The 251,880-nt window shown below is 41.0% G+C and overlaps 4 protein-coding genes, 1 long non-coding RNA gene, 1 other non-coding gene and 1 pseudogene across 12 annotated transcripts; 4 read left to right on the plus strand and 3 right to left on the minus strand.

The window, feature by feature from the left end:
- Positions 1-303: 303 nt before the first annotated feature.
- Positions 304-41,666, minus strand: ADAT2 (adenosine deaminase tRNA specific 2). 2 transcript variants are annotated; one of them, XM_032593258.1, is made up of 6 exons: positions 41,536-41,666; positions 22,534-22,638; positions 19,153-19,303; positions 17,577-17,683; positions 12,579-12,651; positions 304-772 (listed from the first exon to the last, which is right to left on the minus strand). In XM_032593258.1, exons 1-6 carry the CDS (start codon positions 41,632-41,634, stop codon positions 726-728), a joined length of 582 nt encoding a protein of 193 aa, XP_032449149.1. In that variant the 5' UTR covers positions 41,635-41,666; the 3' UTR covers positions 304-725. The 2 variants fall into 2 exon arrangements, with proteins under 2 accessions (XP_032449149.1, XP_030172357.1); XM_030316497.2 differs by lacking the exon at positions 304-772 and adding an exon at positions 11,679-12,448.
- Positions 39,976-40,280, plus strand: LOC115514644 (annotated as a pseudogene).
- A 137-nt stretch (positions 41,667-41,803) lies between the features above and the next one.
- On the plus strand, positions 41,804-75,534 carry PEX3 (peroxisomal biogenesis factor 3). Of its 3 annotated transcripts, none has more exons than XR_003968984.2 (13): positions 41,804-42,108; positions 47,745-47,876; positions 52,087-52,168; positions 58,019-58,062; positions 59,616-59,740; positions 60,132-60,198; positions 60,306-60,360; positions 61,190-61,358; positions 64,225-64,295; positions 66,358-66,480; positions 71,409-71,505; positions 74,097-74,258; positions 75,456-75,534. XR_003968984.2 is itself a non-coding variant. In XM_030316484.2 (12 exons), exons 1-12 carry the CDS (start codon positions 42,036-42,038, stop codon positions 74,178-74,180), a joined length of 1,122 nt encoding a protein of 373 aa, XP_030172344.1. In that variant the 5' UTR covers positions 41,804-42,035; the 3' UTR covers positions 74,181-74,310. The 3 variants fall into 3 exon arrangements, 1 of the variants encoding a protein (XP_030172344.1); XR_003968985.2 differs by having other exon boundaries at positions 75,459-75,534; XM_030316484.2 differs by lacking the exon at positions 75,456-75,534 and having other exon boundaries at positions 74,097-74,310.
- On the minus strand, positions 44,898-98,731 carry FUCA2 (alpha-L-fucosidase 2). 4 transcript variants are annotated; one of them, XM_030316480.1, is made up of 8 exons: positions 98,467-98,730; positions 94,946-95,133; positions 91,366-91,705; positions 89,054-89,264; positions 88,622-88,809; positions 82,207-82,315; positions 65,955-66,049; positions 44,898-45,024 (listed from the first exon to the last, which is right to left on the minus strand). In XM_030316480.1, exons 1-8 carry the CDS (start codon positions 98,691-98,693, stop codon positions 44,934-44,936), a joined length of 1,449 nt encoding a protein of 482 aa, XP_030172340.1. In that variant the 5' UTR covers positions 98,694-98,730; the 3' UTR covers positions 44,898-44,933. The 4 variants fall into 4 exon arrangements, with proteins under 4 accessions (XP_030172340.1, XP_030172339.1, XP_030172341.1 ...); XM_030316479.1 differs by lacking the exon at positions 44,898-45,024 and adding an exon at positions 62,025-62,375 and having other exon boundaries at positions 98,467-98,731; XM_030316481.1 differs by lacking the exons at positions 44,898-45,024; positions 65,955-66,049 and adding an exon at positions 79,614-80,460 and having other exon boundaries at positions 98,467-98,720.
- Positions 92,403-93,864, plus strand: LOC115514645 (ceramide glucosyltransferase-like). The gene is given in 3 exon segments (XM_032593292.1): positions 92,403-92,408; positions 92,467-93,054; positions 93,056-93,864. Coding segments are annotated over 3 exon segments (693 nt in total). The 3' UTR covers positions 93,155-93,864.
- On the minus strand, positions 95,596-95,721 carry LOC115515163. Its single transcript, XR_003969215.1, has one exon. It is a non-coding gene; the product is annotated as a U6atac minor spliceosomal RNA (small nuclear RNA).
- A 1,293-nt stretch (positions 98,732-100,024) lies between the features above and the next one.
- On the plus strand, positions 100,025-113,859 carry LOC115514476. Its single transcript, XR_003968990.1, has 4 exons — positions 100,025-100,955; positions 107,185-107,309; positions 112,905-112,974; positions 113,334-113,859. It is a non-coding gene; the product is annotated as an uncharacterized LOC115514476 (long non-coding RNA).
- The last annotated feature ends 138,021 nt before the right edge of the window (positions 113,860-251,880 follow it).

The raw sequence follows: 251,880 nt of genomic DNA on the forward strand, positions 1-251,880 counted from the left end.
AGTTGCTCTGAAATATGCAACGTGTCCTCTCTTTTATTTGTTACGCCTCCACAAGAAAGTTAGGTCCTAGCAAAGCACATACAAAATTTCTACCTCTGCCCCTCTACTGCTTCCTGATTTCTCAAACCTGAAAATGGGAAATCGCAAAGCCCACGTCCAAAACGTAAGTTTCCAAATGAGAAGAGATGAGCTGGAGGAAAACACAGGGGCTCAAAGTCATGCTTCCCTTGGCTGCCGGGCTATCTGGCAGTGACAGCCCTGGCCCTGGCAAAAGTGCCTGTAGACTGAGGTCTGTACGGTTCAGGAAGCCCAGACAGCGTTCTCTTGGTAGCGCTAATTCGCCCGTTTGTCCTGCTGACTGGAAACCATCCAGAACCACAAAGCCATCATGAAACCGCCTCTGGGCCTAGCATTGGGCTAAATCCTTGCTCTGGAGGAGCTTATGATCTAATTACTATAATTAGAGACCAATTGAGATTAAACTATGTGACACTAAGTAGGAGTTTGAAGAAAACGATCGTTGTGGGCTGGAGGAGTTGGAAAAGATTTCATGGAGAATGCAGGACTTTGAAGGGAAGAGTAAAATAATGCTTGAGGCTTATGAAGTAGATAAGATGTGCTTAGGATAAAAGAACACAGCGCAGTGTAGTGGGCTTACCTAAGGAGAAGATCCTTCAAAGCGGCGAGCTGCGTTCCCCTTGGCTTCCTGCCAGCATAGCTTCTCACTAAGAAGATGGGATTTCTCTCAGGTCAAGAAGAAATTTAATCTTTCCTGAAATTGTTTAGCATTTGAATCAGGATGGTGACATTGACCATATAAAAACCCAGCTGACATCCTTAACTTATTTAGCCCTCCAATATAGAAATGTCATTGAGAGAAATGACTTTCTATCAATGCCAGTACAGGCTAGATTAAAAGCTAAAAAAAATAAAACAAAAAAATAAAAGCTGAAAGCACTTTCATGTGGAGTCAGGCTTACTGGTGGAGTGATAAGGCTTTTTCCAAAGGGTATGCAAAGCCGAGAAAGATCATCGGCAATACTTTCTGGGATTAGGATTACAACAAGCAGTAGAATTCCAATTGTTCCATTAATCTAAAAAAAACATACTGTGGGTTCCGGTCCAAGTAGTTAATAAAAATAGCAATACTCTGTTTTATTATTTTCCCTTAATTATTAACTTGGCATTCACCTGCGTATTTTAATTGAACTATGTCCATTACATGACAAAAGTGTCTCTGGAGGAACAAATGGGTTTATCCAGCTCTCCCCAAGATGAACAACAGAACAGGTGGACAGGGGTGCAAGCATTTTTCAACATGGCAAGCCTGATTTTACCAAAAGAAAAACTGTCAAGGTCCATTTTCTCCCTCATGTTTAACTAAATTGCTGATTGAAGCAACTAGCATAGTGGGTTAATTCTGAAATCTTAACTGTAATTATTATGTAAAACTGAAATGTACCTTTATTTCAGTTTCTCTTTTGGGGGAAGTTTTTTTTTTTTTTTTTTAATGGAAGAACAACAATCTTATATCATTCCAAGTATCATCTGCAGATTGGGTTTTCCATAAAGTGGAGAGAGGTCTTGCTTAAACCAATCTTATTTATTTGTTTGTTTAGAGTGCACGTGCGCATGAGCAGGAAAGGGGCAGAGAGACAGGGAGAATCTCATGCAGGCTTTATGCTGTCAGCACAGAGCCTGACACGGGGCTTGATCTCATGAACCGTGAGATCATGACCTGAGATGAAACCAAGAGTCCAACGCTTAACCAACTGAGACACCCAGGCACCCCTAAACCGATGTTTCTGAATTGTTTGTCTATACTTCAGCCTAGGAACCGAAAGCAAAGGGGGCTGTGGTAGGAACAAGAGTGGGCGCTGGAAGGTCAGAGGAAGTGCATAACCCAGTCCACTGTGCTCCTTTTAGAGACGCTAGTGTAAGCCTGGAATCTACCACTCACTCCTCCAGTTCTCAATTGTTTATGATCCATCAGAAGTTCCCAGTTAGGCGGACAGGACGTAGTCGCAAAGAAGCTGCTTCTGAGCCACCACCATCTGGGAGTGTGTTTGTTATGCTGACCACAAACCTAGGACACTTCCAGGGCGGCCACTCCAGTGCTTTCCGGCAAACATACATGATGAATGGTGTGCATGTGCAGACACACACCCATGGGCGTTCCCAGGATCATGCACAATTCCCTGAATGCTGGCTTTAACCACACCCCTTGTCCAAAACAAGAAAGCATGGCAGAATATTCGATGAGAGAGTTAAGAGGGAAAGGCTTGATTCTGCACTAAGGTATGCTTTGAACAAAAAGAAATAATTCATAGACGTCAGCAAATTATTAAGAAAAAAAACGAATTAAAACATTTTCAGAGTTGCAACATCATGTTGACAACTGCTGCCTTTGACACTAAGCTGCCTGGGACACCCAGCATCGGTGTCACACGAGTCAACTGCAACTGATCAGTCTCAAGGGCTACTCTGACTGGTGGCCACCAAGTATGGCAGGTGCCATCATGCTGTCCTTTTTCGGTAGAGAGGGGACCAACATCTAGGACACACGGTATGATGACTAGGAGCACACACTCTGGGGACAGCCTGTCTGAAATCGAGTCCTGGCTTCACATTTTCTGCTCTTCGCTGAGATTATTCACAAATATTTCAATTCTCCTCCTCTTGAGGTAGCTGGTAGATTACATCTCCTGCCACCTTGACATTAGGCATAGCTATGTGCCTTATGTCAGCAGAAATGATGTGTCACTTCTGGGCAAAAGCCAGTCAGACTCCTTACTCAAGAGTGATCCCAGGTCCTGCAGTGTAGGAATCACCTGGGGGCTTGCTAGAAATGCCAGCCCAGACCTCCTGAATAATAATGTGCATTTAACAAGTTCCTTGGGTCATTCATATGCGCATCAAGTTGGCAAAGCCCTAACTGAAGACACAGAGCATTATTCACTATCTTCTCCTCTCCCACCACAGTGATTGAGGGCGTTCAACCACATTCCAGATGGTACAGTATAACCTAGACCCCTGGCCTGACTGGAGACAGACAAGTGAAGCATAAAAGAAGTAAAACTTTGTTCTAAGGCACTAAAACCCTGAGGGGTATTATCTTGGCATAACCTAGCCCATTCCAACTGACATCATCACTTAGTACTCTGTGACCCTGGGCAAGTTACATAATATCCCTGTGCCTCAGTTTCCTTGATGTAAAGCAGAGATGATAACAGTACTGACTCAGAGGGTTGTTACAAGGATTAATAAGGGAACAGATGAATAGAGCCTGGCAAGTTCTAAGTGAATATTAGCTTCTATTATTGACACACTCCGTCCCCCTAGCTCAAATCTGGCCTAGTGATGTAATTTGTCTCCTTACCTCAGTGACCATAGTGTCAAGACGTTTGTCGCCAGCAATGCCCCACCCCAAAACACACATACTCCGGGAACAGGTATGAAACCACACATCAAAAAGAAAGGAAAAATTACCCCCTTCTCAGAGGAAAGTAGATCTTACTCATGATAACTCGGCCCAAGCATCCCTTCCCTGTGTCTTCACATGATTGTCATCTTCTGTTCTAACACTGCATATCCTGCCCCTCACCCTCCCACCTACTTTCCAAACCACACCAGCCTCTCTGGGCCCAGCCTCTCCTCCTTCTCCACGTCTCCTCCAAATCCTGCTTTCCTGTGCAACGTAGAATTTACACATAGTATTTGTCTGTTACATGAAAGGCTTTGTCCTGAGCTCAATGGTGAGTAAAAAACCAAAATTCCTATGAAGTGTTTATTTTTTGTCTTTTCTTCAAACTCAGTGTATGTAATTCTAGTACCAAAGGGTTACCAAGCCTGTTACAGAGAAAACCGGGGAAGGCACAGTGATGGGAACGGTATGAAGATATTTTCTATTTGAGTCTTGGTTTTTTTAAAGGGTCCGGGGTTGCCTGGGTGGCTCAAGCATCTGATTCTTGGCTTCAGCTCAGGTCATGATCTCACAGTTTGTGAGATCAAGCCCTGCATCAGGCTCTGTGCTGACAGTGCAGAGTCTGCTTGAGAGTCTCTCTCTCTCTCTCTCTCTCTCTCTCTCTCTCTCTTTCTGCCTTCTCGTCCCACTTGAGCTCTCTTTCTCTCAAAAATAAATACTTAAAAGGGTCCAACAGATTTCTGCCATTAGAGTAACTTCTTACAGATAAGTATTTGGTAATATTTTTAATATGACAATCATAAATAAAATATATATTCTTACCCCACAAAATTGATAAATTGTCTTTTCTCCTTGCCATTCTCTTAAAGTATATGTAAGGAAACAAAATATTCTAAGTCAAGGGCGCCTGGGTGGCTCAGTCAGTTAAGTGTTAGACTTCTGCTTAGTTCATGATCTCACGGCTCATGAGTTCCAGTCCCACATGGGACTCCACACTGATAGTGTGGAACCTGCCTGGGATTCTCTCTCTCCCTCTCTGCCCCTGCTCCATTTGCACTTTCTCTAACTAAAAATAAATAAACACACACACACACACACACACAAAAAATATCATAAATCAGAGTAAGTATTTTAGGATCTTGGATTTCTCTTTCATATTTATAAACAGACTTTTTCAAAGAATCATGGTACTAACTTTCTTACACCATACACAAAAACACCTCAAAATGGATGAAAAACCTAAACGTAAGAAAAGAAGCCATCAAAATCCTCAAGGAGAAAGCAGGCAAAAACTTCTTTGACCTTGGCCACAGCAACTTCTTACTCAACACATCTCCAGAGGAAAGGGAAACAAAAGCAAAAATGAACTATTGGGACCTCATCAAAATAAAAAGCTTCTGCACAGCGAAGGAAACAATCAGCAAAACTAAAAGGCAACCAACAGAATGGGAGAAGATATTTCCAAATGACATATCAGATAAAGGGTTAGTATCCAAAATCTATAAAGAACTTATCAAACTCAACATCCAAAAAACAAATAGTCCAGTGAAGAACTGAGCAAAAGACAGGAACAGACACTTCTCCAAAGAAGACATCCAGATGGCCAACCGACACATGGAAAAATGCTCCACATCACTCATCACCAGGGAAATACAAATCAAAACCACAATGAGATACTACCTCACACCTGTCAGAATGGCTAACATTAACAACTCAGACAACAACAGATCTTGGCAAGGATGCAGAGAAAGAGGATCTCTTTCGCACTGCTGGTGGGAATGCAAACTGGTGCAGCCACTCTGGAAAACAGTATGGAGGTTCCTCAAAAAATTGAAAATAGAACTACCCTATGACCCACGGGACACAGGAATGCTGTTTCGAAGGGGCACACACACCCCAATATTTATAGCAGCACTATTAACAATAGCCAAAGTATGGAAAGAACCCAAATGTGCACTGATGGATAAATGGATAAAGAAGATGTGGTATATATATGCAATGGAGTATTACTTGGCAATCAAAAAGAATGAAATCTTGCCACTTGCAAGATTGATGGAACTAGAGGGTATTATGTTAAGCGAAATTAGTCAGAGAAAGACAAGTATCACATGACTTCACTCATATGAGGACTTTAAGACACAGAACAGATGAACATAAGGGAAGGGAAGCAAAAATAATATAAAAACAGGGAGGGAGACAAACTATAAGAGACTCTTAAATACAGAGAACAAACTGAGGGTTGCTGGAGGGACTGTGGGAGGGTGGGTGGGCTAAATGGGTAAGGGGCATTAAGGAATCTACTCCTGAAATCATTGTTGCACTACATGCTAACTTGGATGTAAATTAAAAAATAAATGAATAATTTTTTAAAAATGGTACTAAAGCAATTAACCACCACTACACAATGAGCCACATTATTCAGTTCCAATGTCAGAGAACTGTAACAAGCACCTTAGAGAATGAACCTCAACATTTTATATCCTCTAGACCAGGGGTAGAAAACATTTTCCTAAAGAGCCAAACATATTTGGGGCGCCTGGGTGGCTTGGTCGGTTAAGCGTCCGACTTCGGCTCAGGTCATGATCTCACGGTCCGTGAGTTCAAGCCCCGCATCGGGCTCTGTGCTGACAGATCAGAGCCTGGAGCCTGTTTCAGATTCTGTGTCTCCCTCTCTCTCTGCCCCTCCCCTGTTCATGCTCTGTCTCTCTCTGTCTCAAAAATAAATAAACATTAAAAAAAAAAATTTAAAAAAAAAAAAAAAAAAGAGCCAAACATATTTAAATGCTTTAGGCTTTGGGAGCCATAGGTGTCTGTCACCACCACTCAGCTCTGCAATGTAGCACAGAGGCAGCTTCAAACAACACGAAAACAAAAGGGCATGACTGTGTTCTAATAAAACTTAATTTGTGGACACTAAAATTTGAATTTCATACGATGTTCACAGGTCACTACATTCTTCTTTTGATTCCCCCCCCCCCAACCATTTCAAAACATAAAACCATTTTTAACTTGTTAGTGGTACCAAAAGAGGCAGCAGGTTGGGCTTGACCCACGAGCCATATTTTGCTGACTCCTGTTCTAGACTCATAAGTTCATGCTTCTTCAACCACACAACAAATCTCCCTAATAATCATCAACAAGCGGTATTTAGCTCAATATTCACTCAAAAATAAGGTGTGAAACAATCCCAGGAGCCTGTTTTTATTAGCTCAACCTGAAAAAACATAAGATCCAAAAGATGTCAAACTTTCACCAGAACTTAATGCCAGTCTTATCCATAAAAATAACATCACCCATCACCCCTTTCTTCACCACACACAATTAACAATTTACGGAATAAGAAAATAGTTGGCAGTTGTCTTTCTAGAAGTCAGTGTAGTCTCACCCCTTTGCCAAAAGGCAGAGAAACCAGTTCTTGATGCCTCTTTTCCCCAAGGCTATTCAAGGCCAGTTCATGCAGAATGACTGAGGACAAGCTTTGGCTTCCACATGGATTTTTAACCAGGAACTTTACTACTTTAAAATTTTTTTAATGATTTTTTTAAGAGCCTTGGTTTTTTGCTATTTTTACTGACACCCATTTTAAAAGCAGCAGTGCTTAAAACATTTTAAGTCTAGATGTCTCTATGGAAACCCAAGAGAATTCTGCTTTTATGGCCAATGACTACCTACCTAGATTATACATCCTATTGGATCACTACAGGTAATCCCTGAAACCAGAAACATCTCAGACCTGTTTTTCCAGAAATCTCTCTTATCAGATATAATTAAATGGATCCAAGTATTAGTTTTACTGAGATCAGGAGAGAAAGAAGTTATTTATTTGAGGCTTCCTTTTAATTTTTAGTAAGACGTCCTCATTTAAAATATTCTTGGGGTGCTTAGTTGGCTCAGTCAGAGCATGTGACTCTTGATCTTGGAGTCATGAGTTCAAGCCCCACGTTGGGTATAAATAAATAAATAAATAAATAAATAAAGCTTTAAAAAATAATAAAACATTCTTATTACAAAAAGAATTTTGTGAATTTCAGCAGACATAATAAAAAAGAAAGATTGCAATCAAATAACCTAACAGTTGCTTTGCAATTGAGATCACTGATTTCATCTCCTTCTTTCCACTAATGTCAAATGCATTTTCTTTTACAAATTTAAGTTTCTCAGGGCACCTGGGTGACTCAGTCGGTTAAGTGCCCAACTTCTCTCAGGTCATGATCTCACAGTTCAGGGGTTCGAGCTCCACGTCAGGCTCTGTGCTGGAAGCTCAGAGCTTGGAGCCTACTTTGGATTCTGTATCTCCCTTTCTCTGCCCCTCACCCACTCACGCTCTGTCTCTCTCTCTCTCTCTCTCTCTCTCTCTCAAAAATAAACATAAAAAAAAAATTTAAGTTTCTCTCCTTGGACTTATTATTCATTGCAAGGGAGGAAAAAAAATTATTATATAGTGTAGAAATCAGGTAATCAAAACTATCCAGGTGACCAAAATTAACATCACCAGTGAGGACTTCATGGCCTTTGGGTGTCTTCAGATGTGATATTCTGAGAACATAACATCACCTAAAACACATAACCTGAATCCAATCATGAGAAAACACCATTATTAAAAAAAGAGAAAGGGCTCCTGGGTGGGTCAGTTAAACGTCCGATTTCAGCTCAGGTCATGATCTCAGTCTGTGGGTTCGAGCCCCGCATCAGGTTCTGTGCTAGAGCTTGGAGCTTGGAGCCTGCTAAGGATTCTGTATATCCTTCTCTCTCTGTCCCTCCCCAGCTTGTGCTCCCTCTCTGTCTCTCAAAAGTAAATAAATAAACATTTAAAAAAAAATTTTTTTAAAGAGAAAAGTTGATAGGGGCAGGGCAGAATGATTTTTAAAATGTCAGTGTCATAAAAGGCCAAGAGAAGCCATGGAAGTGTTCTAGATTCAAATAAGCTGAAGATACATGGCAATTAAATAAGATATCTGACCCTAGAATCTTCCAATATGGCAGGAGAGATGGGGAAAATTCTCTAAAGGACACTATGGGGTCAACTGACAATATTAGAATACAAACAGTATATTAGATAAAAGTATTATATTAATGTTAAAAAATAGAACTATCCTATGATCCAGCAATTGCACTACTAGGTACTTATCCAAGGGATACAGGTATGCTGTTCTGAAGAGGCACATGCACCCCAATGTTTATAGCAGTGCTATCAACAATAGTCAAAGTATGGAAAGGGCCCAAATGTCTATCAACAGATGAATGGATAAATAAGATGTGGTATATACACATACACACATACATACAATGGAGTATTCCTCAGCAATCAGAAAGAATGAAATCTTGCCATTTGCAACAACATGGATGGAACTAGAAGGCATTATGCTAAGCGAAATTAGAGAAAGACAAGTATCGTATAACTTCACTCATATGTGGAATTTAAGATACAAAACAGATGAACATAAGGGAAGAGAAGCAAAAATAATATAAAAAGAGGGAGGGGGACAAAACATAAGAGACTTTTAAGTATAGAGAACAAACTGAGGGTTACTGGAAGGGTTGTGGGTGGGGGGTTGGGCTAAATGGTTAAGGGACATTAAGGAAGACACTGGTTGGGATGAGCACTGAGTGTTAGACATAAGGGATGAATCACTGGAATCTACTCCTGAAAGCATTATTGCACTATATGCTAACTAACTTGGCTGTAAATTTAAAAAAAAAAGTATTGTATTAATGTTAGATATGCTGAAGCCAATAACTATACTATGATTATATAAGAGAATATCCTATGCTTAGGAAATACAGAAACATTTCAGGGCAAAGGGTCATGATGTGTGATGTAACTTTCTACCAAATGGCTCAGAAGAACAATTATATACATTCATACATACATATAGATAGATAGATAAATAGATTGGGAAAGAGCGAGAATAAATACGGCCAATGATAAAGCTAAAGGTATAAATTGTTAAATTATTAGTTGGTAAGTTTGAGATTATTTGCAAATAGAAAACTTAAAGAAAAATTAACAGTTCTTGCCTACGCCTAAGTTGGCATTCTTGGCTATCTGTTTTCCCTCCATAATATTCCAAATGCAACACAGGAAGAGATGCTTGTGCCAAGTAACAAGAAAGTGGAAAGATATTTTAACATAATTTTTTATCAGTGATTGAAGCTTGCCAAAGCATTACACACCATCCGTTTTCCGCCGAGTCCATTGCAAAGACCAGCAAACACTGGCTACTCTAGCAACTTAAATGCAATCATTTCCTACTAATTCCTCCAAACAGGGCCTTGGTTCTAAAACCTTCTCATATCCTACAACTTCCAGAATCATCCCATGCACAGAACAAGTCTCTCAGCTAGTCTTTTAGACAGGCACTAATGTCAATCAATTGGATTCAATCTTTTGAACTGGACCATCCCAATATTTTAAGCCATGTCTAAGTAGCTGGAGATGTGGAACTCAGGAGGCAGCATTACATCATCATATATCCACAACTCTCCACCAATTTGAAACTGCCATCAGAATCCCATAGTCTCAATGCCCATGACCTCACAATGTTCCTATATCAGCACTGGAGGTGCTGACCTCCAACCCGCAATGTGCCATCTAAAATGATTGCTTCCCCAAAAGCAGTAGAGGGAACAATGCCTAAGACCAAAAATATAGGAAAGACTTTTCTATAAGGCCATCACTGGAGACAGAATCAAAAAGGTTATAACCAAAATTAAAATTTCCAGCCATGCTTAGGAATTAGGAAATAACCATTCTCCAAAACACAGTAGAGACAAAATATACATATATTGGTGAGTCTTTTCTATCCTTCCTGGTCCCATTTTATTACTTTCTTGGGACTTTTAGTATTGACTATCTGTAAGTTAAGATACCCATATACTAGTTTTAGATTTGACTTTTTATCCTAGATATTCCCCTTATTATTCATTTTTCTCCAAATTTCAATCAATAAAGTTATTTAACAAATATTTACCAAGAACCTACTTGATAGCCATACTTACTGGTACTTACTGGTACCAGAGGAAAGATTCCAGGTTTTTTGTCTACAAATAATCCCTGAGAAAACGATGATATGAAGACAGTAAGTGCAATCAAGTCTGCTTGCAGAAAAGCATAAGAAGCCAGAAATGAATCATGACCAACTGCAAAAAGGAATCAACTAGTCAAAGCACTAAAGTTTAATGAGAAGATAATTTTTAAAGTAGGTGAAATTGAAGAGAAGTTACATGTAACATTATTATAAATTTAAAAATCATGCATATTCTTCTCCATCAAATTTCTCAAATGCAGTTAAAAACACACACGTACAAAACCAAGCAATTATAAATCTTCTGAAGCATGTAACTGTGATTAGCTGCTACTCTCAGCAATATAAAAATACTTTCACCACAATTACATTCCAGCCTGTAATGTAATTCAAAACAAACAAGTCAGACATCACTCAAATGGCAGAACCAACAAATACAGATGCTTTGCATCAAGGAAATGAATCCACTGAAGAAATGCAACAGGAGCCTGGAGCTGGGCTTCTGGTGGAACAGTGAGGCCCCCTTCTGGGCAGACGCAGAGCACCCCAGTGTGGTTCTACAGAGCTGTTTTTCCATGGGCGCCAACCCTTAGTGCGGTCAGAAAGTATTGAGTGTCTGGGACTTCCGGCTGGGGAGACCCTTCCCAGGGTTGTGTGCCCATTTTTCAATTTTAGGTTTTAAATTCTAAGTCTGGACTTTTATAAAAAGAAATAACAATTTGATTTCAGAGTAAATAAAGCCATTCTATTTAATCATGCAACCAGCAGTCCCAACACCAAATGGCACACCCATCCCCTGTTCTCTTCTTGTTGCCATGACCCTTAAGACCCTCTAACGTACTGTATAATCTATCAGGCGTATTATCTGTCTCCCCCTGCTAGAATATCAGCTCCATGAGGGCAGGATTCATCGTTTTGCTCACTGATTTGATGAACAAATGGAGCTTGGCATAGTGTAGCTGCTTGCTAATAAAGAAGGAATTGTCTCATTTCTGCTTTTATCTTTTTTTTTTTTTTTTCAACGTTTATTTATTTTTGGGACAGAGAGAGACAGAGCATGAACGGGCGAGGGGCAGAGAGAGAGGGAGACACAGAATCGGAAACAGGCTCCAGGCTCCGAGCCATCGGCCCAGAGCCCGACGCGGGGCTCGAACTCACGGACCGCGAGATCGTGACCTGGCTGAAGTCGGACGCTTAACCGACTGCGCCACCCAGGCGCCCCACTGCTTTTATCTTTTAAGAAAATATTCATCTTCATCTTCAAAGAAGGCGTAAGTAAGGTTTTATTATAGCAATATGCTATAATTTAAAAATGACACGTACTTGTTTTTAAAAGTATGCATTTTCTCGAACTGCTTTATAAAAGCAAAAAGAAATCAGTTCTGAGGCACACACAATCATAATCTATATGTATACAACTCATAGACAAATTCCAAGAAAGTCACGGGCCCTCATCGCTTCTTGGCCTTTTGGCTAAGATCAAGTGTAGAAAGTCATGGGCCCTCAACACCCTGGGAGGACACAGTAGCTGCAAAGAATGAAGGACCCGATTCTGAAAAGCCAGGCCGAAAGCAGGTGTCCACAGTGTGGCAAACTCCAGTCCGGACACATGCCAGGTAACTGGGTCTGGATACACATTCACTGAAACTCAGGACTTTCCTGGCCCAGGCACAATGATTTTGGCAGGAAGAGCATGCACTGCTTACTAATTTCTAAAATTTCAATCTTTATTTTTATCCCCTTCTTACAATGTTCTTTAAGCTTATGGAAAAGCTAACCATTGTCTACAACTGTCAGACTTTTAAAAAGTGCTAATTTGTTCCCTGAACACAGCAAATAATGGGAGATAATTTTCCCAGGGGTTGAGGGCACATATGAACGTATGATTCAATGACGTCAACAACTTTCAGTCCAAGAATGTCATCAAGGGGCATCAGCCTTCCCTCAGAACAAGTTCAAGGTTTCGGACATTCCTTTTTCCGAACTTTTGATTTTGGTGCTGTGAAAAGAATAAAAAAAAAAAAAAAAAAAGAGAGAGAGAAAATGAAGAGGAGGGCCCATGTCAGACTCTGTTCACACAGCTTTGTCTTAAGTGAGGTTACATCATGTACAGCAAAGGGAAAACTGACCATTTGGATTTTCCTGTTTGTAGAAGGTCTTCAACATTTCCACTGCTTCCTCGGCCCGATATCCAGGAATGCACTGTTGAAATGAGAAGATTGAGGATGAATATCGCCCAATGAAACTGTGGCCTGTATCCCATACAAACAGCAATTGGGGGACAGCAGTGATGCAGGTAAGGAAGTACATTTCCAAGAGAATCGAGTACAGACTCAAACCGCGCTCCATTCAACTATTATTTCTCAATCAACTACTATTGAAGTTACCAGCTATGTGATCTTGGGTACTGTGCCTCAGCTGCCTCATGTGTACAGTGTAGGTAATTACAGCACTTACCTCAGAAGGGTTTCATGAAGAGTAAATAAGATTACATAAAATAACACCTGTTAAATACCTGACACATCATAAGAATTTGTTAAGCATCTGCTATGTTTTTCGACCCTTATTCACTGTTGGCCCATTAAGCGTTTGATGCTATAGAGCTACAGTTGGTAGTCTGCAGCTAAAAATGATCAACTAAGTATGATTTTTATATTTTTAAAGGGTTGTAAAAAATTTAAAAAAGAAGAAGAAGGAGGAGGAGGAGGAGGAGATGTGACACAGACGTGAGTGGCTCACAAAGGCTAACATATTTACTCTTAGGCTCTTTACAGAAAAAAAAGTGTCGATCTTTACTGTAGTGGATGTTTTCAAAAGGATTTAATTGGATCTATCTTTGGTATCTAACTAGAGAGAAAAGATCGATTAAGTGAAAGAATAAGAAATTACGATAATGGTAAGGAGTGAAATTATGTATAAAACACTACATGAGGATGAAACTTGAACTTGCCTTAAAGATAGCAATTATTTAAAGAGGCTGAACACAGCATTTCAGGGAAAGAGTAATAATGAGCTTGGGTTGTGTGAGGAATCCAACTAATGGGGGGTAGGGGGCCTACAGGTAAAGAAATTCAAGAGAGAAAATGAGGTCAAAATATACAGGGCTTTGAAGGTGTGTTATATGAGTTTGAACTCAATATGCTGCATCCTTCTAAGATGCACGAAATGAAAAAATGAACGGAGACTCCATGGAGGCATACCCAGAAGCAGCCACTGGAGGGGAAGCAGCTATTGAGTGCCAGCACAAGGGCCTGGCGAGCATGGTCTGCTGCTCAGAATGAACCTCCTTTCCCCTTCTGCCTTCAGTCAGCTCATAACCTGGACCTATGAAGCCTGAATAAACCTTCCCCATCAGAAGAAAACCTTTACGAGTTTAATGTTTTTAGATTGCACATATAAGGGGCGCCTGGGTGGCGCAGTCGGTTAAGCGTCCGACTTCAGCCAGGTCACGATCTCGCGGTCCGTGAGTTCGAGCCCCGCGTCAGGCTCTGGGCTGATGGCTCAGAGCCTGGAGCCTGTTTCCGATTCTGTGTCTCCCTCTCTCTCTGCCCCTCCCCCGTTCATGCTCTGTCTCTCTCTGTCCCAAAAATAAATAAACGTTGAAAAAAAAAATCATTTAGATTGCACATATAAGAAGGATCATCAGGGGCACCTGGGTTAAGCGTCCAACTCTTGACTTTGTCTCAGGTCATGATCTCATGGTTCGTGAATTCAAGCCCCTCATTGGGCTCTGTGCAGACAATATAGAGCCTGCGTGGGATTCCCTCTCTCCCTCTCTCTCTGCCCCTCCTACTTGTACACACACACCCTCTCTCTCTCAAAATAAATAAATAAACTTAAAAAAAAAAAGATCATATAGTATTTGTCTTTCTCTGTTTGATTTCTTTCACTTGGCATAATGCCCTCAAGGTCCATTCATGTTGTCCTAAATGGCAGGATTTCCTTCTTTTTTACGGCTGAATAATATTCTATTGCATATGTATTAAAATATACATATTATAAATTTATTATATATTATATATGTGCGTGTATACACACACACACACACACACACATATATATACAGACAGAGAGAGAGAGAACATTCTAATTATAGAAGCAAAGAGTAGAATGGTAGTTGCCAGGGGTGGAGGGGTGGGGGTTGTGGAGAATGAAGAGACAGTGCAAAGGGGACAAACTTTCAACTATAAGGTAAGTTCTATAAGGTGAGGATCTAAGGAACAGCACAGTGACTACAGTTAACAACACTGTATTGTGTACTTAAAAGCTGTGAAGAGAATAGAGCTTAAATGTTCTGACCATAACAACAAAATGGTAACTATGTGAGGTGAATGGTGTGTTAACTAACTTTATTGTGGTAAACATTTCACAATCTATACGTCTAACAAATCATCTCACTGTACACCTTAAACTTTGCACAATGTTATATGTCAATTACATCTCAGTAAAGCTGGGGGGAAAAATATCCCAATAACCTTCCTTTGACCCTGCCCCTCAAGCAAGCTACTACCCTGCTACTACCCTGCTGCTCCCTGAGACCGACTACCCTGCTGCTCCCACAGACTCCTGGCCGTCACTTGTGTGGCTCTCATTTCCTCTTCAATCTCATCCAGGCTGGCTTGTGCTCCCAGATCTCCCAAGGGCCCCTACTGACCAAAACACTGGTTTCCTTTCCATTGTCCTCAACTCTCTGCAATGGCGGAGACTACTGAGCATTGTCGCTTCTTTTTAGAGCTCTCTCCTCCTTTGGCTTCTCTGTTCTCACAACCTTCTCAGACCATTCTAACCATGGTGGGTCAGTCCCATTCTCCTCACGCTACACTGTTTGTGCTCCTCAGAGCTCCCACCTCTCCTCATGTTCTCATGAGCACCAAACAAGCACAGAGCACTCTCCCCTCCTGTGAGGTCAAAGCAGTGGTCCTCCACCTTGGCTGCTCAGTGGAATCGACTGGGAACTCTCTTAAGAAAATACTAATATTCCACCTCCTCCACTCTCTCACCTTATACAGTTGGTCTGGGGCAGGGACCTCCCACAGGCACACTTAAAAAGCTCTACAATATGCAGTCTGGGATGAGACTCACTGAGTTACAGATGGAGAAGGAAATTGCATCACTCTAAGATACCAAGACAATATTTTCAAATATTCATTATAGCAACAAATTGTGACTTTAATAAAAAGCACACATTCTTATTAAAATAAACTTTTAAAAATGGAGCAGGTACGTATTATAAACAATCACTATCTTCTCTGAAAAGAATAGTTCTGTAGGTCTCCTCTATGAGCTTAATTCAGCTTATAATATAGCATTAAAGGATCAATGATTCTGCAATACAAAAACAGTATCCCACCTCCCACACCAGCCCCCCTACCTGAACCAACCAAATAAAGGAAGAAAACACAGGATCCAGAAGCCTAGGGTGTCAATGTTTCTTTAGAATTTCAAACACTTAAAAACAAAAACAACATAATTTGGAATCAGACCTGGAGATACGGCTTCAAATACTGGTCACTCCTTTCACTGGGACCAATTAGTCCAAGTACACACACTATGATCTTATTCTTTGGTTCAGAGAGATCAACTCTGTGCAGAGACGTGTAAGAGAGGACTGTTTGGGCACTCAGCGTCACTGACGTGTTGGAGAGAAATTTTCTACCTATGTCTGATATCCAAGGGCTCATCCTTGTTCTGCCCAGGAGCTTTGAGAAACTCTTTAGATCTTTTTCATAAATGAAGTACAGGGTCAGCAATTTACTTGCAAAGAGTTATGTAAATAAAATCTGAGCTACTAACAGAAGCGATTGGGAAAAATCAAATCACTTTGCACATTATTTTTTATTTTATTTATTTATTTGAGAGAGAGAGAGAGAGAGAGAGAGAGAGAGGATGCAAGTGAGCGAGGGCAGAGAGAGAGAGAGAGAGAGAGAAGCTGTGCTCATGCTCACCCGAAGTGGGGCCTGTGCTCCCCCAAAGCAAGGCACGAGATCCCCCGAAGTGGGACTCGAGCTCACCCCATGCGGGGCTTGAACTCACGGGTCGTGAGGTCATGACCTGAGCCGAAACTGAGCCACCCAGGCACCCTGAAGATTTTTTTAACGGTCAAGCTGATCATATTATCTATTCTCTGTTGTTCGATTATAATTTCTTTTCCGATGTGATGTTAAAAGTTATCTATTCTCAAATATACAGAAGTCGCTAGGAAAGCTAATGTTCAGCTGGAAAAACTCAAAATAGAATGTTTTCCAAAACTTGTTCTCAGTGGGATTCAGCCAAATTTAGCCCTTCATAGGTACTTGGTATTCTCCTAAGAATATCTGAGGTCTTGTAAGAATATCTGAGGTCTTTGAAGTTAACTGCCCACCATGTCAAGCCTTTGTTAAATACTTTTCATTTTAAAACATATTTCAGGATTAACTTTGGAGAAAAAAAAAAAAACATCACACCGGTTTATGAAAAACGGTATGTATCTACAGGCCAAACTCGGAAATACAAATTCCCACTGCTCATAGCCTTAAACATAAAAACTTGGGGAGAGGTGGCAAGATTAAAGGGAAAGTAGAATTTTTAAGGGAAAACAAAAACAATGTGGATCCTAGGGCCTGGGGGAAATTTCAGTACTGAAAAGGCAGGGGGAACAAATAACGAAAACACAGGTTTAATTGCTACACACCAAAAATAGTACATAGTGATAAAGCAAAATGATTGGCTAAGTGCAAAAATATTGTGTGTGCACTGTAAATAGCAGTACTGTTACTGACAGAGTCCAAGCTTCTCCTAAACTCAGTACAGCACAGAGCTGGGGACACGCACTGAGTGAAAATGCCAACAGTGACCACGTCTCCAAACATCCCTGAAGGTGTTGGTAAAGACTGTCAGGAGAGACACCATGGAAGGTTGGGGACTTTCCTTCTGGAAAGGTTCTGTTAATTAAGAGAGCCAAGCACTTACCTGGAAATGATTACCTGTCATCTTATACTGAGGCATAAATGAACTTGACTAGTGGTCCCAGAGTCTGCCTGGTCCTAGCATGGCTCTTTGGTATACTGACCACACTTGAACAATTCCCAAGCCCTTACAGAAATCAAAGGAATGAGAAAGAAAGAGGAAACATTAGCAGGTCATATTACCTGAAATGGTCTCCCAGTATTTGGTAAATCAGCAGAGGCAATATTTAGAACGGAGCCACAACCACCAAATCGTTCGTTCTGACAGCCGTATACCACCAGCGGAATTTATGGGAAAGAATTAAGGTCCCGAAGCCAATGTGCAGTTCAAGTGTGTACAGTGACAAGACCAGGGTAGGTTTATACCAGCCAGCCGGGAGAGGGAAGTTCAGGCTACTTTTAAAAAGTCAAGTGTAGGCTTAGTCTTAAAAATCAGACAATCCAGTTACACAAAAGAAAGAGGTCTAAAGGATTTAGAAACTAACATCTCACAACTGCAAATAATAAAAACCGAATACATGGTTACTAAATATTCACAGTTTGTAACCTACTTTCTGTGAATCATTAGGGAACTGGAGCCAGAAAGGAAGTAGGAATTTAATCCAGGGATTTGCACCTTTTAAAAATAGGATTGTTGGTGGCACCTGGGTGGCTCAGTCAGTTGAGCATCCGACTTCGGCTCAGGTCATGATCTCACACTCCGTGTGTTCCGGCCCCACATCGGGCTCTGTGCTGACAGCTCGGAGCCTGGAGCCTGCTTCGGATTCTGTGTCTCCCTCTCTCTCTGCCCCTCCCCCACTCATGCTCTGCTCTCTCTGTCTCTCAAAAATTAATAAATGTTCAAAATTTTTTTAAATAATAAAAATAAATAAATACATAAAAATGGGATTGTTCCCTATTCTTTCCCCAAATAAAATGCAACATGTGCCCCAATATAAAACAGACTAAGGCTGAGCCGCGCCATAAGGCAGCTTGGGGAGAGGGGCTAAGTAAGGGGACTCTAGTAAGTGGGGGCTAAGTAAGTAAGGGGACTCTAACTCCCCTTTTACAAAGTAAAGACTGTACATACATGTTATCATACTCAAAACCCTCTGTTATTTTTAAAGTGATGAATTTTTTCACACATACATAGCAAAATAAGTACATAAAAATGTGCATGTATGAAATTAAGTTTTTGAACTAGCAAATAATATTTTAAAGATCTTAGAGACAAACTTGCTACACTCAGTATTTGTGTTGCTTACTATGAAAGACACAATTCAAAGAGTTTTTCATTCCCCATTTATTTATAATTATAGTATCATAAGTGATGTGTTTTTTAACCTGGTATTTACTCTGACTTAATACTTTTCATACATTGTAACAGGTACTCATGGCAAAAAGAAACAAAAACATATAAACAGAAAGAAAAAATTTAAATCACCTATAATCTATTATCCAAAGGTGCATATTCTTCAGATCTTTCTCTGCACAGTTTTATAATCTACTTTAATTTGTGATTTATCCTCCCACAGCAGTTTGTTAGCTCTTAGTTTCTCTCTCTAGTTCATTTGGTTAACAGTTTTATGTCTATTGACATAAAATGAAGTAATTTTGTTATTTAAAAATCTTTCCTAAATATTTTTTGGCCAAGGGGCACAATATTTTATAACTTGTTTCATAAGTCTGCTTTCACATATTAGAAAGCAGGTTATGTGTCCGGCCATTTTCAAGTTTATAGGAAGGGCCCAAGACATGAACTCACAAAGTCAAAGGATACTCATCAGGCGGAGAGCAGCTGCACACATAATACACGGCTCCACAGTGACATACAGCACGGTGTGTTCAAATACTTCAGAAGGACTCTTGCCACTTTGGTGGCACCAGTCCAGGGCCTGATCGATGGCCACCATTTCTGCATGTCGAGTAGCCTGGAAAAAGAGAGGTGCTTGCATCAACACGTAACTGTGTTTTACAAACACTCAAAAATAAGTACCCAAAATGGGCCTAACGTTTCTGCCAATGTTTTAATGAGTAAGGGTTTCAGGGACACTCTTAGCAGTTGACAATGTATTCCCCGGTTCAAGTACCATAGCTTCACCAACGCAAGACAGCGAATCTGAGATGCCATGTGATTTATGCTCTATTTTTATTTAAGTACTTAAGAACTTCAGGGGACGCTCTTTCAATTAAATGCCACGGAGAGGGGCGCCTGGGTGGCGCAGTCGGTTAAGCGTCCGACTTCAGCCAGGTCACGATCTCGCGGTCCGTGAGTTCGAGCCCCGCGTCAGGCTCTGGGCTGATGGCTCAGAGCCTGGAGCCTGTTTCCGATTCTGTGTCTCCCTCTCTCTCTGCCCCTCCCCCGTTCATGCTCTGTCTCTCTCTGTCCCAAAAATAAATAAACATTGAAAAAAAAAATTAAAAAAAAAAAAATAAATGCCACGGAGAATAGACGTCTCAAAACAAAACAAAACAAAACAAAAAAAGAGTCCAGGGTTTGTGAATACTCTAGGGGAAGCCTGAAGTCTTCACAAGCATGTGCTCCAATTTCAGATATTTTCAAGGCCATCCCTCACCTAACTCTAAGCGAATCCATATTTAGTTTACTGGAATGTCATCACTTCTATTTTCTTTGGGATGAGATTTAATATTCTGGCAGACTCTAGAGAAAACCAGAGATTTGGTATGAGTCTTGGATACCTCATGGGTGGTAGGAGTATGCAGGGGAAATCACACAGCATTTGGAAATACCCACACTTAACTCTGAATCCTGACTGTGGCCTCACTCATTATGTGGCCTTGGGCAAGTTACATAACTTCTCTAAGCCTTGGGTCCACCATGTGTAAAACAATGTATGCTGGCATGTAAACCTCATAAAACACTGAATTACATGAAGCAGATGTTGCAGGCTATATATGTACTCTGCTATGCAGTAGTTATTAATAACATTCAAGATGATCACACTTGTCAATAAACTTACGCTGATTGCTAAGAACAAGTCATTGTGCTAAATCCTATGTGAGGTTAAAGAGTCTGTCCTCAACAAGTATAAAATCTGGTGAGGCAAACAGTTGATAACCTGTGACACAGAGTAGGGTGTGGAAAATGGTGGCACAGTGGCCCAAGGTGCCGTGGAAGCTGGAGGCAGGTGGAAGCTATGCTGGTCCAGAATTATGAACTCAGAGCTGTAAGGTACTTTAGAGAACAGTTCCCAAACCTGTCTGCATACCAGACCTAACTGGGGAGCTTAAAAAGTTTCCCCAACTCCAGTGCTTTTTCAAAAATCAAATTCAGGGGTGCCTGGGTGGCTCAGTTGGTTGAGCGCCTGACTTCGGCTCAGGTCACGATCTCACGGTTTGTGAGTTCGAGCCCTGCGTCGGGCTCTGTGCTGACAGCTCAGAGCCTGGAGCCTGCTTCGGATTCTGTGTCTCCCTCTCTCTCTGCCCCTCCCCCACTCATGCTCTGTCTCTCTCTCTGTCAAAAATAAATAAACATTAAAAAAAATTTTTTTAATCAAATTCAGAATTACTGAATCAAGTCTCCCCAGAATTCTCTGTAAGTAACCATTAAACTGAATCACTGCAATCAACCTCTCTGTTAGTGTGCGGAGCCAGAAGCTAAGTCAGGACAAGTAGAAAACACACCGCTGGAAGAGGTGATGGCAGTGAAAGGCGTGGTGGTAGTATCAGAGCCAAAAGCAGGACTCGGGTCTCCTCATTGGGGGTCAAGAGTTTTTCTATGCTGCTTTATAGGGTAATCTTCTATAGGACATCGAATACCAAGATAAATGCAGGCTAATTTCAAGATACGGAAGAAACCCAGGTCATCGGAGGGATAGATGGATGATGTTAGGGCATTCAAAGTTCTCATGTAAAGATACCATACTGAACCACAAAATGTAATTAGGGAGATAGGACAATCATTTAAAATACAGAATTCTACTCCCAGACAAGTATCTGTATATTCACTAATTGCTATATTATGCTTATTACTTCTCTCACAAATGTTTTGATAGCCACATAATAATTGCTTTGATGAATCTGGGTTCCTAGTTTGCATGTGCTCTTTTTTGTTTTATTTTTTTTTTTATAGATATGATGGATAAACTTTAAATTTCCCACAGCACCATTACCAACATCAGCTTGTTCTCTAACTCCCAAGATCAAATAATAAGATCAAAGTCTGTGTGAGTGATGTTATGGTCATAACCTGTCCATGAGTCCAGCTAGTACTTCTTGTCGTCATAAAATTATGACAGGGGCGCCTGGGTGGCTCAGTCGGTTAAGTGTCCAACTTCAGCTCAGGTCATGATCTCACAGTCCGTGAGTTCGAGCCCCGCATCAGGCTCTGTGCTGACAGCTCAGAGCCTGGAGCCTGCTTCAGATTCTGTATCTCCCTCTCTCTCTCTGCCACTCATCTGCTCAGGCTCTGTCTCTCTCTGTCTCAAAAATAAATAAAAACATTTAAATTTTTTTTTTGTTTTAATCATAAAATTATGACCCACTGTTGTGATATCAAGAAGTATTGCCTCAATTCATGAACTCCTCAACCTAAGCACAATAATATAAAGGCACACAAGCTATTAAAGTGTACATGTAGGTTTAGAGACAGCAGGTGGTAGACTTTATCCCATGAATTCTCTAATACACAGTTTCCTTTATACAGTCCTTTTATACCTCCAAAGATAGAAACTGAAGGTGATTGTTTAATTTACCAGGAGGAATACATTATTTCAAGGTACTAAAAAATGTGATATGAGTTAAATTGATATGTTTTGTAAAGTGGAATTTCTATATATTAGATTTGCTTAAGATGGAGATTAGAGTCATTTCTTTAGTATTGAAGCTCCAATGTAATAAAACCCCCTCTTGAGTTTCACTCAAGTGTTAAAGTAAAACTCCATGACATAGAAAATTAACTGCAAAGATTCTACCGCTCCATTAAGTTTTTCTGAATTTTCCAAATTTTAAAAAACCAACATGTATTACTTTCATAATCAGAAAAAAAAGGCATTCAAAAAAAGAAATGTTAAGAGAAACTACCCTTCCATTGATACCTACAAGTCTCTACACAGACCCATCTTCTCAACAACTGTGATGAAGTTCAGGGCACTCCTACCTTTACCTGGATGTTTGCAATTATACTATTCAATTGACATACGTTTTTGGTTTGATTAACTTCATTTCGTCCCTTCCCCACAACTTCATTGTTGTAGACCATGAGACAGCCAACGGGAACTTCAGTATTTTCTAGGGCTTCTTTGGCCTAAAAGACAAAGTGGAAAATTTAAGATGTAATGCTCAATACTTGAAAAGACTATAGGAAAGAAATAGATGCAACGTGAACACACACGTATAAGCACTGAACAAAGAAATACCACAGAGTTCTCCCTCTCCTCAAATTCAGTTCAGTACTTACTGCCTTTGTTCTCCATTCTTTCCATATTAAAGGAGACTCAAGAACAAACTCCCTTTACAGGTTCTGAGCCCCCTGGTTTTTCCTTCTCATTGGAAGCAGAAGTGAGCAAAAGACTATCATTGACTCTTGTTCTTAAACTGGCAGGGTCTCTGCAACTTTTCAGAGATCATGTGTGTGTGTGTGTGTGTGTGTGTGTGTGTGTGTGTGTACATATATATATATATGTTTGCAAAGGGAAAGAATAACATGTAAATAATAACATCCATTTCTTGTTAAAATTCTACTTGCTTAATTTTGTTTCTCTAAATAGTACAGAAAATATCCTCTTGAGTTCTAATAGCATAAAAGTAACCAGACTGGATGCCTCTCTGTGCTCACAATTTCTGTTTCAACACAAGAAAAGCCTAAGAGTGCTTTGTGTTAAAATGGCACGACCACTTTGGAGAACACTATGGAAATTTCTTTAAAAAGTAAACATGCATACAGCCTATGAACAAATTCCACTCCTAAGTATTTATTTAAGAGAAAGGAATATATGTCCAAAAAAAAAAAAAAAAAAAAAACCCTTGTAAAAGAATGCTCAGGAGGAGCCAAGATGGCAGGACAACAGCATGGAAGCTTTCTGTGTGTCTTGCATCCATGAAATACAATCAGATCAACACTGAACCATCCTACACACCTAGAAACCTGATTGGAGGATTAACACAACAGTCTGCACAACCTGAACCACAGAATTCAGCAGGTACGCGGCGTGGAGAGCTGAACTTGGGGAGCAAGAAAACCTGAAAGGTAGGGAACTGCTTTTGTGGGCAGAGAGAGGACAGAGACAGGGGAGGGGGGGAGAATATGGGAAAATCACCCTTCCCCAAAAGCAGCTGGAGAGAAAGTGGAAAACTGGAAACAGCCGCAGGGACTAAACTAAAAAGGGAGAAAGGAGAAAGGAGAGGGTTTAAATTCCATTAAGACTGTAACAAGGGGAGCGCAAAGGCTGCAACTCCGCAGCTCCATACATGGCAGTGCTCTGGTGGGAAGGGCGAATCCCCAGGAACAAGTGGGATCCGGGAGGTTCTCAGGCCACACGGGGAAAAGCAGTTCCACTGCTGGAAGGACATTTGGTAGAGACTGTTGAAGCCACCTGGTCCCAGAAGACCCCAGAAGGTGGCCACATTCACTGGTGCTGGGGCAAGGTTGTTAAGGGTGAATCCTGGTGCCAGATGTGTGTTGTGATTTTCCATTAATCCCTGAGATGCTGCTGCTACACAGTCTCGCAAACATCTTCTGGGATGGGCTGGCACCTGGCTGCAGTCTCGGGGCACTGGCAACAACAGGGTCCACTGGGTGTACCTGTGTACAGCCGATATTCGGCCATTGCTCATTTGGCCATTGTTCGGTGAGACCCTCCTGCAGCAGGGCGGAACAGGTCAAAGCCTCAATCCCTCAGAAGTAGGGGGCCAGGGAAAATGGCCGCATCTGAGACAAGGCTTGGGAGAGAGATGCCACCTGGGGCCTGGTCACAGAGAGTGAAGAACTGGGGAGTGGACGAGAGCTGAAGACGGAGGACGGGTGCGCGATTGCTGATCCGGGAGAACAGACTGGGTAGCTGGTGGCGCCATTTTCACTGCTCCCGCGCATGCACATATGCACCTACCAGCCTCGCAACAATCCACCCCAGTAGGCTAGCAGCGCCATCTAGTGGAGAGCGGAGCTGTTACACTAAGCCCCACTCAACTGGGCCAACATCACTCTTCAAGAACACAAGTCTCACTGCCTACTTAATTTATGGACTATAAAGAGCTACATTGGCTTCTAGGGGCAAACGAAGCAATTTTAGTCCTACTTCAATCTGTGAGCAGGTTCATCTATTCAATTTTCTTTCTTTTTTTTTCGTTTTTCTCTTTTACAATTCTTTTCTTTTTCTTGAATACAGAAAGAGAAAAACTTCATTTTTACTTTCAATTTCTATTAAAAATATTTTTATTTAATTTTTATTACTATATTTTTTGCTGTTAGGTAAGTTTTTTCAAATTCTATTTTACTTCCATCACTTTATTTTGGCCTACTACAGTGTATTCACTTTTTCAAATTTTCAAACGACTTTTTTTCTTTTTTTTATCTTTTTTCTCTTTTTCATCTCTTTTCTTTTTTCTTAAATACAGAAAATGAAAAAATTCATAATTACTTTTAATTTTTATTAAAAATATTTTTCTTTAATTTTTTTCTACTACATTCTTTACTTTTGTGTATATTTTTTCAAATTCTACTTTACCCCCATCATCTCATTTTAGTCTACTTCAGTGTATTTATTTTTTTCAAATTCTCAAACAATTTCCTTCCCCCTCTTTTTTTCTCTATCTGTCAAACCACTTTCAAACCCCAACCAAAACACACCTAGGATCTAGCATCTCTATTCGATTTTTGCGTGTGTGTTTTTAATTTTTAATTTCAATATTTATTTAATTTTAATTTTTTTATTTCAATTTTTCTACCTCATTAATTTCTTTTCTCCCTTCAAAATGACAAAACAAAGGAATTCACCCCCCAAAAAAGAGCACGAAGAAACGACAGCCAGGGATTTAACCACCACAGATACAAGCAAGATGTCTGAATCAGAATCTAGAATCATGATAATAAGAATACTAGCAGGAGTCAAAAATACATTAGAATCCCTTTCTGCAGAGATAAAAGAAGTAAAAAATAGCCAGAATGAAATTAAAAATGCTATAACTGAGCTGCAATCACGGATGGATGCAGCAGCAGCAGCAAGGATGGACGAGGCAGAACAGAGAATCAGCGATATAGAGGACAAACTTATAGAGAATAATGAAGCAGAAAAACAGAGGGAGATTAAGGCAAAAGAGCACGATTTAAGAATTAGAGAAATCAGTGACTCATTAAAAAGGAACAACATCAGAATCATAGGGGTCCCAGAAAAGGAAGAGAGAGAAACAGGGATAGAGGGGTTATGTGAGCAAATGATAGCAGAAAACTTTCCTAACCTGGGGAAAGACACAGATATCAAAATTCAGGAAGCACAGAGGACCCACATTAGGTTCAACAAAAACCGACCATCAACAAGGCATATCATACTCAAATTCACAGAATACTCAGGCAAGGAGAGAATCATGAAAGCAGCAAGGGAAAAAAAGTCCCTAACCTACAAGGGAAGACAGATCAGGTTTGCAGCAGACTTATCCACAGAAACTTGGCAGGCCAGAAGGGAGTGGCGGGATATATTCAGTGTGTTCAATCAGAAAAACATGCAGCCAAGAATTCTTTATCCAGCAAGGCTGTCAAAATAGAAGGAAAGATGAAAGGTTTCCCAGACAAATAAAAATTAAAGGAGTTTGTGACCACTAAACCAGCCCTGCAAGAAATTTTAAGGGGGACTTTCTGAGGGGAGAAGAGATGAAAATATAAATGAATAAATAAACAAACAAACAAATACCAAAAGCAACAAAAGATTAGAAAGGACCGGAGAACATCACCAGAAATTCCAATTTCACAAGCATCATAATGGCAATAAATTCATATCTTTCAGTACTCACTCTAAACGTCAATGGACTCAATGCTCCAATCAAAAGACATAGGGTAACAGAATGGATAAGACAACAAGATCCATTTATACACTGTTTCCAAGAGACCCACTTTAGACATAAAGACACCTTCAGATTGAAAATAAGGGGATGGAGAACCATCTATCATGCGAATCGTCAACAAAAGAAAACCAGAGTAGCCATACTTTTATCAGACAATCTAGACTTTAAAAATAAAGACTGTATCAAGGGATGCAGAAGGGCATTATATCATAATCAAGGGATCCATAGACCAAGAAGACCTAACAATTGTAAACATTTATGCGCCAAATGTGGGAGAACCCAAATATACAAATCAATTAATGACAAACATAAAGAAACTCATCAACAGTAATACTATAATAGTAGGAGACTTCAACACCCCACTCACAGCAATGGACAGATCATCTAATCAAAAAATCAACAAGGAAACAATGGCTTTGAATGACACACTGGACCAGATGGACTTAACAGATATATTCACAACATTTCATGCTAAAGCAGCAGATTATACATTCTTCTCCAGTGCACATGGAATGTTCTCCAGAAAAGATCATATCCTGGGACACAAATCAGCCCTAAGTAAGTACAAAAAGATCGAGATCATACCGTGCATATTTTCAGACCACAACGCTATGAAACTCGAAATCAACCACAAGAAAAAATTTGGAAAGGTAACAAATTCTTGGAGACTGAAGAACATTCTACTAAAGAATGAATGGGCTAACCAAGCAGTTAAAGAGGAAATTAAAACGTATAAGGAAGTCAATGAAAATGATAACACCACAACCCAAAACCTCTGGGACATAGCAAAGGCGGTCATAAGAGGAAAGTATATAGCAATCCAGGCTTTCCTAAAGAAGAAGAAAGGTCTCAGATACACAACCTAACCTTACACCTTAAAGAGCTGGAAAAAGAACAGCAAATAAAACCCAAAAACAGAAGAAGACAGGAAATAATAAAGATTAGAGCAGAAATTAATGCTATTGAAACCAAAAAAAAAAAAAAAAGAAAAAAAAAGAAACCAGTAGAACAGATCAATGAAACCAGAAGCTGGTTCTTTGAAAGAATTAACAAAATTGATAAACCACTAGCCAGTTTGATCAAAAAGAAAAAGGAAAGGACCCAAATAAATAAAATCAAGAATGAAAGAGGAGAGATCACAACCAACACAACAGAAATAAAAACAATAATAAGAGAATATTAAGACCCATTATATACCAATAAAATGGTAATCTGGAAGAAATGGACAAATTCCTAGAAACATATACACTACCAAAACTGAAACAGGAAGATATAGAAAATTTGAACAGACCCATAACCAGTAAGGAAATCAAATGAGTAATCTGCCAAAAAACAAGAGTCCAGGGCCAGATGGCTTTCCAGGGGAATTCTACCAAACATGTAAGGAAGAGTTCGCACCTATTCTCTTGAAACTGTTCCAAAAAATAGAAGTGGAAGGAAAACTTCCAAACTCTTTCTATGAAGCCAGCATTACCTTGATTCCAAAACCAGACAGAGACCCCACTAAAAAGGAGAACTATAGACCAATTTCCCTGATGAACATGGATGCAAATATCCTCAACAAGATATTAGCCAACCGGATCCAACAATACATTAAAAAAATTATTCACCATGACCAAGTGGGATTTATACGTGGTATGCAGTGCTGGTTCAATATCTGCAAAACAATTAACACGATTCATCACATCAATAAAAGAAAGGACAAGAACCATATGATCCTCTCAATAGATGCAGAGAAAGCATTTGACAAAATACAGCATCCTTTTTTGATAAAAACCCCCAAGAAAGTAGGGATAGAAGGATCATACCTCGAGATCATAAAAGCCATATGTGAACAACCCAACGCTAATATCATCCTCAATGGGGAAAAACTGAGAGCTTTCCCCCTAAGGTCAGGAACAAGACAGGGATGTCCACTCTCGCCACTATTATTCAACATAGTATTGGAAGTCTTAGCCTCTGCAATCAGACAACTCAAAGAAATAAAAGGCATCCAAATCAGCCAGGAGGAGGTCAAACCTTCACTCTTCGCAGATGACACAATACTCTATATGGAAAACCCAAAAGATTCCACAAAAAAACTGCTAGAACCAATCCATGAATTCACCAAAGTTGCAGGATATAAAATCAACACACAGAAATCAGTTGCATTCCTATACACCAACAATGAAGCGACAGAAAGAGAAATCAAGGAATCGATCCCATTTACAGTTGCACAAAAAAAACCATAAAATACCTAGGAATAAACCTAACCAAAGAGGTGAAAAATCTATGCACTGAAAACTACAGAAAGTTTATGAAAGAAATTGAACAAGATACAAAAAAAAATGGAAAAACATTTCATGCTCATGGATTGGAAGAACAAATATTGTTAAAATGTTGATACTACCCAAAGCAATCTACATATTCAACGCAATCCCTATCAAAGTAACACCAGCATTCTTCACAGAGCTAGAACAAACAATCCTAAATTTGTATGGAACCAGAAAAGACCCTGAATAGCCAAAGCAATCCTGAAAAAGAAAACCAAAGCAGGAGACATCACAATCCCGGACTCCAAGCTGTATTACAAAGCTGTAATCATCAAGACAGTATGGTACTGGCACAAGAACAGACACTCAGATCAATGGAACAGAATAGAGAACCCGGAAATGGACCCACGAATATATGGCCAACTAGTCTTTGACAAAGCAGGAAAGAATATCCAATGGAATAAAGACAGTCTCTTCAGCAAGTGGTGCTGGGAAAACTGGACAGCCACATGCAGAAGAATGAACCTGGACCACTTTCTTAGACCAGACATAAAAATAAACTCAAAATGGATGAAAGACCTCAATGTAAGACAGAAAGCCATCAAAATCCTCGAGAAGAAAGCAGGTAAAAACCTCTTTGATCTTGGCCGCAGCAACTTCTTACTCAACACGTCTCCTGAGGCAAGGGAAACAAAAGCAAAAATGAACTACTGGGACCTCATCAAAATAAAAACCTTCTACACAGCGAAGGAAACAATCAGCAAAACTAAAAGGCAACCCACAGAATGGGAGAAGATATATATATATATATATATATATATATATATATATATATATCATATTTTCTTTATCCATTCATCCATCGATGGACATTTGGGCTCTTTCCATACTTTGGCTATTGTTGATAGTGCTGCTATAAACGGGGGTGCATGTGCCCCTTCAAAACAGCACACCTGTATCCCTTGGATAAATGCCTAGTAGTGCAATTGCTGGGTGGTAGGGTAGTTCTATTTTTCGTTTTTTGGGGAACCTCCATACTGTTTTATATACATTATATATATATATATAATGGAGTATTACTCCGCCATCAAAAATAACGAAATCTTGGCATTTGCAACTACGTGGATGGAACTGGAGGGTATTATGCTAAGTGAATTTAGTCAGTCAGAGAAAGACAAAAATCATATGACTTCACTCGTATGAGGACTTTAAGAGACAAAACAGATGAACATAAGGGAAGGGAAACAAAAATAATATAAAAACAGGAAGGGGGACAAAACAGAACAGACTCATAAATATGGAGAACAAACTGAGGGTTGCTGGAGGGGTTGTGGGAGGGGGGATGGGCTAAATGGGTAAGGGGCATCAAGGAATCTATTCCTGAAATCATTGTTTCACTATATGCTAACTAATTTGGATGTAAATTTTAAAAAATAAAAAATTTTAAAAAAGAATGTTCATAATAGCTTGATTCATACTACCCAAACCTTGAAACAGCACAGGTGTCCTTCAACAAAAGAATGGATAAACAAACTGTTCCATAATAACACTATGGAATACTATTGACCAATGAAAACAAAATGCTAGGGATACACACAACAACATGGGTGAATCTCAGATTCACTGAGTAAAAGAAGCATACATGCTGTCTGATTCCCTTCAGGTTTAGTACTAGAACAGACAAAACTAAACACCAGTGAGAGCAATTTCTGCACAGGAGGGCATGTGTAGACTGATTGGAAAGGGACACAAGGAACTTTCCCAGGGTGTTCAAAACTATCTTGAAAAGGGTGTGGGTTACACAGATGTTTGCATCAGTCAAAACAGAATAGACAATGCATTTAAGGCCTGTGCATTTTATCGTACATAAGGTACACCTCAATTGAAAAACATAAATTAGAAAAATAAGCTTAAGAATATTTCCACCACCATCATGCTGGAAACGGCAAACCAATGGTTATATTCACAAAGTCTGCCCCATCACAGGCTTTTTTTTTTTTTTTTTTTTTTTCCTGTCACTGATTGAACCGGTTGGGGCCCAAGGCAGTTAAAGAGTACTTTTTTGGACAGAGAGCAGAAGCAAGCAAGTCATATCTGAGTACTCCCTGATCCTGCCGCTGAGAGAGAACAGAGGAAGAACAGAACCCTTGAACCTAGAAACCCTTGAACCTAGAGTACAAGCATTTCCATGTACTGCAGTCAAGAAAATCCAAGTATGGCTGTTTCTAAAAAGGCATGGCATTTATTTTGGCAGGTCTGAAGACACCTTGGAAGACTAGATTACCAATTAAGTGAAGGTATTCACACACAGCATAAGGGATATGTGGTGCAAAGTTGAAGACATTGCTTTAAGACAGCAATGTTCTATCTCCTGCACTACCCCCCTATTCTGGGCTCTGCTTAATTTAGAGTAGCAATAACTTCCCATCATAATGCCAATATGGGTTCCTTAGACACTTCAACCATGCTCAACTGACCCTTACCTTTTCATTGGGTCAATAAAGGTGAAAGGAGAGGCCCACAGGGGTAGGAAACTGTACCTCTCCTTCCTCCTTCAGGGTGGTGGGATAGAGCCAGGGCCTGCATAGATGTAAGGGCACAGTGTTTGAAGCAGGAAGACTGCATTCTTCAGAACTGTGTCATGAACCACCCACGGGCTGGTTCTGTCTAGTTCTGTAACAATGGTTAAAGCATGCCCAGTTTATGCAAAGTTTTAAAGTCTGAAGAGTTCCAAGGTTTGGTGAATATATACAAATAAATATACAAATGCACCATTGGCTACCAGGGAAAGGAAAGCCAGGGGAGGACTGACAGCTAGGGAAGATGGAGATCCTGAGTACCCATGCAGTTAAGGCAATCAGCACGCAAAGAATGTTATTTAAAGTAAGATTGGGGGTAGGGGGCACCTCCGAGGCTCAGCTGGTTGAGCATCTGATTCTTGATTTCGGCTCAGGTCATGATCTCACGGTTCTCAGAGGTTCCCAGGATGGAGCCCCACATCTGGGCTCTGTGCTGACAACACAGAGTCTGTTTGGGATTCTCTCTCTTCCCCCTCTCTCCCCTCCCCCCACTCACGCTCCCTCTCTCTCTCAAACTAAATAATTAAACATTAAAAAAATAAATAAACATTTTTTAAAAAAGAAAAAATAAGATTACAAGGCTCCTCGCTGGCTCAGTCAGAAGAACATGAGACTCTTGATCTCAGGGTCGTGAGTTCAAGCCTGATGTCGAGTGCAGAGATTACTTAAAATAAAAACTTAAAAAAAAAAAAAAGGATTAGGAGTACACATAACCTCAGGTACACATGAGAGAGAAATCATTTAATCATCTAACAAACATCTGTTGAAGACCTTGATAGGGAAATTATTTTGGATTATTCAGGTGGCTCTAAATGCAATCACAAGTGTCCTTACAAGAATTAGGCAGAAAGATTTACACTGTTGGCTTTGAAGATGGACGGACGGACAAAGGGGCCATGAACCAAGCAAGGAATGTTGCTCCAAAAGCTGGAAAAGGTAAGAAACATATTCTTCTCTAGAGCCTCCAGAGGGCACAGAGCCCTGCTGACACATTGTGGTTTTAGCCCGATGAAATGAATTTAAAACCAACACCTGGAGTCCAGAACTCTAAGAGAATAAACTTGTGGTGTTCTAAGTTACCAAGTTTGCAGTACTTTGTTACAGAAGCCACAGGAAACTAATACACTCTGTTAAGAAGAAAAGACAGGCTAAAACTGGAAGAAAATATTTGCAAACCACATATCCAACAAAGGTCTATTATCAAGAATATATAAAGAACTCTCAAAGTTCAATGGTAAAAAAAAAAAGAAAGAAAGAAAAAGAAAAAAGAAATTCAAACAAAATCCCACTAGAGAATGAGCAAAAATCATCAACAGACACTTCACCAAAGAGGGCATACAGATTGCAAATAAGCACATGAAAAGATACTCCTATCATTAGCCATTAGGGAGATGTAAATCATAACCACAATGAGTTATCACTACCCACCTATCAGGCTGGCTAAAATAAAAAGTAAAAACACAAAATGCTGGCAAATCTGAGGAGGAACAGGATCACTTATAGACTGCTGGTAGGACTGTAAAATGGTACAGCCACTCTGGAAACTAGTTTGGCACTTTCTTAAAAAGCAGGGGCGCCTGGGTGGCGCAGTCAGTTGAGCGTCCGACTTCAGCCAGGTCACGATCTCACAGTCTGTGAGTTCGAGCCCCGTGTCGGGCTCTGGGCTGATGGCTCGGAGCCTGGAGCCTGTTTCCGATTCTGTGTCTCCCTCTCTCTCTGTCCCTCCCCCGTTCATGCTCTGTCTCTCTCTGTTCCAAAAATAAATAAACGTTGAAAAAAAAAATTAAAAAAAAAAAAAAAAAAAAAAAGCAAAACCTGCAGCTAACATATGACCCCGCAATGGCACTCTTAGGCATTCTCCCAAGTAACTGGAAACTTACGTTCATACAGCACATGTAGTCATATAGAGACACAAACGTTCACAGGAGTTTTATTCATAATAGGCAAAAACTGAAAATGACCCAAATGTCCTTCAAAGGATGGACAGTGAAGCAAACGTGTGATATATCCATCGCATGGAATACTACACAGCCATATAAGGAATAAACTACTGATTCACTCAACCCTTGGATGGACCTCAAGGAAATCATGCTGAATGAAAACAACCAAACCCCAGAAGGTTACATAGTCACATATATAAATTCCTGAATGCAAAATCATGGTACAAAGAACAGATTGTGCCTGCCAGGGTTTAAGGGCTTGAGAGGGAATGGTGGTTATAGAGGGTAGCATGAGGGAGCCTAGTGGTGACTGAGCAGTTCTGGTGGCGGGGCAACAAAACGAAACTTGGTATAATGTGCACAGAACTACACGTGTACACACAGAGCTGATGAAATCAGAATATGCTCTGCAGATTGCATCGATGTCGTTTTCCTTGTTTCGATATTGCACTCAAGGTATGTAGATGTTATCACTGAGGAAAGCTGGGTGAAGGGTACATGAGCCTCCCTCCTATACTTTTGCAACTGCCTGTGAATCTATACTTATTTCAAAAGGAGAAGCTAAAACAGTAATAATAAAGGTGGAGTAAACTAGAAATAGCTTGTGATGGAGATTAAGAAGAAATGCCTAGTAAGACAGGAGGAAAACCAGGAGTGTCTGGTGTTAAGGAAGATCCCAGAAAAAAACACACCAAGGACAAAGGTAGGTGACACAGAGGCAATTTTGGTGGAATGATGGAAATGGAAACCAGTGGCTTGAAGAGTGATCTATCTGTGGGTTAAATTTCTAGCTTCTAACTATTATAACAGACTGTTACATCTACATAACAAGTGTTCTGATTCTGAGCTTGCAAATGCTAAGAGCTTACAACTTGTTGAAACACTTACTTCGAACCAGGACTATTTTAAGCACTTTATAAGTATTAACACATTTAGTTGACAACTCAGAGACAGATTCAGTGAGCCTCTCCATCTTATAGACGAGTAAACAGAGACATGGGCTAATTAGGGAATTTGCTCATGTGAGAGCCTGGGACCAGGATCCAGGCAGTCTCTTCCATGCATTCATTTCTGCAACAAATATTTATGGAACACCTACCAGGTGTCAGGTTTCTGGCCATTAAGCTTCAAATTTCTACTCTAGTCACCACCAATCAGTTACTTTATCACTTTTGGGGTTCCAAATAGGTCTAGTTCAAGGGATAGAAGGAGAAGGAACCCTTAAGAGAGTGAGACATAGAAAGTTTAAGGATAAAAAAACTGCAAGAGAATAAATGATGGAGGGGGCCGTGTGACCAAGATTTTCTGTAAAACTATCTTCTGAAGAATTCTACGTGTGGCCATGTAGCTATTTCAAGCATGTAGAAGAGAGTTCGAGACCAAGTGGAGAAGAAGCAGTGGCAGAATACAGAGAGAACCTATGTTTCCCAACGGGGTTCCAAGTCCCGTTCACCTGGAAGGATGCCCGACCGCCGCAGGGGTAGCTGCACAGAGCTGTCCCTCCCTCCACTCAGGCCTCCAGGTGACTGGGCCTGTGCCTTTCATTCTTTCCTTCAGCGTTTCTTTTTCCTGTTCCAGCAAACTTACCTCCTTTACTCCATGTCCTACCTCTCAATGTTATCTTCCTATTTGCTTACAGTAATGTGTATTTTGTGAAAAGTCTCCAATTACTGTGCAAATGAGAGAGAAAAACATGAGTGGTGGGAGTATTTAAAAGGGGAAATCACGTTATTGATGAGGAATAGCCCAGCCCACCATAATGAGGGCGAGTAAGTGAGCAGTTGAGAAGGGTGGGTTAAGGAGAAGGTGGCGAGAATAACCCAAAAACCCCACAGAAGTGAGTTTAGGTGAAATGTTTTTCGATAAAATACATATTTGCTTTGCTGTCAAGTTCAAAATAGACTTAATTCACATAATCTTCAATCCATCCCATCTCCTACTTTCGAACTCTCCCATCAACTCTTCTGTCAAGCCCAATCATTTCTTTACGAATTTGCTTTGTTACTTTTTACCTTGTCCTTTTAACATGCAAAAGTTTTTAATATTTATGTAATTAAAACACATCAATTTTTCTCTTCTGTTTTCTCCCTTTGGTGGTATAAAGAACCATCTTCATTCCAAGTCTTCCAGATCTTCTCCTAACAAACACCAACATTTATTTACCAGTGGCTCCTTTCTGGTTTTAGTCTTCTTATGCTATCTCTTCAATTAGACTTTTACATTTTAACTTACAAAGCACAGTAATAAGCTAACCAATCTTTGACAAAGCAGGAAAGAATATCCAGTGGAATACAGACAGTCTCTTCAGCGAGTGGTGCTGGGAAAACTGGACAGCGACATGCAGAAGAATGAACCTGAACCACTTTCTTACACCAGACACAAAAAGAAACTCAAAATGGATGAAAGACCTCAACGTAAGACAGGAAGCTATCAAAATCTTCGAGAAGAAAGCAGGTAAAGACCTCTTTGATCTTGGCCGCAGCAACTTCTTACTCAACACGTCTCCGGAGGCAAGGGAAACAAAAGCAAAAATGAACTACTGGGACCTCATCAAAATAAATAGCTTCTGCACAGCGAAGGAAACAATCAGCAAAACTAAAAGGCAACCGACAGAATGGGAGAAGATATTTCCAAGTGACATATCAGATAAAGGGTTAGTATCCAAGATCTATAAAGAACTTATCAAACTCAACACCCAAAAAACAAATAATCCAGTGAAGAAATGGGCAAAAGACATGAATAGACACTTCTCCAAAGAAGACATCCAGATGGCCAACTGACACATGAAAAAATGCTCAACATCACTCATCATCAGGGAAATACAAACCAAAACCACCATGAGATACCACCCCACACCTGTCCGAATGGCTAACATTAACAACCCAGGCAACAGATGTTGGCGAGGATGTGGAGAAAGAGGATCTCTTTTGCACTGCTGGTGGGAAGGCAAACTGGAGCAGCCACTCTGGAAAACAGTACGGAGGTTCCTCAAAAAACTAAAAGTAGAACTACCCTATGACCCAGCAATTGCACAACTAGGCATTTATCCAAGGGATACAGGTGTGCTGTTTCAAAGGGACACATGCACCCCCATGTTTATAGCAGCACTATCAACAATAGCCAAAGTATGGAAAGAGCCCAAATGTCCATCGATGGATGAATAGATAAAGAAGATGTGGTATATTTATACAATGGAGTATTATTTGGCAACCAAAAAGAATGAAATCTTGCCATTTGCAACTACATGGATAGAACTGGAGGGTATTATGCTAAGCGAAATTAGTCAGAGAAAGACAAATATACAACTTCACTCATATGAGGTCTTCAAGACACAGAACAGATGAACATAAGGGAAGGGAAACAAAAATGATATAAAAACAGGGAAGGGGACAAAACATAAGAGACTTAAATATGGAGAACAAACAGAGGGTTACTGGAGGGGTTGTGGGAGGGGGGTTGGGCTAAATGGGCAAGGGGCATTAAGGAATCTACTCCTGAAATCATTGTTGCACTATATGCTAACTAATTTGGATGTAAATTAAAAAAATAAAATTTTGGGGCGCCTGGGTGGCGCAGTCGGTTAAGCGTCCGACTTCAGCCAGGTCACGATCTCGCGGTCCAGGAGTTCGAGCTCCGCGTCAGGCTCTGGGCTGATGGCTCAGAGCCTGGAGCCTGTTTCCGATTCTGTGTCTCCCTCTCTCTCTGCCCCTCCCCCGTTCATGCTCTGTCTCTCTCTGTCCCCAAAAAAATAAATAAAACGTTGAAAAAAAATAAAAAATAAAAAAAATAAAATAAAATTTTAAAAAAGTAAATAAAAAATAAATAAACAAAAGCATAGTATTGAATTTCTTTAAAATGACCCAAATCTTTGGGATGCCTGGGTGGCTCAGTTAGTCTGGAGCCTGCTTGGGATCTTCTCTCTCTCTCCCTCTGCCCCTGACCCCCACTTGTGCTCTCTGTCTAAAAAAAACACACACACACAACAAAAAAAAAAAGCAAAACAAAAAAACATATCTTTACCATGTTAACTAATTATTTGTGTGTGTTCTCCTTTAGGCTTTGTTTATTTGATGAAAAAAAACTTTTATTTATTGAGGATAATATGTCAGGGCTTTACAAACATGATCTCTTTTAATCTACACAACTCTGTGAGCTAGATACTATATACCCATTTTATAGAAGAGGCCTCTGTGGCTGAAAGGATAAGAACCTGTCAAAGTTAGTTGGCTGTCAGTAGCCGCTCTGGGGTTTGAACATATGCCTATCCAAACTTTAAACATACCCATACAATATAAAATAATTTGTATTTCTGTTTGCCTAATGTTGAATATCACATGTAGCTGTGATAGTTAATGTCATGTTTGTACCTAGTATTCGTAATCGTTTCAATAACAGCACATTATTCAACACAGTCATATACCACAATTTAACCATTTCCCTTCAATGGAAGTTTTAAATGCTTCCTAGTCTTCCCTATTACATAGAACCCTGAAATGACAAGGATTGCTTTTATGCTCCCAAACTATTTCCTTAAGATAAATGCCACACAACTGTATTACAAGGTCAAATGATATGAACATTTATTTTTTGAGGCTGCTAATTACATTATGCCAGGTTGCCTTCCAAAAATGTTGTAATGATTAGACTGGTAGGGTTGTATTGATTTTTGTACAAACTCACTAATTTTAGATGACATTTTTAAAAAAATACATTTTTAAGCTCTCTCAAAACCATTTTCCCTTCTTTTATAACCCAGGCTTATGTTGGTATATTAAAATCACAAACTAGGATAGAAATTTCCTAGTGCAAACACTTTACTTTAAACATGAAGAGAGTGGGCGCCTGGGTGGCGCAGTCGGTTAAGCGTCCGACTTCAGCCAGGTCACGATCTCGTGGTCTGTGAGTTCGAGCCCCGCGTCAGGCTCTGGGCTGATGGCTCGGAGCCTGGAGCCTGTTTCCGATTCTGTGTCTCCCTCTCTCTCTGCCCCTCCCTCATTCATGCTCTGTCTCTCTCTGTCCCAAAAATAAATAAAAAACGTTGAAAAAAAAAATTAAAAAAAAAAAAAAACAAAAACATGAAGAGAGTAAGACCAAGATCGTCAGAGCCAGACATTCTAGCTATCTGTATTGGCCATATAAATATGTCTACTATGTACAAAAGTTATGAAAATGCTAGTATCCTACCTATTACATGAATACAGCATATTGCACTTTCAAATTCCTCAGAGCTTAACAGATTTGGCCCTAGATACATTTCTGGTTTCATCTTAAACGCTTCTCGTAAGTACGTAGTGTACTTTGAATCACCTCAACTATCTTCGAAGTGAGTTAAGATTTGAAGTTTCCGTAGTGGGGAGGGGATGATTGAACAAAGAACAAGATTTATGACAAGCACTTCTTCCCCTTTGTTTAAGGCCTGCAAGAACAGGTACCGGCCCAAACCACAAGGGCCTCCTTGACCCTGTGTAGGAATAGGTAAACTAGGCAATCCCATCCCCAAGCACTTATAATCCAATTAAGAGACAAAAATGTCAAGGCCAGAGAGATCTTGGAAACTATTTGGATCCATCTCCTTCTATAGAGTAGGAAGGGAAACCCCAGGGGGAGGCAGCAAAAGGTAGTAAAAGGACTTAAGTGTTTAGGCCAGAAGTCTAGAGAATAGTGCAGAGGTATGTGAATGAAATGTCCCAATATATTATGAACAAACGACACTTAAAGGTTAAAGGAAAATAAAGACCCAAAAAATGAAAGGATGAAAAAAAAAAAAAAAACCAACACAGCTCGGATACAGGAGTGGGAATGCTCAATGACTTATTAAAGTCTGCTGTTTCTGAAAACCTCCATTCAGTCCTCTATGGTAGCATCTCGGAAAATCTCCAGACATAAATACTTTGAAGAGAGCTCATGAAGCAAATGAAAGTAGACAAAAGGGCCCGCAAATTCTGAGTTCCTAGCATTCAGGCATCGTCTGCCCTCCAGAGCTCTCACCTATGAAGGGTGAGAGCTTACTTTAAGATATTTTAGCTTCCTGTGTATATATTATCATCCTCCCTCGTAAGAAGCTGCCTAAGATATTATTGAAATGATTTGGGGAAGAGTGAAATTTTGATATTGTGAGAAGTAAAGGAGATGGTTCATTTTCAGAAATACTAAATAAAAGCTGGGCTGTCCAGTTAACCTAATAGGTCTACAACCTACTGGAAATATGTGCAACCCTCACCCCCACCCCCACCCCCCTACAATGGAGTCCCAAACCCTTAGACACTTCACTTCCTGGTTCTTCTTCCGGTCTCTGTCTGGTGGACTTATTTTCACAGGTTTTGCAATGAACATGTGCCATAGAATAAAGGGAGGAGGGAATGAAAGTCTCTGCCTCACTGCAGGGAATAGGTTTGTCCCAATCAGACTACCTTTTGCCTTACATGGGCATAGGCAACCTCCGGGAAAGGCTGTAACCTCTGTAGTACTCAGCCAATGAGAAATCAGGGGAGGGACCTGTGTGCTAGGAGATAAATTGCCTGCTGTGACTGTCACCAATGTGCCTGTTCATCAGACACCCACGCTTGGTTGATTAAAGCCTTGCTTCACTGTGCTCTGAGTCTTGGCCTCTTTCCTTTGATCAGGTCAGTGGGCTTATTTCTCATAGATGTCAAGTGAAAACTCCTTGTCTCCAACTTAGAGTAATTAGTAACATAAAAGAAGTTCAGGACAAACATCCATATTACAAGTTACAAATTAATTTTTAAATGTGTATGTCAACAATAATCAAAGTATCAGAATGCTATGTATCTTGTAAGTTTAATGGAGGAAATAAATTATGAAATGTGTTCAAAGAATAGGTCCTAAAATCAAGTCAGTGGATCAGGACCAGCAGTACCACGTCGGCCAATTTGTGGATGTGGATGTGACATGGAAATGCTCTACCAGCAAGGGCATCATCTGGCCCAAGAGGACCATGTGCCCATCCAGATGAACATGGCTGAGGTTGACCAGGTGACAAGTAGGTTCAACAGCCAGTTTAAAACCTACACTATCTGTGGACCAGTTAACAGGATGGGGGAGTCAGATGACTCCATCCTCCTACTAGCCAAGGCCAACAGCATCGTTTCAGAGAACTTCTGACTGGAGAGGCTCACAGATGGAACATTTGTCATAAATAGCAACCCCCGAAAAAAAAAAAAAAAAAAATTCAATGAAATTAAAGTACCAGGAAAACTGTACATAGGAAGGTTAAATACTGTTCTGTGAAACTTTTATTTCAGTTATAGTTCTGTGTGAGTTTATTGCGTTGTAATATAAAGTAGACTTTTTTTATTGTGAGTCACCTCCAAAAAAGTATGAGAAACAAGTTTAAAAGAACATTATGTAAGTAACAGAAACAAATGGAGAGATGCTGTAATACATCATGGCTTAGAGAAAAAAAATTGGTTGTAATAGAGAATGAATGCAGGGGTAATAGTATGAGTAGAGAACAAAGAATATACCAAAATCAGCTGCAGTACTAAATTTCCAATGCCAAGCATAGTGTACTCAATAAACATGTATGGAATGAATTAATTAATAATTATGGAACTAATTAACTATTGGAGACCAGAAGCCACTAAGGATAGGAATATGAAAAAAAAAGAATATAATCAAAAGCATGTATGAAAAAAAGATTTACAGCAGCCTTAGAGAAATGTAAAACTGAAGGGCATTTTACACATGTATATGTGTGCAGGTGCATATATTTATATACATATACGTATATAAGCCAACACACACTTTTATCCCTATTAAAGAGCTCACTGGTCCTCATAAGTATGGGTAAAGCTTAGATTATACACAAATCTGATTAGAGCTCTTCTTAATCAGCAGTCCTGAACGGAGCGAGAGAGGGAAGTGAAAAAAAAAAAACAGGGCAGTAGCATGGAAGGATGAATGAATGAATGGTAGATCTGACTGTACAGGGACTTGTTTTTACCCTGCTCTTTATCAGATACATCCTCAGCGTCCTTTCTCCTACTAGACAGGTTCAAGAGGTCATAAATACACAATAATGTAACTTTCCGGATTTGCGAGTGTGTCTTCGGGGAAAGAAGGGGACGCAGCACGTACATACCAGCAGCAGCTGAATGGGGGTGTTTGGTTCATACTTGATACCAGTGAAAAAAGAAATGATTTTTTTATTTCCTCTCCTCCTTCCCCCACAGCACTGTGCGAATGGACTAAAGAAAACTTCAGGGGAGTAAAGCCAGCAGTTCACCCAGAAATGTGACCGCCATCGAGATTATGGTGACGAGAAAGCACACGCAGGACGTTTGCTTAAATGCCCGGGTCGGGAAGAGGGACCAAAGAAAAGTTCCCACCCACGGCACGCACCTCCTGGGCTCCTCACCATTTGCATCGCTTCCTCCATCCACTTTTCGGTTTCCTCCGCCGTCACCGAGCACCCGGCGCCACCAGTAGCCGGCGTGGAGGCCGCCTTTGCCTCCATCGTGCACCCGGGCCGTGGCGCTCAGCGCCCGAGGCTGAAGCAACAGCAGCGGAGCGCCGGCAACGGAACGCGGCGGACGCGAGCCGCGGTTTCCAGGGAAGTCGAACGGCGATGCACTCGGGAGCGAATTCTAGACGGACCCGGGGGGCACGGACCAGTGAGCGGCGACGGCGGCGCGGCGGCAGCAGCAGAAAGCGCAGCTGCTCGCCTGTAGTCCACGCCCCCTCCCCGCCCCGGTGACAGTCTCTGCGGAAAGTCGCGTTTGTGATTTCTGGAGAGCACCGAGCGGGACTACGGAGGTGCTGCCTGGTCGTTGGGGCCAAGTGACGAGGAAACGCTTTCCTGGCGAACAGCCCCTCCCCACCCCCGCCGCCCTTAGCCCGCACCTTCAGGGTCTGAAGATGCTGAGCTCTATGTGGAATTTTCTAAAACGTCACAAAAAGAAATGCATCTTCCTGGGCACAGTGCTCGGAGGTGGGTGACAGCGTCCTCGGAAAGGGACATTGGGAGAAGGGGGCGGAAGAGAGGTGACTGTCTTGGAAAATAGAGGCCGGGCGACCATAGTCCCGGATATGTGGAGGGGCTTTCGCTCGCCGGTCGGACGGGGCTCTGGGTGACGAACCCCTAAGGGTCTTCCTGTCTCTGCGGTTGTCGGATTTGTATCTTTTGTGCTGTAGCTGCCCCTTATTCTGTTTCTCTCCTCCCCTTTCTTCTCGCGGACCTTGGGAGAACCCACCACAATTAAGTTTCTGTTTCAAGATAATCATTCTCTTACCGACACATTTCAAATTGTTTTCCTGGGAGATTCTTCGTTTCTCTTTGGCACTCTCCGTATTTTATTTGGCTTTCATCCTTCGCAGAAGTTTCATAATGTTCTAGGAGAGTTACCTAAAGCCTGCCCTTCCAGCGTTGTTTAAAGTTAGGGGCGCCTGGGCGGCTTAGTGAGTGAACCTGGAGCCTGCTTGGGATTCTCCCTCTCTCTCTCCGTCTATCCCCCCCCCTCCTCCCTTCCTCTGCCCCTCTCCCCAGCTCGCCTGCGCGGGCTCTCTCTCTGTCTCAATAAAAAAAAAAAAAAATTAATTTGAATTTTTGAAAACTGCACAGTTATTCTAAATGACTGGGAGGTATATACTAGACAAACACAAATCAGTGTTTTAGTTCTGTTTCTGCTTCTTTAGAATACAAATTATGCAGTAGGAAATGTTTGAGAGATGTTGTGCCGTCTTCCTGGGGATCTTCAAGGTTGGGATCAGTGCCCATCCAGCTGGTGTAACGGAGTTGCACAGGCTGAGAGGCGATTTGGAAACAGGGAAGATAATCCTGAGAGCCTTTTGCCCCATAGGACAGTCATGCCATAATATGCAGGGACTTGAAGGAGAGAATAAAAAGCCATGTGAGATACAGGAGAAGGAAGCATAGGAATGTTAAGAGGGAATTTTTAGAATTTGACTTTTTGAGCAATTACCACTAACTACATGCTTCGGTTACAGAAGTACTTAAAAACAAGAACAGCAGTTTTCCAAACAATTTGATTGCCTCTCTCTTACTATTAGATTATATTCTATTGCCCCCCAAACAATGTGAAATTAACAATACTATTGACATCAATAACTCAGATCCGTTGATTCTTGAAAGCTTGAAATCAGCTTGTTGATGGTGAGGAGAGTCTTTTCCTGATCTCTGAGGTGTATCACAAATCAGTAAGTTTTTAGGTAAAGTTTTACAGCATTCTTTGAGAAATCCTTTACCAATAAGGTATATTTTCCAGTATCTTCAGCCATTAACATCTAATGTACAGAGCTCCCTCAACTTACAATGGGGTTATGACCCAATAAACTCATCGTAAGTCAAAAGTACATTTAATACAACTAACCTACCAAACATCATAGCTTAGCCTATTCTATCTGAAGAACACTTAACTTTAGGTGACAGTTGGGCAAAAGCCTGTTTTATAATGAAGTGTCAATACCTCATGTAATTTATTGAATACTGTACTGAAAGTGAAAAACAGAATGGTTGAATGAGTACTGAATGATCGTAAGAATTGTTTACTCTCAGTGATGGAATGGCTGACTGGGAGTGGGGCTCACTGCCACCCAGCATCACCAGAGAATATTGTACCACATATTTGCTAGCCCAGGAAAAGATCAAAATTCAAAGTATGGATTCTACTGAATGCGTATTACTTTCGTATCATCACGAAGTTGAAATTTTCATAATTCAGGGACTGTATATTTCTCTTATACCAAGACTACTAAATCTATCTTATTTGTAGAAGTTAAAGACATATGTATGATGGAAGAACTATAAATAAAATATTTTTTGGCACTACTGAAGGAAGGAAAATAATCTCTCTTTAGCAATCTCAGAATAGCGTACCCCATCAGATTTATGGAATAACCTAATGGTAGATTAGATGTAATGGAACAAGGAGCAAAAGAGTATACTTAAGAGATAGTTATAAATTTTTTGAAAAATCTATTGAGAGCGTTATAATTACAGATTAAGAGGAATGAGAAGGGGTGGGGGAAGTCCACAGGGATAGAAAGAGAAAATAATCCTAGTGTTTTGTATCTTCAAGGGAAAGGTTCTACAACATGTTACATTTCAGTTAACATAAGACATAGTTATCAAGTGCCTGTAGTGTTGAAGGTGAAATGATTAGAAATACAAGAGTTACAGATTTTTAATAGTAATAGCTACCATTTGTTGGGTGCCCAGTGGGCACTGTGCTAAGCTCTTCTAGTCAGTGGGCATGATGAGTAGTTATTTTTTTTAAGCTTCTTTGTTTCGAGAGGGAGACAAAGAGAGAGTAAGCTTGAATGGGAGAAGGGCAGAGAGAGGGAGGGAGGGAGGGAGGGGGAGAGAGAGAGAGAGAGAGAGAGAGAGAGAGAGAGAGAGAGAGAGAGAGAATCCCAAGCAGGATCCACGTTGTCAGCATGGAGCCCAACTCCAGATGAGATCATGACCTGAGCAGAAATCAAGAGTCAGACACTTAACTGACTAAGTCACCCAGGCACCCCAAAACTGAATTTATGATGTGGGAAGACTAGAAGATACTTTGCTTTACCAGGAGTGTTCTGAAAGGAAACATCAAAACATTTATGTTTAGTTTTGAGGTATTTCATGAATGTTTTCATTATTCATAAATAAAACCATAGCACAGAAGAAATTTTTAAAGCACCTTATAAACCCAGTTTTTCATTTTATGGATGAAAAAATCTAGACACAGAGAGAGGAAGAGTCTTGCTCAAAATTACCTGCCTAGTTGGTGCCACAACCATCAATACCTACTGTCTTCAGGTCAGATTCAGGCAGCCAATCGAGTATATAGATGATCCTGAGCCCCATATTTTAGCTAATGAATTCTCTGTCTTCGTTTTTATTTTCCTAGGGAAAAAAAAATCAGAATATGTTAATTTTAGGAATGAGACCCTGGCTAAATTTCACCATTTATGGGAACTGACTTCAATGCTAACTCAAAATAATAATAATGAGCTGTGGCATTTTATCCTAATTCTATGTACTCGTTTGCTGGTGTTGCCATAACTAAGTACGACAAACTGAGTGGCTTAAGCAACAGAAATGTATTGTCTCGTAGTTCTGGAGCCCAGAAACCCAAGATCAATGTGTTGGCAGGATTTGTTTCTTCTGAGAGTCATAAGAGAAGGATCTTTTGCAGACCCTTCTCCTTGGTTTGTAGGTGGTCTTCTCCTCTGTGTCTTTACATCATCTTCCTTCAACACCTGTCTGTGTCCAAGTTTCCTCTTTTCAGAATACCAGTCAAGTTGGATTAGAGCCCACCCTAATGACCTTCTTTTAACTTGATTACCTCTATAAAGACCTTATCTCCAAATAAGGTCATATTCTGAAGTAAGGGGACTTCAACATATGAATTGGGAAGGATGGGTGTGATACAGTTCAATCCACAACAATTCATTTTCTTTTAGCTTTTGTTAGAATATACTACACTTATCAAACAAACATGGTAAGTAGTTCCTGAAAAATTTTTATCAGATACTGTTGAGAATCTAATGAAAGTTTTTCTCCCAGAAAAACACATATGCTAGCCATTTACTGTTATTCGAGAAAATTCTTAGCTACACAGAGGGCATCACTGCAGTGTTTCATTTTACATCATTACTATTATTTGAGAAATAATAGTAATTTTACACATAACTTTAAGCAATCAGTTGTGCAAATAAAATACAATTCATTGAGAATTAGTTGTTACATAAGAATTGCCTGTCAAAGAGTTAGTGAAGCATAAGCCAGTTTCTTCATTCTGTTGGTATTATGGCACTATCATCAGTTTATTGAGAAAGGATTACAAGAAAAGTAGTTATGAAGCCACTTATATGACATTTATTTGCTCTTTAAACATAATTACAATACATTTATTTGCATACAGACATAACAGTCATACTTTATTTCTAATTATTTGCAGGACATACTTTTTACTGAACTATTATTTTTTAGAATATATATGTTATCAGTTTATAATGCTTATATTAGTGAAAATATTTCAGGATATGTGCTTGCTTTGCAGTTCTTAAAGGGCTGCCTTATCCCCACTCGTGACAAATAGACCAAATCCAATGATTTAGGTCTTGCAAAGTTCTTAGGTTCTTTTTGGCAGATATTGGGGGCCACAGACAGTTGGAGATAGGTGAGGATTAGTTACTCCCTTACAAATTTGTTGCCAGGTTATAAGGAAACAAGTTCTAACACACATAAAAACAATCTATTAGCCAGGATAAATAAAACAGTATCCTAACTACGTTTTATGAGCTTATTGAAGTTTGTGTCCTCTTTCAGTACCGCAACAGAAACGCGCATGAAAGATTAGCCTGAAGCAAATGCAGCAGTATTCCAGTGGTAGGATTCTGTTGGCCATTTGGTTAGCAACTTTGACATTTGGTTAACTCCTTTCACTAAGAAGAATCCACTTAACTAGCAGTTGAGGTTTCAAGGCTAAACCATTCCTAGGGAAGAAGGACTTGGCTAGATCCTTATATTCTTGCTCAAGTGAGTATTACTAAAATAGTTTTAGCCAATCCAGTATCTTAAACACCACTGACTTAATCTATGAAAATCCATTTGATATTCATTATGTTAGATAAAAGTTAGGTGAAGTACTTAAACCTTGGAGTTTGGCTTTTGGTCAAATGCTAACTAACCACTCTGGAGTATTCACATTCACAGTTAGGACAATTGACTGCCCCTGAGGCATAGAATAAAATGTGCACATTTGTATCATACTGTCTGTGTTGAAATGTGCTCAGCAAAATTATAGGCCTCATGATCCCACCTATATTTTTATGCTGTAGTGTTGTAATTTAGGAATTTCTGTATCTTCTTCCATCTCTCTTTTCCACTGAAGTTACTATTTCTAGATGTCTGCCTGACAACCTACCTTTCTTGGATTCTTTAAAATTTTTATCTATAAATAAATAAATACATAAATATTTTATCTTAAGTTTAAAAAAAATATGTTGACTGAAGAAAATATGGAAAATACCAAGAAGCAAATAGAAGAAAGAGATCAGCTGCTATCCCACTATTCAATAATGATCATTGTTTATTATATGTTAAAACCCATCTGTTTTTCTATGTATCTACTTATGTTAAAAAGGGAAACATCCAGGATCTTATTTTATAAATCTAGCAATATAATATGAATATTTCCTTGGATTATTAACTATTTTAGCAATGTGGTTTTTAATGGCTACCTAAGATTTCATAAGATTATTGTATGTATAGACTATAATTTATTTAAACAACCCCCTGTTGCTGGACACTTAAAATATCTCCAGTTCACTATTAAAGGCACTGCTAGACTTTGTACATTTAATTTGTTTCTGTTTCTTCAGGCCTAGTCCTTATTGGCCGTCCGTCCATCATTGGCTGTTAAATGCCAGTCTCCTTTTCCTTCTATTTAGGTCACAATTCTTACACAAGTTCTTTAACTTAGGTTTTTAAACATTACGATTTTTAGCTTTTCATTGCTATAAGCCTTATAGCAATGAAGCAGGTTTAAAATACTATTTGGAATTTTTAACAGTCTAATTAGATTAATATACTTGCTTGTTTTAAAAAAATAATTTTAGGAGTATATATCCTGGGAAAATATGGACAGAAGAAAATCAGAGAAATACAAGAAAGAGAGGCTGCAGAATACATTGCTCAAGCACGACGACAGTATCATTTTGAAAGTAACCAGAGGACTTGCAATATGACCGGTAAGGCAAAGAGAAACATTTCTACATGTGTAATGTTCCTTGATGATTTATACTAATTTGCATACCTCTAGGACCAAAGTTAGAGGAAAAGGCAAAAGGAGAACGATAAGTCTAGCAAATATTTATATGATTTAACTGCAATACATCATTTAACGTGGATTTTAAAAATCAATATAAATGAATACAATATACAGTAAAGGTTCATTGATTTCACTTATTTTTTCATCAAATACTTGAGGTACCCAGTACTGGGAAAACAAAAGGTGAACACTAAAAAAAAAAAAAAAAAATCCCTGACCTTTAGAATTTATATGCTAGTGAGAGTAACAAACGATAATAAAACAAATAAATAACTTCAGGTAGTGGTAGCTCCTATAAGGAGAATAAAGCTGTGTGAGAGGTGGGGATTTAAGAAATGGCAATCAGGAGAGTCAGGCCTCCTTGAGAACTAAATGATACAGTGGAGGGAGCAAAATGCTATGGTGGCAAATGAGTTTGGCACATTCAAGAAATAGCAAAAGGGCTAAGTAGCTAGAGCGGAATGAGCAGTGGGAAGTAAGTCTACAAGGATAGGCCTGATTTCATGGGGCCTCCTATGCGTAGTAAAGAGTCCTAAGTGTGTTAAATGACAGTAGGCAACTACAGACCCGTGAGTGTAGCACAGTAGTATATACTACTCAACATGAATTAATGGTAATAATTTAACCCGGAAGCCTACTGGGAGAATGCTGTAACACAGTCAACTGCCCACATTTGAAGAGAACGAGTGTTCTAACTGGCATAACCCTTCAAGAATTAGTTCTCAAATCCATGTCAAACCTCTTTTTTTCTTTTTGGTTTTTTTTTTAATGTTTTGAGAGAGAGAGAGACAGAGCAAGAGCAGGGGATGGGCAGAGAGAGAGAGGGAAACATGGAATCTGAGGCAGGCTCCAGGCTCTGAGTTGTCAGCACAGAGCCCGATGTGGGGCTCAAACCCACAAACCGCGAGATCATGACCTGAACCGAAGTCAGACGCTCAACCAACTGAGCCACCCAGGTGCCCCCCTCTTTCTTTTTTATTGGTTAAAACTTTTTCTCTAACGCTTCTTTCAAGAACAGCTAATTTAGAAAGAATTTATAAAGGTAGATTCTCTTTGTTTAGTTTTGAAAGTAAATTTTTTTTCCTGCGTTTAAAGGACTTTATTTTTAGTATAATGCTAATACTTCATTCTATAAAGCAAACAGTAATCATAAACACTGTGTGTGATGACAACTCGGATAAAGCACAATGAGTCCGGTTGCCAGTTTCTCCTTGTAATGTCTGCGTCTTTGGGCAACTCTAAATCTCCGTTCTCTTTTCTGTAAAATAATCATCATAAAACCCGCTTCATAAATGTTTTGTAGAATGTGATGAAATAATGCATGTAAGTGCTTGGTGCTTAATAAATACTCTGTAAATAACTTTTTAAAAATTACATAATTCTTTAAATTGAATAAGGTAGTCTGGAGTCTCAAAATATATTTCAATTTGACATGGACCCTTGTGTCTGTTTGGGTCCTCTGGGAAACAGATGCTAAGATGGGATTAGATATCAAGAGATATATTAGGGGAAACAGCTGTGAAGGATAAAGGAGTGAGAGCAGAAGGAGGCAAGGAAAGCCTTTAGACCATAGTGCAGGTCTTTCATGGAAAGGGAATGGAAAGGGAGAAGAAAGATTGGGTAAAAAAGTCTCAAGTCTACAGCACAGTTTCAAGAAAGTTTTAGCAGGCCAGTGGGAAGTCCTTAAGCCCAAGTTCCCTGGTAGACAAGACCTACAGGAATGGATCTGTGTTTAGTATCTCCATGGAGCACTCTCATTGTCTGGGAGTGGTGCAGATCTGGTAATGGACCCAAGAGGGGTGGCAGCAGGGGCTGCCACCCCACCACGCTCCTCCTAGCAGATTTGGATTTGGTGGCACATTTCCATGATCATCACAACCCTCAGATGAATAAATAGCTGCTTAGGTAATTAAAAATAAAATAGGATAGGAGCCAAATATAGGTCCACTGAAAAACTTTCCAAATTAGCTTTCTGGGATACATTGATAATGGGGTTGCAAATCATATGATTAAGTTTTTATCCTTCTGAATAATATGTAGTGGGTATACTAGAAAAATTTAGTACTTTCAGGTAAATATAGCTGGGTTTTTTTTACCCAAAAAGTTGGCCCCAACTTGACAGATAGCATCTAATGAAATGCTTCTGTGTTCTGCCCAGTGGCTTTATCTTCTTCATGATTTTACTAAAGATTTAGGAGAGATGCTTATGAAATTTATACACGACACAGTGCTAGGCTGGGATAAATGAATTGTTCTGCATTAAAAGTCTGTTGTACAGATACAGAATTGTCTAAGTTTGCTTGCAAGCAAGATACATGAATAAAGGTTGGGAATTCTAGTTGAACATAAGCTTGTTATAAACAGTTTGATATGACTTCTAGAAATACTAAATTAATCTTAGACTACAGTAATAAAATTGTGGTTCAGATCAAAGGTAGTTACAGTACACATGCTCTGGAGTAGTTGGAGTACAGTCCATTTCTGACTCTCACATGTTAAGAATATACAAACTGGAATGTGCCAGAAGAGGCCAAATAAGGATAATAATAAGAGCTAACACTTACCAAGCATTCTCATGTGCAAAGAAGCACTGTTCTAAATCCTTTATATGTCTCAATCAGTCCTTACAACAATTCTATAAGGTAGATCCAATGTTATCCTGAGTTTACAGAGAAAACTGAAGCACTGAGAGGTTAAATAACTTCCTCAGGGTCACACAGATTCATAACTGGTGAAGGGTTGTTTTGTGATTTGTGGTTGGACTGAGGGGTGTTTATCATGGAGACCGGATGGCTAAAGAAAAACATGAATGCTGTATTCAACTAGATACAGAAATATATTTGTTCACTGTTAAAAAAAAAAAATGCCTGGAAGAGAAGAATTGAATAGGCTTAAAGGGAAAGTAAAAGGCTCTTATCAGGAGAATTGGTGAAGAGACTCTTCTTAAATCATGTTGTTTTACCACATAATCTTTAAACTAGTTCCCTGTTAACTCTGTTTTCTGAATGTAGGACTCTAGCCTTGATTTTTCTTGGTAAGGTAGCATCTCGCATTTGAGCTAGGTATATATCAACTACACTAAGAGATAAGCCACCTTTTATGTTGGCTCTGAGCTGCGACTTTAGTTAATGGTCTAAATGACTTAGGCGATTCAATCATACAACTTGAGGAAATATGCTAAAGCTACATAGAGTAGCACTGGAATAAATGTCTAGAGTAGACTAACAGCTAAATTTTCTATAGAAAAAAATAATAATGCATTTTATAATTAACATGTCTTACCTAGTCAAGAAATAAAAATTATACACTGAAGTTTTCTCTTTTAGAATGTGGTATTTGCGATCTCTTGATATTTTTTCATTTTGTTATCATTACTTATTTAGTGTTAGAAACTAATTTTTAATTTGTATATGTGCGTTTCTCCAGTATTTCTTACACCATACATAGAGCCATAAATAAACTCTTATAAATTACATGAAGTCTTTTTTCCATGGAGTACTGTCTCTTCACGCAACTCTTGGGAGTTACAGGCAATAACCATTGGCAAAACCAAAACTACAACTTAGCAGCTCTTAATTCCCGGCCTGACACACTTTTGTCTTGGCTACAATAAGTGCTTATTGCTTTGCAATATTTAATAAATAAACTTTTCTAGAATTACAAATAAAATATGAAACAAAAATATAGCTAAAGATAAAAATGTTTTTGATCATTTTATTATATCAGAAATCAATTCATTGTAAAAAACATTTGGAGAGTACAGAAAAGAAGAGGAAAAAGAGACGATTGTTAATAATCCATAGCCCAAAGATCACCACTGTTAACATCTCAGAATAATTCTTCCCATTCTTTCTTGTATGTGTACTTGTTTACATTGCTATGATCATGATATATATATATATATTATATATATATAATCCTGTTCACTTAACATAAGCAGATAAATGATTTATTAGTATATAATCAGTTTTTATTATTAAAAATAATAACAATTTGAAAACTCTAGCCTTGACATTCCCTCCCAACCCCTGCTAGTCACTAGTCCTATCGTATAGCCTAAAACAATGTGCATTTCTCATGAAGGCAGTCCTATCACCTGGAACCTGTTTTATCTCCTGTTTGCATTACAGTGCTGTCCATGCTTCCAACCCTGAGAGAGGCCTTAATGCAGCAACTCAATTCCGAGAGCCTCACGGCTCTGCTAAAAAACAGGTAAGTGCAAGTTAACATCATTTTTTGTTTATATGGGGGCACTTAAATCTGTAGAATACACTAAAATATTTTTAAAACATCTTTGTTTCCTTATTTTTCTAATTAAAGCTCATAATATATAGACTTGTTTAGAAAAATATTCAGTAACTGTCATTGAATTCATCCTATTTTGTCCTTTACTTTGATGCACAAAGTATTTAGGTCAACAATATTTGCGTGTATTTTGGTTTCCATTTAAATAGATCGTATATCACTTTGACCTTATTCAGAAATTTAATTATTGAGTGCTTATGGAACGTGTTCCTGAACTAGATGTTGTGAAGCTGCTTGAAGAGTTGGTGGTATAATAGGTAAAGCATGTGGACATACATTTTGAACAAGGCATATGAATTTACATTTTATATTATTAACAAAATAAAGTGCAAATATAACATAAGCATACAATAATGATAATTTACCTCACCATGACAGTTTACTGAACACAAAGCACTTATTTGGAGAGAGAGAGAGATAGAGAGCAAGTGGGGGAGGGGCAGAGAGAGAGGGAGAGAGAGAATCCCAAGCAGGCTCTGTGCTGTCAGTGCAGAGCCCTACAGGGGCTTGAACTCATGAGCCATGAGATCAGGACCTGAGACGAGATCAGGACCTGAGACGAGATCAGGAGTCGGATGCTTAACTGACTGAGCCACCCAGGTGCCCCAGAGAAATAGGTTTTAATTGCCTTAAGTTTTGGTTTTTTTGGGGAAGTAAGACAAATGAAATAAGCAAATAGCACTTTTTATAAAAGCAACATAGTAACAGACACAATAAATATAGTAGCATTCTTCCTTCTTGGTTACCGTTTGCTGCAAGACCCTGAATTCCCTATGTTTTAGAGGATTCTGGATAATTAAGATAAGATTTCTTTCCCTTTAAGACTTTGCCACCCAAAGAAGGAGTATATGACATAAATTCAAGACATATTGTATTTAGTCTATGGTAAAAAGTAAAAGCCAAATATGGGAAACCAGAGAATAAAGGGGTTTATTTTTCTGGATAGCCCTGGACAGCTTTCAAGATGAGGTGTCATTCCTCTCTTCTTACTCAGTACACAGAGAGAATTTCTTCAGTTCCTAAGGGTTTGTGATAGTTCTCCTTACTCGCTGTTTCCTCTTTTAAGTATCTCAGTGTATTTTTTCTTGGCCTTTCTTTTGATTTGAATTACTGTTTGCAATTTTGGGGGAAAAATGTCCATTTGAAAAATATTTGGATAAACAGGGGTTGAGCCCTTACAAAGTGTGTTTAAATAAGGCCTCCAATCTTATGACTGCTTTTGTATTGGTTTTCAGACAACTTTGGTCTTATATAAGCCTGTCAGGCAAGTTAAGTTTCTCTTTGAACTAATTATGATAATAATTAACCAGAAATAAATAAGTGATTTGATAATCTTATTCCGTCAGTTTTATAAATCGCAAGTAAACATCCATCAGTGTTTTCAACACTTGGCATTATTATTGAAGATTGATAATGGCCAAGACGTTTCATCAGGAAAGAATCTTGGGGGTTTTTTTGGTTTTTTTTAAGACAGAAAGAGCAGGGGAGGAGCAGAAAAAGAGGTCTCTCTCTCAAATCTTAACCAGCACAGGCTTGACCTCAGGACTGTAAGATCATGACCTGAGTTGAAACCAAGAGTCAGACCCTTAACGAGCCACCCAGGTGCCCCAGGATTGGTTTAATTCTCTTTTTTTTTTTTTAAGTTTATTTTTATTTATTTATTTTGAGAGAGAGAGAGAAGAGCAGAGAGAGAGAGACAGAACCCCAAGGAGGCTCCACACTATCAGCACAGAGCCTGGACGAGGGGCTCAAACTCATGAATCTTGAGATCATGACCTGAGCCGACATCAAGAGTTGGATGCTTAGCCCACTGAGCACCCCTGATTTAATTCTTAAACAGATGTTTTAGTGACATTAAAGAGTCTCATATTTAATTTAGGGATGATTTTTATCAAACAATTCATTTGAAAGGAATCATTGCATAAAAAGTACTTTATTCTACATAGATTTGGAATTGGAATCTTTAAAAAAGATAATGTGAAAAAAATTTTTGTTTCATTTTTTGAAAATGCATACATTGTGAAATGGTTACCACTGTAGAGGCACCTGGGTGACTCAGTCAGTTAAGCATCTGACTTCGGCTCAGGTCACAATCTCACAGTTTGTCGGTTCGAGCCTCATGACAGACTCTGTCCTGACCGCTCAGAGCCTGGAGCCTGCTTCAGATTCTGTGTCTCCCTCTCTCTCTGCCCCTCCCCCACTTGCACTCTGTCTCTCCCTCTCAGAAATAAATAAACATTAAAAAAAAATTTTTTTTTAAAGAAAGAAAAGAAAGGGCAGCCAAGGGAATCTAACCTGTAGTCTTATGCAGATGGTTAATAGAACATGGCATCTGGAGGGACGAAATAGATCGGGTAGCCAACAAGGGTAATGCTTTATACATGATCAAAAGAGAGCAAGAAAAGATAAGCAGGGGGCTGAGATCTCCCCTTCCCCACAACTGTAATCCCATGCCCAGTTTCCAGAGTTGAGCCTCTTTTCAGACCCAAGACTCACTGACTGAAAAGATGGTTGGGTTCCCAGGGAAAAGATCCCTGCAATATTTCAGCAAGTGTGCGAAGTAATGAGTCCCCCGATATTTTTCTAAAGGGACCTGTGTGCATTTATTCAGAGGGATGTACATTGGAGAAAGAGAAATACCCAGATATGTCTCCCACTTGTGCATGCGCACTCTCTCTCTCAAAAATAAATAAACATAAAAAAAAAATGGTTACCACAGTCAAGCTAATTAACATATCCATCACCTCACCTAGTTACCATTTTCTTTTTTGTAGTGAGAACTCTAAAGATATACTCTTAGCAATTTCAAGCATACAATGCAATATTATTAACTGTACTCCCCATGCTCTCCAGTAGCTCTCCAGAACTTACTCATCTTATAACTCTAAGTTTAAATCTACTTTTGACATCTAATGATGGTGATGTCAACATGAAGAAATGTCGTGGGTGACTATAACTGTTCCCCATCCCACCTCAGTCCCCCCAGATAAATATAGTTTGAAGACACATACCTAATTTGCCCCGCCACTAAGTACTTCCTATGTTGAAATTTTTGGAACTGCCGTTTTCTTATGTTGTTTTATTTAGATTTCTATAAAAAGCACTTTGAAATTTTTTTGAAGTGACATTCAAAAGAAAAAGTGGTTTATTTGCATTAAAATACCTGACCTTTGAATTTTGTTTAATTTCCAATTTATTCAGAATATATTCCACCACAAGGCTTGAACATTAGCTTAAGGTTGCAGCGGTACCTTGTAGGATTTACACCATATGTCTTGAACCTGTGTCATCTAGGGAGGAGATAACTAAAGCTCTAAGGTCAGTTCAGTGGCAAAGAAAGATAAGAAGCTAGTAATATCCCACAATTGTATTGGTAGCTCAACTTATTGAAATGTGAATTTATGTCTGAAATAGTAATAAAGAATATGGGTTTGTAGTTTGTATGTCTTTGTGGGTTTTTTTTTTTTATTTTATTTTCCTCGGAATTTATTTTTATTGCATTTTACAAAAGTATCAGTCTGTGATAGATTGGAAACAGGAAAGAAAAATAAAACTGGTCCTTCCATATAGGTGGTTTGAGAAGCACTGAACTCCATCTATGTGATAGCTCCACACAGTGGAGCACTATGCCAAGGTTAAAAACAGAGAAGAAGAAAATAAAAGAGATGGCTATTATTTGTGCACTTCAATGGAATGATTTCCAGGATTTGATGGGATTTGATGGTATATGTATCTATATATATAGATATATATTTTTTTAACAGTAAAGACAAAGGTGTATACTATGTTATTTATCTAAGGGGGCAGATAGGAATCTTCATGCATATTTGCTTATATTAAGCAAAACAACGGTGGGGCACCTGGGTGGCTCAGTCAGTTAAGCATCTAGCTCGTGGTTTCGGCTCAGGCCATGATCTCACGGTTCATGGGTTTGAGCCCCATGTTGGGCTCTGTGCTGACAGTATGGAGCCTGCTTGGGATTCTCTCTCTCTCCTTCTCTTTTCTTCCCCAGCCCCACTTGTGCACATGCTCACGTGCTCTCTCTCAAAATAAATAAAACAAAACAATGGTAAGTTAAATTATTTTAACAGTTGCCTGTGAAGGGGGAGAATAAAGAGGAATAGGAACAGACTTCTTTGAAGGTACATTGCTGTGTGAATTTGACTTTGGAACCATGCAGATATTTTACATATTTATAAAACTGTATTTAGTGTTTGCAAAGCAATGTCAAAAAAGAGATGGTAAAATAAATCAAATTCACCTAAATATGTAGTTGGTGTTCTAACCGCAAAGAGAAATTATGCCAGGTGAACAAACCCTTAAAACTCTTCAATGTTGCTATTGGTATTCTGAGACTCTTGTGCATAGAGTGAGGGATGAAGCAAATTGGTAATTACATTGGTGTCACTGATTGCTATTGTGGGGAAAAAAAATACAGATGTAAGATCAAGGAGATGAAGTTAAAAACCCTGTCGTCCTAATTTTGAATTGGACGTATCATTATGATGGCTCAGTCAGTTAAGCATCCAGCATCCACCTCTTGATTTCGGCTTAGGTCATGATCTTGCAGTTCGTGAGTTCAAGTACCACGTCAGGCTCTGTACGAGTGCAGAGCCTGCTTGGATTCTTTGTCTCTCTCCTCCTTTCTCTGTTGCCCTATAACACTTGTGCTCTCTCTCAAAATAAATAAATAAACATTTTAAAAAAAGTATCAGTACAAATTCATGACATAGGTTATCTCTTTGAATATATGTACATGCAAATAAATACATATTTACTAGCTTACTCTACCAGAAAGGCTTAGAAACAGTGATGTCTCCAGTAGCAATGAATATCCTTTTCTTTTTTTTTTTTTAATTTTTTAAATTTATTTTTGAGAGACAGGGGGCAGACAGAGAATCCCACGCAGGTTCTGCACTGTCAGCACGGAACCTGAAGCAGGGCTCGAGCTCACCCGAAGCGGGACTCAAGCTCATCTGAAGTGGGGCTCGAGCTCACCCGATGTCGGGCTTGAACTCATGAACCCTGAGATCATGACCTGAGCCGAAACTGGATGCTTAACCAACTGAGCCACCCAGGTGCCCCAGCAATGAATATCCTTAATCGAAGATTCCAGTCACAGACTACCATTTTCTGCTGTAAGGATCCAGGACTCTTGGAGAAATGGGTGATGTCAGGTCCATAGCAAGAATTGAACAAGATGAACCCAGAACAGCTTTTCTTGTCAGTAAGCAAGGAAGCTATCAAAGACTAATAGGGTGATGTTAGAAGGATTCAGGAACCAACCTGGATAGTATCCCCAATGGTCAAAGATGGGCAATTTGAACATTAATAAGAATAATAGCTACAGTGGGCTGAAACATCAAATATATATTTAATATATTTAGAGTAATGATACTTTAAAACAAAAAAATTCATTATTTACCTTTGAAGAATTACTGATGTGCTTTGTTATTTGTAAAATGGTAAATAAAGGAAAGAAATAAACGTTATTCTTGATTTTCCTGTATAACTTCACAATACATATATATGCTCAGAAGGAAGATAAAGACTGGAAGGATATATACCAACATACTAGTGAAATGGTTGTTATCTTTGGTTACTGGAATTACAATTGTTCTTTTATTATATTTCATGGGGTTTGTTTCCTGTAGTTATCCTGTAATAAAATATAATTAAATATAAAGCTATGAAGTTTTAAGTTTTCCTTTAGATTACCTGATTACTGTTTTCATATTTTCTGATTTACTTCTTTAGGCCTTCAAACAAGTTAGAAATATGGGAGGATCTAAAGATAATAAGTAAGTCTACCACTCTATGTGACAGCACATTATTAATATATTTACAAAGGGAAATATTTATACTCTATTACATGGATGACTCTTGTTTACCCCACAGAGTTGTTGCCCATATTAAATAATTCTCCCAAAGCAAGTTGATCAATATTTGGTCATAGAAAGTATTCAGTAAATGCTAGTGGTGGTGGTAATATTACTGTTGATATTGTTATGGTACGTAAACCTGTCCTAGACGCATATGCCTACATTAGGTACTGGTGGATGCACTATTACGGTTTGTTTGATATGAAATTTATTGTCAGACCGGTTTCCATACAACACCCAGTGCTCATCCTAACAGATGCCCTCCTCAATGCCCACCACCCACTTTCCCCTCTCCCCCAGCCCCCACCAATCCTCAGTTCTCAGTTTTTAAGAGTCTCTTATGGTTTGGCTCCCTCCCTCTCTAACTTTTTTTTCCCCCTTCCCTTCCCCCCATGGTCTTCTGTTAAGTTTCTTAGGATCCATATAAGAGTGAAAACATATGTTTTAAGGGAAGTTTTTACTCTCATCCAGATAGTAACTTTACTTTGACATTGTATGCAAAATTTCATTAGTGATGAAACTTTGAAATAAAGAGCTGCCCTGGGGCCCCTACTTACATATATATATATATATATATATATATATATATATATATATACACACACACACACACACACACACACACACACATACACACACACATCTCAGAACTTTATGCCACCAGTTATTCTTACATTTTCCCATCTATTCATCTAATCCTTCTCGACTGAATCATGCTTAAGCTTTACCTATTTAAAAATAAATTAGACCTTTATTCAGCCACCCCTTATATACTACCAAAGACTTCTACATTCCCTTTTCTTCACTCCCGCTCATTTTTTCTCCACTCATTGTTTGACACACTACAGCCCGGCGCCCACTTCTGTGTCTCCACCCAACAGATCTCACAAGCATCAGCGGTAACTTCTGTGTTACTAAATCCACTGGACACTTTCCTCCTTCTAGACCTCTTGGCAACAGTCTTATTCTTTCCTCTGTTTTGAACACTCTGTCCTAGGCTGCTGTGAAGCCTAGTCTCTGGGTATCCCCCATCTATACCTCTATACCTTTTTCCAGCCCTTAAATGGGCTCATCCTCCTTTACCTGCATTGCCGTCTGGAGTTCTTCCATACACAGCCCTCTTCTCTTACTCTCAGCTAGCTCCCGGGACCACTCAGAGCTTTGAGGCTGCAACTCGTAGTGTTTCCCAGTCCTTCCTTGTTCTCCTTTCTAAGCTAACAATATATATATAACCTTTAACTTAATATATTGGTTATTGTTTCAATTAAGAGATCATGTCTAATTTACATTAAGCAACCAAGTTGTAAGGAAATAGACTATGAATATTTTGAATTGATATATTTTTGTCCTTAAAACATTTACAAATCTATTTTTAAAGTCATGTTGTGAGAAAATAACCATAGAGTTAGTTTGTCGTTTTACACATGTTTGTTTTCATAATAGTACCAAATGGTTTTCTTTTCTCTGTGAAGGTTTCACAAGAAGTATCGTAGCAGTGTACAGTACTTGTATGCTGGTTGTTCTTTTGCGAGTCCAGTTAAACATAATTGGTGGATATATTTACCTGGATAATGCAGCAGTTGGCAAAAATGGCACTGTAAGTTTAATAGACCTTCATAGATACTGCCCTTTTTCCCAAGAGGTTCAAAATTTGACTGAATATTACTTATCTTGATAATTTCTATAAAATATATTTTTTCTTTTTTAAAGTTTATTTATTTATTTTGGAGGGAGAGGGGCAGAGAGAGAGGGAAAGATGGAATCCCAAGCAGGCCCCACACTCAGCCCAATGGACCCTAAAGCAGGGCTGTATCCCACGACAGCAAGAGTATGACCTGAGCCAACATCAAGAGTCAGACACTTGACTGACTGAACCACCCAGACTCCCCTCTAAAATACATATCTTATGTTTCATGTGATCGTAAACTTTTATATTATTTATTTACTAGTAATATTGGGTGATTTAACCTTATTTCTGTTTTGTACAGACAGTTCTTGCTCCCCCAGATGTCCAACAGCAGTATTTATCAAGTATTCAACACCTCCTTGGAGATGGTAAGATTCTTATTTGTGACCTGGAAAATAGTTTTAATTTGTTCATTTGTGTTTTTGAGGAATTCAAAAAGTGAACAAGCCTTTTATGTTTGTTTTTCTTGTAATAGGCCTGACAGAATTGATCACTGTCATTAAACAAGCTGTGCAGAAGATTTTAGGAAGGTAAGGCATTTTGCTGTGGCTTCTCTGACTTCCTGATTCTGGTGAATAAAAGAAAAATTAGAATTGTTCTAGTGAAGCTGGTGATTTTTTTTTTTTTTTTTTTAAATTTTTTTTTTCAACGTTTATTTATTTTTGGGACAGAGAGAGACAGAGCATGAACGGGGGAGGGGCAGAGAGAGAGGGAGACACAGAATCGGAAGCAGGCTCCAGGCTCTGAGCCATCAGCCCAGAGCCCGACGCGGGGCTCGAACTCACGGACCGCGAGATCGTGACCTGGCTGAAGTCGGACGCTTAACCGACTGCGCCACCCAGGCGCCCCTGAAGCTGGTGATTTGACAAATGGTGGTTTGTGAAATTCTTTGTAACCTAATACAGACACAGCCCTGGGATACTGCGTTGTGAATCCATTTTCTTTGTTAATGTCAATCTTTTGATACTAAGGGGAAAGTTTTAATGTTTCATTGTTTATTGATTGACTTCCAAACAAACCAGAAACATTTGGGTCAGAGATAAAAGACCTACTTTCAAATCTGCCTCTGAGCCTTTTGTCTTCCATTTATATTAGCAGTATCTATAATTACAGTGGGCTGAAACATCAAATACATATTAAAATACATTCAAAGTGATGATACTTTAAAGATTCTTGTGAAATCTGCAACAAGATTTGATGTGGCTCTGTGATAATGACACTTAACTGATGGCTGATTTTGTAATATACGGTAGTGATTTCAGTCAGCGCTTTCAGGTTTGACTAGATCTCAGAGAGCAACCTGTTAAGAAAAGAGTGTATAGTTTCACTTCATCCTATTTCCCTCTTCTCTGTTTCTAGTGTTTCTCTTAAACATTCTTTGTCCCTCTTGGACGTGGAGCAAAAACTAAAAGAGATCCGAGATCTCGTGGAGCAGCATAAATCTTCTTCTTGGGTTAATAAAGACGGATCCAAATCTTTGTTATGCCATTATATGATGCCAGATGAAGAAACTCCATTAGCAGTTCAGGTGATTAATTCATAACCATTTAACTAAACCAGTTACTCTGAATTTTTAAAAGTTTTCTACTATCCCTTGAAATTTAGAATTCTGAGGCTCTTAAAAGGTAATTGATTTAAAACCATGTATTTCAGGGGCACCTGGGTGGTTCAGTCAGTTAAGTGTTTACCTCTTAGTTTACGCTCCGGTCATGATCTCACAGTTGTGTGGGTTTGAGCCCCGCATGGGGCTCTGCGCTGACGGCACAGAGCCTACTTGGGATTCTCTCTCCTCTCTCTGCCCTTCCCCTACTAGCGCTATCTGTCTCTCTCAAAATAAACAAATAAACTTTAAAAGATAAATAAGTAAAGCCCTGTATTTCATTTACTTCAAACTTCATTAATTTAGAAAACAAACAGCAATTATGACTAATTTCTACTTAGAAACATAATTTTAGATTAGATATTCAGCAGATTTTTATTGAGTATTAGTTATGTGATAGACACCATGATGGATGATTCATATATAAAATGAACAAGACACATATGTTCATTATATTTGGGGAATACAGGAGACAAATTCAGTTCATGTGGCTAAACCGTATTTATAAGAGATGCAGTAACGGAGGATATAGCTGATAGCTGGGGCAAGATCATGAAGAGCTTTGTATGCCAAGATGAAGAGTCCAAACTTCAGTTTATAGACAAAGATCCATTTTAATCAGGCCACTACCACAATTACACAATCTGCTTTTTAAAATGAAGCAGTGATGGCAGTATCAACATAGACGGAAGGGAGTTCTAGTCATCCAACTGAGAAACAAAGAAGGCCTACTCTGACAGTTACCATTTATGGTGTTGCTACACACTGGTGTGTCCTGGGAAGTTGTGATTTAAATCACTCATAGACGAAGAATAAGAAAGAGGTGCCTGGGTGGCTCAGTCGCTTGAGCATCTGACTCTTGATTTTCCTCCCAGGTCATGATATGCGCTGGGCACGCAGCTTGCTTGGGCTTCTCTCTCTGCTTCTCCCTCTGCCCCTCCCCAGCTTGTGTGCAAAATAAACAAACAAGAAAAATGTCAAAGATTGCAGGTTATAATATCTCGTTTTTTAATAATTATTGGGTTTTTTTTTTCATATGTAATTGGGTTATACCCATTCTTTACAGTTAAGAGAAGGATATCTTATTTCACAAACCAGAGAGGCTCCTAAGCCATGCCTTAACCTAGAGACTCCATTAGAACAAATATTGCCATGGTTTTCCTTGCCTGCTGTTTTTTCCTCCCCTAGATACCCCAAAGGTAGACCTGTTCGGGTGCTCAGAGACCCTACCTTCATGAGTAGGCCAAATAAATGTTGCTGCCATTTGAGGGAACCCTGTGACCTACAGGATAGAGGCTAAACTGAACAAACAGAATGGATAGAACAGAATTAATGAAAGAAATAGGAGAAAACTTACTTACAAATTAGAATCTCAAGGACATGCAATGAGAGTATTAAAAAAACTTTCTGGAATGATAAAACAGTTTCCAAATTTTAAAATTCAACAGTGGAAAAAAAAAAAAAAAAAAAAAAAAAAAGACTCAAAAGAACAGTTGAAGAAAGGAATGACAGACCAGATCTTACCTGCACTGAATTAAACCCTGAAACTTTAGATCAAAAGGGCACACAGAGCTCCAGACCAGACTAGACTTGATGAAAAAAGACACACATTTTAATAAAATGTTTTACCAATAAAAGAAAAAAAAATGCCAGCCCTCTGCAACCTGAAAAGACAATCGTTTTCATTGTAAATATATTCTAGAAATGTATTCAAGAGGGGCCAGATAAACAAGGATCTTATAAAGTATAATTTTACTTTGACTCTTTTTTTTAGTACAGTTGACACACAATGTTACATTAGTTTCACATGTACAGCGTAGAGATTCCACAAATTTATACGTTATGCTGTGTTCACCAGAAGTGTAACTACCTTCTGTCCCCATATATCCCTATGGGAGCATCATTGACTATATTCTTTATGCTGTGCTTTTTATTCCCTGACCTACTTATTCCATAACTGGAAGCCTATATCTCACACTGACCTTCACCCATCTTGCCCAACCCCTCACCACCCTCCCCTCTGGCAACCATCAGTTTGTTCCCTATATGGTCTCAGTTTATGTCAGTTTTTTCTCTATAAATGATGATCCCTATGGGAGCATCATTGACTATATTCTTTATGCTGTGCTTTTTATTCCCTGACCTACTTATTCCATAACTGGAAGCCTATATCTCACACTGACCTTCACCCATCTTGCCCAACCCCTCACCACCCTCCCCTCTGGCAACCATCAGTTTGTTCCCTATATGGTCTCAGTTTATGTCAGTTTTTTCTCTATAAAGGTCTGATTGTGCTTTTTATTTATTCATTTTTTTATATTCCACATGTGAGGGAAATTATATGGTATTTGTCTTTCTTAGTCTGACTTATTTGACCTAACATAATACCCTCTAGGTCCATCTGTGTTGTCTCAGGTGTCACAGTCTCATCCTTTTATGGCTGTGTAATATTCCATTGTGTGTATGTATAGAAATATTGTATGAGCAAATAATTCTATTGGGTATTTACCCAAAGAAAATAAAAACACTAATTTGAAAAGATAATATGCACCCCTATGTTCATTGCAACATTATTTACAATAACTAAGATACTAACTCATGTTTTAAATAGTACTTACCTGTACACATGAACTTTTACAGTTTGGTTTTTTTTTTCTTAGTTTAACATTTCTCCATTGTTGATAGAACATAGACTTGTAGATTTTCTGAACTCTTGGGGTTTATTAATATGATTACGGTCATCATACCTTTACTAATATTTGAAACCCTAAAGTATGGCATTTTAATTTCACAGGCCTGTGGGCTTTCTCCTAGAGATGTCACCACTATTAAACTACTCAATGAAACCAGAGACATGTTGGAAAGGTATGTATACTACTTGTAACAGAAAACACGTGTTTCTATTTGAATGTACTTATGACCGTTTTTTAGTTTTTCCTGAACATATGCAACATGGTATCTTGTGAAAATTACATTTTGAATCTATTCCCCTGCATTTAGGTAGGATTTCCTAATTCTTTTATTAAGGTAATGAGAAAAATGGATTTTTTTCAAGATGCCCATGGCTTCCTCACCCACTTCCTTAGGCTAGAGAATCTGAAATACTAGTTGAGGGACTGGAAGATAGTTAGCATTTATATATTGAAAAAAAGCTTTCAGAGGTGATTCTGGTAGACCCAGCATGTAAGGAAATGTTTAACAACTAGCATTTAAAAATAAAACAGAACAGAAACTGAAATTGTAGCTGCAGCCGTTCTAACTACCAACTTGAAATCACTTGATACTGACTTGAGGAGTTGGGGAGTTGGAGAAAAATGCACTTGTGAGCTGGAGGTAGCCAGCTCCAGCTAATCCTCATGGTACCACATGTGTACATGTGCTGATCTATGTACACTGCTCCCCCCCCCCCCCCCCCCCCCACCACACACGCACACTCAATTTCGGGAGCTACTCCCCCTAGCCTTCTCAGGATAGACTATAATGTTCTTAAAACTGTGAGTGATAAAAATCTCACATCTTCCCTAAATTATTACTATTTTAAGTCACCCAGAACACAGCTAGGGTGTTAACAATGGAGAAAGCACCAGACTATGCATTAGGAGACTGGAAGACCTAGACTGAAGATGGACTTTCCTGTTTGTTAGCTATTCAGCCTCGGTGGGAGCCACTTAACTCTTCGAGGTGGTTTTATCACTGGAGAATCTGGAAATTTCTTTTATCCTAAGGATAATTTAAGACCACTTTCTCCAGTTCTGTTTTCTGAGGAAATTATATCCTCTGCTTCTAAGATATTTTCATAATGTGATGAAAATCAACAAATTTAAAGGTTAACTCAGACTTTCTACGATCGCCGTCTCCACATTTTTTCTTTTTTCTTTCTTCTTTTTTTCACATTTTTTTCTTACTCAGGTTTTCACCACCTCACTCCACGAAGTTTTAGAAAAGTTCATCAGTGATCTTTTGCCAAAACTGATCAACCTGTGATGTTCACCTTTTTTAACTTTTCTCTGATGATTAACACTGTTGATTAAGCCTTTCTTGAAATTCTTTTCTCGTGTGGCTTCCATAAGTGTCATTTCCTGATTTCTCTCCCTGTATTCAGATTATTTCTTCTAGTTTCCTCTATGTCCGTATTTCTTGTAAACATTCGTTTTCCAAGGTATTTGTTCTTATTTCATCCTCAGCTGCCCTAAGCAATTTCATACACGGCTTTAACTACTATCTGTATACTGATAATTCCCAGATGGATAGCCCCTAGCCCACCACTCCCATGAGCTGGTCTGGTTTAAGATTTCTGCATTTCAAAGATCAAACTAATCTGTTGAAGTAGGCATTTTCTAACTTTAATAGCATATGTATATTATTCTTTATATCAAAGAGGTTTTGTGAGATACTAACGTAGCATAACAAAAAGAGCTTGAACTTTAAAAACAGAAAGGCCTGGGTTCAAATTCTAGCTCCCCACTTACTAATTATATATACCTTTGGACAAATTTCTTCATCCCTAAGTATCCAGTTTCTCACCTGTACATGATGCCAAAATTTTCTGAGATGTCATGATAGAATATGTGAAGCAAACCAGTATCTGTGACTATAAGATGATTCTTCTTCAGAAGTTCCTTGAAGAGAAGTAATACTGTTACTGAAATTCTTGAAAACACATTGTACAAAGTGCTGAATAATAAAAGAAAATCTAGCAAAATGGATGCAAATTCTCGTTTTGTTGTGCTAAATAATAAACTTCCTTTTTATGCTTAATTTTTAAAGATTAACCCCTTGATATATTCTTAACAGTGTTTTAGGCTATAAAAAGTAGGTTGTGACTAGAAATGTTGGTGGCTGTCAAAGATAACAACATACTTATTGAATTTATTTCCTTTTCCACTGAGGATCTAAAACGCAATCTATCCTTCTTTTTTTTGTGTAGTCCAGATTTTAGTACAGTTTTGAATACATGTTTAAACCGAGGTTTTAGCAGACTGCTAGACAACATGGCTGAGTTCTTTCGACCTACTGAACAGGAACTGCAGCGTAGCAACTCCATGAGTAGGTAAGATGACATAAAATGTTGTGAGTAATGAAGGCTCTAACAAAGGAGTGCTTTGGATGTGTTTTTGTTCCAGGTAATAAAAAAATCATAGAGGATAAATTTGATTGATCATTTTCAACAAATTAAACTCCCTTAAACTAATGACTCCTTCATTAGTAGAAACTCCTTCTGAATTCAGTATTAAAAACCTCATTTCTTCCCAAAATTTTGCCACCATATAGAAATACTTAGGTTGTCAAGCTGTCTTTCTGCAGGCCAAATCCCAATTCTTAGATTGTTGGGTTTTTTTTTTAACTCTTTAGAATATAAAACTGAAAACATATTTAAGTACTGCAAGCCATAATTGGCCTACGTAATTCAGTAGTTTGGCCATTATGATAAGCAGGCATTCTTGTTATAGATTCCTATTTCATGAATTATCTCCTACTTTTACAACAACATAATGTATTCATTTTTAGCTCTTCTTGTAAGATTAGGAGTATTTAGTGTAATTGTTAGTAATTTTAATCATAATTATTTCTAAGTCATGCATTCATTCTGCTAAAATGTATCATATGGTTTTATGATATCCTTATCTCAGCATGAGTACCTTGGCTCTCCTATTAGAATTTATACTCTTTAATAACCTGCTTTGAAGTTTTTTATATTAAACGCAGAAAATAATAGCTACTAAATCAATGTTAACTGACTATAAATTGGTCCATTAAAATTAAAAGAAACAGTAAGTGATATGAAGTATGTATGTGCAATATCCAATTCAATTCTTAAATACATAGGGCAAGAAATTATTCATTTCTTTGGAACCCTTCTTTATTGTATAAAAAGAATAATTTCCAATTAGCATTGAGGATTTGGAATGCTTACAGCCATAAAATGTATTTTCTGAGACAACTTAAATATCACCCTAAAATCTTTTTTAGGAACTCTTTTAAGTGATACAAAAATAAATTTCAGCCCCTATATACTTCCCTAAATCAAGGTGCTCTGATTAATAAAACTTCACTATAATCTCTACCTAGCAAGGTATTAGTTATTTCCTGAGTAGTGATAAAGAATTATAACAGTTGTTTTACACAAGTACTTGATTTTATACACTGGAGAGTTATAAAAAATGTGTTAGAACCACATAGACATTGTAGTCTTCTTGTTTGAACTCCCTATAGTACTCACTACTGTACTTTCCTGTACAACCTACATTTTTCACCTAGAACGGGAATCGTATTCCTCAGTTATATTTTAAGCCTCCTCACAAAGTCAGAAACTATTTTATGCCCTTTCATATTTCATTACATACTCTAAGTATTCAGTAGATATTTCCTAGCTTAAGTTTTTTTCTTTTCTATATCGATAACCTACTTTATACTCCATGACTTAATACTAGAAATATTTTCATTATGCCTACTGTTGTTCCTATTGTTTAACATGTTGTGAAAGTTCTAGCCATTACAATAAGCCAAGAAAAAATATTTCCAATTATCGGTAAAGAGACAAAAATATCATTAATTATGCGTACTCCAGTTAATGATGCAGAACCCTCAGTTGATTCAAGAAAATCAACTGAAAAGTGATGCTAACTAATAAAAACAAATTATATATGGGTGTACGTATTATATATGTGTATACAGTAAAACCCTGGATTGCAAGTAACTTGTTCTGAGAATGTTCCGCAAGATGAGCAAACATTTCTAATAAATTTTAACTTGATAAACGAGAGATGGTACGTGACACTGAATGTCACATGATCACAGCTGAGCCAATGGTTCTTGAAATTCATTTTGATATATGAGTGCTTTGGATTACAAGCATGTTTCCGGAACAAATTATGCTTGCAAACTAAGGTTTTACTGTATTCTTGTATATACTACATATAGTATATGCACATAATATATTCAAGAAATGATTAGAAAAGTAAGCGATAAGTATACTTTCCCTATAAAATATATAAGGTGTAATTATTAGAATAATATGTTATTCATAATAGATAAACCATTGAGACAGGATGTAAAATCCAGAAACAGGCTCAAAAATATACAGGAGGATACAAGTACATGATGAAAGTGAGGAAGAGATGTGTTATTTAGCAAATGATAGTAAGACAGATTAGTCATTTTACAACGACTGATGTAAATTAATAATAATAATAATAAAGTTAGACTCTTTGGTACCACACAGATAGCCAAAAAAAATTCAAGAGGTTTAAACGATAAAAACATAAATGAATATGGAGCACCTGGGTGGTTCAGTTGGTTAAGTGTCTTACTTCAGCTCAGATCATGATCTCATGGTTCATGAATTCGAGCCCCACATTGGGCTCTGTGCTGACAGCTGGGGCCTGGAGTCTGCTTCAGATTCTTTGTCTCCCTCTCTATCTGTCCCTCCCCTGGTTTCTCTCTCTCAAAAATAAATAAACATAAAAAACATAAATGAACAGATGAATATTTGTCAGAGCTCAAGATGGAGAAAGCTCTTCTAAGAATGAAAGTAAAGAACTTTACAAAAGAAAATGATAGGTGTGGCTGTAAAACTTTAAACTTACAGATCAAACAGGTTTTATTAGCTTTATAACTGCTATTGAATGCAAGTGATATGTTGGTGGAAATGTTTGCAAACTGTGTATATTATACAAAGAGGTTAATAGCATTGTGGACATATCAGTTAAGGAAGGAAACACACAAAGAAGAAATGGCCATAGACATGAACTCAGAAGAGAGGAGACAGAGATGCCAGTTTGTCCATTCATCTGGCACCTATTTGTTGAGCAACTACTATGTATCAAGCACTGAACTAGGTCTCTGTCCTCATGGATCTTACAATCTAGTAGGAGAAATAGACAAACAGGTGTACAAACTATGATAAGTATTAGAAGGAAAAGAACATATGATAAAAGTATTTGAACAAACATGGAATGTCATGCAGTTCCCCTGAGGAAATAATTTGAACTGAGAATTAAAAGATGAGCATTAAATATGGCCTTGGACTAGAGCGAGGCAGTTGACATTTAGGGCAGAAGCCACAGGGCAAAGACTTTGAAAAGTGGAGGACCGAGGTACACTTGAGGACCTGGAAGAAGCTGGTGTGGTAGCTGAGCAGATGGAACTAGGAGAAGGGTGATGTGAGACCAAGTTGGAGAATTCAGCACATACAGATCATGGTTGTCAGCTTGAGAATGCTGGGAAGCCACTAGAGAAGTGGCAAGAGAGTGATATGATGGGACTTACATTATAGAATCACTTAGATTGCTTTATGGAGAAGGAAACTTTACTAAGTGCTGGGATAAAATACAGTTAGTAAAATAGCCACTGTACCTAACTTCACAGACCTTGTACGGTAGTGGTGTCTTCAGTTTCTAATGAAGAAAAAGTAATATACAAAGAGAGACATCAAACATGTAAACAAAAACATGACATTCTGAAAAATGCTACCAAGAAGGAGAATAATGCCTAATTTTCTCAGGAATGCATAAATCTCTGCACTCCTGTTTTCTTTTTATCCATTGCCTCAAATCTCAGCATAGAACACTGGTTAGATTAGCATATGGTTACACAGCATAGCTTCAGCATTTTCATGATATTTGAAAGGAAATTTCTGGGGTAGCCCGAGGTGTGAAGTATTATGTTTAACATAATAAACCTGAGTATAACTCACATAAAAATTATTTCATATTTGTTTCCAAAGTGTTTCATCATTTAACAGTCATTATATCACACATAATCACACCAACATTTATTCATTTATTCACCCAACTTATTGTAAGTGATGGTTGAGCACTTACAAGTTAGGTCACTGCTATAGTCCAGACAAAAGAAAATGCTTAGCCTTGACTAGGTTTGACAATGGGGAGAAGTAGACACACTTAAGAAATTTTAGGATGGGGTGCCTGAGTGGCTCAGTGGGCTAAGCATCCGACTTCAGCTCAGGTCATGATCTCACGGCTCGTGAGTTTGAGCCCTGCGTCGGGCTCTGTGCTGACAGCTCAGAGCCTGGAGCCTGCTTCAGATTCTATGTCTCCCTCTCTCTCTGCCCCTTTCCCACTCACACTCTGTCTCTTTCTCTCAAAAATAAATAAACACTGAAAAAAAATTTTTTTTAAGAAATTTTAGGATAGTCTGGTGTGCCTGGGTGGCTCAGTTGGTTAAGCATCTTACTTGGTTTTGGCTCAGGTCATGATCTCACAGTTGTGAGATTGAACCCCGTGTCGGGCTCTGCACTGACAGTGGGCAGCCTGCTTGGGATTCTCTGTATCCTTCTCTCTGCCCCACCCCCACTCATGTTTGTTTTCTCTCTCCCTCTCTCTCTCTCTCTTTCAAAAATAAACATTAAAAATTTTTTAATAAGTGAATAAATTGTCACAGCTAGAGGATGAATTACTTTTTATAATCATTAAAAAATAGATTAAAACTTTGGTGAAGAACTTTTAATAAGGTGGAAAATGTTCATAACTTTAATAGAAATACAAAACAATATTGCTGGGAAGTTAGAGTCTTGTGTTTAAAAAAACAAACAAAAGGGGACCCCGTGTGGCTCAGTCAGTTGAGTGGCGCTAGATTTCAGCTCAGGTCATGATCTCACAGTTCCCAGGATCGAGTCCCACGTCTGGGCTCTGCACTGACAGCACAGAGCCTGCTTGGGATTCTCTCTCTCCCTCTCTTTGTCCCTCCCATACTAAGGCACATGTTCAGTCTCGCTCTCTCTCAAAAATAAATAAGCTCTTTTTAAAAAGCACAGATATGTATAAAAATTACTGGAAGAAATTAACCATGATGTCAGTTGCAGTTGTTATTTCTAAGGGATGGAATTATGCATGGTTTTTATTTTCTTCTTAATACATTTTGTGAATACTCTTCAGTTACTATATTGCGTTATAATTAAAATGTTAAGATCCTGTGAGATAATTTCAGAAAATAATTATTACTATGATGATTTTTCAGTCTTTCCAGTGTCAGCCTGCCATTAGCTAAGATAATTCCAATAGTAAATGGACAGATCCATTCAGTTTGCAGTGAAACACCTAGTCATTTTGTTCAGGTAAGAAGAAAGTTTGGAGGTATTATTTAAAAACATTGTATTTTTGGTTGTGGTTATATTGGTCTGACATAAAATTACATTTCTCTCCTGTGGTATTTGTTCAAAGAAACCAAAACTTAAATCACATGTAGAGTGTGGTAGAATGCCCCATGAGAACAAAAATATAGCAAATTTATGAGGTTGGGAATACCTTTCCCCATATTCTAGTCCAATACCAGTTAGACCACATTTTACATACATTCTGGTTGGCATTAAACTATGTTAGTAATAAGATTGAGTTATGAGACCGTGATCTAGTTCCTCAAATTTTGAGGAAAACTAAAAAATTGTCTTGGAGAAGTAAAGCATTTTAGTATTAATAAATATGACTATTAAGAATGCACCATAGGGGCACCTGGGTGGCGCAGTCGGTTAAGCGTCCGACTTCAGCCAGGTCACGATCTCGCGGTCCGTGAGTTCGAGCCCCGCGTCGGGCTCTGGGCTGATGGCTCAGAGCCTGGAGCCTGTTTCCGATTCTGTGTCTCCCTCTCTCTCTGCCCCTCCCCCGTTCATGCTCTGTCTCTCTCTGTCCCAAAAATAAATAAACGTTGAAAAAAAAAAATTAAAAAAAAAAAAAAAAAAGAATGCACCAATAATCTGCTCATGAAAAATTCCGTAGACAGTACTACCTAAAACTCAGTCCTTCCTTAAAAAACCATTTTGGAATGCATTAAGTAAGGCAAATATTATTGAAATAAGAACTCTGGACCCACACAGTTTTTTCTGGGTCACCTGCAACCAAGTTGCAATACTTTTAGAAGACTAAAACTTGTATTAGAATTAGAAACGTGTTTGCAATACACCTCAATTCCAAACTACTGCAGAAATGTACAGGGAGGAGACTGCAGGCTAAGTGTAAAGATGGCATCTTCTTGGTACCATGTGTCTCAGACAAGTTAGATTATCTTCTGTGTACTTTCTGCTTGGCAACATGAAAAGAACTAAGACTACAGATTGTTTCTTTCTCTATTTGGTGTCGTTACTGTGTCCTTTACGTGCTTATTTTGCCTCACTGTTCTCTTCAGTTGTCTTTGTCATCTCTGTCACCCATGACAGGCATTCATATTGCAGAAGGAAGAGGGAGTAAGGCTAATCTCATTTCGCTTAATTTAAGCTCAGATTTTTTTTATTAAAAACTTAGTTTAAAATTTTTAATTTCATATTAAATTAATTTTCACATGTATATCAGTGTGAGAAAAAAGTTTGTAACTTTTGGCACTTAAACCTTAACTTCACCTTTCTCCAGTTTCGTAAGAGTCTGGCTTCATCTGTAGGCTATTCATCTTGGCAGGCCAGTGGGAAATACAACCAGGCAAAATACTCCACCTGCAGCTTGAAGGCTTAAGTAATTTATGTACCACAGTAATTAAAATCTGTATAATTGATAATGAAAACAAAAGAGTTCAATCTAATAAAAATACCATTGATATTAATGTTCAAGATTTTTAGTGTGACTGAATGTAGGTTATATACTACACTATTGATTGACAAGTTCTTTTAAGCATAATCTCTATGTTAACTCATTTAACTATAAAATGCCAAGTTGTCTTTAGAGACTTTAACCATGAATTTGTTGAGGTCAAGACTGGTCTAAAGTTCACTTGAGTTTTCTGATACTTAAGAAACAGAGAACACAAAGGATAGATTCATTTTTCATTTACTGTTTCTCTGATGCCCAGAGAGGCACTTAAATGTTTCTGTGTCATAGATCTTTTCACAATCTGGTGAAGCCTATGGACCCCTTCTCAGAATAATGTGTGTAAATGCATATCATAAAATACATAGGCTTTAAAGAAAGCCAATTAATTACATACAGTTTTCAAAATACTTTTTAAAATCAAATTTATGAAGTAGCAGTATTGCCTCTTTGTTCATGCACTAAATAACAAGATGTAATGGCAGTTCATGTATCTTCCACAATTATCATATGATGTGACAATGTCTTATTTCCACTGAAGACAAATGCATAGCATGTTACTGCTGTCACAGTTGTCAATTTCATAATTGAAAGAAATGCTAGATTTTAAAGGTTAATGAAAATAAAGATGTAATTCTTGTTTTTACATTCACAAATCCGTTAAGAACCCTTGTTCTGAAGTATATGTATGTAGTTTATGTTTGTGTATGCAGAACCCATGACATGCTACATACATTCTAGGTTAGATCTTCTAAAAAGTAACATACCTTACAACCATGTTATGTCAGCTTCCAGCCAAGGTACCTTTACACTTGTATCATTAGTATTGTAATCATTTATGGAACAAATACTTACCTAGTACATGGCATACACAAGTCCGTTTGAAGACTATTCTGGATCTTCTTCTCGAAGTCACACTGAATACTTACCACACCCACCATTCCTCATACAAGAACCTAAGCAATAAGTATCTCCTAGAATTTCTTATGCGAAAAAATATTCCTTGCATTAAGTGATTTTCTTTTTGGCCTTACTGCCACAAAACTTAAAGCTGAATTTATTGCTTGATTGCAGAAATGGATTTAAATTATCTATACTTCTTACAAACTGTAATGTTTTATTGTCATCTTGCTAGGATCTGTTGATGATGGAGCAAGTGAAAGACTTTGCTGCTAATGTGTATGAAGCTTTTAGTACTCCTCAGCAACTGGAGAAATGATTTCTTTTCCTTCAAGAAAAACTACAATGGAATTCATTTACTTTTAAAAATACACTGAATGAATCAACTATATATAGGGTAATGATTTGTTACCGAAATGCCTAATAAAAATATATTCTTAATCAAAGTCTTCATTTCGTAATAAAATAGATTTATTTGGCATCTTAATATATTTTTTTAAAGTCATCAACAGACTAGTTTTTGTGAGCATATCTGAGCATACACAGTGCAGACATCAGAATTGTTAGTACTTTGTTACACCATGGATATTAGTTCCAAACTGACAAAAAACTAATGTAGATACTTTTTTTATATATACATAATATGAAATGTAGTATACATTGACATTTATACAGAGGAAAAATCTGTTTGAGAAATAGCTGTGAAGTTTAGAAAATGTACTATTTAATCATAAAGTTCACTGGACTATAACATACATGAATGAATCAGACTTTTCTCCCGTTACTCTTCAAAGGAATAAGTTATTTACCTTAGATAAACCTGATGAAGGACATTTCTTTTTATGGAAACCAGTGAATTTAACAACCATGATCAGTAATTTTTCGTTACCATTGTTAACAATCCTTAGAAAATTACGTATTTGATTTAGAGGCTGAAATTGTGCTGTTGTTACTCAGCGGCTATTTTTAGCTATAGTTTCAGCATTTGTATGTAAATAATTTTAACTTACTTTGTATTGATTTTGAGCACAGTAAATATCTTATTGCAATAAAATATTTTAGTAAAATATGGTTTTGTTGAGTTAATACTTTACAGCCATTAATTTATTTGTCCTATAGCATTTTTGCTGTTACTTTGGGAGAATATGCTAGTTTTCAAGTTTTATTTTAACTAGTAATATAATTGATGCTTTAGATTTTCTGTTTAGAAAAAATGAATAGCATTCCCTTCTGAAGAGAAACAATTCATCGTCTCTAGTAAATCTATATTCTGTATTTATAATTAAGGGTAATTAGGCAGAAATAAATGAATTGTTGCATATCATTAGTGTATTAGATATATTTTCGGTAACATAAGAATATTGTCAGTGACATCGCTTTATGTTCCTCCGACAGAGGAACAATGTTTAAAAAAATGTAATGTCTACAATGTTTAAAAAAAGAAAGAAACAGATGTAAAAGTGTTGCAGATAGCAAATATTTCTCTTCCAAATTTGACAGAAAATAGTGATGTTATTTTCTAATAGGGTGGAGGAAAAACTGCATTTTGGAAAATTAGTGAATGTGTATGTAATAGGGCCTGCATCTCTTGCAGCAGTATTAACCCAGGATTTCATCCAAGGAATATTTGAGACTGAACAGGTGTGGCCTTGTAAAAAAAAAAAAAAAAAAAAGGATCGTATTCTGATCAGCTGACAATTTTCACCTGGAGTCACCTGCGTCTGTGGCGCCGTGGCAGTTGAAGAGATGATCAGGTAAAACCCACATGCATTTGAAGCTAACTGGCCTTAGATATTACAAATGTGTCTTCAGCTAGTACAATAGGACCCCTCTTGTCTGGGACCAATAGTTTGGTTAATCCAAAGGTCACTTAAATAAAGCAGGGTATCTATCACACACAAAAAAACTTATTCTTAGATACTTTAACTTAAAATATAAATATTCTTTAGTTGCCACTTATTTAATCTAGGAACCAGGGCTTTTCTACCTTTTTCGTATGGGTCTGCTTTGAGACTCCCTCTAACTCCTTCTTGTGCAGATCACATGCACTACATTCCATTATATAATTGTGAGCCACCGATACAGAATCCTTCTAGGTTTTTGCTATATTTTCCTCCAATCTTTTAGAACTGCTTTGCCCACAATTAGCCAATATCTTTAAATTTTAAAACAGCAACACACTTTTTTTTTTTTTTAAGATTTTATTTTTAAGTAGTCTCTACCCCCAACATGGGCTCACGCTCACAACCCTGAGATCAGAAGTCGCATGCTCCACCAACTGAGCCAGCCGGGCCCCCCTAAAAAAACAACACTTTTATCGAGTCTTTTCAAAGTTCAGCTTAGTTTTCACAGAAACTACAGCTCTTCGCACTCATGTCATCAGTTTATATACTCATGATAACAAGTTCAACTGGCATAATCAGTTTGGTAACTATTAATTTCTTAGAGCCGATGTAACAAATTATTGCTAATTGGGTGGCTTAAAACAACAGAAATTTCTCTTCTCACCATTCTTGATTTTGGACGTCCAAAATCAAGGTATCAGCAGGGCCATGCTCCCTCTGAAGGCTCTAGGGAAGACTGTTCAATCCTTTCTTGACTCTCCCAGCCTCTGGTGGCCCAGGTGTCCCTTAGCTTGTAGCAGCAAACTTCGTCTCTGCCTCTGTCTTCACATGGCCTTCTCTGTGTGTCTGTGCTCTTTCTCTCATAAGAATATTCTCACTTAGGACCCACCCACGTACAGTATGATCTTGTCTCAATACTTAACTTTCGTTACATCTGCAAAGACGCCATTTCCAAGTAAGATCACCTTCTGAGCTTCTAGGCAGACGTGAATTGTCGAAGAATACTCTTCAGCCCCTATAGTAACAAACTCTACGCGACTTGGTAAACGCAGATTGCAGCAAGTGGAAATCAAAGCGAAGGGTGCACCAGATAGATGCCTACTAACGGAAAGCCTGCAGCCTGCCCTAGGCACCTCCTTTTCTGAGGAGATGAAGACCATCAGTTTATCCCGTGAATTGGTTACATGGAGATTACTTAAAACTGCTTCTATTTTTTCTCCTTCAAACTTGTATAAATGTGTCTGTTACTGTGTATATATAAAAATTTTACATGAGCACTTATTTTATTTGCTTGGAAGATTTTATCTAACCAGATCTTTCACTTGCAAAATTGAACAGAAGATAAAACATCGGTCTTGTCTTCTATTGTCCTGATTCATATTTATTTGAGTAGCCTGAACTTTTACAGTAATTGTGTTGCTTGTATATGACACCTATGAGAAAATGAGATAGAATCTTACTAAAGTGATATCCATATTTAAAATATCAACATCTAGAGGCACCTGGGCAGCTCAGTTGGTGAAGCATCTGACTTCAGCTCAGGTCATGATCTCACCGTTCATGAGTTCGAGACCCACGTCAGGTTCGGTGCTGACAGTGTGGAACCTGGAGCCTGCTTTGAATTCCCTTCTCTCTGCCCCTCCCCTGCTCACAAACACTCTCTCTGTCTCTCCAAAATAAACATTAAAAATTTTTGTTTTAATATCAATATCTAGACTATTCAGTCTAGTAACCTAGTTTGGTTTGCCTTCAATATTTCTCCAGTCATTAAAGGAAAATCAGAGGTTACCGAAATTCAATTCAGGGCATTTTATACCTATTTAATAATGCTGGGAAAAGGATTATTTGATTGGAGGATAAAAACTATTGGCTTAAAATAGTTAATGAGAGATCTGATTTTTAATTATCCTTACTATAATTCTTGCCCTCATACTACAGATAATTCCAAGAATTTGCTGGAATATTTTTAAATCCTTGTTATGAAACCCCATTGTAGTACATTTGACACATAAGCAAGATATGTCTTAAATAAATTTAAATTTGGGGTCATATTTTTTCTTAGAGTTGGGTTAAAAGCATTTTATCAGCACCTCAGAATGCTGAACTGTATTTTGTCATGTAGCTTCTTCATAGCTACTAAGTCACCAAACCCTATAATTTGCTTAAATACTTGTTTTTCCCCTTTCGTATCAATTTGTAAAGGTAAAGATGGACAGGATAGGAATTTAAGTGGTTGACAGGCTTCAGTCTCAGAATTACTTTCTTCAAACAAACAAATGACCCTACTTTTATGATAAGATTCTTGTAACACTGTTTCCTTGGCTTTGGTTGGGTTTTACTCCTGTTTTGGTTTTTCTTAGTCTAGTGTTTGGGATCATATAAATCTTTCCAAGTTGGATCTCGAATAAAATATTAATTGGGATTCAGAACTATTAACATACTTATTTATGTAAATAGCATGGTTTTGAAAATTTGGTAGTTTTAGGAACTTCAACAATGAGTAATTTTTTAAAAGGTTTTCAACTTTAGCATGATTTTAGGGAATATGAATAGTATTCTTTTTCATTCTCTACCTGAAGCATTTTTTGGAAACAGATGTTGCATTTGATTAATGTGACCAAATGAAACCTACAGTACTACAAATAAAGATCTGGCCATATTAAACTTCTTTTGTTGAGGAGAGCGACTTCTCTAATCAGTGTTTCTTTAAATTTACATCAAAATCTGTATTGCTGCTTCATATTTTGCTTCATTCTTAGGGAAGATTTGAGTAGAATTCCTAATTATCAACTAGGTTTTAAACTTCAATTTGCTTGAAGACAAATGTAGGAAACATATTCATTAATTAAAAAAAAAATGGCGGGGGGGGCGCCTGGGTGGCTCAGTTGGTTAAGCATCTGGCTTCAGCTCAGGTCATGATCCCACAGTCCATGGGGTTGAGCCCCGCATCGGGCTCTGTGCTGACAGCTCAAGAGCCCTGAGCCTGCTTCAGATTCTGTGTCTCCTCTCCGCCCCTCCCCGACTCATGCTCTGTCTCTATCTCTCTCAAAAATAAATAAACATTTAAAAAAAAATTTTTTTTTTAATTTTTTTAATGTTTATTTACCTTTGAGAGAGACAGAAACAGAATGCAAGTGGGTTAGGGGCAGAGAGAGAGGGAAACAGATCTGAAGCAGGATCCAGGCTCCAAGCTGTCAGCACAGAGCCCAACGCGGGGCTCAAACTCGAGCTGTGAGATCATGACCTGAGCTGAAGTCGGCCGCTCAACCGACTGAGCCACTCAAGCGCCCAAAACATATATATTAATTTAAATTGGAGCTCATATGAGCTCACCTACAAAAATTGGCCCATAGGTCCAATCCCACACCCCCTCAAAAAACCTGAAAGAATATGTACTAAAATCGTAATAATGGTGATCTAAACAATGACTTTAATTTTTTTTAATGTTGATTTATTTTTGAGACAGAGACAAAGTGGGGAGGGGCAGAAAGAGAGAGGGAGACACAGAATCCAAAACAGGCTCCAGGCTCTGAACTGTCAGCACAGAGCCCAACACGGGCCTTGAACTGCAAGATTATGACCTGAGCTAAGGTTGGCAGCTTAACCGTCTGAGCCACCCAGGCACCCCTAGTATGTTTTAAAATACCTACAGTAAACCTATATCAGTTTTATTACCAAGAGGGAAAAAAAACTTTTTTTATTTTTTTTTATTTTTTTATTTTAACATTTTATTTATTTTTGAGACAGGGAGAGACAGAGCAAGAACAGGGGAGGGTCAGAGAGAGAGGGAGACACAGAATCTGAAGCAGGCTCCAGGCTCTGAGCTGTCAGCACAGAGCCCGACGTGGGGCTCGAACTCACGAAAAAAAACTTTTTTAGGAAAAGACAATTACTATGAGCACTGGAAGTATGTATTAGGCCAAATTTATTGTATCTCTGCCACCTGTATTAGTCTGCTAGGGCCACCATAACAAAATACCACAGACTGGGTGGCTTAAAGCACAGTAATTTATTTTCTTACGATCCTGAAAGCTGAGAGCCCAGTGTGTCTGCAGGTTGAGTTTGTCTCAAGGCCTCCCTCCTTGGCTGGCCGATGGTGCCTTCTCCCTGTGTCCTCACATGGCCTCTCCTCTGTGTGCTTGCATCAGTGGCATCTCTTTCTCTTCTTGTAAAGACGCCAGTCGTATAGATTAGGCTCTTACTCTTATGACTTTATTTAACCTTAGTTACCTCTTCAAAGGCTTCAAACACAGTCACATTGAGGGCTAGGGCTTCAACAGAGGAATTTGAGACACAATTCAGGAGACTTAATTCAGTCCTTACCACCACCAGTTCCTGGCTACCATAAAACAAAAATTTCCACCTCTTAATCACACATGGAAATAAATTCAGTGTGAAGAGACTTCAATGGCAAAGTACACTGGACAGGTAAAACAATTACATGGGTAATTTAGCAACAAACATAAGCAGTAAGAGGGGAAAGGGCCTGAATTGCCTAAATATTTGACTTTCCTTGACCAATTTTACATTTGCTTTCTCTATATGCTGCAATTATAGAAACCTGATATTTTCGAGTCTTCGATGCACCCGCAGCATGAACTACTCTGCTGCAAATTAGATCACATTAGTTAGTGCTAGAGCCCAGCCCCATTTACAGGGCATCTGATCAAAGGTTAGACGTGGCAGTTCTACCAGTATGCCACTTGGCTTCAAAGACGTCCAGTTAAGTGGCTGTCCGTGTCCCAGTAGTTTAATCTGAAATTAAAAACATACACAGAAATGTCTTCACATGCATCTCTTCGACTCACCCACTTTATTGGGAAAGAGTGGCTGGTATTTCTTTAAAACACTGTAGACAAGAAACTCAGCTTTTGCTTTTATTTAGTGGTTCACAAACTATTTTAACCTTTGGTCCAAATGAGTGCATACGTGCGTCTTACTCCTATATTCCTGTCAAGTAAAAGTGTCCAAGAGTTGGAAGAGAAGAACTGTAAAGGCTGAATAGTGTTAGAGTAGGGAAAACACTGAAGAGAGGACCAGGGAAAATGACTCTGGACCAATCTGCCCAATGTAAGACTTGCATAGTTCTTGCATAGAATGTCCCTTATCTAGGAAGCTACCCTTCCTCGCCAGGTTTTCCAGTAACTGATCAACAATACATAAGTCTGATCAATTACTACTGTAATTGTTTTATATCCTTACTCTTATACTAAATGGGTTTAAATATGTTTTCTACATATCTATGGTTATTTTGAACGAGAAAACTTTGCCTATCATGTGGAACAACACAAAAACAAAACCCATGAACTTTTAAGATTACAGTATTAATGGGGCCAGACAAAATATAAATAAAATAAAAAGATGATGTCATTCCCACGCCACTAAGCTGTAATTAAACATCAAATGTGAACTCCATCTTCCTTTCTGCCAGATCAACCACAGTGTTAGAAATGAAATGTGGAAAGATGATACAAGGAGAAGCATATGGACAATCTACATCCAAGGAAATTGTTTCTTAAAAACAAGCTATAAAATGCATCAAAATGAACTCAATACCAGATCTGTCGCCTACAACTGTTAGATTAACTTCCTCCAGATTTTTTTAATGACTTAAAATAGTACGACTACAACATCTTACTTTTATTCTGATGTATTCTGGGATGGGATGTCTGGGAAAGAACCTGAGTTTGCTTTACTCATTTATTTATAAATTCCAGAATCATTTTGGATGCTTCCAGAACTTGAACAACATAAAATAACCGTAAAAAAGAATATCTATTTTACATTGATACGCATGGAGATAGCTGTATTTTAAGTTTAGTTTTCTGGGAAATGAAAAGAAAATTTTCAAAGGTTTGGCCAAACATTGCCACTGACGAAGTTCATTTTAAAATTACAGGTATCCCCTACAGTCAGTGTTACGCCATTTCACTTTTATAAAAGGCCTAGAGTAGTATCTATTTTTGTAACTGAAAGAAATCTAAAGAGGACTTTCACTTTTACAAAAAAAAAAGTGAAAAGTAAAAATAGCATTTAGTGTTTGTTTTGCAGAGAGCCGTTTGAGAGGCAGTGCACACCCCAACAGCAGCAAGTGGTAACTCCAAGTTCCTTCCTATACTCAGCATTTCAGCATCAAGCCGCCATAGCTTTGAACTGAGTCTGTGAGCATCTGTGCTTTGTCTCCATTCAATTTGTGCATCCGTTAGCAAGATGTGTTCTAAGGGATCAGAAGAGCTCTTCTAAGAGAGGTTATTGTGGGGGTCTAGGACTGTTCAAACAAATTTCCACATAAATTAATGGTAATTGCTTCTTTGCTTTACACCATTTCAGCTTATGAAAGATTTCATAGGAATGCTCTGCTTTCGGATGTAGTGGGAGAAAACCCATACTCTCATGAGGTATAAATGGAACATACGTAAGGCTCTCCTTGAAGTTAAAAGTTTCATTCTGTTTTTCCCTAGGATATGCTAGTGAGACACAATAAAGATAAAATCTCCTTACCTCTGTTGCCCCTGGGGTAGCGATGGGTTGGCCAAGAAACAGATGTCTTGATGTGGGCCATTTAAGATATATGGCGTAGACCAACTTTTGTTTAGGTTTGGATGTGTACCTGGTTAAAAGGAGGCAAAGAGCATAGTGGTATTCCTCATGTGTTAGGTTTGGGATTATTTTACAGAGATACTTTCATGCAGTAAATATTTACCCATGTCTTCATTAATAGAAGGAAAAAATAGCTCCATGGTAGAGTAAAAAGCACCCAAAGAGGGTTCCCAATTCCAGTGTGTCTTTGGGGGGCTGGAGAGGGGGTTCCTCACCCCCAACAAGCAATTCTCCAACACCAGCTGGGTGTCCTACAATTCAACTTAATTCTGACACTATCTACGTGGAGATGCTGTCAGATTCCACAGGTCAAGGATTCAGTCCTACAAGACTGCTTGCCTGCACCACTCAACTTCAGACACCAATCACAAGTCCAAGGTATCACCTGGTCTTCTAACCCACCAGCTACAGATGGGAGGTTCCAACAACCTTTTCCCTGGGTTCAATTAATTTTCTACAGCAGCTCACAAAACTCACACAAACATTTTACTTACTGGCATACCAGTCTATTATAACAGGATAAAACTCAGAAACAGCCAAAGGGAAGAGACGCATAGGGCAAGGTATGGGGAAAGGGCATGGAGCTTCCATGAACTTTCCAGGCACACCCCTCTCCCAACAACGCTGAAGCTCTCCAAACCCCATGCTTTTGGGTTATATGGAGGCTTCATTACATGGTTATGATTGATTAAATCACTAGTCATTGGTGACTGATTCAACCTTCAGCCTCTCTCCTCCTGGAGGGAGGGACTGAAAGTCTCCAGGCAACCAGCCTCACCCTTGGTGAAGTGGAAAAGTCAACTCATTAACATAACAAAAGACATCTGTATAGTTCTCATCACTCAGGAGATTCCAAGAGTTTAAGGAGCTCTGTGCCAGAAATGGAGACAAGACCAAATACATACTTGTTATCATAAATCATAATATAGCACCTCCCTCCCCCACTTCCCCTATACCAAAAAGAACAGAGACTTCTCTTTTTTTTAACGTTTATTTATTTTTGAGACAGAGAGAGACAGAGCATGAATGGGGGAGGGGCAGAGAGAGAGGGAGACACACAATCGGAAGCAGACTCCAGGCTCTGAGCCATCAGCCCAGAGCCAGACGCGGGGCTCAAACTCACGGACCGCGAGATCGTGACCTGAGCTGAAGTCGGACGCTTAATCGACTGAGCCACCCAGGCGCCCCAGAGACTTTTCTAATATTACTCTTCATCAGACTGTTCCCATGGAGTTGGAAATAGGAGGGAATTATGAGCAAAGAAGGTAAGATGCAGGAGTAAATGGCTGTCCACCTGCTGGTTCAAATCTTCATACTCCCTCATCAAAAAGTCTGTATGTGTCAATGCTGGGCCAAGTACTGACGCTGGTGTTAGGGATACAACAGAAAACAAGACACTTAATTCTTATTCTTATGGAACTTAGACTAGAGTGACGAAGACTCTATTCAATAATCACACAAATAATGTCAAAGTGTGAGTTTTGATAAGCACAATGAAAGAACAGTAAATTGAAAGGTTATAAAAAAGGGACCTCTTAGATTAGACCATCAGCGGGGTGCCTGTGTGGCTCTGTCAGTAATGCCTCCAACTCTTGACTTCAGCTCTGTAAGAAATAAGCCCACTGACCCAATCAAAGGACGGGCACAGAGACTCTGAGCACAGTGAAGCGAGGCTTTAATCAACATTCTTGCAAGAGCGGGTGTCTGATGGACAGGCACACTCGGAGCAGTTACAGCAGGCAATTTATCTCCTAGCGTGAAGTCCCTCCCGATTCCTCATTTGGCTGAGTACTACAGAGGTTACAGCCTTACCCGGAAGTCAGCTATGCCCACGTAAGGCAAAAACTAGTCTTTTTGTACAAACATACATTCCTTGAGGTGACACAGAGACTTCAGTTCTTTGGCACATGCCCATTACAAAACCCGCGAAAACTAAGCCCACGAAACGGCGAGGGGAAGAAGAATCAGGAAGTGAAGTGAAGTTTGGGACTCCATTGGGGGGGTACATATTTCCAATAGGTTGTAAACCTATTGGTAACTCTATAGCACAGCTTTTATTTGGTATTTCTCAAAAAAAATCATTTCATTTACTTCTCATAGGCTCAGGCCATGATCTCACAGTGGTTTTGTGGGTTTGAGCCTTGCATTGGGCTCCGTGCTAACAGTGCAGAGCCTGCTTGGAATTCTCTCCCTCTCTCTCTCTGTGCCCTCCCTCACTCGCACTCTATCTTTCTCTCTCAAAATAAATATTTTAAAAAAATGTTTTAAATTAAAAAAAGATTAGACCATGAGCAGAAGCCTAAAAAAAAATGACATTTCATCTAAGACTTAGACGATGAATGAGAAAAAAGGTAAGAGTAAGCTCTACACAAAACAGAACCCACTCATTCTTAGTTTTTCAACGTTTACTGAAATCTTAAAATGCTAATCACTGTTTTAGAGCTGGAGACGCAGCATTGAACACAGTCCCTGTCCTTATGGAGCTTATGTGGTAGTGGAAAAAATTAGAATAAGCACGTGATGATGAAGTCCTATGGGGAAAACTGAAGCCAGGTGAGGACAGAGCATGCAAGGTTGGAAAGGAGGGATGTGGTTGTTATTTTAAATCTCATAGTCCACCTTTGAGGAGGTGGCATTGAGGAGACCTGAAGAATGTGAGGAAGAGCATGTGAGTATCAGAGGAAGAGAGAACAGCAAGCAGGAGTATGCTTGGCCTGCTGACATGGCAACAAGAAGGGCAGGAGAGAAAGTGAGGGAAAGCATGATGGCAGATAAGATCAGAGACAGCAAGGAGCCAGTTTTTATGGGACCTTATAAGCCTCTACAAGATCTGGCTCGTTCTCTGAGACCGGAAGCCATTGGAGGAATTTGAGCGTAGTAGTGACATAACCTGCCTTTATTATTTCAAAGGTTTTGTGGCAGAAAGATGAAAGGGGCAAGGATGGATGTAAACAGATCAGTCAAAGACGCTTATAATCCAGGGGAGACACAATAGAGACTAAAAGAATGAGACATGGTCAGATTCTAGATATACTTCAAAGAGAAAAATGATACTTGCTGACGGATTGGCCGTGAAATATAAAAGGAGAGTTGAAGACTCCCAAGATTTTTGGCCTCACAACCACCTAAAAGGATGAAGCTGTCATTAATTGAGTTTGTGAAGACTGCTTGGAGCTAGTTTAGAGCAAAATTTTAAAATTAGGACCTCAGTTTTAGACATAACAGTTTAAGGTATTTATACTTCCAAGTGGAGATGTTGACCAGGAAAGCGAATGTAAGTCTGGAGCTCAAGAAAAAGTCGGCACTGTAGAGGTCATCGGTATGGCATCTAAGGCTGTGAAAATGGATGTGACTGCCTGGGGAATAAAGATAAAGAGGAGGAACAGAAGCCCAAGGACTAAGCCCCAGGCACTTCAGGATATAATGGTTGGGAACCGGGGGTGGAATCAGCAAAAGACACTAGGAAGGAGCAGCCAACGCGCAGAGATGGCGTCAACAGAGTCACATGCTGCCACAAACTCAGAAAACGGACCACGAAGTCACTCTGGATTTGGTGAAGGACGGGTCATGGAGGGCTTGGATAACAGCGATTTTCTGAAGTGTGGGGGCGGAAGCCTGACCAGAGTGGGTGCAAGAGAAAACTGGAGCAAGATATTGAAGATAGCCAGTTTAAAAAAAAACTTTTAACATGTTTTACTATCAAAGAAATGAGAGAAACGGGGAGGTAGCTGGAAATCTAAGGGTCAAAAGAGTACTTTTTTACGATGAAAGAAATAACACGTTTGAATGCTGGCAGGAAGGCTCTAATAAAGAGGGAAAGTTGAAGATAAGGAGCAAAGGAGAGAACTGCTAGAAAAATATCCTCGAGTGGATAATTTGGGATGGGACCCAGGACACAAGGGTTGACCTTAAAGCCAAAAGAAAAATAATCTGGTATTGTGTGTGTATGTGTGTCTGTGTATTTCTAGTCACATTTTAGCTACCCATGGGCAGGCATGGAATGAGAAGAGCTAAATTTAACCAGAGTTGAGTTTTTAATCAAAGTCAAGTGAGTATGACAGAGAAAGAGTGTATGTCATGGAGTGACAAGCCACAGAATCTGACCTGGATAAGGAAAAGGGCTGAGGAACAGAAAAAAAGTGAGGGGGTCACAGATTGGTATCATCAGTGGATTACAGATCCTTTCAGAAGCCGAAGTGCTATGTGGAGTGAGCTGAAATTTAAAAGGTGGTTGGGAGTGGCTCAGTCGGTTGAGCGTTGGACTTCAGCTCAGGTCATGATCTCACAGTCTGTGAGTTCGAGCCCCGTGTCAGGCTCTGTGCTGACAGCTCAGAGCCTGGAGCCTGCTTTGGATTCTATGTCTCCCTCTCTCCCTGCCCCTCCCCCACTCCTGCTCTGTCTCAAAAATAAATAAAAACATTTAAAAAAATTTGTTTTAAAAAGGTGTTTGGGAGACAGCATAATGCTTCAAACTGAGATCATGGAATAAGTGCAATTATTGGTAATACAGGATCTAAGGCATGACCCAGAAAGGAGGTAGCAAAGGTAGAACACACAAGATGCTCAGAAGAGAGAGTACAAGAACTCAGGGGGCGGCAAATTTTTAAAAATGTGAATATAGGTGTTCAAATCACTAAGAGTGATGTTAAGAGTAGTTCTGGGGACAGTGACCGCGAGCTAGGGCTGAAATCCTGAAGGATTCTAAGGACCTGGGAGTCTACAGATGACTGGGGCAAGGACAGCAGAAGAACTCCTGCTGTGAGGGGGGAGCAGGGCCACATGGGGTTTGGGGTTGGTGCGGTCAGCAGAAGCCACACAAGGGGGCTTCACGGACCTTATTAAATATTTTGGCTGTTACTTTTATTTATTGAGATAAAATTTCATGGAATAATAGTTGATGATTGTGAAATCCATGACCAGACCCCCCTGTCAAATATATGCCCAGATGCAAATCCCAAAACCAGATTTAAACTAGTCTCTGTAAAATGAAGGACTGGTACTGGGTTCCAACTATGGCTTCTCCCACACATTCTAAAATTCTACAATGAGTTGCTTCTGTCTAGATTGCTTTACCTTATTTTCTTCGATGAGTTGACAATTAGTTTTAAGTCATAAGTAAAGTCAAAGAAGATTTAGTCTAATTTTTGGTTTATACTTGATCAGGTTGTATTCACCTGGTGACAACAACGGGTGAATTTTTAGAGCTTCCCTATACTACTCTTATTTATATGTGTTAAGACCCAACATCAAGAACCATCATATTTGCAGAATGTGATTCAGATACTCATTGGCATGTGGTACCTTCCAAAGTGCAGACATAAGCAAAGCTTTTAAAGAAGATTCTAGTTAAGAGAAAAATAAGCAAGTTAAAATAATTAAATTTTTTTTTTCAGTTTGTTTATTTGAGAGAGACAGAGGCAGCATGAGTGCGGGAGGGACAGAGAGAGGACAGAGAGAAAAATCCCAAGCAGGCTCCCCGTGGACAGCGCAGAGCCTGATGCGGGCTCGAACTCATGAAACCGCGAGATCATGACCTGTGCCAAAACCAAGAGTCAGACGCTGAACTGACTGAGCCGCCCAGGTGCCTCTAAAATAATTAATCATAAAGAAACTTCAGGTTTAGGGGCACCTGGGTGGCTCGGTCGGTTAGTCATCTGACTTCGGCCCAGGTCATGATCTCACACTTTGTGAGTTGGAGGCCCACATCGGGTAGTGGGCTATCAACACAGTGCCTGCTTCGGATCCTCTGTCTCCCTCTCTCTTTGCCCCTCCCCTGCTCGTGCTCTCTCTCCCTCAAAAATAAGTAAACATTTTTTTAAAAAACTTAAAAAAAAAAACTTCAGGTTTAGATTTATTAGAATAATATGAACAAATTATCAGTTTTTTATCAATTAAAATAATGCTGTTATTTGGGCTGATTTAAAAAAAAATTTTTTTGGCACCTCTTCCTCGCTAATTTCATACGATGGAACATCTGCAGAAATAAGAATTCAATGACTAAATCAAAGTCTTCCTTTCGGATTAACCACTCAGCATCTTTCATTTTTCTGAATGGCTTATGATTTTTATAAGAGCTGACTATTTTTCACTAAAATTTGCCCACTCTTAGGAAGTTTCTAGATAGGATTTAAGCTTGACTGGATAAACAATAAGTGTTCAAACACATGCTGATTTCTTCTAGAGTAAATAGCTTGGAAAGTGCTTTGTATAACAGGCATGCATCCAATTTCCTTTTTATCCTACTTTTCTCTTTGTATCTCAGAAATTTTAAATGCTTTCCTCCATCAAATAATACTTGCTAACAAGAATAACTTACCACACGTCTGGGGTGACGTCACTCTGGGACCTCCAAGGGTAGGTTTCATAAATAGCTTCTCCATTGACTTTTAGCCAGGTCCCCATTTGCCTCAGTCGCTCCTCAAAAATTACAGGAATTGTGCCATCATATGTGGGCCCAATATTCATCAAAAGATTTCCTCCACATGAAACTGTCTCTACAAGTTCCTAAAAAATTAAGAATAAAGTTCTTAGGGAGATGAAACGATTCCATTGCCACTGTGTTAATAATATGTTGTATTTGTGTGCTTACACACTCATATGTAACCACTGTCCAGAAGAACAAACACAGCAAATAGAATAATGTCCTGTGTTTACAGGCCCCTGAGCTCTACAAATTATACAAAGTAATTCTCACACATCCACACAATTGAGAATATTACTTTAATAGTCACCTAACATTTTACTGTACCTTCACTAGTTCTTCGATTGTAAGATAGTCACTGAGTCTGGCGTCTCTCCTGTAACCCCAGGAAAACTTGTCTATTGTCATGCAATTTTCCCATTTATGAGGCAGAAGATGTCCTGGGTGGTAACGATCACTGCAGGTATAATAGCCGCCATGCTTACAGATGGTACCGAGTCCCCAACGGTCATTGGTGACGACTGTGTCCCGAACGGGGCTGAAATATAATTTTTTTTAATAAAGAATAAAACATGTTACATAAAAGGAAATGTCCCTGAAAAGAAGTCTAACTGAAATCCGCTCCTGAAAAATCATCATAGCATACTAGCATAATGCAAAGCCCATAGTTTTGAAGTCAGACCTGGGTGGTTGCAATCCTGGCTGGGTCACTTTCTAAGCTCCCCCCCCCAGAGTCAGTGACCTAACTCCTCTGAATAATCTCCTCATCTGTTATTAGATCAGAAATAATCTGGGGCGCCTGGGTGGCTCAGTTGGTTAAGCGTCCTACTTCAGCTCAGGTCACGATCTCGTGGTCCGTGAGTTCGAGCCCCGCGTCGGGCTCTGGGCTGACGGCTCAGAGCCTGGAGCCTGCTTCCGATTCTGTGTCTCGCTCTCTCTCTGCCCCTCCCCCGTTCATGCTCTGTCTCTCTCTGTCTCAAAAATAAATAAACATTAAAAAAAAATTTTTTTAGAAATAATTTATGTAGGGGTGCTGGGGTGGCTCAGTTAAGTGTCTGACTTTGGCTCAGATCACGGTCTGGCAGTTTGTGGGTTTGAGGCCCACATCAGCTCAGAGTCTGGAGCCTGCTTCAGATCCTGTGTCTCCCTCTCTCTCTACCCCTCCCCCACTCACGCTCTCTGTCTCTCAAAAATGAATAAACGTTAAAAAAAAATTTTTTAAGAGAGAATTTATGTAAAACACCTAGTCCTAGCCCAGTACCCAGCACATACAGCACTTAAAAGAGTATCACACTGTTATTTGAAGCTCCTTCTCCCATGTATTATGAATGATAGCCAGAATTGAGTTTACACTCAAAAAAAAAATAAAAAAGCGGGGGGACTTCTGGGTGGCTCAGTTGGTTGAGCATCCGACTTTGGCTCAAGTCACCATCTCACGGCTCGTGGGAACGAGCCCTGCGTCGGGCTCTGTGCTGACAGCTCAGAGCCTGGAGCCTGCTTCAGATACTATCTCCCTCTCTCTGTTCCTCCCCAGCTCGCACTCTCTCTCTCTCAAAAATAAACATTAATTTTTTTTTTTTAAAAACATTCTTCTCACCTATAACTGAATATAGCCTTTCTATTACAATTGTGCCTGATGTTGAAAATCTCTGGGAAGTTAACTTGCCATCACTGTGGCATGAAATAATCCCCACAATGATATTATCATGATTTACAAATTGAAGTGGATGGTTCCCAGTCTTTCCCCTTGGACATACCTGGGCAGACTGCTGCCTTAAGGATCAAGAGCTCTCCAGAGTATCTGTATGCACACCCCTTGTGTGTCCAGGGAACACAAGTACAACACTCCCTGATTTCATACCACAACACTGAGTATTTTCTAGTTACAAATATAAATTTGGTCACAAGGTTCAAGCCTAACAGAAGAGCTCAGCCAGAACCCCCTGTTCTAATGGGGCAGTCTGGAACATGCTAGAAAGCAACAGGTGGTGCTGATACGGGAAAAGAGGAGGCAGACAAGGGTGACAGTGACTGAGCAGCAAAGATATCAAAGAAGATGAAAAGAAGCAATTAGAGGAATTGACAAGCGCATAATCACAAACAGTGATGAACTGTTGTCTCAGAAGGGGAAAGGGGGGACCCACAAATTAACATCTTCAAAGTTCTTGATTCTGTGATTTTATCTTTTTTTTTTCAGTGATTTCAAATTTTTAGTGGTTTTTAGTGATTTCAAAATCAGATTTGAGTTGTATTTGGCTCCTGATTTGTAAGTCTTGATTACTGACTGATTACTTGGAGTAAAAATTGATATATCTAGGGGCACCTGGATAGCTCAGTCAGTTAAGTATCTGACTTCAGCTCAGGTCATGATCTCATGGTTTGTGAGTTTGAGCCCCACGTTGGGCTCTTTGCTGTCAGCACAGAGCCCACTTCAGATCCTCTGTCCCCCTCTCTCTGCCTCTCTCTTTCTCTCAAAAATAAACATTAAAAAGACCTGATATATCTAATAAGCATTATTTACAATGATTTCCCCCTGCCTCACACCATAGATAAGCCCAAAAGGGAATATTTCACAAAGCAAGGGAACACATGTATGAGGGACATTTTGGGTCACAATGGCGATCTAATAGCACATACACCTTTGGTTATACAGCCAGGCTAAGAAGACCGTGCTGTTCCAGTATTCATCAGGGGCATCTCCATCACCATCCGACCACAGGACCTCCGGCTGATACTTGTTCACTAGCTCGTAGAGTTCTGGCAGCGTCTTGGAAACTGGAAATTGTTGCTGATGGAATGACCTGGACTTATCCTCAAGGAAGAGTGGATGAAACCATTCAAAGAGGGAATAGTACAGTCCAAAGCGAAGGTCAGTCCTGTTCCTAATAGCTGCCTCAAGCTCCTTGACAAGGTCCCTCTTGGGCCCCACATCCACCGCATTCCAGTTCCATGAATGCTTTGAGCCCCACAAGGTAAAGCCTGCACAATTATAGTAAGAGTCTTTGTAAGAATGTGAATCTGCTTTAGGACATTTCCACCTATACAAATACCAAAATAGTGCATGTGACATACAAAAACTTCTACAACAACTGCTTTGTGAAACTTTTTTTCATGGCACATATTCTGCTTTTATATGAGAAACAAATGAGAATCTAAACCAGGTGGAACCAAGGTTTTTTTAAGTAACATTCTGGGTACCCCTTAAGGTCTGCATAATCTCATCTAGCTCCTATATTTTTCCTCATAGAATATAAGCTTCTTGGGGTGGCTCAGTTGGGTAAGAGTCCATCTCTTGATTTCAGCTCGGGTCATGATCTCACAATTCATAAGATTGAGCCCCACATCAGGATTCACATCTGGATTCCCTCTCTCCCTCTCTCTCTCACTCTCTCTACCTCTCCCCAACTCATGCTTGCTCTCTCTCTCTGTCTCAAAATAAATTAATTAATTTTAAAAAAGCTTCTAAAACTGTTCACTCTTGTCAAAGGTGTTTGTCGTAAGCTTCAAAGCAGCAATATTTAAAGTCCTATTCAAAATGTTTCAAATCGACAGGCTCTAACACCAGACAGTACTGAAACCACATGGGTCTTCATCACCACCTAAACTCACATAAAGATCTTCCTGCCTAAGCAACCTCAGTGGGACTTTTTCCAAAAAGCAATGAAAACATCTGAAAATGGGAGTCCTAGAAAGTTTACAAATGTCGGCTTCAGTATCTGTCCTCACAGTATGATTAAAAGTATTTTGTTTTGCCCTGTGTAGTGGACAGACAGGGCTTTGCTGCCACATTAGAACAGGTATATTTTGGAACTTCCCATACAAGATGCTATGTCTCTGCCAATGTGACTGGTTTCAAATGTGCGACAGGAATGTCTTGTTCAATGAGAAAGGATGCGTTAGATCAAGCAGAAGGGCTTATAGCTTTTCCTCAATACATTGCTGAAGATTACTTGATGGCCAAAGCCATAGCTGACCGAGGTTGGAAGTTTGCAAAGTCCACTCAGGTTGCAATGCAAAACTCTGGCTCTTACTCAATGTCCCAGTTTCAATCCAGAATGATCAGATGGACCAAACTGCAAACTAACGTGCTTCCTGCTACAGTAATTCGTGAGCCAATTTCGGAGTGTTTTGTTGCCAGTTTAATTATTGGATGGGCAGCCCACCATGTATTCAGATGGGATATTATGGTGTTTTTCAAGTGTCATTGCCTGGCATGGTTTATATCTGACTACATTCAACTCAGGGGTTTTCAGGGTGGCACACAGTGTTTTTCAAAACTCGATTATGCAGTAGCCTGGTTCATCTGTGAATCCATGACAATATACATTTTTTTTTTTGTCGGCATTATGGGACCCTACTATAAGCTGGAGAACTGATTGCTACAGATTGCACCGTAGAGGCACAGCAGAGGAGTTTCTAGATGTATAACTATAGCTTTGTGACTGTACATAAAGGAAAAAAGAGAAGTATTATAAATTATGTTTATATAAATGCTTTGAAAGATCTAAAAAAGACGCTATTTTTGTTTTATTTTTAAAACAAAGTGTTTTAAAACAAAATGCACACTATGTAATTCTTTGTGCCATTCGGCTTAGAGGGTTCCTAGACATCAGGAAATCAACAACATGTTCACAAGCAAATACACTTTCTAAATACCCACCTCCATAGGAGAAACATCTATAGGAGAAAATCATTAAGCCACTTGAATGTGGCCAAAGGGAAAAGTATTCTAAGATAACTACAGATTTTTGGCTTTGGTTCTTCCCTCTTATTTCCCTCCCCACCCCTGTGGAAAATACTGAGGCATAATTTCTCATGCCGAGGCAAAAATGGTCATAGCAAAAGCAATCATCAAATGAATTAACATGTGGTTGAGACAGTAACAATTTGTTGACGCTTCCTTGATCTTTTGGATACTGGAATGGTAATGGGTGGAAACTATCCTATTAATGTAAGACCACTGTGATGGATAATTTTATGTGTCAACTTGACTGGACCACAGGGTCATGACCTGAGACAAAATCAAGAGTTGTACACTTAGCAGACTGAGCCACACAGGTACCCCGAGATTAACATCTAAATAGGTAGACTGATTTAAAAAATTAATTAAAAAAAAAATAGGGGCGCCAGCATGGCTCAGTCATTTGAGTGTCCAACTTCAGCTCAGGTCATGATCTCATGGTTCATGGGTTCAAGCCCTGCGTCCAGCTCTGTGCTGACAGCTCAGAGCCTGGAGCCTGCTTTGGATTCTGTGTCTCCCTCTCTCTGCCCCCTGCCCTGCTTGCATTCTCTCTCTCTCTCTCTCTCTCAAAATAAAATAAAATATTAATAAAAAATGTAAATAGACTGAGTAAAGCAGATTGCTCTCCCCAGTGTGGGTGGGCCTCAGCCAATCCCTTAAAGACCTAAACAGAATAAGAGGCTAGGTAAGAATTCCCTCTCAGCCTGTCTGAGCTCACACCTTCTCCTGCCTTTGGACTCAGACTACAACTATACCACCGGCTCTCCTGGGTCCAGACTTCTCAGCCTCCGTAACTGGAGGAGCGTTTCTTCTAACAAATCTCTTTTTATATATCAGACTTCCAATTGGTTCTGTTTCTCTGAAGAACCTTGACGCATACACCGTGTTTCCTTTCAGATGTTCTTCCACCATCTCTGTCATTTCTGGGCACCATTACAGTTCCATAATCCTTTTCCCTCCAGGTGACCTGTGTCGCTTTCGTCACCAACAAATTGCCCACCATTTGGCTATCTAAGAGTTGGCCAAAAGTGCAGCAAGGTGTTGGTAATGACACAAGACTACAGCAGTACAATCCCCATGGTGGTGGAGCCTTCCCAGAATGCATTACAGAGGTGCGGTGAAAGGGAAGAAGGCAAATTTAATCAAAAACTTTGTGCTGCGATGCACATCTCACTTCAAATAGCTTCAAAAGAAATCTTGGAAATACTTTTAAATATGCACATAACAAAATACGATCATTTTCCTTTCTTTGTGTTGTTTTTATGTGTGTGTGTGGGGGGGGTATGATCTTTCTATGAACCCAATGCCTCTCAATTGGATGAAATATATGGTCCCTTAAATTACAGGCAAATGTCAGTAGCCACTTGACTACTGCTCCTAAAACTGATTTGATGTGTTTTAGTTTCTTCTTCCAAAAGAACTACTTACTCTACATTTCATAACTATCACCAGCTTTTGTAAATGTTACACTTCTTTACCTTCATGATGTTTGGAAGTTAAGACAGTGTATTTGGCACCAGAAGCCTGAAAAACATCTGCCCAGTAGCTCGCATTAAAAAACCGTGCTGTAAATAGTGGTCCAAAATCCTCATATTTGAAATCAGGACGGTAGTTATCTTCCATAAACTTCACATACATCGGTATCTTTTTCTCTTGCCAATACCACCTAAAGGAAGGAGAGAACACATAAATAGCATACGCATAAACCCAGCTCCCTTTACTGATTCCCCCTTACTCGAGTGTTACCCAGATTCTTTCTCCCTTCCCCATCAGTTTGACTTTGCCTTAAAGAAAGCTTATGTAAACTTTCTGCATTTTTCACCTGCCCCTCTGTGAAATCCCCTCGGCTCATAAATTAGAACATTCTAGACAACCCGGCCACCTATTTGCTCTTAATTCTTCATTTTATTTATTTATTTATTTATTTATTTATTTATTTATTTATAGACAGGAAGCAGGATTTATTGGTGGGCATGAATGGGAAAGGGCAGTGCTGAGGTTCTCATGAGTGCAGAGCCTGCCATTTGTCCAAGGGGCCACGATTAGGGATGTATTTGACCCCACAGCCATCTGGGATGAGCCGCTTTTCAGCCACCATGTCTTCATATTTGTCCACATTAAACTTAGTAAAAAATGCTGATTAGATGCCACGAAGTAGGTGGCAATGCCTTAACCGTATGCATGTTGTCAGGCCCGAGGGCCTCTTCCATCCTTGTCAAGGGGAGTGCTAACCTTCTCTCCTTTCATACAACACTTAATTCTTCATTTTTAAATCACAAGGTGTAGTCTGTACCTTTAGATAGTTAGTCCTTTGCAACACAAGTGCCAGCCTTCAAGAGGAAGACCACATGCCTAAAACAACATGAATCTTTTATGTTCACCAGCAAAGAACAAGTGGGGGAGTTGGCAACAGTAAAATTAAGAAGATGCTGTTATTTTAATAGATTGACTCAGCCTTTAAGGATTCCTTGTATGCATTCATTCTGAGCAAGGCCTTCCTGCCTTTGGACAAGGTTGTGTGAAGCAATGGCTGGCTGCCATCAGGTGACATGAAGGGACAAGTCAACAGGCTGAGGACCACAGAAATAGGTTTGTTCTTTGATTGTATCAATGAGACAACTGCCTCTAAGTTTCTCATTCTTTGGTGTAATGAGCCCCTATTATTACATCATGTATTTGGGGTTTCTGTACCTTGAAGTGAAAGCTTCCTAACCAATCCATGATGAATTTTTGCCTTTTTTTTTTTTCATTTTTGCCTTTTAAATTGAACTATAAAAGACAAACTGGGACAGTCAGAAAGTTGAACATAGATAACAGATTTCTACTTTCTCCCAGCACTGTTTAATTTGAGCCTGCATTCTCTACTATAGTCTCGAGTTACTTTTCAAATTTCATACTAATAGAGGTGAAAAGAGGCACTTACTGTAAAGAGTCCATCATTTATATCTGGATTTGAATTGCCATTAAGGACAGTCAGATATATTCATCTCTACCATTGACTGTCCTGAGTCAAATTGGAGGGCAGAGCAGAGGTTTAGAGGGAACACAAAGGGAAACCATAGGTAATTAAAGAATCTTCTACAGGCTTAATGTACTTCCAGACCATCCGAAATATATTCTAGTTAGGTTTCTTTTTTTTGTTTTTAATGTTTATTCATTTTTGAGACAGAGCACAAGCGGGGGAGGGGCAGGGAGAGAGGGAGACACAGAACCTGAAATCTGAGCCGTCAGCACAGAGCCTGACACAGGGCTCGAACTCACGCACCATGAGATCATGGCCTGAGCTGAAGTTGGTCCTTCAACCGACTGAGCCATCCAGGTGCCCCACATTCTAGTTAGTTTTATATGAGCAGTATCTTTATTCTTCTAGGTCAAAACAAACAATTCTGTGTGTGTTTGTAGAAAATGAAAAGTTAACCACTGCAAAGAGCAATATGACTCAAAACTAGGTATTTTTGATACCTCTTCCAGCACCAGATATATATTTACCAAACACTCCTGGGTGAACAAAATGATAAAGTATAAATTATTACATCTTAATATGAGAGGAAGAAAATCGGTTAGTTTATACTAATCTGAAACATTTCAGAAATAAACTCAAAATGTCTTACAGCACAAAACTTACAAAGATATATAATATCCTGAAGTAAATGTATCTGGTAATATACAATATGGGGAAAAGGAGTCCCTTGTTTTACCAGCAGATTTCAAAAGAGTATATGAATAGCACTCTGTAGCTTACAATGTTCTTTTACATCAATCGGCCTAACTTAATAAGAAAGGTTACTGCTTGGGGTGCCTGGTGGCTCAGTCGGTTAAGCCTCTGGCTCTTGGTTTCAGCTCAGGTTATGATCTCAGGGTTCATGAGATCAAGCCCCAAGCTGGACTCCGCACTTGCAGGGGGGAGGCTGCTTGGGATTCTGTCTCTCTCTCTCTGTCTCTCTCTGCTCTCCGTCTCTCTCTAAGTACACGGAGCAGCACTTAATGCATACTTGTTGAAGTCCTTCAATGAACCGGGGTTCTAATTATTGAGCATTATGAAAAAGCAGCAGAGGAAATGACTAATAAATAAATAAATAATAAAAGAAAGAAACTTAAAAAGTCAAGCTCTTTGTTGAAAGTGGTACAATGTTAATATAATATATAGTTTATACTCTACTGTACTACATATTGTATATATTAAATTTGATGCATACTAGGTATACAGTATAAAATAGAGGTAAATACTCATTTATTTTCTTATGGAATACATTATGTATGTGTGCAGCACTTTACGTGTATGTATTTGACAACACTTCTATCTTGAAGAACTTAACACCGAAGTACTTACTCAGGAAAGGTATGTGAAACAGTTCAAAGTTGTAAGAGACGACATGCACATTTTTACATAGATCTCAAGGTAAAATCTAAAGAGCAATTTTTTTTGTGCAGCACTTTTTACAGTCTATTAATAATAAGGGAGTTTTTTTAGGGTAACATTCTAGAACCTTTTTTTTTAAATTCCTAGAGCCACACAGGGTAACATTTTAACATTAAAGGGCCAGTGCCTGTCCGAATGAACGTAAGTTTCACATACGCACAATGTGTGTTTTAACCGTGCTGTAGGCAGAACCGTGTTGGGACCTCGAGTGGGTCTCCACCGACACCACTTTAGGCCCAAGACCCACACAACTGCACGAGGATCTGCCGCTTGAGCGGCTCGGCGGTTAGAACGTGACCATTAGGGCTGGGGCCCTGCGACCGCCGAGAAGCCGAGCGGCCGGCGCTGCCCGACGACTCCCGCGGCCGCACGGAGGAAAAGTCCACGTCGGTCCAAGTAGACACAGCGAATTACACAGTCAACACCCGGAAGTGCCGCTGCAACGGCGGCGGGCGAAGGGGACCCGGGACCAGGCAAGCAGGCAGGGGCCGCGGGCTGGGCGGCGGCTGCGGGCTGGGCGGCGGCTGCAGGCCGGGGGCCGAAGGCGGAGTCGGGGCCGACGGAGGGGGGCGCGCTCACCAGAACCACTCGCTCCCGAAACTGGGCACGGAGAACACCCCCCAGTGGACGAAGATGCCGAACTTGGCCTGGTCGAACCAGGCGGGCAGCGGCCGTGCGTCCAGGGACTTCCAGGTGGGGTCGAAGCGCGGCGCGCGGTAGGCGGCGCGGGGTGCGGGCGGCAGCAGCAGCAGTAGCGGGAGCGCCAGCCCGAGCGCGGGGAGCGCGGGAGGCGCCGAGGGGCGCATGTCCGCGCGCCGCCCTCCGCCCCGTCGGCCGCTCTGCGCGCTCGTTCTTCCGCGGCTCCCGCTAAGTAAGCGCGGCCTCTGTCACCTGACCTCGCTGTCTGGAAGAAGGCGCCCTCCCCGCTAGGCGTGGGAGTGGCTGCGGTCCCGGGCGGCCCGCACACCCCAGGAGGGCTGCATCGCTCAAGTGGGAAACTCACGTGGCCAGAAGTAGCCCTCAGCCGGCCCCGAGGCTGCTTAGCTAAGGCTCCCTGGAGGGCAAAGGAGTCAAGCTCAGGGACCTGTGGGATCGCCTATTTGCTGGAAAAGCTCAACCCTCACGGACTTTCCGTGACCGTCCCTGTGGAACCCTGCACGCGGAGGCCGAGGCAGGAACCTCGACAGGGTCATCCAGTGCCTTCCAGGTCCAACCACCAGAAACAATCCGGATCATTCTCAGCCTCTGATCCACCCCCCAAACTTCTGGGTGTGTTACGGCTGTGGCTGTCAACCTGGAGCCTGTGTCGTGTGAAATCCCAACAGTTTCCAGTTCAGTTAGGGGCCCCAGAATTTGCATTTCTAGCCCAGTCCTAGATGTTACTGATGTTGCTGGTCCTGATCACCAAATTTGGGGAACCACTGCATCCGAGAACAAGGCGCCAGTGGCATGAATGTTTAAGAAATCTTCAGGCTTGGGAAAAGCAGCCTAAAACTTGGAATGATTAATCAAGGGACAACATCACGAGGGACAACATCTCCCTTCCGTAAATGATTTTAGAATAAAACCAGAATCCTTTCTCCTCCTACCCCTCTTAGCCATGAATGGGCCAGTTCAATGGTCATCTCCTCCCAGCTTTCTGACACCACCTCCCCTCCCAAATGTTTTACTACTTCCTGTGTGTTAACGTCTTACTCCAACCACTACTATAGGATTCCGTTGATCATTTTGTAATTAGGAGGACACAGATATTTCCCATTAGGCCGGGAGCTTCCAGAGGATGGGTGTGGCAACCATTTCTGTAGCCCTTGAATTTAAAGCAAAGCCTGGGGGCACCTGGGGGGATCAATGGATTAAACCTCCAACTTCAGCTCAGGTCACAATCTCATGTGAGTTAGAACCCCACGTCCGGCTCTGTGCTGACAGCTCAGAGCCTGGAGCCTGCTTCAGATTCTATGTCTCCCTCTCTCTGCCCCTCCCCCCAAAAATAAATAAAGATAGAAAGAAAGAGAGAGAGAGAGAGAGAGAGAGAGAGAGAAAAAGAAAGAAAGAAAGAAAAAAAAAAAGAAAGAAAGAAAGAAAGAAAGAAAGAAAGAAAGAAAGAAAGAAAGAGGAAGGAAGGAAGGAAGGAAGGAAGGAAGGAAGGAAGGAAGGAAGGAAGGAAGGAAGGAAGAAACGCCTGGCATGGTGCAGCCTTAACGCATACTTCTTGAGGTCCTTCAATGAACTGGGGTTCTAATTACTGAGCATTATGAAAAAACAGAGAAGGAAATGATACTAACCTATCTCTGCAAAGACACGGGAGCAGCACCCCAGGGAAAAGGGCAGTTAGCCTCTTGGTGCCGTGTTAATGGCTCCCCAGGATCACAGCTTCCCCATGAGGGCGCCCAGTCTTCCCAGGGTGAAGGGCTCCTGGAAGAGAGGGCTCAGGGAACCTGCTGCATATGCACTACCAGTTACAATAACCTCAGTTAGTGATAAAGTAGGGTGATAATTTCTATTATTCTAGCGGCAGAGGGCAGACTTCCTCAAGATGGGCCACTGTGGCCCGAAGATTATTCTGAGTTGAAGGCAATAGAGACCCTAGGGGACTCGAGAGAAACTTTTGCCCCTCCCTAAACTACATAATTGGGGATCTTTCTCAGAATAAGGGTTATTAGCTGAGATAAACGTTATCTGAGTGACCCATCTGTCTGGCAGGTCAGACTTCTAATTACCAAACAGATGCTTCTTACTGCCCTGTGAAGAAGTGCGCTTCTTTCCTCTAAAGTCCCAGACCACTGCCCCCTTCTCCTTGGTACAGAATGACACATATACTTGATTTCGCCTGACTCTGGAATTTCCATGTCTGTGTGGATTCTCCATACAAACACTATTAAACTCAGTTTTCTGCTATTAACCTGTCAATCTGCTCCTTAGTCCAGTTAGACGCACCTTGAGGGGACAGGAATTCTTGCTCCCTGACCTCTGGCATAGTCAGTAGGACACTTTAACTCGCTGGGCATAGCTCACTCTGATACTGCTGCAGCTGAGGGACCCTGGGGCATCTGACATAGAGCCAGCAGAAGGTAAGATTTCTTACCGTGTCAGCCTCCCAGAACCTCTATCTATGGAGGGCAATGGAGCAAAATGGTCAGAGTCCTTTTTCTAAGTCTAGATTAGCAGGAGAAAATATTTGTGGAACCAGTCTCTGGGGTCTGGCGACTCTTTGGTTAAATTTGCTAGAATACTGTTTGGTTACTGGTTCACTTCCTCCCAGAGATGGTCTTTGTTTTCCTTTGTTGTGTCTTTTATGTTGCTTGTCATCTGTTGCTAAGGGACATCTTGGAAGTTAAAGCTGCAAAATTAGTGGGCATAGATTGAACACTTAAAAGCTGTTAGAGCACTCGCCACCTCAAGAAGACTCCCGTGGTAGGATATGTTGGCCACAGAATGACACTAGATCTAGATTGACACTAGATCACCCACCAACTTCAAGAAAACTTCCATGCAATGAGGTCCATGGTAAAGCAACATATAATCCCAACCATGTGGCATATCCCTCCTCGGTATTAGTTTGGATCCAAGGTATTAGTTTGGATCCAAGGCTTAGCTAAAGCTGTTAGACTTTTCCATTAGTCTTGTTCTATGTCCTGAGAGCTTGGCTTTGTGACCAGCAAGAATATTCCCTTTGGTCTCTGCCACCTGGAGAGTGTACTTACCCACGGGTACTTACCAGGGTGTACCTTCGTGGCTAGTTGAATAGACTGGGGATCCAAGAATCTCTTTCTCTCTCTCTCTGGCTGTGCCAGCTCTTAGGGGTGTTTATCATAAGAGATTCTAGCTCATAGGAACTTTTGTCGCCTCAACCTTTGTTGCTTGGTAGTGCTAGAAAGTCTCATTCTACAAGCATCTGTATGGTTGTTGTAGACTCTGGGTCTAAAATTCTCTCTTGTCCAGCAAGAGAGTGGGCAAAGAATTAAAATGCAAGAGATGGCTAATGTCTGGGAAAAGACAAGAGCCCTGTATAAGGGTCCTTGCTCCATATTTATTAAGATCAGAAGGCTTACAAACGCGATGGGCATGTACAAAGAGACAATGAATCTGTGAACATTAACTCATGGGCATGAGGGAAAGGGGGTTTTGAAGATATATGGTGTTAGGGGTTTGGGTCAATATAAACCAAAATCCTGGCACCGGGCAGATGAATGTTAACAGCAGACCTGAGGCTCCACTTCTGTGCATCTTAGCCAGCCTGAGGGATAAGACTGATAAAGCCTGTAACAGCAGGGTCAACAAGGCACCTTTCTTTTGCTAATTAGCTCCACTCTGGGCAGCTTCACCCTGCAGTGGCCTATAGCCCTATTTACCTGTTTTACCTAATTTGGTCCTTCCTTTCTGTGAAAGCAGCTTTCTTCTATAGCACTAAATTGGAGGGCGTTTTCTACCTGAATACCTAATCTTGCTTACCTCATATACATTTGTATTGGGGCCTTTGCCCCCACTTCTATCCTGGGGGCCTTTGCCCCCCCATCCACTCTATCCTTATTTGCCTAATCTTGTTCACCCAAGTTTGGGTGTGAGCATCCTATGACTTTGTGATTCTTTATGCCTTGTTAACCCATCAGTGCAGGCTCAAGGAATTCCTAAGCTTATTCCCCACATATCAATGGGTCTGAGGCTGGATCGTGAGGCCCTCTTTGGACACCTCTTGCATATCTTGTTTAGCCATTAAGAGCCTTATTGGTTTGAGTTGCTATTAGTAGATGCTATTTGCCAATGGCTGGCTAATGGATCATATAAATTGGCTCTCTCTCTCTCTCTCTCTCTCTATATATATATATATATGATTTTTTATATATATCACCTGCCTATTTTAACTTCCTTTTCCTATAAAATTTACAAAGATTACTCTGGCCTAATCTCTAGATTCTTATAAGTTGCTCACATAAATGTTGAAAGCCAGAAAATAACTTTTAACAAAAGCATCCAAAACTGGCAATAAGGCTTGCTTTGCTCTTACCTTCCAGGATTCTATAATCAGGTTCTGCCTGCTTTAGACATTCCTACACGATGTCAGTTACCGGTGTATCCTAGACCCCCCCAACCCCACCACCATGAAAAAAATCTGTGTCTCCTGGACTGCAGCAGATCTTTTAAATTACAAAGCCATTTTACCTCTACTTTCAAAAGATCACACCAAATTAGAGACTGATTAGAGAGATTATTTTACTATATTCACAACCTTCCCTTCACTGAGGTAATAGACGACCAAAATTTCTCCAAGGTCCTCCTAAATATAGTCTGCAATATTCAGGGGCTAATAGAAGCCAAGGTTAAATTGTGTACCCAGAAAAAAAGGCTTTTGTTAAAAATGCTTTATACAGATTTTACAGAGGCATAAATATTTTGGTTCCCATTTTAGTTAAAATTCTCCCTGATATATAAAGAAGCAAATTCAGTTTAAAAAAGGTGGGCCAATCCCTTGATAGTCAGGCTGTAATCCAGGTCTTTGGGGAATTAGGAGCAGCTGTCTTTATTTTACAACTCTCTATAAAACCAGAAATACAACTCTAGAAACAAGTTAAAGCCCACCTATCTTTACCAATCTCAAATTTTTCCTATTCCTCTCAAAACGTTTGTGGATATTATAAAAGATGAGGATATTGGAACAAAATTGTTCTGTACTTTAAAAAACAAAAAAGTAAATTTTAAATAACAATTACCCAGAAACTCAAAAAAAAAAGTTTTTACATTCTTTCTCTGTCCCTTGAAATGATAATTCTTTATCATGTCTTTGAAATGTAAATACAGCCCACAATCTCTTGAGACTGAAGAAAAAAAAAACAGAGAAAAGTATTTTAAAATTGGGCCTGCAATGTCTTCTCCACAAATATTAGTAGAAACAAAATTAAGATTTTGTATACATCTTGTCTGTGTATTGTGTGTGTGTGTGTGTGTGTGTGTGTGTGTGTGTGTGTGTGTCCACATATGCTGTAAACGTGAGATATTTTTTCTACCTCTGGATGGTATTGCTAAAATTAATTTGTAAAACAGCTTTATTTAGTTGGTTTGAAGGCACACACTTGTAAGGATTGAGAATTCTAAAACTCAGAAAGATAGAAACTAACCCAAATGTCTTTCAAGTTCACATGGTCCGGGAAAATATTCAATATTAAAGCTAATTTAAGGTTGTTGGTTTAATTAAAATAGACATATCTTTAGAGTTATCAGCATTAAATATAAAAGTTTTATTCTGCTCTTGTTTATTAAAAGTCACATAAGTTCAGGGCACCTGGGTGACTCAGTGCGTTAAGGGTCCAACTCTTGGTTTCTGCCTAGGTCATGATCTCACGGTTTGTGAGATCCAGCCCCGAGTCAGGCACCTCACTGACAGCATGTAGCCTACTTAGCATTCCCTCTCTCCTTCTCTCTCTCTGTCCCTCCCTGACGTGCATGCATGCACACACACTCTCTCTCAACATAAACTTTTTTTTTTTAAAGTCACATAAGTTCATAGTATCTCTGTTGCAAAATTTGTCCAAAAAACAAAACAAAACAAAACAAAACAATATAATGGTTGACTTTGTCTAATGCCTCATGAAGTTTCATAGGTGGTCTAAAAATAGTTGTTAAGAACAAGTAAATTAAAAATGTAAAAAAGATAAAATAATGAATATATGTTTATCTATTTTTGTCTTATAAAGAAACTAAAGACAAATTTGAGTCTGTTAGTAAATGTGTTTTATGCTTTATTGAAAGATTGTACTGGGGCACGTGGGTGGCATCCAACTCTTGATTTCAGATCAGGTCATGGTCTCATGGTTGGGTTCATGGGATTGAGCCTTGTGTCGGGCCTGCACTGATAGTCTGGAGCCTGCTTGGCATTCCCTCTCTCCCTCTCTCTTTCCCCCTCCCCAGCTCACATGCACACGTGCTCTCTCTCTCTCTCTCTAAATAATCAACATTAAAAAAAAAGATGGTACTATAAAAACGTTTCTAAAAATTATGAAATGTATTAATAAATTTGTCAATCTAAAGAATTCTGCTCACAGTTCACAGTTGCTTATTACATAGTTTTCACTAGCTATTAAGGTTGCCAAGCATTAAGAATTCTAATAAATGTAATTATGACTACTAGAAATAATAAGGGAAACAACTCTATGCAAGAAAAGTAAGATACAGGGGCGCCTGGGTGGCGCAGTCGGTTAAGCGTCCGACTTCAGCCAGGTCACGATCTCGCGGTCCGTGAGTTCGAGCCCCGCGTCAGGCTCCGGGCTGATGGCTCGGAGCCTGGAGCCTGTTTCCGATTCTGTGTCTCCCTCTCTCTCTGCCCCTCCCCCGTTCATGCTCTGTCTCTCTCTGTCCCAAAAATAAATAAACATTGAAAAAAAAAATTTTTTTTAAAAAGTAAGATACATGTTTTTGGTAAGAAAAAGTATGAGGAATAAAAATATATATTTGTTGAGGGGGAAAAAATAGTTTTGTCCTAAAGTAAGGCTGGTTATTTTAAAGAGGGAAAATTTAGGACAAAATCTAAATGTATTTAAAAAAATTGTTGTAGGTTTATGGAGAAAGAATCTTTGGAAAGAAATGTTATGTGTGCTCAGTACTGGCTAAGATTAGGATAATTTAAGGGAACCTGGGTGGCTAGTCGGTTAAGCATCTCTTTTTTTTTTTTAATCTTTATTTATTTTTGAGAGACAGGGCATGAGCGGGCGAGGGGCAGATAGAGAGGGAGACACAGAATCTGAAGCAGGCTCCAGGCTCTGAGCTGTCACCACAGAGCCCAATGTGGGGCTAGAACCCATGAACGACAAATTCATGACCTGAGTTAAAGTCTGACACTTAAACGACTATACCACCCAGGCACCCCAAGCATCTGACTCTTGATTTTAGCTCAGGATTCTGTCTGCCCTCCCCCACAACTACCTCCCCGCTCCAAAATAAGTAAATAAACTTAAAAAAAAGATTAGGATAATTTAAGTGAGTAAATGAGTTTTAACATCAAAAGTACACTGGTACAAAGTTTTGTTTTCTCTTTGTTATATGTACAGAGTTTTCTTGAACCACTGGTCTGCTCTTCATAAAAAATTGTAAACAAAAGTTTTTCTTTACCATTGAAGTATTTTTATTTTTAGGCAAACAGTGATTCTACATTTGCCAAAATAATTCCTATATTTATTAGCTCTTTGATTACTTAGTTTTTTTCTTTAAATCCTTTCATATATATATTATTTTATTTATTTAATGTTTTATTTATTTTTGAGAGATAGAAACAGAGTGTGAGCAGGGGAAGGGCAGAAAGAGAGGGAGACACAGAATCTGAAGCAGGCTCCAGCCTCCAAGCTGTCAGCACAGAGCCCGACACAGGACTTGAACTCACGGAGCTGTGAGACCATGACCTGAGCCGAAGTTGGGTGCTCGACCGACTGAGCCACCCAGGTGCTCCTGCTCTTTGGTTACTTAAGAACATTAGCCTTAATATTAAAGGAACTAAATTTTGCTCACAACTATGTGACCTTTGCCTTTGAAATCTTTCCTTGTCACTTTGGTTAAATAGATAATTAAATATTGTTTCATAATGATCCGTAATCCCATTTAATCAAATGTTCAAACCTTTTGATATTTTTTTATATATACTTCCCAAAATCAAATTCTAACATGGAGTCTGTTAACCACAATCTAGCTGAAACTTTCCAGCGAGCCCCTGGAACATTCCAAAAAAAAATTTTTATGAGAAATTAAACTAATGAGACTTATTTGGTATGTTAAATTACATGGAAAATATTGTCAAATATGTGATATTAAACTCTTTTATAATATTCATATAGATATGTTATTAAAATAAGTTTCAAAAAATTGTATGAAACATGTAGAAATCTGATGTCCTGCTTGTGTTATTATCTTGAAGTGCTGTATGTCACAAAAATAACCAAATTTCCTTGTCAACTGCATCGTAATGAACTCTAATGAGATGTTTAACCATGGCCATTTTTAAGTCTTCTATCATTTACAGACAGTTATACTTTCACTAACATGCCTTTGTAAGTTTCCTGCAAATGTGCTTCATCTTCAGTGAGACTCATGAAAAAGCAAAACAAAACCTCTGAATACAGGTTTCTGATAATCTTAGATCATAAAACTGAACTAGGTAAAAATTTCCAGAACTAGTAGAAAAACCGGATTCAATCAGAACAAGAATTAATAACATGGGGCGGGGGAGGGGCAAATAAATTGAGGCAGATAATCTTACTTTTTATGACTTCTTATTTGAAACATTGCTGACATTTTTTAAAGTGTTTTTGTTTTTTCCAGATTTAAGAAAAATGTTCATCTTAAGCTAACTGATTTACACCAATTAGATAAAATATACCTTGTGGACAAATGGAAACATTTATCTTTTCTCTCTACCTGAACCCTCTAGAATTCAGAAACTCTCAGTGAGTATTCTTATATTTTTGTGGCGATCTATTTATTTACATAAGTCCAGTTAAGAATTTGTTCTCTTTATGACAGGACACAATTGGAAACACTGGTTATATTACCAGGGCTTTGACTGGAATGTTCTATTTGAGAGAGACATGCATAGACTCAGATCTGACCAGACAACTTTAGGTAGCTAATGTTGACTTTATGGAGCCAATAAAGCCTCTTGGAAATATCAGCCTGATACTTTGCTTACAGAGTTCCCAGCAGCCTTACCAAGTGAGTAGAGATCACTTCCAGGCAGGAGCAAGAATCTCATGTTTGGCGGACCTTAAGTAGAGAGGAATTCAGGGGCGCCTGGGTGGCTGGCTCAGTCAGTTAAGTGTCTGACTTCGGCTCAGGTCTTGATTTTGCAGTTCATGGATTTGAGCCCCGAATCAGGCTCTGTGCTGACAACTCAGAGCCTGGAGCCTGCTTCGGATTCTGTGTCTCCTTCTGTCTCTGCCCCTCCTCCACTTGCACGCGCGTGCTCTCTCTCTCTCTCTCAAAAATAAATAAGAACATTAAAAACCAATTTTTTTTTTAAAGAAGAGTGGAATTCATCCCCGAAGATCTTACGACAAGATCTGATAGCAAGTGTTTGGCTTGGCTTCTAGTTTCAAGAGACTATTAAAAGTTCAATCTAGAGATCTAATGAAAAGTTCCAGGAAAGCAGGCTTTTATTATTATTTTTTTTATTTGAGAGAGAGAGAGAATGCAAGCAGGGGAGACAGAGAGAGAGAGAAAATCTTAAGCAGGCATCACATTCAACATGGAGCCCAACCCCACAACCCCAGGATCATGACTTGAGCCAAGAGTCAGGCACTCAACCGACTGAGCCACCTAGGTGCTCCAGGCAAAGCAGGTTTTAAACAGTCTATATGGTCAACCATTATTCTTGCTGCATGTATGTAAGGAATCAGGCCAAGTTCTTTCTTAAAACTAAAATTATTGGGGCGCCTGGGTGGCGCAGTCGGTTAAGCGTCCGACTTCAGCCAGGTCACGATCTCGCGGTCCGTGAGTTCGAGCCCCGCGTCAGGCTCTGGGCTGATGGCTCGGAGCCTGGAGCCTGTTTCCGATTCTGTGTCTCCCTCTCTCTGTGGCCCTCCCCCGTTCATGCTCTGTCTCTCTCTGTCCCAAAAATAAATAAACGTTGAAAAAAAAAAAAAAAAAAAACTAAAATTATTTTGCAAACATTATTGATAATTTGACTATTTTGGTAAAAAATGATACAAATGATTATAGAGAAAAAAGTGTTTCAAAAACACATCCTTGTAGATATTCCATTTTAATACTACTCAGTATAAACTAGACTAGAAATCCTAGATTTCTTCTAGTGTCCTCCAATGGCTGGCTACAACTCCAAACTAGCATTCGGCTTTTTCTCCCACCTTTCTGACTTGGAATCATTTGAAAACTAAAACTGCCCTTTTCCCAAAAGCCCTACAAACTAAATATAAATGACGTGATGTAAACTTCCGAGAAATTGCCATAACAGCTCATGAATAGACAATCTTCATGCCTGTTGCTCAAAGGACATTAGAGACATTTGATCTACAAACCAGCTCCATCAGATTGCCAGCACCTGCCCTCACTCCATCTGAAGATCCTTGAATCTGACACTTACAAGCTTCCTCCACTGGTTCCCCTAACAACTCAGAAACTGGCTTGACAGTTGATCCAGCCATTAGCCGGTGTTTTTCTTTTGTTTCCATAGAAATGCCTCTTACTTAACATGTGATTATTGAACCATAGGCCTAACTTTGAGAATACACCTGAAATGAGTTTGACCAAACTAACCTACTGCCGGGACTAGCAGACTCGCCCAATGCGATGAAAACAACCTACCGGCTCAAATTTTAATGTGTGAAACTTTAGGGAAGTTACAGTTCACAAACCGTAGAAGCCGCAGCCAGGTGGCCCCAAGGTGAATCACTGTGGCATGAAGATTATTCTGAGCTGAAGGCAACTGAGATCCTGCAGGCTCAAGAGGCACTTTTGCCCCTCCCTTAACTACCTAGAAAAATCTAAATTGAGGGGCTGCTGTGCTCCCCTGAGCCTATGTCTCTGAGCTCTCTGCTGCAATGAGCTTCCTCAAAAGTTTACCGCATCCCTGGGGTGCCAGGGGGGCTCAGTCAGTCTGTTGAGCATCTGACTTCGGCTCAGGTCATGATCTCACCCTTGGTGAGTTGGAGCCCCACGCTGGGCTCTGTGCAGACAACTCAGAGCCTGAAACCTGCTTCAGATTCTGTCTCTTTCTCGCTCTCTCTGCCCCTCCCCTGCTCATGCTCTGTCCCTCTCCCCCTCAAAAATAAATAACATTAAAAACATTTTTTTTTTTTTTTCAATTTACTGAAGCCCCAGTCAGCGGAGGGGCTCCAGCAGCAATAGTCAGATTCCCCAGGCTGGGGAAGGGCCTCTGCATTAGCACCCCTGACAACACCAAAAGCTGCATGTCTTGGTTAGATAGCTCTGATTAGGATTCTCACTGGAATACTCTGCCGTTAGTGTGCATGTGGTATCCAGGGACCTAAAAGTCTATCCACCATGAGCATTTGTATGTTACAGTGAATGCCAAATTGGGAGAAGAATCAAAAGAATCTGTTGCTGATGAAGAAGACAGTGATGAGGACACTGAACCTATTGCTGAATTTAGATTTGTGCCTCATATTAAACCGGGTTGGAGACAGCGTTCACTGCAATGTGTGAATGCCAGGCTTCGTGTCCAGATCCTGAGGATGAAGATTCAGATGATTATGAGGAAGAATATAATGTAGAAGCACATGAGCAAGGGCAGGAGACATCCCTACATTTTATATCTATGAAGGAGGATTATCCCAGGAGCACCCGGTGGCTTAGTCAGTTGGGCGTCCGACTTCGGCTCAGGTCATGATCTCACAGTTTGTGAGTCTGAGCCCCAAGTCGGGCTCTGTGCTGACAGTTCAGAGCCTGGAGCCTGCTTCGGATTCTGTGTCTCTCCCTCTCTCTGCTCCTGCTCATGCTCTGTCTCTCTCTGTCTCTCAATAATAAATAAATATGTGTTTAAAAACAAAAAAGATTATCCCATATAACAGCAGAAGGCCAAGCTACATAGGAGAGATTAGAAGGAAGTCTTTCTCAGTCTGTGCAGCCCATATAACATGGCTGGAGCATGGACAGAAGATTCAATAAGAGATTATAAAGATGGGATGGAGGTAGATACTACACCGACAGTTGTTGGCCTGTTTGGAGATGCAAATACTCACCACTGAAAATGATTTATGCTGCTTTGGAACTGTCATAAATATAGAAGAAAACTTGGTGCCTCTTCCACTGTGGAGTGGATGTTGATGAAAGTCTTTTTCCTTCTCTAAAACTTACCTGAACCCGTCCTTTTTTTTTTTTTTTTTTTTGAAACAGACCATACTGAGACAACAAGTTGTCACCAGCAGAAGAAACTATGATCTTTATTTTAAAAGGTGCATTAATTTAACCAAGAGGGTATTTGTAGATTTCCATTTACCACCCCCCCCCCAAACTTTCTGTATATGGGGACCCTCTGTTCAGGCCTGCAGTTCCTGCCTTCACTATAAGCTTGCAGGTGGATGTGATGACAGCACGCAGGTGCTTGAAGGTACAGGAACACTGGAGGAAAAGGGGAGGGGCTGAGTCTAAATTCTACCCCTTGAGGGGCTAAATATACCTAAGACACCCTTTAAAAAGAAAGAGATCTCCGAGAAATCCTGGCATTTGCTCATTCTCCACAGGGGCAAGTGTCTTTTTACTAACTTGGGACCAAGATTAATTCACTCACATATCTTTAGGGAGCTTGTTGGGAAACATCCTAGCCACACATATAACTACTAACACAAGTACTTCTGACTAGTTTTACTCCTTCCACCATGTTTCACCAATCTGTTCCTTTATAACCTCTTGGGTTATATCCTTGAATTTCTAATGTCTTAGGTCAGTTTCTGTAACAGAACAAGTGAAATCGAGATGAAGTCCACAGTACTTCATCAAAGTACTGATGTACTGAAGTCAAAGTACTTCAGATGATAACTGTTTTTTATCTTTGTAATCATTTAACAAAAAAAAAAAAATTTAGGTTTTCTCCCCCAAAAAAAAAATCTAAATTGGGGATCTTGTTCAGAATAAGAGTTATTACCAGAGATACATGTTATCTGAGTGATCCATCTGTGTGGCAAGGCAAACATCTAATTTCCAAACCTTGTTCTTCTTATTGGCCTGTGAATTGCCCTCTGCACTTTTGAATCCCTAGGCCCCTCTCCCATTCCTTTGCTTAGGGTGGCATGTACCTCATTTTACCTTTCTGTCTTTGAATCTCTCATGTGTGTAGGGTTCCTGTACATACAAAATTAAGTTAGATTTTCTCCAGTTAATATGTCTCCTGTCAATTTCATTCTTAAACCAGCCAGAAGAACCTTCAAAGGGTGAAGGAAAAATTTTTCTTTTCAACCGTGTTGGCAAGGGAGCTCTCTTGCTCAACTACAGACCACAACAGTTAAAACCAGAAATAGACAAGACCACTTAACTCATGCTCTAACTGAAACCCATTGTGTTTATTTCTCACCACACTTTCTTGAGGCATTGAAGACGTTTTCCAACCACCACACCAGAAAAGCCCTGATAGCAATGGAATGCCTAGAAGACTATATCCATAATAATGGACTGAACACATACTGAGCCCCACCCATGATCACTGAACTCTCTGCCTGACCTCTTGCCTGTCCCCCCACCCCAACCTCTTCTTATAATACTCTAGGTGTCCCTCTTGCCCGTAGAGAGGTCAGTTGTTAAGGCTTGAGCCTGTCACAGCTGACAACACCAAAAATAAATTTCTTCCTTTCTCTTTTCCAAACCCTTGTCTCTTGAGTTAGTGGCTGCTCTTGTGATGAGTGTATCCAAGTTTTCTGGGCAGCAGTGTTGGCAAACCCAGCAGGGAGCTATGCTTTCGATTTGCCCAGCCTTCTGGGGAGTCCCCAGTGGAGCAGTTGGCCCCAGTAGCATGCTGGGCTTCCCGAGCTTTCCTGAGTTAGAAGCTGTGATAACAAAGGGACAGTAGACATAGCTATGGTGACAATGCAGCCATGGGGCTGTTTTCTCACTAAACATCGTTTGCCCATACTAACCCCACATTTTGAAAGTGTCCGTCTTCCAAACAAATTTCTTTTATCATGTCATAAACTATTTACATTTCCATGTATTTCAGTTAAAGAATGCTAATGAGATCTTCTGATCCGCAGAAATGTCACTTGGGTCATAGATTGTTTCATTTGAAGGCAAAGACCTTTCTTTTTTTTTTTTTTTTTAGTTAATGAGTACAACCTTATCATAAAAGTACAATTCCTGGAGGCACCTGGGTGGCTCAGTTGGTTAAGCATCTGACTCTTGATTTTGGCTCAGGTCATGATCTTCGGGTCTGTGGGTTCAAGCTCTGCATCGGGCTCTGGGCTGACATCTCAGAGCCTGCTTGGGTTTCTCTCTCTCTGTCTCTGTCTCTGTCTCTCTCTGTGTCTCTCTCAAAATAAATAAACTAAAAAAAATTTTTTTAAATACAAATTCTGTAGGAAATACTGAAAATGGATGAAAGGCCTTTCTTAGTGCCCTGGAGGACATGTAAGAATCCTAGGATAGCAGGTGGATAAACTTTGATCCAGGATTTGAAATAAATAGGAAGTAGATTTATTTGGAAATGAAAAGAGAGAAGAGATTCTACTCAAACTATACTTGTTAAATGACTGAAGAGTGAAATCTCTGAAATATTTGGGAACACGATCACTCAAGGAGAGAACTGCATGGAGTAGATTGCATTTTACATTTTATAAGATAATGCTTTACAAAGCTGCAGTCTTTTGCACTTAAAGCTACTGCTAATTGAGCAATAGAATACACCTGCATAAGGCTTGTTAAAAGGAAACAGATCCCAAATGGAGTGATTTATGTTAAACTCCACCGAGACTTAATATCTAACTTAACTTCAGTTTCTGCCTCTCCAGGGAGTGGAGTTAAACCAGTCAGTCTGGAATTTTTTGTTCAGCCAGTGAAGTCATCTTCGTGAAGAGATCTCCTGCTTCTCCCCCCTAGAGAAGGTGACCTCGCCTGAAACCCATCCTTTCTTTTCTTTTGCTAATAACTTCCTTGCCCCACCCTCTTTTCTGCAGAACTACTGTATACAACTCCTCAGACTTTTCTAGGTGGGACGTTGCTCAATTCAGGAATCATTGAATAAAGCCAATGCGATCTTCAAATGTACTCAGATGAATTTTTATTATTTAATAGGCTTAAACTATGTATTTAAAGGTTTCAATAGAGGATCCAGATAACTGAGAAACAACAGATTCTTTAGGGGCACATGGCTTGTTTGTAAGGACCTTGGGTCTCGATGGGGAACCGTGTCAAGGAGTCCTGATCACATCCTGTTTGCCTGAGGTCACCTTGATGTGCCAAAGTAGAAGGACAAAGTCTTTGTCCCTGTAGCAACAGATGTGTGTCACTGTGGAGTCACGACAGCCAGCCCCCATATGTTGGGCAGCGGCAGGGACACAGGGGCTTACGATGGTCACTGCTCCTGATTTCCCAGGTGGGAGAAGGCAGGAGGCCAGCCCCGGACAACTTCTTTGTTGCTGCCAACAACAAAGTAGTTGGAAGTAGTCATGCTCTCGGTATCCTCCGGGGTAGCATTAGTTGCTGAGGGCGAGGCTGATTCTGAGTCTCGCGGGACAGTCTGGATCTCCATGTGGGAGTTGGGTGACTGCCACCAGCCAGCCTCAGCAGTTCCCAGAAGTCTTTTTGCACTAAAACTGCGGTAGGTGACTGTCAGCCTCCAATGACTATCTCAAGTGACCTCAAGGAGAAACCAAAACCAAGAACCAGAAAACCAGTTAAGTGGAGGCATACAGGCAATATTTTTGAACAGATAGGATAGAAACAATTCATTAAGATGACCTAAGGGTTTTCAGGTGTCTAAGTGAAAATCAGTAACCTTAATATTTATAACCAAACAAATTATATTTTGTCATGTCATTTGGAGAACTGTTTGCAAGCTTGTATACCCCTTCCGCTTTCACATACAATTCCCTGTAAGCAAACGAACTTCAGTGCTGTTCTTCAGGACAATCTGAAAGATGGTCTCCGGGGCTACCCAGCTATCGTCCTCAGGAGGACAATGAATAAAGCATTTACTAACCTACTTTGAGGTTGGCTTTTTTTTTTTCTTTTCACTGACACTTCCAGAGTGGACAGCGGAAGAAGTGAAACTTTTGCCTCACAGCTAACATCAACACAGTCTTTCTTGGGAAATGCAGAAGAAAAGCTTTGAGAACAAACAACCCACTCCATTCTTTATATGGTAAATAAACCAGCTTCTTGCTAGAGAGAGCTTAAGACATCAGTGAAATAAAATCCTGCCTTTTTCTGGCCTGGGGGGCAGGGAGTGGAACGAGGAGGAGGAGGAACGAAGGGAGGAAGCCTAGGAGTTCAGAGGAAGAAGAAGGAGGCAGCAGAGGCCAGAGTCCTGCCCAGATTCTTCAGGCAGGCAGGACTGCAGACCTTCACCACAGGTCTGTGTGATCCTGGGTGAGGCATTCAATCTCTCTGTGCCTCACTCCTATTAGATGTGAATGACAGGGGATCCTGACTGGCTCAGTCTGAAGAGCACGTGATTCTTGATTTTGGGGACGTCAGTTTGAGCCCCACGTTGGGTGTAGAGATTGCTAATATATATTATATTAATTAATAATTATATCAATAATCATATTAATAATTAATATATTATACGAATAGTATATAATATTAGTATAATATATTCTAGTATATATATTATACATATTAGTATATATAATATATATACTAATATTATATATGTAATTAATATATATATATAGTAACAGCACATCTTCCTCACAGGGTTGTGGTGAGAATTAAATCATGCAAAGCATGTGTTCAGCCTCATGTACTTATAGACTAGTATCATTATATGTGTTAAATAAATAAGGTGAGGGACTTAGGACTCCAGAGGGAGTGTCTTAGGCTGATAGGCAAATTTAACTAGGTGGAGCCATGTGGTTAGGCAGACGGAGAGGCTGCTTTTTAGTTTTCCTGGGTGACCCTGATACTTGAGTGATACGGACAGGACCCAGAAGTAGCTGAGAACTTCACAGGAAGTCTGGCCTGAGTGGTTCCCTGTGGCTGGTTCTCTACGCCAAGGATGTGGGGGTTGTAGCCATAGCTCAGAGGACTCTAGCTTCCCAGTGAAAACAGATGTGGGTCCAACAGAGACCTGATCATGAATTCTAGCAGCTTCAGTCTTCATCTGGGAACACCCCCAGGATCAGAAGAAGCAGAGGTACCATGATCCTCACCAGCCAGCACCTGAAGGACAACGCCTAAGCCTCCCTGCCCCCAACCCCCTTCCACATTAAGAAGAAGCAGGGGAGAGGAAAGCCTCAGAGACTCTGGACACTTTAACCCAAAGTAAAGCCTAAATATTTGCTGAAGAGACTGTTTAATTTACAGGGTTTATCTACATTTTGTCCAAATTGAACAACTAATTTTGCCCCACAATGAACTCGTGTGTGTATGGGGGAGAGGAAAAATGTTTTGGGTTGCAAAGGCAAGCAGGTCAAATATAAACAAAACAAAGAAACTGATGCGGGAGCATAAGGCAAGCTGACACCCTGCAAACAAGCAGGTGGGATTTGTCCCCAGGTGGGATTTGTGGTATTCCTCAGGCACTTCTGGCTGCCCAAGAACAAAGGAAAGGACAGGAAACAAATGGTTAAACTGCTAGTGTCTCCATCAGTTTACAAATATCTCATCAAGAGCCTAATCTCCATGAACTCCCTACTATCTTAATCATAATGCTTTAGTAGAGGGAAAAAACGATAGCTGGGCCTCCAGCAATGTGTAAATCCTCTTCAGCAAATGGAAATCCCTTTGAGAACCTTCCTCTTGACTTGACCTCCCCCAATCCCACAGTATATAAGCAGTCATTCTGCAGGACCCCAGGGCAGGTCTTCCTGCCCACAGTCCTGTCCCCGTGCTTTAATAAAATCACCTTTTTGCATCAAAGACATCCTCAAGAATTCTTTCTTGGCTGTCGGCTCTGAACCCCCATCAACACCCCAACACCCCATCCAAACTACCTTTTCTCTGCACAACAGTGGGTAGCACCCAGTGATTTAGACCATGATACACAGTCAAACATCAGAATGTGCAACACATTTGCCTCCTATTTCTCTCCTTCCCAATGTCTTCATTAAAAAGTGAATGGTCTAATTAGTGCCTGTGCATGGAGGCCCAATTCTGGGAGAAGAGGTCTGTGCCACACATGAAGTCTCCTTTCCAGTGGTCCTCACGGCTGAGGCAGCTGATGTCCCCAGGGCCCTGCCAGTCATAACAGGGGTGGAGTTTCCACAGCCCTGGTTAGCAGTGGGAGGGAACGGCCAAGGCCTCAGAGGAAGAGGAAGCAAAAAACAGAAAAGGGACATTTTTTTTTTTTAGAGAGCTTGGAAAAGAAAAAGAACTAAGAGAAGTCTGAAAGGGGGCTGGGCAAAGGAAAGAGAGAAGGAAGAGAAGAGAAGAGAAGAGAAGAGAAGAGAAGAGAAGAGAAGAGAAGAGAAGAGAAGAGAGAAGGAAAGGAAAAGAAAAGGAGAAAAGAAAAGAAGGAGTAGCTATTATGGAGAATACTTGGAGACTCCTCAAAAAATTAAAAATACAAATGCCATATATGATTCCACTATTGGGTATTTACCCAAAGAAAACAAAAACACGAATTTAAAAAGATCTATGCACTCTTATGTTTACTGCAGTGTTATTTACAACAGCCAAGATAAGGAGGCAACCTAAGTGTCCATCAATAGAGGAGTGGATAAGGAAAATGTGGTATGTGTGTTTGTATTTGTATATGTAACAGAATATTACTCAGCCATAAAAAAGAATGAGACTGTGCCCTTTGAGACAACACGGGCAGACCTAATGGGTATTATGCTAAGTGAAATAAGTCAGACTGAGAAAGACAAACACCATGTGATTCCACTTAGATGGGAATCTAAAAAAGGAATAAACAAAAAGCAGAATCAGACCTATAAATACAGAGAACAAACTGCTGGTTGCCAAAGGGGAAAGGGGTGGGGGGTGGGCAAATTGGATGAAGAGGAGAGGGAGCTAGAGGCTTCCAGTTATGGAATGAGTAAGTCGCCGGAATAAAAAGCACAGCATAAGGAATATAGTCAGCAATATTGTAATAGAGATGTAACAGGACAGATGGTAGCTGCACTTGTGGTGAAGACAGCATGATGTATAAACTTGTCAAATCGCTACGTTGTACACCTGAAACTAATGTAACTGTGTGTCAACTATACTCAGATAAAGAAAAGAAAGGTGAGAAAATAATAATAAGAAGAAGAAGAAGAACACAACACCATGAAGCTAATAAAAAGAAAATAGAAAGGTAGCAAGAGAAACAGAGTGCCTGAAATTTGGAATCAAAAACAACCCACGATGTCGAGAAAAGCAGACAGTGTGCAGGAACCATGAGTGAAGAGGAGGAAGGGAGGAGGAGAGAGGTGAGCGATGAAGAGGAAACCTGAAGAACCACTGCAAGGTAGGGGACCAGCACGGGGCTGAGGGCAGGAAGCTGTGTCCCTCGGGGCACACCAGGGTGGGAAAAGATGAGTGTGGCAGGAAACCTGCCTGAGGAACCCTGGACCAGCCCGGCAGCAGGGGACCGGCTGGTGAGGAAGGGGAGCCCAGCGCTCGCCACGGCATGTTCTGAAGGGGGAGCGCATTCTTTCGGAGGAAAGGGCTGGGACGGAGAGATCACCTGCTGCTGGGTGGCCTTTCACATTGAGCAGCCTGCCCTTGCGCTAAACCACTCAATGGTGCGCAGAGGTTGTGATGCCACCGCACTGGTATTTCAGTTATTTCTTTTTACTGAACCCGGAAGACTCGGATACATAGAGCGGCAGGCTGGGAGTGCCAGGCCTGATGCCTTCATGGCATCCTTCCTCCTCCATAGATACACAGACAGATGATAGATACATACATAGATACACAGATACACACACATATATATAATACGTAATATATACATATTTGTATATATGTTATATATATAATAGATTTGTTGGTAAAAAGCAAATATATTTGATATATTTTATATAAAAGCCATGTATAAAGCATATATAAATGGCATGTATATGAAATATATATAAAATATAGGTCATATATATTTATATATGTAAACATTTTCTTTAAAGTTTAAAGTGTTTTTTTTCCCCCTCTCTCAAATTTTAGGAGAAATTAAAACACTTCTGTGGGCATCTACAAGTGTTGTGGGCCCTGGGCACTGTGCCTCCTGCACTGATAGAGAAGTCAGCCCTGGGAACTTAGGGAAACAGGATAGTAAGCTCTAAAAATATACAAAGAGATTAGATGAAATATTTATATTGATGTGAGCCGGGTAAGTGCATTAGAAAAGCAACAATTGAATGTGGTGATCATGAAAATGCTGTGATTGCAGAGAGATAGGTTTTTAAGGTGTTGGTACACACCATTTAGGGCTCACTCTATGCTGGCCTCTCTTCTAAGCCCCATTCTACAAGAGGCACAAAGAGCCTAAATAACTTGCCCAAAGAGACTATGGCCCATGTTTTCAACCGTCGTGCTAAACTCAGAGCTGCCCTGACGGTCATTACTCCTTTACTTCATTAGGTCAAAATACATTTATTCAGCCCCTGCTCTGTACCAGGCACTGAGCTGGGCCCAGCAGTGGCAATGGCAAGGAAACCCATATGGTTTCCTTTCTAGTGGAAAGTAAAGACATTGAACAAATGGCCACCCGAACAAAAGAAAACAAGCAAACAAACAAAAATGACCACCCAAATATAATATTATAGATATTGTAGACCCTCTGATCTAGTCTGGGGGCAGAGAAGGCTTCTTTGGGGAATTAAAATTCAAACTGAGGTCTTAAGGATGAGTAAGTTAATTTAGTTAGCCAGACAGTGGGAACAAAGGTGTTCTAGGCAGAGGCCATCAGCATAAGTCAGGTGCCCAGGATATAAAGCCAGACCTCAGAAAGCTTCCAAGAACTGTGTTTCCCTCAAAAGCCAGAGTCTCAGGTGAGGAGATAAAATAGCCACAGAGATAAGCAGTGATTAAGGACTGCTGTGAGAGAGATGTGTAGAGTATTTGAGTAAAGGGAGGGAAATCACCAGGGGGAGAGAGTCTTCTGAGGACAATCTATAGATAAGACCTGTAAGGAAGATTAGAAAAGCCTCAAGCAATTTTCATAAGAGGGAGGAAGAGGGTCTTATCCCTTTTAGAACACTGAGGGCTATTTACTAGAGTAGCTGAAGACATTTCAAGATATGAAGAGTTAGTCTTGCAGGCAAAATCTAAGAAGAAATTCCTATGATGTTCTCATAAGATAACCAGGGCCTTGGGGTGCCTGGTTGGCTCAGTTGGTAACGTGGGCAACTCTTGATCTCAGGTCTGTGAGTTTGAGCCCCACATTGGTGTAGAGATGTAGAAATAGAAAAAAAAAAAAAAAAAGAAAAAAGAAAAAAAATAGGAATAGAAAAAAAAAAATAGAAAAAAAAAAAAAAGACCAGAGCCCCATGTGAGGCTGCAATAGGTGAGACCTAGAGAACTATCAAGGATTGTATCATGACACCGTAGTCAAAATAAAGTGTGTGCGGTGGTAAGTGATGGCTGGCTCACCTGAAGAGATGCCATACCCTGCAAACAGGCACCATGCAGAGACCCCTTTCTCATATTATTGTCTGTACACCCTCTTATCAAGGAATTAAAGATGGCAACATGTAATGTACATGACTACAATCCCTTAAAGTCTCTGGATGGAGACTACAACCCACTTCCCTTTACAATACATTATCTTCATCCGTGGATATTGATACCTTGAGAACTTATCAGAAAGAACTTCATTCTGCAAAGATCAGTACAGTTCATATTGTTACCTGACCACAAAACTGCTTAAATGTTCATTCTAAACAGGAAGCATCTCTCAAACATCTATATAAGATTTATTCTCTATATTTTGCTTTCCCAATTTTCACAGAAAATTTAAATGGTGCAGTTTATTCATCAACAGGTAAAATGGGATTATAAAAATGAAACATTCATTTTAGTTTTTCAGAAACTACTCTGCAACCTTCTTGCTTAACTTTGAAGGCAAGATCCATATCTGAATCCTTCTGTATCACCTACTGGGCAACATAACAAATAAAGAACTCTCAGGACTGCCTTACTTTTGTGAAGTGATGAAACATGATCTGACATGTATGGATTCATCCTCAGAATAACGGGATTTTTTCATTTACTCTTTTTGTTTTCTTACGTACAGTGCTGGATCTTATCTTGATTTCAATTTTTGATACCTTGTTCATTGTGTTTTGTTTATTTTCAGTAATTCTGCCTCAAATAGCTACTTATCTTCTTGGCAGAATGCTTAATATCCTAATATATCTCCCTTTCCACATGAGCTGTTGTAGGTGCTCATGATATTTAAAAAAAAAAAAAAAGTAAGTCAGTCCCTGGACGGCTGGGTGGCTCAGTTGGTTGAGCATCCTACTCTTGATTTTGGCTCAGGTCGTGATCCCAGGGTCATGGGATTGAGCCCCAAGTCAGGCTCCAAGCCGAGCTCCTGCTTAAGATTCTCCTTCTCTCCTGCCCCTCTTCCCCTTCTCATGCTCTTGCTCTCTCTCTCTCTCTCTCTCTCTAAGAAAAAAAAAGTCTGTTTTAAAAAACAGGAAGTCCCAACTTCCACATCCCCAAGTGGGGAGAGCACTGGTGTGGGACCATCCGCAACTGCCCAGCTTCTGGCTGCTCCTCAACCTGCTTGTGAATTCTGTTGCAAACTGCCCTGCAGAATTGAGCAAGCAATCCTGGTTCTGTGCTGTGGTACATTTAGGGCTGGCCTCCTGGGTTCTTCACAGGTTTTCCTTCCCACCCATGGTCATTTCCCTGGTTGCCCAGGATGACTGTGTATGGGCTGTCACGATGGTGAGCTAGAAAATTGAACTCACCTGGATGGCCCTCTCTAGCCTAGCCAGGAGGCCGGTGTGTGTTTCTCAGAGTGGTAGCTCTTTGTAGCTCCTTCAGTTCACAAACTGTTGTAGACAAAATCATACCACCAGCACCACTCCCTGAGGATGTCCACTCCTAATTCTCAAAACCTCTAATGAATATGTAATACGTCATGTGGCAAAGGGGAATTTAGATTGCAGGTGGAGTTACGGTTCCTAAAATACCGACCTTAAAATAAGGAGATTAGTTTGGATTAGTTGGCTGAGCCAAGTGTAATCACAAAGGTCCTTAAAAGGGGAAGAGGATTGCAGAAGAGTCAGATGCAGAAGGACGGCATCATGAAGAAGAGTTGACTGACCATTGCTAGCTTTAAAGATGGAAGAGAATCAGGAGCCAAAGAATGCTTGCAGTCTCTAGAAGCTGAAAAGGTAAGGAATTGGATTCGTTCCCAGAGCTTCCAGAAGGATCACAGATCTGCCAATACTTAGATTTTACTTCAGTGAAACCCATTTTAGACTTCTGACCTCCAGAAATATAAGATAATACATTTGTTTTGTTTTCAATGTGTATTTGTTTTTGAGAGAGAGAGACAGAGCATGAGCAGGGGAGGAGCAGAGAGAGAGGGAGATACAGAATCGGAAGCAGGATCCAGGCTCTGAGCTGTCAGCACAGAGCCTGATGCGGGACTTGAACCCACAAACCATGAAATCATGACCTGAACGGAAGTTAGACACAACCAACTGAGCCACCCAGGTGCCCCCATTTGTTTTGTTTTCAGCTACTAAGTTTGTGGTATGAGAATGAGAAACTAATGTACACATATGACCTCCCTAAATCCCCAGGGTACTGGGTTTTCAAGGTGGTTGCTCTCCATGATCACTTCTTTTGGCTTGCACCCCAGATAGCGTAGGGGTCCATATCTGGTTTTCAAGATGAGACATCTCCATGGTTACCAATTTTGGCACACTTGAGTGGCCATCTCTCTGAGTGTCTCGGTGAGTCTTTTCAGTTTACACACATGGTCATCTTCAGAATTTCAGAGCACTGGGTCATGATTGGTTCTGGAGTCTAAGCCTTCATGGACTCAAAACATCTATTCCCCTTTCCCTTCCAAGGAGTAAGCATCAATGCCAGGAGTAAGTACACTTTTCCTTGTAAATCCTCAAAATGCAAAGGATCTAATTGACCCTCTCTGACCACTAATATTAGAGCTTCTCACTAATTTCCTAAAGTAAGATTATTCTTCGTGGTTCCAGGGGACCTTACAGTTCATTCCAGGAAATGGAATGTGTTAGTAGCACCACATTTCTTTACCTCTCAAGGGGCCATCTCTACCTTTCTAGAAGTAGGAATGGAGCTAACTAAAAACAAACAAACAAAAATCACACAGATACAAAAGAGTCCATGCAGTATGTCCATTTACATAAAATTCCAGAAAATGCCGAGTAATCTATAATGACAAAAAAAGCAGGTCAGTAGTTGCCTGGGGTTTTGGGCAGAGGGAGAGTTGGACTGCAAAGGAGCAGGAGAAATCTTTTGGGGGTGATAGAAATTGTCAGCATTGTGATTGTGGTAATTTCACTAGTGTGTCCATCTGTCAAAACTCATCAAATTGTACATTTAAATTGACATAATGTATATAAATTAAACTTCAGTTTAAGCAACCAGGGGTTGATTTCTACAAATGGAGGAGGAGTATTGCCCAAAGGAAAATCAAGGGACTGGTTTTTTGTTTGTTTGTTTGTTTTTAATTGTCCCATAAGAGAGAAAATAGTTGAGAAGGACTTTTTGTTCTGCCCTCAAAAATGTATGGTGTTGCCACTGTGTTTTCTGCATTAAGTTTAAAGTTTTGCTTTTATTCCTATTACCATCTTTGATAGGAATTATATCCTGCTACAATATTTAGACTGGAAAAATCATTCCTAAGATACTTATTCATTTCTATATCAAATCAGGAGCCAACTTCATACTTAAGAGTGAAATTCTAGGGACGTTCCCATTAGAATAAAGAAAAGCTATCAAATTGATTACGACCATATTCACTGGAAATTCGAGCTAAAGAAATAGCATATCAAGCCTAAATAAGAGTTTATTATTAGCAAGGAGGAGAAAGTATCCTCCCCATGATCTCCACCCCCACCCCTTTTCTCTTTTCCTCACTTTATCCCTCCCTTGTTTTTGTGGATGATATTATTATGGACCAAAAAAAACCAAAAAACAAAAAACCAAGACAGAATAAACTGAAAACTCCTAGAGCTAAAAAGAGTTCAATAAGATAACAGGTCACAAAGATGTAAAAATCAATAGCTTTTCTGTATACACAACTGGCTTGAAAAAAAAATCCATTAACAATAGCAAAAAAAATGTAAAATAGAAATGAAAAAGTAAACAACGAACTGGGAAAATATGTTTTCTACAAATATGAAAAGAAAAAAACCCTGTACTCTCCTAATCCATAAAGTGCTCCCACAAATCAATAAGGCTAAAATCCCCACAGATAAACAGAGAAAGGCATGAGCAACGATCTCACAAACAAAATACAAATGGCCAATAAAGAGATCACATAGGTATTCCAAATCACAAGACTTTTAAAATGTTAATTATAATAACAGAAACCTAGCATTTCCTTTCTTGTCAATTTAGAAAATGTTTTTAAAATTTTTATGGCCAATGCTGATAAAGTATGAGAGCTCTCAAATACTGCAAGCAAGTGTATAAATTGATGCAATCTCGTGAACCATAATGAAAATTGGATACAATATTTCTGGAAAGCAATTTCTTTTCATTTTGTTTCTGAATTGTTTTACATTATAGTCCTTAATTTTTACGAAGTCAAACCTCTTGATTTTTTTCCTTTGCGATTTCTTCCATTACTTTCATTTCTAGAAAGTACTTTTCCTTTTTTTTAATTTTTCTAGAAAGTGCTTTTCTGTCCCATTTTTTTTCTAACTTTTCATGGTTTGTGTTTTTGGCATTTAATTCTTTAATCCATCTTTATTTAATGTCTCTTTGTGAATGTGTCAAAGGAAGTTTTACAAAAGAGTTTCCAAATGCTTCGGAAAAATTTCAAGCACAGTTTATTGATTAATTCCCATTGATTTGTGATGGTGCCTTTATGATAGACTAAGATTTAGGTATATTTGGGACTGATTAGGATTCCATATTCTGTCTCATGAGCTTAGCCATCTCATTGGTGCCAACAGGTCATATGATGTGTGGTTATAGCATGGGCTCTGGAACCAGACCATGTAAGACCACTGGGGCTTGGGACATTTTACTTAATCTCTCTGTGCCTTTGTTCCTCAGCCTTAGAATAGCGCTGCAAAGTCCTTGTCTTGTAGGGTTTTGTGAGGCTTGAAGGTGTTATACATATAAAGTTCTTAGAATGATATCTGATACATTTTATGTATTAAATAAATTTTAACAGCTGTTAATCTGCTAGCACCACATTGTTTTAATTATTATAGCTTTGCTTATTTTTTAAATACTGAATAAAACCAGTTTCCTATTTCTTTTATTAAAAAAAGCAAGTTTTACCACTTTTTTCCAAGCCAAAACTCTCAGAGTGACCTCCCTTCACGGCTTTCCCACTTCCAACACATCCATGCATGCACACACACAAAATAAACAAATAAATCCGAAATGGTGTAATTCAGATTATCTCACTCTCATGCTTAAAATCTTATATATTTTGTTCCACGTGGAGTAGCAGAGGCCCTAGATCCCAACCCCCCCCCCCCCTTCTTCTCTGCGTCACCCTTACCACCCGCAGCTCACACTTGTTCAGTACTTCCCAGCCTCCCTGGCTGCCTTTCCATGGCTCATTCTTCCTGCAGAGTTTTCCCATCTGCTGGTCCCTCTTCCTGGAATCGTGGCTTCTGTGCCTTGGTACCTATGATGCCTCATCTTTTAGATCTGTGTACAGGTCCCATCTTCAGAAAGGCCTCCCATGGCCAACCTAGCTAAAGCACCCTCTCTTCCAGCTGTTTCCTGTTAGAGCACCCTTGAAAGGATTATACCCGTGAGAATTGACCATGTTTCTCTATTTACTCCTGGCCTCCCCCCCCCCCCCCACCGCCACCATGTCCCTCTGCACTCCCCGTTTCTCTTGAACCCCTGCTGTCTCCATCTCCCCCCCTTCACTCCAGCAGACCCAGCCTGAAGAACAAATCCTGTGGTGGGATGCTATTCTGAGAGAGAATGGAGCAGAAAATAGTTCAAGAGGTGTTATTGTCTTTGTTTTTCTTCAGGGTCATCTCATCGAGGAATTATTTGCCCCCCCCCCTTCTGAAAGTTCAATTTGTTTGGGAGTTATTTGCTTAAAAACAAACTTGAAATCACCAAGTCCAAAAGACTCCTATACTGACATTTGTGTTTTGTTTGTTGGGTCCCCCCGCCCCCGACCATCACCACCTGGTGCAGCTGCAGATGAATCAATTTGTCTCCCTTCCAGAAGCATAGACCTTTGTTTTGTGGGAGCCACATGATAGCACTTTAACATTTATTTTTGCATGTGATTACAAGGCCTCCAAGCTAGAGAAGTTTCCAAGCATAAAAAAATCTTTAAGCAGGTCTCTGTTTGCTGGAAATTTTGGCCATTCAAGGAAACTTGGCAAGATTGTCCCTGAAACCAGGGATGCAATGCCCCCCCCCCCCCCCCCCGCCGCCCCCGCCCCCAGATCCCACAATTCAGACCTATGGCTCCTCCCTGCCTCTGACCAGAGTCACATAGCCCTTAGTGACTGTTAAAGAAGCCTCTAAAATTGCCTCAGGAAATAACATATAAAGTTGTTTCCCAAAAAGTCTGTGGGATGCTGTTCTGCCTGAGATAACAAACATAATGTGCCGTGTTTGCAAGAAAATAGCGATAATAGTCACAGGATGTAGAACCTTTCCCTTTCTGTTCTAGAGATGACATTGCTAATGTCATCTGCCCGGAACATCCTACAGTTCCAGGCCCCTAAAGCGGAACCACCACCTCACTACAATCACACTGAAACCAGAGAGTCACCGGAAGGGACAAGATGATCAAGAAAGGAAATATCGTAGCTGGCCATTGATTACGCCTAATCAATCAGCACGATCCAAGACCATGAAACCCTTATCCTGACTTTTCATCCTTTAAAAACTCCTGCTTGTAAGCTGTCAGGGCATCCGGGACTTGAGGATTAGCTCCCCTTCTTCTAGATGGCACCACACCAATAAATAGCCTATCTTCCTCCACTGTTAAAGCCCAATGTCAGTTTCTATTGGCTTGCCGTGCATCAGGTGGGTGAACTCTTCTTTGGTTTGGTTAAATCCCCAAAGGGAAGGAAAGGGAGGGCGATGTGGCGGGATTTTTTTTTCCTCTTCTTTTTTCCTGATGTATAATTTAATCACAGTAAAATTTCCTGTTTTTGGCATATTATTCTATGACTTTTGACAAATACAGTTGTGCAATCACCATTACAGTCAAGACATAGAACAATTTCGTTAGCCAAAAAAATTTCCCCTCTTCATATGCCCAGCATGCTGTCTCTTCTGTCCCTATAGTTTTGCCTTTTCCAGAACACTACTGAAGTGGAATAATACTGCATGAAGTCATTTGCGTCTGGCTTCTTTTACTTATCGTGATGCTTTTGAGATTCCTGCATCCCGTACCTATCAGTAGTTCATACCTTTATATTGCTGAGTAGTATTCCATTGTGTGGATGTACTTTTTGGGGGTTGTTTTAAGTTTTTGGAGATTATGAATAAAGCTGTTATAAACACTTGCCTTCAGATTTTCGCATGAACGTGAGTTTTCATTTCCCTTGGGTAAATACTTATGCATGGGAGTGTTGAGTCACAGAGTAAGTGTGCATTTCACCTCATAAGAAACTGCCAAACTGGTTTCCAAAGGGGCTGTGCCACTTTGCATTCCCACCAACAAACTGATTTTAGTGTTTTGAGGGTTGAATTGAGGAGGATCCAATCCCCAGAGGTGTTGGACACCTCCACCTCCAACTGGGAATGGGGTTGAGACTTTTGATATCTTAGTGACGGGTACCTTAGCACCCTTCTAACAGTCTCTGGAGAGTCAGGACATGGAAAGGGTGACTTCTGTGTTGACTGAGTGTCATAGGAGCATGCTGATGTCTGGAAGTCTAGGTGAAGGACCCTGTAGCTGACCTTGGGAACCACGGGACAGTCCCTTCCTATCTTCTTAAAACTGTAAATACTTCTTGTTTGTTTCAAGGAGAAGGAAGGAATTCTGGAAAATGTCTTTTGGGCCACCTTGTGGATACGGCTGGGCTGGGTATGATTTGTAGAAATAAAGAAATCTAGTGCATATCCTATCTGTCTTAGAGCATCGTATTGAGTTCCAAGTACCTGTTTATGCTTAGTCATTACACTCAGCACTTCATGTGCATTATTTCAACTCCTTAAAACAACTCAACATATCAAGTATATGTATCACTTAGGTATCAAATCAAGGTACCAAAATGGAAGCGAAAGATGACTCTGATCATGTTGCAACACTGCTTAAATCCCTTGATGACCCTCTGTGTTCCATATCCTCTTTCCCCACCCTCCTCCTGGGCCCCTGTGGTGGTATTCTCTATGCCAGCCATGCTTTCCCTGCCTCTTTCTCTTTTTCATCCCCACGCAGTTTTTAAGGACCTCCTTCTTATGTTCTCCCACGAAAGAGGATCAACAATTGCCTCCTTTGTCTCGCCATTGTTGTTTGTATAGCCTGTGTCCATGGCTGTTGGTCTGAGATTGGAGAGATTCCTTTACCTCTATGCCTGGCACAGAGCCTGCACATAGTAGGACAGAGTAGCTGTTTAATGTAGAGTGAGAAAGGAAGAAAAGGAGAGAGGAAGAAGAGAGGGGAGGGGAAAAAAGAGAAAAATGTTTACTTTCGCAGCCTTATACCCCACAGAGAAATGGTGAACCTGCTGTGAACCCGCTTTGGCCTCTCCCATAAAACAATTTAATCTTCAGTTTTAAAACAAACTCAAACAAAAAATTATTGTAGAACCATCAAATCTCAGACCAGAAGAAACCCTAGAGGTCATCATAAAGAGTTTCCATTTCCTCTTTTTCCTGTGTAGCGCAACCTCAAACGCAGGCCTATGTTCACATGTTATGGTCCTTTATCTTCCTTTTTGTTTTGTTTTGTTTTGTTTTGTTTGTTTTGTTACCAAGCTCTTTTCATTACCTGGATTCCTTGCTTTTCCGTTATTTCATTTTGACTGTGTATCATCCATTCCGATCTATGACACTGCTTTTCAGATATTATTACTTTGATTTCCCTTCCTTCACTCATGGCGATTTTATCTACGTGTATTAAGGAAATAATATTGTCCATGAAAGATACCCATGTCTGATGCCATGTATTCTGGAATGGTATTTCCTAAGAAAACTTTTATATTGCTGTGTGCATGCTTTATATAGATATATTGCTGTGTGCATGCTTTATATAGAAAATCTCATAAATGGAAATTTCTGTATATGGGGGGGCAGGGGAAGACAGCACAATAAATTTACGTTATAAAAGTAATCCAAGTTACAAGGGGATTGGTATTGTCTTCAAGAAATGTCTTCAGGGAGTTTGATTTTAACCTGAGCAGTACAGGTGTTGGGCACCACTCATATCTAAACACTACCACACTATGAAGTATCAATGATTTACTAAATATCCTTCAGCTCCCTAGCATGTTTAATTTCGCAAATGCCAGCACCTTGCACTATGTATTAAAATCTTTGAATAAAAAGACCTCCTTCCATAAGTGAAACTATAATATACAAAGAACCCTTGAAGTCAGTTGTGACATTAGGAGAGGCCCACGTGGCCTGGTGAGGGAGGAGGAAGACAGTGGCCTTGAAGGACATGCATTCCATCCACATGCTCCTGCTGAAAGCTTAGAGTGTCCTAGGCTCTAATGGGTAGATAAAAGTAATTGATACATTTTCATTATGTCTTTTATATTCTTACATAAATCATCATTTTATTTAAAATTTTTAGTATTTATTTATTTATTTAGAGAGGGCAAGTGGGGGAGGGGCAGGGAGAGAGGAAGAGAGAGAGAATCTCAGGCAGGCTCCACGCTGTCAGCACCGAGCCCAACGTGGGGCTCAAACTCACCAGCCGTGAGATCATGACCTGAGCCAAAATCAAGAGTTGGACACTGAACCAAATGAGCCATCCAGATGCTTCATAAACCACTATTTTAAAGACAATAGGTAAACAATGAGATTATGTTTTTGGTGTGTTAAATCCCATTACAACACTGCGTAATTAAAAGTAGTTCCTTTCACATCTTCAGTTTTTGTCTCTAACCTCTCAGAAATGATGTTTAATGAAAAAAGTCAAACAAACAAACTGATTAATACCATTTAGAAATATTTTGCTTTGAAAAATGGAACCATCTGCCTCTTTTTATCAGTCTGTCAAATAGGTTTAATTGCTGAGCAAAATATTGTCCTAGATGCCAAGAGGACATTGCTAAGAAAATGGAAATCTTACAGCAGGAGTCAGACAGGATACACAAAACCAGAAATAAACAAGCCCCAAATAAATATGATGTCTAACTATTTTAGTATTGCATAAACATAAGGGTATTTGAAGTGAGTTCCAATCCACTTCTTGTCCACCTTTCTAGACTCAAAAGTTAGCTGCTCCTCCTAGACTTCCTGTTCTCCAACCATCTATTACAGCGTCCTGAGGAGTGTCTTTCTCAAGCGTCTGTGCCTCAGACATCCTGGGTGCCTCTGCATCTCAGAAACCACTTCCTCTGAGAAGCCTTCCCTGATCCTTCACCTCGGACAAATTAGGTGCCTGCTCCTTTGGGTTTCCATGGCACCTTCCACATACTTCTCAGCTTTATCACTTGCCATGAATTGCCTGGTAATTGTTAATGTCTGTCTCCCCGGACAGATTTCATTTATTGATTCATTCATTGAACACACAGCATTCTGAGAGAACAAGGGCTGGTCTCAGTACCTGCTGCCCTCAGGTAGCTCACTGGGAGTAGGGGACAGAGGTTAGTGCCCCAACAACTACAACCCTGTGTGAAAAGTGACATAACAGAGACAAACATGGGACATTCTGACACTAGGAGGGGGCCTGGCCTGACTTGGAGGTGAGGGAGGTGTCAGGAAAGCTTCATGGAAGGGGGGATACTTGACGTGAGGCTTGAAGGATGAGTGATGGTTGGTCAGTTAAGGAAGGCAGGAATCACACTCCAGGCAGAGGAAATGGGGGTGTGAAGGCGCTGTGAGGAGAGGAACAGGGAGCCACAAAGAGATCTGCATACCGCAGGGCAGGGTGTGTATAATAGTGAGGAAAGAGTAAGGGCAAGTGAGAGAAGTCCTGATCTGCCATGCCGAGGAACGGACACTTCAATGTGTATCATGGACACTCATTTAGAAGAGATGTTAATGGGGACACCTGGGTGGCTCAGTCAGTTAAGTGTCTGGCTTCGGCTCAGGTCATGATCTCACGGTTCATGAGTTCAAGCCCCACGTCGGGCTCTGCGCTGACAGCTCGGAGCCTGGAGCCTGCTTCGGATTCTGTGTCTCCTTCTCTCTCTGCCCCTCCCCTGCTCATGCTCTGTGTCTCTCTGTCTCTCAATAATAAACTTTTTTTTTTTTTTAAAGGGATGTTAATGGAGGAACAGCACAATCTTGTGAGCATTTTGGAAAGATCATTCTAGGAATGAGAGAGGGGCAGAGTGAGAGGAAGGGAGCCTAGAGGCAAAGGCCGTCCCTTTAGGAGAAAACAGAAGATGAGTCTCAATCTAAAGAAGTGGCAGTAGGAGAAGAGCAGGGAGGAAACAGATTCTGGAGATATTTATTTATTTATTTATTTATTTATTTATTTAATTTGTTTATTTTTTTAATGTTTATTTATTTTTGAGAGAGAGAGAGACAGAGCGCAAGCAAGTAGATGAAAGGCAGAGAGAGAGGGAGACACAGAATCTGCAGCAGGCTCCAGGCTCTGAGCTGTCAGCACAGAGCCTGATGTGGGGCTTGAACCCACGAACTGTGAGATCAAGACCTGAGCCAAAATGAAATGCTTAACTGAGCCACCCAGGCACCCCTGGAGATATTTATTTTAGATATTTGTGGAGGAGGAGGAGGAGGAGGAGGAGGAGGAGGAGGAGGAGGAGGTAGGGGAAGAGTTCAGCTCTGGGAATGTTGACTGCCATGCATCAAGGAAGCATCAAGACTGGGCTCTGATGACCAGGAGAGACAGCCAGGCTGGAGACAGAGGTGTGGGAGTCTGTGCAATTCAGAACTGAGGGTGGGATTTCCTAGGAAAACATGTCAAGTGTGAAGAAAAAGGATGGACGCTGGGGAACACTGGGTAAGAATAAATGGAAAAAGAGACCCCAAGTAGAAGGGAACAAGGAGGCAGAGGTTGGACAAACACCCGGTGAGATGAATGTCCCAGAAACCAGGGAGGCAGAATCCAGAAAGGGGACAAGCGGTCAAGAGTGTCAAAAGCTGGGGCAGGGGCCAGATTAAGTCAGACCTGAGAGGTTCCCACTGCAGTGGACACTTAGGTGCTCAAAAGTGATTTTAGCCCAAGTGGCTCCACTCCTCCAGCAGTGGGGACAGAAGCGACACACCCAGAGAATAACGGAATGCATGGGGAACAACAGGGGATTAGCAAGCAGATGTTACTTTCTCTAGAAGCTGGGCTGTGAAGGGGAAATGACTGGAGGAACATAGGGTTGAGGGGCTCCTTGAAGGCATGGAGTGCTTAGCATGCTGCCTGGCCCACACAGACACTCAAATACGTATTTATGGAAAAATAGCTGAAATGGTAAATTGCTGGATAACTGAATAATACACCAGGGAAGGCTTCTGTGTTCTGAAGTATTTAATCACTCCTTTATTTATCTTCACAAGAGATGATGCAGAGGAGAAAGCAGAGAAAGGAGAGAAAGCAGGAGTCCTGGAAGGATAGCTGGAGTTCTCATGCTGTAAGCCATGGGAGTAAAGTGGGGGGACCCCCACCTGCAGAGAACAGGTATGTGTGCCCCAAAGATGAGGCAGCTCGCGGTGGTGGGGGGGGGTGGCTAACTGCTGAGAAAGTGGATGTAAGGAGTCAGACAGCATCACTGGGTGATACAACCCATGGGGTAGCAGATGATGATGATGAGAATCACCACTGTAACCTAATGATGATCATTCGGGGAAAGGGAGAAACCCATCGAGCTACCCCACCGACTAAAACAATACAAGTCAATGCTCAGAAGCAGGGACATCTTTTTTCTGTCCTACACTTCCGAGGTATCAGAAAGTAAAGTCACATTTGGAGGTGTGTAAATTTGAAGAGGTGGAAAAGTAGAAAATATTTAGAGCAGGACCAGGTGAGCATGGCTGACTGGGTGGAAATGTACCTGTATTTGGATGGTTTTCACAGCAAAGCTGGAATAATCATACATACCCTCTGCACAGGGTTGCTGTGAAAATTCTAGGTGAAAGACATTTTAAATTGTTAAGGGTGAGGTATTGCTATTATTACGACCTAGTTGCTACAAAGGCCTTTCTGGGTAGTAAGGGACCCCCCTAGCTGGCACCCCTCATTTCTGTCCCTCCTTTCTCTTACCTCCTCTGCTGGGTTGGTTTTCTTACTAAAGGATAAAATACGTGCAAAATGTCTGACATCCACCTGAAACATGGTGCCTCAATGAATGTTCATTCATGGCTAACCCCTTCCCCCCTTCCCCCCCCCCCCCCCCCACCTCTTCTCTTCCTGCTGCCTATCTTTGGCCCGTGACTGAACCCAGGGACATTCCTCTCTTGCCATGAGTTTTCAGGAATGATTCTTCAGGTGACTCTTGAACCTGATTTACAGCCTTTTTCTTCTGGGCAAGTCACAACTTGGGGGCCTAATGTGAACCTGATAAAGCTTATCCTGCGAAATACCCCGCCGAATCAGCGAAATCTCCACTTGCCCAGTTTGCACAGTCCGACAAGGCATGGTATATCAACAAAGATATTTGCAGTCCACGGCGGCCAGGAAACCTGTCTTTCCGTTAGAAAGTGTAGACTCAGTAATCAAATCTGTGTTATTTATTCAGTTCTCGGAAGACTGGCCTTTTAAACATGACCTTTGAGTTTACCCAGTCGACAGAAACCCAGGAGTGCGGCCAACGGTCGAGGGTAGAGAAGGGCTTGGAGGGCTAGAAGGTCCTGGATCTGCCACTAAGCCACCGGCAGGTCTGGTGTCCTTTGCGCCGCGGTCTCGTGTCTGTCAACTGGATATGGCCATTTCTGTTCCATCCCACGGCGACCCCAGAGCGTGTATCTGGCATCCCCGCCCCCCCCCCGCCCCCATCCCAAAGAAATGGAAATGCATAGTTAACCTTGACCTTACATCACAGCTCCTGAAGCCCAGACGCCGCTTCTCTGAGGTCGGCTTGCTGGGTGACCAGCCGCTCGGCCGGAGCGGACCCTGCTGCTGCCCTCGCGCAAAGGGCAGTGCCTGGGCCTGGGGGAGGAGCAGCCGGGAGGTTCGCGGGCACCGAGGGCGGCCCCGCTCCGAGCCCTGCGGCTTTCGCCCGCCGGAGCGAGAGCCGGCTGTAGGCGGCTCCTTCCTGTGCAAACTTTTCTGTCCTCTTCCTCCTCCCGCCCTCCCCACCGGCTTCTCGGCGCCCAGCGTCCAGCCTCCCCGCCCTCGGCGCTGCTTCGGGGTCGCCGCTCCCGGCAGCGCAGGCGGCCCCACCCCGCGCTCCGGGCCGGCCGCCGCCGGGAGCCCATGGCCGAGGCGGGCAGACGCGCCGCGGAGCCCCCGGGCGAGCCCGCCGAGCAGGCAGCGGCCGCAGCCCCCGAGCCCCAGGCGGCCGCCCCGCCGCCGGCGCCCGCTCAGCGCTGGCTGCCCGGCGACCCGAGCCCCCGCGGCCGCTCCCAGAGTGACCTATCGTCGTGCTCCAGCAGGGGCCGCCCGCTCCGGGTCCACATCTCCGGCTCAGGTAAGGCGGCTCCGGGCGCTGGGGGGGCCGGGGGAGGGCAGGTCCGGGCAGGTGGCGACGGGACGCGGCCGGCCCGGGACGCGGGCGGGAGGGGAGGGGCTGCGGTGAGCGCAGGGGAGGGCGCAACGGAGCTCCCCGCGCGGTCCTCCTGCTCTGCTGCCGGCGGCTGGCTCCTTCGGCCGGAGCTGCTCCAGCAGGGCTGCGGTCGGTGCGCCGGGTGGGCGCGCGTCTCTGCGAGCGGGGGTGCAGCCCTCTGGGTCAGCGAGCGCGGCCGTGCGGGACAGAAAGAGACTTTGATCCCGCGGAAGGGTGCGGCCCCCTCACGATGGGGGCCAGGGCCAATGCAGGTCTTGGAAACCCTCCTAACTGCTCGTGCTTTTGAAATAAAGGGTTCTTTGTGGGGGGGGGGGAGGGGGGGTGCTGGTCAGAGGACTCAGGGCCTGAGTTTTTCCTCCCTGTAAAAACCGTACAGGTGGTACTGAGAGTTTGGCGAGGCTGTTTGCGCCCCTGGTTCTCACTGTTATCTGACAGAGAGGCTCGATCCAGCACCCCCGCGTCTGCAAGCCGATTCGCTTGGCCCTTGCTTGCCTAGCGCCCTGGTCCCTCCTCGGCGCGGTCTGTGCACCGCGACCGGCAGAACCAGGAACTCGGCCGAGGGCGGGTGGTTGCGCCGGGTAACGTGGGGCAAACCACTTACCTTTGTCTCTCGTATCTCGGTACTTAAAGTGGGAATGAGTGTGGAGCTACCGCACGGAGGATTAAATAATTCATCATTTTTAAATGCTCTTGAACAAAGCATCAGCTTAGGAACCGTAGAACTGTTTTTAAAAGTCCACGGATTTGTTAACTGCCCAGGGATTGCTTTCCGATTTGCATCCGAGGAGGATGCATGGAAGCTGGGAAGCTGGAAACGAAAGCGAACATCAAAACTACCCACAGCAGTCCAAGGCCGGTGCGGCGCTCTGAGGTCAGGCCTTTGAGCTGTGACTCAACCTCACAGCTACCTGAGGCCAAGTGTGTTGTTCAAAAAAGGCACATTTCCATACCTCTGACTACATTCCAGCTAGCTAGCTCTGTTTTCCATCAGAACCCGCCGTCTTCCTGTGCTTGTAATATCGTTTCGCCACACAACGTGTATACTTAGACAGTATCAGAGGTATTGTTGATCTGACTTTGCAGATCATGCTGGATAAAGCCACTCAGAATTGTTAAATACAGGTAGTGAGATGTGGGTCATGGTATTTGAGAAAAGAATATTCTGCCAAATTCATATGGTGAAAGCACTGAGTTGAATGTGATTTACCTCCTGCTTTTTAGGTCTTGGCCAAACTGAACTTGACCGGTGGATAATCTTGATTGGATTTTACAAAGATTAGCCCTTCAAATGACTCTAAAGAACCAACTAAGAATTAGTCAATTTGGTGACTAGATAAAAATTTTTTTTTCATCTTCATAGCTAGAAATTAAGGCAGGTGTGCAAAAGAAGGGCAGTAAAGAACTTTTATTTTTTCTTATATTATTTTTTTAATGTTAACTTAGTTATTTTGAGAGACAGAGGGAGGGAGAGCACACACAAGCAAGGAAAGGGCAGAGAGGAGAGACAGAATCCCAAGCAGGCTCCCTGCCATCATCAGCACAGAGCCCGATGCAGGGCTCGAACGCACCAACTATGAGATCGTGACCTGAGCCGAGATCAAAAGTCGGACACTTAACCGACTGTGCCCCACAGGGCAGTAAAGAACTCTCAAATGTGAGTGTGCAAACTATACATTATGTGAACTATGGACTTCCATTTGTAACATTGTTTTACTTCCAAGAACTCTGTATCTTCAGTGTGCTCTTAGAGGACTTTGGGAAGGGGCAGCTTTCAGCTGACTTGTCCCCTGTACCCTGGGATACTGACCCACGTGTAAAAGAGTGAATGTCTTCTAAGTTACTGTATTCCATTTTCAGAACTGAGTCTTGCATTTATTTAAGAGCAGGCTAAGTGTCACCAGGAGCTCCCTGCATTTCTTAGAGTCAGAGAGGTAACGAATGAGCTGGCCCCTCACTGATGCACAGAGTGTTTCCCTAGAATCCTGCAGCCTCTGCATGGATGCCAGAGAGTCAGCAAGATGTGACCGGCCTGGGATAGCAGAGTTGTCTTAGGGGCACGAGGGGAAGGTTACACCACCTTGTGGAAACATTGCTTGGCCTGGTGTAGGGCAGCCTAGTTTCCAGGCCTTCCTCAGGAGCTCTGCACACATGTGGGCAGTATCTGGAGCTAGATCGCATGTGGTCTTGCCAGAACTGGCCCAGACGGGCAGCATGGGTCTCACCTCAGAAGCTCGGACCCTACCCCAGACCAGCTTATTTCCAATCCGCATTTCACGGATTCTCAGGTTGTTTTTAGACACGTAGCATTTGAGACGCACTATTTTCTGACACTGGTTTTCAAAGTTGGTTACACATTAGAGTCACTTGGGGAGTTAAAACAACAACAACAACGACAACAACAAACAGTTTATGGCTAGGTCCCTCCCCCCAGGGATTCTGGTTTAATTGGCATCAGGTACAGCCCGAGTACTGGGTGATTCTCTTGTGCAGCAGACTTTGAGAATCGTGTGTCCACATAGCTTGCTGCCAGGTCTGTTGTGATGCTGTGGCCAGGGTTGGCCTGGGCAAGTGTAAGGTTGAAGGATTTGGTTCAGTACCTTCTCACGTCCTAGTAGAACTCCCTTCTGCTGCAGCCACTTCCCAAATGGCACCTCTCACTCCCATTCTTGATTCTAGCTGGTTGTCACTAAGTCCTTCCTAAGGGTTAATTTCTAATAATGGGTTAATTCACCTGGAGAGAGTGTTGAGTGGGGAGGGGACATCATGTTTTGCAAGGATGTATGGATGTGAGGGAGCAGAAGAGGGGAAGGAGGAGAAGACTGTGAGGTGTCATGGGTTATCAAAGAACCTCGCTCCAAAAAAAATCCACTCCCAGGCTACCCCATCTGTCACCCCGTCCCTCATTTCCTCTCCATGTTTCTTCCCTTGAAAGAATAACTGAAAACTTGAAACTTGGCTTCTAAAATTTTGCCAGCTATGGCGATAAGAGTCAGTCTAGTATGAAGCATATATATATATATTTTTTAATTCTTTCTTTTTATAAAGTTTATTTATTTTGAGAGAGAGTGAGAGAGCACAAGCCAGGGTCGGGGGTGGGGGCAGAGAGAGAGAGGGAGAGAGAGAGAATCCTAGGCAGACTCCATGCTCTCGGCACAGAGCCCAATGTAGGGCTCGAACCCGCGAACCGTGAGATCATGACCTGAGATGAAATCAAGAGTCAGACATTTAACTAACTGACCACCCAGGTGCCCATGAAGCATATTTTTTTAAAGACCTCTGTGAGAGACTGTGTTGATGCTGCTGGAATATCACAAGAGATTCCACTTCTCTTCTTTGTTTTGTTTTTGTTTTTTGTTTTATTTATTTTTGAGAGAGAGAGACAGAGAGCAAGCAGTGGAGGGGCAGAGAGAGAGGGAGACACAGAATCTGAAGCAGGCTCCAGGCTCTGAGCTGTCAGCACAGAGCCCGACACGGGGCTCAAACTCAAGAACCACGAGATCATGACCTGAGCAGAAGTCAGACGCCTAACCCACTGAGCCACCCAGGTGCCCCTCCTGTCTGTGTTTCATTACTAGATTTTTGTTAAGAAAAGCATCTCAGACTTCAAGGGCTTTTAACTTGTGATTTGAGCAGGGTTTTTTTTTCACATGATAAAAATGCATTGGTTTCACAAAAGCTATAGTTTTATATTTTAAAATCCATATAAAATGCGAAGAAAACCAAATATATTCAAATAAGAAAGAACATTTTAAAAATATACTTTAAATAACATTAGAATTGATACGCAAGCCCTTTTATTGGGCTTATAAAAACAGACTTTTGCTTTAGAAAAATGCAGATTGATTTTGCTTTATGGTTTTTGAACTCACAGTTCTGGAATTCAGCAAAAGTTCTGGATATTGAAAATCTAACATTTCTTTGTAAATGTAGTAGTATTTTATCCATTAAAAAAAAAAAAAAATCCCGAAGTAAGCTTTTCATGATATATGGACTGGTGTTCCCTTAATTTTCAGACCGATCTTTTTCTGCATGAGTGACTACAACATTTTCAGAGTGTTCTGATGTGCTCTTCTGATAAGCCCAATGTTTAGTGAATAAAGAGCCTTAGGATACAACATAGGGCATATTCCTTCTGTAATCTTTCAGCAAGTACTATGTTCCAGGTACTGTACTGCACCTGTTGGACCAAGAGGCTGTGTTCAAGTGATGACTCTCAGTCTTACATGTTGGGCTGCACAGAGCAGAGAACCCTGTGAGGCATCTCAGAAAAGGGAAGTATGGGTGAATGGACCACTTAATAAAACTTGCACAGAAACAGCCTCAGCTCTTTTGGTACCTTGATTCATCTCTCCAGCATTCCTTGTCCTGGTGTAATTAGGTGTATAGGTAAGGGAAATGCAGGATCTTTTTCTGGAGTCTTCGATCTCTGGTGTGTTCAGTGAAGAGGGAGCAAGAAATCTAGCAAACCTGGATGTTCTTTCAGCCCATACCCACAGCTGCCTGGCCACAAGCGCGAGGTGCTGCTGTCCAGGACGGGCTCTGCAGCCGATGGTCACCCGTCCCATTGGGGGAAGTCCTTGCTTGTCTACACTTGGCCTGTGCTCTCAGAGCGCCTCTCACGGACCCCCAAGGATAAAACTATTTGGGCCACTGCTTGCGTTTTCAGCTGTTGTTCTGCCAGGCTAATGCTCTGCCAGGGGCTCCTAGGCCCCATTCACAGCTGGGCTGGAGCTGCCCCAGGCCAGGAACAATGGATGCCGGCTCACTTTCCATTTGTGTTGCTCAGAGTGATTTTTTTACCAGACAAAGACCATCTGGCTCTAAGTTTACTATCTGTCTCTGCCTACTCACAGAAGAGCAAAGCTGTCCTGCTGGGAAAAGCGGGGCAGTCTGGGCAGCGCAGATGGGTGCTGGGCACAGCAGAGAGCGGGGGGTGCTCAAATCCAGCCCGTGCGGTGCCCTGATCAAGCCGTGCACCCTGGTGTACATGCACAGACACCCCTCCCTTAGGAGGGAACATTTCTCTTTGCACAAAGGCCCTGGGCTTCCCATCCAGCTAGGAGCCACCCTTGGTCAGGCCTCATCCCAGCACGGGTGCCTTTTCCTGTGAGTCACAGAGGCGCCACCTAAGCTGATGGGTGTCCCATACCCGAGGCCGGCACGTTTTTAAATTCGACTTCACCTGTTACCCTGCAGCAGAGGCCGAAACACTTTACAAATCATCTTCACCTCTTAGGTAAGGACTTACCTGTTAAGTCCGGTTGCACCTGACGGGGCTGAGACCAGAAACTTGTCAGGAACTGAGGCAACGCCTGGAACAATTTCCTCTTGCTCTTGCTAGCACGGTCTCCCCTGGCATTGCGGTTCTCTTTGCCCCTCTGCCGGCCAGCTTTCTCACTCTCATCCGAGCAGATTCCTCACCCTCACAGGTGCCTCCCCATCCATCTACTTACAAACACCACATCAGAGCTTCTACCTGCCTTATAACAACTTTATTTTTGCTTCCTTTTCACTCTTGCCCCTATGTTTATCTGGAAACATTGCTTCATATTTCTTAGCTTGCATTTCCTGGAAGAGATCTACTGTTTGCAGCCACCTTTTCACAGTAGGCCATAGATCATAGGTCATAGAGAAGCCTATGGATTGTCCATCCTTCATCTGATACCCACCCAAGCGCAAGCCAGTTGTGGCCTGGAGGTGGGGGTCACACGATGTCAATATAGCCACTTAGAAGGAACTGAGCCTGGACAGTTTCCATTCATTTACTCATTCATTCATTCATTCACTCCTTCATCCAATATTTATCGGATGTGTGGAGCTAAATAGATATGGGTTTGCAGTTGTGGGGGTAACACTGAAAGCGGAGACCATTCAGACAGGATGTGGCAGACCAGGTACAGTAGCATGTCTGGTCCTCTAAGCCATTGTTATTTGCCATGATTATGCAAAAAAAAAAAAAAAAAAAAAAAAAAAAAAGACTGATGATGATGGTAGCCATTGTTCTTGTTTTGAAAGGTAGCATGAACAGCTAATTATACCCAAACCGGACAAGTTCTAGTTGGTCTCAGTCATTCACTAGTCACATTGAAGCCAATGGCAAAGCTGTGGCTTTATTTTGAGCTCCAGCTACTTCAGGGGTTACACTAGGCGAGGGATCATATCTTGATTTTTTTCTTTTATTCATTCAATTAGCAAACAGTAAATGGGCTAAATTCCTTAGGAATTCACAGTCTAGTGGGCGAAGGACAGGCAAATAAACCAACAACTGCAGTGCAATAAAGTATGAGGTATGACTTGTGCCCTGTCCCAGGCCTGGGGGAGCACCCAGGAGGCTTAGCTATATGAAATGGCTTAGGGCAGGGCAATCACGAAAGACTTCCTGGAGGAGGAAGATGTGTTATCTCCATGCAAGAGGAGGAACTAGAAGATGGAGTTGGGTGAGGGGGCAGAGGAGGGTTTGGAGAGAGGAACACTAAAATCAAAAGCACCAGGCCTGAAACAACTCAGTGTCATCAGGAAACACTCAACAGTTGGGTTGGCTCTCAGGAGGGTTCCTGTGGGAGAGGGTAGAGAGGAAGACTGGGTATTAGGCCAAGGCCAGAGAGTGAATCTCCTGGGAGATACACAATTTGGGTGACATTTGTGAGGCATTTGCAAGCTTGACAGAGGTGTGTTCTGAGTGTATTCTGACATGGATATTGAGGTACACTGGTTGAAGAGCCCGGACAACTGAGATTTGAGACACAGAATCATGGTTATTATCTGTGTGACCTTGGTCAACTTACTTTCTTTTCCTCTGCTTGACTTCTTTATATCTGACCTGGAGGCGACTAGTAACGGTAACACCTAGCTTGTGGGATTTCGTAAGGCAGAAACATGTGAAAACTTGAACTTGAACTTGAAAGTGCCAATAAAATGGTGACATCATTTGCATACTTCTATTATGTGACTTACTGTGGTATATGACAATTATGGATAGGTTTATCTCCTTCCTCATACTGTATAGTCATTGAAAAGGAAAATTATGTTTTCTTTTTTTAAATTTATTTTATTATTATTTTTTTAAGTTCATTATTATTATTATTTTTTTTTTAATTTTTTTTTTCAACGTTTATTTATTTTTGGGACAGAGAGAGACAGAGCATGAACGGGGGAGGGGCAGAGAGAGAGGGAGACACAGAATGGGAAACAGGCTCCAGGCTCTGAGCCATCAGCCCAGAGCCCGACGCGGGGCTGGAACTCACGGACCGCGAGATCGTGACCTGGCTGAAGTCGGACGCTTAACCGACTGCGCCACCCAGGCGCCCCATTATTATTTTTTTTAATGTTTATTTTTGAGAGAGACGGAGTGTGAGCAGGGGGAGGGGCAGAGAGAGAGGGAGACACAGAATCCAAAGCAGGCTCCAGGCTCTGAGCCATCAGCACAGAGCCTGACAGGGGCTTCAAACCCATAAATTGCGAGATCGTGACTGAGCCAAAGTCAGATGCCCAACTGACTGAGCCACCCAGGCACCCCAAAATAATGTTTTCTTTATTTTTGCATTCTCAGTGCCTAATTCAGGGCTGGCTATATATATGCCGGGTGCTTACTAGATATTTACAGAATTAATGTATGAATTACTTAAAAGTCAGTTCTTTTGACATCAAGACTCTACATCGAAAATTAGGCAATCAGTCAATTAATCAATAAAATGGCCCATTGGATAGAAGCTATGATTTCCAAATGTTTTAAAATTAAAAAATGAACTAACCGGAGTGTTTTTGAAGAGCCGCTCATGAGAAAATCAAATCGTCCTTGGGGGTATCATGGAAGCTTCACCTTGTGACATCTATAGGAGAAATTTGTGAAAGGGAAGTTGTGCATGTGAGTCCAGCCTCAGCCTGGTAATGATGCAATCCAAGCAACAGGGATTCTGCAGCCTTGTTGGAAGGTGGTGCTGGGTGTTAGATGCGAGAGTGTAGGCCAGTGGGCCAAGAGGGATGTGAAACCTCATGCTGATCTGGCCCTGCATTATTTACACGAACTATCACATTTCATCTTTATGGCAGCCCTGTGACATCGCTATGTATCACCTCCACTTTTTGGACAAGGAGGCTGGTGCGGGTCGAACAACCCATCCAAGTCCCGCAGGTAGCAGGGAGTAGTAGAACCAATACTCAAATCTTTCTGACCTCAAAGCTCAGACTCTTTTCTACCACACACTTCCTGGGTGCGTATCCATCGCCTCTCATAGAAAACCATTCACATGGACCCCCACCAACAGGGAGGAAATTGTGTCATGTTTCACTCTACAAATACTATCTTGAGAGAGATTGTCATAACAAACATCTCTTTCTCTCAGTCTTTCATTTTAAGGCCCCAACCAATTATCTATTTTAAAGTCTCTCCAACACTTCCAATTTCTCATATCGATAGCGAATTTGGATGAACTGGGACGAATTCTGGGAGTTAGTATTTTCAGGCAAGCACACATCAGTGATCATTACTTAAGTGCATTGTTTTAAACCAAAAGTACTCAATCTTGGAGTCAGGTGTATAACACATGCACACGAACCATATTTCGTCTCAAAGTACAAGTTTAGTTTCAGTGACTATGAAGCTCAGGGAAAAAAACACCGAAGAAGTTTTAGTGTTTTAAAAATACCATAACCAGGTGACTCATTATCTTTGATCATGCTAGCTGAAATTTGCACAGAGAAATAGGTTGCACCAGCTTGCCTTAGAAAGGGTTCTGAGACCTAGCTCACTTTGTGACCTATTGGCTAAAACTTGACATTTATATGCCTTACTTTGCAGTTTCTTGGTGCCTCTGTGAAGGCTTGAGAAAAAACAGCTACTGCTTATCCTTTGTAACAAGAAGAAAACTGTGACTTAAAGTACGTTGTCTATATCCAGAGCTCAGGACTATGACCAGGGCAGGAATGTCACAGATACGATGCTTCAATTTTGGATTAGCAACTCACATGTTTTAAGTTTGTGGCAATTTATGGCCATGATTCACATCATCAATATTGGTCTGTAATCTTGGTTGTTTGGTTTTTTTTTTCAAAATTTTTTAATGTTTATTTGTTTTGGGGACAAAGAGAGACAGAGCATGAGTTGGGGAGGGGCAGAGAGAGAGGGAGACACAGAATCTGAAACAGGCTCCAGGCTCTGAGCTGTCAGCACAGAACCCAGTGCAGGGCTCGAACCCATGAACCACGAGATCATGACCTGAGCTGAAGTAGGATGATTAACTGACTGAGCCACCCAGGCGCGCCATGTCCATAATCTTGTTTTGTCTTCATGTATGTTTTAACCTACTTGAACGTTGTCATATCCTCTTTTGAGGTATAAGTTCTATTAAATAATAATTAAACAGGCTAATAAACATTGATCTATTGTAATTGATCTGTAATGCCCAATCTACTGGGCATTACAAATCTCCGATTCCTGTTCCAGATGCCTGGATGACAGTGATAGAAACATGTGATTATGATGAAGAATCTGATTTATAGTTTAAAAATGTAATAGAACTTATGTCTTCAAACCAATGTTATGTTTTAGAGCTGTCATACTAGAAGGGTATGTGCTTATTCCAATTATTCCATTGTTTAACAAAAGTTTTGTAAGATGTTGGATCCCTCATTTTAGCTACTTGCCCTGATGATGGCACAATTGTAGTTCTTGTTAAAAATCATATTTGTCTTGGGGCGCCTGGGTGGCGCAGTCGGTTAAGCGTCCGACTTCAGCCAGGTCACGATCTCGCGGTCCGTGAGTTCGAGCCCCGCGTCAGGCTCTGGGCTGATGGCTCGGAGCCTGGAGCCTGTTTCTGATTCTGTGTCTCCCTCTCTCTCTGCTCCTCCCCCGTTCATGCTCTGTCTCTCTCTGTCCCAAAAATAAATAAACGTTGAAAAAAAAAATTTTTTTTTAAAAAAAATCATATTTGTCTTTCAGAGACATAGACTTACATCACTGGGGCAGATTTGAAAAGGCATTCTGGAAATGGCTGGGATGGTGACCACATTGCGGGAATATATTTGTCGTCTCCCAGCATGATTACTTTGGAGGGAACAGAAATCATTTTGACGTTTAAGTCATTCATATTACTTGATAGTAATGCATCATGCCCCCCAAATGTATAACTGTGCAAAGAAATGTACACTAACTAAGCAGGCCAGTTTTGACTGTTTGTCTAGTGACTCTGGGATTATGAAAGAAAAGAAGGCAACTGTGGTGTTTGTGGGGGGTGCTAAGTAAGATGGAGGAGAGGATTACTAATTAATAGCAAGGATTTGGTCAAATGAATACATTTCCATAGACAGTAATGGAGATCGCCTTGTCTGAGCAATCTGAGAGATTGCTATTATTATTATTATTATTATTATTATTATAATTTAAAGTAAGTTCTGCACTCAACATGGGGCTTGAACACATAACCCTGAGACTAAGAGTCACACACTCCACCAAGTGAGTCAGACAGGTGCCCCTTAAAATTATTTTTTTTTTAAATAAGGATGTAAGAGCATTCCGAAACCAGGAAGCAGAGTTGGGTCTCATGAGGCCTAGAACCAGGAACTGAGAAATTAACCTGTGGCCAAGAAGGGAGTTCTCTCCACCGCTCCTGCACTTTTTCTTTCCAGGGATCCATCTATCTGTCTATCTGTCTCCTCCCATACATCTGTGCTTCCGTCCATCCTCCCCTACCAGATTTCTCTGTTGTTATGAGTACATTTACCACGGAGTTCCCAAATTTACACATCTTTAGTTCAAGACAGCAGAGAGACTCCTCAGTGTCCTTGGATCCCGATTCCAGACGCCCAGCCTGGGCCAGGTAGCCATTCCTGTAATTAGTTATATCCATTGTGCAGGACAAGTGAGGCTGCTCACGTGCACTGTCATAGGTGTGGAGAAGATAGTTCTTAGATAAGAGATGGACAGGTGCCTGGGTGGCTCAGTCTGTTAACCTTCTGACTCTTGATTTTGGCTGAGGTCATGATCCCAGGGTCATGGGATCGAGCCCTACATCCAGCTCTGTGCCGAGTGTAGAGCCTGCTTGAGATTCTCTTTCTCTCTCCCTCTGCCCCTCCCCTCTTCTTTCCCTCAAATAAAAAAATAAATTAAAAAAAGTAAATAAAAAAACAGATGAAGGGGGATGGGCAAACACATCAAAGGTTACATTACCTTAGTGTACCAGAAGACCAGCGAGATGAGGCATTCCTGAGCTTTGGGGAAGCTAAAGTGTCACTGAGAAAAGCCAAATAAGTGCCTGTTAAGGTGAGAAAGAAGAGAAGGAATGGAATAAGAAAGTGACATAGAATAAGGAAACATAGGGGCGCCTGAGTGGCTTAGTCAGTTGAGCATCTGACTTCGGCTCAGGTCATGATCTCGTGGTTTGTGAGTTCAAGCCCCACATGGGGCTCTGAGCTGCCATCGCAGAGCCTGCTTTGGATCCTCTGTCCCCATTTTTCTCTCTGCTCCTCCCCTGCTCACACACTCTCTTTCAAAAATAAATAAAACGTAAAAATAAAAAGAATAAGGAAACTATAATGAAGTGGGCTTTCAGTAGTACAGTGGGGTGTCTTAGACTTGTGGGGAAGGCAGGAAGGAGGAGGGATTTTCCTGAGGAACAGCAAGGGTGACGGAAGTTATTGGCTGGGGCACGGGGTGGGTGCATGTTGGGGGGTGGGCCACAGGGAGCAAGAAGAATGAAGAATATGGCAAGAAGGCCTGGTCATGAAGACAGTCTTCTCTCTCACTTGATTGGTGGGAAACCTGATGTGTCATCTACACCAGCTGCAGGGTATACATTACTATGGGCCATGTGAGCCCCTTTTATTTCCATTCAGCCCTCCATGAATGTTTTACCAGACCTCCTCCTTCCTCTAGGAACGTTAACAATGGGTCTCACACAGAAGATCAGGCTCCCATGCCTCTTCTCAAATAGAACCCTGTGGTAATGAGTTTGATTGAAATCCTGGCTCTCTGGGGATTATATTCTCCCAGATGGTGACCCTGGCTTCTGGAGCCTATTTGGGTTGTGGGATGGCATTCCTCAGACCTGATCTGATTAAACACTTCTCAGCTTGGGTTTAGAGTTGGCATGAGGTCACATGCAATTGTCCAGATCCAGATTGGTAGTTTTTCACTGGAGGACAAATTCCCTGAGGACTGGGATCGGAAACAAGTCCATGGCCTCAGGCAATGGCAACGTGTTTATCTCAGGCCCAGGAACACACTTGGAGGGACCCGCATCTGATAAACAGCCGCTACAGGAGAAAGAGGTGTTTTGAACTTTCTAGCGTTGAAAAATCTACCTTGGCCATCAAAATCTGCATGCAACTGTCCCTGTCCTACCTTTGACAGCCTGGCTATATCACTGCTCCCTTCTTTTCCTGCACACACACCTACTTTAACTGTTGCTCTGTGAGCCCTCTTCCCCCAAGGCTCCCCTTGGTGATCATTTTTGCAGGCCCTTACCTGTGTTAAAGTATTACCGAGGACTGGGGGTGGAGGTGTCTCGATATGATTCAGCTGGTCCCTGTGCCCCATGAAGGAAGCCCTTAATCCTAGGCTGTGGTTTTCAGCCACTATCACCATGTTGCTCTGTTAATAGTCAACAGACAGCAAAGGCACACCAAGAGAGATGGAAAATTGAAGTCCTAGTCAGCCACACCAGAAAGCACCAAGTTCACCATTTGCTTCTAGATGGGTGTTGGGTGATGTTTCAATGCATCAAATGGCTGACTCAAATCAGCTGTAATGGTTTGTTGACCAGAGCTCTCATCTAAGTTCACATTCAATCTGGATAACAGTTATGTTACCTCATGTAGCATTTCTCAAATGTTACCATGCTTCTGAATCACCTGGGGATCTTACTGAAGCTCAGTAGGTTTGGGGTAGAGAGCTTCTGCATTTTGTAATAGGCATCTTAGTTTTGCTGATGTTGCCGGTCTGTGAACCACACTTGGAGGAGCACGCCTCTTTGGATAGTTTTAATTGGGCTTGTCAACTGCTTTAAGGATGCATTTCTCTTAACACTGATGGACCTCAAAATTCCATCCATGGAAACTTCCATCTTGCGTGAAAGTCTCCCCTTGCTTTCCTATTTGGCAAGCCTTACTGTATATTATTTATAGTAGTTGGAAGCTCTTCAAGGTTTAGAGAGAGGGAGTGTTTAGGACTTACACTTATGTAGGATATTTTGCTTCAAGAATGCCCATGTGAATTGACTCTTGAGACTTTATCTGCAAAACCCTCTAATGTCTAGTGTCCAGAGGGTTGGTAGGTAGTAGGAGTGAGACATAGAAGTAGAATTTTGGGGAGAGTGGGGGGAATATAATTGACATAACATTGTGTTAGTTTCGGCTGTACGACATATGTGTGTATATTGCAAAATGATCACCACAATAAATTTAGTTAACATCCACTACCACACATAGTTACAATTTGTTTTCTTGTGATGAGAACTTTTAAAATCTACTCTCTCAGCAACTTTCAAATATACAATACAGCATTGTTAACAGTTGTCACCAGGCTGTCAGGCATTATATTCTCAGGACTTATTTATTGTATAACTGGAAATTTGTACCTTTGACTACCTTCACCTAGAATTAAAAAAAAAAATTTTTTTAAGTTTATTTATTTTTGAGAGAGAGAGAGACAGAGCACGAGTGGGGGAGGGGCAGAGAGAGAGGGAGACACAGATTCCATAGCAGGCTCCAGGCTCTGAGCGGTCAGCACAGAGCCCAACACAGGGCTCAGAGTCACAAGCCGTGAGATCATGACCTGAGCCAAAGTCAGACGCTTAACTGACTGAGCCACCCAGGTGCCCCACCTAGAATTCTTTTTAAAAAAAGATTAAAACACTTTATTCACTGGAAACTCAAAACTGAAATCTATTTCTTGAGATAGCATTGCCTAAAACATGAAAAGACAAGAGTAAAAAAGGAATACACACTTTTGAAAAGCTTTATGCCCGTGGAGAATTTTCAAGTCTTCATTCCTCAGTGTCTGCAATGCCTTTTGTAGAAGAGGGAGAAGCTGAAGGAGGGGAGTTGAGGTTACTGATGCCCAGACTAGGCTGTGACACCTCAGGAGGTTCGGCCATGATGGACTGGGCGTGCACGTCCCTCGAAGGGATACCTGAGCATCAGAATGTTGGTGCTGCCCCTGATAATCATGGGAATGTTGGAAAATAGGTAGATTTGAGGATGCACTAAGAAGATACAGTAGTTTTGTCAGCTGTGGTTAGTGTTAGCATACCCATGAAGGGACTCCTGGATGGCTCCGTCGGTTGAGCATCCAACTTTTGGTTTTGGCTCGGGTCATGATCTCAGAGTTCATGGGTTCAAGCCTGGCAACAGGCTCCACACTCATGGCTTGGGATCTGCTTGGGATTCTCTCTGTCTCTGCCCCTCCCCTGCTCGTGCGCTGTCTCTCTCTCAAAATGAATAAGTAAACTTAAAAAAAAAAGAATAGCCATGGGAAACACCCTATAGACGTGAGAGATACAGCAATAGGAGAGGCTACTGTTCTAAATGGTGAACTTTGATTTATTGGTTGTGTCAGTCATGTGACACTTTATTATTCCCTTGGCGATTACAAGAATATTCCTACACAACTGCTTCATTCCACAAACTATTATTAAAGCAACCACTGTGCAGGAAACTTGAACTTTTCATATGAGTATGTATGGTGTCCCTTTCTTCGAGCACAGCATTTGAGTATTAGACTTTTGTAAACTCCATAATGCCTCACCCAAAGCAGTTACTTATAAAAAGCACTTGTTGGACGTGACAGATTACACTTGGGACTATTTGTAGTCCCTTAGAAATGGTGAGAAGCCACAGATGAAAAAAAATAAGAAGAATAGGAGAGGGAGGGTGTAGTGAGGGAGGTTAGCAACACTTAGCTCACCTAAGAGAATCTAAAGAATAAACACGGAAAAGACATCATTGGATTGCAGCTGAAGAAAGGTGGTAGAATTCACAGCCAAAACACTTTCAGTGTGGTTCTGGGAATGGAAACCCAGAGAGACACTGGGAGAGCTGAAGGTGAAGTGGGAGTTTCAAGACCAGGACCACGAATGGCAATGAAGGGCGGGGAGCAGAGGAAGTCACCATCAATAGTAAGAGTCTTCTGGTGAAGCAAATACTTTCCATACAGCATCTTTCAGTAGTCTTCCACTAGCATGGTATTCTGTGCTTGGTCGTGCGTGTTCATAGATGATACCAAGCATGTAGGAGATAGTGCTCTATCAGGATTAAAAGCAAATTGAAGATCGGTTTTGGGAGGCTGTCATGATCTGGGATAGACACCTGTCGCTTGCCGGGTATTTTTAGGTAAGGAGTGAGCAGTGCTGTTTCGTACAAAAGCTTAGGTGTAGTTATCCCAGCCTCGATGTGTGTCTGTTGGGCTGAAATCCATGCCCAGGTGTTGATTCATCATCCATGTTCCACTGGTATTTGGAGATACTCTGCTTTGTGCTGGTGAGAAAATAACATTCAGCCCAGGGAGCTCACATGACAGTGGAGAATGTCAAAGATAAACAAGGCTGGACAGTAGTTAAATGGAAAGGTCAGATTTTAATCAGTAACATACTACCGCAGTGGGGAAGAGTCCACCATAAACTTCATTGTGTACAGAGGTGACTGGTAGCTTAAAGGGAGGAAGGATGAGGGAGAAAGGGAGTGGGGCGAGCAGGGGTTCAGTAGAGTCAGGGAAGTGAAAAATGACAAGAAATGGGAAGTGGGGGGCGGTACACGGGAAACCCATCCGGGTTTGTTAACGGGTGCTCGTCGAGGTCAGGCGCCTACCTTCCCGCAGAGGCTGGGAAACAGGGGCCCTGTCTTCGGGTGTTGGTTGGAACAAATAATAAATTCTTTTGGCAGCCGTGAGTTTTCTTAGGCAGGCATTTTAAGGGGGGATCCCAGGTCCTCCTAGGGATGTGATCTTGAGCTGTTAGAAACTATGTTGTTAGTGTTGTTCAAATACAGGCCAAGGTTGAGGCCTAGTCAAGAAGGGGGATCAGAGGAGCATGGCTAGGGAGGGAATCTTTGTCAGGTGAGAGATACAATAAAAATAAATGAAGAATATTAGATGGTGATAATAAAGTTGGGGAGGAAGATAGGGAGCATTGGGTTAGAGGGAACATTTGAATAAAGTGCTGAGGAAAGTGGTGGTGAGAGTTTTGGGGATAGTTGAGGGAAAGCCCTCTAAGCAGGGAGAAGAGCGAGAGCAGAGGCCCAGGCAGGGCAGAGGCCCAGGCAGGGCAGAGGCCCAGGCAGGGATGTTTCCTGTGTCTCAGCAAGTGAAGAGAGGCCCAAAGGGTGGAGTGAGCAGGGGAACAGCAGTAGGCTGTGCACTCGGGCGACAGGAGTCCACTGGCCTGTGTGGACTGTCTTGACGGTGTAGACTTTTTCTGTGAGGTGGGAAATCAGTGGAGGACTTTGAGCAGAGGGCTGTCACGTTGGACGGAAATGTGGAAGGTGAAGCTGGGGAGAGAACTGTTTCATTCACACAGTTACCAAGGTACGAGTGAGTGCACACGAATGACAGGGCGATGGTGTCTGCCTCTTCCTCCCACGTTCGTTAGTGAAAGGACAGTCATTAGCAGATTAGTGGAGACTCTTGAGGTAACGCTATGCGGTGCGGCTCAGCTAATCAATAACCCTCAGAATGTCATCTAACCTGCAACGATTCGCCTTGACACTGAACAGTAAAGCACAACAATTCTCCACTCTTCCAGCCTCAGCAAACTCAGTTTAGATTTTCCCCATCGGTAAAAGAATACATTTGTGATATAAAAAGTTCAACTGAGGGGCGCCTGGCTGGCTCAGTCAGAGAAGCATGGGCCTCTTGATCTTGGCGTTGTGAGTTCAAGCGCCACGTTGGGTGTAGAGATTACTTAAATAAACAAACAAACAAACAAACAAATAAAATTTTAAAAAAAGTTCAACCAGTATATGTAAGATGAAAGTGTAGTTCCTGTCACATTCCCCTAACCTCCCTTGTCTTCCGCTTGTGTTCTTTCAGGCCACTTCTGTGGAAACACATGCACATAACACTGGAATAATTTTTTTTTCCCTTCACAAATTTGGGATTATGCTGTGCATGCTCTTTGCAACCTACACTTTTTTTAAGGTGCCAATTTTATTTTTTTATTTACTATATTTTTTTAAAGAAATGTTGATTCATTTTGGGGAGGGAGAGCGTGAGCTGGGGAGGGGCAGAGAGAAATGGGGACAGAGGATCCTAAGTGGATCACTGCTGTCAGTGAGCCCGACGCGGGGCTCAAACTCACAAACCACGAGATCATGACCTGAGCTGAAGTCAGATGCTCAACCAACTGAGCCACTCACACGCCCAAGGTGTCACTTTAAAATATGGTTTTATTTAAGACATTGCAATGACAATAATGTGTTTATAGAGTGCAATATTATTGCCTTTCCCTGTGTATATTTTCCATATTCAACTATCAAGAATGCCCAGTTTATTTACTAGAGCGGCTCAGCTTTAAAATTGCCGTGCAATTGCAAACTACATTTTCTACTCAAAAATTTCTTAAACATTCTTTCGTGTCAGTATGCATGATTCTCATGTATTCATTTTAAAGTTTGGAGAAAACTTTGCAGTCTACATGTGTCATATTTTGTATAAGTACTTCCCTTCTGATAAACATTCCATTTTTTTTTTTGCAGCTTTAAAAAAGATTGCCTTTCTTCAGAATCATAAGGTTTTCATTAAAAAAAATTTGTTAATGTTTATTTTTGAGCAAGACAGAACGTGAGTGGGGGAGGGGCAGAGAGAGAGAGGGGGACACAGAAATCTGAAGCAGTCTCCAGGCTCCGAGCTGTCAGCACAGAGCCAATCTTGCAGCTCGATTCCACAGACCGTGAGATCATGACTTGAGCCAAAGTTGGACACTTAACAGACTGAGCCACCCAGTGGCGCCCCTCATTTTTAATCTTACCTTTACAAAAAGTTTAAAAAAGTATTTCTCTTTGTGCAGTAAAGTACATTTACTTATTATTTAAACACTTAAAGCAGATTTCTCACAGTTTCCAGGAGGGATTTTAGCATGATCCAAACTCAAATATCCATTTTTTGTATCTTTCAATGTCTGCAGCAAACATTCTGTTTTCCCCTAAAGCTTTTTTTTTTTTAAGTTTATTTACTCGTTGTGAGAGAGAGAGAGAGAGAGAGAGAGAGCGAGCACGTGTGCTTCTCCAGTAGGGGGAGGGGCAGAGAGAGTGAGAGAGACAACCCAAGCAGGCTCTGTGCTGTCAGCACGGAGCCAGATGGGAGGGACTCCATCCCACAAACCCCAAGATCATGACCTGAGGCAAAATCAAGAGTCACTTAACTGACTGAGCCATCCAGGTGCCCCCCCCCTAAAGTTTTGATATTACAACCGATGTTCAGTGAACTTTGGACATATATGCCTTTCTGCATATGTGTGAGTATTTCCATGAGAAGATTCCCAAGTCAAAGGTTATTGGTCCCGCCTCCCAGTTTTATTGAGATATGCCAGTTTTTAAGATCTAATAGGTACTGCTGTATTTTCCTCCAAAAGTTTGTATGAATTTATTCTCCCAGCAGGGTGTGAGTGCCCATTTCCCCACACCCAGGCCAGGATTGGAAATTACGAACAGTTTTTGACTTCTGCTAGTTTGAGAGGTGTAAATTATGTCTTTAATTGTACGTTTCCCTGATCACTATTGAGTTTAGAGAGCATTTTCTATTACTAGCCATTTGTCGTTTTCCTCTGGGGTCTTCTTGCACACATCTTCTGCCTGTTTTTCTGTCGCACTGCTTTCTCGGCTCTCGGTGTATCAAGGGTAATGATCCTTTGTCTGTTGTGGGTTTTTTTATGTTTATTTATTTTGAGAGAGAGAGCGAGAGAGAGCACCTGCGTGCTCAGCAAGTGGGGGAGGGGCAGAGAGAGAGAGAGAGGGAGAGAGAACCCCAAGCAGGCTCTGTATGCCATGTGAGGCTTGAACTCACAAAATGTAAGATCATGACCCGAGCCAAAGTCGGACACTTAGGCTACTGAGCCACCCAGGCGCCCTGATCCTTTTTCTGTTGTATCCGTTGGAAGCGTTTTCTGCTTTTTATTAGCTTTCACTTTGTTCTTAGGACCTTCTGTTGCCCGGGAGCAAGCCAGTTTTGATGTGTGAAGGTACAGGTTTATACACATACAGAGGATTTACAAACATGCCACGTATGTCTCTATTTGCTTTGAAATGCCCCTCAATGAAAGCCATGCCGGCTTCTGTGATTCTTATCTTCCCTTTCGAGTGTGGGAGGCTTCCTGCTTTGCTTTTGCTTTTGCCTGCTCTGTGCTGGTTTTGCGGAACTTCATTTAACCAAGGGGGGGCGGATTCAAAAGAGAATGCATTTACATTCAGGTCAGATTACTGTGAACATTTGTGCAAATCGGAGCTATTTTCTCGGGGGCCCGTCAAAATGTGGGACACCACTCTGCCCGAAGCAAGTTTCTATTGTTGTTTCTGTGCAGAGTGGAAGGTGTTACTTGGAGCCAAAAGCCTTATCGCTTTTGCACCAGCCCTGCTGCTATATTCCCCTGCGTCCAACCCCCATCCTTCATTAGTTCTGGAGCAACTAATACAGCCATCTGTGAAGACTTGTGTGGAACAAAGGATGGGGGTCTTTCTTGTGTGTTCTGTCCTCCACCATGATGATCCCCAACAGAGATGTTCTTACGTGTGCTTTATCCATTTATTTTCTGCTTTTCCTCTGGCTTCAGTTCGCATTCATAAATTTCTGGTCAGAGAGAGGCAAATAAAATGGAAAACCACCTCACTGTGTGTCAGAATTTACTTGATCAGACAGTGACCCTAGCCAACTGTTTGAGTAATTGTTTTCCTAACTAATGATGTGAGTTGCCTTGTTGTTTTGGTGAAATGTTGACCCTATTTCCTTTTCTCACCTCTCACTTGCATTTGTAGATAAAATCTAATTATCATCTCAAGATGGGTTCTTGTCCTGCAGTATAATCGCAAGCACTAAAGATTTGGGGGCAGCTTGATATTTATTGGTTTGTTTGCCTGTTTGTTGATTTTCATTTTGTATTTAAACTGATGTTTAAAAGCTATTATTTCAGGGGTGCCTGGGTGGCTTAGTTGGTTAAGGATCCGACTCTTGATTTGGGCTCAGATTACAATCTCACAGTTCGTGGGTTCAAGCCTTGTATCAGGCTCTACACTGACAACGTGGATTCTCTCTCTCTCTCTCTCTCTCTCTCTCTCTCTGTCCCTCCCTCAATCACTCTGTCTCAAAAATAAATAAACTTAAAAAAATGAAAGCTTTTATTTCACAATTTTAAGAAAAGAAAGAGCAGAAGGAGGAAAGGAAGGAAGGTTGGAAGGAGAGAAGGAAGGAAGGAAGGAGGGAGGGAAGGAAGGAAGAGGAAACCAAAGCTTTTTAATTTTTTTTATTAAATTTTTATTTTATTTTTATTTATTTATTTTAACCTTAGAGAGAGTGTGTGAGAGACCACAAGCAGCAGAGTGGGGCAGAACGAGAGAGGGAAAGAGAGAAGGAGAGAGAGAGAGAGAGAGAGGGATGGAGAGAGAGAGAGAGAGAGAGAGAGAGAGAGAGAGAGAGAGAGAATGAATCTCAAGCAGGTTCCACACTCAGTGCAAAGCCCAATGCAGGGCTAAACTCAGGGCCCGGTCCCACAACCTTGGGATCAAGATCAGAGCTGAAATCAAGAGTTGGACGCTCAACCGACTGGGCCACCCAGGTGCCCCAAGCTTTTTACTTTTAGTAATTAATCTATTTGTCATATTACATTGAAATTAGTAGTAGAAGAGACAGTGCAACTTCATGATGTTTAAGGAATTAATGAAGGAACATATTTCAGGGACCTCAGGCAGGTTTCTGTTCTCTAGTCAATTACCAAATTCTCCAGCTTTTATTAGAATTTTTCAACACAGAATTTTATGACATGAGGTGCTATACAGTCTAACACTTGCTTATTCTGGACTTTAGTCCTTAAATGTATTCATTTTAAGACGTTACAGGTGGACTTCTGGGCACCTCCAATGCTCCCAGGTGCTGAGAGTTCATGGAAATGATGCCCAGGGATACGGATGTGCTGCTTGCCTGTCTTCATTCCTTCTAGAAACCACATTTGTCTTTGAAGTAAAAATGAGGCCAGAAAGAAAGGACCTGATCAGCCCCAGCCTCCCTTAAAGGGGGCGTCAGAGGAACTGACTGAACATTCTGCACAGAATTCACCAATAAGAAATTCATTTGGTTTGGCCAACTAATCCTTTTAAAGAATAAACCTTACCTGATGGATAGAGACCATTTAATGGTCACTCACACTCATGTCATGTAAATTACTGTCATCATCATCATCACCATCATCACCATCATCACCACTGTGGTATCATAGAGAAGCTCACTGTTAACATTTTTTGATCTTCATAACTGCGTGCATCCACTTGGACTCTCATTTACCCGTTTTCAAGGATGAGGAAAGTGAGAGGGAGTTTATGGCCTTGGGTCATACAGCCGGTGAAGGCCCAGCAGAACTCAAATCCAGGTCTTGTGATTCCAAGTTTAGGGCTGCTGCTGCCACATCAAGCAGTCAGATTAATTCCACTCCCACATCTGTGGGGACAAGCGCTTTGGCTGGGGATCGGGGGAGGAGGAAAGAGAAGGTTTTGGAAGAGTCAGAGGCAGTCTGAGCAGTGGCACGTGTGGCCTGATGGTGAGACAGCTCCCTGCTGTCACGGCACAGGGTCCTCGTGTCCCACGAACTGACCCCGCCACGCGTCCTGGCCGAGCTCCTCCAGGCTCTGGTGGTTCTGCCTTTGCCAACTTCTCCCTCCAGATGCTCTCAATTCAGGCCAATTGCCTGCACCTCCACTCCCACCCCTCCCCCTCTCCTTCCCTCCATCCTCATTAACATGCTGCGACCTTGGAGACACAGACCTGTAGTTTCTTTTGCCCGGATGCTGAAAGAAACATAAAGGTGACATCTCGTGAGTGGAAACGAAGTCATGTTCTTAAACCGGTCAGATTTAGGCTCATGATCCGTGAAATAAGCGAGAACCATCTTCCACCCTTGAGTGCCATTTGCACATTGCTGCCAGAACCACCCTTCCCCAGTGCAGTGTTCATTTTCCTCACGCTTCCCTCAGAAACACACTGGGAGGATGGGTAGGATCCCTCATGCCCAGTCCAGCCTCACCTACTTCAGGAGCCCCACCAGCGTGGGGCCTTTATCCCGGGAACCTGCCTTGGGTCCATCCACTGTGCTTCCTCAGTACCTCCTGTCCCGTGTTTTCAGCTTTGCCCCAGATCAGGAAGGTACAAATGGAAAGGATGAAGAGAAACATTGTACAATCAAAACGAATGGGCTTTATTTGGATTCTTGTTCAAACAAACTCTACAAAAAAGTGATACTGGATATTTGATGTTAAGGAATTAATGTTACCTGTTTGTAGGTGTGAAGGATAATGTGGAAATGTGTTTAAAAAAAAATAATGGCCTCCCTCTGCCTACATTTAACAATATTATGGGGAGAAAAAAGTTATCCACCCTTTTTTCTCCAGAATGTTCAAATCACTCTTACCTAGTTTCTTTTCTTTACCATATAAATGATCTTCTATTGGCATTAGAACTCTTAAATTTCTAAGTTCATATGTCGTAATAGTGCTAGGTCTTAAAAAAATAAGTCATGAGTGTCGCATCTATTATAAAGACCAAATTAAATGCTTGCATGTTCATTTTCACTTGATGGGCCACATAGTAGAGAGACCAGGAAGTTCACTATTTTCCTTATTCTTATCATCTTCAAAATTTTTCTTAGTAATATTCCAGGCAGAGGAAGGAAAAGAGGACATATAAATGAATTCTGTAGGGCAAGGTAGATTTTTTTACGATGGGCAGAGGTAGAAGTCCTCTTACAAAGTCTAGGTAATGCTTTGTTTACAAACTGGTGTTTGAGTAGACAGATATGTTTGGATTTTTAGACTTTTGAAGAGAATTTCAGGCCCTTGTTGCAAACTGTGTACCAATAGTGGTGATCGGGTAGGTTGGCGATGCATAAACTCTCTGATGATTGAGCGGCTGGCATGCATGGGTTTGGCTTACTTCTCCCTCCCTCAGTCCCCGGGAGGAGGGGAGATCTGTTACAAAGGCCAGGGAAAGAAAAGTTTGCGCGGGACTGTTGGTGAGAGTCGCTTTCTGCCTCTCCCAGCCCATCTTTGGCTTCTCTCACAAATGCGGTGGGTGGAGGCTTGCTGGGCCACATGAGGGATGACTTAGTCCTGAATGGTCTGTGAAAATTTGCTGGAATGGGGTCAAGGCTTTCCCCCACTGTAACATATAGATGACTGTTCCAGTTGAGGAAGTGTCCTTGTCCTCTACTTCTTTGGGGTAGCCTTAGATCTAGGCTGAAACATTATCATTGCAGGCATCTGCTTTCTATTTGCACCTGGTCAAGTGGGTCCGCTCCAGCCACATCTCTAGGGTCATTGTGAATTCACAGCCAGAGTTCCCTGGATCTAATATGAGACCAGCCTGTTTCGAAATTGTCACTGATCCTACTGAGGAAGTGTCAGGAGAAGGGAAGAAAGGAAGAGGCAGAAGACTTATGAGTTATTTATTAGTTTGTGATACTATGTATATCAATGGTAACTCTATCCTGACATCTCTCCCTCCCACCTCCACACTTCACTCTTCCTGGGTCTGAAGTAGGAAGAGACAATGGAGCAAGGAACTGAATATAATTCATTCATGAGCATGTAAGATAGGCCTTTCCTTCCCTCTCTTTGCCATATAACAATTGTTGCCAGTTATTTTCCCATAGCAAAAACAAAAAATTGAGATCAGGGATTATGGGGATTGTTATGAAAACACTGTCAAGACGTAGAGTTCTTGTGTATGGAAATTGTTTTAAGAAAATAAATAACTTGATATTTAAAAAATCTTTTTAGTATATATTGCATATATATTCAATTCTTAGGGCACCTGACTGGCTCAGTAGGTTAAGTGTCCGACTCTTGATTTTGGCTCAGGTTATACTCTCATGGTTCATGGGACTGAGCCCCGAGTCGAGCTCCATGCTGACAACGTGGAGCCTGCTTGGGACTCTCTCCCTCCCTCCCTCTCTCTCCCTCCCTTTCTGCCCCTCTCCCACATGTTCTTTCTCTCTCTCAAAATAAATAGACATTTAAAAAATAAAAATTAAAATACAATTCTTGGTTTAAAAAAATTAAATTCAATCGCATGATTAAATGACTGTACTCATGGAGAGAGATTCTGGGGAAAAGTATGTTGCAGGATTTCTATCTTTATAAAAAGAGCTCTGCAGTTCCAATTGATCTAATCAATCAATTGATTCGTTAGGCACTGGAGCAAGTGTTCAATTCTACGTCTTAAATTGGGCTTATTCATCTATGAACCACGTGACTAGTAGCCAATTAAAAATGACCAGAAATCAGGGGCGCCTGGGTGGCGCAGTCGGTTAAGCGTCCGACTTCAGCCAGGTCACGATCTCGCGGTCCGTGAGTTCGAGCCCCGCGTCGGGCTCTGGGCTGATGGCTCAGAGCCTGGAGCCTGTTTCCGATTCTGTGTCTCCCTCTCTCTCTGCCCCTCCCCCGTTCATGCTCTGTCTCTCGCTGTCCCAAAAATAAATAAACGTTGAAAAAAAAAAATTAAAAAAAAAAAAAAATGACCAGAAATCCAATTCAGATTTGGGCAACTGTCTTGAGCTGACTTACTTAGATTCTACCGTTTACTCAATTATTCATTTGATTAACCCTGACTGAGAATCTACTATGTGAAAGGGGCTATAGGGAAAAATGAATAGGATATCTTTAGTCCGCGTAGTTAGGACCTCTGACTGATTCATTTCCATTACCTTTCCACATAGTGTAATATGGAGTCTCATGGGAGGGAGACCTGCCCTACACTGCAGCTGTGTCCAGAGAGGTCACCCAGAGGAGGTAACGGATACCAGAGCCATGTCAGGAAGGATTGAATGGGCATTCAGCAGGTGAGGGAGAAGAGATTTTCCGGGCCAGGGGAGCAGTGTGGGTACACGAATGAGAGGGAGTATAGGGACCGTGGGAAGATGGTTGAAATATAAAGTGCAGGGTGTGTGTGTGTGTATGTGTGTGTGTGTGTGAGAGAGAGAGAGAGAGAGAGAGAGATCAGAAGTGAGACGTGGGAGGAGAGTGATGTCAAGAGTTGACAGGAGTTCCAGGCTGAGGACCAATCGGGACCCTAGGGAACTTTAAGTGATGATCTGGCCAGACTCCTGAACCTGGCTGCCAGACTGGGTTAATCAGTCTTGGACCCAATTCAGCTTAGCGGGTGGCTAGCGTGGCCCAGGGCCAGCACACCTCAGGCACAGGCAAGGACTGGAGGAGGTGCAGCAGGACCGACCTCCTTCTGACCTTGGCATGATGTGCGTGCTGCGGCTGAGCCGTTCGGCCTCTCGGGAAGTTCTGGTTCCCCTTAGGGCTGCTGTGTCTTGTCAGTAATTGGGGGGGCCCATTCCAGTACCATCCAAGCAACGCGTTCATAGAGTGCCTACAAATTCTCTGAGCTTGGTGGGTCTGAAGACCCCCAGATCCTCCAACACTACAACCCGCTAGTTCTCGGGTACCCGGGATTCTACAAAGGCTGTACTTCTTTGAGCTGATTACTTCACAGTGGGGCCTCTTCCAAAAAGACTGGGTGACCTCACATCAGACATACACCAGGTAGGAGGGAAGGAGTTGCCCTTAAAATAATGACTAACTGAAAGATTTTCCTTCTATGATTTACATATTACTGCTTTTGTTATGTATGGAGATAAAAATGAATGTGGAAATTTTTTAAGTTTAATCTGAACCTGAAATACTATTAATATGCAGCATGTTGTTAAAAAAAAAAAAAATACTAGTTACGGGGCGCCCGGGTGGCTCAGTTGGTTGAGTGACTGACTTCGGCTCAAGTCACGATCTTGCGATTCATGAGTTTGAGCCCCGCGTTGGGCTCTGTGCTGACAGCTCAGAGCCTGGAGCCTGTTTCAGATTCTGTGTCTCCCTCTCTCTGCCCCTTCCCTGTTCACACACACACACACACACACACACACACTCTCTCTCTCTCTCTCTCTCTCTCTCTCAAAAATAAATAAACATTAAATTTTTTTTTAAAATACTAGTTACTATTTAAAAAGAGTTTCATAACTGTTCTGAGATTAATTCTGTTATTCTGAGAAAGTGACATCCAAATAAAATGTTGAGTTGCTGACAATCCTCTCATGGGTTTTGTGGAGCTTCTGGTCAAAAGACAAATTTATGCACACAAAACAAGGCCACGTGGTGAGAATTCGGTGGGGTGGATGGAAGGACACAGAGTTGCTGTTTTCAGAGTGCTCGGTCACACCTCAGCTGAGCACCTGAGGCCAGTTCCAAACTATCTTCCCTGGCCAGTCATTCAGTCCACATCACTCATACTCCTCATGCTCCTGTGTTGTGTTCCCTCCCCTTCAGAATTCAATTTTTCACCCATAAAACTAGCTTGCTGTGTTGTGTTTACATTCCCCTCCACACAGACACAGGCCAGAAAATAAAATATGCTTCATGAGATCAGGCACCTGTCATCTTCCTTTTAACTCTGTCTTCTACTAGAATATTAGATAGTTACTCAATTAATATTTGTTGAAGGAGGGGTGCCTGGGTCAGATTCTGTAGCTCCCTCTCTCTCTGCCCCTCCCCGTGTGCCATGTCTCTCTGTCTCTCAAAAATGAGTCAGTGTTCAAATAATATTTGTTGAAGGAATAACTGAATGAGAGAGATTGTTGGAGAAGAACTTTCAGGAGGAAATTTTGTGGTTGGCACCCATCAGTCCCCATGGTTTAGGTCTCAGCCCTTTGGAGAAAGGAGCTGTAAGGCTAAAATGGGCTGAATTTGAGGGGCACCTGGGTGGCTCAGTCGGTTAAGCGGCCGGCTTCGGCTCAGGTCACGATCTGGCGGTCTGTGAGTTCGAGCCCCGTGTTGGGCTCTGTGCTGACGGCTCAGAGCCTGGAGCCTGTTTCAGATTCTGTGTCTCCCTCTCTCTGACCCTCCCCCATTCATGCTCTGTCTCTCTCTGTCTCAAAAAAATAAATAAACGTTAAAAAATTTTTTTTTAAATAAAATGGGCTGAATTTGAGGCACTTGGGTGGCTCAGTCAAACATCCGACTCTTGATTTCGGCTCAGGTCATCATGTCACATCGTGGGATCAAGCCCCCACACTGGGCTCTGTGCTGACAGTATGGAGCCTGCTTAGGATTCCCCCCCCCCTCTGCCTCTCCTCTGCTCATGCTCTCTCTCTCTCCCAAAATAAATACACTTTAAAAAAGACCAATTTTCTAAAACAAATTTAAAAAAATAATAAAACGGGCTGGGTTTATAAGCACCAAGGTGGGCCCAGAGTGCCGGATAGATACAGAGTGCTGGTGTGGTCAGGACTGTGGGTACCCCGGCACAGCCTTAGTGGCGAGACGGCCTCATCAAGTGACCTCAAAGGCAGGATATCTGAGGGGAGTGGAAGATTGGGAACAGAGACTCCCAGAGTCCTGGGGCAGCTTTGTTGGGGACCAGGAGGCCTGCATCAGGAGTGGGGCAGTGAGGCAGAGAGAGCTGCCTTATTACCACTCGTGGGATCTTACCCTTAACCACTGCCTCATCAAGTCTGAGGAAATTCAGGTTGTTTTGGACGTTAACCTCCATCTAAGACTGTAATTGAACTTCTGGAGCATATTGTCTGATCGTGGTCTCTCAGTTATGCCCTATGCTCCAAACGTGCCCTCTCTTTACTCCCCTTGTCTTTTTTTTTTTTTTTTTTATCTTTTTTACATTTATTTATTTATTTTTGAGAGACAGAGCACAAGCGAGGGATGGGCAGAGAGAGAAGGAGACGCAGAATCCGAAGCAGGCTCCAGGCTCCAGGCTCCAAGCTGTCAGCACAGAGCCCGACGTGGGGCTCGAACTCAAACCGCGAGATCATGACCTGAGCCAAAGTCGGCCGCCCAACCGACTGAGCCACCCAGGCGCCCCTCCCCTTGTCTTGACATATGTGATTCCCTGTGCTTTGAGGGCCTCCTGTCTCTTCTTTCTCTGATGTAGAGCTTCCAACCATCCTTCAAAACCCCGATCAGACATTGCTGCCTCACTGAAAACTAAATTAGCTCCTCTGGCTGGAGTTACTTGCTGTCCATTGTGGTCTCACAGTCTGTCCCGGTGCCTCTGGAATAATCTGTTTAGTTGACTGTCTCTCCAATGGGACTCTGAGTTTTCAAGGATAAAAATCTCGTGTTAAAAAGTGCCTATTCCTTCTTCATGTCACAATATCTGGTTATGAAAGATAAAAGCCAAATTGGGGTGCCTGGGTGGCTCAGTCTGTTAACCATCAGATGTCAGCTCAGGTCATGATCTTGTGGTGTACAAGTTCGACCTCCGGGTTAGGATCTGTGCTGACAGCTCTCAAAGCCTGGAGCCTGCTTTGGATACTGTGTCTCCCTCTTTCTCTCTGCCCTTCCCCCACTCATGCTCTTTCTCTTTCTCTCTTAAAAAAAATAAATAAACATTAAAAAAAATAAAAGCAAAATTAAGGAATATGTCCAAAGCATTAAAAACAGGTCACCCCCCCCCAAAAGATCAACCTCATTTTTTTCTAGAAGGTAGTGAGTAGCTGGATAAGGAAAATATGATATATGCATGCCATGGAGTATTATTCATCTGTTCAAAGGAATAAAATACTGATACTTTCTACAACATGGCTGAACCTTGAAAACATTATGCTAAGTGAAATAAGCCAGATACAAAAAGACAAATACTGTATGATTCCACTTAAATGAGATAATAGGCAAATTCATAAGCAGAAAGTAGATTAGAGTTTGCCAAGGGCTAGGAGGAAAGAGAGGAAATGAGTTATTTAACGAGTACAGTGTTTCTGTTTGAGTTGATGAAAAGCTCTGGAAATAGTGGCGTATGCACTTATGCTACTGAATTGCACATATAAAAATGGTTGAAATAGTAAGTCTTATGTATATTTTACCACAATTAAAACAAAGGCAGTGAGTAGAGAAGAAATACATAAAAAGAATTAACAGTAAAAGGTCCCAATGACACAAATGCAGAGCAAATTCAAATGTAGACAAGTTAAATGGGATACGACTCACTACAGATTTTAGCAAAAGATGAGAAACTGTATTCTTTCTCTTTTTTTTCTTTATTATTTTTTTGATGCTTATTCATTTTTGAGAGACAGAGAGAGAGCGCAAGCAGGGGAGGGGCAGAGAGAGAATGAGACACGGAATCTGAAGCTCCAGATTCCGAGCTGTCAGCACAGAGCCCCACACAGGGCTCAAACTCACGAACCGTGAGATTACGACCTGAGCCGAAGTTGGATGCTTAACCGACCGAGCCACCCAGGCGCCCCATGGGTTCTTTCTCTTGACACTATTTTCAGGAAAGTTAGTAGGATTCTATCAAAGTCAGCATCATATGCTCCTATTCTTTTGCAACATATATCATTGGCAACAAGTGCTCTTTCCCAACCTTGACTTAAACTTCTAGCTATAAAGTTAATTACAAGAAGCTGAGATAACTCAAACTTGGAGTGTTGAAATGCCTTCGAAAATTAATTTCCTTGGCTAATTTTAGTTTTTAATCTATGTTTCAACATTATATAGATCCAGATAATAACTCCAGAATGAAAATTAAATAAACAGTTATAACATGATCAGTGATTTTATATATTTTTATTCTCCTGGGACTGGAACCCTCTGTTATATCACATAAATCTGTTGCTTGGATTTTGTGTTTCTAACTCTCACGCACATTTATGGGAACTCATTAGAGGGGGAAGCCTGTGTTTAAAATGTCCCTCCGTGAAAGAGAGAATAAGAGGTAAGTTGTGCGGAACACGCGGAAGCACATTGGAGCTGGTGACGAGGCCCGTGGCTGTGTGTTGTTGGGTCGTGCAGAGGCGGAATGCTGGGAGAAGGTGCCTGATAAATGCCGCAGACGGCAGTTCTCAGAAGGGCTGCTGATCAGAAGTAGAGGTTTTGGCAGGACCTAAATGGCAAAGTCACAGACAGTAATAAGCCCTAAAAATAACAAATGCCACCCCAGCACAATGGAAGCCCTTATATATGGGAAGAATAATGGGAAATGTATCGATTGGTATATTTGTCCAGATGCATGAATAGTGATCGCAAGCAGAGATGCTCACCTTTTCTCCAAAGGGGAGTGGTGTAAAGCATCAATCACCATTAGCAGAGTCATCTAGTGAGAATGACAACTCAGGTCAATACATGCGTATGAAGAGTTTTCTGGTGGCAGGTGGCTGGACCGGGGCTAAAATTAGCTTCATGCATTCATTCTTTCATTCTACTCATATTTAATAAGCAACTACTATATGCCAGGCATTATTCTAGGTACTTGGAATATATCAGTGAACCAAATCAAGACCAAATTCTCTGCCCTCATGTAGCTTATGTTCTAGCAGGGAAAAACAGAAAATAGGGAATAAACATCATGCATATGTACGTTATATATGTCAGAAAGTGGTTAAGTGTTATAGCAAAAGAAAAAGTAGAGCAGGAAAAGGAAACTTAGGAGTGCTGATGGAAGTGTGCATGGGGGTGGGTAGCTACGTTAGGGGGGTCAGGGTAAGCTTTATGGCCACGGCGATCCATGGACAAAGGCTTGGAGCAGGGACTCAGCAGATAATTGGGAGACCAGCATTCCAGGCAAGGGTGGTTTGAAGGCCTCACAGCTGGAGCAAGCCGTGCTGCTTCAAGTCTACTGTGGTGGTTGCAGAGTGAGTGGAGGTGGGGGTGGGGGGTGGGAGCCGGAGAGAATGACAGGAGAGGAGGGCTCATGGGCTTTCACTTTAGGTGGAAAGGGGAGTCCGGGCAGGGTTCTGGGCAGCAGAGTGAGCTGACTTGATTAAGAGTTTAAAAAGGATCCTCTCTGCTGCTGTGTTGATGGAAGACTGGAGAGGCACAGGGTGAAGTAGGACTTGTGTGCAGGTTACTCCTACGCTCCAGGGGAGACAGGGTGGTAGCTTGGAATGGGCTGGTGACAGTACAGTAAGTGTGCTGAGTAGGAGTCCTGATCTGGATACATTTTGAAGGTGACATTAGCGTGATTTTCGAAGGAGGTGACCTGGCATGAGAGGAGTCCAGGACGGTTCCGAGGCATTTGCCTGAAGCGATGACAGGATGGAGTTTCCCATAGGCTGGAAGGGAGAGGGCTGTGCATGTGTCGAGTTTGGGGTGAAGATTGGGAGTTCGCTCTGGACGCAAGTGTGAGATGTCCATGGGGCAGATGTTGAGTAGACCATGGATGTATACATTTCCTATACCTGCTGGGACAAGTGACTACCAATTTAGTCACCTGAAATGACACAGATTTATTATCTTACGATTTTGGAGGAGGTCAGAAGTCCTAAAATCAACGTGTTGGCAAGGCTGTGTTCCTTTTGGAGGGTCTAGGGGAATCTGTTTCATTGCCTTTTCCAGCTTTCAGAGGCCACCTGAGTTCTTGACTCTGCCCCTCCCCCATCTTCAAAGTGCACCACTCCAACCTCTGCTTCCTCCTTACGTTCCTTACTCTGATTATATTGGGCCTACCTGGCTCTCCAGGGTGATCTTCCTATCTCTGGATCCTTCGGTCAATCACATCTGTGAAGTTATTTGAGTCTGGAGTTCTGGTAAGAGCTCTAGACTGAAGTAAGTCTCTGGCATTTAAAGCTCTTGTCGTGGCTCCCTGCTTGGGATGTAACTGAAGGCGGAAGTGGACACTGGATCCAGGGGTTGAAAACGTGTCATCCTATCCTTTTATTCCCTTTCTCTTTCTTTCCCCCTAGTCCTCTCTCCCACCCTGCCCCATCCCCACTTTCGGGGATGGGTTCATTTTCTCCTCCTGTGGGATCATGCATGGTTGCCAGTAACTCCATGCTTAAGTCATCTTGGTGAGAAACCTGGAGAAAAGTCAGAACTTCTCTCTTGTGGGGGCCACACATAAAATCCCACGAGCTCTGCTAAAGCCTGATTAAGTCACAAGGATGGTATGTGCATGGGAACTGTTGGTCCCAAGAGAACCAGATGGAATGGGAAGAGGGGCAGTTTCCTTAGTAAATGCGGAGGGAGTTATTTCTAGAAAGAAGAATGGAATGGCTACACTAAAGATACGGCAGACTTCTATTTATAAGCTTTTTTTTTTTTTTTTTAGGGTGCCAGCGTGGTTCAGTCCATGACTGACTCTTGATTTCTGCTCAGGTCATGATCCCTGGGTCGTGGGATCAAGCCTTACATCAGGCTCCACACTGTGCATGGAGACTGCTTGGCATTCTCTCTCTCTGTCTGTCTCTCTCTCTCTCCCTCCCCCCACCTCTGCCCCTTTCCCCTGCGTGAGTTCTCTCTCTCTAAAAAAAAAAGAATTGTTATAACTATATTTTTTAGAAAAATTTAAACATAACCAAAACTAGATAGACTTGTCTAATGATCCCTCATGTACCCATCCATCACCTGCCCTTCAACAGCTACTAATCCTTAGTCCAATTTTTTTGTGTGCCTATTTCTTTCGCCTCCCCCAATATTTTAAATTCCAGACATCACATAATTTTTCCTGTAAATATTTCAGTATGTAACATTAAGAAACAACAAGTCTTTTAAAAAACAAAACTACGATACCATTATTGCACTAAAAAAAAAATTAACATTAATATCACTAACCATTCAGTGGTTAGTTCAAATTTCCCCAATTGTCTCCTAAATGATGGCTTGAGTCAGAATCTAAATAAGGTTGATCAATCCATTTGGTTTAGAATTTCCTTTTGAAAGCTATCTGTGGATTATTTGTCTAAAGCTATTAGCAAATAAACACTCCTCTCTATGTTCCTCCTAGTCTGTGCATTGTCCTCATTATTGTGTCTCTACCAAATCAAGTGCCTTTGTCTCATCACTGTAACACTTTCACTTATTTCCTTCACTGCCTCTATGCACCCAAATGGCTTTCGTGCAGAAGGCATTCCAGAGTCATTTTGAAAGCATCAGGTGTGGTTTACATGAATCTGGCTTTTGCAAATTAATTTGAGTTGAGATTTAAGGTGTGCTCTGGGTCGAAAGGAGTGGAGAGAAGGAAGGGGGCTCAAAACATGAACAAAAAAGCACTAAGTGTCAAGCCTTACCTTTAGAAATGTGTCCACTGTCCCCAGTGCCCTCTCAATACCATCTGGAGAATTTTGCTATAGTCTGCTGGGCATCTTTTCATATAATTGTGATCACATATAAAATTTTACTCTTTTTTCATTCACTACAATATCATAAATGCCCCTTTTCTATTATTACATATTTTCCTTTACCTCAATTTCTTTTTTTAATGTTTATTTATTTAATTTGAGAGGGAGAGGCAGAGAAAAAGAGACAGACAATCCCAAGCAGGCTCCACACCGTCAGTGCAGAGCATGATGGGGGGGCTCGAACCCACAAACTGTGAGATCATGACCTGAGCCAAAATCAAGAGTTGGACGCTTAACTGACTGAGCCACCCAGGTGCCTCTATCTCAATTTCTTAAACATCCATTATATCCAAGAATTTTTTTGGGGGAGGAAGATGAGTCTACTGGGTGGTAAAAAGGAACACTTGAGTCGGGAACTGTGTCTCAGGCCTGGCTTTGCCATTAAACTAGAAATATGACCAAAGGTCTGTTCCCTAACTTCTCTAAGTTTTCTCCTCCATGAATTAAATATTTATTTCACAGGATTGTTACAGAGATGAAATGAAATAATGAACTTACAGGGCCTCTGTAAACTCTAAATAAATGGTCAGAAACAATGTGTTCATATCGAGGTTTAAATGCAGTGAGTGAGGTTGTAGAAACCGTTATTCTCCCTGATGACCACAGGCTGGACCTTGAAAGCAGAGACTAAAGGTTAGGGAGAGAGGAGTGCTTGTTCAGACCATGCCCCAGTCATTAGCTCAGAGTAGGGGCTCAGCACGTGGCTCCTGAGCTTCACTTTCTGGAAGAAGTGCTCTTTTCCACATCCCCTCCCTCCCCATATATAAGCAGTGGGGACTTGCTAAAGCATACCTGACGGGTTAAATCCAGAATGCAGTAAATACTGGAAGAATTGTTTCTCTGATTTCTTTATAAATGGAACCGAGGACCTCAAATGTTTCTGATGTCTTCATGAAGACTTGTGAAATCTCCTTCTTTGCATGTCATTTTATTTTATATTTTAGATTGGATGTGTTTAGAGCCTAGTGTTTCTTGCACATTGTAGGAAACCAGGAAATACATGGTGACCTGAAGTAAGGTATAAACAGAAGACAACTACGTATGCAATAAAGTAATTATTTACATTTCTCTTATCGTCGAAGAGGTGATTACAGCATTTCTACAGTATAACAGATCAATACGTAGATTTTGGATTTCATTAATCAGAGCTGTAGATGTGGTCTAAAAATACCTCTGATCCATTCAGTTTTGTTAACCTCTTTCCTCTATTTTTCCTCTATTTCTATTCACAGATACATTTCTCCCTAGAGATTGTTTCTTCTGAGCTAGTCTCTTAATCTTCCCAACCCATATTTGGTGTGGACTTCTAGGACTCACTTGTGTCCATGAGAACAATGGCACTTTTGTGCCTCCCTTGCAGTTGGCCAAGGCTGTGCGATTAATTCCAGCCAGTGGGCTGTGGGGGAAAGATGTGTGTCACTTAAGGGCTGAGGCGGTGAGAAGCTTGTATATAACTTTCCAGGCTTTTTTTCCTCACCTCATCAGCTGGGAGGCCCCATGTTCAGGATATTGTAGCCACATGATGATTAAGTCTCCTTTGGCCTTAACCTTGAGTTACCACATGAGGACAATTTTGTTGGGTATTCACCTGGCCCCACTGTGGACTTTGTGTGATTGAGAAATATATTTTGGTGGTGTCACACCAATGAGGTCTGGGAATTTTTTGCTATTGTGGCACACTCTAGTCTCTCCTGACTACTCTGGAAAACAGTGTGGAGGTTCTTCAAAAAATTAAAAATAGAACTACTCTACGACCCAGCAATAGCACTACTAGGAATTTATCCAAAGGACACAGGAGTGCTGATTCAAAGGGGCACATGTACTCCACTGTTTGTAGCAGCACCTTCAACAATGCCAAATTATGGAAAGAGCCTAAATGTCCATCCACTGATGAATGAATAAAGAAGATTTGGTTTATATATACAATGGAATACTACTTGACAATGAGAAAGAATGAAATCCTGCCATTTGCAGCAACGTGGATGGAACTGGAAGGTATGCTAAGTGAAATAAGTTGTCAGAGAAAGACAGAAATGTGGAACTTAACAGAAGACCATGGGGGAAGGAAAGGGGGAAAAAAGTAGTTACAAACAGAGAAGGAGGGAGGCAAACCATAAGAGACTCTTAAATACAGAGACCAAACTGAGGATTGATGGGGGAGTGGAGGAGAGGGAAAAATGGATGATGGGCATTGAGAAAGGCACTTGTTGGGATGAGCACTGGGTATTGTATGTGAGCAATGAATCATGGGAATCTACCCTCAAAATCAAGAGTACTCTGTACACACAGTATGTTAGCCAATTTGACAATAAATTATATTTTAAAAATTTGATGTATCTACATTTGTGTTAGACTATATTCAAGTGTTTTCCAAACTGCAGTATGCATACTACTAGTGGTATGTGAGATAATTTTATGTGGGACATAGATAGACTTGTTTGTATTTTAGATATTTATTTACATTTATAGTTTGTTTCTATATGTGGCAAGTGATTCTCATTTTCCATTCATAGTGGCTACAGAAATATTTCCTCTAAGGTAGCTTTGGTGAAAATGAAGTGATTTAAAGAGAAATAGGAATTAGGTAAAAGTATAGTTGGCAGGCAGATAGGGCAAAAATCAAAAGAGGCACTATTCAAATGGCTGAAGGGTTGGGGGACACCGATGTGGTAAATTATTTGATGGAATGTCTATTAAAGAAGATCTCCAAGCAGGAAAAGACCTCTCTGACCTCAGCCGTAGCAATCTCTTACTCGACACATCCCCAAAGGCAAGGGAATTAAAAGCAAAAGTGAATTACTGGGACCTTATGAAGATAAAAAGCTTCTGCACAGCAAAGGAAACAACCAACAAAACTAAAAGGCAACCAACGGAATGGGAAAAGATATTTGCAAATGACATATCGGACAAAGGGCTAGTATCTAAAATCTATAAAGAGCTCACCAAACTCCACACCCGAAAAACAAATAACCCAGTGAAGAAATGGGCAGAAAACATGAATAGACACTTCTCTAAAGAAGACATCCGGATGGTCAACAGGCACATGAAAAGATGTTCAGCGTCGCTCCTTATCAGGGAAATACAAATCAAAACCACACTCAGGTATCACCTCACGCCAGTCAGAGTGGCCAAAATGAACAAATCAGGAGACTATAGATGCTGGAGAGGATGTGGAGAAACGGGAACCCTCTTGCACTGTTGGTGGGAATGCAAATTGGTGCAGCCGCTCTGGAAAGCAGTGTGGAGGTTCCTCAGAAAATTAAAAATAGACCTACCCTATGACCCAGCAATAGCACTGCTAGGAATTTATCCAAGGGATACAGGAGTACTGATGCATAGGGGCACTTGTACCCCAATGTTCATAGCAGCACTCTCAACAATAGCCAAATTATGGAAAGAGCCTAAATGTCCATCAACTGATGAATGGATAAAGAAATTGTGGTATATATACACAATGGAATACTACGTGGCAATGAGAAAAAATGAAATATGGCCTTTTGTAGCAACGTGGATGGAACTGGAGAGTGTGATGCTAAGTGAAATAAGCCATACAGAGAAAGACAGATACCATATGTTTTCACTCTTATGTGGATCCTGAGAAACTTAACAGGAACCCATGGGGGAGGGGAAGGAAAAAAAAAAAAAAAGAGGTTAGAGTGGGAGAGAGCCAAAGCATAAGAGACTGTTAAAAACTGAGAACAAACTGAGGGTTGATGGGGGGTGGGAGGGAGGGGAGGGTGGGTGATGGGTATTGAGGAGGGCACCTTTTGGGATGAGCACTGGGTGTTGTATGGAAACCAATTTGTCAATAAATTTCATATATATAAAAAAAAAATGAAAAAAAAAATTTGCATCTAAAAAAAAAAAAAAAAAAGATCTCCACCAGACAGGGAGACTTTTATTTTTTACTCCCAGTGCTTAGCATTAAATTTAGGAAATGATCTTGAAGGAGTTTTTTTATCCAGGATTTTAAATAATAAAAGCCCTGACCCAACCCTTTGAGGTCAGTTGGAATGTTTTTCTCATCCTTCTCTGTTCTTTAAGAGGTTTGCATTAAGTATATTAGGCTCACATCAGATGTGACCAAAGATTAGCATTTGTGGTATCATGACATTTAAGAATTTAAAATGTTGTGGGCAGGGGCGCCTGGCTGGCTGGTCAGTAGAGCATGTGACTCTTGATCTTGGGGTTGTGGGTTTGCACCCCCCATTGGGTGTAGAGATTACTTAAAAATAAAGGCTTAAAAACATAGAGATAAAAAATAAAATCTCGTGGGCATAGTTGACATTTTTAAAATGGAGATTTGTCGAGCTTATTGTCAGAAGGATATTGCCATTTGTCTAAATTCACAAGTGGAGCCCCATTGGTTCTTCCTTTTTGTCGTCCCCTGGGTCCTATCCACAAATGGCTTTGTATTCATGGTCATACTGTGTAGTGTGGTACTTTGCCTTCTCTCACTATGCTGCACATTAAACTGTGAGATGAGAAGTCACATGTGTATCAGCGACATGGACAGTGAACACTGTCTTGTGTGGTAGCTTCCCATAGCACATTTCAAATGGAACCAAGATGTTCTGTCAATAGCTTTCTACTGATTGGCGTTTCTATGCTTTTTCAGTGTAGCTACCAGAGCTGTTTCTGAGGAGGTGACTGGAATCTCACTCTCCCCATTTGTCTCTCCTTCTCCCCCCTTTGCTCTTCCTCCCAAAGACCCACGCATTGTTATGGGGATTAACCCCTTTAGCAGCAGCTTTAGAGACAACTACAGTGGAAAAAAGTCCACCAAATGGAGGTGAGAGAGAGGTACGTTTTCAATCAGTGGAGATGTTGGTACATCCATCCAGTTGTTCTGGTAGGGGGACGTCTGTGCTGAATGGGTGTCATTGCAACTACTTCCAGCAGCTGACAGTCAGCTTTATTGCTATGCTGGTGCCTTTCTGAGTCTTCTCTACCACAGAGTCCTCCCTCGTACTCCACCTCTTACTCTAAAATGCAGGTTGAGGAAGATGGCCCTGATTTTCTTAACCTAAGTGATGAATAGTTCTGAAAATGGTGATTGATATTTATCCTAGTGATCCTGAGACCTGAAGAGGCAAACTATGTTCATATCATTTTCATAAAATTTGAAAAAAATGAGGAAGTTAAATGAAATTAATTAAAACAATGTCAGCCATATTAAACTGTTGCAAAAATTGCAAAACTTGTACATAGAGTTCCATATACCCCTCACCTGGCCTCCCTAAATGATAACCTCTTACAAAACCATAGTACAACTAATGGAACTAGGAAATGACACTGATAAAATACTACTAACTAATCTACAGATCTTGTTCAAATTTAGCCAGTTATTGCACGAATGATCTTCCATAATTTTTGCCTGCAACAATTATTGTGGTGCTTGCTTCATGGTGATTTTCTATTTCTAGCATTCCTTCTACGTTTATTCATTGGAATTCCACTGTAAGGGAGAGCTGTTTCTTCTGAGTTATTTATTATTCATTGAACTATTTATTTGTATCACTATGGACCATGGACATTTATTCTATATGGACCATGGACATTTATTCCATTACTATCTTTACTTACTTTGTTGCCCAGATTGTTGTCTATTTGGCTATTGAGAGCTCATTCACATTGGTTCCTGTATCCTTTTGACTTGCCCCATTGTTTTTTTTTAAAGTTTATTTATTTATTTATTTTGAGAGAGAGAGAGAGAGAGAGAGAGAGAGAGAGACTGTGTACATGTGGGGAGGGGCAGAGGGAGAGAGAGAGAATCCCAAGCAGGCTCCATGCTCAGCTTGGAGACAAGCTGGGCCAGAAGCGGGGCTCCATCTCATGATCCTGAGATCATGACCTGAGAGGATGTCAAGAGTGGGATCCTTAACTGGCTGAGCCACCCAGGTGCCCCATCCCATCCTTTTTTTAAATCGTTTCCTTATTTTCTGGCCCTGAACAATGTTCCAGGCCCATCTTGTGTTTCCTGTCCCTGTTCTGGAATCAGCCATTTCTCCTAGGAGTGTTCATTTCAGTATCGTTTTAATGTTCTGTTCATAATATTCTCTTCATGTTCTTTGAAAATTAATATTTATCTTGGGGGAGATATTTAAGAGATAGATGATTTCTTTGTACTTGATTGATTATAAAACATTGGTCCATCAACATGTCACAATTAGGGTCTTCACCAGAAGATCTTCTATGCTCTTTCTTGGTTCTCTGTTTCTTTTTGCACCTAACTGCAGAGTCAATACCTTTTAAGCAAGTCTTTTCCTTGCTTAATGCTAAAAAATTCTTTTCTCCCTCAAAGATTTTCTCTAATACTGCTCTTCTGCTATTTAGCTCCTCACTAGCCTAAATTCCTTACTCCTCTCATATCTTATGCTGACACCTCAGCTTTTTGCTGAACTCCTGGTATAGTATTTCTTTCCCTGAACCTTGTGCCAACTTTCTAGTCAATTCAGTCACTATATCTAGCTCAACACTGAAGTGGACTAGATACTTTCTTGGCTGAAACTAGAGGGTCTAAATGCTTCCATCAAATGGATCCCAAGTATGTATATATTTTTCTAACTAGAAAGAGAAGGAGAGAGAGAGAGAGAGAGAGAGAGAGAGAGAGAGAGAATTTGTGTGTGTGTGTGTGTTGAGGCTCAAAAACTAACAAACAATAGTTTATTTTCCTTTGAAATTCACAAATTTTACTACTACAAATATTTTTTTTATTATCCTATTTCAAAAACCTAATTACTTTAATTTATCAAGTATGGAAGTTTGGCCTCCATCATATCTAAGCCAGAATAAATGAAATGTTTTTAACTTTCTAATCTGAAATAATTTCACCCTTACAGAACTGTTGTGAAGTTAGTACAAGGTGTTCTCATATATCCTTCACTTGGGTGTATACATAATTTCTTTATACATTATATTTCATTATATTTTACATCACTGATCTTCCCACTCAGAATTAGTATGACTCTATGGCTAACATTTATTGGTGACCACCTTAACATCAATTTGCTTTGACTCCCACTAATGACCCTCAGATTTCCTGTGGGGAAACCATCTCTACGAGGCATCATCAACTGTGTGGCTTAGAGGGAATGACCCATTGTTTGCTCTAGTTCTGGGCGCCAACTGCTTTGGATGGTCATTTTGGCTGTGGAGCTCAGTTGAAGGGTGTGTGCATGATCCAATTCAGGTCAGTGAGAAACGTAGACTTTCACTGGGGCTTATGGGAGAGAAGTTTCTTCTCTCATTCCATGGAAGCCCTTGGATGGTATACTATAATCCCGTGTTCATATTTGTCAGCATAGGGCCAGTTTGTCCAAGTTTAAAAATGACATGCTTCGGAGGAAAGAGCCTAGAGGATTTTGGAGCCTTGAGGATGGATGCAACTAAGCATGGGGCTGGCCCTACTTCCAGACTTCAGTTTTGTGAATCGATGAAGTCCTCCTCCGTCCATTTTTTTTTTTTTTTTTTTTTTGCTAAGTAGTTTTGATTTGAGTTTTCTATAGCTTGATAGATTTATTTGTTAAAAAATTTTTTTAGTGTTTATTTTTGAGAGAGAGAGAGAGACAGAGGATGGGTGGGGAAGGGGCAGAGAGAGAGGGAGACACAGAAACCCATGCGGGCTCCAGGATCTGAGCTGTCAGCACAGAGCCTGATGCAGGGCTCGAACTCACAAGCTATGAGATGATGACCTGAGCCAAAGTCGGCGCTTAACCAACTGAGCCACCCAGCTGCCCCTGTGGCTTGATAGATTTCTATTAATGCAGACTCTTTTCTGTGCATCGAATCATGTTATTTTAGTGACTCATTAGGGTTAATTATATGTCCATTTTTCCTCAAATAGATTATGATGTCCTTGGAACTGTGCATTAAACTCCTACTTGCCTTTCAGATCTTTGTATAGGCTATAGTACATCCATTCAGCTATGCTCTGAGGACATACTCTATGTCAGGCTCAGACCTGGGTCTGGTTTTCAATAACTGTGGAATTGTGAATTTTATTTAACATACTGCTTATGTTCATTTTCTGTTGCTGCATAACAGATTACCACGAACTTAGCAGGTAAAACAAGTCACATTTCCCATGAGTCAGAAGCCTGGGCACAACTCAACCAGGTTCTCTGCTCATGGTCTCATCAGGCGGCAGTAGAGGTGCCAGGAAGAAGACTCTCTTGCTCCAGTCTGCTAAAACGGAGTCTTATGTAGTGTGACAAATCCACTTTGCCATTTTCTACTGGCTAAAAACCATCCACAGGTCCCGTTTGCACTCAGTGGTAGGGACTGCACAATGGTATGAACATCAGGGGGTGGCAAATTATATGGGTCACCTTAGGGTCTGTCCTCTGTATTACCTTAAATGTTCATTTGTAAAGTGTCTTCTTTAACTCCATAAGTGGATTTTTTATTAAAAAAAATTTTTTTTTCAACGTTTATTTATTTTTGGGACAGAGAGAGACAGAGCATGAACGGGGGAGGGGCAGAGAGAGAGGGAGACACAGAATCGGAAACAGGCTCCAGGCTCTGAGCCATCAGCCCAGAGCCCGACGCGGGGCTCGAACTCACGGACCGCGAGATCGTGACCTGGCTGAAGTCGGACGCTTAACCGACTGAGCCACCCAGGCGCCCCCATAAGTGGATTTTATACCTCTATGCTAGCACCTATAGAATTCAGTTAAATTTTTTAAATTACAGCTGCATTTTCTTTTTCATCTCTGGAGAGAGGTTGCATTTACTTGAAATTTCTTTTTATGATTACCTGCATTGTTTTTAGGTTGAATCCTTTGACAAATAATCATAAAATTATTCTTGAAGGCATGCTTAAAGTTTCCAAATATTTTAATGATGTTTAAAAAGCAGCAGCCCCAATGGTTGCATTGGAAATGTGATGTAAATATTTTCCAAACAAACCAGGACCTCTTCAATAGCAATATTGAAAAGAACCCCCAAATGATGCACACTCTCTCTCTGATAGTATTTCAGTTCTAAATCTAACAGCTAGCCTCTGCCATTTTTTATTTTTTACTAATAGAAAGATGCTAAAAAAAATATAACTTTTCCAAATGTAAAAATTAGTGCTTTTAATGGGGACCTGTGGAATCTGACCAGATTCTATTCTCATCTTGGAGAATAGCTAGATGTGACTGTCACGTTAGATTTATCAATATTTACTTGGCTAGTTAATTACAACAAAATATCCACTTGGAAATAACTAAGAGCTATAATTAGGCAAATAAACAAATAATCATCAACAACTCCAAAAGCATTTCCAACAAATAAATTCAATTATTCTCTTGTGCATATTTTCATACTTTTTGTTTGGCTTTATATCTGCCAATTATTTCCCCCATTCTGTTTATATAGTCTATGAATGTCACGATTCCTAGCCACAGTTCAAGGCAGTATCTTAACTTTCTCCTTTAATTAATTAATTTTTTAAGAGAGAGAGAGAGAGTGCATATGAGGAGGAGATAGGGGCAGAGGGAGAGAGAGAGACTCCCAAGCTTAGCATGGAGCCTGACACGGGGCTGGATCCCACAACCCTGGGATCATGACCTGAGCCAAAATCAAGAGTCAGACGTTCAACTGACTGAGCCACCCAGGTGCCCCTTAACTTTCTCTTTTACAGGGTCTTTAAAAAGACTTTAAAAATATTTAAAAAAAATATTTATTCCTGCCTTTATCTGTGTTCAAAAAATTGTTTTATATAGTTAGTGTGACATTTTATAGGCACCAGATCTTAATTTCCTCAACACAGTGGGAAAAGTTATAGTGCTGAATAATTTACATATAAACAGTCTGTCCTTTATATTCTTTGTTTTTATTTTATGTTTTTTTAAATTTTGGTCCTCTATGTTCTTTGTAATAAACTACTTTCCAAACACCAGTAAAAGGAAAAAAATGGCATTCAGAAAGATGGACTTGCAGGAAACTCTCCTTAGTTGCTGTTTGCAGTTTGGACACTAGATGGCGTAGTGGTTATACTGATCAGCAGACTGTGCTGTGAGACAGGAGACTTGCTATTGCCACTTAATAGCTTCTATTGAAAAGACAGATGTACCTATAAAGATGGTGTTTGAATTTTTTTCTCCCGTAAAGTACTGTAGTCCCTGAGAAGCAATATTAGATGAATTACTTTTTGTTTCTAACTACTTAATGTTTATTTATCTTCCAATCTATTAAAACCATTATCGGACTGTTTTGTTAAATAAAAATCCAGTCCCTCTTAGGGTAAATTGTTTTCAGAATACAATTGATTCTTAAGTACACTCAGTCTTCCTAAGTGGTCATTTGTTTTTACTTTAAAAAAAAAAAAAAAAAAAACAAGAAAACCAGTCTGTGTCCAGGCTGTGAACAATTGTTTAAAAAAAAAAAAAAATTAGCCACTTTTTAGGCATTGCTGTTTTCAGCTAATAGGGCATAATCACATTTTTGGAATGAGATATGTCAGAGAAAGCCAATGCCCTTGGCTAAATTGATCTGTTTTGAATTGATGTCCAACAGAGCTAACGTAGAGGTTATAATCTTTGCATCTATATGTTTTTTGTTTATGTTGGCCGGAAATTTGGAGGATCGCCAAATTTAAATTATTGTGTATGTGAGAGGACTTGAGGTCCAAGACCGATTCTCTTAGGCACCTTTAAGCCCCACAACACCCAGAGCATGACTAGTGAGACAGGCTGCTGTGTGACACTTCACTCTCGCAACCTGGCCTTGGTAGGTTTCTTTCGTCCTGTATTTTCTGGATTATATATTTTACAAGTCACAAGTCATTTCTATTCCTGTGAATGATTTTGTTGAATTTCATTCATTCAAGAAGGAACTGGGCTTAAAAGTACAAGAAAACAAAACCTGTAACAGACTTTACATTCATTAATTTTTTAGAAATACAGTTCATTACTACCCAAACGGCTTCAAGTGAAGGTTTCTTTCTTTTTTTATTTTATTTATTTATTTATTTATTTATTTATTTATTTATTTTAAATTTACATCCAAATTAGTTAGCATATAGTGCAACAATGATTTCAGGAGTAGACTCCTTAGTGTCCCTTACCCATTTAGCCCATCTCCCCTCCCACAACCCCTCTAGTAACCCTCAGTTTGTTCTCCATATTTAAGAGCCTCTTATGTTTTGTTCCCCTCCCTGTTTTCATATTATTTTTGCTTCCCTTCCCTTGTGTTCATCTGTTCTGTGTCTTAAAGTCCTCATATGAGTGAAGTCATGTATTTGTCTTTCTCTGACTAATTTTGCTTAGCATAATACCCTCTAGTTCCATTCACGTTGTTGCAAATGGCAAGATTTCATTCTTTTTGATTGCCGAGTAATACTCCATTTGTATATATACCACATCTTTATCCATTCATCCATCGATGGACATTTGGGCTCTTTCCATACTTTGGCTATTGTTGATAGTGCTGCTATAAATATTGGGGTGCATGTGTCCCTTCGAAACAGCATACCTGTATCCCATGGATAAATGCCTAGTAGTGCAATTGCTGGGGGGTAGGGTAGTTCTCTTTTTAGTTTTTTGAGGAACCTCCATACTGTTTTCCAGAGTGGCTGCACCAGCTTGCATTCCCAACTGAAGATTTCTTTCTTTCTTTCTTTCTTTCTTTATTTATTTATTTATTTTTTAAATTTTTTTTTTCAACGTTTATTTATTTTTGGGACAGAGAGAGACAGAGCATGAACGGGGGAGGGGCAGAGAGAGAGGGAGACACAGAATCGGAAACAGGCTCCAGGCTCTGAGCCATCAGCCCGGAGCCTGACGCGGGGCTCGAACTCACGGACCGCGAGATCGTGACCTGGCTGAAGTCGGACACTTAACCGACTGCGCCACCCAGGCGCCCCTGAAGATTTATTTCTAATTAAATATTAGAATTAAATATTTTCAGTCTTAAAACATAAGTTTAAAGAGGTAAGATTTGTTCTTTTAAAGTTAATAACCTAATACTATTCTTTGAAGAGGACCAGATTGTCTATGACATAGCTTATATCGTAGGTATATTTGGCTTAAAACTGTACCCCCCCAAACAGAAAACTTCTATATCAGATTATATATTTATGTCTTTTAATTTTGCTAACATGGACATTTCGGGTTTGTGATTAAACTTTATAGTTAGGTGAACTTTTTTTGAGAACTTGAATGGAATGTAAAAAAATTTTTTTTTAATTTTAAAAGTTGTATTTTAAGTCCAGCACAAATGTTGTTAATGGTGGATCTTCAGGTAAAAGGAAGCATCAACCAATCAATCATTTTGTTCGTTTTTGCGCAGAATCCTGTGCTGGGCAACGTGGAAACATGTGAAGGTACACAGCTTGCTCTGGTTCCTGCCCCCTAGGAACTCACAGTCAAGTCAATATTTAAAATCAAATGTTATGTAACACAGGGAAATTAAATTGTGACCACAAACAATATAAAAGACAAGAAAAGGACTCTAGGTGTTAAAGAGTTAGGAAATACTTCCAGATAAAGGAGAATTTTGATGTTAATGTGTTAAAGGTTATGTAAGATTTGGGTTTAAAAAAAAAAGAAAAAGAAAAAAAAAGAAGGTGTAGGGAAAACCCTAGCCAGAAAAATTGGGGTGGGCAGAGGCACTGAGATGAGAATTTTTAGTTTGGCTGGAATCACAGGTTATGGGTGAAGCCAGACAGGTATACTGAGACCACATTGTGCAGGGCCTTGAACCCCAGGCCAAGACTTTGAAATCCAACTTCTAAGTAGTGGGGAGCAGTGGAAAATGTGTGACAAAGTGATATTCTGAAAGTCATGTTGAAAAGAGGTTAATTTGGGTGCACCTGGGTGGCTCAGCTGGTTGAACATCAGACTCTTGATTTTGGCTCAGGTCATGATCCCAGAGTCATGGAATCGAGCCCCACATCAGACTCTGTGCTGTGGAGCCTGCTTAAGACTCTTTCTCTCTCTCCCTCTGCCCCTCTGTCTGCTTGCACTCTGTCTTTCTCTAAAATAATTAAATTAAATTAAATTAAATTAAATTAAATTAAATTAAAAATTTTAAAGTAGGTTACCATGGAATAGTGGGAAAAAGAAGTGAGGGGGAGAGGTGCAGGGAGAGCCATGAAGCACCCATATAAGTAGCTTAAATATGAATCATTAGAGCCTCAGCAATGGTTTAGGGAGTGCAGCTAGAAACAAAGGGTACATGTGAGGTCCAGTAAGGGAAATCTGGATAGAGATGTAATGTTATAATAGATATACTGCACAGGTGAGGTCTAATTATTCATCTTACTAAATTAATTGAAGTCTAATTAATCGAAGTCTGGTCCGAGGCACATCATCCTTCATAGTTCACTTTCCAGCACTGGTGAGACTTCCAGAATCCATCTACTTGCCAGGCCATCTCCTCTTTTGCAGGTTTCCTCAGTAGCCCTGCAGGCACAAGAGGGGAAGGAGCCTCATTCCCTGCCCTTTGTGGTCACCATTACGGTTGCTCCTTCACCAGCCAGCACAGTCATGTGTGGGGCTCTGTGGCTGCTGGAGATGGGCCCCCAGACCTGCCATTATTGTTGGGAAATCATGGCCAGATGTACCCATTCCCCCATTCCAATGCAAAGCATCATCATCCATCTCCATTTCTTGGATGATCTGGTTTATTTATTTATTTTATTTTAGAGAGAGAGCTTGTGAATGTGGAGAGAGGCAGAGGGAGGGGGGGAGGGAGAATCGTAAACATCGTAAGCAGGCTCCTTGTTCAGCTCTGAGTCCGATGCAGGGCTCGATCCCACGACCCTGGGATTTTCACCTAAACCAAAATCAAGAGTCAGATGCTTAACCGATTGAGCTACCCAGATGCCCCTTGGATGATCTAGTTTAATTCGACTCTTGTTGGTTCTTGACTTTCCTCAGGGAGGTGAGGGAGCCCAGAACTCAACACAGCAAATACCTGGCCCAAGACTTTCCCTGGTAGAAGGACTGAGCAGGGTAGCAATGTAAGGATATGTAGGTTGTTCATTGTATGAGAGCATTGGCCGTGGGAGAGAATGCGGCTGGAAATTCAGCCTGTACAGGGTTTGCCAAGCTGGGCAAGTTGCCAAGAGGAAAGGGTACTCTTAAAAATTTTGCATAAAAGAGTCTTATTGGCTAACGGAGGTCCTGGTTGCAGGAAAGAAAATATTTTCATTTGAGACGAGGTTGAGTCATCATTAGTAGAAAATAACAACAACAAAAATCCAGCAAAAACACCAATTTCAGCAAATTACTCTGTTATGTGTATGGTTTTTAACTAGATTTTCATAGGTAGGGCTTAAAACAGTTGATATACAAATGCTAACCAACACCAATGGAATTTCATTGGACTGTCCAAAAATGTTTTAAATATCCATTCCTGATATATTCATTCACCATATTATTATGAAGAGCCTTTTGTGTTCAAGGATGATGGTAGAAATTGAGGATAAAACAGTGAACCAGATTAGTTTGGCTTCTGTCTTCACTGGTTTTAATCCCTTGGGACGAAGAGAGACCAGGTGAGCTGTGAGTGGACAAGTGCGCTGAAGGTCTTGGAGGAGGGACCTGTTTGTGGATGAGACCTGGGAGGATGAGAAGGGAAGAGACCTCATGCGTAGATGGTGGAATCTGCTTTAGAGTGGAGGGGAGGCTTCTCTTCCATTGCAGCAAGAGGCAGGAAGGATGAGTGGGTGTGTATATTCATTATTGCCATGTAACAAGTTACCCCACAATGCGGCTGCTTCACACAATGCGTTTGTTGTGCATTTATTCTGTGGGTCAGGAGTCCAGGCATATCTTTGCTGGGACTTCTGACTCAGATTGTGATCAGGAAATGTGCCTGGCTGTAGTTATTTCCACACTCAGCTTGGGAAGGATCTGTTTCCAAGCTCACTCACAAGGTTGTTGGCACGATGCTGTGTTTTGTCTTTTTGTTTTGCTTTGTTTTTTTTTTAATTTTTTTGTGAGCTGTTGGATTGAGGACCTCAGTTCTTCACTGGCAGTTGTCCAATAGGCCACCCTCAGTTTCTTGCCACACGGGACTCTCCATAGGGCAACTCACAATATGGCAGAGCGAGCTGGAGAGGAAGCAAGAGAGGGCAAGGAAGGTGGAGGTCATGGCCTTTGTGTAACATCGTCTCAGAAGTGATAGCTTGTCACTTTTGCTAGACTCTTAATTAAAAGGGAGTCACTTAGTCCAGCCCACACTCAAAGGGAGGGGATTACACAGGAGTGTGAATACCAGGAAGTGGGAATCATCAGGGACCAACCTAAAAGGCTGCCTACCAGTGCAGTTAGTTAGGTTGAAATGTGGTGGCAGGAAAGCTGAAGTTCTCTTCTGATGGCTTCCATGTCTTCTCTAAGGTAGGAGGACAATTCTTTTGTTAAGGGCTCTGGAGAAGGTTTGAGCTAGTATTATATATCACAGAAGAGAGAATTAACCATGTATGGATATTTACAAGAATCGCTAAGCAGTTTGTTTGTTTACGTAGGCTCCACACCCAATGTGGGGCTGTAACTCAAGACCCCAAAGATCGAAAGTCACATGCTCTACTGAAGGAGCCAGGCAGGAGTCCTGAATCACTAAGCAGTTTAAAGCAACCGGATGAAGAACTTGAACAGAAGCGGCACAATTCGTATGTGTTGTGTGGATTCTCCCAGCGGCTCAGGGGAAGGTGTGAATTCAGGCTGCTGGATTCACAGAGTTTGGTTTTTTTGTTTAGGCAGGTACAACTGGAGGGTAGTGGGGGAAGGTGGGTGGATTGAGAGCTTACTCTAAGATGTAGACTGAATGGGGAGGAAAAGGAGGTCTCCAGGTAACAGATACAGAGAAAGGAGGAATCATGGGCCTGGAAGTATCAAAGAGGTAACTGAATGAGAGAATTAGGAATATAAGAAACTGTGGCCCAAAGTTGAGATGATGGAATTAAAGTGTTTTAAGGTTGGTGCCAATGATGTGGTTGAAAAGGCCCGTGGCAAGGGTAGCTGAAGGAACAAGAAGATAAAGGTCACTAAAGATGAGAAGATCAAATAACTGAGGGCCTAAGATGTTGGATGGGTCACTCACATAGATGTTGAAGTGGCCCAGAACAATGAGAGGCATGGATTGGAAGTAAAACTGGGTACTAACACTTCTGGGAAGGTGACAAGAGGTCTAAAGGTTGCAAACGGGACCTCTTCCGGCAATATGGCAGACAAAATAACCTGAAAAATGCTCCCACTACAGAATACGCACAGATCAGAGGGTCAAAAATAAATACATCCCTTTAAATGTATTGGTGAAATTAAAACAAAAAATGTGAGACGTCCTTTGGGGCCAGAACCAGATGGGGTTGGACCCCAGAGTGATAAATAGGCAGCGAAGCCACTGACAACCAATTTATCAATATTCTACAGCCTTGGGTGAAGTTCTCTAGTCTCCAGGTGGACAGAGGATCAGGTCACTTGGTTCCCTCTATTGACTACGGCATAAACTCTGTAAGTATGTCTAATTGACCCAGAACATAGGGGTGGGAGGTATGAAAAAGACTGTAACAAGCCATTCTCCCCTCATCTGCCTGGGCACTGAGTGCCCTTCAACGAAGGCAGTGTTCTCTGCAGTCAGACATGGACACAGCAAGGCCACCTCCTGGGTCTTGGGTTTCCTGCTGGGTGTGTCACGTAGATTCTGGATGAAGGGCTGCACTCTTGCTGAAAGGGAAAGCTAGAAAAAAAACCCAAACTGATATGAAAGAGACATCGGGAAACTTACCTTTTTCCTCCTAGGCTATGTGTGGAAAAAAACCTCCCATAGAAACTTATAACATAGTCTCATCCTCATGCAGTTACTTGTTTGGGTCTATAAATGCCAAGCCAAACAAAGTGGTTCTGGACCAGAGAACCCCAGGCACCTGGTACCTACAATCCAGAGTCGATCCTTTCTGGAAGTGGAACTTCGGCCCACATGCTCACAAACACTCAACTGAACACGGGCTCACAAATAAAAATTACAAAATACACCAGGAAACAAGCAACAAGGAGAGGGAATCAGAAGGAAAATAAGGTAAAGAAAATTAGATGCCAAATTATCCGTACAGACAACAGATACCGGCAAGAGAGGAGGCAGGTAATTTGATTCTGTGGCAGGTACCGGGAAAACAATTTGGCTGTTTACTCAAAAGCCTTAAAACCTTTGATTTTCTTTCATTTAGCAATTTGATTCCTGCAAGTTTTTATTAAAGAGTGATCAGATGTGGGCATATAATGATATTCATCATAGTGATATTAATAATAGTAAAAAAAAAAAACCACTTGGAAACAATCTTCATGTCCAAGAATAGGGCAGTGGATAAGTAAGTGCTAGAAATTGTGCAATATTGTTTATATTTATGAACATTTTTAATGACATGGGAGTGTGCTTACAATATAGTATTAAGGGATAAGAGCAAGATCAAAAATTGCTTGTTAAATACGGCAGTGTTCGGCTCTCCAAATCATTTAGTTACACAACATTTCATTCTGTTCAAATAGGTATTTGATGTATTCAGCAGTGGCAGAAAGGGAAGTTGACGGTCCTGCCAAGATTTTGTTGGAGGATTCAGCTGTACTGAAAGAGAAAAGTCTAGAAAGAATTTAAGTATAAAGAAGTATAAATAATAGTTTGCACAGACAGACTTTAATTTCAAACTCTGCACTTGAAAATGCAGTCCACATTCACACACTTGAATTAGAAACACCATACTGAATCTTTCTATTTTGGATAGAAGAACTTCTCAGAGAATTTAGGAGTTAGTAAATTTCTGTTCCTGTCTTTGAATGTAATTATGTGTCAACTATTTATGCCACAGGAGCCAGGATATGGGCCACTTAGGTACCAATGATTTCACCATAACTTCACATTTCTCAGTAGCAATGAAGAACGTGCTTCCATAATCTTTCCATCCCTATGAATTGAGAAGATTGAATATTTTTTTATGAAACAGTGATTTAGTTAATGAAAGCACATCACACGGGGATGGATCACAGAGGTGCGTGCTTGCAGCTGTCCTAAGGTTGTCCTCTGCACAGAACCTTCCACGAAAAAACACTTTCAGGATCGGTAGACCATTGGTTTACACTCTCGAGATTTATCCTAAAGTTGCTAAGTGACACAACGATCTGTTTCACTGTGCTCAACGACAAAGGCAGAGAACATGGCAAGTGCTTATGAAAAGAGGTCTACAGAATATGAATCTCATCAAATCGAGCACTAACAGAGCCCTAAGACACTTCTGTCTTAATTGGAAGGCAGCGTATCATAATGGTGAGAGCCAAGGGCTAGCATGTTCCCAGTCTGCTTCCATTCTTTCATTCAGCAAGCGTTTATTGGATCTGAAATTTACTACACTTCAAACACTGCTAAGTGCTATGGATACAGAGTTTTAAAAGGCACAGTTCCTGACCTCAGTGTCATGGATTATATGGATTAAATGGAAATCGTACTCTACGGGAAACACATGATATTTAATTAGCATTTATGGGGTGGTTTATGGGCAGGGCCAGGCTACAGCACTAGACTGGCACACCAAGGGGAAACAGTGCAAGGTCTTAATAATCTGCGAGGACTGACAGTGGGGCTCAGCTGGGTGGGAACTGCCCTTGCACTGACATGAGAGGGAACGTGGGGGAGGATGCTGGAAACCCAGCTCAACAGTCACCGTCAGGAAGCAGGTCTGTCCACTGGAGCGGGATTCCAGCTACTAGGAAGGGGTTGGAAGCTGACTTTCAGCATCGCAGTAAGGTTGATTTAACCAAGGCAAAATCTTCATTCAGAGTGGAAACTGAGATACCAAACAGGGCAAGGACAACAGTTTGGAACTAGGGAACCACGTTCACTGTTAAGCTAGGGCTTAAGGAGTGGGAAGTCAGATTCAGAACCAGACTCAGCAGAGCTCCTAGCAAGCAGGAAACCACAGGGGTGCCCTGTAGCTCAGGGAGCAATATAGGAAGCTGATGGTATCATCTTGGAAACACTGGGTTCTGAAAAGACTAAGCAGACTAGAAAGCAAGCTTCTCGAAGGCAGGTATCTTCCTGGCTATCGCTGGGCTTGGCACCTATCAAGGTGCTCAAAAAATGTTCATGTGTGATTGAACTACATGAGTGACTCTGTTCCTCAAGCTCCTCGAAATGATGTAGATGATGAGCTTCTTTTCCAATTAGATTTGGCTAGTGAATTAATGTTGTACTGAAGGCTAATTAAGGGTGCGTGAACCGGATTTTAAGCTGGGCTGCTAGCGATTCATGGAAGGGACAGATTCCTTTTTCTTTAAAACAAAACATAAGCCTTGGAAACACATTATCATGTGCTTGGATGAGACCTGGGTCTTCTCTATCATATAAAATGGAAGAGAAGTTTCTATTTGGGGAATTTTAAGGGTAAATAGTACCAAGTGGCCACACAACTCAAAGGATGTCTAGTTGCGGGTAAAACCTGATATGGGCCCATCACGCCGCGTTAGCTGAAATGTGTCTTTCCCCAAAGTTCTGAGAGTATGCCCATATTCAGTGATGTTAACACTATGTGTTACAATATTAAAGCTTGTCTAAACCAGTGATTGGGATTTTTGTTGATTTTACACCATTTTTTTTTCCTGATGGTAATTAGCTAGCAGGTTAAAGCTAATTACTGCTCTTGGTTTGTGAAACCCAGATCATCTGCATGAAGACAGATAATCATCTATTTGCCACGAAGGAAAGACATGATAATTATTTTAAATTTTAAATCAGATTGCTTAGCTGCAAGTGTAAAGAGAGGGGGGAATTATAACTAAGACTCAGTCCTGGTTTGTAGCATTTGAGTTTTTTATTTATTTTTCTAAGAAGCCACACTTTAATTTTTGACAATGATATATGAGAAGACATTATAGAAACATTCATAGGCTATCTATGCCAAATCACATAGGTAAGTCCATAAAGTATTCCTGTCCATGAAATCAAAGGCCCATCTCAGATGAATTAATGTTATCCAGAATTTTATATTAAAAAAATATAGCCTGACATTATTCTTGACTCATTTCTCAGGAACCTGAAATGGTTTATGGCAGTGATCTATAATGGAATAGTTGTACCAAAAGCCTGTTAGCAACTCATGGAAGATGAAATGAAAAGATTAAGTCTGGAGTCTGTTGACCAAAAAAAAAAAAAAAAAAAAAAGCTGGGATACATTTTCAGGGACACATGTAACAAAATAATGAGACATTTGAAAGCAAGAAAGTTGTTTGTTTTGAAACTGAGAAACACTATTCTTTCCTCCATCTGTGGGAACTCTACCTGAAGGGTTATTTAGAGTAAAAAAATTAGTCCAATACTCAGCACAAATTCTAAATATTACTGGCAGTGAAAGATCTTCTAAAACCTCTTATACTTAAGATCATTGATCTTATATAAGTAGATAGAATTACAGAATCCCAATTTAGAAGGGTTCTGGCATTGACAAATGTGGACAAATTTCCCTAGCTATAAATTGGTACTTAGTAACTCACTACATTGTCAATAGAAATATGTGTATCTATAAGTACTAAAAGTTATGGTACAGGAGAAATAGGTCTCATTAGCCTAGTCCCTCTGAAGTCTTCAAATTTTTGAAAAAACATTTTTAGAGAATGCAACCATCTTTCCCTTAAACTTTATGGAAGTCCCACATGTAAAACTGACAGATATACAGCTACTTTGACTCAAGAAGCTAAGCTTTCTCGATGGGAGTCGGGTAATCTCTGAGACACCACCAAAGAATATCCCAGGGTCTTGCTGAGCAGAATTTGAAAACCACTCATTGATGCTAGATGTTCCAAATGAGAGTAAGGCTTTCCTGGAGTCAACCCAGAGAAAGCAGAAAGAAGGAAATGCATAAAGATAAATACCAGAATTAATGAACAGAAAATAAACATATGAGCATCAACAAAGTCAAAAGTTGGTTCTCTGAAAAGACTAATGAAAATGACGTACCTGGAAATACCCATGAAAGAGAGAAGAAAAGCACAAATAACCAATATGAGAAATGGGAGAGGAACACACCTAAAGAGATTGCAGAGATTAAAAGACAGCAAGACGATATTATAGGCAAGTTGCTATCTATAACTTTGAGAACAGTTTAAGTGTACATGTTCCTAAAAACTTTAATTTACCAAAACTGGCTCAAGAAGAAATAGAAAATTGAAAAATCCTATAATTATTAACTAATTAGAATCAACAATCAAAATGTTTCACCAGACCCTGAAGTTTTTAGAAGTGAGTTCGACTCAGCCGTCAAGAAACAAGTCATCTTAATTGTATTAGTCTGCTAGTGCTACCATAACAAAACACCACATATTGGATAGCTTGACCAAAAGAAATTTATTTTCTCACAGTTGTGGAGAAGTCCAAGATCAAGGTGCTGGCAGGTTTGGTTTCTTCCAAGGCTTCTCCTCAGCTTACAGAAGGCCGTTGTCTTGCTATGCCCTCGTGAAGTCTTTCCTCTATGCAAGAACATCTCTTTGTGTGTCCAAATTTCCTCTTCTTATAAGGACAGTAGTCAAATTGGATTAGGGCTTACCCTAAGGGCCTCATTTTAACTTACTCATCTCTAAAAGTCCTAGCTCCAAATACAGTCATATTCTGAGGAGCTAAGAGTTAGAGCTTCAACATATGAATTCGGTGGATACAATTCAGCCCACAACACTAATCTTACACAAACTACTTTATATTACAGAAAATGATGCAACACATGTCGTTCGTTCTAAGGCCAGAGGAGAAAATGACAAACCAATCTCACTCATAAGAGCCGATGGAAAATTTCTAAGCAAAATACTTATAACCTAACCCAACAATGTATGTAAAACTATAATGATCAGGGACGCCTGGGTGGCTCAGTCGGTAAAGCGTCTGACTTTCGCTTAGGTCACGATCTCACAGTTTGTGAGTTCGAGCCCCGCACCGGGCTCTGTGCTGACAGCTCAGAGCCTGGAGCCTGTCAGATTCTGTGTCTCCCCTCTCTCTGCCCCTCCCATACTCATGCTCTGTCTGTCTCTGTCTCTCAATAATAAATAAATGTTAAACAAAAATTTAAAAAAAATAATGATCATAGGGTTGAGTTTAGTACAGAATATTATAATAAGTGAAACTATGCTCAGCGATTACAATTCATGGTAATGAGTTTAAAATTGATTAGTTTACTGGTACTTAGTGATGAAAGAAAATGTACTTATTTGAAGGTAAATTTTTTTTTTAATTTTTATTCATTTTTTGACAGAGAGAGTGAGCGAGTGAGCAGGGGAGGGGCAGGGAGAAAGGGAGACAGAATCCTAAACAGGCTCTAGGCTCTGAGCTGTCAGCACAGAGCCTTAAATAGGGCTCGAACTCACGAACCGTGAGATTACGACCTGAGCCAAAGTCAGACGCTTAACCGACTGAGCCACCCAGGCGCCCATGAAGGTAAATTTGATTTAAATAACACTTGGAATTTTGGGTGGTCATACATTCTTTAAAATGTACAGGTCTTCTCTAAAGCTGATTTTTACTGTGATACCTTCTCCGTTACGTTCATCAGAACTTTTCATGCGCTACAGAGCCCTTGCAAGAACACCACCATGCAGCTGATGGATCCACATTCAAAAAAACATGGTAGTTTTCATGCAAGTCCTAATGAGTTTCCGGTTGAATTGTTCAGAGAAGAATGCCAGCCTCTGATTTCAAATGTACTTTGGAGAGAATGTCTATCAGTGTGTGGCTGTTTACATCTGTTATTTTAAGACACTAATCAAGAGGAACATAGCATTTCACCTCCCCTATGTTATTTGTGTGCCTTAATATAAAATCAGTGTTGGAAAGCTAATTACGGTATTCTGGATTTTGCAGTCAATAGGCATTTGTGATCGTAAGTGGGTGCTATTGAAGAAGAGAAATAAAGAAAATGCCATCAAACAAAGACTATTCAGGAAACCTTATAGGTTTAAATATCACTCCAGGAGTTCAAAGACTTTCTATTTATTTGCTTATTTGTGTATATCTTTAGTAACATGAACAAGCTGTCTTATATGTTGTATTTGAAGATCTAAGAAAGAAAAGGCCTCGTGTCTCATTAGCTGAGGTCACTGTGTTAAAAAAAATAAGGAAAAAAAGAAAAATGCAGGTCATGAGAACGGTCTGTTATGATGTCTTCATGTGGATGGACTAATTGGCCCTGTTGTGTGGCCTTGTCTTGTCCCCCAGTTCCAGATGGTCATGTTGCCGACGTATGTGTTTGTCACGAGGTGCATTGGCTGAAACCATGGATGAAGTAGAACAAATCCATACCTGCCACCAGAAAAACTCAACATTTCTATCATGCTGACAGTGGACCAGTATAACTGCATTTGTATATGAAAGATAGCATTTCTTGCAATAATTTTATCAAAGTGTTTGAGACAATATTTTGAAGTACTACTAGATTCTTTTCCTGTCATTCTTTATGCCTTGTGACATTTCCTCTTGCCCAGGGAGCTGGGCCTTCTGCACTCACTTCTTTAGGACAGGATGACTGGGCAGCATGCAGAGAACAGCGAAGCCAGCTCTTGCTTGGGAGTTTTAGAAGCTGAGGCCTGGTATAGGGCAGAAGGCTGGAAAGGTTGCTTGAAGATAATCAAGGAGGCAGACTCAGACCCATTTAGGACACTGTTGGAGTGACCTTGCATCAAGCAGGTTGACAGAAAAAGTAACAGCTGTGTGGCAGTCTAGGCAGGTTACCTGAGAGTGGCAGCAAGTTCCTGCCCCCGGTGTGCCACGTGAGCAGAGAATGAGCCTGTGAGTCCAAGAGAGCAGTGAGGTTGTCTTTCCCGGCCCAGAGTTATGTGAGAGCAGCAGAATGTTCCCAAGCACCCACGAATGGCATGAACGTGGCACAGAGAGGCTGGAACCTGAGGAGGCTGGACAGTTCAGGAAGGAGGCAGGACAGAGCAGTGGCCTCCATGGGTCTCTGGCCAGTGAAGGCCAGACGGGTGTAAGGACTTCTCAGAGAACGCTAGTACACACAGGGGATGACCCCAGTGCTGCCCTTAGACTCGGGCACAAGGTTACCTTTGCTCTGGGCTTGGCCTCTTCCGGTTACCCTTCTCTTACAGGGTAGGGAACGTGCTGTCTGGAGCCCAGATCTCCTTTTCTGGGCCATGCCGTGGGTAACTGGGGTCCTGGAATTCCTGGTCCAAAGAGCCCTCGGGCCACTTCCAGGGCCTGCCTGAGCTGCTTCCCTAGACCCAACTTTGTGAGGGTGAGAGTGAACTATACTGCTGGTGTTTGTACCCCTAGGCCAGAAGGGTGGCCGTTGCAGGGTGTGTTGACAGAAAGTGCATATGTGAGTATGAGAGGAGCACGTAGCTCTTACAGTGCAGGGGCAGGCCTGGGGGCAGGCAGAGAAGAGTGGGCCTCAGGCCAGAAGCCGACTCTCAGAGCAGCCACATTCCAGGTCATTAGAAGGTGTATTTGCTAATGTTGAGGATACAACATCTTTTTTTTTTTTTTTAATTTTTTTTTTCAACGTTTATTTATTTTTGCGACAGAGAGAGACAGAGCATGAACGGGGGAGGGGCAGAGAGAGAGGGAGACACAGAATCGGAAACAGGCTCCAGGCTCTGAGCCGTCAGCCCAGAGCCCGACGCGGGGCTCGAACTCACGGACCGTGAGATCGTGACCTGGCTGAAGTCGGACACTTAACCGACTGCGCCACCCAGGCGCCCCGAGGATACAACATCTTTTAATTAACAGTTTCTTAGCCTGATTTACAACCTAAATGTTTAGGCATATGGAATGTGGGCTTCCGTTTGGATCCTCGTGTTTGTCTCATCTCCCTGCCGCACTGTGACTTCCCAGAGCATCAGCCTATGGCTCCGCTTCACGCCTGACCTAGGATGGCTCCCAGTGAGTGTTGACTGAGTGGATTTGGAAAACAAATGTGTGTTTTTGATAGGTGTTCCCCCGAAAACCCATTAAAGGTTAACTACTTGTGCTTAGAACCCATGGAAATATTCTGGTGGAATTTGGAAACAGTACGCGGGGGTTGGCATAGATTGAACACCACTAATTCTCTTCCACATGAAGATGGGGTGTCACTGCTGCTTCTGAAGAAGTTGCGTAGGAGAAGCCCTTGACTTGATTGTGGTCCAGGAAGCAAGCCTGGGCTTCGGCCTCAGCTTTGGCCTCGGCTAGACCCAGTCGGCCGGCACGTGGGCTTCCTTTAGAGTTGGCCATCAGTTGGTGTGGAGCCAACAGCCCGCACTTCTGGGCAAGCAGGACTTGGCTCCTACCCTGTGCTCAGAGACTCTGCTAACACCACTACTGAGTTCCTGGCCCTACTTTGCTCTAACTAACCAGGCTATCGGGGAGGCGACCCGGCTCCGTGGTGATGTCTGACCCCCTTCTTCCAATCAGCTTGTTTCAGCAGAGCTCCCTTGCAGGCACGTCAGCTGAGGGATGAAGTTCTGAAGTGAAGCCTCTTACATAATGGTTTTATGAATAACACATAGCTTTTTCTATTACAGGTCTTTTTCTATTACATTCTCAGATCAGGTTTTAGAAGCAAGCCAATTTTAGATTCTTGTAGTAAGAACAAATCTAGGGACCTTCATCAGGTGTGACGCATTTGATGCAAAATATAGATGGACAAGGAATGATGTTGGTCAGTGATAAGTGCAGTGAGATGATGGCCACTAAAATTTATATGAGCTCAGGGAAGCATGTCAAACGACACACTAAATGATAATTGGGTGAAGGAAGGAGGTAGCTCTCCTAACTTTATTCTGCATGAGACTAAATTGCAGGGTTTTATCACACGTTACTAGATGGGTATTTGTGCCACATTTACTAGGTGGGGGTTTTGTGCCACATTTACCTGGCTCTGGGGGAGTTTTTTGATCGATTGAAGCACAGTGGACAGAGCCCGGGACATCTCCAGGGTCATGAACATTCTGTGGTGCTGACTGGGTTTGGAGCTTAATTATTTAAATGTTTCCAGACTCAAATGACTGATGAGCTAACATATTTTTAATTCAGGCTTTCACAGAGCAAGCTGTAAGATGTGCCCAAAGCCAACGGTGTGGAATGCCTTGAGAAGTGGATGCAAACTGAACATTCCATGCCATGTATCTTACTTCATTGTTGACATTTAGATTACATACTTAAAATTTGATCCCAATTTCAAGGAAGCCTGACTTTAGTTCTTGTCCTGAGTGAAGGCTTTCATGAAGAGATCTAGAGTTTGTTTTCTTGTTGTTTTTAAAGGGAGAAAGGATGCTGTTAGAATAAAGAAGAATGTTGCCAGAATGTTCTACTTAATTTAGCCCTCTAAAGATAAACACACTGGTGAATCATTGCGTGCTGATGTTACTATTTTAACATTAATTCTGTAACCTTTTCCTACTCACTTCCTGTCTACTGAGTAGGTGGGTTACAGGTAGACTCACTTAGAGAATCTCACCTAGAGAAGAGTTTGTTCCCGTCAAACTCCTTTTAGGTTTTCCCATGGCTCAAACTATTTCTGATATAAGCACTAGCTACTGGGGTGGTGGGGGAGGGGGTCTTAAAATAGTACTTTAGAGAATAAGAGCATATTGGAGAATTATTCAGTTTGCAGAGATTCTATGAAGTTAGGACAATTTATGGATAAGCACACCTACTAATAATTTCTCTCTAGTGAATTGCAGATATTGTATAGCACTATGCAAATGGTAACTGAATCTTGATAGTCCTGCAAAATTGGCCGCGGAAAATACTGTCCCTGCCCCCAGCAAGTCAGATCTGCATATCATTGTATACTTTGTCTCCTCTGTCTGGATACCATGTCTTTTCAGCATTACGTTCCATTTTCCGAGTTGAGGGTGACTGACTGTGCTGGTCATCCTTTCTCAGAAGATCTGCCTCTTGGTGGTTATTCTCGTGGCAGGGGCTAGTGCGCACCCAAGCTTCTCCAGCAGACGCACTGTCTTATTTATGCTCGCATCAAACAAAGTATCAGTAATAAGTGTCAGCAAACATTTCTGAATAGATAACACAGCAGGTTTTCAGCAGATGAATGGTTTTTGCTACAGGAATACCAAATGTCTCTGTAAGGATCACAGCATTCAACTACGAGGCTGTTTCTAGAGCTTTGCAGCCTTTGAGGCAAGTCCTGTGAACTCACTCAGCTGGCCCACACTCCTTTGGGGCCGCCCTTCTTCCTTTGTTTTTGTTACCAGCATCCATATCCAGGCCACATCATACTACTCTATACTCTGGATCTTTCTTTCTACTTCTGACATATCTTTCCCCCTCCCACGTTCTCACTCTCCATACTGTCAAAGAGCCCGTTCATTTTTACCTTGGGAAAACGCATTGTAGTCGTGGGGAAAACCCAGGAATTCCAGGAAGATAGTTACTCACCCAAGACTCTGAGAAACCGAAGAAATGCCACATCTGAGCTGATAGCCGTTCCCTCCTTTAAGGAGCGCTGTGAAGGTCAAGGGTACCTCCCTCACAGAACACATCGTTTCAGCTGCGCACTTGCTGAAAGATTTTGAAATTCTTTTTTTTTTTTTAAAGACGTTATTATATATATATATATATATATATATTTTTTTTTTTTTTTAATGTTTATTTTTGAGAGAGAGACAGAGTGTGAGTGGGGGGAAGGGTACAGAGAGAGGGAGACACAGAATCTGAAGCAGACTCCAGGCTCTGAGCTGTCAGCACGGAGCCCGATGGCCTGATGTGTGACTTGAACTCACAAATCATGAAATCATGACCTGAGCTGAAGTTGGACGCTTAACTGACTGAGCCACTCAGGCGTCCCAAGGTTTTATTTTTTTTAAGTAATCTCTACACCCAACGTGGGGCTTGAACTCACAACCTGGAGATCAAGAGTCTCATGCTCCACTGACTGAGCCAGCCAGGTGCCCAGAGATTTTTAAATTCTTAATCCAGCATTGCCCTAAGCACTTTTGGTGTTAGCCTCGGGGGCATCCTGGACCTAGTTTGTTTGAATGCCAGATAGAGTCAGATTCTTGCACCCCCAAGTCCATGGTATTGCCATTCTTTTTTATAATTCCTCTGCTCTTTTCTCCGGCTAAATACCCTTTTACTCCCTGCTCAAATTGCACTACAGGTGCCTTTTCTGGTATCCACCCCCCGCCCCCCACACCTGCCACATCTTCTACCTCTCACCCCACATTCAAGACCTCAGGTGCACCTAGGGGAGCAGCAGGGGGCTGTCTTCCAGCACATTCCCAGGAAAAGAGAACTTTTAAAATGATTTGCTTGATGACATGTAGTTTGATAAGACCATGGTGACGTAGGAGGCTGAATAATGTGTTTTCCCCTCCCCTCAAGAGGTCTGCATCCTAGTTTCCAGAACCTGCCAATATGTTACTTTACATGACAAGGGGACTTTACAGATGTGATTAAGTTAAGGATCTTGAGTTGAGGAAATTATCCTGGATTATTTATTTTTTTTTTTAAATTTTTTTTCAACGTTTTTTATTTATTTTTGGGACAGAGAGAGACAGAGCATGAACGGGGGAGGGGCAGAGAGAGAGGGAGACACAGAATCGGAAACAGGCTCCAGGCTCTGAGCCACCAGCCCAGAGCCCGACGCGGGGCTCGAACTCACGGACCGCGAGATCGTGACCTGGCTGAAGTCGGACGCTTAACCGACCGCGCCACCCAGGCGGCCCTATCCTGGATTATTTAATCGAACTCCGTATAATCAAAGAGTCCTTATAAGACGAAGGCGAGGAGGTTGAAGAGAAAAAGGCAATGTGACAGCAAAAGTAGAGAGTGGAGTGATATGGCCATAAACCGAGGCTGGCAGCTTCTAGAAGCTTGAAGGGACAAGGAATGGATTCTTCTTTGGAGCCTCCAGAAGGAATTGAGCTCTGCTGATACTTTGATTGTAACCCTGTAAGACTCATTTCAGGTGTATGACTTCCAGAACTATAAGAATAAATCTAGGTTGTTAGAAGCCACTAAATTTTTTGTAATTTATTACAGTGGCAACAGAAAACTAATCAAGATGAAAAGACAATGCAAAAAGCAAATTGAAAGCAGAGGGGCCAATTCTTTTAGAGCAACCATACCAGCTCCCCATCTTGGCTGCTTTCCCTGCTGTTAAATTAGAACCTGGGCAAACCCTGGTCTCTATCCAGGGCCTTTCCTTGTCTTGACCCTCATATCAGAGACGAATATTTTTTTTTGTTTTGTTTTGTTTTTTAATTTTTTAATGTTTTATTTATTTTTGAGACAGAGAGAGACAGAGCATGAGCAGGGGAGGGGCAGAGAGAGAGGGAGACGCAGAATCCAAAGCAGGCTCCAGGCTCTGAGCTGTCTGTCAGCACAGAGCCTGATGCGGGGCTCGAACTCACAAACCATGAGATCATGACCTGAGTTGAAGTCGGATGCTCAACTGACTGAGCCACCCAGGTGCCCCTAGAGACGAATGTTTATTTCCTTTTTCTCCATGGCTCTCAGGAACTTTTCTGCAACCATCTTGGAAGCCTTATGTTCTTGAAAGACTGTAGCTAGATGTTTGCTGTGATGCTAATAAGTACTTCTAGAACCTTTTAGGTGGCTGGTATGGATGCTCATTGTTGTCTGTGCCAAGTTTAGTGGTGTGAATAGTAAGCACATGGGAGCAGACCCTAGTAATTAAACTTGGGGTCTCATCCCTCATTTCCTCAGAGCAGCGGTCTTAGTGGGAAAATTCTGAGACCTTAGTCTCCAGTTAAACCAGCCAGGCATTTATTGATTACCTTCTGTGTACTCAGCACTTAGCTCTAGGTGCCCTGGGTTGATGCGAGAGAAATTCAGGTAGTCTACTTCCTCCTGCAATGAGTGCCTGCGTAAAGAGCCAAAAGCCGCATGGTGAAAAAGTCATTTCCCCAATTAATCAGAAACCTAAGTAAGTGTTAGTAATTACCATTTTTCACTAATAAATGGCAAAATGTCCTTTTGTAAGAGGAAACTTAATTTTCATTGGACGATTTAAGGAGATCAGGCAGAAATGATGAATGGGTGAAAAAAGTGACCAGTACTTTTTATCCTATTTTAACTAATTTTTTTTAATGTTCATTTCTTTTTGAGAGAGAGCGTGAACAGGGGAGGGATAGAGAGAGTGGGACAGAGGATCTTAAGCGGGCTCCGCACTGACAGCAGCAAGCCCGACACTGGGCTCGAACTCACCAACTGTGAGATCATGACCTGAGCCGGAGTCAGACACTCAACCGACTTGGCCACCCAGGCGCCCCACCAGTACCCTTTAGGCATGACGGAATTCTCCTGTTGGTGAAGTGTGACGTGGCCGAAGTGAAGGTCTGGGCCTTGCCCAGACCACAATGTTTGTTTATTTATTCATGCATCACTTATCATGCATTCATTCTAGAAACAGTTGCCGAGCACTTAATGTTCTCAGAGCTTTGAAGACGGACCAGATCCCTACCTTCGTGGACTGTGTATTGTAGCAGAGCTAATCAATACATGTTTGATAAGGAATTATCCAAATTAAGAAACATCTTGTTACTAGAGAAATGTTTAGCTACTTAAGTCGCTCAGAGCCCAGGATACCTTGTTTGATGAATCCCAGAGAAGTACCCCATCAAGGAAATTTTCTTGGTTGCAGAGTGATACTTTCCTTGTGGGAAAAGCTCTTTAAGATCCAGCCTAAACCTTTTCCTGTTTCTGTGCTATATAGATAATTAAAACATCCCCCTGTTTCTTTATAGAATCGTGAGTCTGGAAGGGATGTGAGAGGTCATCAGTCCATTCTGCTGACTTGGGCACATATGCTTTCAGGAGGCGGGCAGGTCGTATAGGTGTGTGCAGCTCAATGGAAGACAGTAGGGAGTAATGGGTACTTTGGCAAATTGAGAGCATCGCCCTTGCCTGAAGCTTTCAAGGTCTGGCCTAACCAAATGTTCATGGTGGGGCCAGATTTGATTAGACTGGCAAGTGGCAGCCCTTGATTCCTCATCTGAGAAAACAGTAGTCTGACCCTTTCTGAAAGCCTATTAGAGACAGGCTGCCCTCAGTCAGGCCAGCACGCACTTGTCAGCCATCTGTCACTTGGGGGGACGTTGCTATGTGTTTGGGATGAGCATCTATCATGCTTTTCGCCAAGTAATGGCTTGCGGAGAGAATTTGTTCAGGCTATATATTCCTGGGGCAGATTCCGTGAACCTGCTTTTCCCTCTGTTTGCTGGTTTGCAGCAGACTCATCCACAAACAGCTGTAACTGCCCTTTAAGCAACAAGCCACCTTTTGGCTGATGGATGGAGACAGGAGCTCTCTTTTGCCAGTTACTCAGCACCGAATCAGACAGACGCCTTCCTCGGCATTCTGGTGACCCTGTTGTATTGCTGCAGGCTCAATAATTTTTTTGGGCATTGGCCATAATAAAGTGTATGCAAAGTTCCTGAAAACTATTTTTAAAAATCCTTGAAGTGATAAATAAATTGATCTGGATAATGGTAAGCATATATCATCCTGCTTTGATTTATAGATTTATAATTTAGTCTCCCTTCAGAAATAATTTTTAAATGTAGTTATCTCCTGGAATTTAGAAAGACCTCTGTGTCTCTTTACAGGCGGAAATTCTACTGTGTTTATTTTCATAGCAACACCATTGAGATTTGAAAAGAGATTTCTTTTTTTCGAAGGCAGAGAAGAGTGGCTTTAAACATTTTATTAGTCAAATCGAGACAAATCTGAAGCTTTAAAAGAAATTATTCTTTGCCGTTAAAATTGGGAGTTCAACAATAACTTTTTTAAAAAAAAGTTGGGTTTCCCCAACTTCCTGATAAATACTATAGAATGTTGAGATAAATACTATAGAATGGTGTTGTAACCAAAGAGACCTGAGTTTAAATCCAGATGTATACTTTGTGCAACCTGAGGCAAGTGTCTCTTAACCTCTCCAAGTCTTAGTTTTTTCATCTACAAAATGGGAATAATAGTAATAGTACCAAACTCACACTTATCGTTAGGCTTAAATGAGATAATGCACAGGAAAAGAATTAGGCATAATGCCTGGCAAATAGTCAGTGCTCAATAATGTGAGCTGCTATTATGGTAATTAGTTTGAAACTCAGATACAGGTGTCAGTTCTGGGCTACAGATCTTCAAGAGAGGGAAGAAAGCCCATCAGTGGTGCCCCTCAGCCAGAATCATCTGGGGATTCTTGGGACCTTTCTTGGGACCTTAGAAATGGACAAAGTGCTTGATGACTTGGTTTTCACCGTAACCCCCAGAGCTTCCCCTGAATGTTTTTGCAGGGCTGCCCAATGCCAAGCTTCTTTCTCACAGGTCTGCTTTCAATTTTGTGTCGGGCTACAACCCTGGTGCTAAGGCACACTAGACTTACACCCAGGAAATCCCATTTGGATATCGGGATTTACTACTCAGGGCACCCTAGGCTCATTGGTTTTATTAGAAAAACTAAATATATGTTACATATTGGGGAAGCTTCTCTCTGTGACTTTGTCATGTTTCATTTGATTTCATTCACTGAGATGGGCTGGTGGCTCTTTTTAGCTTTCTAGCCACCATTGTATTCATTTTGAGATTCACTGTCGAGTAAGATCTGCTAGTGTGTACTCCTTGGTCCCAGATGATCCTTTATTCCCTCTCATCCATTTGTATTGTTACCATAAGAGAAATGCATTCCTGGACTTACATTTTTGTGACTAAAGAGGGATTTCTGTGTTTAGGGTCACCTTCTGGAGCTCGCAGGGGTATGCAGACCTCATCTGTGGTAATAGCAACAGTCCCTAAAAAGAGAGACAGAGACAGACAGAGATAAAGAGTAGAATCAGAATCAGGGAACACATGGAATTTTGATGGAATGAGTTTGTGCTACAGATGGCTGGCAAGCAGGGCCCTGCAGTAATCTAAATCAGAAAAACTTAGCATGTTCTCTCAATACATGTGTATTTATTAATTTAGAAATTATTATATACATGGACCACTGTAAGAATATATCATGTATAGTATGTGGCATAGAGATAAAACGCTTTTAAGGTCAAGATCAAGATAAATAAAAATATTTCAAAAACAACAGACTTTATTGTTTTAACAAGATTAAAGTCCTATGGGCAAAAGTTACTAATTTCTTTAATGAGGTGAAGACGGAATACGCATTATTAATTTTCCAATCTTGCTTTAATGTTTTAATTAATTAATTAATTAAATTAATTTAATGCTTTAATGTTTTAAGACACAGCAATCCTGTGGTTTGGTTCTCTATGACTTTGTCTTGATACCTGGCTTTAATGACGATCAGAGTTGAAGAGAGACCTTTTTGAAGAAGTGCACCTTCGAGCTTACAAAATTATAATTCATTGACAACAACTTTTCTTGCAAAACTCTGGGTTGCAATTCAGCTAGTAAATGGCTTTCTCACCCACTGTCACTGGTTCTTTTCAAAAACTAATCAATATGTGGTACGGTTTTGGATTTTAGCAAATGAGTTGAAAATTCACACACACAAAAAAAAAGGAAGAAAAAAGGAAAAGAAAATTCCCTGAAATCCTTCCTTTGAAGCTTTTAAAACCAGATAAAGAATTCCATTGCCTAATTTGTGTCAATTCCATGCTATGGAACTATTTACTATATGTTTCTTTTTTTTTTTTTTAATTTTTTTTTCAACGTTTATTTATTTTTGGGACAGAGAGAGACAGAGCATGAACGGGGGAGGGGCAGAGAGAGAGGGAGACACAGAATCGGAAGCAGGCTCCAGGCTCTGAGCCATCAGCCCAGAGCCTGACGCGGGGCTCGAACTCACGGACCGCGAGATCGTGACCTGGCTGAAGTCGGTCGCTTAACCGACTGCGCCACCCAGGCGCCCCTTTACTATATGTTTCAAGTCTGACATTTGGAAAAGTGAAGGTGCCATGGAACTCTGTATATTAAGTATTATTATAGTTTAATAACTTATCTTTTTTAAAGTTTATCTGAGAGAGAGAGAGAAAGGGAGTGTGCAAGCGGGGTAGAGGCAGAGAGAGAGGGAAAGAGAGAGCCAAGCAGGCTCCCCACTGTCAGCGAAACATGAGATCATGACCTGAGCCGAAATCCAGAGTTGGACACCCAACTGATTGAGCCACTCAGGCTCCCCCTTTTTTTAAGTTCATTTATGAGTAAATTATCTTTTATTTATTTATTTATTTATTTATTTATTTATTTATTTATTTTAACGTTTATTTATTTTTGAGACAGAGAGAGACAGAACATGAATGGGGGAGGGGCAGAGAGAGAGGGAGACACGGAATCGGAAGCAGGTTCCAGGCTCTGAGCCATCAGCCCAGAGCCCGACGCGGGGCTCTAACTCACAGACCGTGAGATCGTGACCTGAGCTGAAGTTGGACAGTTAACCGACTGAGCCACCCAGGCGCCCCGGTAAATTATCTTTTATATATAAAAGTAAATATTAATAGAAGTTCTAATATTTTCTTTCCTTACATCAGTGGATCACTTTACACCCTCCTTGGTGTACATTCAATCCATTTTAAAGACGATTAGTGTATGTGACCAAACTACTCCTATTCTTTGAGTGGTTATTCTTAAAAAAATAAAAATAAAAAAGGTATATATATCTCCCAATTTAAAATCTACAACTATTCATTATGTCTGAATCTAAATCTAAAGCTATTCAATGTGTCTCTTCTCCTTTCACACTTTGAATTCTCATTGAACATGCCCCTTGTATTTTGTTACAGTTATCCAGTTTGACCTCTTTTTGTAAATGTTTTTATTAATTTTGAAATTACTATTTCACCATCAATAGTTACTTGAATATACTAATACATTTTGTCAACTTCTTACTCATTGTGTTTCATCTTCTGCCTTCTCCTTGAGTTCCCTTTTCATCTTGCTAAAGTGCATTCTTTAGTGGCTTTTAGTGTCTGTGCCTGTGCTGCTGGAGGATGGGACTATAGCCTAACATGACATTCAAGGTCTATAATTATTTTCTTTCAGCATCTTTTATAAAAAAAAATCATGGGGCACCTGAGTGGCGCAGTCGGTTAAGTGTCTGACCCTTGATTTCAGCTCAGGAAATTACACTAAGCACAAGGACCCTGGTTGGGATTCTCTCTTTCCCTCTCTCTCTGCCCCTCCCCTGCTTGTGCTCTCTCTCTCTCTCTCTCTCTCTCTCAAAAAATAAACAAAAAAAATCTTTATGAGACTCTTCCATAACGTTGATACCATCAAGACTGAAATTATGTTTTATTGATTATTTCACTTACTTGCTCTTTAAATATTCACAATCTTAAACAATCTGGAACTCAGCTTGTGCAATCATTTTAGGAGGAAGGTTTTGTTTTGTTTTTTGCTTCTTTGGTTTGGTTTTGACTCTCCTTCTCTCCCCCTCTCTCATAGATTTATGGTTTGAAGTTGCCCCACCTTACCCTCTGATCCTCCGATCTAGAGTCGGGTGTTCAAGTGATATCTTGGGGTTGCTTTATGATTTCGAGGGAGATATTGCTAATCTAGTATTAAAGAAGCCAGTAAGAAGCTGATTTTGTTCTTGGTTGTGAGGATGTATCCTCCTCATGCCCATCTAGGCTTTATAAAGATGTGGCTTCTGGAAATGAGTCAACAGCCATTGTTTTTTCAACTTTCTTTCTTTCTTTTTTTTTTTTTGAGACAGAGAGAGAGACAGAGTATGAATGGAGGAGGGTCAGAGAGAGAGGGAGACACAGAACCTGAAACAGGCTCCAGGCTCTGAGCTGTCAGCACAGAGCCCGACGCGGGGCTCGAACTCACTGGCCGCGAGATCATGACCTGAGCCGAAGTCGGACGCTCAACCAACTGAGCCACTCAGGCGCCCCCAACAACTTTCTTTCTTGAGCAAGGAGGCCTCATTGAAGCAGAGCTTTGCTCTGCCCCCTCCCTTCTCACGCAGAGCTGTTTGAAACCCCTCACTACAAAAAGCCACGCACTGGCCTCCAGCCTCTCTTTTGTACCTTGAACACAGCAACCTCAGCAGATGCCTCATTACTGCTTTGGGCTTTGGGCTCCTTTCTGATTCATGGAAGTGGTTACCTAGCTTTTTTAAGCCTAGCTGTGACTTACCCTATTTGATATGTTGTCTACCATTGCTGTGTGTTGGAGCAGAAAGGTAGTGTCGAAGCAGGGACTCAGCAAACCACCTTGACCAAAAGTCCAAACGTGTCAGAAGACCGTGTCTGAGAGTTAATAGTTTCATTATGGTCTAGACTCCAAGCAAAGTTCCGGGTATGCTGAAAAGTGTCACGGCTTCACATTAAGGTGTTACTTAAGTCTGTTTGACTAGAAGGCTTTTTCTGTGGACTGTGTACAAGGGAAGAGAAACAAATGTTAACAATTAATTCAAGAGACACTCCCTTCCACCTTCCACCAGAAGAGAAATCTCAAAGGAGAATGGTTAGGAATAATGGAGAACATAAGCATGTCAAGTAAGTATTGTCCTAAAATCCAGATAATAGAACATTAGATAAATGTCTAGTTTTTTTGCCCTGATCTTCCTGGAAATATGATCTGTCGCAAAACTCCCTCCTGTGAACTTTCTTTTTTTAATAGTTCAGGGATTTGGTTTAGTACTTAGGAGAGTTATAAACCCAAACACTTTGTTCATTGCCACTATCAATATACAATGGCTGTTCTTATGAAAACAGCATCTGAAATCTTTTCAGAACAGATTTGCAATAGAACCTATTCCCAAAGTAACTGGGAGCAAGCCTTAACTACTTCCTAATTGGTAGTCAGTAGTTTAGCCAATAGGTAGTCAATAGCACTTCTTTATTTCTTTAGGTAAATCAGAAAGTAAGAAGATCAGATAGTCTGATCTGCTGGGCCAAGCAATGTAGTAATTTAATTACATGGACAATTCATTCTCTTAATTTTTCCATTCTAAGGAACAAAGTCTAACTTTGTGGAGAAGTATCTCAGTTGGTCCCCTGAAAGCCAAACCATGGTATTTTTAGCCTATGATTCTGGAGTGGCTACACCTCTTGGAAAAATATGTCTGCTTCTTGTGCCCCATAGTATCCATGTGAACTGCTCTTGGTCTACCTGGGCTTGGATTACAGTCAGATTACCTCCAGAAAAGGTAGAGCATGACTGCTACCAGCTCCCTTCTGTGTCCCCAACGTGACAGCGTCTCATGGGAAAGTTAAGAAATAATATGAAATAAGCTTCCTTTTCTAGGAAGCCACGATATTTTCTTCTCTGAAATCGAAAGAGAGCCACTAATAGGGTTTTTTGAAGAAAGATGTGATAATGGCCAGATTATCACCAGGTGCTTGGTGAGCATTTGGAAGTACTGGATGCCCACTGGTAACCTTGCAGTTGCTACCTTAGCTGGTCTGGCCTGGAGTCACGAACTCTTGAGACCAACCTCGGGTGAACAATCCTTTAAAAAACAAAACAAAAAACAAAAACAAAACCCTGGTGACCGGTTATAGCCTTCTTTCTGTAGGTGGGATCGCGCTGGGGGGTGTTTTGGATGCCGGTGCTCCAAATTACCAGTGGCCTCAAGCATATTCGTGTGCTTTGAAGAGAGCTAAGGAATATACATATTAGAAGGTTCATAAAAACAGGAACTAAAATTTATGTTTAAAACATGCTGTAATGGGACACCCAGGTGGCTCAGTCGGTTAAGCATCCAACTCTTGATTTCGGCGTAGGTCATGATTTCACAGTTTGTGAGACTGAGCCCCACATCCTTCTCTGCTCTGACAGTGCAGAGCCTGCTTGGGATTCTCTCTCTGCCTCTCTCTCTCTTAGAATAAACAAATAAATGTTAAAACTGATTTTAAAACATGCTATAGAACTTGAGACTTATTGATGCTACTACTGTGCTGCACAGCACCTCAGGGACACTTAGAAAGGGCGTGGTAAACATTTTACATCCAGACATTCCCCAACTAGAGCATATTAACTATAGGTCTGAATTAAATCAAGGGAGGGAGTGCATTCTCCCTGGAGCTTGAGGAAAGTGTTCCACTCACTGTGCTTTTCCATCGTTACTTTGCCATCTTTTTTAAAATTTATTTTATTTTATCTATTTTTTTAATTTAAATTTTAGTTAGTTAACATACAGTGTACATTGTCATCTTCTGATGCCAGGTGGGAACGGAAGAGGGGCAGCGGTGGGCTGGTGGCGAATGCAGGGGGGCACAGAGCAGATTCGTCCGTGGCAATTTATGCTGTTTGTGAATAGCCACACTCCTAATAGACACGATGTTAGTTTCGTTACATCTAGCCATCTTTCCTTGTCGCCCATCCCTTGTAGAGCTATAACGTTAAAATTCTTGTTGTAAAACATGTTATTCACTCAAAACGAGACAAGTAAATGTTTCAACGTTTATTTATTTTTGGGACAGAGAGAGACAGAGCATGAACGGGGGAGGGGCAGAGAGAGAGGGAGACACAGAATCAGAAACAGGCTCCAGGCTCTGAGCCATCAGCCCAGAGCCTGACGCGGGGCTCGAACTCACGGACCGCGAGATCGTGACCTGGCTGAAGTCGGACGCTTAACCGACTGCGCCACCCAGGCGCCCCACAAGTAAATGTTTCAAATATGCATTTTGAAACATTTTGAAACGTATGCATTTTGGGGCCCAACTTTAAGAAAAGAAAGAACCTTAAGATTTTCAGAACCTTCTGGATTTTAGGATTGTGTGTAGGAGATCATGGATATTATAGAAATCACATCATGAGTTAAGCAGCATTTAATGGTCTGTCCTTGGAACCTAATCAGTGTTTTATGAGAACAAGTGTTTTGCAAATGACAGACAAAACAAACGTTTGGCACACAATCCATTTACAATTTGGTGACTGTATTAATGAAAATAATCAAGAGCCACGTTTTGAACTGTGTACAGAGCTAATATAAATATATTCATATTAGTCAATGTGCACTGTCAGGTCGTGACACTTCTTATCTCCTCCTTCCCAAAATCCCAGACTTCATGAAATAGTTTCTCTCCCTTTTGTCATTCATACTTCCCTGTTAACTCCTAGTTAGCTTGCCCTAGATTTCTCCTGATGGCACTCACTCTGGGTGCTTGACAGTCTTAATCAGGGCAAGCGGATGAGGTATGGAAGCCACAGTGATTTCAGTCTTAAGGGATCCAAGCATTTAAAAAATATGTGAAGAATGCTTTTTTAAAATTAAGAATCCTCACAATTGTGTGATGGAATTTAAAATAATGGGGATAAAATCTCAGTGTAAAATCCCTGAGAACTTCAACTTTTCTTTGAAGAGAATATTTTTGTACTAGTGCTGATCTCACAAATGGAGTATTTTGTTTAAACAGTGGAGGAACTCCGGGGTGCTTGGAGGGCTCAGTCGGTTAAGCATCCAACTTTGGCTCAGGTCAGGATCTCACGGTTTGTGAGTTGGAGCCCCACCCACGTCGGGCTCTGTGCTGACAGCTCAGAGCCTGGGAACCTGCTTCATATTCTGTGTCTCCCTCTCTCTCTCTCTCAGCCCTTCCCCCGCTCACGGTCTGTCTCTATCTCTCAACAATGAACAAATGTTAAAAAAAATTTAAACAATGAAGGGATCTCAAATCTATAGGAAAGCCAAAAGTGACATTAAAAACAGAAATACTTAAAAGCTGTAAAAATGGAAGACAGGATTATAAATAATTTGCACGTGCTTTGTCATCAGGAATTCCAATGGCATACAGAAATGCCAAATAAATGAATTGTGTTTCCAGTTGAACAACCCTGAGGGTGTGACAACACCATGAACTGTTTTTTGAAATCCTGTCGACTAGAAAACCTGTAGGCCCTTGCTGTAGTATGGATTCCTTGTATCATAGGTCAAATGAGGCCACTATAAATTTTTTTAGTCTATCTTAGAAAATGCAGAAAACAGAGTTGTGCTGTCCCCAAAATCGAATGTCACAACAGCCACAGAGCATGGCACACAATTTCTTCAGCTCTCTGCCCCTCCTTATGCCTTGGTATTGTAGGTAGTTTCAGGTGAGTGCGTCTTTGCACAAATTAGAGACAAGACATGCACATTCCTGCGTTAGTAAATGCATTTTTCTTGATCCCCAGCTTTCTGTTACTTAGGTGGCTATGGACTGTAACATACAATAGAGTCCCCTGACATCTTTTTGACAATTATTTCTAGTGTTCTTGGTGATGGTTAGTGAATTTCTCTGTGAGGAGAGGTGGGCAGAAATTCTGACCAGAAATAGGAACACTTGTCATGATGAAAACATAATCAAAATGGAATGACAATACTTGGCCTCTTAGCATTTATTTAGTGCAGAAATATTAAAGGTAGCCTTTATTTTAAGGTGGTTTTTCTGCTCTTCCTTGCTCACCCCAATGACAGGGACAACAACCACCACAAACTTTAAAATTCTACATTGAAAAGTTGCCCAGTCATTCAGTGATGTCAGTGATAAAGGCTGGACCGCATTTAGATCAGCCCCGAAGAAAGGAGAATTTATTATAGTTGTAAAGATCCCTTTTTACCTTTTAATTATCTGTGCCTCTTCCGGCTCGTGTTTGCTCTGGCATCTTTTGGAAAAGCACTGTGCTCTGCATCGCATGTACACTTCTTTTCTGAAATGTGCAGTACTCTCCACATTGCGGTGATTTCCACCCCCCGCCTTTGCTTGGAACAGAGGTGAAAACCCCAGTGGATTCAAGTATCCACTTGATAGGCTCAGTCTCTCTTAATCAGCCTGTAATGGAGCTAATGGCTGTTTGTCATCCTTGGAGATATAAATTTCCTGGCGGTGTCTCCTGCAGACAGTGCATGAAGTATGCTCTGTGTGCCAGCAAGGACTGATAATCAGCAGAAGGGCAGGGTGCTTCGTTAGCCAGGAGAAGAGCTGGGGCTCCCCGGCTGCCAGGCTACAGAACTCGCCTCGCCACTCCTGAGACATGGACAATGCCGGTAGGTAAAGCGTGAATCCTTCATAGCCTCTGGGCTCCTTTGCGATCTGCAGCCTTTGCTGCAAAAGGTTTGCTTATTTTTTGGTCTTGTGCTGCACTTAAATGTTGAAGACCTGGAGATGTGTAATGTGTTAACCCTGCTGCATTGTCCACTAGGCAAGCAGTGTTTGCTTTGAAGTTCAGATTGAGCACGCAGATCCTAATTCCCCATTCACCTATTCCAAGGCTGCGCTGCTATTTTATTTAGCATTTTTACGTTTAGCATATTTAGCATATCTCAGGCTGCAGGAATTGTGCTGTTTGATCCTTTTGTGCTCCGAACAGAGGGTGAAAAATGCATCTAGCTAATGAAAAAACTATTAGGAAGGGGTGACAAAAGGTGGATGGAGTTAATGAGCTGATCAAACATTTTGTTCAGCGTTACAATATGCCCAGTGTCCCAGCAGACACGTTCTTGTGTCTTATGCTTTATCTTCCCATTAGGATGAAAATGTAGAAAATGTCTCAATATCCTCTGAGATTTTAATTTTGGAGTATAGACATTAGTGGCCGATCATGTGCGTACCTTTTAAAACTGTATTTGTTTTCAATATCTTTACTTGACGGCTAGACAGATATAACTGTTGGAATATTCTAATGCCAGCTAAATGATTAGCATAAAACGATTCCTTGTGTAGAACTTTTTTCTTCTTTGCCATGGTGAACTTTTAGAAGGTAGACACCCCTCGTTTCAATGTTATTGACACGAAATGCAGAATTTTCCCAAATGTGTTATGGATTCTCTGTCTCCTGAAACTCACTCGTTCAGTTTCTCAGCTGGTGTCAGTTTTCTAGTGATGCCTTACAGTGCCTCGAGACACGGTCGGCTCTGCTGACAGGATGCACCCTTTAAAACACATCCTACACAGGAAGACCACCCATTTGTAGGAAAGCGTATTTGTTTACGAAATGTGGTTATTTCAGTCCTCGGTGCAGGTAGCATAGGCAAGCAGAAATTTTGAAGGCAGGGTGGTTTGAGTTCTTTTATGAAATAGTTTACCAGGAATAAAAGTCTGTGACTAAAATAACTTCGTATTTGATGTGGAAGACGTTGAAGTAAATTGGAACAGTGCAATCTTAGGGATGAAAATTTCAGGGTTGTGAACGAAACAGAACAAGTGTGAGGGGGAGTATGCGTGTGTTGGGAGTGTGTGAGTGTGAGTGTGTATGTGTAGAGTAGCAATAGTAGTAGTAGGAAGGAGGCTGGATTGCTGTATATGCATACAATATATATGTCTATGCATTATACCCCCCATTGTGGTCACTAAAGAATACGCCGAAAGGCTTGTCAGAAGTGCGTGTAGACATGATATTCCATGACAAGTCACAATTTCAAGATCCACCCAAAACTTCTCTAATTATAGAGGTAGAGTGAGAAAAAAAAAAAAAAAAAAAAAAAAACCAAACCTAGAATCTCTAATGTAGCCTCATTTAAAACTTCTGCTACCCACAATTAATTATACTGACGTCCTGGCAGAATTATCACTTCAATTCAAGTAAATGGCTTTCTTAACTGACTCATATATTTATTTAAAGGCCATTTAAGAAAAGAAGAGAAGCTACTGTAGGAGCCTTTTTATAGGTTTCAAAAATGCTGAGGCTTATGATTTACTTTTTGGTGAACTATAGCTTAGGGGGATAAATGTTTTCTCAGTTTGTACTTACATTCGTTTATGCTTTTAAATGCCATTAATAAAATACCTCTGTCCCTGACACACTGAAGAATATTTGTGTACTTTGTCAAGTGGCTTTTAAAGGAGAAGTTTCCATATCATTTTGAATTTTAGGTGAAATCTCCAATCTAGGCATGTATACCTTTGAGTGGAAGAACAGGCTCTTAAATTACATTGTTCGAATATTTCAGAAATAACGTCTTCTTATAATGGCCAATTGGCTGTCAGTGATCACTTTTCATGGTAATTTTTTGATGACGTAAACAGCCTCTCTTATAGCAGGGAAATGTAAACATCCATCAGACACATACACTTCAATAAATTGTATCGACTCTAAGGAAGGCATTTAAGATAGTACTGATAAGTAGCCAAAAAAAAAAAAAAAAACAACACCCACAAAAACAAACAAACAAAACCCTTGGAAATGTGTTTAGCATTATACCAAGACACCCAGTTAGCTTGGAGCACTGGAATGTCTCCAATTTAATTTAAATAAGATAATGACTTTGAATATCTGCCTAAGTTTTTCCAGTCAGCAGTGGGTTCAGGCCCTCAATATCTATCACAGGCTAACAGTTTAGAGCTGGGCATCGTCCTAACCATTCAACCATCAGTTTCAAGGAGCCAGGCCTTCCTCCAGCACGGCTTTCTGCGTCAGGGTTCAGATACTTGTTAGGCAGAAACACAGCTAGGAGGACACACACACAAAAGCCAAGTGTCTCTGATTTATCCAGATCACACAGAACATTGCACTGGAGATGTTTGTGTGGTTTTTGTTGTTCACACGCAAGGAAGAGTTACTGCCCAGGACTTTGGCTTCTTCAGTACGTCTGTGCACCTTTCCCCAAGCATGCCATTGTGAGTCTGTCCACCCTTTCCTTCGCAGCAAAGAGCTGTCTTTGGCATTCCTACTATCTCTGAGAAGGAGACATCCCTTCCCCATAATTGCTGGCTTATGTATTCCTTTAAAAGCTTTTCCTGGAATAACAATAAAATATTTATCAAACAGCATATGTGGAATATGTCAGGGCAGTTTTAGCAATGTCTAACCTTTTCTTCTCCTGTTTTTTATGTAACTATTTCTTCTTATAAATTTGCTAACAACTCAAATGATAGTCCTTGATAAAAACAAGTCTGTGACGACAGCTGTGACCCAAGTTATCCTGTCCCTGCCTTTGTATTCCCTCACTGCTCCCCTCCCTACCCTTCCTCAAGTGGTCTCACGAATGAGTCGAATGAGTCGTGGAAAGAGATGTTACCGAATGAGTCGTGGAAAGAGATGTTACAAAGTTGATTCGTAGTGTGTGATTATGTCTGAAAAACATTGCTTGTGAAATGTCATTCCATATCCCACAAGGGCAGAGTATTATAAAAAGTTCTGCAGCATTTGTTGGGCGAATGTTTCATTGCTTGCAATCAAGATACTTTCATTACCATCTGTGGGTCCTGAGGGGCACCCTAGTTGGGAAAGGGAGCTGGAAGCTATGAGAGCCACCGTGCCCTCACCTTACATTCTATCTAGCCCAGGGGCTTAAAGACTCTTGACCCTTGGTATACAATAACTGAATATGAGAAATTCACAGTCTGCTAGCTCCTTGAGAAAAAGACTGGAGGGTCATTTGGCAACCACATTGAGGAAAGGTTTATAATGGATTGATCAAGAGCATCTGATAATCTGAGATGACCACTAGCACTGCCACCTACCATCCCAGGAACCACAAACCAGGTATATAAACCCTATGCCTTTATGTTCTCATTGGCAAGTGCCAACAATAACTGTATCCATCTCATAGGATGTTATGAAGAGAAAAATTAGATACTACATGTAAAATTTGGTACAATGGCTGGCATATGGTAGTTCCCAATGCATGTTGGCTGTTTAAAGAACCACCAAAAAATTGAAGCGACGTTGCTTTGTGAATAAATATATGCTCTAGCAGTATGGGGCTAGCAGTGTGACGACGGAGTGGGAAGGCAGGCAGTTAGAATCAGACACCAGTCAGGTGGCTGTCCCAAGAACATAGCTGGAAATTGATGTGGGTGGTGAAACCAGGACTAGGATTGAAGAGTGCATTGGATATGCAGCAAAAGAACATGATGAGTGGATAAGGAGGCAGGGAGAAGTAGACCAATCAAAGCAGAACTTTGAGGTTTCTACTTTGAGAATCTAAGATAATAGTAATAATCCTATACTACGAAATACCAGAGGAGTTTTAAGAGAAAAACAATGAATTCTGTTTTGACTTGCTGAGTTTGAAATACCTCTATGTTACCCATTTGCCTTAGTAATTGTTCACTGATGACTTTTTCATCCACTAAAAGGTACACACACACACACACACACACATGCACGTATATAGGCACACGTGCACACACGAAATTCCTTATTAACCATGGATTTGAGATAATGCAAGGTTTTTTGTTTTTTGCCCCAATTTAAAATATTTTCTATTTTAATCTGTTTATCTTTGTTAATCTCAGGAAACCCAACAGCAACTAATGCTTCCTTGCCTCCTTCCCCCCAGCCTGTGGGGGATCCATAGGTGATGGAGAGAAAGGAGACTTTCAAATGCTACTTGACAGTCTTTCAACACAGATGGAGATAAGACCAGGCCCAGAGAAACATGCCCCTAAGCACTGAAATAATTTTGGTAAAGGCCAGGCTGTTATATAAGAAAACGTAAGCACAAACACATTTTATTTCAAACTGATTCAAAAAATTTTCATAGGAAAATCTACTTCAGGCTGCCATAGCCAAGTTCCTAAACAACTGAAGGCAGTCACTGAGGAGAATGATTACCTAATGGAGCAACATTTCTGTGTGAATTCATTTGTTTTGGAAATGAATGCTTTCTAGGACATTTGACTCTGTTTGAAAACTATATTTGGTGCAATTTAAATTTGTTCCCTCTAATCCCCTACTTTCATGATATCTTGGTCTTAGTAGGTATAATTTTGTCAACTGCAATGTTTTAGAAATATAATAATGTTATATATACATACAAATGCATACATTTGCATGCATATATTGCATTTTATATGTGTACTTGGGTATGCATTTTTTTGGTTGGGATTAAAAGCTTCAATGTAGGGAAATGTTGCTAGCTCTTCTAACAAACTTAATAAAAATTTAGAATAGCTTTTCTTTTTTATTAAAAAAAGGAATTGATTCTTCTTTTCTGAAATGCCTCTTACATCCTAAAAATAATTATTGAATATTTTATTCACTATAAAGCAGGTAATTACAGTATTTTTCTTTGAGTTTATTGTGAAGTCCATTGTGCTGTTGTAGCATTTTATAGTTCATCAAATAGGTGAACTATAAGTGAGTCTAAGAGCACCTTAGATTCATATGAAGATATTTTTCTCAGGGATAGCTTAAGATTTAATAAAGAATCTGCTTTTTTGGAATGTCTATTTTCAAAGCGCTATTATTATTATAGAAATCAGTGTCCTTTAAAATAAAAACGTCAAAGGAAATACAGGTTCATGTACATAAAATGTACATTAAAGTCCCAAGAAGTGGCACTAAATTTTCTTAGATTTTTTTGTTTGAATATAGTTGACACTTAATAATACATTAGTTTCAGGTGTACAACATAGTGATTCCACAAGTTTATTCATCACTCTGCGTTCACCACAGTGCAGTTACCATCTGTCCCCATACATTGCTACTACAGTATAATTGACTATATTCCCTATGTTGTACCTTTTATTCCCGTGATTTATTCAGTTCATAACTAGAAGCCTATGTCTCCTACTCCCCTCCACCCATTTGCCCCTCCCCTACCCCCTACCTTCTAGCAACCATTGGTTTATTCTCTGTATTTATAGGTCTGATTCCGAGTTTTTACTCTAATTTTGGATCAACTTTGACCTCCTGGGAATAAACCAACAGTCTTGGCTTAAGAGCGTGGAGAAGGAAGACAAAGTCATTGTTTCTAAAACAAAGTTTTGGATTTTTGTCCCCTCACCACCCCCTCATTAGAATTAGTTGTGAGTGGTTTTTTTTTTTTTTATGTTTATTCATTTTTGAGAGAAAGAGACACAGAGTGCAACTAGGGGAGAGGCAGAGAGAGAGGGAGACACAGAATCCATAGCAGGCTCCAGGCTCTGAGCTGTCAGCATAGAGCCCGAGGTGGGGCTCGAACTCAGGAACTGTGAGATCATGACCTGAGCCGAAGCCAGATGCTCAACTGACTGAGCCACCCAAGCACCCTAGGTCTGAGTGTCTTCTTTTTTTCTTTGCAACCACTCATCATTCCAAAGGCAAAATGCATTTTTCAATATCCATAAGATAAAATAGGAATTCTTGTCAAATGGCTTGCTTGGGTCAAGAAGAGCATTGGAAAAACTATGGAGAAACAACAAGAAAGCATTTTTGTGGCAGAGAAGAGAAATCAGTAACCCAACATTTTCTAAATTATATGCCATTGCACATTAATGCCATAGGATATTAATTAAGTCTCAGTCCCTTTTCACACACACACACACACACACACACACACACACACACACACACACAGAGAGAGAATTAAGTATCCAGGCAATTTGGGGAATTGCTGAGTTTAACACTGTTAAACAGATTTCTTAACATGCTCATAGAATTAGCACATAATTCCTTGCCTGTGCTAATATTTGTTGTGAATTCCCAAGATGGAATATAAATTGTAGCATTTCCCAGTCATACTAACCACAGGCCCCAAGGGGATGCCTAGTAACAGGTGTATAACTCAAATTTGGGAACCACTTAAAATCTCTTCATTTTCACTTTTGCTTTTCATTTTTGCCTTATTCTTCCACTCCTGAATTCTTCTTTGTTTTCTCATATATAAGCCATTTTGGGGAACTAGCACACTATTCACTTGTAAAAATATCAAAGCTTGATTATTTTGAAATTAAATGTCAGTGTCATCTCTGTCCAGGATTTCTCCTTCCTTGTTTCTAGGCTTTGGGGCATTTCATTGCAAATTAGCATCACCATCAGATGCAGAAAAGAAGGAAAGGAAGCTACACTTAGCCTCGTAATCCAATTACATCTATGAAATTAGGAATAATGTGCAAATTTTATTCATCCAAACTAACATTTTATATATTAAAAATGGATGTTAGGAGATTTTTATATGGAAAAAGTTAACTTCAAAGTTCTGTTTTATACATCAGGCATCAAGAACATATATAACAAAGGCAAATCATATTTAACTAAATATTAAATGTCTTGAGGGACACCTGGGTGGCTCCTTTGGTTAGGCATCCGACTCTTGATTCCGACTCAAATCGTGATCTCATGGTCACCAGGTCAAGCCCCACATTGGACTCCACACTGGGCATGTAGCCTGCTCAAGATTAAGATTCTCTTCCTCTCCTGCTCCTCCCCTTCTTGTGAGCATGCTCTCTCTGTCTCTCTCAATAAATAAATAAATAAATATCTTGAAAGGAAGAATACTTACCTTTTTTGAATGCCTATTATGTAAATACTTAAGTATTTACATGTGTTACATCATTAATACTTATAATCATTCTTTTTTAAATTTTTTACTTAAAGATTTTCTTTAACATTTTTTTTATTATTTAGTTTTGAGAGACAGATAGAGACAGAGCACGAGTGGGGGAGGGGCAGAGAGAGAGGGAGACACAGAATCTGAAGCAGGCTCCAGGCTCCGCGAAACCCATGAACTGCGAGATCATGACCTGATTCGAAGCCGGATGTTTAACCGACAGAGTCACCTAGGCGCCCCCATAAATCCAGCTATTTCTTTATCACCAACTCTGTACCAGGCACTGTGCTCATTAGCATGGATACCAGGGAACGAGACAGAGCTTGTTAAAAAAGTTTGTTCTAGCAGAGAAAGCAAAAGTTAATAATGAATAGATGAGATACTTGGGTTGTGATTAGTGCTGTTAAGTTCATAAACTGGTACATGCATAGAGAATGAAGTTGGGGTGGAGGGGCTGCTCTCCACTGGCTGGTCAAGGACAGCCTCCCTGAGAAGATGACATGTAACCCAAGACCTAAGGAGTGAAAAGGAATCTGTCCCTTGAGAGCCAGGGAACAAGTGTCCAAGCAGAGTGACCGGCAGATACAGAAGCGCCGAGGCAAGAAAGGAATCGGGACATTTGAGGAACAAAGGCAAGGCCATCTTGCTAGGGGTGGTAATGAGAAAGAGCACCAGGCCAATCATGGAGTGTCTGAGATTTGACATAGTTCCACAAGTTCTCGGGAGCCTTTGAAGGGTTTTACACAGAGGCATGGCATCGTAGGACTGAGGATTTCAAGGCATAAAAATGAGAAGAATGGAGAGAAGAGAGGCAAGATGGAGACTCCCAAGAATGAAATCCTCTTAGAAGGGGCTTGGTTGGGGTGGTGGCAGTGGGGATGGGAAGAGGGAACTTAATGAAATCTCAGCCCCGTTTCAAGGCCCAGCACACACGCCATCCCCGCCATCCTCGTGATGTCTTCCAGACTGGTCTTAGAGCCCTGTCTTTTCTCAGGGCACTAACAGAACTCACCACACAGTTTTGTACTTAATGGTAGTCTATGTGAGATTACTCTCCACTTGAGGGTTGTTTTTTTTTCCCCCCCAACCAAATTGTAGGCATCTTGAGGCCATTTGGCACATCAGACCCATCTGTTGTGTCCTCCAAAGAGTTAGAGTGCTTGTTCTCAAATTTGGCCACCTGTTAGAATCACCTGGAGAGCTTTTAAAATATACCGATCTCTGGGCCTGCCCCTGGACGAATTAGATCAGAGTCCCCAGAGTGGGGTCAGGACACTGGTGTTTGCTGGCAAGTTCCCCAGAATATTCGAATGGAAAATGGGGGTGAGAACCACTATTACAGATCCACAACAATACCTACCTAGTAGGAGTAAGAAGCCAGCTCTTCTCCCCTCCTTTTCCCTCCTCTTTCCCCCTCCCTCTCCCCCTCCCCCCCTTCCCTTCCGCCTCTCCCTGACCCCTCCCCTCTCCCTCTCCCTGAGTAGGTCAGTCTAGCTGAGGATTTGTGCTGGGGACTTCTCTGCTCTGAGAGTGAATGAAACCTCTAAGGATGCAGCTGAAAGAAAAAAGCAGAGGCAAAAGCATGCTTCTGGATGACATATCAGGATACTAATAAGGCAGACGGAATCCAGGCTTGCTGTGATACAACCTTTTGGAGAATGATCTGGCCGTTCTGGAGAGACTTAATCACCTACTTCCTAATCAGGAAGGTTGTTGTCTCCTCCAGTGTCTCCCAAGTAAATTAAATATTGAGTGAAGATTCACTACAGTGGCAGAAACTATTTCTAGCGAGCGTTTACATGTGAGTTTTCACTAACAAGAGATGTTAAACATCCCTTGTCAAGTTTTATATAACAAAAGAGGTACATTATTAGACCCCAAATAGCACTGCTGTGATTTAATCATCACTAACTGCGTATCTGTGCCGACTGGCTGGGTCAGAGCCACTATTAGACACCGATGCTATATTTGCGATATCATGTGACTCACCACGGGCGTCCTGCTTTTTAGTGATAGAGAAATAGGTCCTGTTCCACCTTATACTTCTCCCCTCCAAACACGCGTGCGCACACACACACACACACCTCAGAATGAGTTTAAGATCATTTTGAGCTGATCTTAAATATTAAAGCAAAGGGAGGGTTTGATAAGCTGGTTTTCTGAATATTTTGGTTAATAGATGGTGCTTTTTACCCTAGGCTTAATGCGTACCTTTTAATGGAAACAATAACACTCAATAAAGCCATCTTTTGCAATATTTCACTTAACTGTGTCATGTGGCTGTGTGAGGATCACTTGAAAAAGTGACAGGGTTTTTAACTCTAAATGTTTTCACAAACAAAACATCAAGTACTGGGTGGAGCCTCCCCCCTCCCTCGGAATGACAAAGGGGACTTCCAAGGGCCCAGCCCCCTTCTTGGTTTCCCAGTACCATCTCCCCTGCACACACCCTCCTCATGTCCCCACCCTAACTGCCCTTCTCATCCCCCTACTCACACATCCGGTGCACTGGCCCTTCTGAACTTCTCCAGACACTCTAGAAACACCCACAATTCAAACGCTCTGATCCTTCTCTGTGGAAGGCTCTGGCTTCTCTTCTTCCCCTGTCACCACCTTGAAAAGCCTCCTCTTTGAGTAAGACCCCGCTCAAGTGTCCCCTCATCTGTGGAATCTTCTGTCATTCTGGATAGAATTAGTGTTCTCTTCCCTCAACTCCCACAGAACACTCTCCTACACAATGACAGCACGTATCAGGTAAACCGTAGTGTTATTTTATCTGTCTGCCTGTTTGACTAGGGCCACATGCTCCTCAAGACAGGGCCACGTCTTCTTTGTGAACTCATGACCTCACACAGCACCTGACAGAGGATAGATTTTCAGTAAGAGGGCAAACGAATAAACTGGCTGAAATAAAGCCCGAGGTGTATCTTTTATTGTGTTCTAATTATGTAGAAAGTATGAATTAGGCCCTCTGCTGTCAGTGTGGAGCCCACTTCAGATCCTCTGGCCACCCCCCGCCCCCGTATCACCCCTGCTCGTGCTCTATCTCAAAAGTAAATAAGAACATTAAAAAAAAAAGTATGAATTGGGGTGCCTAGGTGGCTCAGTCGGTTAAGCGTCTGACTTCAGTTCAGATCGTGGTCTAATGGTTCATGGGTTCGAGCCCTGTGTTGGGCTCTGTGCTGACAACTCAGAGCCTGGAGCCTGCTTTGGATTCCGGTGTCCCTCTCTCTCTGTCTCCAACCCCCTGCCCCAACTAGTGCTCTGTCCCTCTCTGTCTTTCAAAAATAAATAAATGTTACAAAAATTTTTTTAAGTATGAATTAATTTTTATTGGCAGTTGAATGATGTGGCCATATATCACTTAAGAGAGCAGTAGAACCCATCAAAATCACTTTAGAATTAAAATGTACCATTTACTATCTATCATCTGTCTTTCTTCCTATACATTTATGTATGTATGTATCTATCAATCACCATCCCAGCCCGACATTACACCTCCTAATTCAGAATCTCCCATAGGGAAAGAGGGATAGCAGAACTAAAAAAAGAAAAAAAAAGTTTCCCAGATGATTCCCTGCACACCCCTGTTAAGACCCAGTCGGTCTGAGGGAGATACAATGAAGTTGCTCAGACAAAGCAGGTTTCCTTTGCTTTGTGTGTTACTATGTGTTACTAAGAGAACTGATTGTTGTGAAAGTACATTATTATTAGAACCACAAAGATCTTGTGTCATATACAAAAATGTTCTGTCTATCCTACTGGAGGCCCTCCTTGACCTGTAAGCGAAGCGCCTCTTGATGGGACTGTTGTGTGGTGTGGTGGCGAGTTTTGTATTCCCTTCATCCACATAGGTTCCAGAGCATTGACCAGGACCGGCTTAAAACTTCATCCACCCAACTTGCCTTTAATTTATCACCTGCTGGAGGCCTCTGTTTGCATTTCATGTACTTGGGTGTTACTTGCTCAGTCAGGGAAATTTGGCAGCCATCCCTTTTTTACAATCAGCTTAATTTAGGGCATTTTAAATAAGGGGCTCAAAGGAAAGATGGCCATTCTTGACCTCAGAGAATAGTCAGCATGGGGTAAGAGTGAAAATATCTTGGGTTTCTTGTGTGAGACGTTAGTCTTCCTGCCTTTCTGTGGCACTTAGCAGACATCAGTAGGTGGAACCAACTCATTTGCTCAAACAATAAGCATTTTACAACATTCATTAACCTAAGGGTCACTTCTTTAAGTTAAGGAAGTTCAAAGACATTTGTTTAAATAGCTGTATGACTATGACTCTTGTTGAAAAAAGCCAGAGAGTTGGAAATTAAAGCCAACTTTGTCCTTAAAATCCAGACTTTGTGGAAAACCAGCAGCCCCGTAGCGTACCTTTCGCACAAAGTACCACCGTTAACTTTTACATTTCCTGGCTTGTGTCAGTTTTTGTCACAACCCTAAGGTTCTATAAACAAAGGTGTCTCTTATACTAACAGACATGGGCTTTGTCCCCAGCAATCCCGGAGAAGGTTTTCATGAAGCCTCAAAACTATAAAAACTTCTAATGTACTTTTGGGTGCCTGGGTTATTTTAAAACAAAATCAAGGTCCACAAAACTATGTTTTAAATATAGGACTAGAGATAAGTGATTTATTTTTTTAGAATGCCATACATACTTCAATAATATCCCTTTCACCTTCAAAAATGCTTACAAATATAGTTCATTTCTCACAGTTTGCCAGTGAATTATGTAAACATTTGAAATGATCAGTTCTGCTTTTACAGATAGGAAACTAAGGCAAAAAAAAAAAAAAGTGGACTTATTTATTTATTTTCAGAGAGTAGCTCCATGCACAGCTTAACTGCACATGGAGAATGTTGCATTGACATATAAAAGCAATAGAAGTTGGCCATTTGCCAACTCTTGAGGCGTGGGTCATGCCAAATCTGATTCCCATTGACTTTTACACAGAAGGAAAGCCAAACACAATTTACCCTTTGGGTTGCATGCAAGATTGTTTTTCAGGGGAATGCGTTATATTTGTTCTGGCCACAAAGGCTATCTCTGGGGAGGACCGCCAAATGGCTTTGGTCACAGTGTCCACGAAACACAACTGTCCCAATCCATTATCTTGAAGCTGTCTGTACTAGGATATGCAATCAGCTGATCAGGGACTGGAAATCAACTGGAAATTCCAGTTGAGGCTCATTAATTGGGGGACCAAGTGTACAAAGGACATATGTTTATATGGCAGGGGGGAGCAGATGGAGGACAGTACAATCCCCAGGGAAGGGACAAGAGTAGGAGGATTAGGGACGCCCTGGCATTTTCCGCAGAGACTAAGTGTGAAGGTCCAGTCCCAACGTAGGGACTGGAGTCTCGGACAGGACATTTGGGCAAATTAGACAGACAGACCAAGGTAGATGCTAGCTTATGAATCAGGTTGACAGAAGATGTTGGGAGGACTGTGCAAATTTTATTCTGGTTTATTCGATCTGGGGTGAGTTGGCAACAAAGAAAACTCAGGAGACCAGGGAGGGACACCACGGGCCCTCTCAGGCCCCTTCGGCACAGAAGGGCAGGTTGTCACACAGCCCAGCACCTTACCCTGGACCGGCCCCGACGGCCAGCAGCCATCAGGACACTCACCCTGCCACTCCCAACGTGTCACTTTATATTTTGCGTGAGAATCATTCTGAAATTGCAACTCTTGCTTCTATTTAGTCACAGTTCCCTGCCTTCTGAAATCGAATATACTCTACCGTTTGGAAAACTGCAGGGAAACTAGACGCAGAGGCAGAAAAAGGAAGATACGTTCCTGGCTGAGTCCCTTCCACTTGTTGGCATGGGGCCCTGGGCTTACTCACAGGCCCCACTCGCCTCATCCAAGTCTGGGTTGATTAACACTCGGCTCCAACAGAAGTAGAGCATCACAACAAACTGGTCTCACTCTTACGTGAATTTGAAGTTGTTACAAACATTAACTAATTTAATCCTGACAGCTACCCCTCCGGTGGTCATGAGGCCCACCCCCCTCAGCCTGCCCTGACTCCCCCCCACCCCTGCCCCCGCCCCCGCCTCGAATTCTTGTCTGTGCCTTCCAACCTCAGCTGTCCCTTTAGGCTGTGGTCACTGCACTGGCTTCTGGAAGCTCCCATTTCCCTCCCCTTCCACGTGTTGCTTCTTTTCCTTCAGTTCCATTGCGATGTAACTGACGCGCAGCCCTGTGTGTACCTAAGGTCTGCCGCGTAACGACTTGACTTACGTATATTGTGAAATGATCCCCCCAAGTAGGTTTAGTTAACGCCCTGTCACACCATATGGATACGAAAAAGCTTACGTGCGCTGTTTCTGCCCTTCTCTGGTCTGGGAAACCAGAGAATCAAGATTGTCATTCTTGTGTCCACGGTCATAGTGACCCCAGTGAGGGCCTGAGTCATTTTCCAGCGATTCATGTGTGCAAGCCGGAGGTCAGGGGTTTTTTACGTTTACTTGGGACTAAGTGGCAGCTCATTCTATCTGCTAGTTCTGGACTGAATCATCAATAGTCCTGCCCGTGCCCTGAGGATAAAAGGAAAGGTCAAGATCTTGTGTGCAGTACCCCCCTTCTGCCTCAGCCTGGCCCCGTCGTCCCAGATGCTTCATCGCATACCCAGCGCTGTGTGCTCCTATGTGTGTTCTACTTGCTACATGCTTTTCTCGCCCTCTAGTCCTCCCCCACTCTTCACGTGCAGAATTCCTGTTTGTCTCTCAGGACGTGGCTCAGCCATCACCGTGTGGACATCCCTCTGCACCCCAGTGCAGGGTTAGTCACTCCCTGAGCTCCCCCCATCCGCCAGGGACCTGCCCAAGGGCAACGTAACCTTAAGGCCTCACACACTATGTGGCATAGGTACCACATCCATCCTGGCGAGGACGCCTGGGGGGCTCAGTGGGTTAGGCGCCCGACTCTTGGTTTCTGCTCAGGTCATGATCTCAGGGTTTGTGGGTTCGGGTTCTGCGCTGACAGTGCAGAGCCTGCTTGGGATTCTCTCCCTCTGTCCCTCTCTCACTCTCTCTGCCCCTCACTCGCTCTATTCTCTCTCTCTCTCTAAATAAATAAATAAATAAACTTAAAAAAACAAAATCTCCATCCTGGCTGACTCGCTTCCGGGACCATTGTGGCCAAGCTGTAAAATGTTCATGCTGCGTTTGTACATTCTCCTCATACACCTTTTGAAAATCTTAAGGAGAAAAAGAGGGTTTGAAGGAAATACAGTTGGGTACAAAAATGCAAAACACAGCTGCCTGCTTGATGATGTTGATAAAGTCCTGAAACCTCCATAAATAGTTCTTGGGAATCTCACTTTTTTTTTTTTTCTGTTTGATTGTCATTAAATCAAATTTCGAATTTTGTTGTATTTTATTTTTTTAAGTTTATTCACTTATTTTGAGAGAGACAGAGACAGTGCAAGTGGGGGAGGGGCAGAGAGAGAGAGAGAGAGAGAGAGAGGAAGAGAGAGAATCCCAAGCAAGCTCTGCTCTGCCAGCTGCGGAGCCCAACATGGGGCTCGAACCCACAAACTGGGAGATCATGACCGGAGCTGAAACCAGGAGTCGGACCCTTACCCGACTGAGCCACTCAGGTGCCCCAAATTTAGAATTTTTAAATGTATATTTTTGTAGGGATTCCTTGCAGGGGAAGATAGAACATGTAATAATTATAGTAACAAGTGTGTTGACCTTTATATCTCATGAAGAAGGAAGTACCATATATCTAGAAGTAATTTTTTTTTTCTCAAGGAGGATTTGATTATACCAAAGAAATGAGGCACTTGAAATTTGGTCATAAGTGGAGAGTACATAGGAGCCAGGCTTCAATCCAGAAAAGGGATCAATCTAACAATTAAACAAAAAAATTTTTAACGTTTATTTTTTGAGAGAGAGACAGAGACAGAATGTGATCAGGGGAGGGGCAGAGAGAGGGAGACACAGAATCCAAAGCAGGTTCCAGGCTCCAAGCTGTCAGCACAGAGCCCAACACGAGGCTCGAACCCACGAGCTGTGAGATCATGACCCGAGCCAAAGTCAGATGCTTAACCGACTGAACCACACAGGTGCCCCAAATTATTCCTTGGTCTTAAAATGTGGAGGGGGGAAAACACTTAGTAATAATACCCAAATGAGAAGGAAATAATTCTGAACTATTGTTGAAAATAAGTTAATGTGATTATGGCATGTAAAGCTTGTTTGTATTTATCAAATCGGTTTGTGTGGCAAGAACAACGTCTGAGGGGAGTTATATCCCAAGCTGTTAGCAGATCTTAATCCCTGGAAAATGGAAGAGGGAATTTTGTATTTTATTTCATACTTTTCTATTTGTTTTTGTTTGTTTGTTTGCTTTTGTGGGTTTTTTGTTTTTGTTTTTGTTTTCACAATAAGTATGTACTGCTTTTAGAAATATCTAAAAGCCAATAATTTTGTTTTAATCCATTACCTGGAAAGCAGCACATACTCTGCATTAGCACATAGGACACACTGTATCCTGGGTGCACTTCATTTTTTTTTAATGCTTTATTTTATTTTAGAGAGAGAGAGAGAGAGAGTATGAGTGGGAGAGGGAGAGATAGAATCTGAAGCAGGCTCCAGGCTCCCAGCTGTCGGCACAGCAGTCCCGTGCAGGGCTCGAACCCACGAACCGGGAGATCATGACCTGAGCAGAAGTCAGAAGCTTAACTGACTGAGCCACCTAGGCGCCCCCTGGGTGCACTTCAGATGCTAATGACATGGGTCCCAACCCCACAGTAACTTGGGATGCTTCCCCGCCCATTCCCCACCCTGCCCCAACACACACTATTACTGAACTTGTGCTAGGTTGTTAATTCTTATGACCAGGACTCATAGTGATTAACTTACATACAGTATTACCACAATGAGAACACTTTAACTGGATTGTCTTCTATCTTCTCTGTTGAAAGTAGACTTGAAGTTTGTGGGTAAAATCAGCAATTTGGGAATGTATCTCCAGTCGTTTTTAATGTTGGAGGAAGCAGCTTCTTTTCATGGTATGTGGTTTGTTTAGATGGGTAAATACCGTGTGTCTGTTGGGTGAGGACCCTGGCCCTGAGGGGCTCCAGGTCAGAAGGTAGGGCCATGGGGTTATACTGAACCAGGTGAGGAGCTTCTGAAGAGAAGCGGAGCAGAGGATGTGTTCAGGTGCAGCCCAGGAGGCGAAGCTGTTTGTCCTTGAGTCTAAGACTGGAAGAAGAGTGGTGGGAATGAGCTGGGAACCACAGTCAAGAGCTGAAACAACTATAATGAACCAGGAGTCAAGAAACAGGGCGGAGCAAATCTAGGACTAATACCTCAATCTTGTGTTATGAATATATGCTGAGTGCATTATTTGTCCCATGTTAAAAAATATGGTCACATTGGGGCACATGGGTGGCTCAGTCGGTTAAGCATCTGACTGGCTCAGGTCATGGTCTCATGGCCGTGGGTTCAACCCCCATGTCAGGCTCTCTGCTGTCAGTACAATGCCTGCTTCAGATCTTCTGTCTCCCTCTCTCTCTGCCCCTCCCCTGCTTATTCTCTCTTTCTCTCTCTCTCTCTCAAAAATAAACACTTAAAAATATTTTTAAAAATATGGTCACATATATACAATAATATGGGATATTTTCTGTGCCAGAATTGTGTTTACTTTGAGAGATATCACAGTTTTAGTTGGTGACTGCCACCTAGACCGTTTGTTCAAATAATATTTGATACCTTGTCAGATCAGTCAGTGCTACGTGTTGGTTTCTACTTCACCTTGGGCGAGGAGATACTGTTTGGTCTTCCTTGTATCATACCAACGTGCCTCCAGTAGATTTAGTTCCACCAGTGAGGGTGCAAGTTTTGCAAACTGTTAAAAGTCAGTGGGTGAAGCTAATCATTTTCAATTACTTCGAAATACCTCTTTCTTCTTTCCTTTAATGAGCACAATTTTTTAATATAACTTAGATGAAAGACATAGTGAATAAATACGAATGGAGTACCTACAGTGTTAAGCTCTCGTCCAGCTGCAGAGAACACAGAAAAGAGAGAACGTAGCAAGTCGTGCTACATGGGGTTTCCATTCTATTGGGACCAACAGAAAATAAACAGATAACAACTACCTGACATAAGGCCAGGTAGCGAGAAGGCACATGAAGAAAGGTAAAGCAGAGTGACTGAGAGGGTTGAATGGCATACTATTCTGGGTATAGCGAATTTCATCCCACTGATTGGCCATCTGAGATCCGTAAGCATAGCTTTTTAAAATCTTCTTTTATTGGGGCTCCTGGGTGACTCAGTCAGTTAAGCGTCTCACTTCAGCTCAGGTCATGATCTCACAGTTCCTGGGTTCAAGCCCCACATCAGGCTCTGTGCTGACAGCTCAGAGCCTGGAGCCTGCTTTGGATTCTGTCTGTCTGTCTGTCTGTCTCTCTCTCTCTGCCCTCCCCTACTTGCCCTCCTCTCTCTGTCAAAAATAAATAAACATTAAAAAAAAAAAAAACAATTAAAATCTCTTTTATTAGTTTGGTGTAAGTTTCAGGTGAACACTATTTTTCCTGACTTCAGTCTGCCGAAATCCTTTAGTTTCATGCTGTTTCAAGTTTCAAGTGGTCCCAGGTCAAGAAAAATGCTAAGAATTTCATCTTGTTTTGTGTGCAACAGAAGGAAGGCACATAATTACATGACTGTCCCCACCCCCAACAAACCTGCAGTGGCCCAGATTTGTTTGAAATTTAGCACAAAACTACATTGTTATCAGAGGATGTTCCCATGAGATAAGGAAAGGCTGCCAGAATTGTGGTGGCAGCTTGATTACAAAAATATTAAAACATTTCTTCCTTAATGACAAAGACCCGTTGTTCACCCTTATAGAGAGCAAGTTAGCACCTTCATTCTAAAAAGCTTTGGTCTTAACAGCATCTGTCTGACTGCTATGTACCCCAGATATCCCAGAGAGAATGTATAAGGCGTGTCAATGAACGAAGGACAGGATGGGTTTTAGCAAAGACGTTAGAATTTAAACAACCAAAGAGACTTTCCTTCAAGAATCGCATTCATTTCGGCATGTTGCTATTACTCAAAACAAATTTGGGATCCTAATTTTAGAATTGTCTTTGGAGCCAGTTCACAAGCCAGAACAAAACTTTATTCATTCAGTTTTTCATTAGTTCATTCATTCTGTCGTTGGACAAACATTTGTGAAGCCTTCTCTCTGCCAACATGGTGCTTCTTGTTAAGTGTATGTCAATAAATTAGAGCCATGGCTTTCCTTCGAGCCTACCCTGGTACGAGGAGACAGAGAAGTTATAGAACTGGACGTGCCTAGGTAGCTAGGAACCATTTAAGGTGGGAGGCCCAGGAGGTAAGCTGTGCTTGGCAAGGTAGGGGAAGCTCCAAGAGGAGGGGACATTTAGTCTGGAGTGTTTGAAGACCAGGTTCACTCCTGGTTTGCTAGGTGGAGGGAAATGGGAGTTTCTTCTGACAGCAGTCTTTTACTTTGTGGTTACACTCCGTTTGATAACCCATCTCATTCAGCTGACTTGGCCTAGAATGATCTTGACTAATTCCCAAAAATAAATTTACTTGCAGGACATGAATATTTTCCACCATTCAGTTTCATAAATATTTATCGAGCACCTAACCACGGGCGGTATGCTATGCCACTATGTAGATGCCGTGGAGAATTCAAGACAGTCTTTCTTCAACTTTTAAAAAAGACGTCCTTTTTTGTTGAGGTGAAATTCACAGAAAACGAGCCATTTTAAAGTGTACAATTCAGTGGGATTTAATACATTTGCAATGTTGTACAATGACCACCTCTGTCCAGTTCCAAAATGTTTTCATAACCCAAAAGAAAACTCTGCACACCCATTATGCAGTCATTCCCTATCTCCACCCCCTTACCCCCTCCCCCCCCCTGCAAATACCAATCTGCTTTCTGTCTCTATGGATTTACCCATTCTGATATTTCACATAAATGGAATCATGCAATATATGACCTTTTGTTTCTGACTTCTTTTACTTAGTATAATGTTTTTGAGATTCATCCACGTTGTAGCATGTGTTAGTACTTCATGTCTTTTTATGGCTGAATAATATTCCATTGTATGGACATACCACATTTTGTTCATCCATTCATCCACTGGTATCTGGGTTGTTTCCACCAGTTAGCTGTTGTGAATAGTGCTACTATGAGCACACGTACATGTATTTGTTTGAGTACCTGTTTTCCCTTCTTTGGGGCATATACCTAGAAGTAGAATTGCTGGGTCATATGTTATTACTCCAACTTTTTGAAAAACTGCCAAGCCGTTTTCCACAGTGACTGCACCATTTTACATTCCCACCAGCAATATATGAGGATTCCGATTTGTGCACATCCTCACCAACACTTGTTACTTTCTGTTTTTTGAACAGTAGCTATCCCAGTGGATATGAAGTATTATCTTCTTGGGGTTCTTATTTGTATTTCCCTTATGACTAATGATGGTGAGCTTTCCTCTTGTGCTTCTTGGCCATTTATATATCTTCCTTCCCCCATCTTTGATGGCAATTCCAAACAAAAGAACTTATAAAAATGTTTTGAGCAGTGAGTGAAATACCTCACAAAGGACTGATTTTAGGCAGACAGTATTCATTTGGTTCTGTAAATTATGGCCCAATTGGTCAAAAACCAATCTTATTATTTCCTGTTTATTATAGCTATTATATGCAACTGTTAAATTGGTTTGAATATGAACTTGTGGGTATCTTCTCAGTCATAAGCATTAGTTTATCTTCTGCAATAGCTCAGGTCTTATAAGAAGTTACTGAATTTGAGTCAGATTTATAGTCTACCCATTTCTCATAGCATTTTGAGATGTCGTTACGTAGATTTTGCCTTTGGGATAAGTTTCATAAATTCCATACCAACCAAAAATTTGGCTACATAAAGTGTATATTTGACTAGTATATAATTACTGTATATATTTATTAGATGTATCTATTCATCTATCTAGAGAGAGTCTTAAGGGTAGGAGGAATACTGAACTTAGATGTCAACGATTCAATACACCCTATTTATTTATATTACCCGCCTCACCAACAATAAAACTCTCTAGAACTGAAAGGCATCTTTCTAATATTTCCAATGGAAGTTGCCACTTCTTTTCCTTATAACTCCGTATAAACACAGAGAGTAAACACACAGGACAAGGAAGGCTAAGGCTAATGTTCTTCACCTGGAGAGAGAAACCCCAATACCTCCCACAGTACTTTCATGTATTTAAAAATTTTGTATTGAGCACCCATAATGTTGCAGGAACTGTATAAACTCTGAGAAGGTATACAGTAGAACCTACATTCTTTGGGGGTTGGGTAATGAGCAAATAAATAAGGTAGTTGTAAGTGTTGCGAAACAAAACGAAACATGGTATAAGGGGCGTGAGAGGGCTGCTGTTGAAGAAAGGCTGTTCAAAGAAACAGCCTCTCTGAGGAAGTACGGATACATGAAGAAACAAAAAAAAAAAGTGTGAGGGAGAGGGTCTTACCCATTTGAGGGACAGCGTGGCTGAATGTGGCTGAAGTACCATGATTTCAAAGGGGAGTGGCAGGAAAATAGTTTTCAAAAAATAGTCAAGGCAAGGGAATTAAAAGCAAGATGAACTATTGGGACCTCATCAAGATAAAAAGCTTCTGCACGGCAAAGGAAACAATAAAACTAAAAGGCAACCGACGGAATGGGAAAAGATATTTGCAAATGACATAATGGATAAAGGGCTAGTATCTAAAATATATAAAGAACTCACCAAACTCCACACCCGAAAAACAAATAATCCAGTGAAGAAATGGACAGAAGACATGAATAGACACTTTTCCAAATAAGGCATTCAGATGTCCAACAGACACATGAAAAGATGCTCAAGTCACTCTTCAGCAGAGAAATACAAATCAAAACCACACTGAGATATCACCTCACGCCGGTCAGAGTGGCTAAAATGAACAAATCAGGCACGTGAGTGGCTCAGTTGGTTAAGCATCTGACTTCGGCTCAGGTCATGATCTCGTGGTTTCGTGGGTTCGAGCCCTGCCTCAGTTTCTCTGCTGACAGCTTAGAGCCTGGAGTCCTGCTTCAGATTCTGTGCCTCATTCTCTCTCTTCCCCTCCTCCACTTGTGCTGTGTCTCTGTCTCTCAAAAATAAATAAATGTAAAAATAAATTTTAAAAAAACATTTAAAATAGGCCAGTGCTAAAGACTTACTCAGAATTGCAAGGATCCAATTTATCTGTCCCGTCCTGGGAACCAGTTCTGGCTTCTGGGTGGGTAGAGTGTCTCTATTCATTTCCTAATGTTTCTGTAACAAATTGCTACAAACATAATGGCTTAAGGCAACATAAATTTCTTATCTTATGGTTCTGAAGGTCAGAAGTCAATGTGTCTGCAGGGCTGTATTCCTTCCACAATTCTAGGAGGGGGATCCATTCCTTGTCTTTAAAACTGGCATGTAGGGGCACCTGGGTGGCTCAGTTGATTAAACGTCTGACTCTTGATTTCAGCTCAGGTCACGATCTTACGGTTGGTTGGTTCGAGCCTAGCGCCAGGCTCTGCAGTGATGTTGTGGAGCCTGCTTGGGATTCTCTCTCTCCCTTTCTCTCTGCCCCTCCCCCCATCTCAAAAATAAATAAATAAACATGAAGAAAATCTTTTTATAAATGGTATGTAGAGGCCACTCACGTTCCTGGCACATGGCTCCTTTCTCCATCTCCAAAGCCAGAAGCATAGCATGCCTCTCATCCCAACATCTGCTCTGTCCCTGTATCTTCTTCCAGCTCTAACCCTCTCGCCTCGCTCTTACAAGGGCACTGGTGACTGGATGGGGCCCACCCAGATAGTCTAGGATGATCTCACCTCAAGATCCTTAATTCAGTCATATCTGTAAAGGGTCTTCTGCCAGGTAAGGTATTTACAGGTTCCAGAGATTAGGATGCATACATCTGGGAGTGGAGGGGGAAGCATATTCAGCCTACTGAGTGGCCTTTCTTGCTGGAGGCATCTGGTTTCTTTTTCTTTTTTTTTTTTTTAATTTTATTTATTTTGAGTCAGAGAGAGAGAGAGAGAGAGAGAGAGAGAGAGAGAGAGAGGATGCAGGGGGTGGCACGGAGAGAGAGGGAGAGAGAATCCCAAGTAGGCTCCGTGCAATCAGTGCAGAGCCTGATACCAGATTCAATCCCACAAACCATGAGATCATGACCTGAGCCGAAATCAAGAGTTAGATGCTTAACTGACTGAGCCACCCAGGTGCTCCTGATTTCTTCAGCCATGCTGGTGTCATCCCCCACCAGGCTGTATTTTGGTTAGTCGGCTTTTTTCTCTTCACTTCCTGGCCAATGGGAAAGAAGGCAAAAGTTTTGCATAATAGTTTTCTTGGACCACAAATCCTTGAGAGCAAAGATGGCTTCATTCATCTCTTTATCCCCAGTGCTTAAAATAGAGGTCAGGGCACATGCTCAATCAATATAAAAGGTGGTGGTGACGGTTGCATCATAAAATGAGGGAGTATATAATTATATAGTTTTCTTTCTTTCTTTCTTTTTTGAGAGAGAGAGAGAATGCGTGAGAGAGAGAGAATCCCAAGAAGGCTCCTCCACGCTCAATGTGGAGCCTGACACAGGGCTTATCCCATGACCCTGGGATCATGGCCTGAGTTGAAATCAAGAGTCGGAACTCAACTACGCGGCTCATGTATAGTTGTCTTAAAGATGCCCATAGAATAATAAGATTCTCTAATTCCAAGTATGAATATTGATCTATTACATGACAATTGCATTGATTATACATCCTTTCCCTAGACATCTGTTTGGGAAAAGAAAAAGTTAGAAGTGGCCATCCAGTTCTGCTGAGAGGGACAGAATTTTACCATCTCAGAAAGAGCAGAATATATTTCTGGTACCCAGTCTAAATATTCCTTCCAGTGGTATTTTTAAAAACAAGTGAAATTTCAGCATTTGAATTTATATCAAGCCCCACTTTTGGCAAGGAATCAGCTAAATATTAAATTAGGTAATTTGGGCCTTATTCCAAAGTACCCAGTACCTCTCTGTGATGGAGAAATACAGTTTTGGCATCCTAATGGTACCTCCACAAAATGTCCTTGAGTACTGGCATGGAAAGTGATCCAAATCACTGAGACCTGTGGGTATGAGAGACTCAAGAGTTTACTAGTCATTTTATGGGGCAGGAGTGGGCTCCCTTGTGTAGGTGGCCTTTGGCTTGAAGTGTTGTGTCACTGCACGTAAGTACTGTGGTGTTGTTTACTTGCTGAGTGTGCTGCCAGGGGGAAGAAAAAATTCCAAGGAGACGCTTATTGAAAGGGAGCCCAACACAGAGCAGTGTGCTCTTCCAGAACAAGAATTCTCAGCCCTGAGATAATGAAATTCAAATTAAAGGAGCGCTCAGGGCTGCTGCTCAGATTCATCTAGAGTGTTCTCTGTAATGTGTTCTTCATTGCCGGGAACAACCGGTAAAGTGTGCCATCTGTAATACGTGGCAATCACAGGCCTTGTGAGTGAGCAGACAGCATGATCTGAGCTGACCTCTGAAAAGCAGTCGACAGAATTTCTCCTGGCACATTTCCACCTTGCTGTGGTTTGCATTTCTGTTAAGTTAACCTCTGTGGCGAGAGGAAGGTGCAAGACTTGGGTGAATGACCAAAATAACTTCACTAATGGGATCTTGAGTCTTTCTTTCTTTCTTATATTAAGATGAGTTTTTATAAATTCTTTATTTAAGATTAAACAATTGAAGTCTTTATTTTACTATCATTTAAAATGTTTTCTTGTTTTGTATGGACATAAACATTCAGGAAATGATACATGTTTGGGAAGCCATACTCAAGCATATTAAGTCTGTCTACTTTTAGAGGAAACGTAATAAATAATACATTAATATACCAAATCTTTGATTTAGTGCCATATTTAAATTATAGATCTCTGTAAATAGTGTATATGCAGTTCTAATTTTACCCAAATTTTTTTTCCCGATCTGAAACATTTATTCCCTATTATGGCTCAAAAATAAGTTAAAAATTTTGTGATAACCATTATAGACTCAGTAAATAACTGTCATTAACCCATAATGGGGTTGTTACATAGGTTAAACGAGTTAATATTTGTGAAGCCCCATTCCCAACAAATCATTTTTAAAATAAGTGAAGATCGTAAGAATGAATGCCACTTATACAACACTCTTGGTAAGGCAAAGTAAATTCCTTTGTTGAAGCAAAACCTCATGGAGCAGCTCCGTATCATACTTGATTCACGTGGGGTGGCAGTGAAGAGATCTTCTCAACTCTACGTCTCTCTCACAAGGTACTCCTAGGTCTTCTTCATAACTAATGCCCCATGCAAATCATGTTTTTAATGGTTGCTTTAAGCAACATGAGCTAACAAGCTGTAGCAATGCGTTGTACCACAAACCTTTCCTTCTCTCCCTAAGGAATTAAAGTACTTCACACACGAACACCCATGTTTAATAAAGGGGGCAGGGGAGGGCTTGTATAGTATCTAATTCTCTACGCATGGCATCTCTTCAAGGAGATTTAAGCTTCTACAAGGGAAGTGGGTCCCAGACTCCTTCCTGGCTCCATGCATGTCACCTGCATTGGTGCTATGCCAATGGTACACCTATTTAGGATGTATCAAATTGAAATGAAGACTTTCTCTCTGTAATAGGGGAAAGACAAGGCCATGAATCTGCTGGGGTCTTGACTTGTAATGTCCAGCTTCATTTCCAGAGCTCACAAACGGGGTCTCATCAACAAAGGCAAGCTTGTGGCCTGGTCCTTCGAACTCTTTGTACATCTTAGAAATGTTGAGTTTCTCATAAAGGGCACACACTCTACAAAGCATTTTTAAGAAACAGAGTGAGTGCAAAAGGACAAAAATAATAGAAGCCCTGAGAGTCTTTATTCTGCAGTGCCATTTTTTTTTAAAAGATTTTATTTTTAAGTAATCTCTACACCCAATGTGGGGCTCAAACTCACAACCCTGAGATCAAGAGTCGTGTGTTCTACCGACTGAGCCAGCCAGGAGCCCCTGCAGGGCCATTTTCTTTTTATCAAATCTCTTCCATTTCTAGGATTATGAATCATCCCTGTTATGGTACAATGCCACTTATTCTGGAAAGATAAAACTAATATGTGAAAGTAAGTAGCGATGGAACTAAACCAGAAACACATTGGCACAGATGGACCTTTGAAGCCTGAGAAAGGGACTGAGATAACTCACTTCCTGGGCCTACCCCAACCCCCAAAACTACCTTAGCCTGATCCCAATGCTCAATGTCTCAGTGTGCATTTTTCCAGAATTGGAGAAGCAAAAGTACACTAACCACCAAAAGGACAAACTTACAGTTTCCTTTTCCCATCTTAAGTAAGCACTTGCTAAAAAACTCACCTAGAAAAGCCTGCTTCTTTGAAATCTGCATAATATTATTCTTTAGATAGTTTCTATTTGGGGGACAATAAGTATGTTTTTCATACCCTATTCTGAGTATCTATAGTTTACCTCAATATTTATATTTAAAAAAACTATTTAGGCCTCTATCCAATTTACTAAAAGTTTAGCCAGAATTTATAAGTATTGGCAAATAAAGAGCTTTGAGCGTTTGGCTTTTTAAAATTAATGATGTATTTTTAGAATGGTTTTACATTCACACCAAAATTGAGCAGATAGGACAGAATACTACAACTGTCCCTGCTATAGACACACCCGGTCAGAGTGGTTGTAATTGATGAACCTACGTTAACACATCATTATCACTGAAAATCTATAGTTTACATTTGGATTCACTCTTGCTGTTGTATACCCAATGGGTTTTGACACATGTGTAATGACATGTATCCACCATTGCAGTGTCATACAGAATAGTTTCTCTGCCCTAAAAATCCTCTGTGCTCCTACTGTTCATCCCTCCCTCTCCTTTAATCCTACCAACCACTAGTCTTTATATTGTCTCCATTGTTTTGCCTTATCCAGAACGTCATATTTTCAGATTGGCTTCTTTAAATTAGTAGTGTGCATTTAAGTGTCCTCTGTGTCTTTTCGTGGCTTGACAGCCCATTTCTTTTTTTTTTTTTTTTAATGTTTATTTGTTTATTTTTAAGAAAGAGAGAGAGATGGTGAGTGGCAGGGTAGGGGCAGAGAGAGAGAGAGGGAGACTGAGAATCCCAAGCAGGCTCTATGCTGTCAGTGCAGAGGCCAGTGAAGGTCTTGAACTCACGAACTGTGAGATCATGACCTGAGGTGAAACCAAGAGTTGGACACTTAACCAACCACCCTGGCGCCCCAATAGCCCATTTCTTTGAACACTGAATAACATTCCATTGTCTGGATGTACTACACTTCATTTACCCATTCACTTACTGAAAGACATCTTGATTGGTTCCAAGTTCTGGCAATTATGAATTAAGCTGTCATAAACATCCATGTGCAGGCTTTTGTGTGGACATAAGTGTTCAGTTATTTGGGTAAATAGCATGGAGCACGACTGCTGGCTTGTGTGGTAAGAGCGTGTTTAGTTTTGTAAGGAACTGTCAAACCACCTTCCAAAGTGGCTGTGCTATTTTACATTCCCACCAGCAACAAATGAGAGTTCCTTTTGTTCCCCACCCTCGAAAGCATTGAAGGTTGTCAGTGTTTTGGATTGTGCCAGTTTAATAGGTGTGTAGGGTATCTTGTTTTAATTTGCAGTTTCCTAGTCACACATAATGCTGAACATCATCTCATATGCTTACTTGTCATCTGTTTATCTTCTTTGGAGAGTTATCTGTTCAGATCTCTTACCTATATTTTTCATCAGATTGTTCTTTTTTGTATTATTGAGTTTTAAGAGGTCTTTGTATATTTTGGATAGCAGTTCTTTATCAGATATGTCCCTTGCAAATATTTTCTCCCAGGCTGTGGCTTGTCTTCTCATTCTCTTGGCATTGTCTTTCACAGAGCACAAGTTTAATAGGTTTGTTTTGTTTTGTTTTGTTAAGTAATCTCTATGTCCAACATGGGGCTTGAATTCATGACCCCAGGATCAAGAGTTGCAGTCTCCACTGACTGAGCCAACCAGGTGACCCTCATAGAGCAAAAGTTTTTAATTTTAATGAAATCTAGCTTACCAATGATTTCTTTCATGGGTTATACCTTTGTTCTGTGTCTAAAAAAGTATTGCCGTCCCCAAGCTCACCTTGATTTTTTCCTATGTTTCTTCTAGTAGTTTTACAGTTACGTGATTTACATTTAAGCCCATAATCCATTCTGAATTAATTTTTGCAAAGGGTATAAGATATGTGCCTAGATTTTTTGTTGTGCATATGGATGAACTTTAAGATGAAATACAGGTTTGAGATTGAAATAGAAACAGTCTTGGCTTAGAAGGAAATATTTTATCTATCATGGCAGTGTCATGAAATGACTACGACAATTATATTTCATTTTACTTTTAGAAAACATTAGTGAGTGCAAAGGTGTCTACAGATCCCACTGTTTACTGTACTAGAACAGGCCTTCCCCAGAAGAGTAAAATAAGCTTATGTAGAAAATGGCCTAAAAACTTTTAAGTTCCAAGTCTCATGCTCCCCTTATTCTATGTGATAATTTTAGGAACAAGATTTCTTTTTTCCTTGCAGATAACCCAGCAATAACAATATCATTATTGAATTAGAACTCCTTGAAAGGAAAGGCTTCATATATGTTTTAAGTTCTCTTCCAGAAAGTTTGTCACCTAAGAATCACTATCTATTCAGAGATTAAACAAATATATTTCCTGCTGTCTGATCTTGCTAGAATGACAACACGTAGTCCTGTCCATTTGATGAGAGAGCAACGTTGCTAATATTGAGACTTGCATTTTTTTCATTTTGATATGTAATAGTCTATATATTTGAAGATGGTACTTATATACTCAGAAGCTATTGAAGAAGAACTGGTTGGATTTTTAAATTGAGGTCTTGGGGCCAGCTGTGATCAGTTTGTGTTCACTGTATGAGCAGTGTTCACAACAAAGGAGTCTGATGATAGCGAGGCTGAGCCAGTTCAGTGATTTATCTCTTGTCTATTCCATTGGAGAATGAGCCTTGGATTCATGCCAAAGATGATAAAGGCCAACAGAATCTGTGTTATAAGGTGTCAAGCTGATGACTGTGCAGCTGGGCATGGGCCGATTGCTGCAGGCAAATCCTGGGTGATTTGCATGCCACAAATATTTGCTCATTGGATCTGGCCGGCAGCAGATATAAAACATGGGCTTGTCCCCATGGGATCCTATAGTCACAAATTAACAGGTCATAAATTTAATGCACCGATATTTTAAATATTTTTCTCAGTTTTTAAAGAGAAAACAAACTAATTTAGATAGTAATTTTTATGCACAGAACATTTATTGCTATAAGGAAAATGAGCCTTTTTAAGGTTCACTGTTATCATTAAAATGGTGGACAGAGGGGCGCCTGGGTGGCGCAGTCGGTTAAGCGTCCGACTTCAGCCAGGTCACGATCTCGCGGTCCGTGAGTTCGAGCCCCGCGTCGGGCTCTGGGCTGATGGCTCAGAGCCTGGAGCCTGTTTCCGATTCTGTGTCCCTCTCTCTCTGCCCCTCCCCCATTCATGCTCTGTCTCTCTCTGTCCCAAAAATAAAAACGTTGAAAAAAAAAATTTTTTTAAAATGGTGGACAGAGTCATGATATATTCAAACACATGACATTTATCCTCTCTACTTTTTTTATTTGCAAATAGCAAGTGTTACTCACTTACATATAGTATATCTTTTTTTTTTTAGCCCAAATTGGATCATACCTATTGTTACATATCACTAATTTTTAACTTAGCATCTTTTGGCTATCTATCGATATTGATATGTATGGATTTTTAAATTTTTTTTATTATTGAAGTCTAGTTGACATTCAATATTATACTAGTTTCAGGTACACAACATAGTGATTTAACAATTCTATACATTATGCACTGCTCACCATGATAAGTGTAGTTACCATCTGTCACCATATAAAGTCATGACAATATTATTGACTATATTTCCTATGTTGTACTTTTTGTCTCCATGACTTACTTATTTTAGAACTGTAGGTGTATGGATATTTTAAATACTGTTCCATTCCTGGGACATTCCCAAATGAATTTAACCAGTTCATTTGGGGCGGTGGGGAGGAGGGCGTTTTGGATATCTGTGTGTGGGTTTTATTACAAAAATACTACACAAAGCACACATATTCAGAAATCTTTGTTAACTTAAATATGTCTATAGGACAAATTCTTCAAAGTGGAATTGTGAAATCAAAAGGTATATTCTTTTTAAATTTTTACAGATACTGCCGAGTTGTCCTTCTAAAGAATTCTGTCAATTTCTACTTCCACAATTTATGAGAGTGCCCTTTTCCCCTCACCCTCAGCAACAACTAATATTATCAATTTTTTAATCTCTTGGCAACCCAAAAGGTGAAAAATCATTTCTAATTATTGTTTTAATTTGTTTTTGTTTAGTCCTGGTTACCTGTACTTCTTTTCTGTGACCAATCTCTTCATTATTCATGGTTTTTGCCCATTTTACTCTAGTGTTTTCTTTTTGATTTATAATGGCTCTTTATATTAAGGATGCTATGCCTTTTCATAAATGGTGCAAATGCAGAACTTCTTTGTTTTTATAATCACTTTCATAACACTTTTTAAATCTTCTGAGTTTTGTGTCTCATTTAGAAAAGCTGTCCCATTCCTAATTTATTTTTTTAAAAATTGAACCAGGGGCGCCTGGGTGGCTCGGTCGGTTAAGCGTCCGACTTCGGCGCAGGTCATGATCTCGCGGTGCGTGAGTTCGAGCCCCGCGTCAGGCTCTGGGCTGACAGCTCAGAGCCTGGAGCCTGTTTCCAGTTCTGTGTCTCCCTCTCTCTCTCTCTGACCCTCCCCCGTTCATGCTCTGTCTCTCTCTGTCTCAAAAATAAATAAACATTTTAAAAAAATTTAAAAAAAAATTGAACCATGCTTTTCTCTATTGTTTTTGTGATTTCTCATGTGTTATATATATGAAATTTTATATATATATTGCCAAATATGAAATGTTATATGTATTTTGTTATATATATGGAATGCATTTTTAGGTAAAGAATGATGTAAGGATCCCCATTTATTTTCTTTGCCAATATGTTTCTATACACCATTCATTAATTTTATGATTCATTTGAGCTATATCACCTCTACTATGTATTACTTTGCCATGTATGTTGCAACCTATTTCTGAATGGTTTTTGTCAGTGTTTTTTAAAGTGCAATCAGCATATCACTTCCGTTCATGCTCTGTCTCTCTCTGTCCCAAAAATAAATAAACGTTGAAAAAAAAAATTTTTAAAGTGCAATCAGCATATCACTTAAGGTCATCTGTGGTCCATCAGACAGTCTGTAAGTGGTTGGTTTTCAAGAAAAGTGTGATTATACCATCTGACTCACCAGTTTAAACTATAAGGTTAAATATAACTTTCACAGAAATCTCATTTATTTCTTAATAATTGTCATGTCTTTAAACATTGCTCACATGTTAGCTCATCTTGGCTAACATGTGTTGAACATGGTATATTGGCATACCTCAGAGATATTGTAGGTTTGGTTCCAGACCACCACAATCAAGTGAATATCACAATATAGTGAGTCAATTGAATTTTTTTGGTTCCCCTAGGCATATAAAATTTATGTTTACATTATACTGTAGTCTAGGAAGTATACAGTAACTTTATATTTGCAGAAAAAACAATGTACATACCTTAATTAAAAATACGTTGTTGCTTAAAAAATGCAAACCATCATCTGAGCTCTCAGAAAATTGTAATCTTTTTGGCTGGTGGAGGGTCTTGCCTCCATGTTGAGGGCTGCTGACTGGTCTGGGTGTTGGTTGCTGAAGGTTCGGGTGGCTGTGCTTCTTAAAATAAGACAACAGTGAAGTTTGCCACATTGATTGACTTTTCCCTTCACAAATGACTTCTCTCTAGTATGTGGTGTTGACAGAATTTTACGTACAGAACTTCTTTCAAAATTGGAATCAATCCTCTCAAATTTTGCCACTGTTTTATCAACTAAGTGTATGTAGTGTTCTAAATCCTTTGTTGTCATTTCAACAATCTTTACGGTATCTTCACTACCAGCAGATTCCGTCTGAAGAAAGCACTTTCTTTGCACATCCGTAAGAAACAACTCCTCATCCATTCCAAATTTGATCGTGAGATTGTAACGATTAAGTCACATCTTCAGGCTCCACTTCTAAATTCTAGTTCTCTTGCTATTTCTACCACATCTGCAGTTACTTCCTCCACTGAAGTCTTGAATCCCTCAGAGTCATCCATGAGGGTTGGAATCAACTTCTTCCACACCCCTGTTAATGTTGCTATTTTGACCTCTTCCCACAAGTCACAAAAATTCTTAAGGGCATCTATTGTGGTGAATCCTTTCCAGAAGGTTTTCAATTTGCTTTGCCCAGATCCATCAGTGGAATCACTATCTATGGCAGCTATAGCCTTACAAAATATATTTTTAAAATAATAATTTGAAGGTCAAAATTACTTATTGGTCCATAGGCTGCAGAATGGATGTTGTGTTAGCAGTTACGAAAACAAAGCTAATCTCATTGTACACCTCCAACAGAGCTCTTGGGTGACCAGGTACATTTTCCATGAGCAGTTATATTTTCAAAGGAATCTTTTTTTCTGAGTAGTAGGTCTCAACAGTAGACTTGAAATATTCAGTAAGCCATGTTGTAAACAGATGTGCTATCATCCAGGCTTTGCTGTTCCATTTATTGAGCACAGGCTAGGTAGATGTTACATAATTCTTAAGGGCCAATGGATTTTCAGAATGGTAAATGAGCATTGGCTTCAACTCAAAGTCACCAGCTGTATGAGTCCCTAACAGGAAAGTTAGCTTGTGCTTGGACGCTTTGAAGCCAGACATTGACTTCACTTCTCTAGCCATGAAAGTCCTAGATGGCATCTTCTTCCAACGTAAGGCTCTTTTGTTTACATTGAAAGTCTATTGTTTAGTGTAACCACCTTCATTAATGATCTTAGCTAGATCTTCTGGATAACTTGCTGCAGCTTCTATACCAGCAACTGGTGTTTTACCTTGCACTTTTATATTATGAAGATGACTTCTTTCTTCCTCATGAACCAACCTCTACTAGCTTCAAACTTGTCCTCTGTAGCCTCCTCACTTCTTCCAACCTTCATAGAATTGAAGAGTGAGAGCCTTGCTCTGGATGAAGCTTTGGCTTATGGGAATGTTGCAGCTGGTTTCATCTTCTACCCAGACCACTAAAACTTTCTCTCAATCAAGAAGGCTGTTTTGCTTTCTTACTATTTGTATGTTCACTGAAATAGCACTTTTCATCTCCTTCAAGAACATTTCCTGTGCATTCACAACTTGGCTAACTGTTTAGCACTAGACGCCTGGTTGTTGGCCTGTCTCAGCTTTCCACACGCCTTCCTCACTAAGCTTAATCACTTCTAGCTTTTGGTTTAAAGTGAGAGCCACACAAGTCTTCCTTTCACTTAAACACTTGGAGACCATGAACTGGCCTAATTTCAATATGTTGTACCTCGGTAGGGAGACCCGAGAAGGGGAAGAGAGATGGGGCGATGGCCAGTTCGTGGAGCAGCCAAAGCACACACATTTAATGATTAGGTCTGCCATCTTCTATAGGCACAGGTCCTGGCACCCTAAAACAATTACAATAGGAAAATCAGAGACCACTGATCCCTGATCACCCTAACAAATATAATAATAAGGAAGAAGTTTGAAACGTTGCAGGAATTACCGAAATGTGACCCAGAGCCATGAAATGAGCAAACGCTGTTGGAAAAATAGTGTCAATAGACTTGCTCAGAGCAGGGTTCCCACAAACCTTGAATTTGTAAAAAACACAATTATCTGTAAAGTGCAATAAAGCAAAGCACAATAAAACGAGGTATGCCTATATTGTCACAGACAATGAATTTGCAGGTCGTGTGTGAATTATTATTTTCATTATGATATTTGCTTCTTATATCTTGATGTAAGAAGGCTATGAGGGGCGCCTGGGTGGCGCAGTCGGTTAAGCGTCCGACTTCAGCCAGGTCACGATCTCGCGGTCCGTGGGTTCGAGCCCCGCGTCGGGCTCTGGGCTGATGGCTCAGAGCCTGGAGCCTGTTTCCGATTCTGTGTCTCCCTCTCTCTCTGCCCCTCCCCGTTCATGCTCTGTCTCTCTCTGTCCCAAAAATAAATAAAAACGTTGAAAAAAAATTAAAAAAAAAAAAAAAAAAGGAAGGCTATGATATGTACTCAATTCACAAAAATAGATGAATGGGTCCAGAGTAACTCATTAAAGTATAAATTCAAGTCTTTGGTGCAGTCTCTATCTTAGTGACTTCCTAATTGGGGGGAACTAGATTCTAGCTGAATGTGGATTAGATACCCCCATCCTCTGGCTGTCAGCACTTGGACATGTGGCCTAGTTGTTACCATCAGCTGCACCTGCTCCAGGTTTTTAACCCTGAGGGTTGCCATAAAGGCAAAGGTTTGTTAGAGATTTTTCATGGTGGTTGGGACAGTTGACCATCCAGTGGTGGATAAGGAGGGTCCAAAGGCTGCAGAGTTCAGCAGTATGACAGATCAGTGCAGTGTCCTGTGGTGGCATTGCAGGGAGCAGTGTCCTAAGTAGGTGGCTCTTCTAAGGGATCCTTGCTGTGCCTTGTTCCTTCGTTCTTGCCCTAACCTCGATCCATAAGCCACCCAATATCCTTCCAATTAATTACTTTCCTGTTTAAGTTAGCCATTTTTGTTGTTTACAACCATTGAAGGAAACATAACAATAATGTTTAGATTTTCTTGGGTTGGTCACCTATCTATTTCTAGTCCTCAGTATGTTCTTAGTGATAAATTTTTGCACAACAGTAGTGTATTCATTTTCTATGCTGCATAACAAATGACCACAAACTGAACAACTTCAAACAACACACACTGGGGCATCTGGCTGCTTAGTTAGTAGAGCATGTGACTCTTGATCTTGGTGTAAGTTCAAGCCCTATGTTGGGTGTAGAGATTATTTAAAAATAAAATATTTATAAAATAAAAAATGAAATAATATAACCCATTAATTATCTCAAAGTTTTTGTGCATCCAGAGTTCAGGCACAACTTAGTCAGGTCCTCTGCAAGGCTGCTATCAAGGTCTCATCAGCCAAGGCTGGTTTGCATCTGGAAGCTCAAATGGGGAAGGATCTGTTGCAATCTCACCTGGTTGTTGGCAGAACTCAGATCTTTGCAGCTATGGGACCTGTGGCACCTTACTTCTTTGAAGCCAGTAAGGAGAACAAGACTCTAAAGAAAAATCTGCTGTCAAGGCAGAAGTCCTATAGAACATACCATAATCATGGTAGAAACACCCCATCTTTGCCATAAAGATAACATAGTCATGGGAGTGGTACCCAGCATCTTTGCCATGTTCTGTTCATTAGAAGAAAGTCACTGGTTCCACTCATATTCAAGGGGAGGGGATTACACAAAGGTTTGAATACCAGGAGGCAGCGATCATGGGGTACCCCTTCGTACCCATCCACCACAAGTGGTGCAAGGCCAGCAAAGCTTGTATGTCAATTTCAAACAAAGACAATGGTATTTCTATTAAAATAATCAAATGTTTCCAGAACAAGGTCAAAATAATATTTTTAGTATACAGTTGATGAATTATTTCAGTAAAGATGGCAAAAAAAAAAAACAAAACCCACAAGTACAGAGGCTCTCCTTGTAGCAAAAGAAGACATGGTTATAATACGTTTGAGAGCTTCATAGCCAGTCACAAATTCAATAATCACTGGTATGCTTTGCAAAGGAGCAGGGAAAAAATTCTAGAAATAATGACTTGCATAAGGTTAGTGCTGTAAAAATGGCTATTATAGAAATAATGCCTATTTACATGGTAAAATATGGAAAGCAGAAAAAAACGTATTTTAAACGTTCCTTTATCAAAATTGTCAAATGACAATGCTTTGGTAGAGAAGTTGAAATCTCAAAATTCCTGGCTCTATGATTGTTCTTAATATCTGCTACCACTTGGCAGAGGAATGGAAGACTTGCTGTTATTCCCAGTGACTTATACTTGTGGGCTTGGGTTTGCAAACCAAGTAGAAACAAATTAAGGAACAGAAATGTATCAGTTGCTACGTTGCTGATCAATTGCTTAAATAGATCGAACTAGTTATACTGATCAAGGTGAAAATTGGTGAAAAGATCATTGCTATCACTAATGACCATGATGATAAGTATGGTGATTTGTTAATTTGAAGAGCTTCCCAGATAGAGAGAATAGCAAGTGGAAACTCTCTAAATGAAGAATGTGTTCTTTGAGGAACAGCAAAGAGGGCTTTGGGGCTGGAGCAGAGATCTGGAGATGTGAATAAAAGATGGAGGGTTGGGGGTTCACGTAAGGCTTTGCAGGTCACTGGGCAGTCTTTGACTTTTACTCTGGGTAAGATGGAAAATCATTGCAAAGTTTTGATGAGGTGCTTCCATAAGAGTTCTGACAATAATAAGTGACAGAAATTTCAAAAGGACTCCCAGATTATAGTATACACTTATAATAGATTCTTACATAAAACTGATAGAATATGCACCAGACCATCTGAGATATATATATATATATATACACACACACATACACACACACACACACACACACACACACACACACACACACGATACTTTGGCCCCTATCTCAAATGCTACAAATAAAACTCTGATTAAGATAGTTTTATACCAATTTTGAGTTTTTCATTATATTAAGTAGCCCTCTCAAATATATATTAGCTTAAGAAAAAAATACATACATAAAAAAAGCCCAGAAAAGTTAGAAGATGAAAGTTTACTTAGGCAGACAGAATTGCCACACTTTTCCTCCAAACACATTAAGAATACTCAATCCACAGACCATGTTTTTGCTTAGGGGAGTACAGGTATCACCGTGCATTACTCTTTCTTGGAGTTTGGATAAATCCCTATGTTCTACTCTGTCCGTTTCCTAGCTTGATTTCATAATTGTCCTTAATAATCAGTAGTTTACATAATTTATTCTGTAATTTAGACAGTTTATAGTTTCCCCAACAACTATGAATGATACTATATCTTACATTATAATTTCTCCTTGCCTACGTGTAAGAAGTAAAATTATTCTGTGTAACATCCAAAGTCTCAGCCAAGGCCTGATGCAGTCTTGAATCTACATAATTATGAATGGCTTTTAAAACTGTGTCCAGGGGCGCCTGGGTGGCGCAGTCGGTTAAGCGTCCGACTTCAGCCAGGTCACCATCTCGCGGTCCGTGAGTTCGAGCCCCGCGTCGGGCTCTGGGCTGATGGCTCAGAGCCTGGAGCCTGTTTCCGATTCTGTGTCTCCCTCTCTCTCTGCCCCTCCCCCGTTCATGCTCCGTCTCTCTCTGTCCCAAAAATAAATAATAAAAAAAAAAACCGTGTCCACTGTTTAAGTGAATAACTTTTGAATCATTGTGTCTTTCTGCTTTTATGAGCCATCAGTTATGTGGCTCTTCAAACAACTGGTGTTGCAAAGTACTCTGAAGTACCATCTGTCTTTCAAAAACAAATTAATGGATGAGATGTGCCTATAGTAATGTAACATTGTAAAACAAACATAATGGAACTTTACGTAGTCAAAAGAGCTTTAATATTTAGCTTCATCACGTTGGGAGTTTGTATTTATACCAACAGAGTTAGCATTGCTCAAAACATCTAAAAAACTACTAAGTAAAAATATATTCAGTGCCCCTTTATAAGTGATACAAGGAAAAGAGAATTATCTTGAATTCACAGTTTGTTTTATGCCCATGTAGATCAACAATTTTTACTTTTGATACCTAAATGATATTTGGGCCCTTTAAAAAGAATGGATGGTTCTGGGGGAAAAATCTTTTGAGTTTTGGGGTGATAAAACCTGAATCATAGAGAGATGACTAAATCTCCAGCTGATGATGGGTGCAGAGTACTCCAACATGAGTAAGGGTAGAGATGAGTTGAGTAACATGATTGATAAGTTTCATCTAATTGATGAAATATACATGCATAGGTATATATGTATATGTATATATGTGTGTGTGTGTGTTCCTTTTAAGCACACATGGAACATATACAAATGTTGACTATTAACTAAGTCACAAAAGATATGTTCAGAACTTTAGAAGATTGATTTGAGCAGTAAACATTCTCTGACAACTACCATGTAGTTAGCTTAGAACTCAACATGGCTTCCATAATGATAGTATGTTCTGGTTCCTAGACAGGACGATAACTTGTTATTAATGTCCTCATTTTGCTCCATTGATTCTCATTTTATATTTGTCTACATGGATCTGCTATTACATATGCCATGAGTTCCAATACATCTAACACAGATTTATTGGGTCAGAACACTTCCTAAAAACATGGCTCTTGGGCTGAAACCCAAAGAATGGACAGATGAGTGAGATTAACCAGGAGACTCAGAGTCTAACAGAATGGAGTAAGATTCTCCGGCAAAAGCCCTGAAGAGAGACACAAGGAGAGCAATTTGCTGAAGTGCAGAAATGGAAGAGAGACAAGCCAGGAGATGACACTGGAAGGTGAAACTGACCTAGTAGAACTGCTCAAAGCCTATAAAAGCTTAGTGGAATTTTAAAATACAAGGGATATTCTTGGGCAATTTTGTAGTGATCCCCAGAAGGATATATCCATGTTCTAACCCCCAGAACCTGTAAATGTTACCTTGTTTGGAAAAAGGATCATTGCTGTTGTAATTAAGTTAAGGATCTTGAGATGAGATCTTACTGGATTACCAGATGGGTCCTAAGTCTGATAATAAGACCTTAGAAAAGACAGAAGAAGATCCAGGCACACAGAAGGGAAGTCACGTGAAAACGGAGGCAGAGATTGGAGTTATGTGACCACAAGCCAGGAAGCACCTGGAGCTTCCAGAGGGCTGGTAGAGCCAAGGAAGCATTTCCCCCAGGGCCTTCAGAAGGAGCATTGCTTTGCCAATACATTGATTTTGGACTTGTAGCCTCCAGAAAGAATAAATTTCTGTTGTTTAAGTCACTAAGTTTGTGACCATTTGTTATAACTGTCACAGGAAACTAGTACATGTTGCTTAGATGAAATTGCATTTTACTTTTCTTCCTGCAGCACTAAAGAAGGCCTAGATCCTTATGTGTATGACTGGGTAATAGCGTTTTCCCTACTCGTGCGTGGCCAAAGCTACACACAGGCAAGGTGAATATAGCTACATACAGTCAAGGGCATCACTCTGTCACGAGATCCTTGATTCAGAATGTCTTTTTATCTCACATATTATAACCTCAAAACCCGAGGTGAGGTCAGATACACTGGCATTGTGGTGATTCTATTCTAGAGTAAATCCTTTTTCAAAAGAAGTCCTATTATTTTTAAAGACCTAGTTTCTGTAACACATTTTGGTTAGAGAGAAGTTCTTTATGGTATGAATTGCAAATAGGCTTGCTTTTGGAAGGACTTTGAGTTGGCCAGACTAACAGTTATGTCAACATGAGTGAATAAAATTCACAAATAAAACAAACATTTCATTTGAGTCAAGGATTTGAGCCTTCTTGTCTTCACAACACTTATTAGAATGGTAATCTGAGGTTCTGGTTTGGGCATGGTGTGTTAGATTGACTGGGTTATGGACTGACTTGTGTTCCTCCACAGTTCCCAAGTTGAAATCGTTACTCCCTATACTTCAGGATGTGGCCTTATTTGGAATAGGGTTGTTGCAGATGCAGTTAGGTAAGATGAGGTCATTGGAGTGAGCCCCAATCCACTATGACTGATGTCCTTATAACAAGGACAAATTTGGACATAGAAAGGCAACCAGGGAGAACAGCATGTAAAGATGAAGGCTAAGGTGAAGTGATGCTTCTGTACCTGAAGGAATGTCAAAGATTGTCAGCAAACCCGCAGAAGCTAGGGGAGAGACAGAAAACAGGTCCTCTGTCCCAGGACCTCTTGTGCTTAGATCTCCAGCCTGCAGGACTCGGAGACAAATTTATGTTGTTTAGACCACCCTGTTTGTGGCATTTTGTTACAGCAGCCCTAGAAAACTAACACAGTTTTGTCTGTTCCCTATTAATTTGCTTGAGAATTGAGGCGCTTGGGTGACTCAGTCGGTTAAGCATCTGACTTTTTTTTTTTAATGTTTATTTATTTTTGAGAAAGAGAGAGAAAGAGGTGCGCGCAAGTGGGGGAGGGGCAGAGAGAGAGAGAGAGAGACACAGAATCTGAAGCAGGCTCCAGGCTCCAGGCTCCGAGCCGTTAGCATGGAGCCCAGCGTGGGGCTCGAACCCACAAACCATGGTGCCACCCAGGTGCCCCAGCATCTGACTCTTGATTTCAGCCCAGGTCATGATCTCATGGTCATTGGATCAAGCCCTGCACTGTCAGCACAGAGTCCTTTTGGGATTCTGTCACCCTCTCTCTCTCTGCCCCTTCCCTGCTCATTCTTGCACACACACTCTCTCTCTCAAAGTAATCTTAAAAAAAAAAAAATATTTTGCTTGAGGATTACTCAGGGGCACCAAGATGACTCATGACATAGAAAGGAAAATACTCAATTATTATATTTCAGGTGATTTCGTTCTAAATTATTTTAGAATTAATATTAACAATATTATATATTGAATATAATAATGAATTGAATACATCATTATTTTACAGACACACTGGTGAGCAATTAATACAAATTTCTGCTCAAACAGGTCTTTTTTGGGGGGCCAATATTTCACAAATAATTTACCCTCTGATCCTTGATTGGCTTCAGAAATATATTGGAATAGATACACTCTCAAACCAAATTTAACATCACTTCTATTTGGAAAATATTCTAGTGGCCCAATTCAGAAGTAGTTTAAAAAATCAACAGGTTGAGGGGGCAGTAGATTAAAAAATCAACAGAGTGGCTCAGTCAGTTAAACATCTGACTTCAGCTCAGGGCATGATCTCACGGTCTGGTCCGTGAGTTCTATCCCCTCATCAAGGCTCTATGCTGACAGCTCAGAGCCTGGAGCCTGCTTCAGATTCTGTGTCCCCCTCTCTCTCTGCACCCCCTCTGTTTGCTCTCTGTCTCTCAAAAATGAATAAACATTAAAAAAAAATAAAAAATCAACAGGTTGTGTCACATTGTGAACAGGTTCCTTATGAAAACTGGTTGACTGATATTCCAAAGATAATTAACATTTGGAACTCAGTCCAGTTTGGAATTTAGTGACATTTGGTAACATCCCTTTTGGGAGGCAGGTTATTGGTTATAACAACGTTCCGTCAATTGATCATAATAAAGTGTTATATCCATCTATATCTATCTGACTCATGGATGATGTACCTTCCATGAAGTTTGAAATTGAGTTTCACAAAGCAGCGATATCACTAGAGATTAAACAGACGTTAAAGTAGAGAGTTTGCTGTGCATGGGGCTCATAAATGATCAGATCTAGATAATGATATTTAATTTCCACCTTTGCTTCACATTTAAAATCAGACCACTAGGTATCTTTAATCCAGCTCTTTAGAATGTTAAATGTTTTACTTGAAATGCACATTTAGTTTACAAGTAGCAATTTAGTGTTCTGTTTCCATGATGCATCACTATTAAATAAAGCACTGGAAAGCACTATTACACTTGTTTCTCCCTTGTGCAAGCCCCTATATGCACCTCATGTCATGTTGCTTGCTGGATATCAAAAGAGATTAGAGGCAGCATGATTTCAGATCAAAGAATAAACATCTGCCTACCCCAGGGATTTCAAATTACAATTATTTTTTTCTCAATAAAGAAGAGGGGCTCAGCAGAATTCTAAATAAAATGCAATTTTAAGGAACTAATGTTCCTTAAATTAAATAGCTGATACTTCAAGCTATTAAACGTTCGTACTGTTTCCAAGTTATTTGCTGAAGAATATTGAAAATACACTGACATTTTGCATAGTGCTATACTTGTCAATCTGTTTTATTATAACATGTTTCAACCCAAGTGACTCTGAATGACATTTGTGTGGACCCTTGAATATTTCAGTCTTGGTTTTTCATAATAAAGGGTATGGGTTGTTTATTTTAAGTTAAACTTAATGTTGGCAAGTGCTGTTTCTAATTTTATGTTATGGGTCCAGCATCTCCAAGCTAAAAGGAAGGTGTGGATATAGTGAAAGCATTTGGCAAGGTTGCATTACTGAAGGGTGAATTTCTCATTGGAAGGGAAAAACTTCTGGTGAATATATTAAGAATGATTGTGCTGGGGGCGCCTGGGTGACTGTCAGTTAAGCTTCCAACTGTTTTGGCTTAGGTCATGATCTCACGATTTTGTGAATTCGAGCCCCACATTGGGCTCTGCACTGACAGCACTGAGCCTGCTTGGGATTCTCTCTCTCCCTCTGTCTCTGTCTCTCCCCTACTCATGCTGTCTCTGTCTCCCTCAAAATAAATAAATAAATAAGCTTGAAAAAAAAAAAAAAAGAATGATTGTGCTGGTGTAGCAGGATTCTTGCACAGAGAGTCGTGACCCCCAGGCTTTTCTTTCCAGGAAGCAACTTTATTCCTGCCAGCGCCTCTCAGTTGGGTTCATACCCAAAGAACTGAGCCCTGAACGTCCCGTGGCATAGTTTTTTCATATGTTTGTTTTCTATTTCTTTGTCTCCCATATATGGTAATACATACAAGCATGTAGTCTGATTAAGTAGTCTCAGTTTACAAGGTCATGAGGGATGTTGTCATGAAAGCATATAGCCAGGTTACCTTGAAGTTTTGTTTTGTTTTGCTTTTGGTTTTTTCTGTTCTTTTTTTTCTCTCCTTAGGGAAGGCATTGGTAATTCTCTATCTTTTCCATTCTTGAGAATATAGATATATGTTATATGATACAGTTTTTGTTTTATGGTTATGTCCTTTAAATCGAAGGAAGAGGACAGATAAGTTGTGTTTGGCATTATTATTGAGCAATTTGGAGGAAGCTATACATATCCTACCTCATGTAATATATGGGGAAAAAAGATGAATTAAGGAGTTACCTGCAAAATATAAAAAGTAAAGAAAAATATCAAAAAAGTGTAATTTTATATCATCAGAGTGTGGAAGTCATTTCTTAATACAACACTTATATCCAAAACCATAAAATAAATAATTGAAATGTATGAATACCTAAAAATGTAAAACGATTCTCTGTAAGAAATGTAAGTTTTTTTAAAATTTGGGGGAAAAATTATGTAGAGGTAAACATGTCAGAAACAGAGGCATAGACACATTTTTAAACCTTTTATATTAAAATGTGTGGTCTTCAGTCCTGTAACAGATGTTTAAATGAACATAATGTCTGAAGTCGTAGGCAGGGTGCCAGAGAGATACAGATTAGACTCAAATCTAGAGTCCTTTGAAAAGCCTCAAATCTAGAGTTCTACTTCCATTTTGTTAGACTGTCTGGGTCAGTAAGTGGTTGTTTGTTGTTGTTGTTTTTAAATGTTTATTTGTTTTGAGAAAGGGAAAGAGCACGAACAGGGGAGGGGCAGAGAGAGAGAGAGAGAGAGAGAGAGAGAATCCCAACCAGGCTTTGCATTGTCAGCATGGAGCCTAAGGGCTCCATTAAAACCACAAACCATGAGATCATGACCTAAGCCCAAATCAAGAGTTGGACGCTTAACCGATTGAGCCATCCAGGTGCTCCAGTAAATGGTTGTTTTTAAATTATAAAACTATATGCTACCTTAAAGCCTCTAAATAGAACAAGCATTACTTGACATTAATTTCGTAACATAGTTCCTTAAAGTTTATTGACTTTTTAAAATAACTAAATTAACTAGCTCCCACATAACCACAGTATAACGAATGACAGACCTCTAAGATCTAATTAACTTTATTTTATAGACACCTGCAAATACACATACAAGCATTTTGACATAATACGAGCATGTCTTAGGTATGACCTAGTCTTTCCAATATAACTGAAAAGGTGTCCCACTTTGCATGATTTATCATTGAACTATAGCTCCCT

This window comes from Lynx canadensis, chromosome B2 (genome assembly GCF_007474595.2).
Source record: "Lynx canadensis isolate LIC74 chromosome B2, mLynCan4.pri.v2, whole genome shotgun sequence".
In the NCBI taxonomy this organism is placed as follows: Eukaryota; Metazoa; Chordata; class Mammalia; order Carnivora; family Felidae; genus Lynx; species Lynx canadensis.

What these genes read in the sequence shown, in the direction of transcription:
- ADAT2 (XM_032593258.1), bottom strand. Translation starts at nt 41,634, where the DNA reads ATGGAGGCAAAGGCGGCCTCCACGCCGGCTACTGGTGGCGCCGGGTGC. An exon ending in AAGTTAATCAAACCAAAAAC is followed by an intron (nt 19,304 to 22,533) that starts GTATGTCAATTG and finishes CTCTTTTTCCAG; the next exon opens with GCTACTCGACATGCAGAAAT. An exon ending in CAAACAGGAAAATCCAAATG is followed by an intron (nt 773 to 12,578) that starts GTCAGTTTTCCC and finishes AAACAATTTCAG; the next exon opens with GAAAGATTAAATTTCTTCTT.
- PEX3 (XM_030316484.2), top strand. Translation starts at nt 42,036, where the DNA reads ATGCTGAGCTCTATGTGGAATTTTCTAAAACGTCACAAAAAGAAATGC. An exon ending in GAGGACTTGCAATATGACCG is followed by an intron (nt 47,877 to 52,086) that starts GTAAGGCAAAGA and finishes TTTGCATTACAG; the next exon opens with TGCTGTCCATGCTTCCAACC. An exon ending in CACCTAGTCATTTTGTTCAG is followed by an intron (nt 71,506 to 74,096) that starts GTAAGAAGAAAG and finishes TCATCTTGCTAG; the next exon opens with GATCTGTTGATGATGGAGCA.
- FUCA2 (XM_030316479.1), bottom strand. Translation starts at nt 98,693, where the DNA reads ATGCGCCCCTCGGCGCCTCCCGCGCTCCCCGCGCTCGGGCTGGCGCTC. An exon ending in GACGTCACCCCAGACGTGTG is followed by an intron (nt 82,316 to 88,621) that starts GTAAGTTATTCT and finishes CCTTTTAACCAG; the next exon opens with GTACACATCCAAACCTAAAC. An exon ending in CTACCCCAGGGGCAACAGAG is followed by an intron (nt 66,050 to 82,206) that starts GTAAGGAGATTT and finishes CTTCTCTTCAAG; the next exon opens with GAACTTCTGAAGAAGAATCA.